General features: G+C 56.1%; 6 protein-coding genes across 12 annotated transcripts; 3 read left to right on the forward strand and 3 right to left on the reverse strand.

Moving 5' to 3' along the window:
* Window positions 1-20,159: 20,159 nt before the first annotated feature.
* On the reverse strand, window positions 20,160-65,556 carry RAP1GAP (RAP1 GTPase activating protein). Of its 3 annotated transcripts, XM_055001197.1 has the most exons (24): window positions 65,536-65,556; window positions 58,576-58,611; window positions 44,762-44,858; window positions 42,790-42,825; window positions 41,267-41,314; window positions 40,285-40,323; window positions 39,465-39,650; window positions 37,632-37,735; window positions 37,393-37,471; window positions 36,991-37,044; window positions 34,666-34,749; window positions 32,860-32,960; window positions 32,513-32,642; window positions 32,135-32,290; window positions 31,882-31,953; window positions 31,210-31,296; window positions 30,843-30,983; window positions 30,142-30,273; window positions 26,113-26,222; window positions 25,498-25,611; window positions 25,271-25,394; window positions 24,478-24,580; window positions 23,524-23,624; window positions 20,160-21,903 (listed from the first exon to the last, which is right to left on the reverse strand). In XM_055001197.1, the coding sequence occupies exons 4-24, from the start codon at window positions 42,805-42,807 to the stop codon at window positions 21,706-21,708; spliced, it is 2,181 nt and encodes a 726-aa protein (XP_054857172.1). In that variant the 5' UTR covers window positions 42,808-42,825; window positions 44,762-44,858; window positions 58,576-58,611; window positions 65,536-65,556; the 3' UTR covers window positions 20,160-21,705. The 3 variants fall into 3 exon arrangements, with proteins under 3 accessions (XP_054857172.1, XP_054857170.1, XP_054857171.1); XM_055001195.1 differs by lacking the exons at window positions 44,762-44,858; window positions 58,576-58,611; window positions 65,536-65,556 and adding exons at window positions 22,787-22,835; window positions 43,215-43,399 and having other exon boundaries at window positions 21,794-21,906; XM_055001196.1 differs by lacking the exons at window positions 44,762-44,858; window positions 58,576-58,611; window positions 65,536-65,556 and adding exons at window positions 22,787-22,835; window positions 43,215-43,399 and having other exon boundaries at window positions 21,825-21,903.
* A 7,681-nt stretch (window positions 65,557-73,237) lies between these two features.
* USP48 (ubiquitin specific peptidase 48) lies at window positions 73,238-104,060 on the reverse strand. Of its 3 annotated transcripts, none has more exons than XM_055001211.1 (27): window positions 103,834-104,060; window positions 101,416-101,536; window positions 93,000-93,156; window positions 92,309-92,436; window positions 91,836-91,960; window positions 91,618-91,726; window positions 90,867-91,000; window positions 90,414-90,496; window positions 89,812-89,991; window positions 87,872-87,994; window positions 86,900-87,049; window positions 85,868-86,068; window positions 84,925-85,039; window positions 84,670-84,800; window positions 84,238-84,306; window positions 81,819-81,943; window positions 81,148-81,270; window positions 80,548-80,609; window positions 80,186-80,296; window positions 79,693-79,823; window positions 78,911-79,017; window positions 77,304-77,408; window positions 76,473-76,628; window positions 75,965-76,090; window positions 75,226-75,274; window positions 75,019-75,045; window positions 73,238-74,929 (listed from the first exon to the last, which is right to left on the reverse strand). In XM_055001211.1, exons 1-27 carry the CDS (start codon window positions 103,965-103,967, stop codon window positions 74,907-74,909), a joined length of 3,105 nt encoding a protein of 1,034 aa, XP_054857186.1. In that variant the 5' UTR covers window positions 103,968-104,060; the 3' UTR covers window positions 73,238-74,906. The 3 variants fall into 3 exon arrangements, 2 of the variants coding, with proteins under 2 accessions (XP_054857186.1, XP_054857187.1); XM_055001212.1 differs by having other exon boundaries at window positions 84,670-84,886; window positions 84,918-85,039; XR_008598401.1 differs by having other exon boundaries at window positions 74,901-74,929; window positions 75,226-76,090.
* A 1,954-nt stretch (window positions 104,061-106,014) lies between these two features.
* LDLRAD2 (low density lipoprotein receptor class A domain containing 2) lies at window positions 106,015-109,629 on the forward strand. The gene is made up of 5 exons (XM_055001987.1): window positions 106,015-106,640; window positions 107,391-107,861; window positions 107,946-108,095; window positions 108,438-108,572; window positions 108,659-109,629. Exons 1-5 carry the CDS (start codon window positions 106,457-106,459, stop codon window positions 108,880-108,882), a joined length of 1,164 nt encoding a protein of 387 aa, XP_054857962.1. The 5' UTR covers window positions 106,015-106,456; the 3' UTR covers window positions 108,883-109,629.
* Window positions 109,614-202,485, reverse strand: HSPG2 (heparan sulfate proteoglycan 2). Of its 3 annotated transcripts, XM_055001984.1 has the most exons (97): window positions 202,374-202,485; window positions 180,709-180,844; window positions 180,377-180,463; window positions 173,488-173,597; window positions 173,145-173,203; window positions 172,509-172,669; window positions 170,724-170,849; window positions 170,406-170,543; window positions 169,871-170,128; window positions 169,533-169,652; window positions 169,120-169,251; window positions 167,824-167,968; window positions 167,591-167,742; window positions 166,799-166,945; window positions 166,449-166,612; window positions 166,140-166,319; window positions 165,165-165,361; window positions 164,381-164,528; window positions 163,818-163,945; window positions 163,471-163,557; window positions 163,269-163,327; window positions 162,776-162,843; window positions 160,690-160,830; window positions 160,344-160,526; window positions 160,045-160,224; window positions 159,742-159,860; window positions 159,406-159,517; window positions 159,147-159,260; window positions 158,455-158,582; window positions 158,272-158,358; window positions 157,754-157,803; window positions 157,335-157,414; window positions 156,789-156,929; window positions 156,505-156,696; window positions 151,183-151,275; window positions 150,689-150,769; window positions 150,083-150,313; window positions 149,880-149,993; window positions 149,624-149,751; window positions 149,452-149,538; window positions 148,950-149,008; window positions 148,519-148,692; window positions 147,587-147,697; window positions 147,159-147,259; window positions 146,401-146,581; window positions 145,585-145,644; window positions 145,063-145,185; window positions 144,479-144,631; window positions 143,824-143,966; window positions 142,365-142,445; window positions 141,714-141,849; window positions 141,380-141,531; window positions 140,944-141,082; window positions 139,842-139,984; window positions 139,617-139,752; window positions 138,563-138,714; window positions 134,938-135,067; window positions 134,669-134,820; window positions 133,834-133,972; window positions 133,511-133,662; window positions 132,118-132,256; window positions 130,230-130,381; window positions 129,762-129,900; window positions 128,979-129,130; window positions 128,583-128,721; window positions 128,284-128,435; window positions 127,932-128,070; window positions 127,714-127,854; window positions 127,159-127,293; window positions 126,218-126,399; window positions 124,621-124,813; window positions 124,306-124,488; window positions 123,545-123,805; window positions 122,703-122,877; window positions 122,233-122,330; window positions 121,148-121,414; window positions 120,953-121,065; window positions 120,554-120,701; window positions 120,118-120,234; window positions 119,875-119,892; window positions 119,153-119,237; window positions 118,299-118,443; window positions 117,701-117,800; window positions 116,956-117,065; window positions 116,712-116,820; window positions 115,991-116,089; window positions 115,683-115,904; window positions 115,213-115,457; window positions 114,826-114,997; window positions 114,529-114,651; window positions 114,339-114,395; window positions 113,897-113,972; window positions 113,599-113,677; window positions 112,453-112,523; window positions 112,271-112,354; window positions 111,958-112,061; window positions 109,614-111,588 (listed from the first exon to the last, which is right to left on the reverse strand). In XM_055001984.1, the coding sequence occupies exons 1-97, from the start codon at window positions 202,461-202,463 to the stop codon at window positions 111,416-111,418; spliced, it is 12,867 nt and encodes a 4,288-aa protein (XP_054857959.1). In that variant the 5' UTR covers window positions 202,464-202,485; the 3' UTR covers window positions 109,614-111,415. The 3 variants fall into 3 exon arrangements, with proteins under 3 accessions (XP_054857959.1, XP_054857961.1, XP_054857960.1); XM_055001986.1 differs by lacking the exons at window positions 119,875-119,892; window positions 142,365-142,445; XM_055001985.1 differs by lacking the exons at window positions 119,875-119,892; window positions 142,365-142,445; window positions 145,585-145,644.
* Window positions 202,486-211,655: 9,170 nt separating this feature from the next.
* CELA3B (chymotrypsin like elastase 3B) lies at window positions 211,656-218,086 on the forward strand. Its single transcript, XM_055001599.1, has 8 exons — window positions 211,656-211,798; window positions 212,550-212,635; window positions 213,520-213,617; window positions 214,661-214,795; window positions 215,654-215,790; window positions 216,457-216,599; window positions 217,068-217,220; window positions 218,000-218,086. The coding sequence occupies exons 1-8, from the start codon at window positions 211,759-211,761 to the stop codon at window positions 218,015-218,017; spliced, it is 810 nt and encodes a 269-aa protein (XP_054857574.1). The 5' UTR covers window positions 211,656-211,758; the 3' UTR covers window positions 218,018-218,086.
* A 5,114-nt stretch (window positions 218,087-223,200) lies between these two features.
* Window positions 223,201-228,949, forward strand: LOC129344701 (proproteinase E-like). The gene is made up of 8 exons (XM_055001539.1): window positions 223,201-223,321; window positions 224,184-224,269; window positions 225,245-225,342; window positions 225,726-225,860; window positions 226,329-226,465; window positions 227,243-227,388; window positions 227,591-227,743; window positions 228,876-228,949. Exons 1-8 carry the CDS (start codon window positions 223,282-223,284, stop codon window positions 228,894-228,896), a joined length of 816 nt encoding a protein of 271 aa, XP_054857514.1. The 5' UTR covers window positions 223,201-223,281; the 3' UTR covers window positions 228,897-228,949.
* The last annotated feature ends 10,776 nt before the right edge of the window (window positions 228,950-239,725 follow it).

Consider the following 239,725-nt stretch of genomic DNA (forward strand, 5'->3'; position numbering starts at 1 on the left):
AGCTCCCGTCCAGTCCACCGGACATCCCAGTGTCAACCACAGCCTCCTTTGAGGTCTCAGGGAGATTTTTTTAAAAAAGCAACAGCAACGCAGTCATGCAGCCCTTCCTTTCCCCTCATGCTAGTGTCGGGAGGGGGGGTCAAGCGGCCCATGGGGTGGGGCAGGGAACAGCACTTCCCCTCCCTGAAACCCCCAGCTCTTCTGCAGGCCAGGGTGGGGGGGAAGGCAGAGTGCTTCTGTGGGCCTTTGGCCCTCTGGGCAGAGGAGAACGGTGGGCGGTCTGATGCCAAGCAGAGGACGTGCTGAGCGGCGAGCAGAGATGCTGGCATCGAGCGGTTGTTGATGGTAATGAAAGAGTCCCTGACCTGATTGATCTTACGTTGTCTGTTCACATATTTTTTTTAAAAAAGGTGTTAAAAATAAAAACTATTTTGGAACACTTGGAGCTGTAACTGACTGTTCTGAAGAAAACAGGAACGTCCTGCTATGCCGGGTTCCAGAACCGCAGCCATTACTGAAGGCACAAGATAGACGGAGGGAGCAGCTTCCTCCCTCCCCCCCCCCCCCCCCGCAGTGAAGCCTGGGCCAGTCTTTCCATAGGAGAGGGCTGTTGCTCTGAAAAGCTGCCCCCAGGCGTGTCCAGCAGACGCTTCGCAAAGCACCCATCTCTGTTCTGGGCCACGGTGTCCAGTTCCTGATCGTGGATCAGAGCTCATCCTTCAGTCTTGCGCTCTTTGGATTCTGATTGGGAGAGTGGGGGGAACTGTTCCAGCCAATTGCTGGAGGGTATTTGCAGATGCCCCCCCCCCAGCCCCAGCTTCATGCACGTTCCCTGCTGGCCACGTGAGTCTCCTAATTTCAGGCCAGTCAATAAAACCCAACTAGCCCATCGGCCCAGTGCTCGAGGACAGAGTCCCATGAATGCCGCTCCAATCCATCTCCTGCTTGGCTGAGGCAAGTCTGATTGATTGGGGTGAGCATTTGGAGAGGACACGTGCCCGGGAGTGACCTTCGCAACACCAAAGCAAACATCTGACAGGCAGAAGTGGACACTGGGAAAACGGAGAAAGCTTCCACTACTGCAGGTGTTCAGACGAAGTGGCGGACCTTGCAATGGCCATTTGTCTAAAAGCGCTTTCACTTCAAAATCAGGGTTGCCAACCTTCAGGTGAGGCTTGGAGATCTCCTGGAATCACAACTGATCGCCAGACTCCAGAGATGAGTTCCCCTGGGGGAAAACAGCTGCTTTGGAGAGTGGGGCCTATGGCATTATGTGCTGATAAGGTTCCGCCCCTCCCCAAACCACCGTCCTGAGGCTCTGCCCCAAATCTCCAGGAATTTCCAACCTGGAGTTGGCAACATTACAATGTGCTCCAGCAGTGAAAAGGCTGGGAAGCAAAAGAGGCTCCTGGGCCTTCAAAGAGCCTCCCTCGGCCTCCTTTTCAGACCCTGTCCTGCTTGGAGAGGAAATCTGAAAGGAGAAAGCGAGTTTGGGGCCCAGCGGCACCTTCAAGACCAACAGGGTCCCCCGTCAAGAAGAGTCAGAGCTCCCTCTCATACCCTGGAAACCTAGTTGGTCTTTACGGTGCCACTGGGCCCATATCTCCCTCTTCTGCTGCAGGCCAACTCGGCTTCCCACCGGAAACTAAAAGGAAGGGAAGCCGATGCCCGCTGTTCTGTTTGCACAGGGCCTGGGAGCACAAAGCAGCCCTTCTTGACAGTGCGAGGAGGCATCACCTGCCCCCACGAGCCAGTCTGGAAGCCGTTGCAGACTTCTGCAGTCTCTATCTGGCTCCATGGAAGTGAGCCAAGCCAGCTGAAAGGCCTTGTTATACAGCAGGAACTCTTGTGGCCCTTTGGGATAATAGGATGGCCAGGTGTTAAGCAGGGGAAACGGGGACGCCCCCCAGCAGGCTCACATCCCTTCCTTGTGCGCGGGTTTGCTCAGGCCCCCGGCCAGGAGGCATATCTGGGCAGCAGCCGCTTGCTGGCAGAGCCCCTTGGAAAGCCGAGTGGCTCCGGAAGACGGTCCGTGCTGACTCAGCGGCGTCCTGGTGCTTCAGCAGGGCACCCTGAGCGGGGCATGTCCTGGGGCAGCCTCCGCTGAGGAAAGCCAGGCTGCTGCCAACCACACGGATCCAAGGTTGCTTCTTTGGGAAAGAGCACAGGAAGGAGGGTTCCACAATAGTGTAGTAAATCTCACACTGAAGGGTAAAGAGCCACCCATGAGCAACAACCAGCCAATAAATGGACGTAAAAGACATTATGTTAAACCAAAGAAACGCAGCGTGCATTTGGGACCATCGTGATGGCCACAAGGCCACGGCTTCGGGGTCTTGTGCCACTGACAGCAAGTCCGAGCACAGGGTGTTCACAGAGAAGCCCCCCCCCTTTCGCTGGAAGGGTATTGATTAACTATCCCTCGAGAGGACTCCACACAAAACCAAGAGAGATTCTCCGTGCCTAAGTAAAGTGAGCAAAATAACAACCAGATGGCACCAGTGAATAAATCTCACAACTTGGCGAGAGGAAGCGGACAGTCTGTCGGTCATGGCTTGCTCCAAGGCTCAGAAAGAACTTCCTTCCAAGTGCGATGCAGCCGCATGACGCAGGGATGGGGCGCGCTAATCCTTCCAAGCGTCAGCAGCAGAGCCATCGAAAGGGTCACCAGGCTAACTTGCAAAGAAGCCTACAAAGTAAACAACAAAATTTGTAAAAAAAAAAAAGTCTACCCCTCCCCATCAGTATTGAAGGTATTTTGTTGACCCATAGAAAATAATTCAAAGCTAAGGTTGGAGCTTGAGGGCAGCAGAGCAGGTACAGGAGGGTGATGCCGGTGTGTGACCACCTGTGCCACTGAGGGCTGGCAGCAAGTGGAGCCCCTGAGGGCATTCCCCCCCCCACACGCACGCTGCCACAAGCAGGGGCTTCGCCAGAGAACCAGCCCTGTCTCCTCTCCATCCTTCCTTACCATAGGAAGGGGCAAAGGCAGCTGGGGGAGAGCAGCGGAGGCCAGCAGAGACGTGGGCTCCTCTCAGCTGCTCTGAAACTGTGGCTGCTAAGGAGACGCCTCCTCCTTCTTGAGGCCACCCTGGCTCATCTCATCTCATCTCATCCGGGCCTCCATGATTTCTTCCCCCAGTCCCGTGGCATCAGCATAACAGCTGGCAAACTCCTGATCTTGACAGTACCAACCCAACCTTCGCTTCTCATAATCTTGCCCACTTTTGTTAGCAACTCAGTCTCAGGAATAAATCAAGTCAATTGCCCCCCCCAGTGCTTTTGGTGACAGAAGGAAGGAACCCTCGTCCCCCTGCCACGTTTAAAAGTTGCTGGTGTCCACCCTGCTTCCTCGGTTTCAGAAATAACCTCCAGCGGTCTCAGGAGTTAGCCAGCTCCGACAGCTGAGCTGTTCAGCAGGGTGTAGGGGAACTTCTGGGCGCCTTTGCTGGGCTTGCTGGGAAGCCATCGGGCTGGTTAGCTGTGGAGTCCAGCTTGGCTTCCATTGCCCCTCCCTCCCCCCCCACCCCAAACAGGCCACCCCTGACGACGGGTCTGCCCAGTGGCAGATCTATCTTTGAAACGGCTTGGCCCTTGGAATGCCTCGTGGTCTTGTGGTTTCTCAATGAGGGCTCCAGACCAGCCTTGAGGCTGCAGGGCTTGAAGCAGCTTTCTGTTATTTTGAGGGGGGGGAATAATACTGGAATATATTAAGAATAAACAGGGAAGCCGCAGAGGGAGAAGCCAAACATCAAGGGAGCCAGCGAAGGCAGAGGCCAGCAGGCGCTTTCAGCCTGTTTATTTATGCAGGTCAATTTTTAAAAATATCAGGCTCCACTGACATGAACCCACCTGAAATATCCTTTCAGCAAACATCCTACAACCAGCATAATTAGCCAGGGTTCAGACTTGGAGTGACGCTGGGCCTCTTTTTTCTTTTTGAGTTCCCTGACCATGCATAAAAACTCCGCTTGGGGCTCAGGTCAAGAGGGCTAAACTTCCAGAGAGCACCGAGTGGTGTACCCGAGGAATTGGCTTACCCACTGCAGGAGAGTCCAGGAGATGCCCGCCGATGCCCTTGGGAGTGCCCCAAAGATCAGTGGGGCAGCTGCAGGGAGCCAAGGACACTTTAAGATGGCCAACATCCACCGGGTGGGGGCAAAGAACAGCCCCACCTCCCGTAACAGCTCTCTTCTTCTTGTAGTTGTGAAGAGAGGCTGCTGGAGAGCAGGAGATAAGGGCGTTGTCCGCCAACCCCTTCTCCTTCTCCAATCTGAGGCCCAGCAGGCTCCTTTCCAGGGGGTGATAGAAGGTGAATCAATGGAGGGGCAGGACTCGGACTCCCCAAGCCCCGCAGCCAGTGTCCCAGTCTGCTCCGGGTAACACTTCTTCAGTAGCATGACTTATCTGAGTATATTAACTTTCTCAATATGTTGTGCAGAAAACGTCCACCACCACTTTTAGTTACCATACCAAGAGTGGTGGTCTCCAAATTCCTTCTTGGATGTAGGGAGAGTGTAAGGTTGCCAGCTCCAGGTTGGAAAATTCCTGGAGATTTGGGGGTGGAGCAGGGCTTGGGGTAGGGAGGAACCTCAGTTGGGTATAATGCCACAGAGTCCCACCTCCAAAGCAGCTCTTCTCTCCCGGCGACCTAATCTCTATGGCCTGGAGATCAGTTGTGATTCAGGAGATCTCCAGCAACCACCTGGTTAGGCATAGGCCGCAGAGGAAAGGGGGTATGGTTAGTAATAATTTTTTTATATATAATGGATGGTATGATTTTCTGTTGATTGAGCCAATTTTAAGAATGCTGAATAATTAGATTGTAATAATAAAGACTTAGAATGGAAGCAGCGATTCGATAATAGGATCTCTTGTGTACTGTGCCCGGTAATGAACCTATCTGTGGTGTACGTCCAGCCAGGAGTTAAATTGTTTGATCTAGGAAAGCTAACTAGACGCTCAAGGTTTCTCGCAGGCACACCCATGTCTGAATCAGGCCTGACGAGACTTATCCGGGACAGGGTTTTGGAACCATTTCCATGATGAATGTCGACAGGCCTTTTAGAGGCAAGTTCCTTAATAACTTGTTTTTATATTGTTACGTTGTTTTAATTGTAAGCTGCCACGAGCAGGACTCTGAAGTGGCACCATCGAAATAATATATTAGCGCCACGTGTGCTGAAATCATGGGGCTGATGTATATCATACCTCAATTACTGGCTCTGTATGCCTTTCCCTCAGCTACTCAATGAGACGGTTAGCCATTTACTACTTAAAAACCATCCCTATATGACATGGCCAATTATCACCCAGGCTCTGGTCTGCCCTTTCTTGGCAAATTGATTGAGAGAGCAGTGGCAGTCCAACCCCAGGTCTTCAAGGAGAACTCTCCTCTGCCCTGGACTCCTTTCAGTCTGGCTACAGGACAGAGGTAGCTCTGATGGCTTTAGTCAGTGATCTCTGTTTGAATGCAGACAAAGGCCATGCCTCTTTGTTGCTCCTACTGGGTTTATCCGTTACCTTTGACACAGTGAACCAGGCAATCTTGTTGAGATGTTTGGAGGAGAACTAGGTAGCAGGGGGTGTGTATCGGAGTGGTTCAAAGCATTCCCCATGGACCAGACTCAAAGAGTAGTTATCAGATTGGGGCCCATCTTGTGGGATTACGCAGGGCACAATCCCCCTGCTATTCAACCTCTATGTACAATCCTTAGGAGAAATCAATCATAGTCTTGGAATTGGATGGCATCAGTAACACGCTGACACCCGGGTAAGTCTCTCTCTGCACGTATGAACACAGATGAAGCTGCCTTACCAGGAATCAGACCCCCCTTGGCCCATCAAGGTGAGTATTGTTACTCAGGCTAGCAGCAGCACTCCGGGGTTTCAGGTGGAGCATCACCTACAACTTGATCCTTAACTGGAGATGCTGTGGACCGAACCTGGGACCCTCTGCAGGCCAAGAAGACTTCCACCTCCAGACATCGCAGGAAGACAGATGGCGCGGTTCCCTGTAGCAAAGGCAGCAGATAAACCCGTTTTCTGCATTGTTTTATTATGTCCGATATGTTGGCTTCATTTTGGATTTCTTTAATCCTTGCCCTAGCACATTGCTTATTAAATGACTCATGCTGTTGACTGCATTGTGTAATCTTCCTTGTGTCTCAGGGAGAAAGGAGGACTATAAATAATCTGGATACAAATGCAAATAAATAAAAGTAAACCATTCTTGGCCATTGCTTGCCACCTCATGGCACATACGACCCTCACTTTTCTGTGACTATCAGTCACTATATTAAAAGGGCTACTTCCTGTTGTCCCACCCGGCACATTGGCTGTGGGAAGGCAGGCACTAGGTTCATTCGCCTAGCTTCTCCCATTTCACCCGTCCCACACACAGCTCCCCTTTTTCTCAGCTGCGGGCAAGATGTGGAATGTGGCAGTCCTATCCACTAAGCACCTGAGAAGAAGCCAGACATGCCCCCCCCAAAGCAACAGATGTGTTGCCCACCTCTCATATGCCTCACAGTCATTCTTAGCAGCTGCACTCATTTTCTTGGAGGACAGAAGGTTTATGGACACTGTTGGAAGTCTTGAAGCAGAAGGACAGGGCAGGATCTTTGCATGGCCAGGACAGAGGTCAGCAAGGGCCACGTTCAGCCTGTGGGGTTATCCTGTCCCTTGGCTGGCCTCCGGCAATGAGGGCAGTCAGTGCCTACCCATGACAGGGGGCAACAGGGCTAAGTCATGAGGGCTGGAGTAACGTTTCTTTGCAGAGGCAGTGTGATAGCTGTGGGTAAAAGCTCAGTAGAAAAGAGAGAGAAGGGAGCAGGGATTTCCATAGCCAGTCGGGGAGAGGACCTCTGTGGATTTGCATGTTTCACCAAGATTGGCAGAAGTAGAATAAATTGTGCAGACTAAGAGACTTTCTTGACTGGCATCGTTTAATCCAGGCGGCCGAGCTGAGCATGCCCGCTGGGTGCACTGTGGCCTGAAAGGGGTGACGCTGTATGTTGTTATCAGGCTGGCTGCGGGAGAGGGGAGGCTGGGAGGGGAAGGAGCAGGGCTTGTCTGTGCCACTTTCCAGTGTCATTCTGGAGCCTTGGCACAGCCTATGCACAGGAAGGATCTCTGAGGTGGATGTCTTCGCTCAAGCGGTGGGGCTGAGACTGCTTGCTCTATGCGCTAATAATAGCAGCTTGGGACAGGAGGCAGGAAAGATGCTAAAGAAACTTTCATTCCACTCACGCTTTGCTGGGCCAAATGCAGCCCCTCCTTTAAAAAAAAACACTGCAGTGCAGAGTGGAGCACTCGAGGCCCAGCTGGTTTTGCAGTTCTTGGGCAAGAACTATTGATCTTAGTTCTAGTGACCTAAACTTGTCTGAGGACTTACAAAGCAGAGGGCCCAGCCACAGAGCTTGTTCTCTTCCTTCCAGTCATAACCAAGCAGCTAATGCTCCCTGCCTGTAACAAAGAGGTGGTTAGGTGGGCCCGAGGGCCACAGCAGCCAGCCTGAGAATTTCAGTGGGATCGCAACACAATTCCCCTCTTCTTGTTGGAATGAGGCATATGTTGGGGAGCGGAGGGGGGCCTGCCTGGATTTCCTTGGGTGGGCACCAGACCTCCCTGCCTTGGTAGTGATTCATACACTTGGAGCTGAGCGCAAGACATTTCCCAGAAATACCATTATTATAAAAGAAAACAAACCAGAAGCTGGTTGAATTAAAATCAGGATTTCCAACCAGTGCTGACATATTTCAGAAGTGAAAACCTTCCCAACGTCTTGCTGCAATGTCTGGACTTTCTCAAATGTCCAGCCAAAATGGCTGATATGCCACACTCATTGGAGGTGTGGTGAAGTTCAGGACGCGATAAAGCAGGGGCAGAAAACCACAGCCACGTGACTGTACGGCACCAGGCATGGCGGATGCATGGTCCCATTTCCTTCCACACAATGGAAACCACTTTCTTAAGAACCAAAAGAAAATATCGTTATTTTAAATTATGGCCATGGTCATTTTACAGCCCAACTTTATGGCCTACTGTGCAAATCGAAAAATGGTCAGGCTCAGGTGTTGCAGGCTCTGCAGCCATGCGACACCAGAACTGTGATACTCTGAATGTGTCCTGTTTGTTGCCAAACAGTGGCCAGAAGGCAAAATTGGTTTGTTTGGCAACGTAAGACTGAGCATGTGCCCCCAGAGTTCAACCATTTCCCAAGATCAAGGCCAGGTTGAGGCCTGTGTGATCCACTCTACTCAGAACCAAGTGTTGTTATACGCCCTTTCTAGAGTGGTCCCCTGACATTAAAGAGACTGCCAGACAATATTAAGAGTTAAAAAGCATCAAGGCACGTGGCCCAAAGAGGCCAGAGAATCAGGCCAGAGAGATGTTATTGTGGAAAAGACTAAGAGAATCTGACATTCTTTGCTGAGTGGATGCTTGGCAGGGAAATAGCAGCACAGGGTGGTGATCGACAGTCCTTCTGATATCAACGTTCATAAAACAAGTCAGCAATAATAAGAGTAAGAATGAAAGCTGCTCATGCCATAGAAGTCTCTGTTCCCTGGGGAACTGAGATACTAGGTCCGGTTTCAAGTAGTGGGAAAGGAAGGGTGTCTGTGGTTCATGTGCCATCTCCCCAGCTTGGCATTTGTTTTCGCTGACGGTTGATGGATCAGGCTTGTAGCTTGTGGAACTGTAATTTAACAGAAGACATGCAGCTGTCTGGCCACAAAACCCTTTTGTTCTCTGTCTTCCTTAGTGGGGTCCCTCTTTCCTCTCACAGCCTTTCTTCCGCTGGCCTTTATCTGATAATAATAGACCTGGGATGAAAGAGGATTGCATAACATCTACACTGGAAGTAGAGCAGAACATCTCTGGTTTTTTCCCACCCCTTTTAACAGCATGTCCCAGCGACTTCTGCCTTTCTGAGCCTGGGAGGCCAAACTTGGTAAAGCTGATCCTCCGCCCCAGGGCTTACCTCGCTGCCTGTGAGCTCTCACTCTTTTGAAGTCTTGCAAATAATAAGCAAGGTTCCTTTCATGATCACCTTCCCATATCTAATATCCTCAAGCTAATATTGCTGTATCTGAGCTTTGGACAACAGGAAAGCACAGAGACATTTCCCATCCATATACAGACATACATGGAGCAGACTAGGGGGTAGTAGGGAGACGATCACCTTTTTTTTAATGAAGAGCAAGAGAGATTCTAAGGACAAGGCAAAAGCAAGATCCTGCCAGCGGCCCAGCCAATCTTCTCTTCTGCCAGATGATCAGCTAAAACTAATAAACAAGGTATTCTCCCCCCCCCTGCACACTTCTTTTCAGTTCCTCCTGCAACAAAGTTGATGTCACATCTGAAGGAAGACCTACGGGCATGCTTTCCACCCAGAGACAGAGTCGTTCCCAGCTAGTCTTGGCTGACGGGCCTGAAAGTTGTTGAATCTGGATTCATTACCCAGAAGGAAGCACAGCCAGTTATTCTCTATTTGTCTGAGTGATTTTGCCAAAACCGGTAAGTGTGTGCCTTTACTTGAGCCAGCCGTGAATAGCTGAAGTGAGTAAATAAGAAGTCCTTAGAGAATCCCACTGTAGAGGTTCCACAGCAAGATTTGGAAACAACTAAGCAAGAGCTCTTCCCAGTTAGGGGCTGAAGAGATAGCAGATGAGACTAGGAATTTGGCTGCCTGCAGAGGTTGTTCGTCTTGTCTGAGGCCGACATTAGTAAATGTCAGAATTGCAAGGGGCTTTGTGTGCCATTGTCCATCCCAGCAACAGTTTGATTTGGACAAAAGAATAGTAATCCTGATTCACACATTACAGTCTTCTGTGATGAAATGCTTTTCAATGTTGACTCAGATGCCACTTTAAGAGAACTTGCAGGGACTCTTTCTGACCCAAGAGCAAGTATATATGTTGTGTGTGTGTGTGTGCGCGTGCGTGCATGCGCGCTGTGGTCATCACAACAGATGTCAAGCCAGCCATCTCTTCAAGATGCCTACGATATTCCCAAGAATGCTGCTCCAGCAATGATCAGTTGTCCGTTCTTATCACTATTCTCCCGTCTTCTAGGAAAATGAAATGCTTTGGAGGTGCAGTTGGATTTTCCAAACGGTTTCCAAATAAACACCCATCAGGGGAGAGAATGACTGACAGCACTGGTCCTTCCAAGGCAAAATACAGAGGCCTCACCTCCCACATCTCACAGCAAAAGGTATGCAACACAAGCTTAGGTAGGTACAAAGAGCTTTGTGGCACCTGAAAGACTGACAAACTTTCCAGATGGGCCTTAGAGCACAAAAGCAGCAGTCACAATAAACTTGTGAGTCTTTGAGGTTATTTAGGTTGCAGCAACTAACCCTTCTGATCTGCCCACATGCTTCTGTACCCAACCAGCCAGGCCTGCTGTGGGCCTTTATGCATTAGTTTCTTTACTAGTTAGATTATCTAACTAGTCATACAGTTTCGGTAAAAATTTAGTTATATAGTTTCAGTCATTAAGCTCATAAAGCAGTTTACAGCAATTTTAAAAATTCCGAGATCACCCAAAGTATAATAAAAGGGTGCTTGGGAAAAAATGAAGGGTCCAGGCAAACTGGAAGGGTAGGCGGTGGCCTCTTCTCCCTGTGCAGGAATGACGGGGCAGCCAAAAGAAGGGCGGAGCTCTCATCTGGGTCCTGACCCAGGCACAATGGGGAGGTATTTTTTACCCCACGATTTTGACATTCCGGCAGAGAATTTCTAGATATCCAAAGGTAGTTTTTGGCCAAATTCACATTCGCCACTTAAACAGCTTTTCAGGCCTTCTCCTGCTGTAGCTGCGTGCGAGGTAAAAGGGCAGGGGGAGGGGGTGGGTTTGGCCCTGCAAGCAGCCTGATTGACACCTGCATCCTGTGCGTAGGAAGGGCCTCAGCCTCGGTCTTTAGCGCTATACTTGGTCCAATGAAAGTCGGGTAACCTCCTGCCTCTGTGGCATAGGTGGAAGGGGCAGGGAAGAGCCTGGCACTGGGAACGCATTATACTTGGATTCGCTTCTTCTAAAGCAGGACGGAGTCTAGTGGTGCAGAAGAGAAAGTGCCGACAGCCAGCACAGGATTCAAGACCATCAAACTGCCTCAGCCCCCTTTCTTTTTTCTCTCTCTCCTTTCCCATCCTTTCCAGTCCCTTTCAGGAGAGTTATCAGTCACAGTTTGCATCTTTGCTTTGCTGTTTCAAGTTTCATCTTTTAAACAAAACTTTGCTATGGGTTGGCATCTCAGGCTTGGTGGTTCATCCAGGCAGCCCCTCCTTGCAATAAAAGAGATGCCCTCCGGAGAATTAAAGGGGAAGGACCTGACCTGGACACCTCTGATATTAAAGAGAAAAAACTCACACCAGGTCGGTGGTGCCCATTACCATTCCCCATCCACTGAGGTGGATGGGTTGAAGGGGGGAGAGTGCTGGGGGGGTGCGGCTCAGTTCACTGCCGAAAAAAGAGGCTCCTCAGCTGGTCCCCTCCCACTCCAAGCCCCACTGCTTCTGTGACAGCAACAAAGAGACCATCCTCAATGGCCTGGTGAGGACGGAGCTTCCGGAGGCAGGGAATGCTGAGAGCAATGGAGAATCTGTGAAAGACGCGCAGAGAGAGAGAGAGAGAGAGATCGGGGGGGGCTGCCAAAGCCTTTGGGACATTACAGAATCTTGGAGGGGATTTGGGTTGAGAATTTCCAAACCATTTATCTTTCACACATGTAATTCCTAGTAGGACCCCAGTATATTCCCTCTAATAGTGCTCTTGATGTTTAGGTACCTATCAGCAAGACCTCAGAGGACTCCAGTGTGCATAAGAACATGCTTTGAAAATGAAAAATAGTAAAGAGTCCAGTAGCACCTTTAAGACTAACCAACTTTATTGAGGCACAAGCTTTCGAGAACCACCGCTCTCTTCATCAGAGGCACATGCAGATAGATGCCCAAGCAAGAGTTTGGACAGTGTGTCCAGGCACCCCTCCTCAGTACTGGCGGCTTCCACATGGGGGTGGGGTTTTGTGGTTCCCCTGCTGCTGGTTGCAGGTAGTGTGGTCTCCCAGAAGTGGCCCCCCACCCCTCTCCTGAGCCACCAGGGTTTTTGCGATGTTTTAAACATCCGGAGCTTGAGTATAGTTATATTGATATAGCATTGTAACAATAGGTGTGGCAGGTTCTCTGAATTTTTTGGAGGATCTAAGAACTATCATAACACAGGAGGGGGTAGCACAGAATAACAACAACAACAACAACAACTGTGCTTATATACCGCTCTTCTAAACAGATTAGTGCTCCACCGAGAGCAGTGAATAAGTTAGTGTTATTATTATCCCCACAATACAGCTGGGGCTGAGAGGAATGCCTTACCCAAGGCCACCTGCTGAGCTCATGGCAGGAGTGGGATTAGAACCAGTAGAGTGCTGATTCACAGCCAAGTCACTTAACCACTGAGGCTTCTGCTGCTAAATGACAGACTCTAAGGAACATATTCTGCTTTATCTCCTTAGACACCAGGTGGCTAACAACAAATAGCTGCAAGGACAAAGAAGAAATAGTAACAGTCCGTTAACAATATAAAGCAGTACACAGATTAAAGACATCTGCCCAAACAGTTTGCCTTCTGACAAAGGCCTTCTCATATAGCAAACAGGCGGCGGGGAGGGGGGTATGCAAGATGAAGCATGCAAGGTGGAACTGGTCTGCTTGGTTGACCAAGCTAAAAATGGGTCATCTGGAAAGGCCCTAGAAGCAGGATGCTAGGCTTAAGGGAGCTTGCTGATGCTCACATAAGGCGGCCAAAAGATGGTTCCAAAAGCTTCTCTCCCTTTTAGCCAGAGTCCCCATGTTATAAGCAAAGCTGAGTCTCACTTCAATGCACAGGACCAAAGTCCTGTGTGTTCCCCTAAACCCACAGGGCAGCCACAAAGGGGCTCAGCCATAAACCACCAACTGTCCTGGCTTCACCTATGATGTCACAATGTGCACTAAAGCCAACCTGCACCACAGATGGATCCTGTTTAATATTTCCTTACAACATCTGGTTTAGACATTTTTCTGCAGAAAGTGATTCTCACTCATCTTGTACTCTTGGGGTACTCGTGGAGCTGAAATTATTCTAATTTCATTAGTATCAAGGCATAAGTGCAAAATAATGTTTAAAAAGAAAATCAGTTGACAACAGGGGAAAAAAAGCAATTGTCAAACATACTTCCAAGAAAATTTTTCTTTCTTTCCTTCCTTGGTTTAAAATACAAGCAAACATAAACGGAGGTTTTCCTGAGTACGTCCAAACTGGGGTGGCATGAAAAGGCAGAGACGTCACAAAGCCACGAGTAGCAATGTGCAGCCCCTGAAAACATCCAGACAGAAAAGCCAGCAGGTGTCCAAATTCTCTCCCGAGAGATCTGCCCCAGCACTACCGAGCCCCGGTCTTCTGCTTCTCCGTCTGTCCAGACTGCAGGGCTGTTAAATATCTGTGAAGCTGCTGGGACAAGTCCATTAAATGCTGCCACGTAAGAGGAGGGACTGCCGCCTATCTTTTTTTCAAAAATGTGTTTATTACATCTCAAATGGCAATACAATGTACTGTGCCATTACAGGCACAGAAGTGTGTTCCAATGGAAGCTCAGACTAGTTCATGGTTACTCTCAACCTTTCAAAGACGGCATGAAGATATCTCTATTTCTCTCTCCATTCTTTTGGGGTTACTCGGCCAACAGGAGATAAATTCCACTCAATGCGCGTTTGTGTTACAACCCAAGTCCAAATGGAGGCACAAAACCCAGCTCCACCAAGCAGAATAATGGTGCCAAATTTGTCATGAAAATCAGGTACATGTTTATGGTGAGTTTGTCTTGCCACTGTACACTGAATGCCCTGGGTGGCAAAGCCCAGCGGCCCCTTCATGGCGGAGAAGAGCATCTCTCCACGGCAGCGCCCTTGGGCAGCAGTGAAAAACAAAATCCACTTTTCTCTTCATATGGCCTGGGTTTTAAAATTGGTCGACAGACCAGCTTCCAGTTCCAGAGATCTCCTTGAATGAGTAGAGCCCAAGGGCACAAGGGGTCTGCATGGAGTAGAAACCTTCTCTGTAAGGAAGATTAAATGTTATTATTTTTATTACACAAACCCTCGAAGCAGATTTTTATTACACAAACCCTCGAAGCAGATTAATAACGAACAGACTCAAATTTAGCACATAAATAATAGAAAACAACTCCCCCACCCCCCGTCCCACCAACCTTGTACTTTATTGATGGTTGTTGTGGGTTTTCCGGGCTATATTGCCGTGGTCTTGGCATTGTAGTTCCGGACGTTTCGCCAGCAGCTGTGGCTGGCATCTTCAGAAGTGTAGCACCAAAAGACAGAGATCTCTCAGTGTGAGACACTGAGAGATCTCTGTCTTTTGGTGCTACACCTCTGAAGATGCCAGCCACAGCTGCTGGCGAAACGTCAGGAACTACAATGCCAAGACCACGGCTATACAGCCTGGAAAACCCACAACAACCATCGTTCTCCGGCCGTGAAAGCCTTCGACAATACATCTTGTACTTTATTCTCTACTGTGAAATCATCTCTCCTTTCCTGGCCGAGTTCTCTTTCACAGATCCCGCCCCCATTTTTCTTTCTTTGGGTTTGGCCCTATTGGAATTTTCCTGTCACTCAACATTCATGCTCCAGACATTACACTATGCTGACAAAAAACATTTGAAAAATCACAATGGTATAACATACAGTTGCGTTGGTGAGAGAATACCTCCGGTATAGGTCCGATGCTGATGGGGAGATGACAGCAAACGGGGGCATGGTGTATAAGAACTGATTTGGGCGGATGGCTGTGTTGGTCTGCAGTAGAGCAGCAGGATTTGAGTCTAGTGGCATTCTGGAGACCAGTGAGATTTTCTGGGTATAAGCTTTCGAAAGTCAGAGCTCCCTTCTTCAGACACTCCTTGTATCTGATGAAGGAAGCTTCGACTCTCCAAAGCTCATACGCTGGAAATCTTGTTGGTCTTTAAAGTGCTACTGGACCAGAATCTTGCTGTTCTACTACAGACCAACATGGCTACCTACCAGAAACTGTACAAAAATAATGTTGGGAAACAAGACATATCCAGCCTGGTGAGAGCCTGCGTTTGCCTTAAGTGGACAAAGCAATTGTGTCTACATGTGGTGTCTTTGACTATCTGAGAAAGAGTGCTGGAGAAGAAAATAAGTAAAAAGAGATGGTAACACTGATGTCCAGAAGAAGCACCAACAGGACTGAAGGATTGGAATTAGAGCAGGAGGTCTGCGATTTCAAGGTGTCATGATCAGCTTTGAAGAATGGGAAGTCACAGGGGACATGTGCAGCATATGAAAAGCTCAGCCCTGCAAATTCCAGCTAAGGTACTCTTTAGTTTTTGAGCTTACAGACATTTTCAAATTGTTGTCACAAGGGCCAAGAAGATTATTGTTATGCCAGCGTTTCAGAAAGTGCTGTAGGGAATCTATTTTGTAGAATAATATGAGGTTGCATTGCAGTGACATTCTGGATAAAAATAAAAGGCAATCTGCCGTGGTTTTATTCAAGCTGATTTGATCTGGTTATGAAGAATTTTTTGAGGAAGATGGAAAAGGTTTTCTGGAAACACCACAGCTGGTGGGCTCAGTGAGAAAGAAAATTAACTTGAGCACCAAGGAAACTCTCACAATAGCTGATGGTCTGAAAGAGAAATCACAAGAGTCAAAGAAACTCTATAGCTGGATCTCCTCGGTGCCTATTTTATTTGGAATTTTCTTTGCTTCGGGGGATTGGATATTGTGGTTTAAAAAACTGCTGTTTCCACATTTTCTCCAGTCCATGTGCCAGAAAGGCAGCTTTCTGCTTAATGTTCCTTCTTGTTTTGGCTCATGTAGCTGGAAGGAATGCCCACGAAGCAATTGACTGCGCTGACAAACTGATCGACTGTGAACCACGCAAATTCATGGCCTGTTCTGCCTCAGGCCCAATTCAGCAGACAGGTAAGAGTCCGATGAGGAGAGGAAACTGAGTTACTTTATTCGAATAGAGGGAAGACCGTGGATATAAGGGCAATAAAAGCCCAGTAAATCCAATCGTTCTTCAGAGGTCTGAGAAACATTACATCAACTTTTATCACCTTGGGTTCATTATGCATTCAGTAAGTTATTGGTTGAGTTAGTTACGTGTACATATGACTTAGCATCATTCCATTGGTGTTGCATAATTAGGGGTTGTCCCCTTACTCAATTAACACTTGTAAAAGTTGTTTATCATTTCAAAGAACAAACTTTCTTTGGCAACTCTGGTATCAGTTCAAGTATCCATTGGGCAGATGTGTGTCATTTTCACAACTAGCCCGGATCCGTTCCCATCCTTGATGTAACTAGCAGAACAACTACTCATTGTTAATTTATTCCATTACTTGATATAGGTACTGGGTAAAGAACATTTCCCAACATTCCTAAAACAAAGGCTTTAATACAAGTGCCCCCATCAATGGCAGGATGATGGCCATCTATCTCTTGCAATGTTGCCAACGAGGGAACTGAGATTCTACAGGCCTGGATCTTAAAATTGTTTTGTTCTCACAGGTTCTAGAAATGCAGTTTCATTTTCTACTGTCAGCACTTTTGTTAGCTTGCAAGGACAAGAGAAAGATTAGGGTAAGAGGCTTCTCTTAGTGTGGCTGTGTAAAGACAAAAATCATAAAACATGATTACATCTACATTCATATAGTCCTCTTTCTGATACATGTTTGTGCTATATCTAGAGTTGCATAAAATATCAGTCAGGGCCTCTGTGGGTCCCCTGCTTACTACTCAGAATTCAGGGGTGTGTGTGTGTGTGTGTGTGTCAGGGCTCTGTCCCACAACTGCAAAAGGCACAAGGCAAGGAGCCCTATTCTGCCAGCAGCTGAAGGGGAATGGCTGCTACTTTTTAAATTAGCTTGCATCTGTTACTGATCTGGCCAGGAATCCAAAACCTTTGTTGTATTCCTACATATATTCCAGTAAAAAGTCTCCCAGTCAGCCCTAGGAATCGTATGCATGACTCCGGGAAAACAGGATTCCGGCCCCGCCATTGCTCATCCGCCCTCCCACGGGCTCTCTGCCGCCGGCTCCCTTTTGCTTTAACTGTATGGTCCACTGAGACGCCCTTAAGGCCCCCAGCAGAGCCTTCCCGGGCCTCACAAAGGGCCGCTGCTCCCATCCGGCTCCCCGCGGGCCGCTCTCCTCCCGCCCTCGCTTTGTTTTCTTCGATGCCCCCCCCCCCCCGGCAGCCGGGAAGCAGCGGGCGGCCCGCGCCCCTTCCTCAGCCGGCCCCCGGGGCGCACTTCGGGCCTGCACGGCCGCCCACAGGCGACACGCCCCGGGCTGGCCGGCGGAGAGGCCAGGCGGGCTCGACGTGCGTCAGCTGAGGGCATCGCGGAACAAGCAGGGCCGGGGGGGGGGGGCCACGCTCTCGGCGCTCCGCGCTGGGATTTCCCTTTCCTGAGGAAAACTCCCCTTTCCCGCCCTTTCCTCCCGGCCCAGTCAGGCAACCATTTCCCTCAGGCAGGCGACGCCTCAGAAGACCCGCCAAATCGCCCCGCGCATGCGCCAAGAGAGGCGCCCTCTGCGCGCGCGCGCCCCCTCCCTTCCCAACGGGCGGAGGGCACCCAGAGATGAGTGGGCGTGGCGAGAGGGGAGGGGGCGGAGACGCCGCCGTCCTCACTATGGAGCCGGTGTGAGAAAGAGCGCCCCCGACTCCGTCGCGAGCGCCTCTGCTGGTAGAACAGAGTAGTGCAGAAATGGGAGCCGAAGAACTTGCAGAGAAAGGCGCGGCCCACAGCCAAGCGTGGTTGCCAACCTCCGGGTGGGGCCTAGCGATCTCCCGGAATTACAGAGATCAGCTCACCTGGAGAAAATGGCTACTTTGGGGAGTGGACTCTATGGAATTATGCCATGCCAAGGTCCTTTCCCTCCCCAAACCCCACTTTCTCCAGGTTTCACCCCCCCCCCCCAGATCTCCAGGAATTTCCCACCTTGGAGCTAGCAACCCTAGTGGGGTGGGGGGCGCTACACTAAGTTGGGGTTGCTAACTACCTGGTGGGACTGATGGGTTGAGGGGGATGAATGTGGAAGGAAGGCTTGAAGGCCCACAGACGTAACAGCAGGCTGCCTGGCTCAGATCCAAAGGCTATGAATTCATTTGGTGTAAAGGATGACTGAAGAAGGGAGCTCAGACTCTTGAAATCTTGCGCCCTGGAAATCTTGTCTCTAAGGTGCCCCTGCTGGACTCCAATCCATTTGGTGTAAACATAACCCAAACTACAGTTACTAAGGGAAGGCAAACCCCGTTGACTTTTATACACAAGTGTTGCACCCAGTGCCCTTTGCTGGAACAGTTGCTCCCGCCTGCCTGCTCTGAGGGCCTCCTGGGTGAACTGCACAGTGAAACGTGTGTTGATCCGTCACCCCATGTGTCCCCCCCCCCCCGCCCCGCTCACTTCTGCATTCAACAAGCTGCATCAAAAGGCAACCAAAATGATCAATGGGCTGGAGCACCCCTGCTTGAAGCAAGGCTAGAGGTGTACAGACTGGGTGATGCGGTGATGGGGGACAGGCATATTTTCCCTCATCCTTTCCCCACCTCGTAGCGATTCTCCCCTGACCTTCCTCCATCAAGGCTCTTGGACAGCAGCATTTGGGGGGATGCCGGTCCGCTGTGCTTAGCGGCTGGCTCACCTTTCAGGCCTGCTACAAAAAAGCCTGCCGCGACAGCCTTTGGGGTAATGTTGGGAGAGAAAGCGGGGGGGGGGGGGGGGAGCAAGGCCCCTGGTCTTCCAACCACAGCCCAGAGAAAACATGTCTGCAACCCATCCCAGAACTTACCCCCGTTCCAGTCACTGGGCCTGCTCTCTGGGCGCGTAAGTTGGAACCCAGCAGCAGCCAGGAAGGAAGGTGGTGTGTGGGGGGGGGAGCCTTCCAGCTTTGGGTGTTTTTTAGGTCTTCCGTATGCTGTTGGCTCTGGCCTAAGACAATGCTCTACACTCCCGCTCAAAGGAGCCAAAAGGCAGGATTGCAAATTTCCTTTCTGAAGCAGGAAGGGCTGAATGACCCGAGGAAGGGAGGCCTTTCCTGAAGAGAGATGATAAATTCTCTGCAGAGGGAACAAGCTCTCTTCCATCTGGAGCAGCTCTTGGAAAGAGTCAAGCCACTAAGGACTAAGCTTTTACCTGGGGACTCCCAAGTTGTCCACACTGCAAGAGGCAAAGGAGAGGGGTCCCCACCACAAGAACTAAGATAATGCTGCCCTTTTAACTACTGCCACTTCAAGTACCGCTAGCCTGTCCAGCTTAAACATCACGTAGGACAAATACCAAGTAGAGAGAAAAGGGACGGCATGTTTTCACCTTTCCTTTTTATCCTTGCTCAGTGTGAACGCTTGAATAGACCGTGCATGTTTATTCATTTTGTATCCGTGTATTATGCTTTCTTGTATTTTGAACGCTCTCAGTCTAATCTCTACTTGCTCTCGCTTTCAGACGTTGGGTAACAGGGAGGGGCAGTGAGCGAGCTTGCCATTCCTGGAACACGACTGCTCAAAATTGTGAAGCTGTGATCGCTCGTCCAGAGCTAGAAGTAGAACCTCTGAACGGAAACACGAGTATGAAGTGCTGCATGTGCAACTCCATTTAGCAGGAAATGAATCACTGGTGGCAGCCACTGTTACCCAGTCTGTTTTTGGCATTCCCTGGGAGTGAAGAGGCAGGGGCAGCCTAACTGAGAAGAGCCAAGGGCAGCTTGGGGGGTTTTCTGATCTGCCAGGGCCCAAATGCGCTGGAACCGCTGGGGGCTTGTGAGCTCACTCCTTCACATTTAACATGGACTTAATAGGATATCTCACACATTTGTGGAGGAGGAGAACAGGCCTCGCGGCAGCCACTAGCCCTGGTAGCTTAGCGGAGCCTTCGTGGCCAGAGGCTTCTCTGCCAGCCCAATGCAGCTATCAATATATGCCCCCCCTCCCCAAAACTGTGGGATTCCAGGGGCCACAGATTGGCCTTTGGTCTGATCCAGTGAGACTGGTTCTTATGGGCAGCCTATAGCCATGTTCGGTTCTCCCCCAACATAGGTTACAAATCTTAGTGACTAAAAAGGCAATACACAGATTGCTCCTTTTATTCTCCAGCCTGTATATCATAAAAAGCATTTACAAATAGAATTTTCTTACAATAGCAATAAATAGGGTTTTTTTTATACATATGTCACCGGAAACACCAACACTGGAGTTCAAAAAGAGGAAATGTTCGTGTCTGAACATTAATTTAAAAATTCATGGATTTTGTGCATCTTTAGAAAAATAATAAAACGAAAGGGGAGGAGTGATGGGATAAACACAGACATAAAAGAGGTCCAGACACATCCACAGAATTTCTCTATTCACACTTACAGGAGGCAGTTTTAAAATTAAATATGGACATTTTGGGAATCTGAGCATTCCCTCCTTTTCCCCATGCTCCGGCAGCCCCGGAAGGGAAGAGCTACTGGGAGGGGTTGGAGATGAACATTGACCCCCACCCCACCCCCCATCAAACTGTACAGCATGGATACAGACTGGCCGGTGCATGGAGAGGCAGCCAGAGGCAGCCAGCTGGAGTTTTGCCACAAACTGTGAAGTATGACGACACACAACTTGCCCTCTTTGCTAACCGTGCTTTCTCTTACTCCTGGTTTTCTCTAAAAAACATAACATGGCATGCGAAGACAAAGCGGGCATGTAGACTGTCCCAGTCCAGCGGTGCTCCACTGCAGATAACTGGAGGGCAGCAGCTCACCGAATGTCCGGTCACATGGCTCAGGTTCTGACTGACCTCACAGGCCTTTTGCAAAAAAAAAAAGTCTCCAACGATTGTCAGTTACTCTTTGGGATTCACTCTGAGAGTCAGGTGTTGCTTGGAGCAGGGCTCCATATCCAGCTCACCCACGCTGGGGTTTTCAAAGCCATGGTATAAAGCTACCCAGTTCTGCACAGCTGCCCTGTCCCCTCCCCGCAAGAAGATAATTGTCCAATGGACCAAGGTCAGCCAGTCTTAGCTGGGGAGAGGGAATGGCAAGAGAGCGCGCCGCCCCCACACTGCAGGCAGCTGATTCTGATGGGTGACCCCCCCCTCCTGACATGTGGTCTAGGATGCTCAGGACAAGATGGGAGGACAGCAGCTCCATAAGCAGCAGGTGAAGAGGAGCTGGTCCAGGCTTTGCACCTCAAGCCAACTTCCCAAGAGGGCCTGTGGAAATTGCCTCCTGATGGGGGGTGGGATCCCTCACTCCTCACTTGCCGTGCTTTCCTTCTCTGACACCCTCAAAATGGTCAGGCTCCTAGCTCTGTGTTCTCTCCGGCAAGCTACTAGCCCTGCGGTTGTTTGTGTGATGGAAGAACCAGAGACAGACACATGCACACACACACACGCACACACACAGAGCTCCTGCCATCGGGTGACCTGCTGATCAGCCATCTCTGCTCAGGGAAAGGAGCTATGGATGTGCTTGTGTGTGTGTGTGATTATTCGCCTTGTTCCCCAGGACGTCTTCTCCGGGGCTGCCACACGTCTTTTGGCTGGCCACGAGGCACTGCAGGGGGCCAGGGCTGTGGCTCAGGTCATGGACTGAGACTGGGGCGGAGTCACTGAACACCTCAGCCGGCCAGAGTCTATAGCCCCTGCAACCATTTCCCTTGGGAGATCCCTCTTCTAGGGTGCCTTCTTCCGCAGTCTCTCAGGCAACCGGAGGAGGAGAGAGGAGGCAGCCATTTAGGGCGGAAGCTTGGGTAGGCAGGCTTTGCCAACGGGGCCATGACGAAGAGGCGGGCCTTCCACAAGTCCCTCAGCGTGTGCTTCTTCACTGTGTGCTGCTGAGCAGGTGGGAGAAAAAGCCAGTCAGTTTGGAGGGCAGGACAAGCACATGGAGCAACCACGGAGGGCTTCCTCAACGTCTTAGAATGGGCCCAGGGACTGAAGGCTGAGAACAGCCAGTGAGACAGAAGCAGGAGGGGCCACAAAGTCTCCAGAAGGGGCTGGTGGAAGAGGGGGACATTATGGGAGCTGCCCCACGGGAGCCCCTCGTCACTCAGCAGCGGCTGGAATATGGGACCCTTCCAAACCTCCTCTTACTTCCCCCCCTTTTTGGAGCCGATGAACCTACAGAAAGGAGAGACCTGCGAAATCCAACCCAAAGCCCACCCCGTCCAGATGCCCTCACAAACCCCTCATGATGGGCATTCAGGCATCAACGCTGCCCTGCTGCTGCTGCCCCAGCAAGGGGTGCTTAGCAGCACAGTGCCTCTGCGCATGGAGGCTCCACGGAGCTGTTGGCAGACCTCCTCTGCCCACCCATGAAGGCTTTGAATCTCTTTTTAAGCTACTGGCCTTCACCGGTGCAAGCGGGCAGGGAAGGAGGAGAAGAGCAGAGAAGCAGCAGAAGGAAGCGGAGGGAGTTGCCCTACGTGCCCCCCCCCCGTCCCACTGAGATGGGCCTTACGTACAGGGCTCTCTGTCAAGCAAGGGACAGAGGTCTGTGGCTCAGAAGAGGAGGGTCCCACCCACCGGAGCTGGCGGGTGAGCATGGTTCCTCTCCTTGGACCATAGGCACATGGGTGGGGTGGGGGACCCTGCTGCCCAGAGAGACTGTTGAAAACAAGACCCCCGTGGGAAGCCTCAGAGGCTTGTTCAAAGGACGCTGCAGCCCTCTGCTGGGAGCCTGAATGAATCCAGGGAAGCAAAAGAGGGTCTGACCTTGCAGGGAGGCAGATCCACGGAGGCGAGGCAGGGAGGGCTAGCAACTCTGCACAGAGACACAGAAGGAGGACAAGGTTAAGCACACCGGGGTCAACCACAATGCGGGCACTGCGGTGGGAGCCGAGGCAAGGTCACAGCCATGGCCCCACCGGGCGGGCGCCTCTGGCCTCCCCTCCGGCCCTCTCCTCTTTCTCCACGGTGGGCGCTCCTCACTTCCCCCTGCTTAGGCTAGGCAGCTTCACAGCCTAAGCACACTGTGCATAATCAAGCCAGTGGACAATTGCATTGCAGGTGGTGCTCGGAAACAGGCCGTGCCTGGACAGCCGCAAGGTTCTCTGCCCTCCGAGTCAGGTCAATCATTGCTGCATCTGATAGTAAACTGGGTGGTTTGTTCCAATTGCAAAACCAGCAAAAACAGACAGACCTCTCTGCATACTTAGGGGTAAAGATGTAAAGTTTCCTGAAATTTTGAAGATATGGGGGGAAAAGACTTCTGTGCACTGAGTTTGTGGGGTGGGGGGTGGAGAGAAGGAAATCTGGGGGAGGGGGGAATTGAAATATATGCAATGCTTCCTTTCCTATCAAACCTAAACTTTTATTGATTTAACAAAATAAAACGCATCAATTAAAGTCAGGTAGCATATATAATTGTACCATTTCGCACATTTAAAAATAATATGAAGGCACGCTACAGCTTGCGTGCGCCTGTTATGATCCCAGGCGGATTCACTCACCAGGTGGGGGGGCTGGTCTGCAGGCTCCAGCTGGATTTTGATTTCTGGGCAGGAGGGGTCTGTGGATTTCCCGGGGTCTGGCTGGGGAGAGCGAGAAGGGCCTAGAAGAGGAGGGGGCACAAAGAAGCAGGCTAACGTCAGGAGCAGCTGAAGGCACCGCGATCCCCCACCCCGGAGCCAGAAACATGCCCTTGAGAGGCAGGCTCGACACCAGTGCCTGGGGGGGGGGGGGCAAAAGGAAGCCTCTGCCTAACTGCTGTTCTGGCACCTGGGGCTGGTTCAGAGAAGCCACACTTGCAGTTCCTCAAGACTGCCCTGCTGCTCTCTGGTTAGGGACTCACAGACCATTACTGCCAAGGCACCCCTCAACAGACACTGGGGGGTGGAGTGGGGAAAGGACCCCCTCCGCCCAGCCTGACTGTAAGGGCAGCTGGGTGCTGGAGCTGCAAGGTGTGGCCTCCATGTGCAGTCCTGTCCAAAGCTGTTCTCTCGCAAGCCCCTTGTGCAGGGCTCATTTGGAGGGGGAATGCGCTGGAACGGCGTTCCTGTAGATCTGAAAAGAGGTCACGTGGGTTTCTTTTTCCTCCCCGCTGCCTCCCCTCCAAAGGAGGGTAAGCTGCTTTGAGTTCATTCTGCTTTGTTTTCACTCATGACTCGTGAGCGAGTGCGTGCAAGCAGGGCTGCTGGGACTGGCTCTCCAGAGGAGGGGAAGCTGCTTTGAGTTCATTCTGCTTTGTTTTCAGGAAATACCTGGAGACTTTGGGGGAAAGGGGCCTGAGGGGTGGGTGTTGCCGCCTGACACACTTCCGGTGATGCCAGGGGTATGTGGCATATGCTAATGAGTTCCTGCAGTTCTTTTTCTACGAAATGACCCCTGCCCTCGTGTAGACTTGCCTTCGCAAGGACAAGCAAAGAATATGCAAAAAGGGCTCAGGGGGAACCTGAGAGAGCTACCTGGAGAGCTGCCACCACTGGCGGTGCTCACGCTGTCATCCAGCCAGGTGCTGTAGACGAAGGAGTCACGCTTGTGCGGGGTCCCAGATGAGGACCGGCTCTCCTAGAATGCACAAAAAGGAAGGCACAGAGTGTGCTGGGGTGGGGTCTCCACCTTCCGTATGCTTTGTGAATTGTTTTTCAAAAATGTAACTGCCCCGGAAAGCCATTCACTCCCCTTTCCATGGTCCTCTAAGACAACCCGCTCCCAAATGTTAAGCTCCCGCTAGAGCCGAAAGGATTTTTAAATTATCACATCCTAATCCCACCCTTCATCTTTTCCTTACAACAGCCCTGTGAGGTAGGCCAGGCTGGGATGGGAGGAGAATGGCTCAAAGTCAGTGTGAATTTCATGGCAAAAGTGAATTTCACGTTGGGGTTTTCTCACTGGACCAATCCTCTGGCCCACATGACCTCTGACCCTCACCTCACCTAATGATTCTTCAAATCTGGAAGTTTGGAAATTCAGGTTTGAGCAATACCTAGAGGCTGTTGAGAGGCTACCTGAAGCAGCAGCACGTTGCCAAGTTCAAGGCTTCACACCCTGATTTTTTCCTAAAACTCATAAATATGTCACCATCTGTAAAGCTCTGAGAAGCAAATCCTCATGAGGAGGGATGGCTTGAAACAACCCCACCCACCCTGACTGCCTTGGGAGCCCCCTAGAACTGAAGCGCTTTGGCTTGCCTGAGCCCTGCGGCACCCCCATCTCTCCCGGCCTTCCACCCTCTGGCCAGCCTGGAGAAACACTCACCATGCCCGTGTCGTCTTCCTGGCCACCCTCCTGTTCTTCCACCACACTGCCAAAACTGCTGGCGCTGGACGAAGAGCGTGAGAAATCCCGCAGGGCCTCTGCCTTGTGCGCTACAGGATCCGGCCTGCCGGGGAGAGATGTGTCCCGTGAGAGCAGCCACATCCAAAACGGGGCCGGGACTGAGAACGGTTCCCACTCCATTGCAGGACAGGGCCGGGAGTGCTGACCTGTTCTTGGTGGTGGGGATCTCAGGGGAGCTTGGGTTGGACGAATCCTCCGACTTGGGGTCCTGGGGCACATGGCCGCTGTCCGGCGTTTTCTCAGTCCCAGTTGGGCTTTCCCTGTGTGGCACGGATACAGCTCGGTCGGCCATGCGAGTCAGACTGGGAGGGGGTGAGCCAGGCCCCCCCCCCCCAGAATCTCCTGGAGTATCCCTCCCCCTCATAGCTGGTGGGGGCTGTGGAAGGAGAAGCAGAATCAACAAGCCCCCCCCTCTGGCCCCAGGGGCCATATTTAGGCTGACGGGAACACAGCGGTTCCAGGCCCCCCAGTGGCTTGGTGGGCACCAGGGAGACTTGTGGGGAAGGACAACAGCTGGGATGGGGCAGGGGGTGCAGCAGAGCAGAAACAAGGTGCTGCAGGATCCAGGACTGCCCTTTGCGAAGCGCCCGAGGCAGCAGCCTACAAGAGGAGCGGCAGGGGGGGCCGTCCTCAGCCCACCCCGTGTCCCAAGAGTGGCGGCCTCCGCCCCCGAAGAGTCTCACCAAAGGCAAGAGGAGTGAGCGTTGGCTCGCTGAGGTGGAAGGGAGGCTCTACAGCCCCTTTGCTCCCCCCAGCCCCACCTTTTCTCCTGCACCTCTTGAATGTTCTCTATGCCGATGGCACTGCTCCGCCGCGAGCTGAACGGTCCTGATTTTTTGCGCGTTGGGCTCTTCCCAGGGACGATCAGGGACTGGAAGAGAGTCAGGCCTGTCAGACAACCAACCTGAGACTTGAGGTCAGGGACCAGGGGGGAAGCAGGACCCCCCCCCCCCGCCGGAGGGCAGCATGGGTGCCCTCGAAGCCTGGAGGGGGGGGGAAGAGTGCCGCCTCTGTGGGGCAGTTCTACATTACACACTTAAGCAAGGTTAACCCCTCCCGTGGGAACCCCAGAGAACCGGGCTGTTCTCTCCACACAGCGTTAAGCAGCGTTCCTCATTGGGGCAGGGGAAGAAGCAACTGAGCCCGGCCGGAACAGGCCTCAGATGCACCTCCTTGCCCCTTTTCTAGGACATTTGGGACCAGACTTGGAGGTCCTCAGCCCCCCGTCCCCCAGAGCCCTGTAGGAAAGCTGTGGGGAGAAGGATATTTGCAGATGGGCATGGAAGACACGGTCTTACCCCCCTCCCTTGCCATGCACAAGGGACTCGTATGCCGCTGGGCATGGGTGCAGCAGAGGGGCCTGGCGTGGGGTGAGGTGTGGGCTGGTGGGAGGAGGTGGGGGTTAAGGAGAAGGCAAGGGGAGTGGTGAGGGGGGCAACGGCATGCTGCAGAGCGGCCTCCTTCCCCCATCCCAGGTTTACAGAAATGTGATACTCCACATGGTGAGAAACCACAGCCATTCGTCTCTTGCCGGCTCAACGGGGAGGGGGGTGGAATTCAGGCGCCGCGGCAGCATCTTGATCTTATTAGGATCAATGCAGAAAGCACTAAGCGGCAAAGCAGGGCTGCACGCCTCCTCTTTAGGCCCCCTTGAACCTAAAGGTCCTTCCCCCTCCTCTCCCCCCCCCCAATCCCCCCACCCCAGGCTTCTTTGTCTTGCTTAATATCTAGCCCTAAGCATAGCTCTGCTGAACTCAAGGGCATGCATGCCCCCTCGTTTTTGAAGGGTCCTAATAAAAAAAGCATTGCAATTATGTTGCTGTAACAGGTTTGTGGTTTCTTTCATGGAAATGCATCCCACGTGGTAGAATAGAGGTGCCATCCACATGGGGGGAGGGAACAGGCAGGGGTGGCATGCAGAGGGACAGGGTGGCAAAGGAAGGGGAGGAGGGCCCCCAACAGCAGAAACAACTCTGGGCCACAAGGCCTTGGGGCAAATTTTCTCCTGCCGTGGGCTCCCCCATATATGGGTGCCTGGCACCTCACCTCTCAGGCAAAAGCAAGAACCACCAAACCAGCCAATGCCGGCTGGTTCTTGGCTTACAAAGAGGAGCAAGACAACGCCCCCCCCCCCCCGGCCCATGTTTTAATCATCCTCCAGGCCCAATGCAGCTTTCTCGGCCTGCTAAGCTGAAACAACAGAACTTCAGGGGTGGGAGACCACGGTCACGTTTTATAATGTTATTCATTGCTGGAAAGGGGACTTCAGTGAATACAAAGATGGGGAAAGATTTTAAATTTTTCAGAAAGGTCTGGAACTAACCCTCCCATCTCATCTGGTAGACTTTTAAAAAATAAATTTTCTCCCCCTCTCTTATAAGCAGAGTAGGGAAAGGGTTTAGTACCACTGTATGTGAGCTAGCAAGATTTTCAATTTTTCCATAGACCGGGGCATCTTCCCTCCAAAAGTACACAAACAACCCCCCCCCCCCAACTTCTCTCCCAGCAAGCTGACCACAAAAGAATAATCTTGCTGCTTAGCATGAGCTGTGATTTTCCGAGGAGGGAGGCCTGCAGCCACAGGCAGTGTTGCCCCCCCCCCGCCCCCCGCCCCCCGCCCAGGGCCTTTCCCATCAGCAGCCAGTGGTGGGGTGCAACAGTCAGCCTGACACAACCCGCCCCCCATATCTCTGGAGAAGCCTGTGAGGGGCTTGGCAGGAGGGGGGGGGGAGGGCAGCCGTAGGGCAAGAGGCAGTGAGAGAGAAAAGCCAGCAACCTCTTCTATCGTTCCTATGCCTATGGCGCTGCCCCGACGTCCGTACCTACTTGCCGCTTTTCCGGGGACAAGCAATGACTGGCAAGCAGGCAGAGAACGCAAAAGAGACAGACGAGGGAGGGGGAACAAGGAGCCAGAGAGAGAGAAAAAAGAAAGAGAGAGAGAGAGAAAAAGAAGAAGAGTCATGCAAACAAAATGGCGCTCGGTCATCATAGCAACGGCAAAACTAAGCAGCCACCTGCCCCCTTCCCTGGCGGAGTGGGCCTTGAATAAGCCTGGGGGTGAGGAGGAGGGGGACGCAACACCCTGGGGCCCCCTGCTGACGAACAGCAAGCTGGGGAAGTGTTGAGATTTTTGTCATGGCTGGCAGCTAACTCCACAAAGAGGGGCACAAATCAGCTGGGCTAGGAGTCTGGCAGTGGCAGAAGGCTGGCTTGGCAAGGGGAAAGGGCCCCCCCCCCCCCCGGACAGCAACCCCGTTGCCTGATCTGGGCATCAGCTCCTCCCTGTTCTGCTGTTCCACCCTCCTCCTCCACTGCACAAGTCCGGACTTGGCTGGGGGAGTTTTACCTTGCTTGGATCAAGCCCTCCCCCCACGCTCCCTGCCCCAATCAGAAGCTCTGCAGCACAGCCGCTTGCTGGGGAGGGGGCCATGCGGCCCAGTGTCGCCTATGGTGGGGAGCCATGGGTACGCACCACCTGTCCTCCCCACTGCAGACCCTCAGCAGCTCCTGCCCAGCCTTTACTTCAGGGGCCGATGCCTTGTCCAAATCTCTTCCCCGGCTTCTTGCTGCCCCGGTGGCACAAGAGGGTCTGCACGCTCCTACCACCAAGGCGCTTCCGCGCATCTCTTCCTTGTGAGGCCTACATGGGAACTTTTCTGGCCGGAAGCCATAACCGTATCTCAGCGATGGAGTCCATGCGCCACCGTGTGGCGACTCTGCACTGAAATACAGGACCTGAAACCCAGGGGGACATCTCTCGGGGCCACTTCCGTCGTTACTGAGGAACTAGCGCTGGACGGTTTGCACACCAAACGGGAGTGGGTTTGGGGTCTTTTCGAGCATCCCCATGAAGCTGTCCCCCGGTCCACTGTCTGGGTTCTTCCCTGCTTTGCTCTGTGTTCTTTCCCCAATCGGCTCTGCTGCTATCTTTTGTGAAGGGCCACAGGCAAAGCAGGCTTGCAGTTACGGGGGCAGGGGGTTCCAAAGAGCGTGTGGAGAGGCGCACACTTCTGAAACGCCTTCCTGCACCGGTGTCTTTTATCGCATTCATCTCCCCAGAGGACTGCTTGCCAGTTTTTTTTTTTTAAAGTACTTGTTACGTAACTATAGCGTTACAAGTATTACCCTTTTTTGGAAAAGCCCGCAAACCGCACCCCCCCCCACCTCTCGTGTGGATGCTCCATGGCTGCTGTGAATGCCTGTGCACCCACACTGGCATTGCACAAAGGGACGCATCTCTATGCACACGCCACTTGGTAACAAAACGAAGGCAGCCGTGGAGCTCTGCCATGTCGTTGACTGAACTGGACTCATGCGTGAGGGGCTGCTATTGAGAGCTGGGAAGAGGGAGCCAAGAGGCTCCCCCCCCCCGCCACCCTTCAAGACAGCTTCAGAGGAGGAGGAGCCTTTTGGTGCTCCCCCCGCCCCCCCCCCCTCAACAGCAGCTCCTTAACTGAGTCCCAGTGACATTGACTGGACCAGATCTGAAGCACCTGCTGGTCTAGTCAGTTTCACGTGGCTGGGGGAGAGCCATCTCCCTGCATGCCTGGCTGGGAGAGGAAGCGGTGGTGCCTTTTCTGGCCCTTCCTGACTCGGTTCAGGGATATGAGGAGTTCCTTGGCCTAGGAGACGGGGGCAGGAGGGGGCAGATGAGGCACTGGAATGAGGAGGCAAGAAAGGGTGGATAAGAATCACTCAGGGGGAGATGGGGAAAGGAAGGAATTAGCAACGCTGGAGGAGGGAATACAGGAAGGGGGAGAGAAATGCGGGGAGAGCGGGGGGGCACTCACTATGCCCGCAGCTTTGGCAATGTCCGGGTTGTTGTGTCCGAAGCTGCCGCTGTGGCTGGTGGAGACGGTATTCTGCCTCTTGTTGCTTAGACCCATGGCGTCCATCGACTGGCTGCGGCTGCGGATCACCCGCTGCAAGGCAGGCCGAAGGGGCGTCATCTTCGCCCTCCTGATGGAGCAGGCTCCCAGCCCAACAGCCCTCAGGCAGAGCTCCAGGGGACGCCAGGGCTGGCAGGAGGTCTGGATCCAGGGGCCAGGCTCCCTTTCCCTATCCATAAAGCTCTCGCCCTCCTGAGCAAAGCTGCTTGACGTATCTGCCCCTCACTGAACTCTGCTACCAGGTGAGGCAGCTGCCAGGCTGCAGGCCGGGAACACCAGCACTGCACCGGGCAGGGCAAAGAGGAGGAAAGGCAGAGGAAGAGGCCAGATCCGCTCGCTGCAGCCCTCCGGCTACCAAGGGGGCAGCCTCCAGGAGGCCAGAGGTGAGAACCGCAAGCAGCACCTGGGGCTCAGAAATCTGGGCCATAAGCAAAACGCCTGCGCTTTGGACGGGGTGTTAGCAGAGGGGATTCCAAAGCACGAACCCGTCTTGCACCCGCCACTCCTGCTCACGAGGGACATCCGGAAGGCACCCTCAGGCAAGGAAGGAGACCCTCCCCGCAGAAGCCAGCTAGCGGGGGCCCCTCTTCTCCCCCTCTCACCTTGAAGGACTCAAAAAAGCCCCCGCCGCTCCCGCTGCCGTTCTCCAGCTTGCCGTCGTCGTCCCCAAGCCCCATCATGGACTGGCTGTTGAGGTGCAGTTCCTCATAGAGGGTCTCCAAGAGGGCAGCCCGCGTTCGCTCCTGAGGGGGCCGGGGAGGGGCCGTCAGCCAAGAGGGAGAGACCAAGGAGAGTTAGTGGGAGAAGACCGGCTCCCCTCCACACCTCCCCTGCAGAGAGAAAAGCCACAGTGTGAAGCCTTTGGCGGAACGGGGGGGGGGGGGGGGGCTGCAGCAAGGTTGCAGAGGCTGCTCTTTGTTGTGGATGTGCAAAGGTTCCAGAGACCTGCCTCTTAACACGGAGCCTCACCTCCAGTTTGGCAAACTTCTCTGCCTTGTAGCAGGCGTGCTCAGCATTGATCAGCTTGGTCAGGAGGAATTCCTGGAACTCGGGGCTCTATGTGGGGGGGGAGGTGAGGAGAGGGGGAAAGAGGTTAGCAAGTGGGGAGGGGGGCGCTGACTGGCCACGGCCTTTCTTCCACCATGGAACCGAAGGGGCATCAGGGCATCACCAGGCAGGCTGCCATCCAGGTGCCGACTAGCCCCAGCCCTGCTCAGCTTCGGCAAGGGGGCTGCCTCGGGCACCCTCTCCAACTGTGGGGGGAGGCAGTGGCACAGCCCCTTGGAATTTTACAAGCCCTGACAGGAGGGCTGTCTGTCTCAAAGGGAACTACTGCATCGTGGGGGGGGGGGGGCAGCAGGTGGCTGTTGGCAAGAGCCGGACCACCAGGACAGCAAAGGCAGCAGGCAGACCCAGAATTTTCAGGCCTTTGCTGGAAGGAAGGCTTGACGGAGGCACCTGCCATGCCTCAACCCCCACCCCCCTCCCCGAGCCATCAATGCCATTTCTTGTTGTCCAAGTCTGGTTGGGAAAACTCTTCTGCGTGACATACAGGCAGGCCAGGCACCCCCTCCCCCATTTCCCTTCTCAGGTCTGCAGAAGAAGGTGAAGAGCAGGTGCCAAACTCCAGGTCCATCTTACCTTTCGGAAAACGGCGGGGTTGGGCAACTGGGGTCCGAAGAAAGGCACGTCGTCCCGGGCAGTGACTGAGACCTGCCACGGAGACCGAGACTCACCAGGCTGGCCCTGGCATCCCATTATGCCCAAGGAGGGGGCCCAGCAGAAGGGGGCACAGCTCTCAGCCCTCATCCCCTACCAAGACCAGCTGACAGAGTATGTGGCTGACCCAGGAAAGATCGAACTCTTCCCGCTACAAACAGAGCCACGGTCACACCTTGTAGAGGGTGTTGTCTGAACAGGGGTTCTCTGCTTGCACCACCACATAGGCATGCAAGAAGTTGGAAGCAATCATGTCTGGGACGAAGGGCGTGTTCTCATCCTGGAAGACGATGGCCACGATGTCGTTGCCGATGTGCCGCTTCCTTTGTAGCTGAGCAGGGTGGCAGGTGGGTGGAAGAGGAGGGGAGGGGGAGAGAGAAGCGTCACTCCCAGGACGCAGCTCCCTCCTCCCAGCAGAGCAGGCTGAGAGGAGGAGGAGGAGGAGGAGAGTGGCTGGCCAGCCCAGCAGGGCCGGTCACGAGCAGACCCCAAGTCTCTTCCACATCCGAGGGCAGCAGGGAAGAAGACTCCCTTCTGAGACAAGACTGATTACCTGCTGGGCATCTCCTTCGGTGTAGGGTAACTTGGTGGAGACGTGGAACATGATCTCTTTGTTCCGGAAATTGCAATAGACAGATTCGGTCCCTGTCTGCCCGTGGGTCACATCCAGGCCTCCCCGAAACCTGCCTCGACGGAAACAGGAACCCGGACAAGTTCAGGTGCTCTCTTTCCAAGGAGCAGCGAGGAGATAAAGGGGTGGGGGCACACCTCCCACCTCATCCTGAGAACAGCCACTGAGCTTTTCCTGGCATCTCTGCCACCTCCGTTCTTCCTGCCACGCAGCAAGTCTCCGCTGGGGCGTCTGTAGGGGAGCCCCCCTGCCCCCTGCCCACAACATACCCCTTGAAATCCTGCAGCTTGACCTTCTGGCCCAGGAATTCCAAGAACTCCACGAAGGCAGCGCTCTCCTCGTTGGTGCTGAAAAGCTCTTCTTCTGAAGTCTGCAAGCCAGAGCCAAACAAAAGGGAGCGTGAGAGAGAGAGAGAGAGAGAGAGAGAGAGAGAGAGAGAGAGAGAGAGAGAGAGAGAGAGAGAGAGAGAGTCCTGCACAAAGAACTGGGGCAATCACAGCACCCCTCTTCCCCCGGGGGGGGGGGGGGCGGGCAGAACGGACTGGATGGAAGCCAGCAAGGCTTGCAACCCTGAGGGCACGCTACCATCCAGGCTTGGCATAAGGAGAAAGACGCGGACACTGCAAGTCCCCTGCTCTCTCTGCTCTTCTTGCCATCCCGTGTGTTTATTCCGGCAAGATGCGCAGGCCTGGGGGCTTCCTCATTTTGTGCTCACAACAGCCCTGTCAGGTAGGCTAGCCTGGCCCATGGTCAGCTTTGTTACTCAACAAGAATTTGATTCCCAGTTGAAATCTTGGTCCAGCCAAGAACACTTGAGGGGACAGACAGAGCAAGCCCTCTTAGCCAGAGCTCTCCCACTTGCGCTGCAACATGGGAAGGCTGATCCTGTCCTGCCTTGCAGGGTTAAATGCAAAGGATTGCTAGGTTTTCATACGTAAACGGCTGTGAGTGTTGCAAGTATAGTATTGTAATAGTATGAGGGAGCAATCTAGGAGGGGCAGATTTCCTTCTGACTCAGGCCTCCCCTTCTAGGATACTATACGCTCTTGGGCATGGCAGCAGGCCGGTTCCCCCCACCCCACCCGTTTGCCTCCCTGCCTCCTGAACCAGAGCTACCCGCCTTCAACATTCCCTGGCCCATAGAGCACGTCAGTCTTCACCAGCAAATTCAGCATTTGCACAGATTTTGCTTCTCTGTTTTGGTTTCTTTTGCCTCTCCCCTTTGTGTGTGTGTGTGTGTGTGGGGGGGGGGGGCTTTTCAGCAAGCCTGGGAGTTCCTTGTGTTTGTAAAAAAAAACACCCATCTGTAAATGGCCTCCTCGGGCAGATTTTTTTATTTGCACCTGGGAGTGATGTTCTGGATATATACCTGCCTGGACCACTAGATGGCATCACCTCCCCCAGCTAAACTGGACTGCTCTATTCTATCAAAAATACAGGAGCCGTGTGTGTGTGGGGGGGGGGGGCGCGCGCTGGATTATGGCATTTCCCCCCATCCCCTGGGATGCAGCTGTCAACGAAAGAGTCTTTTAGGCCACTGTGAATGATCAGCACATGTGGTTCAGTGGCACTGCCACGATTTCCTGGAGATGAAAGCGGTGGCGGGAGGGAGGTGACGGGAGACGTCCCCTGTGGGCTAGAGCAGCCCGTTTAGCAGCTCTTTAAGACCGTTCTGCACACCCTGGATGGGGAGGCGGGGCTGTGCACTGCCTGGGAAGGCGGGAGGAGGGCAACAGAGGCTCAGGCGGTAAAGGATCGGGGAAGGGGAGAGAGGCCGCTGGTTGAAAGGGAGGGACAGCAGGAGAGGCGCCTTGCCTGCCAATGCTGCGTTTTCCTTGGCAGGGGTCCTTTCCCCTTCATATCAGAATGCCCAAACCATACAGGATCCTCACAAGATTGCTCCAGAGAGAATCCTGGCCATGCAAGGATTTAAGCCTGGATCCCCTGTTCACGGAAACAGCTCTCTCTGCACTCTGCCTTCTGCCACAGCCTCTCCAAGCAGAAGCCCCCTCCCCTCCACAGAGCCCGGGACTGCCTGCCGCTGCACCTGCTCTCCTGCTGTGACTCACACCCACCTGGCCCAGCTTCTGGTAGATGACCCCAAACTTGAAGTTATTGCTGATGACGTGCTCATCAAAGGTCACAATGAGGCGAGAGGCCTACAAAGGGTGCAGGGAGAAGACGCGTTGCCGAGCAGTGCCTGAAACCAACCCAAGAGCTCCCCAGCCACCCCACAAGAAAGCCCAGCTCCCAGGACTGGGACCCTGAGCAGTCAAAACACATGCAGGTCACACAGCGTTGGGACAGTCAATTCCAAGGACATTTCAATAAACAATGTAATAGGATATAGAAATGCAAATTTGCAAAGATGTAAAAACCAGGAGAAATCCAACAAGCCAATTCAGCATTATCCAGCTATACCAAATCAAATCAAAGAATTCCAAATATATTTGGAATCCCAAATACCTGAATACCAAATGTCCTGAGTAGATAGGGGCTATTCAGTAAATGCTGTTCTAGCCCCTTTAAAGCAGCTGGCTGCTTCCAAGCTTTTCTCCTACAGCAGAGGAGGGAGTGAGGCAGGAGGGAAAGGGAGTGAGTGACCGACCAATGGGTGCAGGAGCTGAAGCTGTGTGGCCAGTCAGGGATTCTTTGATGGAAGAAGGTCTTTCTCAAAAGAGAACCTAAAAGAGGACCTAAAAAGATTTGATGGAAGATTTCTGGAGCCTGGCCTGTCCGCTGGCTTTTGGATTAACCACTGCCTGCCTGGAGGAAGAGCAGAGTGAGGGGATGTTTGGGAGTCTTCGTATGTCTGCCATGTCTCCTCACCCTTCGGGGTTAGGGTGTCTTCGCACAGGTGCCTGGGGTGGCATGATGACATCACTTCCAGAAAGTTACATCATCGCACAGGGGCCAGGAGCGCGTTTCTCAAACGGCGCGACAATGTTACTCCTGGGAATAGGCCTGAGGGGCCTATTCCCCTGCCTCCCTCACCTGCCAGGTGAGTGGGGTGTGTGAGTGTGGAGGGTGGGAGCGGGTGATTCCCTGCCCCCACCGGAGGACCTGGGACCCCTAAGGTTTAGACATTGTTTTCTCCTGTTTGGGAGTGGGAGGTGTGGCGTTGTGTGAGGTAGGGGAAGAGTAGGGTAAGGAAGGAAGGGAAAAATGTTTATGTTAACTAAAGTTTAATTTTGATAAATGGTTTTTGTTGTGGGGAGTGTTTTGGCTTGCTAGCTGTTCTAGGAGTTTGCTGTCTGTACTTGTGGGGGATTGCATTTTTCCTGGTTGAAGCATTTTTTGCTGTTGCTATGTAAGAGTTTTCCTGTTCTTTGGAGGGGGGGGTGTATTTGATTGCTGTTTTTTAAAGTTGTTGGTCGCTTCTTTGTCACTTTTTGGGGGAAGGAGTGTTCCTTTGTCACTCCGGTTATTGGAGTTTTGGGGGTCTCTCGTTGGGTGATTGTGCTCTAAGCGCTAGTAGGTTGTTGCTTGCTTTAGGACAAGTCATTGGTGGCGGTTCAGCTGTTGTGTGGCTGAATGACGTGCTGGTACTTGGTTCTGCTCTGTGCTGTCCTTGCCCTGGGCTCTGCCTGGCTTCTGTGAGCGGCGCTGGTTCTGTTGGGCTTGCAACAGTGCCCCTTGTGCCTGCTGGGATTCTCAGGTTTGATGGCGGTTCTGCTGGGATTTCTTGGTCCAGCTTACACTGGGACTGGGCCTTTGGCCGCTGCTGCCTTGCTCCTGCGTGCTTTTGCCTGGAAGCTGGCACAGACTCCCCCCCCTCCCCCCCCCCCAAAAAATGACCACGGAGACTGTGGTGAGGGCAGCTTGTTCAGGGGCCCCTAGAATTGGACCTCTGGGTCCAACTTTCTTGAAACTTTGGGGGTCTTTGGTGGACAGTCAGGACTAGGTTCCAGGCAATTTAGGTGGAGTTGTTTGACCCCCGCCCCCCAGCCTCCCTAGATAGGTTTTCCCATAGGGAATAATGGAAAACTGAATCTGGATACTGGTATATTTGGACCTCAATGTTGTCATACAAAATATATATGGTATTACAGATACTCCAATCTGAATAAAGCCATTTTTGGGGGTGCACACCCCCAGATCTGACCAACGGCCTCCTTGTTATCCTCCTCCTGGCATCTTGTGCTGCCCCCTGCTCACTGTACCTGCTCAACGGAAGGCCCCCCCCCCGGCTTCTGCACTAGCACAGTCAGCGCCCAGCCCCTGCCAACAGTGAGACCCCCCCCTCCCCGGAGGCTTCCTCTGGCGCCTGTTTGTCCTGCCAACGCTCCCCACTCAAAGGGCGCTGAGAAGACCTTTGAGGGAATGCGCCTCAAGACAACTTCTGGGGCTCACAGCCCCTGCCCACTGGCATCTTTCAGCCCCAGACATTCCCCTCCTACCTTTGGGTACAGCACAGGGTAGAAGCGGTCGACGTTGACATCCTCACACACCAGCTGCAGCAGGGGTCGGGGAAGGAGAGAGTTTGACGCGTCACTCTGGGACCTGCTCTTCTCTACTAACGTCTAGGACTCTCGGCCCACACGCGGGACTCTCTTCCCTCTATGGAACCCCTCTGGCTTGAGCCCCTGCCTGCCACAGAGCTTCTTGGCAGGAGGAAACAGGCGTGCAGTTTCAACAGCAAAATCCCACAACCTGCCTCTCCCCCCACCCCCACCCCCACGCTCCAAGTTAGGGGCATTCCTTGTGGGCCTGCTAGAAGGCACCCCTGATCCGGCTAAGGCCAGCAAGACCCACCCTAGCTGCAGGACCCCCCCCCCCACAAGCCCCAGCCCAGGACTTGCTTTGGCCATCTGGACCACATTGGGAAACTCTGTCAAGCACGAGATGGGAATGACGTCATGGTACGTTCGGCATTTGGTCCTGTGGGGAAAAAGCAGGGAAGCTGCAAATCCCGAAAGCACAGAAGTCCAAGCAGAGACCCCGATCCCAGATCAGAAAGGGAGGGGGGCCAAGAGATCAGGGACTCACCCACACCCACAGGAGGAAGGCCCACTGCCTTCCAGCCCCCCAGCCCACTCACCGCAGCAGCAGGCGCAAGTGTTCCTGGTCCCCAATAACGTCGTACTTGAGGGAGAAGACGAGGTGTCCCAAAGCAGCATCCACGGAGTAGTAATTGAAATGCTCCTGATCGGCAGAGGAAAGAAGAGCTGAGCCAGGCCTGCACCCTGCAGGATCACACTGAGGGCCCACCCAGTTTCTAACAATGAACGGACACAAAGACCCCCCCACACACACACCACCACCACCACCAAAGGCCTACAAAGCAGAGGCTGAAGGCAGGAGCCTTTCCCCATCTTTGCCCTGAAGCAACTGGCATTCAGAGGCCCATTGCCACCGAACACGGAGGCTCCATTTAGCCATCTTGGCAGACAGACGGGCGTGGCGCTCTCTCCTCCAGGAACAGGAGAGATTCATCGTAACACCCTGGAGGATCCCCGTGTTAATTATGTGTTATTTATTAAAAAAAACATTTAGATGCTGCCTCTTCGGAGACCTGCTTGATGCGGCTTCCTTTGGTCTCGCCTGAATCAACAGCTCATTCACTTCATTGCGTGGCTGCACACTGTAGTATTATGGGACAGGGGGGAAAAATCCCCTCTCGCCACTTTCTCTATTCCATGCATAATTTTCTAAACCTATCGTATCTGCCCACCCCCGTCATCTTTCTAAGCGGAAAAGTCCCAGATTCCCGCGTCTTTCCTCACGGGACCGTCTTCCAGCCCTTCCACCACCCTGCCCCTTTTCTCAGCTCTGCTCGGTCCCTTCTGAGAAACGGCATCCAGCTTCAGGAGCTTCTGGGCGCAGAGACGGGGCTTTGATATGCTTATAACAGTATTGTTATTTATTCACTGCACTGCGCCACTTTAATTCACTAGAATTTCAGAACCTGACTGACTGTATCCCTTAGTTGTGGGTCCCCCCCCTTTAGGGCTGCTTCAGTGAAGCCCAATCCTGGCCGGCCACTTGTGCCCCAGAAGGCTGCCCCACGGCCTCCTGCCTGCATCGGGCGCCTCCCCAGCCTCGCTGCCAGGGTGTCTCCGGTCCACCCTCCACGATGCCGAGAAGGGCAGTGAAGAGGCGAGGAGGCCCCGCCCCATCCGGGAGGCATGAGCTCCAGCAACAGACCTCAGGCTGCCCCGGCACAGCCTACAGCCCCACCCTTGGCACACGCAAATACAGAGCAGTTCCCGCTTGGCAAGGCGTGGGAAAGGAAAACAGCGAGTGGTTCGCAGAAGGACAGGCCCTCAGGCTGGGCCCGGAGAGGGTTTCTCAGCTGGCTGGCAAGGAAGGTCCGTCCACGCACACAGCAGGCGCACCATGGCTCCAGCCAAGGGGGAGGTCTGAGCCCCTGGCACTGGGTGCAGCGGCCGCTTCCCTGCCCAGGTCGTGAGTGGCAGAGCCCTGCTGCAGTCTGAGCTAGCAATCTGCCCTGCCCCTCCACCGCCAGCTGCCGGGAGGCCCACAATTGCAGCCTCTAACACAAACACGAGGAGGGCCTTGGACAAACAGTGCCCCAGATCGGCACAAAGCAGGCTGGCCGTGGGAACCTCTGGGGTGGGGGTGGGGGTGGGGGAGAGTGACTGGCTGGGGAGGCACCAAACACTGACTGGCACTTCCTCCTCCACCCCGAGGACGGTGCCCAGCCAGGTTCCCAGCCTGTTTCAGACTCTCTCAATGCACCTTTACTTCTCCAGCCGGCCCCATGAGCTTGGCCTGCAGCTTCAGCTGAATGGAGACTGGCCAGTCGCAGCTGAGCCTGGTCCTCCAGTCTTTTCTCCCTGTGCCCCAAGGTTTCCCCCTCCCCAAGCAATGGCTCTCGAGCCCACCTGGAACTCCTGCAAGGGGGTCTCACCTTGCCCAAGAAATGCTTCCTGTAGATTGTGGCCGTGTGGTTACATTCCAGCTTCACCCTGGAGGTCGGAGACTGGAGCTGCTCTGTCTCAAGCACGCCCGTCAGTTCATGGTTGGTGCCCTCAATCCAATAGCCCCCAAACTGGGGGAGCAAGATAAGGGGAAACGGCCCCTCTCGACCCAGAACCTGCAAAAGGGGAGGCGGCAGAGTCAGCTGCAGCCCCTGCCCTGCCCCTGGCAGAAACACACCGGCCTTCCTGCCTGTGACATCTTGGGTGGGGCAGCCAACAAAGCAATTGGGGGGAAACGGTTCCTAAGCAAAGGATGTTGTTAATTCTACGCATCCTGCTTACGCTAACATGCGCTTTCCCTACATCTAATGCTGAACGTGACACCCTCCAGATCAAGAGACCCAGAGAGTCGAGCTAGATGTGGATAAGGGGTCTTCTTCTGCAGATCCAAGGGGCACTCCAGCCTTGCAGAAACACGTGACCATCTCAAGACGGAGGAGGTTCAAATGCAGTGTAAGATCCAGTGTGGTACAGGGCCAGACTAGGATCTGGGGGGTCAAATGCAGAAGCACAGCAGGAGGGCCCCGAAGGACACGAACAAGGTGGAGGCTCATCAGATCAGGGGCGGGCGGGCGGGCGGGCGGGGGGGGGGGGAGCCAAATGCCTCTAGAAAACAAGCAAGCAGGACGGCAGCTTCCCCCTGCTGCTCCGTACAGTCGTGAGGTATACTGCCTCTGAACCTGGAGGTCCATTTAGCTATCGTGCACCTATCTCCCAGAGCGGCATGGCTGTCAGCAGGGGTCTCCGTACCTCATGGACGCTGGGGTAGGGAATATAATCCTCTTCTGTCTGCAAAACACAAAGCAAAGCCACATCAGCAGAATGCGTGGAAGAGGCAGAAGCAGGAGGTGTGGGGGGACACACACACACACACGCACCCTCCATCCCTCCTTTGCAAGACTTTGGGAAAAGGGCCCACGGGTACATAACAGTGTGGGAAGGGGGACTCGAGCGCAGATGCAAGATTGCTCCCAGCCCCAACAAAACACAAGAAGCTTGTTGTATTCTGGCCAGAGAAAAGGTTAAGGGGATTTTGGCCAGGCGGGCGGTGGGAGGATTTGCAAATAGTCAAGTGTTCCATGAAAGGATCTCATGCACGTGGACTCCGGCCTGTCCTCCCCGAGAAGAAAACGAGGGGCGAGGGGTTTAAAACTTCTCAAGACCTTCTTGCCTCACAAAGCAGCTGTGCGGCACAGCACAATCCGCCCTTGAGGGTGGGGGGATCTTCAGGGCAAGGCTGGGCCAGTATCAGCCTGGGATACAGACAGGGCGCAGCTCCCACCGTTCTGGGCAGGAGGCCCCACTAAGTACACCCCAGTTCTGCCAGTGCTCCTGCTGGGTAAGCAAGCCCCCCCCCGCCCCCCCAATCCAAGGCCAGGAAAAGTCCTTAAAAACAGTGACAGGCCTCTACTGTGCCCCCTCCCCCATGGGCCCAGAAATGCCCCAAAGGCATACCCCAGAGGGACAAGCCCATGTGCGAAGGGTCTCAGTGGCCCAGATGTCCACGCGTGCACGCACTCAACCACAGATTGACCATTGGAGAGGGAACAAAAGGTGGAAAGAGGCAGCTCAGTTATTGGCAATCCCAGCCAGACACCGCACTGAGGTGTGGGTGGATGACCTTCCCGCTCCGGGGGGCAATTGTCCTGCTTCCACTCTTGTCCTGGCACAGCTCCCAAAACAGAGCCATATTTGCTCAGGAACCAGCCCCAGGGCCACCCGAAGGACTCACCTTCAGAGGGGGAGGGAACGTGCATCGTTGTTCGTCCATCCTGCTTCCCTGGAAGACAGACATGGGCCACACTCACTGGGCACAGCCTCTCTGGGCCACCAGCAAAGAACTGCTGGGTGTGCAAAGAGGGCACATCCTGCTGCGGGGGGGGGGGGGGAGGTCTGGCAAGGGAGGAGACCGTATGCATGGGGCAGGGCAAGGAGAAACTATCTTCCACAGCTGTGTTTGGACCCAGAGGTGGCTGCCCACATCTCAGAGCTCTGAGCTGTGTGTGAGCGGAGGCTGTGCTAGCTGCTCTGCCTCCAAGCTTCAGTCTACCCCTGGCTTCAGCTTGGAGTTGGTTCTGAAAGCCAGGGGCAGCCCTGAAACACACACACATTTCACTGCTAAAAGAGAGGGAGCCTCTGAGCATGTAAAGTGTGTGCTTTCTATCATAATCCCCAAATAGTTCAGTGGGAGCGGTTCTGGATCGTAACTCCCCCCCACCCCTCTTTCTGCATACTGTTGGGAAATTCTCACTGTAAATGCCTTAACTTCTCAGGGAAGAATCTGTTTTTAAAAACTTCTTCCAGCAAGAACCCAGTAACAGCCCCATTTCAACTCTGCGTACCGGCTTGGCATAGTTGCAGGATCTCTGCTTTACCACCCCCACCCCCTTTTATTAATTTATTTTTTAATTTTCGTAATCTCCAGTCTGATAAAGAGTTCTGATAAACATAAAAGCTTACACTCTAGCCTTGTTCATAAGCAACAGCGAACGCATGTACAATCTGCTTAGGCCCAGTTCATATTACAGCGAATGCAGATGCACCCTACGTGTGTATGCATACATCTGTTTGTAGGAAAGAACCAGTGTGTGTTCACTTTACAAATAAAACTGGAGACCAGCAGCTAGAAAAATGTACAGTTTCCAAAACACATTCAGCTGGGTGTGTGTTGAATGTAAAATGAGAATTACTCAATGCAAAGAAAAATCACAGCCCTATTCATAAATTATAGCAAACAAATACAAACTGCGCAGGGCGTATGCTTGACTTTTTTTTTACATGTGTTGAGTAATTCCGATGTTGCATTCAATATACATACAACCCTATTTTTCTCTAGCAAGTACTTCTTGCTTTAATTCGTGAAACGAACACGTGCTGGCTCTTTCGTAGAAACAGACATACGCACATATGTGCAACGTAGACAAGTGTTCATCACAGCATGTGAACAGAGCTTCAGTTTCGTGTCATTTTGGAGGGGCCTGAGGAAAAATATCACATGAATCTTGGTCTTGGGTTTCCCAATTCCCAGGAGCCAAATATCCAAACTTGCCCTCCCTTCCCCGGGGGTCATTCCTTGCTTGCGATGAGAGCTCCCTTCAGGGAGGCCCACCCCCACAGTCCCTCTCTGGGCCGGGAGGGAGCAACGGAGGCTCGCCTGCCCCCATTCCCCCCCCCCATTGCCCCGGCTGGTGTCACTCACTGTCCGTGCAGCCAGACACGGGTGCAAGCCCAGGCAGGCTTGAGAGGCTGACTCACCTGCATCTTTTCAATCATTTCAAACAATTCTGTGTTCTGCAAGCAAGAGAGAGGAGGAGGACGACGAGGTCAAGCATGTGGCTGGGAGCCTAATCCCACTTGCCCCCCCCCTGCCTTAAAAGCACTGGGAACTGGCTGGAGTGGGCAGCCAGGCACTTGCCCCACACACTAGCTGCCCTCCCCCTGGCCGCAGGGGGTTGGGGCTGAGCAGGTGGGCTGGGCAGAGGGGCCAGAGGCCACGGCCCCTTCCTCCCTCCAGCAAGATGCCGGGCAGAAGCCCCTGGGACCAGGCACCCCCCCCACACACACACCGTTCTCCTGGAAACCCCCGAAGGACAGAGGAAGCGCTGATACTGGGGGGGGGGCCTCCGCAGGGCGAGCCATCCCGCTCCCCCCCCCCCCCGCGGCAGGGCTCGGGTACTCACGCTCCGGTCCACCGAGCCGCTCCGCGGCAGCGAGCCCGGCAGGGAGGCCGGGGCGGGCGGCCGCTGGGCCCTCCGCCGCCGCCGCCCTCCTCTGCTCATGGCGGCGTCCCTGCGGCGCAGGCGGCCGGGGGGCTGGAGGCGCCGGGCTTCCTCCCCGGGGCCGGCAGGAGGCAGGAGGCTCCGCGGCCGCTCCAGGATCTGCCGTGTGTACTCTGCGGGCGGGGAGCCAGGTGCCGCGGGAGCCTGGCCCGGGCCGCCCGCCGCCGAAGCCGCTCCCTGCGCCGCCGGCAGGGGAGGGGGCCGGGCCGGGGCCGCGGGGGTCGCCAGGGCGACGGCCTGCACGCCGGGAGGGGGGGCGCCTGCGAGGCGGGCCGGGAACGCCGCTGGGGCCGCCCGGGCAGAGGCAAGGAGCGCTCAGGCGCCGGGCCGCCGCCCTCAAGCCGCTTGCCCTGGCCGGAGCGCCCGCCGCGGCCCCCGCCCGCCCGTTGAGAGAGCCCGGGCAGCTCCGCCGCCTCGGCGATTGCCGGGGGCGCGCGCAGCGGAGCGTCCCGCGGCGGGGCTGGGCTTGCCGGGGCCCCGGGCGGGGCGCGCCTGCCCCTGCCGGGCCCACCCTCCGCTCCTCTGCGGGCCACGCCCCGGGCGCAAGCCGGCGAGGCTCCCGGGCCTCTCGGAGCCTGTGCCCAGGCCCTGCGCCGAGCTCCGAGGGAGGGCAGGCCACGGCCGCCCCCCGCCCCCGGAGGCCCTCGGGCGCCCCCGGCCGAAAGCGCTTCCTTCGCCTCTGCCCAGCTCCGTCGCGGCTCCCTCCGAGCAGGCAGCGGCCCCGCTCCAGGCGCCTCCTGGGGGGCGGCCAGGCCAGGCCGGGCGCTCCGTTGACATTGGCGCCCGCTCAAGGCCCAGACAAGGAGCCCTTTCACCTCCGGCGCCTGCCTCGGCCGCCGGCCCGGGAGAGGTGCCCGCGCAGCGCAGGGCCGGGCCGGGCGGCCTCCCGCGCCGTTCCGGGGCGAGCTGCGCCAGGAGGGGCCACGGCGGGGGCCGGGCGGCGGCGGGCAGGTGAGGCGGAGCCGCGGGGGCTCCGCACGACTCAGATGCAGGCTGCGGCCCCTGCGCGGCTGGAGGGCGCGGGTCGCCTTGGAAACCCGCCCACCAATAGCGGGGCCGGAGCACGCAGCAGACCCCCCCCCCCGCATCCCCTGCCAATCAGGAGCGGGAAACGGCGGCCGCCTCGGGGGCGGAGCGCGGGACCGCCGGGGGTCGCGCGGGCAGGGGAGGGGAGGGGGCAGCGGCTGCCGGCGCCGCTCCGCCGAGGGGAGGGGGCGGGGAGCGCTCTCGGCTGCCTCGCGGGGCCGTTGCGCGGGAAGCGCCGCCCGGGCCCTTCGGACGGGGGAGAAGCCCCCCCCCGGCCGCGGCGTCCCGGGCGCAGAAGTCTCCGCGGCTGCCCGGAGAGCGGAGAGGCGCCTCCGCCGGCCGAGCAGCCCCGGGGCAGGACGGCTGCCGGGCCGATCCTCGCTCTCGCCCCGCCCGCCCCGAGCCCGCCGGGCAACTCTTACCTTGGGGGAGCGCAGAGCGGGCGGCGGGGCAGCGGGGCCCGGGCGGAGCGCCTCTAGGGGAGCGCCGGCGGAGGGCGGCCTCGGCCCATCGTTCCTCCTGCGGAGAGAGAGAGGGAGAGGGAGAGGCGGGGAGGAGCAGGCGCAGCCCCGCGCCTCGACGGGCGCCGCCGGACCCCCTCCCGCCCGCGCGGAGCTGCCGGGGCTGCTTGTTCTGCGGCCCTGCCGGAGCACCCGGGTGGGGGGGGGGAGGCGAAGCTGCAGCCCGCGAGCGGCCGAGGTGGACCCCCGCGGCAGGGCGCCCTGCTGCCCCCCTTCTTGGCCTGGAAGGCCCGCCTGGCCGTTGGAGGCGAGACTCGCCCCGCCTGCCCCCTCGGACTTGGTCCGCTTCCCCGCTGTCCCGAGCCCGGCGCGACCCAGGGGCTCGCGCGCGGCAGGGCCGACTCGCTTTCCCGGCGGCTCCCCTGCCGCGCGCTCAGGACTGCGGGGGCGCGGCCCCCCCTCCCTGGGGCGCCTCTCCGCGGTTTCTTCCCCGAGGCTTGACTTGCCCTTCGGCGCCGGCAGAGAAGCCCCGAGATCTGAAGGGGGGGTGAAGCGCCCAGAATTCGGAAGGAACCGCGACGAGCTCTGGGGCCAAAGCGCCCCTGCAAGGCAGGCCACCAACCGCCCTGCTCAGATCTTGCAGACTGGAGGGCTCCATTCCGGGTCTTCCTCGTTTCACTTCCACGAGGCCACCCTTGCAACAGTCCCCCCCCCCGCCCCACTACCAGGGGGCCTGAAGAATATCATCATCTCAGTCCAGCCTTCTAACAGCAGGAACCGGTTCGCGAAATTCTCGGCTTCATTTTTTAAAAATGCGTTTCCCTTTATACCTCCGCAAAGGAAAGGGCTCGAGCCTTGCTTTGTTCAAACCCGAGAGCTGCTGGCCAGATACGGACGCAACAGGAGTGTTTTGTGAAAAAGCCAAGCCCTAGAGCCCGGAGGAGGGGGACATGGCTGGGGCACGGGCAGGATGCCTTGCCATGGGGCAGCCCCCCACACAAGAGCTGGTGGCCACGGAGTGCAGAAGGGCGGCCAGCTGCGCGTGGGGCGGGCGGGGGGGGGGGGGGAGAAGAGCCTCAGCTTGGGGCTGCTCTCTTGCGCCCTCATCCTTGCCAGGCCCGCCTGGCCTCGCCTCCCGCCTCCCACCAGGGCCCTCCACGACCACTCCTGGCACACAACCCCGCATGGCACTGGGGAGGCATTGCTGGTTCGCCTAGCAGCCTGGCTCTGCCCCCTGGCCAGCATCCCAGAAGGGCATCGCTACAGGGGCAGGATTTGCCAGGCAGGGGCTTCCTTCATAGCTGCCCAGGCCGCCTCAGCAGCATCGGAAGAGCCCTGCTGGACCAGGACCAGAGGGCCCTCCAGTCCAACAGTCCCGCTCACCCAGCGGCCAACCAGCTGCTCCCGCGGCTAGCGGGGCATCCAGGCAAGGTCCTCTCTCGAGGTCCTCTGCTGGCCTTGTGGTGTTCAGAAGGCCCCCCCCCCTCTCTCCGGGCTTTCTCAAACTCTGCAAACCGGAATAATTCAGGAGGGCTATCAGAATGGGCAGCAGGGCGGTGTTGTTAGAAAACGGCTCAGAGAGATGCTCTGGAAAAGGGCTCCTCGGGACTGTATATAAATTGAATGTGATTATTATTATAATCCCCAGCATAGAGCTATCCACTATGATCGCTGTGTCTCTTTCCCTCTCTGCAAGTTCAGACCCCATTAACATTTACTTGAAGTCCGCATTTTCTGTTCCGTTGTGCTGCACCTTACGCTGCCTACGTTGAATTTTATTGGCCACGTGGTTCCCCGCTCATCTGATGCGTGGCGACCCCCCTGGAGTTCTTTTTCACCGTCCCGAGTAGTCTGGTGGTGTCTGCAACACTGCCCCGCTCCAGTTCCAGATCATTTATGAAGGGATTCAATAGCACTGGCCTGGGCACTGAGCCTTGCGGGGGGGGCGCGGGGGGGGGCCCACTGCTTACTTCCATCCATTGCAAGACCTGCCTGTCGCTTCCCACTCTCTGCTTCCTTTCCTTGGAACCATTTTTAATCTGTAAGAGGACCTGTCCTGCCCTCTCATCTCCTGACTGCTAAGTTTACGGCAGGGTCTTTGGTGAGGAAAGAATCTGTTGTTTTTCTGAATGTATCACCAACTTGTGATCTACCAAAGCTGCTGCCGCCTCCAGCAGCCTGCCTGCCAAGAGGGCCCCCGATTTGCTTATGCAAAAACGCGGATGGTGGGGGGGGGGGGCTGGTTTGTTTGTTTCCCAGCAGGGTGCAAAAAAGGTGCGCTTATGCAAAGACATCAGGCCCTGTCCGTGTTTGCCCCTACAGGTTGTGGGTGGGTGAGGGCTTCTCTTGCACCTGAACCTCTGGCTGTGGGGTGCGCATTCTTCCCTCTCTCAAACATGCTAAAGCTCAGGTTGTGAGCCAAGGGATAGATTTCAGTTCTCACATTCAGCCCACGTTTTGCTCCTGGGCGCCAGGCTTTGTTTCTAAAATGTGCTCAGTGAACAACAAGGGCCGCCTTTCCTGGAACCCTCACCCCGAACAGTCCCAGATTTAACAATGCAGCTCACTGGTACACAAAGGTAAGCCAAAAGCAACCTGCACATGCTCAGAGACCCTCTTATGTTACTATATGACCAAAAGCCTTGCACCACCAATACCCCCGTTTTAAAAAAAACTTTAATGCAGAGGTACTCTGAAGTTGTTTTAAATTTGATCAGTGGAATTCTGTGCTGCTATGTTGATATTTATAATTGTATTTTAACTGTGTAAATTGGACGTTTTTAGAATGTTAACTATAATAACTCTTTTATACATTTTAAACTTTATGTATTTTGTAATCCGCCCTGAGGCCTGCTGGAAATGTGGGGAGGATGGAATAAAAATCAAAAATAAATAAATAAATAAAGCTTAAATCAATCAATTGTGGAAGAAGCTTGTGAGCCCACAGGAGCAGTCCAGGCCGGGGCAACCAACCTCAGGCATAAATCTGGTGAAGGTGGGAGCCTTCCCCCCTCTAATGCAATCACTCCTGGGGAGGAAGTCCCAACTGTGCCCCCGCTCAGGCTTGCAGCACTTGCCTGCCCATCAGCTGCAGGGCCTTTGAAGCCCCCCCCCACAACCCCTGCTCCTGGAGGGCTCAGGGCCAGCTCCTGCTAGCTGCACGAAGGATAGAGGGGGAGCCCAGGCACCCCCTTATTTGAACCCCCACCCAACTGCCCCTCGACCAGATTTGGCACAGCAGCCAAAGCACCGCAGTCCCCAGTCCCCAAAGACTGGCCCAGCAGCGCATGGCTCTCTAGCGGGTCTGCCCCCTCTCCGGGAAGGCAGAAGGAGCCTCCTGCTGTGTGAAGGCCCATTTCTTGCTTCTGCTGGGTTAACCTTTTAATTAAAACACTGGAGGCTGCATAGGCTGGAGGGGGGGGGGGAGAACTGGACCACCTGGCCCTCCCCCCTAGCAGTTTCCACAGCACCAGCCACAAAGAATACAGTGTCTTCACTGGTGCTTCACTGCCCCCTCCCAAGCCACCCATAGCGCTCTGTGCCTGACCCAGCCCTGCTATCAATTCACGAGTGCTGTCTACTGAGCTACAGCCTCAGCACCCCGGCAGGCCAGGCAGCTGTCACCTCTGGCAAAAAACTCAGGCTTTGGCAAGATAAGGGCATTTTCCAGCAAATGTGTCCACTCTTGTCAGCATCTTAAAATTCAATGCACCTTCCTCCCGGCTGAATTAGCTCAGTTGGAGGGGTGCGCGTGCGTAGAATCAGAGAACTCTCCAAGAAGGAGGGCAATCAAGCCAGGGAGGGAGGGCTAGGCAAAAACAAGAGGACCTCTGAGCATGCTCGGAAGACTATTTATTTAGAGTAACAACAGCCTACCCCCCCCCCCACGCACTACTGGGAAGGGGGTGATACCAGCAGACAAGCAGACACCATTCTGTGGCGGGAGCTCCCAGGCAGGCTGGCCTCCTCAGCGGCTCTTGTTTCTGCCTCAATCTCCACCTTGGAGCCGGGAGAACAGCTGACCAGCATTTACTAGCATGTGGAGCCCCAGAAGCAGGGCGAGAGAGAAGGGGGAGGGTGTCCCCATGGAGGAGCTGCCAGTCACGCAGGGACCTTTCTAGGCCCCTTTGCCCCGTGGCCTGTGGCAGCCAGGAAAGATGAGGCTCTTCCTTGTCTGGTGAAACAATCAGCAAGGCAGGCATACGGGCCACCCAGCGGAGGGAAGAGGAGTGAGGAAGGGCCCCACCCTGGGACTCCGCTGAGAGGCCTGTCAGAAAGTGCCGCTCCTGCCAGGACGGGAGCTGGAGACTGGGAAAGAGGCGGTATCCGCAACAGCACCACAGCCAATGGCCCCCAAACCCACCCCCGGCTTCCGGCTGCCCCTGTCCCCACCCAGCATACCCAGCAGAGGGGAGCAGGGCCTGGGAGCATCGGCGAGCCCGGGAGGGAGTAGAGACTGGGGCGGGGAGGGGAGGAAGCCAGGCGGTCAATCTGGGCTGTCCTCGGAGTAAAGACATTTCGGTTCATTGAATCATAGGATTCAGCGAATGAATCAATTCAAGCAGAATTATGTGGCCACAAGAATGCAGAAACTGTTCTGAGCGGGGAAAAGGGACTCTCTCTGGTTTTGGAGGCTGCATCTCTGAAGAGTCATTCCCTCCTATGAGAGAGGAAGAGGAGTACTTAGACATTCCTGGACGAAATGTTAATTTTAAAAAATCTGCTGTCCAATGAATTAGTCAACTGAAAAGTTTTTAGCTGCTTAATCTAATTGAGATGCATCCTCGCACTCATCTCCCCAAGCCTTTGTCATGGAACTCCTGCCAGCCCGACATCACGCCCCAAACCCTTCAACCTGAAACATGCTGGTGTACGCGCAGGGCGTCCCCTCACCCACACAGAAACATCCGTGCACAAGTCAGCAACACAGGAGCAGAAGAACATGCATCCAGCAAAAGCTTTTGACAAAGAGGTCCAGCGTGCCCTCCCCACTAGAAGCTGCGCACGCCGATGCCCACAGGACTCTCGGGGCAATCAGGCTCACAGTCCAGTCTTCTTCAATCTACGTCATCATTAGCAATTTTCTTCTGCTTTCAAACATGGGTGTGTGTGTGTGTGTGTGTGAGAGAGAGAGAGAGAGAGAGAGAACTGATCTGAAACCATCCTCTGCCTCTTCCTACCAAAATGTTGCACTTCTGGGCACGTCATTCAGTAAGGAGGGGAACGTCCATTCTTCTCTTGTAAGAGAGAAGACGAACAAGCTAAGCAGGGACCTCTCCCAAATCTCCTGGATGCCAGGAATCTTCTCTAAAGCTTTAGCATGGGTGTCTCCCTGTGAAAACAGGAGAGCCCAGGAACCACAAAAAGGTTTGGTATGCAGGCGACTGGTGAGTGTGCCAGGTGAACTCAATGGAGGCCAAGTTCAAGTTGATACTGGCAGGCAAAAATACTGTGCCTGGCAGCCCGGCACCTGGTTTTAAACAGGGCTGCTACTCGTGTCAAGCAGCTATGCAGGCCCAATTATCGCGTCAGCACAATGCCTGCCTGGCTATAGATCTTGGGTCTGCAAAGGACGCACTCACAGAGGCTGAAGGGCCCAAGTCAAGCAACACCCCGCGAGGTGCAGGCCGGGGAGCAGGAGCTTGGCACGGCAGCAGCCCCTCCCCAGGTGCCTGACCCCCTCTCACCGCTCATGAGCCAGCAGTGCCATCGTAACAGAACCCGCTGCCAATCTCCGGCCTGCTTGGCTTCTTCTTAAGGAGTAGCAGGAAGCCCCCGCCCTGCTGGGGGCTCATTAAGGGCAGGAGCAGGGGGGCCGGAAGCCGTGGCAGAGAGGGGCTCAGCTGCCACGGAAGAAGACGCTGGGTATGTTTCTCCCACTGGCCTGGGATGGGGGCTGAAATTCAGACACCCACCACCCAGTCCACCTTGACCTCCAGGCTGGACCAAAGACTTCTGTATACAGCAACGCATGCAGCAACCATAAGCCAGGAGACTGCATGGCTTGGACTCCCCCGCACGGGCATCCGTGACGATGTGCTGAGTTTCTGCAAGGAACTCAAGAGGGAGGAGGGAAGAGCCACACACACAGAGTGTGTCAGAGAAAAAAGACACACCACACCCAGTGAGTGCCAGCCAGCTGGTCAGATCAGGACCCAGACACAACAGGCAGTGTCTGCGTGGTGGTGGTGCTGGGTTGGTAGATTAGCTGAGGAGACCTGGCCGCTGTGAGGCCTTTTCATTTAGTCACAGGGACAGGGAGAAGGGACAGGAGGGGGGGAGGTTGCATGAGAGCAAACTTGAGCCCACAAGCTCCAGTATGCCAAAGGAAGGAGAAACCCTCAGAGTAAGGGGGGGGAAGTGAATCGTTCTCTGTTGCCCCCAGCCCTTCCTCCAGGAAAAGGGCTTCCAGTGCAGAATTTATTTTTCATAATTGCTTTCATACGAAGAGGCGGGGAGGGATCTGGATTCATATGGTTACCCCACTAGCCGTGCCAAATAAAGGTCTTTCCCAGCACTGGCTTTAGGGGATCCTTTAACTGAAAAGACCACCAGGGACCAAATCCAGGATGTCAGAGTGCAAAGCCAGTGTTTGGTCACTGGGCAATGGCGTATATTTTGGGAAACAGCTGCAAACCAATGCGTGTTAAGAAGCCAGTCCCAAAGGCAGAATCCTGGGGGGGTGGGGGGAAGGCTGGCCTGCTAAAGTTCCGTTCCGGGTGTGTGTGTCTCTCTCTCTTCAAGCAGGAGTTAATTGTGGCATTTGCACATACAAATGAGCCTAGAAACATGGCCAGTGCCCTAAGCCCAAACCGAAAAGACTTAGCATAAGGGTATTTATTGTCCTCGCACCAGGACAGCCCCACCTTTCAAATAAGCAACACACAGGCAGGCGCCAAAGAACTCAAATGCAAATCTAATTTCCAGCCCCTTTCTCAAACGCAGGGCCAACTCCCCGGCTGCCCTGCCTGCCTGCCGGCCGCTGCCTCATCATTTGGAAGGCAAAAATATTACAGCAGCACCGACCAGGCTCCAGAGTGCTTAATGAAGAGGTCTGCTTCTCGCGATTAAACAAGCAACAAATCACTCCTGGCTTGGGACAGATTGCCTCCAAACCAACACACAGCCAAGCAGTGGCGGAGGCGGGGAGACAACTTACACAAAGCCATCAGGACCGGCAGTTTGCCCAGATGCCCGAATGACCAACAGACCCTCTAGGGGCACAATCCCAGCTGGCCTTTTGCATCTGCCTTTGCTCAGATGCAAGAATCGCCCCCAGCCAGCCTGGAGTGTGTGTGTGGGGGGGCTGTTCTTCTGGAAGCCCAGGTCACTGCAGGGGGCCAGGAAAAGTTCTGCCAGGGAGGGGGGGACCCTTGTATATCCTGTTCTGAAGGGGGAGGGCTACTGGATGGACCTAACGGGATTTTTTTTCAGGTGGGAGGCAGCATGGCCATCAGCCACGGGGCTGGGCAGTTGGTGTCCAGACAAAAGCCCAGTCTCCTGTTTGCCACCATTGCCAATCAGGTGCCTCCTGGAGGGCACAGAGGCTGAGGCCTACCCTGGCAGCAGGTATTCTGCCTCTGAACATGGATGTTCTAAGAACCAAAATCAAAAAGAGTCCAGTAGCACCTTTAAGACTAACCAATTTTACTGTAGCGTAAGCTTTCGAGAATCACAGTTCTCTCGGTTAGTCTTAAAGGTGCTCCTGGACTCTTTTTGATTTTGCTACTACAGACTAACACGGCTAATTCCTCTGGTTCTAACAACCGTCATGGCTCAGAGCTCTTGGTGGACCACCATGAGTCTGTTAGCCCTCCTCTAAAGCTATCATCCTTACTGCCCATCACTATGTGCTGTGGCAGCCAATTCCACGTTAATTATGCGTTGCATGACGAGATCCTTCCTTTGGTCTGCCCTACATGAACTGCCCATCAATTTCCTTGGGTGCCCCGATATGACAGAGGTGTGTGTGTGTGTGGGGGGGGGAATCCTTGGTCCACCTTTTCTACACCAGGAATGGCTTTATAAATGTTCTAAATGCTCCAGAGATCCCCCTGAGGGGCCCTTCTCTGGCCTCCCCCTGCCTTTAGCAGCGGCAGGAAAGGCCCTCCCTCCCTGCAGCTGTGCCCAGTCAGTGGCACTCCCTCCCCCCCCCCTGGAGACCTTCTCCACATGCCACTTCTGGCCACTGGCAGGTGCTGGAACAGGGCAAGTTTGTTTGTGCTCTTTGGGCTGAGCCTGCCCTGGCTTTGCCTCCTGATTTGGAGTGTGTGTGTGATGCATATGGCTGTTTTGATTCATCCCTCTAATTCTGTTATTAGAAAGCCTCCTTGTATATCCATTAAACACCAAGCCAGTGTATGATTTTTTAAATAAAAATTTAAAAACCCAACGTCTCAGTATGTTCATCTCTTGCACAGCAACCCGCCCCCGTTATAATTTGTGTCCATCAGGGATATACTTTAATTCATTCTTAAACCTAGCTCTAGTTTTGCAACACAGAACACCCAGGGCAATTTCCTTTTAGGTGAAAGAGCATTTCATTTATTGACCCCGAAATGCACTAAGAGTGGCAAGTGGCTTCTCCGAAGTGGCCGAGTAGCCAAATGCTTTGCCCACCGACAGCCTGGAAAAATCCCCTTTGAGCACCAACAGAGGAACAGACTGAGCTTGGCATCGTGCAGAATTCCCACGCACCGTCAGATGCAGGTTCCCAGCCCCTCAGCAAAGGTGTGGGGAGCAGACCTTGGGACAGGCGCAGGGCCAGACAGCAAGCACCACCCCCTGGGTTCATGCCTGGCTCAGACAGGGCAGTGAGGCAGAAGCCTCCATCTGCCAGAACAGAGAGTCCTCAGCGAGAGGGACGAGGCCAGCTTTCCTGCATTCATACAGGGGGAGGGGCATGTGCTGCGTGCAGAAGTCCTGGGTTCAATGCCCAGCAGCACCCCCAGTCACAGGCTCATCAGCAGGCCGTGTGGAAAAGACCTTTCCCAGTTCCCGGCCCTGGAGAGCCACGGCCAGGCTGGGTGGGCAATCCCGTGGTCACAAGGTGTTCCCCTTTCACTTAGCGCTTCCAAGGGTTAAAAGCAGCCTCTGGCAGGGCTCAAGCCTGCAAAGGATTTTGAACTGGTGGCTGGAGGGGTGCAGGGATGGACACTGAAGGACAGCAGCACAAGTCCCCCCCCCCCGCCCCGCCAGTCTCCTGGAACTTCCAGACCAGACTGGAGCAGGGGATATTCCCAGACCCCTCCGAACCGCTGGGCCTGGCTTGCTCGCTGCTCAGGGGAACCGCACATTGCCCCCTCCCCCTGCTGCAGGCTCAGTTCCACCTGGGGTCAGGGGCAGCGCACACTGGGCCTGCAACCAGCAACTGCTTGGAACGTGACCTCCATTAACAAAGCAGGAGGCGCCCCCAGAACCAAAGCCACACTACTCTGCGGTAAATACCACTCTGGAGGAAAACACAATAAAAATACACCAAACAATTAAATATAAAATTTATATATGTTATTATTATTCAAAAATAATAATTAAAAATTCAATGTGTATATATATAACATTTTTATATTTAATCATTTAGTGTATATTGATTGTGTTTTCTTCCAGAGTGGTATTTTCCACAGAGAAGTGTGGAACCAATAGCGAACAAACAGAATGACTTGTGTAGCAGTCTGTTACTGGTGCGTGTGTTGAAGACATCCTTGCGTTATTGCAGAGGCACCCATCCGTTTTCCAGTCCAGAGCACAAAGGCAGCTCCTGCAAGCCAAGCACCAAGGCAGAAAGCTGCAAGATGCTGGCAGGATCCCCACCGAAGCTCCCCCCACAAGGCACGGAGCAAGGCAGCAGCAGGGAGCAGGTGCTCCAACACATCCCCGATGGCCTCCATGAACATCTCGCCCATCGACAGAGGGCGTTTACCACCGCCTTGGCGTTTTGCCTTTTCCTGGAGCAAGGGCTGGTGCTGGTGCTGGGGGGGGGGCTGGGGGGAGCCTGAGGTGTACAGGGGAGGGGCATGGCTAAGGCCGAGCTTAGTTTTTAATGGGAGGGAGGCTGCCTGCTCACAGCTCCTCATTCTCAGTAGGTTCCCAAAGCCAGCTGCTAGGCAAGCCAGCCTTGGACGCCAGCCTGAGCGGCGGCTGTCTCGCTTCTAGGTCTCTGCTTAGTGCTTGGAGGGGTTGGGGGGCAGCCTCCCTCTTGAGGCTCTCCACTTTCACGCTTGTGCACGTGGACAACTGGATGTCTGTGGCTGAGGGCATCTCCGGAGTGACGGAGGGGGACTCCTCCGTCTTCCACCCCAGAATGCCTATTGTGTCGGTGGCAGGAAAGAGTTCTGCTTGGGCGGCGGCTGTCCGTGGTGCTGAAATAACTGCTCTCAGGCAGCAGAGGCCACGACACAGAGCCCAAAGGCCTGGCCCAGAATAAGCCCTTCCCCACAAGCTCCGGGGTCCACCTGGATCTGGGAATGCCCAGAAACAAATGAGAACAATAAAAACAGCAACACTTCCCTGAAGGCTCCGAGCCAGCGGCTTCTGTTTCAGCATGCTCTGGGCAGGCAGGTTTGGGGCGAGGAAGGGATTTGATGGAAGGACTGAACCATAGTTGGGGGGGGGGGGACGGACGGATGGACAGACCAGGTGCAGCCCTGGGGGTGGCTCTCCTCCCCCAAATGCAACAGGGAAGCCTCCCTGAAATGGCTTGCAGGAGGTGATGCCGGCAAACAGCAGTGCAGGCCCCACAGCAGGACTTGCACCCTCTGCCATGTTTGATCCACGGCCATGAGAGCAAGACGGGTTCTTGGCTGTCTACTGGCAAAGAGAAAAGTGAGCAACAGACTGGAGCCAGCTTCACCCCTCTTTGGACAAGCTCCCTTCTGTTTAAACTCTGAAAGGCAGCAGCCACAAGGCCCCAATCTGGCCAACAGGTAGCCCCGTCCGATGTTCACTGCAGGCCATGCAAGCTGCTCTTCCCACCCACAGGAAGGAGACACCCTGGGGCAGACTGCCAGCCCCAAGACATCAAAGGACAGGACTGACACCTCCAGGGTAGGCCCTTCTGGCCTCCACAGGGGTCCCCTTCCCTGCCCACGCCCAGGCAACTCCCAGGGGCTGCTCAGCCCCACCTCATTTCCCAAATGCCTTGACCCACCAGCTGGGGAATAAAGCATCAATGCACCCACCCCCACCCCTGCAGGGCCTTCTGTTCTGCCAGGGCAGAGGCAGCACTTGGCCGGCACAGTGTTTTCAGACTCTGGGAGTGGGGAGAGCTGGTTCAAATCCCAGTTCTGTCCACCGAGCAACTTTAGGCAAGCCATAGGCGCTCAGCCCAACCTCTCTCACAGGCTAAAACTGAAGAGGAGAACCGAAGACGCAAGATTTTGGGAGGACTGAAGCAGCAGGGGTGGGGGTGGAGGCTCAGTGGGAGGGACTGTGTGCATTCACTCACTGCAGGTGCTCAGGACCAGTCTGTGGACCTGCATGCTGGGAAGGGCTTTTCTCTGCATGAGACCCCGGAGAGGTGCTGGGCCCAACTCTGTCTAAGGCAAAGCCACCTGCTCTTCTCCAGTTAACAGAATCCCACTGAAAAACAGCTGCAAGAGCTAAGGTACCCGGTTACGGAATAGATCTTGTCTTATTAACGATAAGAGCAGCCAAGATAACCATAGCCCCCAAATGGAAAAGCGGCAGTATACCTACCATTAGACAATGGATGTCAAAGGTCTGGGATCTCTTAATATCCGACAAAATAACAGATCAAACAGCCTCACCAGAGAATCCCAGTTGCCAATCGCTCGTTACGGAGAGGGGGCTCCCCTTTCTCAGCCACACTGCTGAGCATCCCATTAAGGAATATACTGCACCTAACAAATATGTTGACATCTGTCTTTATTAACTGTTTATGACCTGTGACTATATTTCCTATCTAATCCATGTGCATGGTATTCATGTTTGGAATCCTGTTATTGTCATTTTATTGTTTTTAAAATTTAGAAATAAAAAGTTATTAAAAACAGCAGCATGTGGGAGGCCATGGAAAATGCTTGCTGCACGTGAAAAGGCCCCACCTTCAATCTCCACCACCTCCCTTTTAAGGAAGAGACCTGCTGCAGCTGACACCCAAAGCCATGGAGGCCCAACGGTGGGGTGCTGTACAAGACAGCTTTCTTTGTAACCAGCAGAGATGGGAACATCTTTGGGGCCACCTTCTTTTCTCTCCTCAGGGCTGGGCGTTCGCCACTGGGGCTCTGAGGCTCACGTGCAGTGCGCACGGCAGCGCTTACCCCTTGCGCTCCTCTTCCCCTCCAATCCCTTTAAATGCAGGATTTAGCATGGAGTCAACGGGTTCAAAATGCTTCGGTCAAGCTACTGCCAGGAGAAAGGCCTGGTTCTCCTTGTCACAAAGCTGGGGTGGGGGTGGGGGGCTTAAAAATGAAACTGTCCATGGGAACCTTCACTTCCATCAGAAGAAGCTGGAGCTCCCACCCCAGTGCCGGCTACTGGTACGGTCACCCTACCCAAGCAACCACTTTGCCCCAGTCTTGCACTAGAAAATGTGTCCTGGAGATGTTACTCCGTGTGATTTCCGCTCACTCTGGCTACCCCACCCGTGCATCCACGGTGCTTTCTGCTCACTGGAATGGAGCAGCTGATGGCTCCAAGCTCCACCCGTCTTCCTTTGTACGTTTTCACAAGGGGGGAGAACTGCAGTTCTGTGGATCTCAGCTATGCTTTGGGGTTTCCAGCTCTGCTGCTATCTGGGATTGCAGCTATAAGGGGGTTAAAAGAGCAGTGTCCTTTACGCTCCTTCCTCTGCTGCTCAAGTGAGGGGGCTGCAGCTCCGCCCACGGGATGCTTTAGATCACAGGATAGTTCGAAGGCACAGGGAGGACGAAGGGAGACGGACCAGCGGGAAGCTTTCAGGATAGCAGGCCTCAAAATATAAAAGCCACTAAGCCGGGGCTGCCCCCACCTGCCCGCTGTTGCCAGCATGCTCAGCTGCCAACACATTTTTGGACCAGCAGCCACTGCGCTGGCACCAACAACGGACCGGGAAGGAGTGCTCAGAATGGTCAGTGACGGCAAGACGTTTCCCTCCTGGGCCTTGGCTCACTCACTCGAGCTGCCTGGAGGGCAGGAGGGCGCACGCACACGCACGGCACACATGCTGCTTGCAGGGGAGGGGGAGGGGAGGAGCAACGGGCCCCTCAGCTCCTCCCAGGACAATGTGCCTTTCAGGCTGGCAGTGGCCACAGCACCACCAGAGGCAGGATGGGAACTGGGAGCCGGGCCAGGAAGGCGCCTCAGTGGATTCCATTGTTCCCCCCAGGCTGGGCCCTGCCGCTTGGCTTGCTGTGTATGGCAGTCCCAGCTCCAATGAGGGGGCAGAGTCCACAGCTCCGGAGCAGAGCGTTTGTGCCTCCCCTCCTCCCACCTCTCCAAGCCAGATGCTCAGCACATGAAGGCGGGCGGGCGGGCGGGGGGCGGCGAGGTTTGAGGAGACCCACAGCCGAGAGAAGGGTGAGGCCTGGCTTTCTGCCCTCAGTCCAGAGAAAGAGAAATGCTCCCCACCACACCTGGCTCAAGTACATCCTCCAGCCTCTGTGGGAGTTCGGGTGTGGGGAGAGGGCGTCCATCGAGGGCCTCCTGGAGCTTCTCAGCCTGGCACCTGCAACCCTGCGCCAGCGGGCTGGTGCAGAGGAAGGCCTTTTAGGAAAAGCCCCCCCTATCAAGGGCCCTCCCCTCCTTGCCGGCATGCAAAAGGCTGTGCTTGTACTCACCACCTGCCCTGGTGATAGACGGAGGTCTTGTCCACCCTGAAACACACAGAAAGAGCCAGTGGGGCAGATTAAGAGGCAGGGAATGGGAAAGACCCCTGAGTGAGTGCCCCCTCCAGCAGTAATCTCCCCCACACTCAACCAACCGGTCCTAGCACTTGAGCCCCCCAGGCAGGCGCCCCCAGCAAGGCAGAGGCCAAAACAAAAATGTTTGTGCATCTCCCGCATAGCACCAAACCTGTTCAGCCGGCCCAGAAGCCGACTGCGGTGTTTGGGGTTGGACCGCCAAGGCCCTGGGAACCCGGCTCCTCCCGCATCCGTTCCTGAGCCAATGCTATTTATGCCATAAAGCTGCCATCTTCACATACACGCTGCTGCCGGCCCTGCATTGCCTCACCAGTCAGCATTATCCCCCCCCCCCACACACCCACAAATGCAGCCACTTCTGGGTACAGTAGGCACTCAAGCCGGAAGGAGGCTGGTGATAAGCCCAAGGCGGACCCTCAACACCACTGGGAAGCCCTCTCCTCACCTGGCCCAAGGGTGGTGGGGCCTGAGGAACAACGCAACACAAATGGAGGGGGGGGAACAGCTGAACCACGAGGAGGACCAAATGCTGTGCCCCCCTTCTGGACTTTGCAGCACAGAGCTTAGAGTTTCGGACTAGGATCTGCGAGGACCAGGTTCGAATTCCCGCTCTGCCACTGAAGCGCGCTGGGAGTTCTGGGGCGAGGCATACACTCTCAGCCTAACCTACTTCACAGGGTTGTTGTGAGGATGAAGTGGAAGAGAGAAGAAGGCTGTGAGCTGTTTTGGGTCCCCAACGCAGAGAAAGGCACGGTTTAAACAAAATAAATAAATGAATGAATAATACAGGCAGACTGAACCTCCAACGGTTCCAGGACGCAGGATTCCGAAGGCCAGAGCAAGAGGCAGAGGAACTGGGGCAGGTGGGAGAGAGCCGGGAAGGGGGAAGGGAGCCCCCCACAGAGGAGCCCTCACTGCAAAGCCCCCACTGCCTGGACAACTCCCCCTCTCCCCCCCTCCAGCCCAGTGCCAGCCACAGCCCTGCCCGGCCCCTCATTTGATTAACCTAAACAAACAGTCATGCTGAGCAGTGCTGGAGAGGTACGAACCAGGTGCCCAGCTGCCTCCTCCAATCAGGGCCGTAATTAGAGCAGAGAGAGGCTAGGAGCAGCCTGGCACAGCAGGAAGGGGCCGCCTGGCCTGGGGTGCCTGCTGCTGGAGGAGGCGTGCCCCTGCTGCCATAGGGCCTGCAATGCCACCCGAGTCTGGGTGGCCCTTCCAGGCCCAGAGCAACTCCTCCATCCGACCCAGTGCACATCTGCCCCACAGAGGTTCTAAGCCAAATCCCCAGACAACACGGAGTGCCACTTCGCCACTCCCCTGGACCAGCCAGCCACAGGAGCACAATGGCAGCGATTTGCCCTTCAGGCTCCTCCCAGAGAGGCAAAATGGTGCCCACTGATCCCCAGAGAAGCTGGAGGCAAAACAGGATCACCATGAGGCTAGCCCCACACCTCCAGGGTCCAGGATTTTCTCCGCTCTGCAAAAAGCAGCCATGGCAGAGCAGGGAGGGGGGTGCAGCAGCGGAAGGCGCTCTGGCCCACCTGCCCTGCAGCAGCACCCTCCCCCTCCACGGGGCAGTCACACGTTCAGGCCTGGGGGCAGAATCCTGACCAAGCCTGTGGGCTGAAGAGCTGGAGGGCTCTGGCCCCACCCCATGTGCTACTCTGGCAGGGGCTGCTCCACACAGACCTGGGCTCCCCACTCTGCTCCCGCAGGGGCTGCAGCCCGCTCTCATGAGGAAAACGCCTCTCCCAGCCACACACAGGCCAGGCGAACAGGCATGGCCTTGTCACGGCCCTGGGGGAAAGGCATTCCAGTGGTGGGGGGGGGCAGCGTTCAAGGAAGACAGCCAGTGCCCCACGCTCCTGGCAGAGCTTTTTAAAGGTCCTACAGGCTGGCTTTTCTGTCACTCAGGGGCCTCTTGCAGCCCAGCTAACGTCTGCCTGAAAGACACACTCCAGGCTTCACACAGAGATATGTACGTCCCCCCCCACCTCACCATAGCCCCTAGGAAACAAGCCCCTGAATTAAAGGATCAAGACACGAAAGCAAAGACAAGAACAGCTTCAAGGACACAAGAGTGAGAAACTGGCTCACAAGGGAAACTATGGCTTTGGGCCCCATGCCCTCCCATGCGCCCAGCAGAGATTATTCCAGAGGCAGCAAACGCAGCCAAGCGCCAGAGCTGTCACCAGGCCAGCCCAAAGACCCTGCCTCTGATGCCAGCCACATCCGAAGCCTTCAGAAAACGGCCACTGGTCTTTACAGTGGTAGGGAGTTCCAGGGGACAGCTCCGCAGTTACAGAGCAACTCAAGGGAACCTGGGAAACTCACTCTTGGAAGAGGCCAAAGAGGCCCTGTGTCTGGATTTGCCCTCAGAGCTCCTGCCAGAGCCCACATGCCTGCTGCCTCCAGTAAACCTCCTCCACCCAAGGACAGACTGCCCTTCATTTCTAGCCACAGAGGGCAGCCCTGGAAGCTGGCACAGAAGGGATGCTGGCTTCCAGAGGAGAGAAAAGCTGCTGGTGGGGGTGGGGGGGTGCCAGAAGAACTTTAATAGTATGGGGGGACGCACACTACCAAAGGGGGGGTGCCTCTCCAGGAGGAGACAGCAGCAAATACACATGCCCCTGCTCGGCCTTCCCCTAGCCAGCCTCTGAGGGAGACTTACCCTCCGTAGGCTCCAAAGGTGAAGCTCCGCTTCCTGGTGCCCATGCTTGCTCTCCCGCTGGGGAAGTGGGGTCAGGCTGGCCTGGCTGCAGCAGGGACACCCGTGCCGTGCCAAGTACCGCAGCTGCAGCCCTGAGAGCATGAGGGAGCTTGCGAGTGAGGGGGGGTAGAGGGAGGGGTCCCACGGTTTCTGCCCGCCTCTCCTCCTGCCTGCTGCTCTGATTTCCTCCAGCCCAAACTTGTCCAGCAAGCTCCAGTTGGAGCAAGCAGGCGCAAAGCTCTGCGGGCCCCTGAGGGCACAGGTGTCACCCAGCAACTGAGCCGGGCTCTTCTATTTACCTAACAGAGACAGGCACGGAAGAGCCTGCACAGCTCATGCACTCTGGGCAGACGCCCGAGGCAGACGCAAGCAGCCATGTGGGGAGGTGGTTGCTCTACGGCCTCAGCCAGCAGGGTGCCTGGAGGGGAAGGCATGCCGCAATCCCCCCCCCCCACGGCCGCTGATGGCCAGAAGAAGCACCATCTCCTCAGCCTGGCTTGGCAGGAAGCTCCTGCTCGCCCCTCCCCGTAGGCACGGGCCTCTGTCTGCCACGAGCCCCAAAGATACCCAGTGCAGCCGCTTCTGGAGATACCTGTGCCAGGCACCCACTGCCTTTGGATTGCTCCTTCCCAAAACAGTGGAGGGAAGGAAGGACGGGGCCGTACGCTGAGCCTGAAAAGGGAAGACGCTGCTCGGCACCCACCATGGGGACCAGAGCCTGTCCTTCCAGGCGAGTGGGGGTCTTTGTAGGGGCTCCACTCCCAAGGCACTGGGGGGGGGTGCCATCAGGAGGCAGGGAGCCACCATGATGGTTTCAGGGAAAAGGAAATATCAACAAGCAAGGAAGGAAGGTCTCTCATTCTCTCAGGAGCCGTCAGTCCATTCCTGCGCCCAGGGAGCCTGTTTGCCCGGTGCTGCTCAGCAGGGGGGTGCCAGCTTGCCCCTGAGCCAGGACTGAGCCCTGGATCTGCTCTTTGCCCCTGGCAAGAACACGGCTGCTGCATCTATGCAAAACACCCCAGTCTGTGGCCTAGCCCAGACCCCTCCCAGGCAAGCCCGTCCAACCCACCAGACACACACACACAGGGAGCACTCGGCAGAGCCTGACCCCACCCCAACACACCCCAGGGGCTGTCAAGAGCCCCCACGAGGCAAAGAGGGGCTTGCAATCCCGGGGGCTGCTGTGAGCCAGCAGCTGCCTCAGCCCCAAGGAAGCCGGCAGGCCTCGATCGCTCACGGAAGAGGAGGAGCCACCCTGAGAGGACAGTCGGAACACGCCCCCTACCGGACAGAGCCCAGCACTACTTTAGCCTGGTAAGGCGGGCAAAGAGGTGGAAAGGTATGGCCCAGCAGCACCCTGGACAGGGACGCTGGCCCGCCAGTGTGTCTCCAGCCGCCCGCCCCCCCCCCGCTCCCAGCTTTGCCACCAGGAGGACAAGTCAGGGCCATCAGCCACTGGCGCTGCTGCTGGCATCACCTTGCAAGCCCCAGCACAGGTTAGCAGAATGCCAAGACAAACATCTTGCCCTCTCTGCCAGGGGCAGCTCAGACCTTTTGGCCCCCGCCCGGCAGACAAACCAAAGGGCAAGCACCTGCCGGAGTCACGCCCTGAGAGGGGGACCCACTTCTGGATCAAGGGTGCCCGCCAGCCAGCCAGCCCGCCCACCCCACCCACCTGGCTGATGCTAAGCTAATCACCGTCCTCCTCCTTTTATAACAGAGGTGGGGGGGGGGAGGGGGGAAGCGACCAAGAAGCAGCTTCTTCAGCCGTACAGCAGGAACAGCTCTGAGGAACCTGAAGCCCTGAGGCCCTTCAGGAAGCGGAGCTCTCCTCGCTCAAGACTCCCAGGGGAAGGGAAAGATGTTCTCCTGGAACCAGGAAGGGGAGGCAGAAGGCCCCTCCAAGGAGGCCATGGGGGCTGGAGGCTGTCTCAAGTACAGCTGCCTGGCCCAGTCCCTCCCCATGCACAAGCACAAAGTCCTGGGGACCAATCGAGGCACCAGAAAAAGAGCTACCCTGTGCAGAGAGTGCGTGCGGGTGCATACGCTGTACCAAGGAAGGCCAGGTGGCCTAGCAGCTCATGGCACGCACGGGTGATATTTGGATGGGGGGGGGGCAAGCTTCTCTCCTTCACCAGTTCTCCTGCCATGCATCCCTTTCTCCTTCCCAAGAACTGCCTGCTAATGCAATCTGGCCATGCTGGGGCAGTGGGCGGTGGATGGGAGGTGTGAAGCCGCCACTAACAAAATGCCACATTCTGGGAATTGGTGTTCTAACTATGGATTATAAAAGCTCCAGCTTTTCTGTGCTCCATCCAGGCAGGAAAGCTACTGCCAAGCCTCTTGCAACAGACCTGAAGCAAACAGCTGGCGGCAGTGCAGGGGGGGCTGGCAGAGGAGAAGAAGGGCATGAGGCAGTCAGGCAGGTGAACAGGAGAGACCGGGGGCAAGCCAGCCCACCAGTGGCTTTTCTAGGACGATCTCCCCAAAAGAGCTGTGGGAACAGAAGTATGACTTCTGGACTGCCAGTCGTCTCCAGAGCCCGGAGCAAGGCTGGCTGGTTGGCTGCCCAGGCCTCAGTATCACCAGAGATTTTTTTCTGCAGGCTTGTTGGGGAAGGAGGAAGGAAGAGGAGAAACAAAGAACACAGCCAGATTCAAAGACAATTTTAAAGTCACGGCATAATGCTCGATCTTATGCTCATGCAATGAAGCCAGCCCCAGAGCAAAGCTCACATAGGGCCCCCTTTGCATGTGTGCCAACAACCTGCCTGGTGCTATGTGCCCCACAGCTGATACCAGGGGACACAAGAATCACACCTCTGCCGGCACGAGGCACCACTACGTTCACGCCTCAGGCACAGCGGCATTCCAAACACAACTGCCACGGGCCATCCCCGAACCTGCAGCAGATGTGCCTGATGTGCCCATGTGACACACCCCACAGCACTCGGAAAACAGACCAGCTCCACAAGGCAGGGAAGGAAGCGGCTGGTCAGGCAGGGCTCTCAGAGAGCGGCTGCCCCTCAGACCAGGCAACCCGGGGCGAGCAGGGCCAGGGGGCTGCCTCGGCTCCCGGGGAAGGGGCGCCTGCAGGCCCCGGCGGCACAGCAGAACGGCAGGCTGCGCCACGCACAAAGCCGCGTGCAAGCAGCCGTTGGCCCCGCAAGGCAGGCAATGTGCGAGCGGCAGCTGCCGCCTTCCCCCTGCCAGGCCGAGCGATCAGACAGTGCCAAGTTTTGCTCGGAGCGGCTCTGGCCGCCCCTCCGCCGCGCCGCTCGCAGCGAGCCCACGCAGGAGGCCCCATTCGAGGGGCGCTGCCGCAGCCCGCCTCCCAAGCCCAGGGGGCCCGGCCCGGCGGGGCCCGGCGAGGGGCTGGGCGGGGTTCGGCGGGCAGCGCCACCCCGTCTCGGCCCGGGCCACGCCGCTCCGCGCGCTCAGCCCGCCGCCCCTGCTCGGGGCGCCGCCCGTGGCGCTCGGCCAAGTCCCCGCCAAGTCCAGTCGGAGCGCGCAGCGGGGCCGCTTCCCGCCTCCCCGGAGCCGAGCCACAACCCGCAGCCTGCCGCCGCCCGCCCAGCCCGGGCACAAGCAAGGCGGGCAGGGCCGGGGCAGCCAGGGCCCCAAGGGCCGCGGCGGGGAAGCGGGCGCGGAGGCGCAGAGCCCCCGCCGGCGACCAAGAGCGGCCGCCGCAGCCTCGGCCCGGGGGCCTCCCGGCGGCCGCCGCCGCAGCCTGACCCGCACGCGCCCGGCATGAGCCCGCCGCATCCCCGGCCCGAAGGCCAGGCCAGGCCAGGCCGGCTCGCCCCGCGGCCCCCGCCCGGGGAAGGGCCTGCGCGCCCGGCGGGGGGAGGGGCGGGAACGCCGCGCCGCGCCGGCCCCTCCCCCGCCCTCCCTGCAGCAGAGACTGCGGCGCCGCGGGGGGGGGGCGGGGGGCGCAGAGCCGCGCGGGCCAGGCGCGCCCCTCCCCCCGCCCTTCCCGCCGCCCCCCCCCAGCCCCGCCGCCGAGCGCCCCGCCGCGCCACCTGCCCAGCAGGTGCGCTTCGCGGCGAAGGCCGGGCAGTAGTTTCGCCGAGGGCGCTTCCCTGGGCCGGGCTGTGCCGCGCTCGGGGCAGAGGGGCCGCCGCCAGCCGGCCGAGCCCTCCCGCTTCCGCGCGGCGCGCTTACCGGCCGGCTGCCTGCCCGCCTCGGTGCGCTCCCTCCGCCGCCCGCGCCGCACTGAGCCGCCGCCGAGCGCCGAGCCGCGTCACGCGCCGCCCCCGCCGCCGCAGCCATTGGCCGCCCTCCGGCCCGAGGGAGGGGCGCCCTCCTCGCCGCGCCGCTTGTCCTCAGCGCGGCCCGCAGGCCTCGGCCCCGTCCCCGGGCGGCGGAGCGCAGCCGCCCCCGGGAAACCGGAGCCCCCTGGCCGGAGAGGCGCTTCTGGCCCCGCGGGGAAAGGCGGCCCGCGGTGGGGGGCGGAAGGTGCCCGCCCGGGCCCCGGAGAGCCTCCGCGATCGAGCACAGGCGCCGGCGGCCCCTGGCCTGGCCTGGCCTCCCCCCGGGGCCCCCTCCGGCTGCCGCTCGCCCCGCGGGAGCAGCAAGCCGCGCGCGGCCCACGGCAGGCCAGCTCGGCGCCCGCGGCAGCCTTCCCTGGCCGGGGGCGCCGACGGCCCGGAGAGGCCAGCAGGGCCCGCCGCGGTCTAGCCTCCGGAGCGGGCGCGCGCGGAAAGGGCCCTTCCCCGCCGGGGCTCCGGTTTCCCTGCGGCTGCCGCTCTCCGCCGCCGCGCCGCGCGGGGCCGTCACGCCTGCGGGCTCGCCGCCCCTTGAGAACCCTACGGCGGAGCCCCGGGCGGGTTTCTGCCGCGGAGGTGGTCCGGGTGGCCCTGGGCACCGCTGGGCTTCGGCCGCCGGGAGTTTGCGGGCGTCCGAGGGAAAGGGCCGCGGGAGTTCTGCCCCCGGGGGAGCGGGGCTGCGGCAGGGTGGCGGCTGAAGTGGCCGCCTCTGCGGGGCCGGGAGGAGGAGCGGGGGGCTGCTCCGGGAGAAGCGGCCGGAGGCTGGAGTGAGAACGAGGAGCGCGGGTCTTACGGTCTGGCAGAAGAGGCCAGGAACAGCCGGCTGACCTTTCTGACAAACGGCACCTATAGAGCTGTTAAAGAGAGTATCAACAGAGAGTCTCTGTTTAAACCAGGATGACAGGGAGTTTTCTCATTATAAATTCCCTTTTGAAGGGGTGGGTGCGTGTCTAGGGGAGATTAAAAGGCACACACACCCATTTCTGAACGCTGTGGGTTTTTTGTGTCCAATTTGTGTCCGTTCTTTTACATAGGGAACTGACGCATTTGTCCAGTATAGACAGCAGACTGGCAGTGCTGGCCCATGAGGACGACGACGTAGATTAGACTGGACGGTGTGCAAGCCAGTGAGCCCTGGAGGGTGTGGCTGAGGTTCTGAGGTCTCAAAGCTATTGCCCGAGGGTACAGAGGGCCAAAATGGGCACCTGGCTGAGTTGTAGGATCTGGTTCCTGAGTTTGTCTTTATTGTCTAAGGCTGTCGCTGAGCAGCTGTTTTAAATCAAGGAGGCTGCCTGTAAAGAAGGAAAGGCCTGCTGCCCCAAGGCCTGAGAAAGAGGAACCTCACCAGGCAGGTCATGGACGGTGTGTGGAAGGGGCTTAAGCAGTGGCTGTAGGTGGCAATTCTTGTTGCTCCCTTTGGGGCCACCTCAAGGCAGGTTGACTCCAGCTTTGCTCTTTACTTTGGTAGGGAGGTGCTGCCCTTCAAATAGTGCTGTCCGTAAATCCCCTGGCAAGAGTCCTGCCTGAGGGATCAGAGGAAAGGCGACTGCAGCGTGCTTGACTGTAAACTAAAGACTGCTTGATGTACCTGCGTGGCAGCTAGAAGCATGCAGGTATGTTTGGCAAATACAAGGTGGTCCTTACATAGTTACACGGATCAAGATGGGTAGCCCTGTTTGGCTGTAGCAGCAGAAAAGAGCAAGAGTCCAGTAGCACCTGTAAGACTAACAATTTGTGGTAGGATAGGAGTTTTTGTGAGTCACAGTATCGGTAGGTGAGTGATGGCTCACAAAAGCTCCTACCCTACCACAAATTAAGTCTTATAGGTGCTACTGAACTCTTGCTCTTTTCTATAGTTACACAGTCCAGGGTAGGTACTTATCTTACTATATAATTGAGTAAGCGTGTTTCAGACAACTCACTTTATACCCTGGTGCACCACCAGAGGGCAATGGCACAGAGGAAAGCCCAGGTAACTCACCATATCACTCTAGAAAACATGCCATGGTGGGAAGCACAGGCTGGGAACAGAAGCAGAGCAGGTGGCAATGCCCTCCCCATGCCTTAACCCAGCTGGTATTAGGTGTGGAGCAGGTGGCAATGCCCACCACCACCTTAACCTGGCTGGTATTAGGAGCGCAGGTGGCAATGCCCACCCCCTTTAGCCAGCTGGTATTAGGAGCGGAAAAGGTGGCAATTTCCATCTCCTGCCTTAAGTCAGCTGTTATTAGGAGCAGAGCAGGTGTTAATGCCCTCCCCCTCTTCACCCAGCTGGGATCAGGAGCAGAGCAGGTGGCTATGCCCACTCTCTGCCTTAACCCAGATGGTATTAGGAGCGGAGCAGGTGGCAATGCCTATCTCATGCCTTAACACAGCCAGTAATAGGAGTGGAGCAGGTGGCAATGCCCATTCACATCTTAACTCAGCTGGTATTAGGAACAGAGCAGGTGGCAATGCCCGCCCCCCTCTTCAACCAGCTGGTATTAGGAGGGAAGTAGGTGGCAATTCCCACCCCTCTTCAACCAGCTGGTATTAGGAGAGCAGGTGGCAATGCCTGCCCCCCCTGCCTTAACCCAGCTGGTATTAGGAGTGGAGCAGGTGGGAATGCCCATCCCCCACCTTAACACAGCAGATATTAGGAGCGTAACGGTGGCAATGCCCAGCCCTCCTGCCTTATCACAACTGGCATTAGGAGCAGAGAAGGTGGCAATGCCCACCCCCTGCCTTAGCCCAGCTGTTATTAGGAGTGGGGAAGGTGGCAATGTCCACCCCCTTCACCCAGCTGGGGTCAGGACTGAAGTAGGTGCCAGTGCCCACCCAGCACCTTCACCTGGGTGGGATCAGGCACAGAACAGGAGGCAATTCCCTTCTGCCCTTCAACCAGCCGGGATAAAAAGGGGAGCAGGTGGCAGTGCCTGCCCCATCTTCAACCTGTCAGAATCAGGCGCCAAGCAGGTAGCAATCTCTGCCGTCCCTCCAACCTGCCAGAATCAGGAGCAGAGGAGGTGGTAATGCCTGCACCTCCTTCACCCAGCTGGGATCAGGAGCAGAGCATGTAGCAAAGCCCACCACCTGCCTTTGCCTGTCAGGATCAGGCGAGGAACAGGAGGTAATGCCTGCTCCTTCCTTCACCCTAGCAGGGAACAGGTGGCAATGCCCACCCCCCCTTCACCCAGCTGGGATCAAGCTTGGAGCAGGCAGCAATGCCTGTTCCCTTCACCCAGCCATAATCAGGCACAGAGCAGAAGGCAATGCCCATTTTCCCTTTACCCGGCTGGGATCAGAACCGGAGCAGGTGGCAATGCCTGTCCCCCTTTACCTGACCTGTATGAGGCATGCAGCAGGCAGCAAAGCCCACCACCCCTTCATGTTGCTGAGATCAGGTATGGAGCAGGTAGCAATGCCCACCCCCCTCCTTCACTGGCTGGGATCAGTGATGGAGGAGGACGGAATACTTGCCTGCCCGCTCTCCCCTTTCTAAAGCCTGTTGTATTTCCCCCCACAACGGTTTTTTTCCCTAGTAGCTTAAATTGTGTGTGTGGGGGGGGGGGGGGATGACTTAGGCTCTATGTAGAGGGCAACCAACCTCTAACCAAGCAATGCAGGAGGGAACGCAAGCGCAAGTCGTGTGCTGCTGGGCTTGCTCTGAAACAGACGCAAGAAGCAAGAACTGGGCTCAGCAGCAGATTCTGAAATAGAAATGGCTCACATCTTATAGCCTGAGACACGACCTGGGCTGGGCTGGGTGGGGAGAAGAACCAGTAGAAGGCAGTACCCGGTCACTTATGCATTCCTGGACTTGCAAGTACGAGCAGGGGATTGCTCCCCCCCCATCACAGGGAATGACAGCCAGAGGCCCTTCTGTGCCACCCCTTGGATTCTTAGAATCATAGAGTTGGAAGGGGCCATACAGACCCTCTAGTCCAACCCCCTGCCCAGTGCAGGATCAGCCTAAAGCATCTCTGGCAAGTATTCATCCAGCCTCTTCTTGAAAACTGCCAGCCCACCCTCCGTCACTTGCCCTCAGCCCACTCTTGAGGCCAGAGCCAAGAGTCTTGAACTAGGGCCCAGGGCACAGCAGGCACGTTGGTCTAGCCACAGAGCAGAAACTCAGCCAAGCCTTGCAGCGCCAGGGGCAGGTTGCTGCCTGGAGAAGCTGAAGAATGCTCACTTCAGAGACTGAACAAAAGCATCTCCTTACTGGGCCTGCTCAGGGGCATTCCTCACTTCTTCCCTCCACCTTGAGAGAGAGAGAGACTGACTGACTGACTGACTCTGGGCCAGCTGGAATACTGGGCTAAAGCAAACAAAATGAATTTCAACAGAGATAACTGTAAAGTTCTGCATTTAGGCAGGAAAAATCAAATGCATAATTATAGGATGGGGGAGACTTGCCTTGGCAGTAGTATATATGAAAAGGATACACTGAACATGAACCAGCAGTGTGTGTGGTAAGCTAAAAGGCAAATGTGATTTTGGGCTGTATCAACAGGTGTCCGGATCACACGACGTGATGGTACCACTTTACTGTGCTCTGGTTAGACCTCACGAGTATTGTTTTCAGCTTTGGAAACCACAATTAAAGGATGTAGACAAGCTGGAACATGTCCAGAGGAGGGCAACGAAGATGGTGAGGGGTCTGGAGACCAAGTCCTGTGAGGAAAGGTGGAAGGAGCTCAGAATGTTTAGCCTGGAGAGGAGACGACTGAGAGGTGATAGGATAGCCCTCTCCAAGTACTTGAAGGGCTGTCATATACAAGATGGCGCGGTGTTTTCTGTTGCCCCAGAAGGTCGGACCAGAACCAGAAATTAAATCAAAAAGAGTTTTCGGCTAAATATTCAGAAGAACTACCCAACAGTTAGAGCATCCCTCAGTGGAACAGGCTTCCTCGGGAGGTGGTGGGCTCTCCTCCTTTGGAGGTTTTTAAGCAGAGGCTAGATGGCCACCTGACAGCAATGCTGATTCTGTGAACCTGGGCAGATCGTGAGAGGGAGGACAGGAAGGGTTGCATCAGTGCTTAGTTCTCGTGGCCTCTTCTTACATGTCCAGGGGAAGGCCGATTGCCACCTTGGGGTCAGGGAGCAATTTCCCCCAGGCCAGTTTGGCCAGGGATCCTGGAGAGGTTTGGGTTTTTTTTGTCATCTCTTGGGGGCATGGAAGAGGGGTCATGGAGTGTGTGGAGGGGGGGTAGTTGTGAATTTCCTGCATTGTGCAGGAGGTTGGACTAGATGACCCTCGAGGTCCCTTCCAACCCTATGATTCTGTGACTCCAAGCTGGTTTTTAAAAGCCCTAAATTTCTCAAGAAATCATTCATCGCAGCATTACTATCAGGTAGTCAGAACTTCTAAAAGTTCAAAGTGACTAATTATTCTTTCCCCTGTGGCTACAAGAATTAAACCCCGGCACATAGGAAGATGTAAGGCTTTCCTGCCTCCCCCCCCCCAGCACAATTCATTCTAGCAGTGGTTGAGGGGGGCAGGACAGAGCTGGCTCCCCTCTTTGGGGCAGAATTTCTATGCTCCACTTGCTTTGAGAGTTGAATGGAAGGCAGAAGCTGCGCAGGTGGGAGGCCCAAGGCAAAATGACAGAGCTGCTTGGGGCCATTCTGTCTCCCCCCACCAGCTAGCCAAATGTGTAGAAACAGGCAGCCAAGCATGGAGAAGGGGCGGCATTAAGCTTGGAAGACTCCCTGAGGGTCACAGAATTAAAGACAGCGACCCAAGGCCTGGCATGGGGAACAGCTGAGGTTTCCGCGGATAAAAGGTATCCCCAAGCAGCTGAAGCAGGAAAGGACTGCCGGATCCAGGGAGGAAGCCACAACGGCTGTGTAACACAGCAGGGCACCTCTTTCAAACACCCCCCCCCCCCGTTTCCTATTCAGATGCGGCGCCTTGGGGGAAACACAACCCCACAGCTTCTGCTCAGAGCTGCAAGCAGTCTCAGAAATGGCATTTTTCTCCTGGTCTCCCAAGCAGCTGCCTCGAGGGGTCTGAACCTGCCCCCTGCTTCTGTTGGAGGGTGATGGAAGCACCCTCCAAATAGAATGCCTGGGGTGTAACTGCCAGGTGGGTAGCATTGAACATACTGTGTATATACAATTTCTACCCTCCAAAGGAGTTTTATTCTGGACTCTGATCAAGGCTGGGGACACGGTTGGATGCACAAAATGCGGTGCAAGGCCAGGAACTCCCAGCAGCAGGCAGAACCACGCTTAAGGCAAAGAAATGCCGCTTGAGATTCTATGAAAAAGGCCCCAGGTATTTTCTTCTAGAAATAATGGCTACTGCCAAGACCCCACCCCGGGGCCTCTGGAGTTGACTGGCAGCCATGAAGGAAGGGCACAGCCAGCAACCTTCACGCTTGAAGGACAATTTACCAAGGAGGCAGCAGGATCTCTGCTTTGGAACTGGAGGACAGTCCAGCTGCTTCATTGCACACCTGTTCTTCACATACCACCAAGGTAGGAAGGGGGGCAGATGGCTGTCAGTTTCTAGGTGCGATACTGTTGCTTCTGTCCAGGAAACAACAAAGGCGAAGGAACAACACTAACAGCTATGCTCTCCTGCTTGCCCAGCACACAATGCCACTGAAATGCAAAGACTGCCCCCTCAGGGGGTAGCAGCACACCCAAAGTGCAACCCCCACAGCTGCAGCACACCCCTCAGTGCCTGCCCCAAAAAGAGCACGACCCCGAGCCCCAAAGTTTCGGTCTTCCACCATTAAAAGCATAGGAGCAATCCTTAGCGTCTGAACAGCACTTCCAAGGGTACTGAAGCCTGCACTACCTTCTAGTAATTCCAAAGAAAAGCTACTTTAATCCACAGCCAAAATGTCAGACTACACTCCCTTCCAACAATGTGCCACCACCAGAACAGAACTGGTGTGCTTGAAGCTACGAAAGGCCTCTATTAAATCAGAAACCTTTGCCAAGGCGTAGGTGCAAACAAAGCTCTCTCTTCGGTTGATCTTTCTCCATGCTTAGTTCTTTCCTGAATCCACCCAGTGCCTCCTCTCTCTTACACCTTGGCAGCCCTCCTCCCGCCAACTATTGAGCTTATGCTGCGGCTGTTCCCCTCCGTTTTCTCTTGCTGCGCTAAACACAGAAGACTCGTGGCTTTCTTCCTCCCCCAACATTAATCTCACTTCCCAGGTTCTCTTTCAAAAAGCTGTTGGAAAGACACTCAAAATCTCTGTTTTCCCAGCCTGATCTTTGCCACTTTCAGGTTTCTTTGCTCTGTTTCTTCTTGTGTCAGATCTCAATAGATGCTCATAAATGAAGTCACTTTAAAATAAGTTGGCAATTCGTAGCAGAAGAGCGCTCATGTAGACTAACGATTTGACCTTGGCCATTCTATTTCTCAGAAAATTGTAAATGGTTGAATACTTACAGTCAAAATTCTGCCAAGTTAGAAATGCTTCTGTAGCGGCTTGGCTGTCACTGAGATATCCAGTAATGTTTAGCTAGCTTGCTTTCGCTTGATACTAAAAAAACATGTCAGCTACAGCAAGTGAGTAAAAGAAGGGATCTTAACTCCTACACAATTTTTTTTTTTAAAACCCTTGATAGAAAAGCAATACAGAAGATGCCTGAGCAGGTAAGTGGAAAAAACATTTTATGCAATACAGTACAAACAACATAGGCAGACCGTAAGATGTATTTTTAATCAGTCCTTGATGGCTCTGAAAACCAGTCCAAAAGGTTTTGCAAGCACAGATGAAAAGAGGGGAGGCCTCGTCAATGGCAGCTTGCACCCCTGTCATCTGCTCAATGGCCACTTGCAGAAATATCAATTTGGTACAACTTAGGCATTGTCTGTGTCTATATATATATATATATATATATATATATATATATGTATGTATTTATATATATACACACACGCAACACATACCCACCCAGGTGGTTGAAGCTAATTCTCAGCAAATGAAGACATACTTTTCCCTCAAGGAATAGTCTGGAAACCAGAAGAAACAAAACAAATGGAACTAAAATATCAAAATTCCAGGGGCTGGCTGTGCGCACTCATGCGTGGCTGCTTCCCATGAGAATGAATATGCCCCTTTCGTGTCAGGTTTCGCAGGAAGGAGAGAAAGACAGACTGCTTCATGGAGCACTGAAAACAGGATGCTGAATTATTACTCGTCTTTCTTTACCTTGGGAAAGAATAAAAACTGTTCAGCTCCAATGTTCAGCTTGAGGAGACCCACACTGGCTGGTTACTGCATCATCACTATGCCCCCCCCTCCCCCAAAGGCTGACGAGATGCCCTGCTGGCTTTGCTGGCTCCCCTCTCCTGCCTCTGCTTCCCCCCTTCTCATTTGAACAGCAAATGGCAATCACAGTACAACAGTCAAGAAATATACAAGACAAGACCGCACCCTTCCAAAACCCTGGGAGATGTTCCCGTGGGCACGCTCAGCAAGAAAAAGCCCTTTTGAAGACACTGCTGATGGTTGAAGGAAGTGCTTGTGCAAGCCCCTCCTCCCCGCAAAGGACCCAATTACCCAGCAGGTGAAGAGTGAAGGATTTGCACCCAGGGCCTCCCTTCCCCACGTGGACTTCCTCTTGGGTGCTAGAATCCAAGACCCCCGAGAGAGGCACAATTTTCCACCCCAGCCCTCACACCCTCTCAGCTAGAGAGCATCGTTATTAAAGTAACATAATAAAGTCATTCTGCAAATAAAGAGGATTATTAAATCGGGCCCCCTCAGAATGTTGGAAGCGAAACCACAAAGGTGGGAGGGGATGTTGCTCAAGTGCGGCTTTTGCGCCCCCCCCCTGCCCCCAGTGTTTCAGGAGTTACTAGTGGAAGGCTTCTGTAGGCAGGTCATGGCTTTCAATCCCGGGGACTCCTCAGCCAGCACAGGTGGACGAGGCGCAGCCTGTGTGAATTCCCCCCAAGTGCCGCTGGAGAGCCTGAAGCAGGCTTTGTGGACCGCAGGTGCGGAAGAGGATCTGTCAGACCAAGCCTGAAGGGAACGGTACAGGGCGAGAGCCTTCGGCTAGAAATGTCAAGGGCTTGCTGATCCCTCGCAGCTATGGAAGTTCCACTTGTGTTTTTCGAGATATAAAACCTGAAATGCTCCCTCTTCATCAGTCCTCCATTTCGCAGTGCGACCCGTTCTGCCATGAGGCACCCGGGCCAGTCCTTCAGCACATGGAGCTTCACCACTGGGAGCACTGAGTGACTGGCGTGATGCGGGTCCCCGTTCTTGGAATGCCAAGCTGTGTCCAAACTCCTCTGACGTACTGGTTACTGGGACGTTAGTGTCCAAGAAGACCAGTCCCTGGAGAGAAAGGAACGTGCCTGCCGGTCAGTACACCCCAGAAAGAGTGAGCTGAGGTGGGGGCTGGTGCGGGGGGGACAGGCACTCACCTTTGAAGCCTTCTTCAGGCAGACACACTGGAAAGAAATGCACACCCATCAGAAAAGACACAGGGGGGGGGGTGGCATCAGCAGGGGATCCGAGGGCTCTGCCAGCCCCACTTCTGCTGCTTGCCTTGTTCCACAAGCCCACCCCCGACCAGCACGCTTCCCTTGAAGCAAAGAGGGCTGGGCTGGGGGCTGGGGGCCACTTGTTACCTTGCATAACGTCATCTATTGCTGCATAATCCACAACAGGTTCATCAGCCTGCAAGGGAAATGGCAGCTTCATTGAGGAAGAAGCTGGCACAGTTAGCCAGTCTACAAGGAACACCTCTGGAAGTCAAAACTGGGCAGCAGAAGGCATTGGAATTTGCTCCGTCTGGTGGAGGCCTGCCACCGACATGCTGAATGTGAACTGCAAGGGCTGCAGACAGGCATTCTGGGTGGCCCCCAGCCACGCATTCTGGAGTCAAAGCCTGATTTGGCAAAGGGGGGGGGCATCATGCCAACTGCAGGACACCACGCCACGGATTCTGTAGCCTCTCTTGGCCTTTGAGCCCACATCCAAAAAGGCCCCATGCGGACACTCTGGTCAGCCAGCCTCTTGTTAGCCCACAAGTTACTGCCAGGGCGGTTTAGCAGTCCGAGTCAGACTAGAACCTGGGTTCCAAATTCCCACTCCCCAACATAAAATACACCGAGTAACCTTAAGCCAGTGACGCAACTCTTAACCCTTCCGTACTGGAGGTCTATGAGAATCAAGCGGAAACGAGAAACATATCGACTGCCCTGAGCTCTTGGGAGGAAGGCAGGAGGAAACTGTGAGGGACAGATGTGTACACCAGGCAGCAGCATGTCCCAGAGGAGGCCGTAAATCCCCTGGCTGGAGTGCTTTTGCTGCCACTCCCGAGGGTTGGATGGGCAGGAGAGAAGACCCTCCACTTGCCCACAGTACCTTTAGTAGGACAACAGACTCCGGGGTGACTCCAAGGCTGCCAAGAGTTGCCGAGTCCTCAGTCAGCATCATCCCTTCAATCGACAAGTTCTGGTCAAAAGGGGCAACCGAGAAGGCGTGCATGATCTATGCCAAACAAGAGGCCAAGAACACCATGGGTGTGGAAGCTGGGCAGCCAGCCAGAGGGAAGTGCAAAGCCTGAATATGTCTTGCACTAATTCTGTCCGCCACAGGCACCTTATTCTGGAATCTGGCCAAGGCAGGGGACACTGCTGGATGCTCACTGTGCAAAATGGCCAGTGCCCACATATTACTTCCCTACGCCCCCCCCTTCAGCTCCAGCTCCAGCGGAGACGTCACTTCCTCCCCCAGCTGGCATTTGAGGTGCCTTTCAAGTAGGGTCCCCAGCAAAGAGCACCACCTCCCTCCCTCGGTGGATTTCCAGCACAGGTTTCAAGGTGGCCACCTTTTACCAGCCACCTCTGCAGACTGCCCTGGAGTCACTCACCTGGATTTTCAGATCTTTCAGTGTTTGGTTCGCAGACACCAGCAGAGCTTTCTCTCCGCGGACCTTCCTGTGCCTGGTGCTCCGTCGGATCCCTTGTTTTTGGTAGGCAACGTAGTTTGGGTGCGACACTTTCTGCCGCTTTGCATTGCTGTTGGCCTGGGAGCAGGGAGATTGCTTAACGGAGCCCGAGGGGGGAACCCTTACAAGCAGCAGCAAGTCACTTCCTTGAGTCACTAAACGGAGACGGCCAGTTCTCAGCCAAGAGGCTTACTGATGACCAGCTACGAAGAACCTTGCATGCCAGAGATACAAACCACTTTCCCAACAGAACCGTGGATTCTAAGATCACGACAAGCCATTTACACAAGAGTCGCAGGGGGTCAGACCCCAGTTCTGCCCAGACCAGCACCTCTGTGACAAGCAGTGGCCATGCCAGGTCCTGGCAAGAAACCCACAGCAGGGCACAAAGAGAGCAGCAGTCTTCCCCTGCGGCCCCACTTTGCTTCTAGGGCACTCAGTCCTTGGCAGACCTCCTCCTCCTATGAAGCTGGCTGATCCTTTTTGGAAGCCCACTGAGCCAGGGACCGTCCCCACATCCAGTGGCAGGGAGTTCCATATGTTGACTGTGCCTTGTGAGTAGGAGGGGCTTACTTTTGACTGCAGGCCTTCCTTAATGCCCCAGGTTGTGTTTTGCCTTCAGCGCTGGGGGGAGCTGACTCTGAGCTTTAAGGCTACCAATATCACGTGCCTTCAGTTGTTTCAGGCCAATAAAAGAGAGAAGAAAGTGAAAGTTCACCTGCCAAAGCTAGAGAAAGAGAAACCAAAACTTACCTGGTTAAAATCTGGGTCTTGCTCCCCTTCCAGCCTGGCCTCCTCCCGCTCCTCTTCCGCCTCTGAGCTGCTGACATTGAGTTCAGGGGCAGAGTCCTTCATGACCTGAATTGGCCAACCAAGACACAGAAAACGACTCCGGTAAGTCACAATGAAAGGCAGCAAAAAGGCCCAAATACTGCTAGTTATTTCCAAAGAGAATTAGCACATTAGGGCTCTACAGCTGTGTGTGTGGGGGGGGGCAGGCCAATCACCCTGGAGTTTGGCAAGGAGCACAAGGGAAGAAGCACTCAAAAAGGGGGGAGATAAATTGCACTGCAGAAAATGCAAAGTTTCAGAGACTTCTATAGCTAAAATCATGTCCAGTTAAGTCTTCTAACAACCTTCCAGACGACCCACTTGCTTCATCTCCTTAAAAGGTATTCACTGAGATTTTATGCTCCCCTCCAAGAACCTTTAGAGGGCATGGATCAGATCCTCACAGCAGCCTGCTCTGGACGACCCCCGCCCCTCCGCCCGTTACGGAGGGCTTTGGGGGAGCTGCCAATTGGAAGTGCCCCCCCTTAAATCTCCTGACACAGCCAGCCCAGCCCAGCACAGCTAGCAGGAGGAAGAGATTCCTGCATTCAAGCTCTGCAAAACCTCACTCCACAGAATGACGTGACCTTCCCGCACCAAAGCATTTGTATTCTGCTGCTGTCAGCTGGTTTGTGGCAACATCGCCCTGGCGTCTCATGAGTGCTGAGAGATGGTCCCTTTGGAAAGCAGCAGAGGAGCAGAGGAGCCCTCAGGATTGGGGTTTGGGGGGGGGCATCCCATGTCCCTGCAGCGTCTGAACTCTCCCAGCTCTCAGCAGCTCCTGGCTCGCTTCTTTGCCAGTTGCCCTGTGTTCTCTCAGCACCCCCCTTCCTGAGCATCAACTCACAGCCCAAGGTCAAGTATTTCTAGTAGACAGGGAGGGAGAACACACACAGCGGACATTTCAAAGATAACCTGAGGCTGTGCTGTCTCTCTGATCTTCAGGTGCAGCCGTAATTCAAACCCATCTCAGACAAATTGAGGCTTCCTTCTTGATTGAAGGCATGACATTTCAAAGGACCAGGCCCCACTACTAGTTAATGCGTGCTCTCTCAAGGAGGGGCTCTTAAAAGCACTCGGAACAGAAAGGCCATTAGCTGCGTGCGCACACACACTCTGAGCAGCTCAGGCTTAATGGGACCAGAGAGCCGGCAAATGGCTCCGCTGAGTCCATCAAAGGCCTCCCTACTCCAGACACTGCTGGCCCCCGGGCCAGGGAGGCCCTTTCCTAGCCTTTCCAGCTCCTTTTTAAAGCCACTCCTATTAGTGGCTACTGCAACATCCCCCGTAGCAACGGGTTCCAGTCCATCCCTTTAAGTAACTCAGTCAGGGGCACACGAGTCTCCCTCCCTCCATTTAACAACCACCCCTTGCAAGGCAGGCTACTCTCGCAGAAAGGAGGGATTAGAACCGACGTCTCTCCGTCCCAACTGGACACTGACCCCTACCCCCCCCCCCCCCCGCACTGGCTCCATGGCACAGGACGACCACCTGTCTGGGTTGGAGAGGCTGGCCGAGGCACTCGGTACCTTTGTGTTGTCCACCACTTTGCGCACGTAGATTGTGGCCTGAGCGTACTCCCGCAGGTCCCTCTGCTGCTGACACAACAGCCCTTCTCTGCAGTCTGAGCACAGCTCTGGGAAGGGACAGAGAGGCAAGTATTTTACCAGCAGCTTCCCTCACTCCCAGCGCCTCTCACACAGCCACTGAGGTTACCTGCCATGGCCGTTCCCAGCAGCTGAGCCTTCTCAGGAGGGGCTCCTTGCTTGAGAGATACTGCCGCCCCCCCCCTGCCCTCCACACACAGCTGCCCACTTCTTGTTCCGTCATCTTCAACCTGTCCACGCTTTCTGATTGATTGGAGCTGATTTGTTGCATTTGATTTTCTCCTCCACCCTTTTCAGCCCCCCTCAGGCAACAGCCTTTCCCAGTCCTTGCCAGGAGCCTGGTGGCAGCAGGTGGGGACGCGGACCACTGAAATGTCACGGAACTCAGCTGCGTACCAATGCCTTGCGCAATCACAAGAGGGAAATCTTTGCAGAGCCAATGTGCCAGAAATGAAACCACTCATACCCTTTCCCTTCCCTCTCTGCAGCAGGGCAGCCACCTAAAACCTCGCCTGGCTCTCTCCGCGTGTGTAGCGCACAGCTTGCCCCCAACCCCTTGTTGTGGCAATGAACCTGAGCAGCTGGTGCATAATTCAGGTCTCTTCAAAAGAAAACCATCTGGGGACCCACAGACTGAGGGGGCGGGACCTCAGGCAGGCGCAAGCACAGATCACGCCGCCGCCCCCCCCGCCCCATTCACTCACCAGGCTCAGTAACGTAGTGTGCGTTGCCGGGGCCTGCCTCTGCTGGTTGCCTCCTGATGACTCTGACTGTGTGGTCCACCACAAAGAGCTTTTGGATCTTTCCCCACTCACTGGGCCATATCAGAGCTATACTGTGCAAAGAAGTGTAACGCTGGCTGACTTTGCATGGCTGCAACGCCCTTCCCTCCTGCCCACCCCCAGAACTCCCCCATGATCATCATTCTGAAAACTTCAAATGCTCCTCTGCCTGCGTGACTCGGAATGGGGGGGGGGGGAGATGAGGGCACATCACCCCTCACCACTCAGACTGCCACCCCGGGAGCCACTGCCAGCGCTGTACCAATGCAGCATGCCCACCCTCAGCCCCGACGGAGCAGAACCCACCCGTGCAGCCGCCTGCGTGCTCAGCCCAAGGTCGCTGCAGGGCCGCCTTCCTCCCCATCCCGTCCTCCCCACCACAGAAACGAAGCGGAGGCACCAAGCGGCAGCTCACAGTGTGGAGTCTTCTTTGGCCATGGAAGCAAACGTGAACATCAGGCCCCCGTGTGGACAGAGGAGGTCCCGGTTCCCCACCGACGAGACCGGACTGCACCGCGCGGGCCTCCTGGAGCAGGGGAGCAGAGAGGCAAAGGGCCTGCAGCAGCGGCGTCCGCCGAGGCCTGGCAAGACGACTTGGAAGCGGGACGGGAAGAGGACGCAGCATTTGGCTCAGTGCAGCCTCCGGGGAGAGAGCCAGCAGAAGTGGCACCGAGCCCTCAACGGGCCAGGGAGGGCCCTCATTCATTCATGGCCCTCGACAAGCCCTCATTCATTCATGGCCCTCAGAGAGCAGAGCGGGCTCATCAGCCCATTTACCTCACAAACTTCCTCCACTCTTCTACAAAGAATTTGGAGACGACGTAGAGTTCATCCACCTCCTGAGAAGACAATGCAATGGAGGTGAAATCCTGACTTGAGAAGAGCCCTGGCAGTCTTAGAGCAACGCTTTCCAGAGTGACTGCAGGTTACTCTGGGAGAGTCAGACCGAGAAATCTGCCCGCTCTTGGGGATGCAGCCTCTCTAGCTGGCAGCCCTGCCCTGTCCATTCAGCGGGAGCTTGGCTGGGCCCCCCCAGTCACAAGCACGGTCCTTGCTGAAGCGACTGCCCTGCTGGGATGGGGGGGAGGCACGTTTGACAAGCTTCTGTACAGAGACAAGCGCCTCCTCGCCTGCTCACCAGCATGGCCTGGGGATTTATTTACTTTGCAAGATCTCAGGGAGGAGTGGGCTCAGGGGAGGACTGCCCCAGGCACAGAATTCCTCCAGGAGACCTTGGTACGAGCCATTAGACGACGTGGCCTATGGCGCTCTCCGCTGTGCCAAGAGTATCCCCATCAAAACGCCTACAAAACGTGAGAAGCCCCACTGACAGACAGCTCTGAGCCCGACCGTCGGCCCCTGCCCAGCTCCTCCTACCTCTGGCCAGCTGCCCAGGCAAGGCCTGCTCTTGTCTTGGAAGAGGTTGGGGAGAGACGCCTTCTGCTCACTGGCCATCATTTTGTGGAGGGCTTCATTCTCCTCGCCCTCCCGCTCCAGTACCTGCCCGCACAGAAAGCCAGAGGTCACTCCCCTTCCTTACTCACTGCCTTCAGCAGCCAAGTGTTTGGGGCTCCTGCAGAACGACAGGCCAAGGGTGATGCCAACAGGCAGCCCCCACTGGACAAAGATGAAGCAGGAATGGCAGGGCTGGGGACGTTCTGCACAGGCAGCTCCCAAGGCCCCGTGCACCTGCACGCCCGCCTACATGACAGGGCCAGCCCCCTCCAGGTGACGTGCCCGGCCATCTTCCACGTACAGCTGATGGCCTGCAGCGACAACAAGAAGGCTCAGTCAAACGCCACCAATTAAAGGAGTTGACGGGCTTTCAAGCTCCGAACCCGACAAGCCAAGCCACCCTCAGCAGAATCTGGGGAAGCCCAGAGAGGTTGAATCCCCACTCAAGTGGGCACCCCACCAGCAGCGACAGAACTGCCCTGCAAGCTTCCTTCGCAGCCCTGTCCGGCCACTGAGTGTCTGGGGTTCCTGAGGCCCTCCCCTTCTCCAGGGCAGCGTGGCCCACCAGTGGAAGCACACAATGATCCGGGCACCTTGCACTGGGAGCAGGAGTCTTTGCTGCCTGGGAACTCTGGGGCGTTCTGGAAATAGCAGCACAGCTTCTCCCAGGCTTCTCTGGAAACGATCCTCCTTTCGTTCTCTGATACGCAGAGGTTGCCTGCGTGGAAAGAGAGCAGAGAAGCCCAGCTGGGTTAGGCTGAGAGCATCACGGCACAAGAAGAGATTCTGTGAATGACTCTGCATAGAGCCACTGCAGACGGGCCGGGCTGGCAGCAGCCGAAGGGACCGACACCGCGGACAGCTTCCATCACCTTCAAAGCCCTTTCTGAACCCAGCAGGTGGCACAAGGGAAAGAAGGCCCCCCTCCCCATGTGCACTGCTATTTGATATGACTGTGCAGTTACAGCCAGGTTTTGTGCGGCAGCTGGCACAGGAAACTCACAGAAGCCCTGATGGGAAAACACTCCAGGTCAATTTTATTTATAGAGCAGGGGTCACTAGAGGAGGTGATGGGGGAGACCGTTGTGAATTTCCTGCACTGTGCAGGGGGCTGGACTAAGGAACAGGGGCCAGCGGAGGAGGTTTCCTGATGAACTTTTGACAAACAGGTTGCTAAGTTCCCCAGAATACAGGATTGTTGCCAGACAGTACCAGAACAAGGTGAGAAGAGTGTGTGCAAAGCATTTCTTTAGACCGCATACATGAACAGAGAAACTCCAAGGAAAGAGGGTGCCAGAAATCCCTCTGCCAAAGCGACCGAGGGCTAAGGAAGGGCCTTCCCGCCTCTGCTTCCATGACCTTGGCAAGGCAGGGGGATTCCGAGGGATTCCCTAACCCTCCCACTAGGTCAGCAGAGGGGAGGGGACACGACCAGTACACAGGAAGGCCTTCTAGGCAGAAAGGGGGTGAAGACTCTCTGCCCAGGACCTTGGAAAACCACTGCTAGGGGAGGGGGGAGCACACTGGGCTGGAGGGGCCGCTTCCCTTCTAGCTCCCTGCTTCCCAAACTGGCGAAGGGCCGCAGTAGCATCCCAGGCTCCTGAAGGAAGGACAAAGCCATGCTGAGCTCGACCGAGCATCCACCACGGAATCTGTATCTGCTGCAGAGCAGAGAGCGTGGCTGCCTGAAGCAAAAAGCCCATTTCACATCAATACTTTGCTGCTAGCTCTGTACACGGAAACATCTGGAGATGCCTGCTATTTTTACGCGGCTCCTTTCTGTGCAGACTCTTAAGGTTACAGGCCAATTATAACACAGCCAGCAATTAGCTAAAGAAATGTGCTTTGCTTTCCCTTCTGTGGCTGCATCAGGCACAGTTTAAGCAGCGAGGGGTGCGTCGTGCGGGGACAAACCTAGCTTCAGAAGCGAGGGCTGCATGAGATCTTATGAGGAAACACACACACACACACACTCACTAAGGGGGAGAGCAATGACGTGGGTGCGTGCACTTGCACCCGCATACAACTGGTTCAACACCGTACCTCACGGGCACGAGGCTTTCCTCAAAATGCAGACAATTCACACAACTACACTGAGCCTTGGGCTATAAAATGCCATCGGCTACCACAGAGGGAGCTGCATCAGAATGCTTTGGGATCCGTCCGGCTGTCAATGGACACAAAGGATTCTGGCCTCTCCTCACGGGCACAAAGGCCAGCCCACTTCACAGCATTTCCACCCCTCTCTTCGTTCCGGGGATGAGTCAGAGACCAATGCACTTGTCTTCTCTTAGGATTCCTTGGGAGTTGCAAGCATGCCCCCCCCCGCCCCAATTCCCTTCTATGTCAGGCTGAGGCAACACCATTGCACAACTAGGGCGTCCAGAGAATCCGCACTTTTACTTTCCAATTTCCTCCTTGCTTTCCTAAGCTCTGAGCACAGCCCCGCTGCCCAGGTCTTGCTCATTTACCATGAAAACAAACAGAAGGAGCATAGTGCTCTGCAGGCAACAACAGAGGGATTTCTGGCACCCTCCCAGGCCTGCTCAAAACATTCCAAGCAGCAGCGAAGAGGCCCCATGCCCACTCACCAACTAGGTCAGCACACACCTTACCAGCTAGTAAGCCCTGATGGGATTCTGTTTTTTCCTCCAAGGTCGTAATGCTACAAGTAACTTCCAGTCAAGGTGAAAAATCTAAGCAGGCAATAGAGGCATCAGAAACGAACACTGCCATTAGACAGCTGAGCCAGATGGAGCCTCTCAAGGAAAAAAAAAGTTCCTCCCCTGAGTAGCAACACTGTATGTACGTCAGCGTGCACAAAAGGCCAGAGCTCCCTCAGCCGTCTTTGGCTCCTGGCTACAGGATGTGCCAATCTCATCCCCATCTCCGCAGGCCTGTTCTCAAACCACAGCCAAAGGGAGAGACACACACACCCTGCCCGGCACAAGCCTTCCACCTTCACAGGAGCGTGCACGTGCTTCTCAAGGTCCCCTCCTTCATTCCTCTCACCATGGGGGCAGATGATGTCCTCGTTGAACTTCAAGTCGTCTTCCTCTTGCTTCTCTGTGCTGCATTCGTCTGGAGGATGGGGAGAGGCCAGAGAGGACACAGTGAGAAGTCTTAATACAGCCCAGGGGGCTGGCAGCTGGGTTTGAAACGGAGGCACTCTGCACAGAGCTGCGTTGCTCTGTCTGTGGGGCTTCTGTTTGTGAGCCTCTGTATGGATCATTTGACCAAAAGATGAGGGAGCCTATACCAAATAAATGGCTGCATAGGGCAGTTCTCGGCTTCCCCGAGAGGAATTGCAGTGACCACAGTGTGCCCTCATTCCCCACTGTGCGCAGCATGCAGCACCTGAATGCGCTCAGGGCTGTCAAGGCTCCTCCATGGCAAACACTACACAGGGGGAGAGCAGCAAAGAGGCACGAGGCCAGGGACTACCTTTGCCTTTTGCATCACCGTTCATGTTGCCGTTGCTCTGGTCCGCATCTCCCTCTGGATCGTCCAGCTGCTCCAGTGCCAACTGACGCCAGCTCCGCAAGGACGATTTGCCGACCCAGAAGCCATCGTCACTGTGTAGAGGGGAAGACAAGAACTCGCAACCCGGGAGGCACCACGGATGCCACGCGTGCCACAGCTGTTGGCCCTGACCAGGAACCTGCCTGTGCTCTCTGCAGCCCCCAGACAGCCACGTACCGCTTGACCGGCCCTTTCAGCAAGTTGGCAACCGCTTTACAGTCCTCACTCAGCTGGCTCTTCAGGCGCAGGACCCGGCATCTCTCCACCACGCACTCTCGGCAAAGCGCTGTCACTGGAAAGAGGGGGCAGGAGGTTACCTCCAGCCAGGATGTCAGGCGGAAGTACTACGGATGCTGTCGTAACTGCCTCCTCCAGGCACCTCCCACTTTCACAGGCCCTTTAACATCCCTCCCCCCCCATTCGGGGGGCAAGCAGGCGCTCCCTCCCTTCTTGGCTCACAGATGGAGAGGAGGACAGCTTCCCCTGAGCTGTGAATGGGAAATGTGTGATCCGGGGAGCATCAGCTTCATGAATCAACACTTTGCAGGTTATCAGTTTACATCTCAAGAGCCAGACCTGAGAGTGCCAGCTGGCAGGCAGCTCCGGGGAAGGCGTGAAGGGGGGTGGAGAGGATCTGGCTGAGGTGGAACTAGTCACAATGCCGTGTGCAAGTGGCACAGGGTTAATGAATTAAAGGGGCTCTTTCCTGGCTGCTTGGAGGGCAATAAAAGAGGTGTAAGTAAAATAAAATAAATGCTCCTCAGGCAGCTGAGGGGACACTCTGCACAACGCGGACCTTCGGGGGGGGCGGGGGGGGAGGGCACCAAGTCCACACAATGCTTCCCACTGAGCCTCTTTCCAAGCTGGACTGACACGGCAGACCTCTGCCTCCTGACTCTCAGGCTGCCCGCCCACTTGCTGTCTGCCTCCAGAACACAACACTGTGCTCAGTCAGTGCCCCCCTTCCTGCAAAGGTTAAGCTGCAGAACGGACCACTCCCAACCCAGCTGACCGGAAGGTGAAGGCCTCCCCTAACTGCCAGGGCCACCAGACAGCACAGAGGAGGCCTTTGCCCAAACAGGCCCTTTGGGCCTAACGTCACGAGGAACCCTCTGCTTACCTGTCAGCCTAGGCCCTCCTCCGTATCTCTCGTAAAAGTAGTCAGCCACGTACTCAGAGACCCTCTTGACCGTTGGTATTTTATCTGGATGCAGCTTTCCATGTGAGCACAAGCAGGCTGAGTTGTCAATTGGCTTAGGAGGCGTGGATTCATCCAGCCACCGACGCAGCCATTCCAGAGAGACAAAGTCGTAAGGACTCCCTAGGAGGAAGGCAGCAGGGCCAGCGTGTCGGCGTCAACAGCCGGGGTCTCCCTCTAAACCACCAACACCTGAGCTTGGCCCATACGAATTAAGATCATACACCCCCCCTCCCCTCAAACACTGCCCCCCCCGCCCCCGCCCCATGAAGCCAACTAATTACCATTCAGTCACAGAAGCTTTTCCTACCATTATGAAACAGTTGAATGAATGACAAATTTGCCTTGGAAAGCTCCCCCCCCATGACCCCCCCCCCCCCAGGATTCTGTTTAAAAGACTTCAATGTTACCTGGAAAGTAAAAGTAAGGCTTGTAGATCACTTGGCACAAGGCTCAATCGTGTTCACACAAGCAGGTGGCCTTGTCTTCTAGGGGCTGGGGGTAAGGGCACCCCTGCCTCTATGGAACACCCCCTCCCTCATCTAACACAGGAGGGGAGAGGGCTGCAAGGGAGCAGCCAAGGGCTGAAGGCAGAGCTCCGCTGGGGCTCCCTGCAAAGCCCTGCCCTGGGCTTGTAGCACGAGCAGCGTGCAAGCTAATGCGTGAGGGCGGGGCGGGCAGGGAACGGTTCCCCATCAGCAGTTGGGACCAAGCTAAACAATTCCCCTCCCAGCTCAAGGCCTGCCTATGAAACTCCAACACAGCCCTCGGCAGGCGTTACCAGAAAAAATCCACTCTGGTCTGCCCACCGAGAGGAGCCTCTGCCAGGATCCGCCCCGCAGAGCTGCCTGCACTCCTTCCTAGCAACTCTGCAAGCCCCTCTCCCTGCCAGGGTGGCTCCCTTCCTAAGCAAGCACTACTGCAAGATGTGTACGGAAGGAAGATCTTACAGACCAGCTTTAGCGGGTAACCTCTGGTAGAGCTCCTTCACCTCCTCGTGCTTGACCTTGCCCCTAGCCACGCTTTGCTTGCGCATCTCAGCCATTTCGCTGCACCACTCCTCAAACTTGCTATTGTCCCGCTCAACCAGCTCTTGCAAAAAAGCTGGCAGGAAAGAAAAGTCGCAAGATTAGAGTGAAGGAAGCAGACAACAAAATCCAGAGCCCTGCTTACCAGCAACCCCAATCAGACCTCTTGGAGATACTCTGCAATGCAAAATCAAAAAGAGTCCAGTAGCACCTTTAAGACTAACCAATTTTATTTTATTGTAGCATAAGCTTTCGAGAATCAAGTTCTCTTCATCAGATGCCTGATCCGAACTGGTCAAATACAGAAGAGGAGGGGACCAGTTTGACCAGTTCGGATCAGGCATCTGATGAAGAGAACTTGATTCTCGAAAGCTTATGCTACAATAAAATAAAATTGGTTAGTCTTAAAGGTGCTACTGGACTCTTTTTGATTTTGCTACTACAGACTAACACGGCTAACTCCTCTGGATCTGCAATGCAAAGCTCTTTAAAGGCATGTAACTGCTGACACCACCGTCCACAGCCCTTTCCCCGGCAGGCAGGTGCCCAGTTCCTTTGGAGAAGGAAGCCCGGCATGCGAGGCTTCGGATGTCTTCTGTCAGAACTATTTTTCCAGCACAAAACACTTCCTTCCTGTGTGGCTGCAGAGGGTTGCTGCCAGTAATACCAGGAATTCCCACTTTGGGTTAGGTCCGTTCTGAGACTCTTCCCTAGCCCAAACAGTCAGAATGGTAACTAAAAGGGGGAGAGTTGGGGTGGGTTTGGGAACACCGTTTAGTCCCATGTATGCCGTAACACACACGTAGAGGGTGTCTGCATGCATAACCACTCCATGTTCTCTCACGCGCAGAGGAACAGGGGAAACCAAGCTATAACTTGGCATAAAAATCCTCCTTACCTGGAATTTCAACCGTCACCGACTTCTCTTGCGTCTGCAGCCGGTAGACCAACATGTACGCATTCCGAGACCGGTGGACCCCTTTCCCACACTTGGGCTTTCGAGTTTGAGCTTTGGAAGGCTCTAGCGGGAAACCAAAAGCCAAGGCAAGAAAGCATTGGGAAATCTGCCCTCCCTTTAGACAGGGGGAGCCTGGAATCTCTTCTTCTGACTCCCCTGTTTAATCCCACCATCCCGTTGAAAGACACCCCTGTTACTGTAGGGCGGATACAGCCTGCGCTGACGTTGCACACTTCCAACGGACAGCGCTAAGCTTCACGGAGTATCAGACAATGGCAGGCCCTCCTTTTCGATGGACACAGGACAGCAGCACAGCTGAACCTCCAGTGATCTGGAGTCTCAGCTATTTGGGGTTAAATTTCACGACCTGCAAATTCCTCCTCCACAAAGTCCTTCACAAATAGAAGGGGTTGCTGTTTTGACCAAGCTGCGAGCGACTCTACACAATGCCAAGACTAAGCCTGCCTTGTGGAAAGATCTGAAGTCAAGCCCACCAGCCAACCTAGCTCAAAGCATCTGTTCTGTATCTGACAGCACTTCCTCTCCAGGGAACAGGCAGAAGCCCACAGCTAGGAGCAGTGATGTAGCATCGTATTTTTTCTGGGGGAAACTTTTCACCCCACATATGCAAATAGAGTCTATCGATAGTTGTGAGAGACATTCTGCTGAAAGCCAGTCATGTTAGATGGGCTAAAGGTGGGACACAGAGCATGGACAAACCCGTGTCGTGCATGGGGCATTTGCTTTCTTTTGCCAACATTAAGTATTTACATGTAAACTGGAAAATTTTCCAATTAAAATCCTCCTGGAAAAACCGCATCACTAGGCTGGAGCCAAGATTAAAGGGGACAAGAAGACGCACCAAGTAAATCGGGGATGCCGGACACACTGTGCCCCTGCTTTAGGCCTGGCCAAACAACACCTGCACTGCAGCAGCACATGAACAGACCAATGGAGCTTTCTCTTCTGGGTATAATTATTGAGTGGCACCAAGAGACAGTGATGCTAGTGCTAGTAAAACGGCACCCGGGTAGTTAACTCCCTGCTGAGCACCAAGCGCCAGATGTGCCCAACCCTCCCAAGAGGCCGCCGTCACCCCACGTGGACTCTGACCAAAGACTGAATATGAGCCGTCTGGATGCACACGCAGTGCCTGCTGCCCCAACCAGAGTCTTTCCGGCACACGAATGGGGCAGCCGAGGAGACAACACGTGCAGCAACAGCTGGACTGGACGATCCGAGTTCAAACCTCCACTCTACCAAGTAACTCACTGGCAGCTACTTACTCTCAGCCTTACCTACTTCACAGGGTCAATGTGAAGCTAAAACTGAGGAGGGAAGGCCTACATACAGCATTCTGCCCTCCTAGGAGGAAAGGTTGCCTCGAATGTACTAAATCTGTCTCTCTATTCATTTCTGGGGATGCCTTGCTAAGAAGTTCCGGGTATGTTGCTCATGCTCCAATCCCAAGACTGTGGAAATCTTAAAATTATTGAGAGGAGGCACCTCATCTCTAGGACACATCAATACATGTGCCTGAGCACAGAGGCACCTGGCACTGCGCTGCCCACCATTTTTGCACACTGGATGTATACTGACCGGTGGACAACACATTCTAGCACATCTTTTAGATCAGTTTAAAAGGCTGGCTGACGCAGAGGCCATGACGCAGAGGCCATGCTGCAGGCAAAGCAGGGGCTTCAGCAACACCCAACGAGAGGTGACCTGAAAACTGAAGACTGGCAAGCAGGCTCCCGTCTCTCTCTCTCTCTCTGTGGAATGCCGGAGAGCACAAGGTAAGGAAGCCCAACCGCTGCACTCCGCATCAAGACTTCCCAGCAGGCTTATCAAGAAGGGACATCACAACCAAAAGGACTTACCTAAATCTTCTTCTGCACCCAGCTGCAGCTTCTTGCCTTCCATCTTCTCTATGTCTTCATCGTTAAATCTGTACCACTCTCCTGTCTGTGGGTCCTTCACGTGAGCAATGTAGTGGCCAGAATATGCACTCACCCCTCGGTGTATGAGAATCGCACTCAGCTCGTATCCAGAGACCCCAACTGAAAAACAGCAGACGATCTGCTGGAACATGACCCCATGACGTTCTCTGCTTGCCAGTCACCACGGAAACAGACAATGTCCTTCCTGCCCCCCCCAGCCTGCCCCCCCTCTAACAGCTGTTTCATATGACAATGTAGCTAAACTCCAATCCCAGAACAGGACTTATTTATAGTCCACCTTTCTCGCCGAGACTCAAGGCAGATTACACAGCGTGAGTTAGCAGAGTCAATTCCAAGGACATTGCAATAAACGACGTAATAGGGTGAATAAATGCAAATTTGCAAAGATGTGAAATATGATAATACCAGTGAGTTTGCCCATGTGCACACACACACACACACATGCACACCAATCATTTGCTTCCACAACAGATGCCGGATGCCTTCAGTACAGAAAAGTGTACATGTCCCACACAGCCCACCTTTGTCTTCCATGAAGGGATCCATATCCAACAATTCTGAGAACTCAATGTAGGTGTTAAGTTTTTTCTTGTGGCCCGTTTGCCTAATGGAGCAAGCAAGGAAAGAAGGAACAAACCATTGGATTGGGCAATGCACCAGAGTTTGGAAGCAGCACAAGGCCAGCAGCAGACGCAGGGTTTAAAATCACTGAAGCTCCACCCCCCGCCCTTCCTGAAGCACATCCGCTCGTTTTCCTGGCCATCCGACATGGTTCGGTGTGCACCGTGCAACCTTTTGGCAAAGAGCATTTGCTTGTTCCCTGCTAAATCAAGGGACACGATGAGGCCTTTTCTCCTGAGCCAGCTGCTGACAGCAGAGGACCAGAGGGGTCACCCTCAGATCTCCCATGGATGCAGACGCAGCAATGCCACAGGCTGTCACCGCGCAGCGCTGCAGGGGAAGAGGTGACTTGCCTGTCAAAGACAAAGCGCATGAGCTGCAAGTTGAGCGTGCCGGGGAGGCCGAGGAGCCGGATCCTGCGGGTGGCGTTCTGCTTGCTCTGGCAGGCCTCGCAGAAGTAGCGGTTGTCCCCTTCCAGCTTCTCCTCCTGACCGGCAGAGACCGGAAGCAAGGTCAGCAACGCCCCTCCAAGGGGGCCGGGGAGGGGGGCAGTTTCCATTCCTGCCAGGGGGTACAGTTACTCCCTCCGGGACACAACAGTCTACTCAAAGAGTACCAAGCTCCCAGTTTAGGACTTCCTGGCAGAAATTCTAGCATGTTCAAGCATGCCCTGTATCCAAAAAGACTTCCATAGCCTCAAAGACCCAGCTCAGAGTCAGCTGGATCAGAAGCTGCCACGGCGGGCCGTCAGTGTGCCCCACGCCCAAACACTGGGCTATGCCTCTGCCAAAGGTAAACACCAGCTGGCAACCTGAGACCCAGATGTTCTCCATAAAGAACTTAAGGATGTTCACTACATCCTACTGTGTTCTTTAAGGTAATTTCTGAATCAACCAGAATTGCTGAAATTAGGGTCTAATTCAGAGCACTTAGAATCTGCTTCTAGCCGTCAAGATGGAAGAAACTTAAAGGAGATTATTTTAAGGCAAGATAAAAGCAAACCTAAAGAACGGACTGACCACCTAGTAGGGCTCTGGCTAATACACAAACAGCATTCTTGCTGCTAGAAGAACGGCAGCATGAACTGTAAAGGTGGGCAGATACCTTCAGGAATTCCGTGATGCAGTCCGACAACTGTTTGTGTCCCTGGATATTTAACTCAAGCTCATAAAATTTTGATATAAGTTTGGATTCTCTGCCGCACTGGTTGCATCTAAAAAAAATAAGACAGACCGTGAGGGAAAAGATGATGTGACTACTTGGAAGCATTAACTGAGAAATTCACAACTAAAGAACAAAATGAGTTTCGCATGAAGACCTACACTGTGACATAGGCATACTCTCCACAAAACTGCTTCTGAACAATGTTCCGCACATCTGGGTTTTTTTGTGTGGACAAAGTGTCTTCCAGCAGAGACATGAACAGCTTTGAGAATTCTTGTGCATCCTAGAAAAAGAGCAAATGCTGTAAAAGCCAGGATTAAGTTAATCAAAACAAAACAGTGACACAGATTCAGGTTTGGGTATCCTGTCCACATCCCTTAAGGAAGAATGGGGTACAACACCACCCCCACCCCCACTCCACTGCACTGCCCGTAGCTCTGGGGTTAGCTCTGCTCCTGGAGGTATCATTTCAGGACGCCCCTGGCAAATGGCAGCTCTCTCACAGCCCGCTGACCTATTCCTTCTTGGTGAGCCCCCAAACCCAAGCGTTATAAATAGAGTTACTGCCACATCTGTCTGATGTCCTGCTTTCTAAAGACAAAGAGAAATGCAACCCCCCCCTCAAAGTTACCTGCTGCTGACCTGTGTCCAAACCCAGTGCTTTAACAAACCCCGATGGATCGATGTAACGCCGTCTGCTGTTCTGCAGCAAAGCGAACAAGTACTGGAGGTGTTCGCAAATGGCCTGAGGCTCGTAATCTATCAAAAGGCAAAAGGTTTCCTCAAGTGGTAAATACAATGTGGCACACACTAGTCTCTAACAACACAAGCAGAATAGTCTGGCTACTGAAGCAGTGAAACAGCAGCTAATGTTTGCAGAATTTAGGACCTGAGTCATTCTCAGTAACCAATTTAAAAAAATTAGATTTCCAACAACCCCAAATTTAGGGCTCCATTACAGCTCAGCTACAAAAGTCAAAAGTCAGCGCGGCGCACACAGTCCAGGACAGAGAGTCCTCTGTGTCTGGCCTCTGACCGCCCCGCCTCTCACTGCGTGGACCACCCTCAAAAGGTCTCCCTTGGGCTCTGTTGCTCATCTGTAAAATGAGAGGAGCTTCTTCGCTCGCAGTGCTGTTGATGGGGCAACACACAACACGGGACAGGAAGCATCCACAAGGGGAGCCCGCGACAAAGCCCAGCAGCAGCCCCATTAATAAGCCGCTCGCAGGCAGCTGCAGTAGAAACCTCGTTAGGACAACTGGCTCCGTTTTCTGCCTGCACAGCACTGGGAAGGCGAGAGAAAAAGGAAACTGTCTACTGACCTTTGTATGCTGGTGCGCCCTCTGCTTTCACATGCACAGGGCGGGTGATCGGACACAAGTAAAGTGCCTGGCGGAGCTCCAAGTTGAAGAACCACATCTGCAGGAAAGTGTTGACGTAGCAGGTGGCACCCAGGTTTGTGAGGCCCACAAATGCGTTCTGGTAGAAAAAGAGGAAGTGGAAGAAAGAATCCAGCCCCCAAATAAAAAAGACAACTGCAGGATACAAGCACCTGCCTCATACCAAGTCAGCAGGCTGGTCCAGCTCGCCAGGCATAAGCTGCTTTCCAAGTCTCAGGCACAGAAAAGCTGTTCACAACACCTGGTCTGAGACTGAGAGGGGCCAGTGGATGAACCTGGGACCATCTGCATGGAGCGCAGGCACTCGAACGCCAAGGCACAGCCCTATCTCTCTCCTGGAGACAATCCTCATCCTTAACCCGCTCAGCCAGTGGAGCTGCCCTTGGCAAGAGGCTGAAGCTGTAATGCGTTAACACTGAGTTTGTGGGAAGCTTTTAAAACCTTGCTGACATTCCAAAGCGTTCTCAGCTGTGGCTTCACATATCTGGGGATTCTAATCCTTTCTCAGAGCCACTCTACATGAAGCATCTGACCCGTGAAGAATACGTATCGGTAGATGCAATGGTAACCGGGAAGGGTAGTTTAAAAAGACAAAGCCAGCGGCAGGGCAAAGGCTTTGCTATACCTGGAGCTGTGTGAAGCGGCTGTGAAATGCCAGAAGGGAAACATCAGCCCACCTCTCCAGGTCCAAGCCTGTCTCTGGAAGGCAGCTCCAGCCCATTTCCATTCCTGGCTGTCCCCTGGCTGGAGAGGTGAAATAGACAGAGCCTTCAGGGAGGCAAATATGAAATTAACAAAGCCTCTGAGAAGCGATCTCTGCTGGCTCTGTCTTTTTAAACTACACTTCCCGGCTAACACTGCTTCTCCCTACACTTGACATTGAGGTGTCTTGTGCAGAGCGACTCTCACAAAAATTTATTTATTCATTTACTTAAATTTATAGTCCGCCCTCCCCAACCAAGTGGGCTCAGGGCGGATCACAACAATTTAAAACACACTACACAATTCATCAGCAGTAGCCATTAAAAATATAAATAATACATATCATTTAAAACATATATTAGCACCATATAAATACAGCTATCAACAATAAAAACATAGCGGGACTTCCGGTTTGGGATTCATGGAGGTCTGACGCAGCTCCAACTGCAGAGCTGACCGGACTGCCATTTTAAGTGGCCGGCGGAGGCAAAATAGCCCGCGGCCGACTGCTCTCAGGCGGAGAGCAGGCAAAGAACGCTCAAGACCTCAGGGCGCGTTGATCTCGGGCGAGGGGGGGCTCTATGCGACGGGCCCCCTCACGACCCTTGAGGTCCCACCCTGTGACAGGTCGGCTATGATCTCTGCGGCAGTTTCGGGGCCAATGCGGTTGGCATAAGACCTACGTACCCAAGCTTCAACAGGGGAAAGAGGAGTAGAGGAGAAACGAAGATTGAAACAGTGATTACAACCCACGGAAAGTGAATGGGAAGGTAAAGATCACTATCTTCTGATACGGGACAGATTGTTAAAAGTAAAGAAGATTAAAAGTAGATTTTAAAACTGCAACAGGCTAACTATAAGGAGGAGAAGACTCGGCAAGAGTCGAAATAGAAAAAAGACTAAGTTTAAAGAAGTTACTAAAGAATTTGGACTATTGTTTTGAATACTTGCGGTTATGGAGCTGTGAGAAAATTTTACCATCGCGAGAGCTACTGCGGGAAGTCGGGAGACAGGAAGTGCGTAATAACAATAGAGTTGCTGGAGAGAAGCGGCCCCTGCCGGAGGGCAGGAAGAAGGGAATCGCCATCTTTGAAAGGGGAAAAGCCGCGGCTTCAGCGGAAGAGGAAGTAAGCCATTTTGGATTACAAAAACCATAGAAGAACCATAGAGAAAAGACGCCCGACATTTTGGACTTCCTAAAAGTTTTTTCTTTGCAAAAAGACCGGGACATTTGAATTAAAAATTAAAAAGACACTAAATTTTACGCCACGGAGTTAAGGAAGAGGGCGGACTCGTGGGAGCGAGCTAAGGCAAGCCCCACGATGTCGAAAAAAGAGTGGCAATCGGCAATAGAGAATCTAGACAAAAAACTCTTAGAAGTGATTAAAGAACTTAAGGACATGAAACCGGAGCTGATCAAAGAGGTTAAACAGACAGTGAAAAGTGAGCTGTCAGAAGTAAAGAAAGGTATGGAAACAATGCAAAATGAACTGCAAGGAACACAGCAGAGAGTTAAAGCAGTAGAAGGCGCGGTGAAGAATCTAGCTGACACGCAACAAACAGAGATGAGGCTGATGAGGGGGAGAATGGCGGTTGCGGAAAGTAAACACATGGAGAAGCAGCTAAGATTTCGCGGCTTGCCGGTAGTGGAAGGAAAGACAGCACAAGAACAGATGACTGAGGTGTTAGCTGAATACCTGGGGAAGGAGGAGGAGGAAGTTGTGGCTATCCTGGACGTGGTATATCGTGTAAATTCAAAAATTGCGACCCAGAGGAAATTACCAAGAGATGTGATTGTGCAATTCACGACCCGAAATATGAAAGAGAAGATTGTGACTAAACAGTTTCAAGATCCATTGGAGATTGATGGCAAGATGATTATCATTATGAAGGAATTACCTAGATCGGTGTTATTGAACCGGAAAAAATATAAGGCGCTAATTCAGATTTTGAAGGACATGAAAATCAGGTACAGATGGGAATTACCAGAAGGAGTGTCCTTTGAATTTGGAGGGGCCAAAAAACGCATCAGATCTGAACGAGAGATGGAGCGATTTATAAGAGACAATGAAAAGGACTTACCAGCAACAAGATTATGATTATGGAGTGTAAAGTTTTATCTTGGAATGTAAATGGACTTAATTCACCGAATAAGAGAAAAAGCATTTTTCACTGGCTATTAAAACAAAAATGTGATATTGTATGTTTGCAAGAGACCCATATTCGAAAGCAAGATGTAAAGTATCTAAAATCAAAAAAATTGGGCAATGATTTTGCAGCGGCCTCTAATAAGAAAAAAAGAGGAGTAGTGCTTTATATTAAAGAGGAGCTGCAGCCAAAGTTTGTAATGAAAGATGTGGAAGCCAGATTTATAGCAGTGGAATGCGTATGGAATTTAAAGAGAGTGCTGGTAGTTGGAATTTATGCACCTAATGGAGCAAAAGAAAGCTTCTTTGAGGATTTAAGGAAGCAACTAGATGAACTTTCATATGACCAGATAATACTTGCTGTAGACTTCAATGGAGTGACAAATTTGGATTTAGACAAAAAATCATCAACTGCACAAAAGAAGAGAGGACTGCTACCAAAGTTGTTTTTTGAATTGATACAACAGGAAACCTTAGAAGATGTATGGAGAAGACAAAACCCGAAAAGTAGACAATTTACGTTCTACTCCGCAAGACACTTTACACTATCGAGAATTGATATGATCTGGGCCTCAAAAGACTTAGCGTTATGGACTAAGGAAGTGGAAATAATGCCGATGGTAGGCTCGGATCATAATCCAATTATGTGGAAATTGGGGAGAAGGAGCAAAAGGAAAGGATGGGAGAATAAACGAGGACTTACTTCAAGAGGGAGAGAATATGGAGATGCTGAGAAGAGAGACAAAGTTCTTCATACAATACAACATGAATAAAGAAGTACCAACCAACAAGGTTTGGAACACTTACAAGGCGGTAATTAGGGGCATACTAATGGACTTAAATGGAAGAGCCAGAAAAAAGAAAGAGGAGAAGAGACAGGAGATTATGGAGAAAATAAAAGCCAAAGAAATACAGTTAAAGAAGAGACCAGGGAAAAAGAAAATTTATCAGGACATTAAAATATTACAAGAACAGTTGACAGCAATGAATAATAAAGAATTGGAGTGGAATCTTAAAAGACTGAATCAAAAAGGGTTTGAAGGTGCAAATAAACCTGGGAAATACTTGGCATGGCAATTGAAAAAGAGAAAGGAAAAGAAAATAATAAATAAAATATGTGAAGATAACAAAACGTATTTGGAACAGACATGCATTAGTAGAGCCTTCTATAAATTTTATGCTAAATTGTATAATAAGAAAGAGGTGAATAAAGAATCAATAGCGACATATTTGGAGAAAATGAAGCTCCCAGTAATCTCGGAAGCGTGGAGAGACAGACTGAACAACGAAGTAACGGATGAGGAAATAAAAATGGCAATACAATCAACAAATTTGGGAAAGGCGCCAGGGCCAGATGGACTTACAGCCAAATTTTATAAGACAATGGCCAATGAACTGGTACCATTCCTAAAAGAAGTGATCAATGGAGTATTAAAGGATCAACGGATTCCAGATACCTGGAAGGAAGCTAACATTTCATTGATCCCCAAAGAGGGTCAAGATCTGACTAATGTGAAAAATTACAGACCCATATCCTTACTTAATAATGACTATAAAATTTTTGCGAAGATATTGGCAGAGAGAGTGAAGGGATGGCTTTCGGAAGTTATTGAGGAGGAACAAGCAGGTTTTTTACCTGGTAGACAAATCAGAGACAATTTAAGGACAGTGATCAATGCTATTGAGTATTATGATAAGCGTTGTGACAAAGAGGTTGGTTTCTTCTTTGTTGATGCTGAAAAAGCGTTTGACAGTTTGAACTGGGACTTTATGTTTGCCACTATGGAAAAGCTACAAATGGGAGAAAGATTCATAAGAGCAGTTAAAGAAATCTACAGAGACCAGAATGCAGCAATTGTGGTGAATGATGAGACTACTAAGAAATTGACTATAAGTAAAGGAACAAGACAAGGTTGCCCGTTGTCTCCGCTGTTATTCATTTTGCTATTGGAGATACTGATGATACAAATACGACAAGATGAAGAAATCCGCGGAATAAAAATAAAGGACTTTTCTTATAAAGTTAGAGCATTTGCGGACGACATAATGTTAATTGTGGAAGATCCAATGGAGAATATGCCAAAAGTGATAGAGAAGATCAAGGAGTTCGGAGATTTGGCAGGGTTTTATATTAACAAAAAGAAGTCAAAGATACTATGTAAAAATATGACTAAGCAAAAACAACAACTGTTAATGGAAATAACGGACTGTGAAGTAACAACTAAGGTGAAATATTTGGGAGTTGAACTGACTGCAAAGAATATAGATCTATTCAAAAATAACTACGAAAAATTATGGACTCAGATTGAGCAAGATTTGATCAAATGGAATAGATTGAATTTGTCATGGTTGGGAAGGATTGCAGCAGTTAAGATGAACGTGTTACCAAGAGTAATGTTTTTGTTACAGACAATACCAATTATCCGAGACTCTAAGCAGTTTGAAAAATGGCAGAGGAAAATATCAGACTTTGTTTGGGCAGGCAAGAGGCCTCGAGTGAAAATGAAAGTTTTACAAGATGCAAAGGAAAGAGGCGGAATGCAACTGCCCAATCTAAGACTTTACTATGATGCAATCTGCCTAGTGTGGCTGAAAGACTGGATGACGCTGAAGAATAAGAAATTATTGGCCCTAGAGGGATATAAAAAAATATTTGGATGGCATGCATACCTATGGTACGATAAAGTGAAAGTGAACTCTATGTTCTTACATCAGTACATACGGAAAAGCCTATTTGCAACTTGGAAGAAGTACAGAGACTTTCTACAAGAAGGAACCCCCGTGTGGGTGGTTCCATATGAAGTAATAGATCCGAGAGCTGTCGATACTGAGCAACAGTGTTTAACATATAAGGAGATAACCCGAATAGAATCTTCCAAACTTAAAATAAAGACACAGGATGAGTTATCACCCAACTATGATTGGTTTCAGTATAGGCAGATCAGAGATCTCTACAACTCGGACTGTGCAAAGGGAGGCATAAGAACAGAGAATTCGGAACTAGAGCAGACACTTTTAAAAGAGGATAAGAAGGAAATTTCCAAGGTATACCAAGTACTGTTGAAATGGAATACTGAAGATGAAACAGTTAAAGTACAAATGGTGAAGTGGGCCATAAATTTTAACAAAGAAATAACAATGGAGGCATGGGAACACTTGTGGAAAAACACAATGAAGACTACAACGTGTACTAATATTAAAGAGAACATTTACAAAATGATCTATCGTTGGTACATGACACCAAAGAAGATTGCGCTAGGAAATTCGAACACTTCTAATAAATGCTGGAAATGTAAAAAACATGAGGGCTCTCTGTACCATATATGGTGGACGTGTGAGGTAGCTAGGCAGTACTGGGGAGAAATAATAAAAGTAATAAGTGAAATTCTACAATTTCAAATCAATAAGAACCCAGAACTCCTGCTACTGAATTTGGGAATGGAGAACATTCCAGCCCAATATAGAACATTGCTATTTTACATGACAGCAGCGGCCAGACTTTTGTATGCGCAAAAATGGAAAGTACAAGAAGTGCCAACTATTGAGGACTGGACTTACAAATTGCTGTATATGGCCGAAATGGACAAAATGACAAGAAAATTGAGAAATCTGGACCCAGGACAGTTCAACACAGACTGGGAGAAGCTGAAGCAATATGTGTTGAAGAAATGGGAGGTGGGAGGAGAACTGTGGCAGTTTGAGAACTATTGAAATATGACAAAATGTAGAGGGGGGTGACTTTACCGGAGGGTAGAGAGAGAAATGAAAATGTCTAAGCAGTTATCTTGTTAGACTGTTATATATAGAAAAATATATAGAATATGGATAGAAAATAACTAACTATAAGGACCGACTAATTAATATTGTTTCTGGTATAAATGTGTAACATGTTAAACTGAATAAGTCTACCTGAAGAAACATATGGATCAAATTGATTGATAACTTTTGACGATAGTTATATAGATGTATAATTAAAGAAAGAGGAAATTAATAATATAATTAAATATAACTAAAGTAGAATGAAGACAAGATATGTAGAAAAAGTAATATACAGAATATAAATTAAATTGGTTGACTTATATGAATGCAGGGATTATATGGTTTATATGGTATATGGTTTATAGAAATATTTGAAACCAGGAAATTATGAAATTATGGAAAAAGGGACAAATTGTTTGTCTAATGCGGAAGAAGGGACTTAAAGATAGGGTACAGAGTGTTAAAAATAGTTAAAGAATTAATGCTTAGATTAAAGGGAAAGTATATGTTTGTTAGATAGATGAATTTAAAATGAGTAAGGGAAAAGGGACAAAGGGTTGGAAAACTGTTGGAAGTCTACAAAAAAGGGGGGAAAGGGAGGGGGTTAGAAATTGGGAAACGGGAATTGATTGTAATGTGAAATCAAATGATTCTAATTCCAATAAAAATTTTATTAAAAAAAAAAACAATAAAAACATAGCAGCACGTTATACATTCACCTATCACCGTCTATAGAGCAGATTACAGCAATCATATAAGTACGTGAGATGACTTTGGGCGGGAGGGCACAAAATCTCACCCCCCCCACTAGGGGGGAGGGGCACCGCCCAGCATCACCCATATGCCTGGCGGAACAGCTCCGTCTTGCAGGCCCAGCGAAATGATAACAAGTCCTGCCGGGCCCTGGTCTCACAAGACACAGCGTTCCACCAGGTTGGGGCCAGGGCCAAAAACGCCCTGGCCCCGGTCGATGCCAGGTGGGCCTCCCTAGGGCCAGGGATCTTTAACAGATGTTTATCGCTCGAGTGAAGAGTCCTCTGGGGCTCATATGGGGAGAGGCGGTCCCGCAGGTACGACGGTCCCAGTCCACTTAGGGCTTTATAGGTTAGTACCAAAACCTTGAACCTGATTCGGTACTCCACCGGTAGCCAATGCAGCTGGCGCAGTACCGGTGTTATATGTTCCCATATTGGTGTTCTGGTAATAACTCGCGCCGCTGCATTCTGCACCAGTTGTAACCGCCGTATCAGGCTCAAGGGAAGCCCAGTGTAGAGTGCGTTACAGTAGTCCAGTCTAGAGGTGATCATTGCTTGGACCACTGTAGTCAAGTCGCGAGATGATAGATAGGGGGCAAGCTGCCTGGCCTGACGAAGATAGTAAAAAGAGGATCTGGCAACCGCCGAGACCTGATCCTCCATTGTCAAGGAGGAATCAAGAATCACCCCCAGGCACAAAATACTCAGATGTCACGAGTCCTTGCCTCCACACACAATTGCCACTTTGTAGCAGCCACTCAAAACGAACTGGAGATTGAAGCTTCCAGGAAACATCATATCCAAATAGGCACAAATAACAGCAATTCAGATCTTAGCAGAGTCAAGGCAATTTCAGTCTTCCCTATGCTAGATCTCACATGAAAACATCAAAACCAAGTTTAGGAAGCCTTTTAAGTAAGAGAAATCCACATGGACAGACTTTGGAGCTGATAAAGAAACTAGGAGCCCACATACCTTTTTTCTCCTCTCACAGTTTGGATCATCAATGTTGTGAAAGCTGTTCTCATCTATTTCGCCCAGCCAAACGTGCTCACCGATCCCCACCAAGCAGTTTGGGTTTCCTCTACAGTTTCTTCTGCAAAAGCAAGAGCAGCAGGTTCAATTCAACATTCCTGAGATCCCAATTCCCACCTCTGTGTCTACCCCATCATTGCCTCCAAGGTCACCTACTTACTAATGTCGTTTACGCAGCCCCTACCAAATAATTTTCATGACAGGCCACACAAAGCCTAGAGGCTACATCCATCTCATCAAAGTCTGCAACACCCACTGCTGTGCTTCCCTCCCCTCCCCTGTCAATTCCAGTATGGAAAACAGCTTCCTTGCATTTCCAACATCATCCCGCTGTCCACTAAACCACAGCTTCACTGAAAGGGGCTTGTCCTTCAGGAGGCTAAAGAGAAAGAGACAGCCAGCAGCTCAGGGGATTCCTATTCCAGATGCAACCATCCACACACCTCCCCCATTAGGTGAAAAGGAAGCCCAACTGAGACGGTAATCTCCTCCTCAGCTATGTGTTTGTTTACATGTCCTACACAAAATACTCTGTCTCACCCACACAATCTCCTTCCTCCTTACCCCAAACAGGAGAGTGCGACTGCACCTGGTCTCACGTGTCTTGTCACTCTACATTCTTCTTTCTTATTCCTTGTGCATATATAGAGGCATTTCTGCCGTGCATAAACTAAAATGAAGCCAGGCTGCTCTTCCCTTAAAGATACTGTCTCCCACCATGGCCAAATTTTAGATTGCAAATGTCTTTGGGGCAGGGACCCATGGAGCTATGCTAGTCAGAAGGATCTGTACAAATTCACAATGGACGAGAAGGGAGAGAGAATATGAAAGAGTTTAAGTGCACAGCGAACCTCGCCCTCCAGTGAGACCGAGAAACCAAACCCTGTTGTGAGGCTCTGCAGACAGGAGCAGCCCTTCACTCTCAGTGGTTATTGGACGGGGGGGGGGGGTAGTCAGCTGTGGGCATAGTTTGCACCTCCCCATTTATGTCCTTTTTGTATAAGAGAATGGTTGGTGACATTTGCTTCACGGGGAAAAGCAACAGACCTTGCATTATGGAACACGACTGCAGTGAAGGAAAGGCCTGCCTTCCATTTCAGGAGAAGACAGCCTGGCCTGGCCCTTGTTCGAGCCCCACAGCAAGCAAAGCTTCCCTCCCCACCCTCATACACACACTGCCGACAAAAAGAATTCTCATATGCTTTAACACCTCAATTTGTCACGGAAACTTAAACAGAAAACAATGGAGTTGGTTCCTTAAGATGACACTGACGTTCTCCAAAGCTGTCTGCTAGTCCTCCACTAAGCACTTCCACAATTCTGATGGCAACTTTACCACCAAACAATATTACTTAATTTAGGTAGTTAATTTATACAACATTCTGTTCAATAAAAACAAATACAATAACTCATAAAAGTCGAGGCATGAAGTACTATTTAGGTTTCCAGAACAGAGATGCTTTCAAATCATGCTGGAAGACTGCAGATAATACGCCTATCACAATGGGGGCAAGAGAAAAGAAAGAGTTGTGCGCTTTATTTTTTATTTATTTATTTACATCATTTATAGTCCACCTTTCTCACTGAGACTCAAGGTGGATTACACAGTGCAAGTCAGTATGGTCAATTTCATGGACATTCCAATAAAAAAATGAAATGGGTATATAAGTGGAAATTTGCAAAGATTTAAACCAACAGAAATACAATGCGCAGAGCTAAAGACGTGCTGAACAGAGCACTGACAGTTCTAAGGAGCTGAGAGGAGCTTCCCCTCTAGCCACATCCCAGAGAAAGCTCCCACAACAGGGCCTCCTCCACAGCCACTCCCAGGAAGCAGGCGGGCAGAGCTGGCCCTTTAAACACTGGGGATGTGAGGGAAGTACTCAGAAGTAAGTCCCACATTAAACGAGGCTTACTCCCACGAAAGTGTCTTTAGGATTTCACTCTGAGATTGCTGGGGCTCGCAGGGTCAGGAGCAATCCACAGAACCGGGCAAGTGGGGCCAACCAAGCCGCGCCCCCTTCACACTTCCCGGGCACGTTTGGTGTTTAAAGTGCTGCACGGCCACTCATGTCACGCTTTTCACAACAGCGCTGCCGAGCAGGCCAGTGTCGTCCCCACCCCTCTCCTATTGCAGGGAGAGGCAGCGGCCGTGGGGGGAAGGGGGCAACGTACAGGGTTGCCAGCTCCAGACTGGGAAATTCCTGGAGGTTAGGGGGGCGGAGTCCGGGATGGGTGGGGCTTGGCGAAGGGTATACTGCTACAGAGCCCACCCTCCCGGGGAACCGCTTTCCGTGGCCCGGGAGTCCGCCAGACCCCGCCTGGAGGTTGGCAACCACGGCAAGCAGGCCGCCTCACCTGCAGACGCCGCGCTGACAGGGCTCGAGGCCGACGCGGTAGGCCGCCTCAATGTGCTCCTGCGTCACGTCCTCGGGCGGCACCGTCTCGGTCCAGCGCCAGGCCGCCTTCTCCAGCTGCAGCCTCGGCGCCATCCCGGAAGAGGAAGCGGAGGGCTAGCGGGCCTGCGACCGGAGGGAGGCCGCGCCTGGCGGGAAGGAAGGCCGGAAGCGGCGCTGACGGGACTCTGGGCGCCGGCGTGTGACGTCACCCACCGACCGACCGCGCGCCGGAGTCTGACGAGTCCTGACGTCACGGGAGCAGAAAAGGGGGAGGGAGGGCAGGGCCGGGGGCGTGGCTGGGCTCGGCCGCCGCGCGGCATTGGCAATTTCCTACCAATCATGTGACGCCGCAGAGACCGAGCCGAGGCTTTGGGGGGGGGGAGCCTAAGGTTACGGAGGGGGGGCGGAAAGAAGCTTGCGCTAACGACGGCGCATGTGCAGTGGCGGAAAAGGCGTTGGAATTTAGTACGCCCGCGCAGTTAGGCTTTCATAACGGTCGTGGAACGTGAGGCGAGCGGTTGGGGGGCCGCGCGCCCCTTTACCCACAATGCCCCGCGGTGGCGAGCGGTTCCCTCCCTTTCCCTCAGCCTCACACTAATTTGTTAACGATTAATACAATTTTGAAAGAAAAAGAAACGAGTTTTCCCTTCCTTTAAAAGAATGTTTAAAAAGTGAGGGGTGGGGGCGTTTCGTCTTCAGGCTTCGGCGGGCGCTGAGGGGAAGGGAAGGGCGGAGGCCGCGGGGGGGGGAAGGGAGGGTGCCGGGACGAGGCCCGGGCGGAGGGGGCAGAGAGGAAGCCGCGGGGCCCTCGGGAGAGGCGGCGGGGGGCCTTCGCGGGAGCGAGCGCTTCTCCCCCGGGAAAGGCCCTCCCGGGCTCCCCCTTTGGGAACCGCCAGGCCCGACGCCGGAGCATTCAAAACGAGCCTTCTGGCTTCTTTCTGGTCCGCCCCCCCCCCCCGCGGTTGGCGGGGCGAAGCGGAGGGCGCAGCCCCCTGCCCGGCCCTCGCCCTTTGAAGGGGGGCGCTCGGCGCGGGTCCAAAACACCGTTCAGTTAGGAGCGGCCGGCGATTCTGGCAGCGGCACAGAGAGAGAGAGAGAGAGAGAGAGAGAGAGTCTCTCTCTCTCTCAGTGGGTTGGTTTGTCGCGGTGGTTTATGATGCCCTGGCCTCAGTGGCAGGTTCAAGAGACAGACAGGACACACCAAGCTTTAGTTCCAATGCTGTATTATACAATATTTACAGGTGGATAAATATACGAGACGTGCAGAGCTAGAGCCCCAAAAGCAAAAGACTCTTATTTTCTTATATAGTGTATGTTAGCCTATCATAGCCATAGTGCTGACTCACTGTGCCAGCCCAAATGTCCTTGGCATACAGAGGAAAAACTCATCACCTGGCTAAAGTCATGTGATAGCTAGCTGTCATCTTGCTACAGTTCTAGATGACTTTAATCTGTCACTGCTAGCTGCCTCACTATGCATGTTGGCTAGGAAGGCGGGCTAGAAATCGAATCAATCAATAAAACATAAATAAACCCGGGACCTGCGAGGAGCAGCTTGCCCAAGGCGGCGGCGGCTGCTGCTGCTGAACTCAGGGCAGGAGCGGGAGTCGAACCAGCCGAGTCCAATTCGCAGCCCGCCGAGCCACTTAACCATTATGCTACCGCATATCTAGCTAACGTTTTAGGGGTGCGACGGTGTGAGATTTTGTTCTTACTCAACTGGAGCTATTTGCCTAACTAAGAGCTGCTCTGTGCTTGGGAGAAAGGCGGCTTGTCCATCCCCCGTCGTTTTCCTTTTATCAGTCTATTGCCAGCGTTGCAGCCTCTGGAGCAGGTGTGGAGTGTGGCCTCAACTGATGCACTGTCCAGGTGGACGTGCGTGGTATGTGCCATCAAGTTGCTTCCAACTATGGCAACCACCCCTATGAATAAAAGACCCTCAAAATATCTACCATTAACAAGCTTGCTCAGATCCTGCAGACTGGAGGAAGTGGCTTCTTTGACTGAGTCCAGCCATCTCGTTTTAGGTCTCCCTCTTCTCCTACTGCCTTCTCCTTTTCCTGGCTGTATTGACTTTCTCAGAGAATCTTCTCGTGATGTGACCAAGTACGATAGCCTCAGTTTTGTCATTTTAGCTTCTGGGGAGAATTCAGGCTCGATTTGATCTAGTACCCACTTGTTTGTTTTTTTGGCTGCCCGTGGTACCTGCAGATTCCCGGGTGGAGGGTATTTCTTCACAGCATGTGACTGCTCAGAAAGCCCGCGTGGAATTGGCCTAGTGTGAGGCCGGACGACCCGCACTTCTTTCCTTGGCTGGTCTGATCTCTTAGACGGATCTTGTGTTGTTCCATCAACTGCTCTCCTTTCCATGGCAACGTAGCCACACAAACAGTCACAAAAGATAAAATGAAAAACAGGACAAAAGTTAAGCTGTAGGACTATTGTGCTCATGGGTTTGGGTTTTTTTTTAAATACCAGGATGGGAGCTTTTGCAATAATCTTGCCACCCTCTTCTTTTGTTCCCTTGCCAAGGCCTTGCAGGCATAATCTCCTGTTTGATTTGCTCGCTGGGAGCTGTGAGGATGTTTACTCCTGCTTCTTGCAGCTGTTGCCATTTCAGACAGTTCTGTTTCTTCTTTGGCGGCAGTTTGGGGCACAGCGCTCCCATACACACTGATGCAAAGATGAGGGGAGCTTTGCAGAGGTGGGCAAAATGCCTGCTTCTCTTGAACACAGCAACCGTTGCGGCCTCAGCCATGCAAACAGGTAGGCTGAAGTTCTTACAGGCTTCTTTCGTTTCCTTGTTGGGCTGCATGGGAATCCATGGCCCTTGGATCTACCCCCAACCCAAACTTGTTGAAGATGAAAGGTAGGGGCTGGAGGTGGGGGAAGCTGGCGTGGAAAGGCCTATAGGAGTCAGGGAGCGCATGTTCCCTGTGTGGCTTTCTGGTGTGGGGGGCCTGTGGCCTGGCTCAGCTTTCCTCTTGCGAGTTTTACAGGACAGTAGACGGGGCTGCCTGCTGCAGGAAAGCCACTAGGACAGATGTCTTGCTCAGACAGCCAGTAGCTGCTGGGCACAGAGCTGGGCCTCTTGCCCAGGAGGGAGAGAATGGTTGCCCATCTGTGACAGCAGCACTGTATTAACTGCCACTAAAAACTCCATTGGGGCGCTTAGGAGGACGGGAAACCTCCCAGCTAAAATCATGTTTAGTAGCTACAGATGCTGCTTTTCACTCGGGTGGGAGAGAGAGAAAAGGGTTCATTCCTGAGAAGAGAAAAATATTTTAATCACATTTGCTTGCATTTTAACTTGAAAACGGTGAGCATTTGAAATACGCAAGACATCCGAGGCGGATGCAAATAGGTCCCGCCATACTAGTCTTGTCCCTCCTTTTCCTCTGTGCCTGGATTGCGTTGGACGTGACGTGACAGGCCCAATTTGGCCTGATTTCCCAAGGCAGGTTAGTCCTGTTGGAGGCTTTGCTCCTGACGCACTTGGTCTTTCTTCCTCAACAGTGAGCTTGGTAGACTTTTGTGGCCAGACTCTCCAAGGGGACGGGATGGTGCTGACTTCCCACCGAGATTCCCGGCGTTACTACTTTGTGGTCACTGGCACTGACTGTGAGGTCACGCTGCAGGCTGCCTCCCCACAAGACAAAGTGCAGTTCCAGTTCCGCTTCTTCCTGGTGTACAGCCCGGGGCCTGTGCAATCCAGCACTCCACTCAGCACCCACAAAGAGCATCTCCTCCTTGGTCCGCCCAAGCCCAGAAGGGAGCAGGAGACCCTGGGCCTCTGTACTGCAGGTTCCTATGTGCAACTGTACGACGGCAAGGGCCACACCACCCGGCCCCTGGGGGCTCCACTTTGCGGGAAGAACATCCCCAGGCCCACTGTGTCTACCGGCAGCTTCCTGACCTTGCGGCTTGTGACCCGTGGCCAGCAACCCCGTGTGGACTTCGTGGGCGACTTCACCTCCCTCCGAACCGGTAAGCTGCAGGCAGCCCCACGTGCCAGAACTGGGCTCAGCTGTTGCTGGGCTGCCCCACTGCATTACCCCATTCTCATTGCAGGGCTCAATGCTTCAGCCTGCAGTGCAGAAATGTACTTTCCCTGTCGCAACGGCAAGTGCATCCCCCACAGCTTGGTGTGTGATAGCAGCAATGTTGATAACTGCGGCGATGGCACAGACCAAGGTGTCCAGCCCCCAGCTCAGTGCAAAGGTCAGTGTGTGGGGGGGGGGCGTGAGGCAGAGAAGCCGTTTCCGCCCCACCTTTCAATAGGAAGCATGGATACAAACAAGGGGCCGAGTGGCTTGTGCGGAGCTCTTACGTTGCCAGACTTTGGAGCTGCATCCCGCAAATTTCTCTTTTGGTGCCGAGGCGGGAGTTGGGTGGCACTGCAAAGGAGCAAGGCAGGTCTGGGGAAAGCCTTCTGTAGAGAGCATCTGCCTGATGCAGCCTTTTCTAAGGGGTGTTGGAGAAGGAAGAAAGGGGAGTTGGGCGTGCTCTCTGCTTTGTGGGTCTCCCTGAACATATCTTGACTCCCGCCCACCTTTCCCCCAGGCTCTCCCGCGCGTCCATCCCCCCTGCCTGCCAAGTCCTCTGCTGCAGTTGGTGCTCTGCCAAGTCAGGTCACCTGTGCAGGACCCAAGGAGAGCCCGCCGTCCCCTCCAGGCGATGCCGCCAGGGACCAAGCAGGTACACCTCTCCTGGGCAGCCTCCAGGGTGGGGAATGTGACTGACTCAGACGGGCGACACTCACTGGCATCGTTCATCCCCCGCAGACAAGCACGGGCCTCTCTTTGCCTCACTGGCTGCCATCGGAGGGGTCGCCCTGCTGTATTGGTGCTGCTGGAACCCAGGCTTCTTCCTGTGGAGGGTCAGTGCTTGCAGGTTCCTGCCTGGCTGCAACGCCATCTGTGCTGCTTGTCACCTTTGCGCTCAGAGCTGTGCCCGCCGGAAGCCCCCCCAAGTGACTCCAGGGGCCAGTGCTGGACCACCTGTGTGACATTGGCCCTTGAGGCAGAGACGCGATGGAGCTGAGCAGCCAGCCAGCTGCGGCATCTGCGATCGAGCTGCTCTCCAGCAATCCAAGAGGGCAGGAAAATGCCACGCCAGGCCCTGGCTCCCAGGCCTACTCCTCCCCTGCAAGAAACCTGAGGCAAGGAAGCAGCTTGCAGCATGGCAAAGTGCTTAGGGTGCTGGCCCAGAAGCAAATCCTACTCAAATGGAGCTTGCTCGGTGACTTTGGGCCGGTCGTGCCACCTCTCATGGTTGGTGTGAGGCTAGACTAGCGGGTAAGGGAGAACTGGATCTGCCTCGGATTCCCGAAGGAGGGGCAGGAGAGAAGTGTGATAGATAAAAGAAAAAGTGAGCCCCCCTCGCTGGAGAGGAAGTGGGTGGGGCTTCCTGCAAACGGAAGGGGCTCAGGGTGGTCTCCAGGCCCCATCAGCCTGCGGGCCGCAGAGTCCCACCTTGACGGCAGTCGCACGAGACACTCCCTGCGACCCCTCCTCTTCCCCACGAGTGGAAAGCTGGTCACCGGAGAAGCACGTGGCCGGCCGGGGAGCGTACTGCTTGCCCTCCTCCTCGCTGTGCCGTTGACCCCAGAGCTGGCAGCAACTGCTCCAGCCCGGCCTTTCTCCCCCGCCCTCCTCGTCTCCTGGGTTCACCACTTTCCCCAGGGCCAACTGGTGCAACAGTCTCTTAGCTGAGAGCTGTCCAACAGAAGCAACAGACTTTCGGGGTTCAGCACCATTTATTTAAGAAAAGGAACAAACGGGCAGCAAAGACAGGAATGCGTTCCAGAACCCCCTGAGCACGGCAGGGTCTCCCAGCCGTGTTCTGATCCGTGAAGCAGGCGGGCAAGGCAGAGGAGTCAGTGCTGGTTGGAGAGCCACGCCCAGTCCGACACGAGCCACAAGGAGAAGGGAACGTGGGAGCCGGAGCCAGGAGTAGTGCAGGGAGCCCCAAGTCTGACGGAGAGGCTCCCCCTTCTGTCTGCTTCTCATCACCGGTGCAGGTGAGAACTCAAGGCGTTTGAAGAGGGTCAGGTTGGTCATTTGGTCAAAGCCCAAGTTTTTCTCCAGTGCCGCCCCCCCCCCCCCCAGTTCTTGCAAGGTCTTGGGAGGGGGCTGGTGGTAGAAACCCGTTCTCATTTGCCAAGGGCACCCTTCTACCTCTTTATCACCACATACAGACCCCCCTCCCTAAAACCCTTGAGGGAAACTTCAGGCCTGGCTTTCATCCGGGAGGGCAGGCAGATGCCACCGGGGCTGGGGCCAGCTACTTGCAGCTCTCATCTAAGCAGGCAGCCCAACGCCCTGCTCCATCCTATCTGAGTCCTCCGAGGGAAAGGCGGAGGGGTCCAGCATGGGTCCAGCTGCCAGCCAGTATTTTGGGGGGGGGGGTTGCAGCAGGCTCAGAGAAGAGGGAGTCAGCCTCCCCTCATCTAAGCCCTCCAGAGCTGGGGGTCCGGTGGGGCTGGCTATTACTAGGGGGCTGCTCACTGCAAAGGAGCAGAGGAATCCACCCGAAGGCTCCATACGGAACAAGGCACTGAAGGGCTGTTGTGGCTGGGTGGAGAAAGGAAGGTGGAAGGCCCAGCTTTACCTCAAGGCCTTTGAACGCAGCACCCGTTGGACCCTCTCTGTGTCTGGAGTCCCTGGTGGTGCTCTCAGATCCAAGCACAGGGCAATGCCACACACAGTTCCTGACCGCCCCCCCTGCCCCCGGGGGGCATCGTACTGTGCTTGGCTCTTTGTGTCACTCTAGGCACAGCAAGGAAAGGAGAGCCAGAGTTGCCATCTCCCAAAACTGAGGTCATTTGGGGCACAGAAGGGACATGGTTACAAACAAGAAAGCTCAGGAACTGCCCCTCTCCCCACCACCAAGCAGAGCAGCTGCATGGGTTCGGGGCGGGCGGGGGGGAGGGCTAGCAGAAGTCACTCCGTTTCCCCACCGCTCTCATCAAGCCTGATGTGACCCGGAAAGGGTGGCAGGTGCTACTGAGAATGAGGAGCAGGGCTCTTCCCTTTCCTCGGCAGCATCAGAATCCCTTCTCTCTAGAGAACAGGGTAATCTTTGGTCATGACCTGCCTGGCCCAGCCCAGCAGTGGAAGTGGAGAAGCCGTGGGGCCCACCGACACCTCTTCCTCCCCTCGGCAAGAGGAGAGGCTGCACCAGTCCCCCCAGCGCGAGTCCTCCAAGCGTGCCTTCCTGATATCCCTAGAAACGTGCGGCGGCAGCTGCCCACGTCCTTTTCCATCAGCGTAGCCCTCCGGTCCTTGGTGTCCACTGCTGTGCCGTCTGTTTTTCCGTGGGAGGGCTGGGGGAGGGGGGGGGCATGACTGGTCCGTTGGTCTGTCTCTTACACAAACCCAAACCGAGTCCCCTCCCACTCACTTTTTGGTAGCAGCAAAGCACCCTTTCTGTTTCTTTAAAAAATTCATAATAATAAAATAATAATAATAATAATAGCTGTCTCTGGATTGGCCTGCTGACACGAAAACAGCCAGGAGTGCAGAAGAGGCCAGCCTGCTCTACGAAGGACATTCCTGGATGTTGAAGCCTGCCTCGGAGTGGTGCTGAAGGTCCACTGGCTGCTGAGGGTGCTGGCCCGGCCTCTCGTTGATCAGCACCACGTTCTTAATGCACCCTGTGAGTCCTGAGATGTGCTTCCCTGCAGTCAAGGTGTTGATATCAGGTGCTCCACCTGGGGGTGGGGGGGTGGGGGTGTAGGAGCAGAAAAGGAGGGGAGAAACCACCAGTCAGAAGAGCTTAAAGGGAACTGGCCGCCCCCTCCCCAGAATTAAGCAGCACGTCCCCAAAGGACACTGAAGGATTCAGGAGGAGGCACAGTGTGGCCTCCCCCTTGGGGCCATTACATTGAATTATCCTGGAGGCCTCCTGATGAAATGGCTTTCACAGCCCCCGGGGGGCCCTGAGTGTTCACATCTGGGCCATGCATGTCAGAAGTTGCTGCCACCATCACACCCACATCTGTGACGGCATTTAAGATCCCCAGAGCAAAAGCGCCCTGTTTAAACAGCTGGGCCAGATTCCTCGGGCCAGCAGGACTTACCTATATAGACTCGACCTTGAGTGTTCACCATGACGTTCCTGCCAGGGGACTCACCGGCCCCCATCTCCTCTCCGTCGACCTGAAGGAAGCCTCTCCTCCCTTCTCTGCAGGAGGGACGGAATTTCAGAAGGGCCCAATTTTGGTGAGGGAGAATAAGCAAGGGGGTGGGGAGGAGGAGGAGTCGGGAGCGGGTGGAGCTGCTCCCCAGACTTGCGCCGAGGCCTGCCTCCCCGCCTCGTTCCTCCACAGTGCTTGCTGTGCCTTTCTCTTGGGGCACGGGACAGCCAGACCCCGCCCCTGCCACTCTGCTCACCGAATGGCGGTCACCCTGTGCCACTCGCCATCATCGACGGGGTCTTCAGAGACGATGTGGGCTTCCCCACTCCCGAGCTGAAAGCTACAGAAAGGAGACGTGTGTCGTCAGGCTCCCAACGGTTCCTGGGTCGGGGGCCGGAGGAGAACGTGGCCCCTTGGGGGGCGGGGGGCCTCACTCACCTGAATACCAGGTGTCCATCTTTCAGTCCGAGGCTAATGAAGTCCTTTGCCTTCCCGCTTTCCCCTTCTTCCTACAACAGAGACCACACTATGCTGTGACGGGTTCCCCAGCCATTTCCCCCAGATCTTTGCCCGAGAGGACAGCGTTGCCAGGGCGTTGTGGGTGGGGAGCAGCCCAGGGACTCTTAGTAGGGAGCCCGCTTGGGAAGCCTGGGACTAGACGGCTGCTCTTCCAACAGTCTTAGTTCTGTCTGGGCACACCAGCTCATGGATCACCCATTCACCGAAGTGAAAGCACACCTGCGCAACAGCAGGGCCCGTCCAGCCCAGGGGCAACGAGTCCTTCCAGGCCTTAACGCAGAAAGGCTAGACCAACACGCCACTCCCCCCGCCCATGCGCCTGAACATTCTCTTCACAGCAAATACCTCATTAGCAACATGCGCCTCAAGACCTGTCTCCCTGGTTGCCTGGAGGGGGGGGGGGGGGAGAGAGAAACAGACAGACCTAGCCAGTGCCATGCAGGGGAAGTGCAACTGTTGGCCAAGTCACATGCTTAGCAGCCAGAGCGCAACCTGGCTGGGATAGGAGAAGCAGCATTGCCCCCACAGGTGCTTGCCTGCAGACGTGCGCCATGCAAAGCCCAGTGGTGCAGAAGCAGGCTGCGGGCCACTCCGGCGAAGGCAGGTGCAAGCAATGGGAGGGACCCCCTCCTCCTCTGCAGCAAGCCACACGCGGCCATGCCAAAGGCGGGCACTTCCCTTTTCTTGAAACCTGGCCGTCCTACACAGCGGGGGCTCCCTTGCTGGTAAGGCAAATCCTGCCTTCTCCTGTTCCCTGCACCCCACAGCAGCTGCCTGCACAGCTGGAGCAGAGGTTCCCCTCAGTCCAGCTGCCGCCACCAAGATGGCACTGCTTGTGTGGGGGAGAGGCTCGGCACAAGCCACCCTGCCGTGGCAGCTACAGCCCCGAGGGCTTGCCCAGGCCTGCTGGCTCTTTCATCCTCCGGCCTGGTTACTCCAGAACCCACCCACCCCAGGCTGATTCACCAGCCCCAACAGCTCTTGGCCCCTCCTTGCTGTAGGCCCCCCCCCCGCCCCCGGCTCTGCCTTAGGGACTCCCTGGGCAAGCCTCATTGCCTCACTCACCACGCCCTGCCAGAGCAGCAGCCCGCTTGGAGAGGTGGTGCGCACTTCCATCTCTATTGTCTCTGGGGAGTCGGGGAGGCTGAAAGAGAGGAGGATCCAGGGGTGGGGGCTCCCCTCAAGCCCTCTTGCCCCTCTAGATCAGCACAGGGCAACAGCTGTGCTGCCTCCCCTTCCACCCTGCAGAACATCTGCCACGGCCCTCCCCTCCCGGTGTGGCTGACCAGCCCCCCCCCCCCCCCGTGCCCTCCATGTGCCTCAGGGCGAGTCTCGCGGCAGAGGTGAAGGCCCCCCCTCTCACCTCCTGGGGAAAGCATGCCGCGGAAGTGCCACGTAGCTGCTGTCATGGAAGTAGGCACTATACTGTCCCGGGGCATCTGGGGGAGGAAATACCATTGCTGTTCCATGTTTAAATCTACAAAATGTTGCCAGCCCACAGCAGCCCAAGGGAACAGCACAAAGGAAGTCTTTGGGTTGGGGTGTGTGTGTGTGTGTGTGTTTGTAAGCCAACCTTTGAGGACAGCACGTGACACAGGAAGGCCACTGTGTGTGTGTGTGTGTGTGTGTGTGAGTGTGTGTGTGTGTGAGAATGTTGCCTTGCCCCGTCAACCTGCAACATGCCCAGCACCTCCAGTCCCCAGAGGCACTCTTGTGCCTCCCTGCAAGGCAATCGGTACTGCAGCAGCAGGCCCACGCCCCCCCCCCCAGAACAAGCTGGGCAGGCCCAGGGCTCCTCAGCATACCGTTTCCCCCGCTGCCTTCCAGTGTCCACTCGACGTTCAGCTGGTGCTGTGTTGCATCTGCAAGCCAAGAGATGGGCAGAGGAGTTATGCAGGGAACCCCATGAGAGGCACAGGGTGGCAAAGAGACTCTCGGAGTGTTTGCCCCAAGAGGCTGCATCCCTGCACCAGCCAGCCTGGCCCTCAGACTCACCGTGTTCACAGTATAAACCCAGGAAGCCTGGGGGGCACACACAAGTGGTATCCTTGCACGTGCCCCCATTCAGACAGGGATGCTGCAGCCGGCAGTGGACTTCAGGCTCCTCACAGCGCTCCCCTGCGGAAAGAGGGCCACACAAATCCACTGCTGTAAAGAGGCACCACGAGGCATGCGGGCTTGCAGTGAGCTTCCACAAGCAAAACACAGAAGCGAGCGTGAGGAGACACTCGTGCACAGCCGTGGGGAGTTTGTTCTCTCTCTCACACACACAGCTTGCTCTCTCCAGCTCACCTTTGTAGCCGTCCTGGCACACGCACTGGAATTCATACTCGCCAGTGGGCAGGCACTTGCCCCCATGCTGGCACGGTCTGCGATCGCAGGGGGAGCTGTCAAAGCACCGGGAAATGCCGCGGCTCTCGAGGAAGCTGTAGGAGATGTCCACTTTCTTTCCATTGATTGAAACCTGCAAGGAGGAGAACTTGGCTCAACTGGGGCTGTCAGGTTAGTTGTGACAGCTGATTCCTTCTCACTGCAGCAGATGGTCTCAAAGCTGCCTGCCATGGCAGGAACTGGCCCTCTTGATCCAAGCCAAAACACGCCCCCACCCAGGAGTCCAGGCCCACAGCCGTTCCAGGCCCACCCAGCGCTCTTCTCCTGCCACGCTGCATTGAGGCTTACCTCCCCGATGCAGCCATAGAAATGGCTGCTGATGTTGGCAGCTGTTGGCAGCTGGCTGGCATCATCCACACCTCCCAGGTACAAAGGTGTGCGCAGGTTCAGGCCCAGGCTTTTGCCGGGCGAGGACCTCTTCACAGGCCTCTCGTCATCTAGCTGCAGGGAACCGTCCTTGTTCAGGCGTTCTGCCGTGATCTTGTGCCACTGGCCCAGCCCCAGGGGCTCCCTGCTCCGAAGAATGGCTGTGCCTGGAAGAGGAAGGGGTTGAGGGTTGGAGCAGGCGCACAGGGCAGCTGTGCTTCCTCATGTTCACACTGGAAGGGGCTCCTTTGAAAAATGACCCCCCCCCCACAGGGAGACCTCCGAGATCCTCGTATGGCAGGCAAAAGGCACCGCTGCCGCCAGGCATTCCTGTACGGGGAGCAAACGTCTGCCTCCTGCTGCAGCTCTTCAGGGAGGGGTGCGCCCTTTACCTGATCCCAGCTCATAGCGGAACTCCACGTGCCCGTGGGCCATGCCGAGTGAGACGAAGTCAGCCAGTGGGGCACCTTCACCCCTGCTGAAGAGGATGAGGCCATCGGGGGAGAGGGGTTTGATCTCGATGTCCACGCGCAGTTCATAGTGGATGTTGGTGAGGGGGGGATAGGAGATAAAGGCATCCCCCCCGTGGAAGTAAGGCGTGGTCACTGTGACACCTGTGGCACGGAGGAGAGGGTGGGGATCAGCCGAGCCTCTGCACTGCCATTCCTCCCACTGAGCCCGGCCCCCTGCCCACGCTCACCTGCCATGCACTTCTCTCCGTGTCTGCCCAGGAGGCACCGGCAACTGTAGCCTTGCCCGTTGGCCTGGTTAATACAGGTGGCGTCAGGACCGCAGGCTTCTGTCAGGGGACAGAGAGAGAGAGAGAGAGAGAGAGAGTCACGCAGCGCACAGTCACGGCATGAGGGCACTGGGGGGCTTTCGTGCTGTGTCATGGGCCTCTGAGGGGCTTGGCACTCATCCAGCCTTCATTTGGGCACCCTAGTTGGGAAAGGCGGGCTGAGGGGAGCTGCCTTCTGCTGAGTGCCTCGCACATCCTGCCTTGCCTGCTCCAATCAGAAGAGAGGGGCATTTCTCAGCTGTGCTACACACGCAACTTTAACTGCGGGCATCAGGGGGTTTTGCATGCAGACCAGGGACTCTCCTGCTATCTGTGGCCCTGAGTTTTTACAGCCCAGGTCGAGCTTTTGGCTCAGAGTCAGTAGCTTTAAGCCTAGCCACAGGCCTTTTCAAGGCAGCTCCTTCCCCCTCCTCCCATATCAGTAGTGGCTCTCCTTGCAGAAGCCACGTGCGTGAAAACCAAGCGCTCTCCGCTCCCCTGACTCTGTAGGGCACACAATCCAGCCCCAAGGACTGCCCCGAGTGACAGGCGCTCTGACCTCAGCTGCGCATGATGCTCCATAGCTGGAGTGAAGCAGAGAAGGAAGATGCCAGCACAGGCAGTGGGGGTGCCAGCACCTTACCTGGATGGCAGCGCAGGGCCTGGGAGTGTTCGCAGTTGCTCCCGGCAAATCCCTGTGGACACTCGCACACGTAACTACTGCTCTCCGAGTCCCTGCAGACGCCTCCATTCTGGCCAAGAGAGGGAAAGGCATGCAGGGGGTTAAGGTCACCCACCCGCTTGGAACACCATGCCTCCAAGGCCCTGCAACCTCTGCCTGCCACGAGGTGCCCCAGGAGGCAAGCAGCGCTGTCACCTAGCTCTACCTGGCATGGCTGGTCCTGGCACGTGGGACAATTTGACACCCCATGGGCTGGCAAGTCAAAGTCTCTGAAGATCACCTCCTTCCCTTGGATGAGCAGCTGTCGGACGCATCCTGAGAGAGAGAGAGAGAGAGAGAGCAAGGGGGAGTCAGGGCAAGCAATGCTGGTGAGCTCAGCGTGTATGTGGGAGAAGGGTGGGGCCAGCAAAGGAGGGTGGGGCCAACTGGCAGAGCCTCCGCCTGGGGCAGGCCTGGGAATAACTGCAATGATACGTAGCATCTGCAGGACCCCTTGAGACGTTCATTGCACCTCCCTATGAGCATCTTGCAGAGAAGGCCTTACGGAAGATGGCTGGGTGAGGCTGAGAGTGAGTGTCTCCCAGAGGCCACGGCAGAGGTGAGAGGTGCCTCAGGAACCTTCCTTGTCCCTTGGCCCCTGTGATGTGCTGTGGCACCCTCGGCAGACACAGGCTCTATGCGCAAGCAGGACCATGCAGCACAAGAGCTGGGGGGACCTCTTGTCTTTTCATAATGAAAGATGAGAAGGGGGAAACTGGCCTGTCCCATCTCCACTGAAGGTCTCACAAAAGGCACAGGGACACTTACGCCATTTGCGGGGTGGGGTGGGGTGGGGTGGGGTGGGGAGGCCTCCTTTCTTTAGGACCAGCCTCCAAGCAGATGCCTCCAAGCCAGGCTCCCTCGGCCATGCCACAAACCACAAACCACAAACCAAACCATGTTCCTCTTACCAATGAAGCCGCTGCTCAGGCCCGTCTTGGAGACAGCGGCATAGTTGGGATATCCGCCCAGGTACAGCCCCTCGTTCAGGTCCAGGCCTTGGAATTTGCCCTGGGAGAGAGACAGAAGGGAGTCGTGTGCACCCAGCAGAGGTGGCTGCCCAGGGGTCTGTGCTGATGGGCCATGAGGCTCCATGTCGGCGGAAGGACCTTTCCTGCTCTTGAAAGTCACAGCTTCCCCTTCGGCACCTAACTCCAGCCGGCCGGCTGCAGGAACCTCGGCCCAGAGACGCCGACTACGGGAGAGCGTGCTGGGCCTGAGAGCCCCCGTCTTGTGGGGGATGGTTGATGGCGGCTTTCAAAGGGAGATGCCAGTCGGTCTCCCACCCCTCTCGAGAGCAGGAGGGGGAAAGTCCACGGAACAACCCCACAAACAAAGTCCATTTCCTGGGGAGAAGATCTGTGATGTGTCCTTGCTCCACACACGCAGCAGGGCCTGCAGGGATATCCGGCCCCGAGAACCCCCGTGCTTCTTCCAGCAATGCGGAAGGCCCAGGGAGCCTCCCCCGACTGAGCCTGGAGGCCTGCAGGTGATGCTGGAGTAGCTCACCTGAGAAGTGCCATTCACAGGCGGGTGATGGTCCAGCACCAGCGAGCCCTGGGTGAGATTGCGGTATAGTCGGACCGTGTGGAACTCGCCCAGTTTGATGATCGAAGGGTGCCGAATGGTGGCCATGCCAGAGCCGGCATCAAACCTGTAATTTCAGACAGCTACAAGGGCAAGGCACCAACAACTGCCTCCCCGTTCCCTAAAAGCCCTAGTGGGCTTGTAAGGCACCATCCCCAGCAAAAGATGATTGTGCACTTAAGTTGCACAAGCCATAACTTTGACTCATGGGCAGCAAAGAACCGGGTTACGAAAGATTGCCAGATGCCATGGGGAGCTTCAAGGCAGGGGAATGGCTGCCTTCATCCCAGAGATGCATGCTATGGACTGGGGTGACGCCAAGCTGCAGCCATCCAAAGAGTCTGATGCAGTCTATGAGCCAGGCGGGCACCAACTGCACAAGCCCTTCACAGCGGGGGAGCGGCCCACTCGCTCACTGGCACCTGACACCACCCCCCGCCCCCCGTGGAATAGATGCCAGGCTCCAGAGGGATTGCTTTCACCAGGCTAGAGGTCAACGCTGTGCATGAAGCCAGTGGCAGGGCCTGTGCCCGTTGCGCTTCTGCATGGCACGGTATCTCTCCTAGGGTTACCAACCTCCAGGCAGCGCCTGGACTTCTCCTGCAATTACAGCTGATCTCCAGACTGCATAGATCAGTTCCCCAGGAAGAAATGGCAACGTGGGAGGGTGGGCTCTGCATGCTGACCCCCCACCCGTCCCCAAACTCTGCCTTCCCGAGGCACAGCCCTCAGATCCCCAGGACTTCCCCAAGCTGGAGGAGGGAAGCCGAACCCACCTGAGCTCCGGACGGCCCCCCACCAGGCCAAAGGAAACAAAGTCGGTGCCTGTGTTTTTCTTCTGACCGTTGTACACCAGCATCCCTGAAAAGGCACGGAAAAGAGGTGAGGCGTCTCCTTGGTCTGTGCCAACTCTCAGCTGGGGCACCAGGGATTCTATGGCTAAGCTACTCCAAAGCAACCAAGGTCTGAGAAGAGATACGCAGCTACAGGATCAGCTCCATGCAGGAATCGGGGCCCAGAGGGAGGACGCCTCACGGACGACGACTGCTCTGTGGCCATCGTCCAAGCAGGGCGTGTGCCAGCTGTGGGACATGGCTCAGCGACCTCACGCACCATCCCTACTGAGCATGAGTGCATTTTCTTGCTGCAATGCAGCTCATGCCCCTCCCCACGGGCAGATGGGGTAGCACCATAGTGCACCCAGTCCGGCCAAGGCAGAGGGGAAACGGCATGCCTCGGACTAGAAGCTGCCAACAGGGAGGTTAGGCCTGGCCAAAGGTCAACTACTAAGAGTTAGGCAATCCGGGGAGGGGGGGAGCTTTGGCTGGGCCTGCTGCAGGTCCCCCCAATACTTGGTTAGTTTGCAAAGGACTGCATGTGGTGCAGGACACACTTGATTCACACGCAAACGCACACGGCTGCACTGCTGAAAGGGTTAAGAGAGGCACCTCAGGCTGGCTAGAAAGGAAGCTGCAGCCAGCCCAGCAGAGCAACTTACCTGAGTAAAGCATAAGAGCTGGATGGGTGGGGAGGGATAGGGGAGACCCCCGGAGGGGAAGGAGGAGGGACGAGAGAGGCAGGAGAGAAAGAGGTCGAGGGGAGTAAGAGGGAAGACAGAGTGTTGAGTGAGAGATGCCCAAAGGGAGCCCGCAAGGAAAGGCAGGTTACAGAATCGGAGCCCTCTGGGCCAGGGGGAAACCTGGAGCACCTCCCCTCTCAGCCGCCCAGCACCGATTCTTACCATCAGGAGTGTCTGGCCGGAAGGTGATCTCAATGGTGAAGGTCTTATAGGCGTCTTTCATGGTTGGCAAGGCAAGGTAGGACTGAGGATTCTGGGTAAAATATGGTACTACCCGCTCTGCAATCAAAGCAAGGGGACTGAGGGAGGGATCGGCTGCCAGGGCCCCTGGCCCTACAGCCCCGTGGTGAGGCCAGGCAGATCCCCCCCCCCCGTCCTGGCTCTAGAGAGCTCTGCCACAGCACCAGGCGCAGTGTGGCTCCATCCCAGAAGCCGGCCGGGATTCGTCCTGTGGCAGGAAGGAACACGGGGGCTGGGAGAGAGGACGGGTCCGGCTGCCGATAAGCAGCCCCTGCTCGCCTGCCTGCTCCTGGCTGCTTCCCAGTGGAACAAAGAGGAGGCTGGTTCGGGGGTCCACATGCAGGACCAGGGCCCTCACCTCGCACTTTAAGCATGGAGAACGCTGTCACTTTCCCCTGGCGGTTGGAGGCTGTGCAGACATAGACGCCAGTGTCCGCTGGGCGGGCTGCTGGGATCGTCAGGACATTCCCCTCCAACCGGACATCCTCGGGGAGGTCTCCTTCTAGCTGGAATACAGCAGGGCCACAGGGGCCTCCTCAGCCAGCAGCCGGCAATCCTCCCTTCAGCCCTGCAAGCTGACTGCTTTGTTGCCCATGGAAGCCTCCTGATATCCTGCAGCAAACCCCGTTCCTCGGCCACCCAGGAGGCTGTGCTAGCCGCCGCTCTTCCCTCACAACCGCCCCTGAACCCAGGAGTGTCTCCGTCCCATCCCAGCCTGCCCTCCTGGAGGCTGGCGCCACGAGAGCTCCAGAGCTACCTTGGTCCACGAGATGTCAGGGACCGGGAAGCCAGAGGCTAGGCAGGGGAAGACCACCATGGACCCAGCCGAGACCTCCTTCACCTCTGGCTGGGCTGCTATCTGGGGGACAGCTGCAGCGGAAAGAAACACCGGCTCATGAGTGGAGGGAGCGTCCGCTGCGGGGACGGCTGGGCACGGCTGGTCTGCACTTACACTGGACACGCAGGATGACATGGGACTGGACCGTGCCAACATCGTTGGTGGCGGTGCAGCGATACTGCCCGGCGTCTGCCTGCTCCACCTGCTCAATCTTCACCATGCCTCCATTCACCAGCACCTCTGGCCGCATCCGCCCGCCCACCTTGCTCCAGGTGACACGCGGTTTGGGGTCCCCAAAGGCCAGGCACTCGAACTCCACCGCATTGCCCACCAGCACCGTCTGCACCGATGTTCGGATATTGATCATCACTTTGGGTAATGCTGAGAACGGAAGGCGAAGCAGGGGGTTATTGGGGGGGGGGGCAAAGGCTTGGTTTTTGTTCTGCACCCCATGGGTACAGCTGTGGTGGCTGATGGAGTGTGGAAGGCACCCCCCTGGGAAGAGACCATCGACCGGGCTTGGCTGTTGTTCTTGGGGCGACTTCCAGTCACGGCTGAGCAGGTGGGGTCCAAAATTAGTCCTGCGGACTGCTATTTCAGCAGCAATTCTGCTTTCATGGGGCTGTGGTTTTAGGGCATGTGAAGAAATGTCCTCCACTCTAGAAATCACATGGATATTTCAAAAGCTGGGGTGGCACTCTGTCTATGAACTGGAGCCCAGCTGCAATCCGCAGTTGTCAAAGAAGAAAGGTGCCAGGAGAGGAGTCCCTAAGCCTCAAGCACAGGGCACGGCTGAGTTATGCAGACGAATGCGGCCTGAGCAGAACCAAAGGACTGGCCGTAACACCGTGCTTGAATGAGGTGGACCAAGCTGGCTGGCTGAGAGCCAAGCCACGAGTGGCGCCTGGCACAGGCTGGACACTGGTCGGCTTCCCTCAAGTTCTGATGGGAAATGTAGGCACGTCCTGGTCTTGCAGCTTGGCTCTCCATTACAGCTGCAAGACCGAGACGTGCCTACATTTCCCATCAGAACTTGAGGGAAGCCGACCAGGGTCCAGCCTGTGCCAGGCGCCACTCGTCGCTTGGCTCTCCTAATGAATCCGAGGAGGGCCCAGGGAAGGCCGGGAGGTTCCAGCCAGGCCTGCCTGCTCGGCCGCCCAGGTCTCCCCGCCTCCTCCGCCTTGCCCAGCCCCACTTACCCTGGACGATCAGCCTGGCCCTGCCCTCAGCCTGGCCGGAGGGGCTGCTCACCCGGCAGACGTACACACCTTGGCACCCCCGGTCCAGCTTCTCAATCCTGCAGCCGAGCAACAAAGGCTTGGTGGGCCCTCAGAGCCTCCCCTCCGCCACCCATCTTTGCCAAGCCGACTGTGCCCAGCCCTCTTTCGACTAGCAGGCGCCCCTCCCTCTGGCACCCTCCCCCCTGCCAAGCCGCACAGGAGGAATCCTCGTGGCTCTCTCATCTTTGGACACGTATGACGTGTGCGCCCCAAGAGTTTCCGTGGCGCAGGGCAGGAGGCCCCTGCTAGCCACACGTCACCCCGGGGCATCCTTCGCTCCCCCCCCCCCTCGCTGTGGCTGCTGCCTGGTTCTCACTCTCATTTCCCTCCTCCAGCCTTCCCAGCACAGCAGAGCCCCTGATGTGGGATCCCCACAGGCCCCTTCTTACCGAAGCACCCCGTTTCTGATGCTGTGGTTGGGGGGCAGCTCTCCATCCTCTTTAGACCACTCCGTCTGCACCTGGGGGTCTCCAGCAGCTGAGCACGTGAACTCAGCCACGCCTCCCACAGCCTTTGTGTCACTCTGTGGGCTGATCTGGACAGAGGGGGGTCCCCGACCCGTGCCTATACAAGGAGGGCGACAGCGTGAGCCCCGTCGGTCTTTATCGTCTGCCAGAGAAGCCCTGCTCCGTCTTCCTGGCCCGTGGAAAGTAACATCCAGCAGGGCCCCCTCTGGGCTGGCCCCTCAGCTCCGGAATCGGCTTTCCTGGCAGTCTCTACAGGCCACCTTAAGATTCATCTGTCTTTTACATTCTTTTCATTTCTGAACCATTGTCTTACATTCTAATCGATCCAGTTTTTAAAATTTTTAACTTCTTACATTGTGAATCACCCTGAGGCTTCTCACCGGATTTATTAAACGATAAAAAAGAGGGAAAATAGGGACTGAGCAGACACGCCTGCCCCACATGAGAGGCAAAAGATGAGCCGACCCCCATGGGATCTTCCCCTGGAGTATTCACCACCAGCCGGCTCTCCAGTGCCCACAGCAGCTTCGGGAGCCCAGCGCTGCCTCTTCTGGCTGGCCCCAGCGGCCCCCCCTTCCTCCTCGCAGCACCTGAGACTCTCCCTCGTTTCACCTTGACAATAACCTTGGGAGGAGGGCCCGAGAGCTTCGTGAAGCTGGGTCTCTCGGACTCAAAGAGCGTCCGGCGTTCTCACCACTAGCCCCCCCCCCGACTCACGAGGGGCACATCCCCTCCCCCTTCCCTCTGCCTTCAGCTCCACTCACCTCGCACCCGGACCTGGGCCAGGGCCTCTGCAGAGCCCACCCGATTGCTGACGAGGCAACGGTAGGTGCCGGAGTCCTGGGGCGTGGCAGGACTGATGTGCAGAACTGCCTCGCGCACCACAGCATGGCCAGGGAGGCTGCCGTCGACCTTGGACCATTCGTAGCGCAGAGGCGGGGTGCCATGGGCGAGGCACTGGAGCTGCACCACTTCGCCTGCCCGTACTGATGCCACATCTGGAAGGCTGGTGGCATACGGTGGTGCTGGGGACGGACAGAAGAGGGGTCAGCAAGGGCGGGGCGCCCTCGCGGCTCCTCTGCAGCTCCAGCCAGGCCCAAAAACATCCTAAGGGGGAGGGGAGGCCGAGGTGGCCAGGTCTGGGAGGGAGCGCCCCAGCCCCAGTCCCTGCCAGCAGCTCCTCAGGACCGCGAGGGCAGGGAAAGGCCTTTCTCTTCTGGAAATGCAGGAGCACCGCGGTCCGCTGGAGGAGGCCAGGCTGAGTGGGGCGGGTGCATCGACAGCCGGGCTGGGGAGAAGGCCCCACCCACCACTCCCATGTGCTCAACCTGCGGCAAGGGGCGCGAGGCTTGCGGGGGGCTCTCTGGCCTTTTGTGGCCTAGAACCTGCAGAGCACCCCTGCAGCCTCACTGCGCCCGTCCCTTTCCATCCCCACTCGTGCACAGCCACTCCTGGGCCCTTCACTGCCTCTCCTCCTCCCCAGCCGCCGCCACTGAGAGGGCAACGCTTGCCCCTCCCCACTTACATTCCACATCCAGCACGACAAAGGCCTCCGTGAAGCCGGCTGCGTTGCTGGCGTTGCAAATGTACTGCCCGGAATCCTGCTGAGCCACCCGGGGGATGATGAGGACGGTGTCGTTCACCACCTGATGCTGCCAGGGCAGGGGAGCCCTCAGCTTGGACCACTGGATGGTGGGAACAGGATCCCCTGGAAGAAAGAGGACACGAGGAGTGGGCAGCCAGACGCCCAACACAAGGCCCAGACCAAGAACCCAGGCGGACACTTCTGCGTCGCGTGACTCCCTCCCCCCCCCCACTCCACACACACCCACACACACACCTGTGGCAGAGCAGTGGAGCCTGGCTGTCTGTCCAGCGACCACCGTCAACGTTGGGCTCACGCTGACCTCAGGTGCCCCCGGTTTCCCATGGACACTCTCCACGCTCACGTCAACCTGTGCCTCTGCCATCCCCAGGGCGTTCTGGGCCAGGCACACGTAAGTCCCAGCATCCTCAAGCTTTGCAAAGGAGATCTGCAGGAGACGGAGAACAGGGGGGACATGGGGGGGGGGAGGGGAGTTGCAGGAAGCCAGGCCCAGGTGTCAGGTACACACCCTGGGAAGGGAGGGTGGTGGCGCTTAAGTGGGCCTGGAAGCACGCGGCAGCGGGGTGGGCAGGACTGACCTCTGCTGCGGGGGGGGGGGGCAATATGCCCGTCCTGTTACAGGCTGCAAGTGAAGGACGCGACGGGCCCAAGCTAGAGGCAGAAGGCGCTGGACGCAGCTCCCTTGCTGAAGTCCGGCTGACACAAGTCTGGTCAGTGTCTGGACAGGGGACCTCCCCCACCCCCACCCCCACCCCCACCCCCTATGCCCTGGTGGGAGGACAGCGGGAGATCCATGCGTGGAGAAATGCCCTCCGCCCCAGAGATCGCATTTCCATTCCAGGAACTGGGGCTGCACTCTGTCCATGTACTGAAGCTATGAGCTGGCAGGGAAGAAAAGTTGCTGGGGATGAGCCATCAGACCCCCCCCCCCCCCGCAAGCACTCCAGGGCTCAGAGATGCAAACGGCCTTGGCCAGAGTGAGGCACAAGGTTTGCCGCTGCACGGATGGTCACACCTCAAAGACCAAGACTGGGAAAGCCACAAGGATCGATGGTATTTCTTCCTCTCGGGGTCAGGAGGATCAGGGCTGACCCCAGGGTAGAGCGGGGACACCCAAAGGGGAATTATAAATTCCCAGGGGACAAGGAAGACGCTCCCTTCTCTTCGTTTCAGGCGTGGACGGTTTACAACGAAGGTTTCACGGGGGTGCAGGAGTGCAGTGCTGGTGCGTTCCCTGAGCCAAGGGGGGAAAGCAGTTTCCTCTCTCAAGCATTTCCAGGTTTCGCCGGGTGCTAGAGGCCTTAATCCAGCCCAGGGGCACATCGCGTCTATGCGCGTTTGTTTCTTGCCTTTCCTTCCAAGGAGCCCAGAGTGGTGTGTGGGATTCTCCCTCAGCTACGTTATCCTCACAACCACCCTCAGAAGCCCAAGGTCAGCCAGGGAGTTTCAAGGCCGAGTAGGGGGCTGATCCCAGGCGCCCCCCCCCCTCCCGCAAGTCCTGGTCTGACACTCTTAACCACGGTGCGGCACCGGCTGTCACGTGGTCTGCATGGCCAGGGAAGGGGGTGGATGCTGGCCGGCAGCAGCACTGCGTAAGCTGGTAAAGCAGGGAAGGGCCTGCGCTCCGAAGAGTCTTCCCCTTGGGAGTGCCAGAGCGGCAGCCCAGGCCAGGGGCGGGACGCAGCGGGTGGAGGCGGGGCGATTCCGGGCAACGGGGCTGGCGCTCTGGCTCTGAAGCGGTGGCCTAGGGCTCCTTGGGCCACCAACCCCAAAATGGCTCATGGCGTCTGCCACCCCCCCCCCCCACAAGCATCGTGTCTCTCTGACCCACCTTCAAAACGGACCGGCTCTCCACAGGCTCCTGTTTCTGATTCTCCAGCTTTTGCCGGACGCCCAGCTTGCTCCAGCGCACCAGCGGGCGGGGCTCCCCGGCTCCCTGGCAGTCTAGGCTGATGGACTTGTCCACCTTCAGCTGGATCGGGCCCTTCGGCACCACTGAGACTGTAGGTGGCCCTGGGGGAGAGGGGAGGGCAGGTTACTGACATCCGTGCAGCGCCCTCAACGTGCACGGCACTGTACGGAGCAATGGCTAGACGTTTCTTTAGATTTTGAATGCTGGTAGCACGATCTCTGTACCCCCCATAAGCCCATTCAGTCAAGTAAGAGGAGGGGGCTGCGAGGCATCCCTCCCTCCCCAGAGACCCCCGGTCCAGTCCCCACAAGAGCTAGTAAGAGCAACGTGGGAGGTGACGACACAGAGCGGAGCCTTTAAAGGCAACGTCATACAGAATGCTACTCCTTAGGAGGCGATATTCTTTAAGACAAGATGGTGGCAGTGGAAATACCTGGGGGAAACAGCTTACACAGGAGTAAGGAAGAGTGAGGCCTTGCTGGGACAGCCATGGAATTTCCAAGCTCCCACAACAGGGTCAGAAATGGGGGCTTGTGAGACAGTTCCCCTGCGCTGTGCTAAAAGCTTCATGGAAAACATGGATGTTGAGAGGGGATTGGAAGGGAGTGAGGGGGAGGAGGGGGAGGAGGAGGGAGGCTTCAGTGGCCATGGAGGGAACGCAGAATCCCGAGTGGCTACGACAGGGAGCAGAGCGGTTGCCGGCAACGGCCCCCGGGACTCTGCTCGGGGCCCCGTGACCCCTTGGCCTGTGCCCACACGGTTCGGTCGCCTTTCCGGGCTTGGGCAGGCCCCTTTAGTCTAGCAGGGCTGCTGCTCCTGCCCTGCTTGCTGCAACTACAGCAGCCCCCTCCCACACTCACCTTGCACCATCAGGTTGACCACGCTGTGGGCGATTCCAAAGCGGTTGGAGGCCACGCAGCGGTACGTCCCCTGGTTTGGGGGGCCTGCGTTAGTGATGGCGACCACAGAGCCGTTCGGGCTGATCTTCACATTATCTGCGTTGTGGGGCAGGAGGAGGCGTCAGATGGCGCTTGGGCTCACGCCCCAAACCTCAGAGCAGTCTTTGGTACAAGGCCTGGGCCCCAGGAGCTGTGGCTGGACCACTCAAGGATACCTGGAGTGATTCAGTGGTGCGACACACCCGGACCACTGCCTGGCCTGGCCAGGACTCCATCTGAGCCAGACCTCGGGCTTGGCCGACGGAAGTGGCCGCTGGGCAGGCTTTGCCCATCAGAGAGTAACTGCAAGCAGCCTCCCCAGGCCTGGTATTAAGGAGCGTCTCCAGGGCACAGAGCGGGACCCTCCAAGCTGGCACCGCTGCTCATTTTAGAAATTACGCACCATGATCACACCCCACGTTCGCTTTCTGGTCCCCTGCACCTCCACACCAAGACGGTCTGGGAGAGACTCCCTACCTTGCCGCTGGTGATTGGGCAGCTTCCAGGTGATCTCAATGGGCTGAGCACCTTCGTGGATCCGGCACTTGAAGGCGACGTCCTCCCCTTTGCGCACTGCAGTGCTGTGCGGCTCAATGGAAATGATGGGGCTCTGAAGACCTGCTGAGACAGAGCCACGGTGAGGTCACGGGCGCTGGCCACCCTGCCGCCACCCCCGCAGGACCCTTGGGACATACGGGAGGCAGCGCTGGTGCTGGCTGGCACGGAGACCACGAAGGAAGCCTCTCGTGGGATGGCCACGCCACGCTCACGGCACACGTATTCGCCGGAGTCAGCTGGGCTGAGATGGACCAGCCTCAGGTGGGAATTGGAGACCTGCAGGCAGAAGAGAGGGAGAGGCTCAGGGCCAGGTGAGGCAGTCGCACGGTCCGGACTCCTCCGCGTCCCGCTCCTCTGCCTGAGCGTTCCCAGGCCACAGGAGCAGCAACGGCTCCCTACTCCTCCCTTGCCCCACAAGGCTCCTGGCTCACTGGCATGAAGGAGAATGCCGCCGCCCATTCCCAGCTGCACTAGAGACGACCTTCACACCTGGTGACTGGCAGGCAGTGCCTCCCCTCGGCGATACCATGTGAACGTGGCTTGTGGCTGGCCTGGAGCAATGCAGGTCAGATCCAAGGTCTGTCCTTCAACAACGGAGGGCGATGAAGGTTTGATCCCCAGAGGGGGGGCGGCGGCTGGAGCTGCAAAGGGGAAGCAAGAGGTCAGCCGCCAGGCCCCACTAGCAAATGCGCTCCGACTGGCCAGCACCCAAGAGGCCAGCACCAGAGCCACCGGAACGGGGAGAGGGGATCAGGCCAGTGCGCCAGCGCCTCTTCCCCAGGACTCACGATGGGCGGGGCCGTCACGGTCTTGGATGGTGACCACCAGAACAGCCTCCTGGGTGACAGCAGGGCTGCTGACGCGGCAGACGTACTCTCCGGAATTGGCAGAGGAGACCTGTGGGATGCGCAGGCGGGTGCCCACGACCTGCCCAAGAGGGAGGGGTAAGATTCTTACCTGTGTGTCTGAGGCGGGAGAGGAGGCGGCCTCATCTCCCCCTGCCTGGCCTCTGCACCCTCAGGGGTCACAGGAATTGCTGCAACCCTGCCCCCCCCTTCTGCAGCCAGAGGATCCAAACCCCCAAGCCACGGCACAGGTGGCTCTCCTAGTGCCTGAGAGGGTGAAGGGACGTTGCCCAGAAGAGCCCTGCCCAGAGGTGGGGAGGTCTGGCAACCTCTCCATACCTGGTGGTTGGCTGGGAGGGCACCCCCCCTCTTGAACCACGTGACTTTGGGCTGCGCCTGTCCGGCAACAAGGCAGTTCAGCTCCAAGGTCTGTCCCTCCATGAGAGATGAGGACGAAGATTCGATCTTCACTGGTGGGACAACGCCAGAAGCTGCCAGAGGCAAACAAGGCAGAAGATGTGCTGTTGACAGGCGGTGAGGAAGCCCCTGCTGCACGTCCCCATCCCACCCTTGCTCAGCATCCACGTACTCCCTTCACCCCCAAAACTCTCTCTCCATTGCACTCCCTGCACTTTGGCTGCGGGGAGCTAAGCGCCAGCCCCTTTCTTCACTGTCAGAGCTCAAGCCAAAGAGACGTGAAATAATGATACAGCATGGAGATTCCTGAGCATGCACAGAGTGCTTTTGTCTCAACAATGAATCATCTCTGTGGACAAATGCCTTCCACCCTAAAGATAATCATAATGACTCGTAATTGTGCTTCTACACGGCTTTTCTAGACAGACCAGTGCCCCGCTTGGAGAGGTAAACAAAGTCATGTTGATTCTTATCCCCACAATACAGCTGGGGAGCTGGGCTGAGAGGTGGGGCTGACCCAAGGCCAGATGCTGAGCTCACTGCAGGAATGGGATTCGAACCAGCAGAGTGCTGAATAGCAACCCAACCACTTAACCACTACTCTACAGCAGCTCTCATCTCATCGATGTTTCAATGCTTGGGGCAGCACTCTGTCTATGTACTGAAGCCCAGCTGGCAAAGAAAGAAAGCCCGATGCACACGTACGGTAAGTAGAAGCGGCACTGCTGGGGATGGAAAGGATGACGGAGGCCTCGAGGGGGCTGGTGCCGTCATTCACATAGCAAACATACTCTCCCGAGTCGGTTACTGAGGCCTGCAGGATCCTTAGGCGTGATCCAAGGATCTGATCAGAGAGAAAATGGGGAGGGTGGGCAGACCAGTCCCCGCCCCCCCCCCCCCAGCAAGCCTGGAGTGAGTGGAGCTCTGGTGCAACCCTTCACAGGAAATGCCTTCCTCCCCCAGGCCCTTTCCCTGCCCAGTTCAATTGGCTTTCTTCAAATTTGACCGTCTTTCTGGCCATTCTATGGAGCAAAGGAGGAGCTGCCCGTCCAGTCTGGCTTGCAGGCCCTCCCACGTCCCTAGTTTGGAAGGATGCCACTAACCTTCCTCCTCTCACCCTGGACCTCTTAAAGGCCGCGCCAAAGGCCTTTCTCCTCCCACGGCCTTCCTCACCTGGCTGTTGACTGGCAGGGCGCCGCCTCGCTTGTACCACATGACCTGGGGTTGCGACTGACCCGCCACCAAGCAGTTTAGATCCACAGTCTGGCCCTCAACCACAGAGGAGGACGAGGTCTCGATCCGTATTGGGGGGGTGACACCCACAGCTGGAAAAGCCAGAGGAAAGGGGGGTGGGCATGGGTGCCAATGTACGGAAGGAAGTCCCCCCCCCACCCTCTTTCCCCCACGGGATGATGGGGCTTTTGCGCACTTTCTGGCTTTCCCCCAACTTCTTGGTGATCCCACCTAAACCTGCTTTCCTATATTGGTTTCAGAAAGATCTCGGTCATGCTGGGAGGGATGCCGTGTGGACAAAGCCTTTCAGATCGTTCCAGCCCACGCTGGCGCTGTCTCCTCCTGCTCCGCTTCCCCTCCCTCCCCCCAGGCACTGTCAGAGAGCTTTCCCAATCTTTTAAAAAGATAACGAAAAAGACTGACGGGAGGTTCCCAGGTGGGGTCAGGCCCGAGCGGTTCCCCCACTGCTGGTGTGGCTGCTGTCAGAGCAAGCAGTGGCGCCCATGGGGCCTCCTCTGCAGGGCAGGTTCCCCCAGGGTTTCCGTGCCCCAGTTCCTTAGCAGAGGCTATCCCCCTCTCCCAGATGGCGTTGCCAGGGGCCAAAGCGGGGGGCTGGGGCGGCAGGGAGGAAGCAGGGCACCCACTCCCCCATTCAGTAAAAATCTCCTCCAAATGGGCGATTTCTACGGAGCTGAGTTCCAGTGTGCCCCACGGCTCCCCCTTCATGCTAGAAAATTACCGCCCCCCCATGATTCCCCCCACAGCAGGTGGGGGTGAGGGGGTGGCAGGCCTATTCCTGGGCCATTGCGACTGTTTCGGTTTTTCAAACTGGCAACTGAAGAGTGTTACGTCGCTGTAACACTTCAACCGTGTGTGTGTGTGTTCCAGATTGCCTACTCAGACGGGCAGCTGCTCTCTTGGGTCCCAGGCAGAGGCCTTTCTTCCCCCTCACCTCCTGCCTGGTCCTTTGCACTGAAGATGCCGGGGATTGAACCTGGGACCTTCTGCATGCCGAGCAGAGGCTCTTCCATTGAGCCACGGCCCCTCTCTGATCACTCAGCTTTCACTGTAAAAAGTAAGTCTCCAGCCCCTTGTGTTGCAAAGATATGCTTTTCCCCTTATACCTCCACAAAGAAAGGAGCCAGGCACCTCCTTTTTAAAAAAATACAGGCTGGGAATTCAGAGAACCTGTTTCACATATTGTTAAAATGTTATACTGATATAGCAACATTCAGTTGCTGATTACAAACAAAAAGCCTTCCCTCTCCGCTGCAGAGGAGGGAAATGGCTGCCATGGGGACAGAATCAAGGGAATGTCATGTGGGAGGGAAAATCCTCACCTCGCTACCCACAAAGCAGCTGCCCGGGCTTTTCTCTGCTCTTTCCAAAAACTCCGCAGCAAAGCGGGTTTGAAAAAGACTGGGGGGAAGCTGGGGGCAACTCAGGAGGAGCACGTGCCCTGGGATGCTGTGCGGACACATGGAAAAAACCTGCTTCCAGCCAGACTGAACCCGGGGTGGACAATCCGTGTGGAAGCCCTTGTAGCAGGCCGGAAGAAACAGGGTTGTGGGAAGGGACGTGTGGGGAGACCCGCTCTGTGGAAGCGTCACTGCCACCACTGAACCAAATTAGCAGCAGCCCCAACAAAGGAGCCTCCAGTTCCTATGAAGAAGAGCCCTGAAGAGAGAGAGGCCAGGCAGGTGTCCGGCCAGGAATCACGCCATCAGCGTCCAACTGTCCCTCCCCAACCTAATGACCAGTGGCCATCGCCCCTCCACCTGGAGCCCTTTCACCGGGTGCTGCTTCAGAGGCGAGAGCCACGACTTACAGTAGGAGGCCCCTGGGCCACCCTGGATGGTGACGATGAGGGAGGCCTCGTGAACAGCTGTGCCGTTGCTGACGCGGCAGACGTACTCCCCGGAATCAGCTGCCGAGGCCTGGGGGATGCGCAGGAGAGAGCCGGAGACCTGGGGGGGGGGGAGAGGCAAACGGAGTGAGCTGCAGCAGGGCCTGGGGCGCCCGTGTGTGTGTGTGGCGGGGGGGGGGGGGGAGGGCGCTGATTCATCCCCAGCTCAGCTCCTGGAGCACAAACCACCTGGATGCTGGGAGAGCAGGAAGAGGCCCACAGCGATGCCCCTGAATATTCTGCTAGGAATCTCATGGCTGAGCCACACCTTCGAAACTTTGTGGAGACGTTTTCTGGAATTTCCCCGTTGGAAGCTCAATTCTCAGGCATGAGCAGGCCCAGCTGGGACTGGAACTGTGGCAAACGCGAAGAGGCCCCAACCTGTCCCCTTGCACTGCCTCCCCAGTCTGGAGTGGCCTGGGGGCAGCTGCTCTTTGCCCCACTGGGGTAGCTTCTGCAGCCGTCAGCACATGCCAGGCCCCCCAGTGGGACAAGCAGCAGCTTCCCAGGCAGCGCCGCAGCAGTGGCAGGCAGGGCGCAGGCTTCCCCTCAACGCAGGCCAGGGCAAGCCTGGAATGAAGATCCCAAGTGGAACTCGAGGCCCCTGTCAGACACAAAGACCTCCTGGGAGCCACATGGACTTTGTCATGTGTGAATCAGTCCTCATTATACAGGAGTACTTTGTGCATCTCTTTGCACCAGAGGAGTCACTCTGGAGGCAGCAAAGTGGAGCTGTGCACATTGAGAGCACACTTGCGATTCATAAAAGGAGCAGAGGTGCACTAGAGATTCAAGGGACCAGGGATCCCGACTGGGGTCAAGTGGTCTCAGCAGGACACAGGAGATCTGAGCCCTGGAAGTCCTGCTTGCCCTGTTCCAAACAAAGGAGGGACTGAGAGAGGCATCTGAAAACCAGTAACACTCCAGATCCTGGGCCGAGGGCAGGCTCTGCCAAATTCTGCTCAAAATTCTGTATGCAAAGAACCACCCCATTGCAAGGAAGGACACTTTAATTTTGCCGAGTGTTTGACTAGCCCTCATGCCAAAGCCTGTCATTCGTATACACATTTACAGGCAACTGAGAGAGCAGCTACCCCAAGACAGGCAGGAGGGCCGGGGCAGGACTTTAGTCTGACGCCCCTCCTCTCTCCATCAGGCTGCCCAGCAGCTCTCAGCAAAACACGCCATGCGACATGGGTGTCTCCGAGAGGGAAGGAGTCGCTTTTGCAGAGAAGGTGCCCCTTTGCACGCCACACCACACCCCCAGATCAGGGCAGAGGCTTGGCCCCGCCCCAGGCACCCACTGGCCCCCTACCTGGTGGCTGGAGGGGAGTTGCCCTCCTCGCTTGTACCATGTAACTCTGGCCTGTGTGGGGCCTGCCACAATACACGTCAGGTCCAGCGTGTGTCCCTCAGCCGGAGAGGTGGAAGACGACTCAATTCGCACCGGAGGAGTCACACCAGGGGCTGCAAGAGCCAGAAGACAAGAGTTGGCGGCATAAGGACCTCTGAAGAGGCTGAGGGGGGACCCTGGTGTCCGGCATCTGCTTCCCACAGTGGCCCGCCAGCAGGAGACTAAGGCAATGGCTCTCCCCACGGGGGCGGAGGGCAGGCCTGCCCTGGGATGCTCAGACTTACGGAAGGAGTCGGTGCTGCCCTGCTGGATGCGGACGAAGACAGACGCCTCCTGGGTGGCAGAGCCATAGCTGATGCGGCAAACGTACTCGCCAGAATCCGCTGGGGAGACTTGTATTAGCCGCAGGCGGGATCCAACAGCCTGGAAGGGAGCAGTGAAAAGGTAGAGGGAGAAAAGAGAGCGGCCAGAGCCAGAGAACAGGGTGCGCCCCCAAAGCCCCACCGAAGCTGGCTAAAGAAGACTGAGTGACACTCAGGATGCCCCCGGTTGGAAACTTCCCTCCACGCTGAACACAACAGGTGCCCCTAGACATGACACGCTCTTGGCCTCAGCCTTCCATCTGCAATATGGTGATAAGAGTAGTGGCCTACACTACAGGGCTAGTGTGAGAGGAGGGCAACCAAAAGGACTAGGGAGTTGGAGCTGTGGCAAACCTCTGAAACCGAGTGCTAGGAGGGGTCAGCATCCGGGAAGGCCTCAGCCTCTCTGCCCTGTTTGTGGGTCCTGCGTGGCAACTATTTGGCCACCACGGGAAACAGGAGGCGGGACTGGATGGCCCAGTTCCCTGAGCCAGCAGGGCTCTTCTGGGCTCTTACACCTGCGAGTGCTCAGTCCTGTAACTGCTGCTGTCCTCTGCCAGGACCCCCCAGCCTGGCCTTCCTTCTGTTAGCTCCAAGAGAGAAGCCCAAACTCGCTCGTCGTGCAACTTAAATACAACATGGAATACACTTGATGACGCCTGGAGCACCTGAGCGAGCCCCGGAGGCCCGCCCAGCAGCGGACCCATTTCCACAGGGGCAGCGTGTTCTGGGAAAGCCCCGGGTTTGGCTACCACACCTGGTGGTTGGCTGGCAGGGATCCGCCACGCTTGTACCACATCACCGTGACCGGCTCCTGGTGAGCCGCAGTACAGTCCAGCTCCAGCGTTTGTCCTTGGGTTGCCTGAGGGGAGGAAGCCTCGATCTTCATGGAGGGAGCGATGCCTAAGGCTGGAGGCGCCAGAGCAAGAGAGCAGCGTAAGGAGCGGGCAACCCGGAGACGGCCCCAGGCCCAGCCCAGCCCACCACCACCTCCGGGCTCTGAGGCCCGAGGGCCCCCGTACTCACTGGAAGAGGAGCCGACCCTGCCGACGATGACGGAGGCTTCTCTGACCACCGAATCCAGGTTGACGTGGCAAACGTACTCCCCAGCGTCAGTGGGAGAGGCCTGGGGGATGCGCAGGTGGGAGCCAGAGACCTGGCCGGGGGGGGGGGGGCAGAAGTGAAATCAGCCATGGCAGGAAGGGCTGCTTCCACAAGAGCCCTGCTGCAGAGTGTAACGAAATGGGTTCTCCAGGGGTGAAATGAGAGCCAGTTGCTGTTAATCTGTCTTTGAAGAAAGGGGAGGAAATGTTTCCCCTGAGGTCTGATGGGCTGTGGGGCCAGGGAGGGGCCTGCAGGAGTCTTGGTGTGGGACGCCCTTCTTCCTGGACTACAACTCCCAGCTGCCCCGGGCCAAGAAAGGGCGGGGAAAAATAAGGGGTGGGGCCTGAATGGAGGGACTCAGCCGATCCTGAGGGGAAAAAGGTCAGTTAGGCTCCTTCTTGGTTGAGGAAGGAGAGGCTCCTGCTGCTGGGTGAGACCCGGGTGCCTGGGCCCTAAGTGTGGAGGGCCTGGGAGGCAGCAGAGAGGGAATAAAGAGTTAGGCTCCTTCTTGGTTGAAGAGGGAGAGGCTCCTGCTGCTGGTTGAGACCCGGGTGCCTAGGCCCTAAATATGGAGGGCCGGGGAGGCAGCAGAAAGGAAATAAAGAGTTAGGCTCCTTCTTGGTTGAAGAGGGAGAGGCTCCTGCTGCTGGGTGAGACCCGGGTGCCTGGGCCCTAAGTGTGGAGGGCCTGGGAGGCAGCAGAAAGGAAATAAAGAGTTAGGCTCCTTCTTGGTTGAAGAGGGAGAGGCTCCTGCTGCTGGGTGAGACCCGGGTGCCTGGGCCCTAAGTGTGGAGGACCGGGGAGGCAGCAGAAAGGAAATAAAGAGTTAGGCTCCTTCTTGGTTGAAGAGGGAGAGGCTCCTGCTGCTGGGTGAGACCCGGGTGCCTGGGCCCTAAGTGTGGAGGGCCTGGGAGGCAGCAGAAAGGAAATAAAGAGTTAGGCTCCTTCTTGGTTGAAGAGGGAGAGGCTCCTGCTGCTGGTTGAGACCCGGGTGCCTGGGCCCTAAGTGTGGAGGACCGGGGAGGCAGCAGAAAGGAAATAAAGAGTTAGGCTCCTTCTTGGTTGAAGAGGGAGAGGCTCCTGCTGCTGGGTGAGACCCGGGTGCCTAGGCCCTAAATGTGGAGGGCCGGGGAGGCAGCAGAAAGGAAATAAAAAGTTAGGCTCCTTCTTGGTTGAAGAGGGAGAGGCTCCTGCTGCTGGGTGAGACCCGGGTGCCTAGGCCCTAAGTGTGGAGGGCCTGGGAGGCAGCAGAAAGGAAATAAAAAGTTAGGCTCCTTCTTGGTTGAAGAGGGAGAGGCTCCTGCTGCTGGGTGAGACCCGGGTGCCTAGGCCCTAAGTGTGGAGGGCCTGGGAGGCAGCAGAAAGGAAATAAAAAGTTAGGCTCCTTCTTGGTTGAAGAGGGAGAGGCTCCTGCTGCTGGGTGAGACCCGGGTGCCTAGGCCCTAAGTGTGGAGGGCCTGGGAGGCAGCAGAAAGGAAATAAAAAGTTAGGCTCCTTCTTGGTTGAAGGAGGAGAGGCTCCTGCTGCTGGGTGAGACCCGGGTGCCTAGGCCCTAAGTGTGGAGGGCCGGGGAGGCAGCAGAAAGGAAATAAAGAGTTAGGCTCCTTCTTGGTTGAAGAGGGAGAGGCTCCTGCTGCTGGTTGAGACCCGGGTGCCTGGGCCCTAAGTGTGGAGGACCGGGGAGGCAGCAGAAAGGAAATAAAGAGTTAGGCTCCTTCTTGGTTGAAGAGGGAGAGGCTCCTGCTGCTGGGTGAGACCCGGGTGCCTAGGCCCTAAATGTGGAGGGCCGGGGAGGCAGCAGAAAGGAAATAAAAAGTTAGGCTCCTTCTTGGTTGAAGAGGGAGAGGCTCCTGCTGCTGGGTGAGACCCGGGTGCCTAGGCCCTAAGTGTGGAGGGCCTGGGAGGCAGCAGAAAGGAAATAAAAAGTTAGGCTCCTTCTTGGTTGAAGAGGGAGAGGCTCCTGCTGCTGGGTGAGACCCGGGTGCCTAGGCCCTAAGTGTGGAGGGCCTGGGAGGCAGCAGAAAGGAAATAAAAAGTTAGGCTCCTTCTTGGTTGAAGAGGGAGAGGCTCCTGCTGCTGGGTGAGACCCGGGTGCCTAGGCCCTAAGTGTGGAGGGCCTGGGAGGCAGCAGAAAGGAAATAAAAAGTTAGGCTCCTTCTTGGTTGAAGAGGGAGAGGCTCCCGCTGCTGGGGGAAACCCGGGTGCCTGGGCCCTAAGTGTGGAGGGCCGGGGAGGCAGCAGAAAGGAAATAAAGAGTTAGGCTCCTTCTTGGTTGAAGAGGGAGAGGCTCCTGCTGCTGGGTGAGACCCGGGTGCCTGGGCCCTAAGTGTGGAGGGCCTGGGAGGCAGCAGAGAGGGAATAAAAGGTGAACCTTCCCTCAGACTATCAGCCCCTTAAGGCAGAGTAGGGAACAGTGGGGTAGGGAAAGCAGACGGCGGTTCTCCACAGTTTGATTTTCTGCCCTAGGGGTTCTGAACAGGGGGGTCTACCCCCCTGTGTGTGGTGCCTTTACCTGCTTTGTATACAGTGCTCTGTATATGGCTATTAAATTATACTTTTTTGGAATATAAAGGACCTTGTGGTGCTCTGACTACGTAAGCTCCCCCACTTGGCACGCTACAGGAAGGGAGGGAGCCCAGGAGAACCTGATCAGGCCAGACCTTGGTGGGTTGCCAGTTCTCCAGGGCCCACCCAAAGATTGGGGAATTCACTTCCCAGTAGAGAAATTCAGCCAGAGGGGTCTCACTGCTTCTCAGTCAGGCGGTGTACAAATCAGTGAGTGGTGGCAGCGACGAACAGGGTGAGCCATGCCCACCAGGGACGGTGGGAGGCGGATAGCGGGACTAGCAGGCCATTGACGGTGGCTCAGTTGCCTGGACTGAGAGCCAGCGCCCGTTCCGCCACAGCCTAAATGGCAACGGGTAAAATAAGTCTTTGTGATTGAGTTTAAAAACATTTGAAGATCTATACCTATCTTGAAATCATTACGTTTATGGACTACTTTGAATCCAATACACTAACAAATTACTCTGAAACCATTACACCTGTGCACTTATAAATGAACTCTGTTTTTGTTTAAATAAAATATCCATTTAGTATAAAGGATTCCCTTTTATATCGCAGCCAGCCCCACATGCTGACTGTTCTGTCATTCTACCTATGTAACAAAGCCTTCCTCTGCTACTACGAAGAGGGTGAGCCACGCTCACCAGGGACGGTGGAAGGTGGATAGCGGGGCTAGCAGGCCACTGACGGCGGCTCAGTTGCCCGGACTGAGAGCCAGCGCCCGTTCCGCCACACAGAGCAGGAGTGGAGAGAGACCCGAAGTAAAGCTGGGCACCTCAGGGAACCCTGCATTCTAGGCCGGCTGAGCACAACAGCAGCAGAAACAAGGGTGACAGTCCACTGGAACTGAAAGGGATTAATTTTGCCACTGCCTGTGTCCGAGGTAGAAATCTCAGAATTTCCATCACTGAGACCAAGAAGCCAGCAAGAGAATCCCGAGAAAAGCCCCACTCCAGCTCCCCAGACTGGGCAATCTTCATACCTGGTGCCCGGCTGGCAGGGACCCGCCTCGCTTGTACCAGGTGACTGCAGCACCGGGCTGGCCAGCAACAACACAGTGGAGGTCCAAGGTCTGTCCTTCAAGAAGGGAGGGTGATGAAGACTCGATCCTCACAGGTGGGGTAACACCTGAGGCTGGAGAAACAGGTCGGGGAGTCAGAGCAGATCTCAGGGTAACTTTTCATCCTGCCTCTCCCGTCTCTTGGCTGGGAGAGAGATCATAGAATCATAGGGTTGGAAGGGACCTCTAGGGTTATCTAGTCCAACCCCCAGCACAATGCAAACATTCACAACTACCTCCCCGCCCCACACTCCCAGTGGCCCCTGCTCCATGCCCAGAAGATGGCAAAGCACCATCAGGATCCCTGGCCAAACTGCCCTGGGGAAAATTGCTTCCTGACCCCGAAGTGGCGATCAGTATTATCCTGGGTGTGTAAGAAAGGGCCACGAGAACTAAGCACTGATGCAACCCTTCCTGCCCTCCCTCTCATGACCTGCCCAGGTTCACAGAATCAGCATTGCTGTCAGGTGCCCATCTAGCCTCTGCTTAAAAACCTCCAAAGGAGGAGAGCCCACCTCCTCCCGAGGAAGCCTGTTCCACTGAGGGACCGCTCTCACTGTTGGGAAGTTCTTCCTAATGTTTAGCCAAAAACTCTTTTGATTTGATTTCAAGCCGTTGGATCTGGAGATGGAGCAATCCATGCCAAAAAAGGAGAGAAGCCAACTTTGGGCATCAGAGGCTGCACAAGGCTAGCCTGGATCAGCCCCTGGGGCCATTTCAGCTCGTGTCGTTTTCCTGCCAGGGCACAGAGAGGCCCAGGGCCCAGCACTGTTTTCAAGCAGCCCCCAAGGACCTGCCTCTCCCCTGCTTGCCCCTTCCACAATGCTGGCTCGCCAGGTTTTTAGTCCATTCTTCCATCCTGCCTCAACTGTCAGGCCTTGAGCGCCAGGCTGGTTGAGTGGACTGGACCTGGAGACCACAGCATGCTGCCCCCCACCCCCGACCAGCCATAAAGGAGCTACAATTTTTGGCTCACTGTGGGCAGTGCTGTAGATGGTGACCACGACAGAGGCCTCTTGGACAGGGCTGCCGCTGCTGCTGCCCACCCGACACACGTACTCGCCAGAGTCTGCTGCTGAGGCCTGAAGAATCCGCAGGCGGGAGCCAGAAATCTGAAAGGGTGAGAGGGCGAGGAGGGATGAGCCAAGGTGCTGAGCGAGAAAGCGGGAAGGCTCGGCTGCTCCCGCCCCAATAGCCTTACCTTGTGATTTGCAGGGAGCGCCCCTTGTCGCTTGTACCACGTGATTCTGGGCTGCGACAGGCCAGCGACAAGGCAGTTCAGGTCCACGGCCTGCCCCTCGAGGACGGAGGAGGAGGGAGATTCGATCCTGACTGCAGGGGCCTCTGGTGAGGGAGGAGACATGGCGTGAAGGGGGATGGCAGGAGGGGAGCCAGGGCAGAGGGGACGAGAGAGGCCTGAGGGAGGCCGCTGGGGGCTGCTGGGAGGGGGAAGGCACACGCCAGTTCCCTCTCCAACAATCTCTTCCCTATAGCTGTTGGGTTAGATCCCTTGGATCCGTCCCTAGAGCACAATCGCTTGCAAGTGTGAAGTTGTGGGAGATTACTACTACTACTACAACCACATTCGACTTACATACCGCCCTTCCGGACAACTTAACACCCACTCAGCGGTTTACAAAGTATGTTGTTATTATCCCTGCAACAACAATCACCCTGTGAGGTGGGTGGGGCTGAGAGAGCTCTGAGGGAGCTGTGATTGACCCAAGATCACTCAGCTGGCTTCAAGCGGAGGAGTGGGGAATCAAACCCAGCTCTCCAGATTAGAGTCCTGCTGCTCTTAACCACTACACCAAACTGGCTCTCTATTCCGTGCTAGCTTATAGGACAGAAGCAACAGATGTGGCGGCTGGGCAAGTCTCTAAAGGAAAACACATGTTCAGGGTGTTAGACATACAACTCTGTTTAGCAGGAGATATGCTCAGAGTTTCTGGTGGCAGCAAATGACATCTCAGGGAACGAGGGAAATGGGTGGCGGTGCCAAGCTCCAAGCAAGACAGCCGTGGGCTTTTCCAAACTCACAGGAGCCCCAAAAGATGGGGGCTTACAATGGGGACCTTCACACCCTATGAAAGGCACAAGAACACGGAGCCCTTGCTGTCTCCCCCCCCCCAATAAATTCCTTGCTAGAGGGGGACAAGCTAGGCTTAAGGGTCGGAGATCTTGGGCACCATCCACACGGCACCTGACCATCTGCCCACCACAGCAGAAAGAGCGCGCGAGAGGGTGCCGCCCTCCAGAGCCAGCCACAGCCAGCGGTCTCTCCGGGGGGGGGGGGGCCTTACCGCGTGAGGAGCTGCCGCCCTGCTGGACAGTCACGGTGATGGAAGCTTCCTTGGGGCCAGCGCCGTTGCTAACCCGGCAGACGTATTCACCAGAGTCAGCTGCAGAAATGTGCGGGATGCGCAGCAGAGGCCCCTGGACCTAGGGAGGAGACGTGAAAGAGGCTCTTGGGACTGGCCTGGCCCCGGGGGTGGCCTTAGCCGGCTCACGGCTCTTTTGCACCAGGCCTCGGCAGCGGGAGCAAGCGACTTCCTTCTCCTCCTCCTCTCAGTTCTCCTTCTGGGCTTCTTCTTCTTCTTCCACGACAGAAGCAGCAGCAGCTCCTGCCATCTTAAGGATGCCCATCACCATGCCCTGCTTACAAGCCGTAGTGACCGGCACCCCTGTGGCGCTTTACTCCGGCTGGAGTTTGGCCCTGTGTGTGTACACTGTGTGTACCTGGTGGCTGGCTGGCAGGGCCCCTCCTCGCCTGTACCAGGTGACCCCTGCAGCCGCTTGGCCAGGAATGAGGCAGTTCAGATCCAACGTCTGGCCTTCAGTGACCGATGAAGAAGAAGACTCAATTCTCACTGCAGGAGGAACGCCAGCGGCTGTGAGGAGTCCAGCGGGAGGAAGTTAGAAGCCTGGCATGCGTTCAGGACGCTCGAAAAACCCGGAGAACTTTGACTGGGTTGCCTCCCGCTCCCTTCCATGCATGAAGGGAACTAACTGTCCCGTTAGTCACCCCACAGGGGCTTTGCATGCAGCTGAAGGGGGGGGAAAGACCCCTCACCTCGGGTGACCTCCACCTCGATCCGTGCTCGGCCGACTCCTGCTGCGCTGCTCCCTACGCAAAGGTACACCCCACTGTCAGCAGCAGTAATGGAAGGAATCACGAGGGTGCCAATGTCCCTTCTCTCGGCATAGGACTACAAGTGGGAAGGAGAGTCATCAGGCACACTGAGCATCACGGCTCAGCACCGAAGCCCCACACCCCGGGAAGGGGGAGGCATGCAGGTCAGAGCGGCACAGAAAGGGGCCCCCGACAAGCTGTCAGTGGACAAGACCAAGACTGTGACTGTTAAACCAGAGCAATGGCTGGGAGGGCAGGGTGCTTGGTGGAGGAGAGGAGGCAGCGTGTACGAGAAGATCCCTTCTGCGGCGCGGAGGAGTCCCTGCACAGAGGATCAACCTACTTCTACTGGGGTGGAGAGGGAAGCAAGCTGAGCCCCCTCCCACCCCGAGGATCTTGGATCTTCTGGCTCCCCCCTGGGAGGGCAGGGTGTGTGCATGAGTCCAGAGTTCTGGTGTCAAGGTGAGAGAAGGCCTGCCCCCCCCATGGAGAACAGACAGGGAGCGAGAGAGAGAGAGAGAGAGCAGCAGGGAAGGCGAGAGAGAGAGCAGCTGGGACCAGACCATGCCTGGGGGTGGGGCGGGGCGCTACCTGCTGAAGCTCCTGTATCCGTTGCCGGAGAACTTCCAAGCTGCCACCTTGGAAGTGGAAGAAGCCAAAGACGGGGATAGCCTAGCCGAGGAGAGAGAGAGAGAGGGCGGCCACAGAAGCGACAGAGAGAGAGAGGAAGAGGATGGGGAGGAGAGAGGCAGTGTGAAGGAAGGCGAGCATTGAAGAAACGGCTCTGCGGGAGGGTCACTGCAAGCCTGAACCTGGCCTGGGATCACGGCCTTGTGTGAAATGTCTCTCCAGGAGACAGAATCAAGGCTGCTCTTGGCTATCAGGTACAGCCACAGCAAAGGCAGGGGTACCCGGGCATGAGATTTGCCCCAGGAGACCAGAGGGCGGCCCTTTTATGCCCCGTCTGAGCCTCGCTGGCTACCTCTCCAAGGTCAGGAAGGTTGTTTCTCCGCAGAGTGGACGGGCCTCGGGCCAGTTTTCAGTCCTGAGAGGGTCTTGGCTTGCTTGATGGAGCCACCTGGTAAAGTCCGCTCCTGGCCTTCCCAAGCTCCGTCTGTGCTGACCTAGCCCCTGGGCTCTGTGATTGCTGAAAGAGCTCTGGGGGCCCTGGGGGGTGAGTGGGAAGGAGCAGCCCGGGCTTGCTACCCACCCAGGGGTTCTATTCAGGCCAGAGTCACCCACCACACTTTGCCATTCTTGGGGAAGGGGCAGAAATCCCCCCTGCGTTGAGCTGAGGCAGAGTGGGAGGGCCCAACCCCAACCCCGACAAAGGAAAGGCTTCATTCCGATCTCCCTGACTTAACCTTCCTCCACCACCCCCTGGGCAAATCAGCCCCCATACCTATTTTTAAAATTAAAAGTCAGCCCTGGGATGTGAGAAGGAAAAATAAGAAAGAGGGCAGTGCCTGTGAGCGTGAGCCTTGTCTCACACTGAGTAAGCACAGACCTCAGATGAGGCACTCTTCTTGGAACAGTGTGGTGCAGTGGTTAGAGTGCCAAACAAGGCTCTGGCAGACCCAGGTTCGAATACCCGTTCTACCATGGAAGCTTGCTGGGTAACCTTGGCCCAGTCCCTCTCTCAGCCTAACCTATTTCACAGGAGCCCAGTAGTGCCTATAAGACTAACAACATTTGTGGTAGGGTAGGAGCTTTCGTGAGCCATAGCTCACTTCTACAGATACTGTGACACATGAAAGCTCCTACCTTACCGCAAATGTTGCTAGTCTTAGAGGTGCTGCTGGACTCTTGCTCTTTTCTACTGCTACAGACAGACTCACATGGCTACCCATCGTGATCTACCTTACAGGGTTGTTGGTGAGGATAAAATGGAGACTGGAAGGGGAGAAAGGGGGCATATAAATGAAGTACAGAAATAAACAGAGAGGGAATTTAACCTCCTCCACCTGCCCCCTTGAGCCCGGTGCCCTTTAGATACTTGAGGGGCCCCCCCTCCCATGAAGACATCTCTCCCTTCCCAACCCTTCCTTACCTGTGGTGGCAAAGCGCCCCCTTGCTTCTCCCAGGTGATGGTGGCAGTGGGGGATCCGGCAGCCCGGCAATACAGCCTGACTGTGCTGCCCTCCTGCACCTCTGTGCGCTCCGGGCTCACCTGCACCTGAGGGGCACCAGCACCTGCCACACAGCAAAGCGGCATCTGATCAGGCAGCCCTCCCTCCCTCCCTCCAGAATCGCGGGTGGGGTGGGGCCCCAGGGGGATCCCATCAGAGCCGTTTGGACGATGCAGTGTGGGGAGAGGAACACGCGGTGGGGCTGGCATTGCTGTGTCTTGGAGTGGCAGCAGCACAACCTGCCACCTCCTGTCTCTACCCCGCCCCCGCCCCCCCGGAGAGGCAGGTGCTGGTTCTTTTTGCAAGCTCCAGCTTGTCTTCAGGTCATCCCCACCTGGGCAGCATGCAGAGAGCCAGCTGCAACCCCCCCTTGCTCTCTTTCTGCTCTTCTGCACAGAGCTTAGCAGCAAAGAAGAGGAGAAAGTTGGACAGCCCCTCTGAGGAGGCAGCGCGGTGGCTTTCACGCCTCCCTTTGAGTCCTGCTCTCAGCACTGTGCCGTCCCTGGCTCTCCAGATGGGGCAGGAGAGGCATGCGGGCTGCTGCCCAGACCTACCCTCCCCCCCAGCACGACATACTGTGCACTTGTAAGAAGGCCCGGGCCATGTGCTGCCCAGCACTGTTCCGCACGCGGCACAAGTACTGCGACTCATCAGCAGGCTCCACTGCTGGGAAGCGCAGGATTCCCCCCTGGATCACTGCCTTCGGGGAAATCACACCCCCTTGTCCACCTACAGAAGAGAAAACCTCTTCAGGGGTGGGATCGGGGCTCTACTGCGAAAGCAGAAAGCAGCAGGCAGCCCACAGGAGGCAGCTATGCCCATCTTTTGCACAGTGAGGGATCTTCTACCGCAGCAGTTGTGCAAGTTGCCTTGAGCAGCTGATCGGTACGCTGAATCTGTACCCTTTGCCCAAATGCATTTTGTTGGCTGAATCTGCAAGCGTCAAGGCTCACATTCATGGAGGCTCTGGCTGTGTGGCTGCCTGTAACAAACCCGTCATGGTGGCAGCTCCCACCAGAGGGAGCCTGAGAGCACCATGGGGGGGGGCCCTAGCTGGAGGAAGGGTCTGTCGCTTGCTTTGCTACGCTCACCTGCCACTCTGGGCACTGAAAGAGCACTTCTGCTACAAAGATCGTGGCTCCAGCTGGAGCAGCACTTACCAACCCATTCCACCGTGGGCTGGGGGCTTCCTGTAGCCACACAGCGGAACTCGGCAGGCTGGCCTGGCTGGACGCTCAGCTGAGAGGGTTGGATGGTGGCCATAGGTGGGACAGCAGATCCGGCTGCAACGGGAAGGAAGGGAGGAAAGAGCTTGAGTGGAGGAGGAATCCAGGGCAGCAGTTGTACTGTGGCATGGGGTGGGGGGGGGCAAAGGCCAGGCTCCCCACTTCAGCTCCAGGAGAGAGGCCATGCCATGCGGTTGCCAACTGGCCCTCAGGAAAGTGAACCATGCCCCAGAGCAGCCCTGTTCTGCTTGACGGAGGAGCCTCTGCCCTGGCCCCCGGCTCCCTTTCCCCCAGTGGCCTTGGCACGTGCTCGTGTGTTGGGGTGGGGGCCTTCATGCCAGAGCGCCCTACAAACAGCAGCGGAAGTAAGGAAAGCAAGGCCACAGATATCCAGAGGAGAGTCAGCACCAGCAACGCGGGGCTCGGGGCATGCAGTGGCTGGCCAAACCGACTTACAGGGTCTGTGGCCTTCCAGCACTTCTACAGGTCCATAGAACATCTGAGTCTTGGACGGAGCTGAAAACGAGGGACAACGTCGGACACAGGCCCACGTGGAAACCACGCTGTGGGCCTCACACAGCCCCTCTCCGTAACAGGATGGGCAATGGGGAGGGCGGTTGGGGGCGGGTGCATTTAGCTAATGGGAGGTTTCTGCTTTGGAGGCCTTCAGAAGGCTGCAGGGCAACACACTTAAGCCGCTGCTGCGAGATGGAGAACCCCCAGAAGCCAGGTTGAGGCACCTTGAAGTTCCCCCATGATGTCGTTCTGTGAATCACAAGCCCGGAAGAGGTGGGATGGCTTGGAGCAGCAGCAACCACTACTCACAACACCATTAAAGGTCCTAGGAGCACCGGAGAATCGCCAGCAAGGCAAAGGGGCCTCCTGTGGGCTCATCAGCAAGACCTGTGCAATTCTGTAAGGCCTCAGACTTGGCGCTTGCCTGAGAGGCAGTTGCCTGAGCTCCAGGGAGGCCACTGCTTGAAACCCCTGTGAGAAATAGCAAAGCCCCCCTCATAGCTGGCAGCTCATTGTGCCCCCATGGCAGAGGGAACAGGATGCAGGTGCGAAATCCCAGAAGCATCTCTTCCAGGATGCTGCCCCGCCCCCGGCCTGGCAGTGCAGCGTGTGCCTTCCTTCTCCCCCAACAGCTGTGCCTTTCCACCTGGCCTCTGTCTCTGTGTGCCTGCAGAGGTGGCCGCGCAAGGTGACGGGACTGGTGCGCAGGCTGGGGGTGTCCAGGACCAAGCATGCAAACATGCCCCAGGGACCCACTTTGCACGTAGAGGGTGGCGACTCCCTCGTCCATGTCAAACATGTTGGAGCCAGTGCAGACGTAGATGCCAGCATCCTGGGGCTGCACGTTGCGGATGGTGAGGATGCCGTTGAAGTCCATGGCCCGGCCGGGCAGCTTCCCGTGATTCTGCCGTGTCCACACCAGCGTGTAGGCGGGCGACTGTGGGAATTGCAGGAGGGTGAGGAGGAGGACGGGCAGCCAAACGCCAAACCCCTCGGCCCACAAGATCTGGGAAAGGTTCGGGACCAGCCCACCGGGTGGGGCTTATGCTCCTGGCAGAGCAGAACGGGACCCAGAAAGCCCCTCTGCACATGGCAAATCTGCAGTGCAGGGGCCGCAGTGCTGGCGCATCAAACTGGGCCACTGCAAGACATGCTGAGGAGTGGTGGTGTGCCATACTCTGAACTCCCCACTTCACAGAAACACCAAGAATTGCTGTTGTGCTCCTCTCATTCAGTGTGTGCACCACACTCCCCATTTCCCCACCCAGAACTCATCCAGGGGATTCCAGCTGAGGGCACCCATTCAGCTGCCCGGCCTAGGGGGGCACAAGGCCAGCCAAGATGGCTGAGGGTGTGCCAGGGCTTCTGTGGCTGAGCTCCTGGTCTCCTCAGTTTTGTTCTCTTTTGCCTCCTGCCACCAACAGGGCTGCCCTCACCAGTCTGCAGAGCCCACAGCAAAGCAGAACGTGGCTCCAGACCCCTCCCCGGCCGTGCCACCTCCAGGGAGCCCCCACCTTGCTCTTGGCTGTGCAGACGAAGGTGACGTCGCTCCCCGGCTGCACGCTCTGCACCTTCTTCTCCTCCACCGTCACTGTGATGGGCTTGCTGGGCGCTTCTGTGGGGGGACGAGGGGATGAGACCCCCCTTCCTGCCACCTCTCCACCCAGGCCTGTCCCACTTGGCTGGCGGAGGCAGGACGCTGCTCTTTCTGAGGGCTGGCAAAGGAACTCACGCCCCCCCTCCCCATGTGGTGCCTCCACATCCCAGTCAAGGTCCCACTCAACCCCCCTCCGGCCCCCTCCAACTGTCTGGGGCCTAAGCAATGTCCCCTTTGCTTTAGAAGAGCCCAGTTCTGGGATGCGAGTCCAGCGTCGCTTGTGGCTCAGGCATCTTCAGGCCCCGCTTCCCGCCCTCTGGGCCCCCTTCCCGTTGGCCTTCTCACCCGTGACAATGACTTCAGCACGGCTGGTGTTGCTGTACTGGGGGTTGCGGCAGGTGCAAATGTAAACCCCGGCTTCAGAGGGCTGGATGCTGGGGAAATGGAGCTCTTCGCCTGGATCAGATACAGGGGCACATCAGTCTCAGAGGCAGCTCCGGGCCCAGGCCGGGGGGGGGGGGGGGCTTCAGAGGCCAAGGGGGAAGGGCTCCCCCAGGCCTGAAGACTTAAGATTTGCCACTTGTGAATGGGGAGCTCCCTAGGGTCGTGGGTCAAGGGCTTCTCCTCCAAGCTGGCCCATACAGCTGCCATACCCGAAGGCAGAGAGCTAGTCCTGTTGGCCCAGCACTGACTGGCCATGGCTCTCCAGGATTTAAAATGGGACAGCCCCCCCCCATGCAAACTGAAGGATCTTGAGGGGGGGGGTCCCAGGGCAACAGAAGGTTTTCTTTGAGGCGGAGGTTTCAGGCCAAGTGGGGAGGGACCAACTGGCCTGCTGCTGTGAGCCTCCAACTTTTTCAAATTCTTATCTTTGGATCAGTCTTTGTAATGAAGAAAATGGCACCAGCAGGGCCAGCTGGAGAAGTATGACATCAGGAGGCTGGCCCCAGATGACCGAAGAAATGCCTTGTCAAGGAGGCCGCCTGGCCTCCTGCCCTGAGGCACGAGTGCAAATGATACGCACGGCCTGCTTCCTGGAGAGGGGAAGCATCTATCTGGCTTGGGCCGGACTGTATGCTGCAGTTCCCATGTTGGCCTCCTCTCTGCTTCCTGCTCTGGAGGAAGACCTAAAATCTCACCCCCTCAGGAAACACCTCCCGCCTGCATTTCTGAGCTGGGCAATCGATCTGGTTGGGGCATCAGACAGGGTGATCAGTCCAGAAGATGGCAGCGCTACAGCTGGGGAAAGTAACCCACCTGCCTCCCTGTAAACTCACCTTGCCGCCTGCGCTGGGCCGTGCCTGACACGGGGCGCCCATCTTCCCGGGACCAGTAGAAATAATAAGGGGGGTGTCCGCTGACCTGACAATGCAGCGTGACCTCACTACCTTGTGACACAGCAGTCCGTGGTGGATGCACCCGAACGACGAGCGGAGGCTGGTCCGGAGCAGCTGAAAGGGGGAAGGCTGGCAGTTGCAGAGGTGGAGGTGTGTGCCCTCCGCTAGCAGAGCTTCCTGCCATTAATTCCCAGCCACTCCCACCAGCAGCCCTGCTGAGAAAGCAGAAGGCCTCCACCATCCGCCTGCATGCTCAGGAGTCGCCCCAAGATGGGAGACAAGCAGCCACCGAGCTTCTCTCCAGCACCCAGACACAGGGGTCACGCCCCCTCCAGCTGACACTGTGGGGCACAGGGGGACCTCTCACTCACCCAAATGAACACACTTTTGTCCACGAATGTTGGGGTTCCCTACATAGCCTGGGGCACACCTGAGAAGGAGACACACAGGTGAGACCACGTTCCTGAGCAGCTGACCAGCCCGTCGTCTTAGCAAGAAACTTTCTGGCAGGCGGGTGTGATGGGAAACTCCTCACAAGACAGTCTCTCGCCCTTGGAGTGGCCAAGGACCGTGGCGTGGCCAAGGACAGGGACAACTGAAGCGGTGCTGCAGGGGGGACCCCTGCTGTGCATTAGCAGGGCCAGCGGGGCAGCCTTGTTCCTTCCTTCATGCATTTGCAACCTTTACACCCCTGCTGCTTTCTGCCCAATGGGGGACACTGCGGAGGCTGCCCTTCTCCTGAGACTGTCAGCAGGGCTGAGTGCCTTCGCAGCTGGCAAGAGCCGATGGAGTGAGGAGATGCCCAGGCAGAACTCCGGGGCCCACACGGTGCCTAGCAGAGCCATGGAGAGGGAAAGGGAGAGCAGCACTCACTGCTCGCAGTACTGGCCGGCGTAGCCAGGGTCACAGGCAGTGCAGCGGTAGCCTCCTGCCCCCAGGCTCTCACACGTCCGGGAGAATCTGCCAGAGAAAAGGACACAGCTGTGAAGCCCCGGGCACAGCAACCTCCCCTCGTGCCCCACCCTTCCCCAGAGCTGATACGCACTGGTTCTCGGGATCGAGCAACGGGCAGGCGCACGGCTGGCAGTCTTCAGGGGTGCCGGCAGTGGCGTCTCCGTAGAAGCCGGGGGCACACTGCTCACAGAACTCTCCGGCAGCATTGTGCAGGCAGCTCTGGGCAGAGAAGGACAGATGGACAGGTGGTGGGCATCGGGGACTGCTGATCCTGGTCAGGCCAGGAGCCAGGGCTCAGGCCAAAGCCCCAGCTACGGGAGGGCCATGACCCAAAACGGGTTGCTTACTGAGCAGGCGCCTGTCTCTGGGTGGCAGGAGTCTGAGTGTCCGTTGCACTCACACAATGCACAATGTCCCAGGTACAGCCCGCCTCCAGTGCGAGTGTAGCCCGCGGCACAGTCCTGCAAAAGAGGGAGGGGGGGAGATGGAGGGCTTAACTCTCCGTGCCCAAGAGCTGTCAAGGCCGCTCTCCGTCAGTGGGTTGTCTCACCTGGCAGGAGAGGCCCTGGTATCCTGGTGGGCAGCGGCACTCTTCCACTTCCAGAGCCCGTGGCAGGTTGGTGTAGGTGGGCACAGCAATCTCTATGCCGACAGCAGTGATGCTGGCTGACACCATGTCTGTGGAGTAGGTGGCCCGGATGAGGATCTCGTCCAGGTCTGCCAGAGCCATCATCAAGTGCTCGCGGGTGGCAGGCTGCCCGTCTGGCCGCTTCCAGTATTGCTGGGGAGAGAGAGAACAAAGTGGCACCAGGGAGGGGGGCAGCTGGAGGGCACCCGAGAAAAGGCAGCTTCAGGAATGGAGGGCGGCCATTGCTGCCTTCCGGGCCGCTGTGTCTGCAGGGCAGACACAACCAGGCAGTCCAGTAGAGAAACTGGGGAGAGGAACTGCCAGAACGGCACAAGCACCCAAAGGCAAGCAGGGAGGGGCCACCTTAGTCCTGGCCACAGGCCCCGCTCCTCCCACCACGCAGTAGCCACAAGCAGTTGCACATTATGTGTCCCCCCTGCAAGCAAGACGCTCCAGCAAATGGCACTGACAGGACACCAGAAGCCAGTTCAATGCGGGCGGGACACAGGCAGCACCACAGTTCCTTACCTCCTGGAAGACCACCTCAAAACTCTTGCGCTCACGGGGCCGCAGCTCGGGCAGGTAGGCTATCAAAGTGATATCATTGCCCTGGAGAGACACCACCAGAGACAGGCCAGTTTGTCATAAACCTACGCTGTTGAGGCTCCTGCCCTCGCTGCTGCACACACTTGCTGCCTTGAATCTTTGAGCTCTTTGGATGTGCAATGGTGACTTTTAATCCCCCCCCCCCAAAAAAAACCAGTTCACATAAATTATGGAAATGACGCATCAAAGTCTACTTGGTGAGTCTGTGGCTCTGAGCTGAATCCATCCTCTGTTCTTCCCTGTCTCTGCCAGTGGCACCCCCCGCCTTCCCCCCCAACCTGTGGCTGGCCACCCCAACCACTGAAGCCCAGAGGCACACGGGGACTAAGGGGAGGGGGGGGGGGTTTCAACTCTTCCTGGTGGCCCAGATATGAGGGCCTCCAATGGCCCAGCCCACCCCAGCCCTTCTTTCTTACTGCGATCTGCACATTCGGGTCTGGCAGTGGAGAGCCAGTCGCTCCGGCATCGTAGGAAAGGGTGTAGCGAAGGCGTCCCCCGTAGGAGCCAACCTGCAAGAAGCAGAAGTGCCAACTTGGGACTCCCCCTAGGGACTGAGGCTGATCCTGGCTCACGTATTGGGCACACCGGCCTCAGAGCCGGCTATGGAAGTCTGGCTTCTTTCTCAGCCGCACTTCATATACTGAATGATCAAAATGGTTTGCACATGACAGGGGACATTCTGGAAATGCCACAAAATTACACAATACTGCAATAATGTTCAATAGTGTCAAAAAAAAAAAAAAAGGTTGAGACTCTTTGAAAGGCATCCCACAAAGCAAGAGGGATGCCTCCGCTGGTTTCCAAGGGCTTCGTGGCTCTCCCTACGTGATGGCTGTCACCACCACCTCCCTTGGGTAACCCCAACAGCACCCCCAAAGCATTCAAGCAGAGTCAGAAGGCACATCATCACCACCACCACCACCACCACCCAACGCTTAGCATCACTTGCAAGGTTTGAGGTTTCTTGGTACAGAACGGGGGATTGCGGGGGGGGGGGTGTCCCACCTCAAGTTACCCCTACCCCCTGACCCCACTTGCTGCCCTCTGTGGCCCCCTCCTCCAGGGACGGTTCTGCTGAGCTACTGTGTCCCTCCACCCCCCTCCATGGGGAATTACCTTGTCCCCTAGGAAGGCCTTCGGCAGTTCCCAGTAGAAAGAGATTTCAGGAAGCAGGGAGAAACCCTTGTAGAGCAGCGAATACTGAGACAGAAGGGGGACAGTGAGAAGAGAAGGGCCCGGCTGGCGCAACGGGAAAAGCTCAGACCACACCACAGCAGGCAGGCGCCAAAGGGGAGAGAGGAGGCACACACTAGCAGTGGCGGCAGATAGCCCACAAATGCCAAGCCTACAGGGCGGCAATGCCAGTTCCCCGATGGCCCCGTTCCGTTCTGGGCAGGGCACGGCTGCTGAGCAGTTCTCCAGAACCCCCCCCCTTCCCCACACGCCTTTGTGGCAAGGCAGACTCATCCAGAGATACGAGGAAAACAGGTCAGAATCCAGCGACTTCTGGGGGCACCGAACAGCCCCGAGTGGCCTGGCAGGGCTTAGCCCAGTCACATGGCACGGCCCCTGGCTGCTGGCATGGATGATTTACAACTGTGAAATAATTAATAACCAAGAACAAGGCGCCCTCCTTTCTTCTTCTTGCCAACTGGAAATAGAAACCTTCTGGGGGAAACTGATAGATCCCACCCACCCCCCTCGTGCCCAAAGGGTCTGGAAAAGAAAACTGTAACGTTGGGAGGAAAGAGAAACCGATCTGTGAAATGCTTCCTCTCCAAGCGGAGACGCTGAAAGAGATTTGTTTCCAGACATCTGTTCTGCTAGCATGGTCTTGGGCCAGCATGCCCAACAATGCCAAGGAAAGCCACTGCCAGGCTCACCCCTGCCAAGCCCAGAGGAAAAGAGGAATACAGCAACCGTCCAGTCAGACAACAACAGGGCTCATGTTCCCCCAATGCATTTCGTTTTCAAGATTTCAGGACGTTCCTCCTTTTCTGTTCCTAGCAGGAGGTTTGCCAGCTGGGCAACGGAATCCCTCCAGCAGGGCTCAAGGAAGCACCCCCCCCCTGCCCTGCCTGCCTCACACACACTGCATGCTGGCTGCCTAGGCACATGCCCGTCTCACGGGTACCTTTGCGGCCTCAGCCACCCTGGAGCGGTATCGGGGGGAGGAGAGCAGGTTGCTGGAGACTTGAGGCTGGCCTTTGGGAGGTTCTTCTCCCTGGGACTTGCGGGCAACAGAAGATGTGAGAGACGCAGTCAGAGGGAGGGAGGGAGGGAGGCAGAAAGAGGAAGGGCTCTGGGAGCTCAAGGGCCCACTGGCATGCAAGAACAACCAGGATGGGCAAGAAACCCTAAACAAAGGAAGGGTGTTCTTCCAGGGGAGCCCAGAGGAAAGGATCCCAGAACAAGAACACCCCCCCCCCAAGGGCCCCTCCACCCAATCATGGGGGGAGGAGTAATCTTAAGCGGAAGAATGCCGAGCAAAGCAAGGAAAGCTGGGAGACCCGCCCCCACCCCCAGGCATCCAGGAAAGGGCAGAGCTGTACCTGAGGGCGTGAGCCGGGAGCCGCAGCTAAAGAAGGCGGGAGCAGAGGAGCCCTCACCAAGGAGGCCACGGAGTGAGGAGGGGCGGCAGGAAGGGGGCGAGGAGGGGCTGCCTGGGAAACAGAGGGGGTCCGTAGCCCTGCAGGAGGGGACCTGGGGGTGTCCCCTTCCTTAGGGGGGGTGGCTGCCCTGGAGGAAGCCGCCTGCCCCGAGGCGAAGCGGGACAGCATCTCCCAGATCTCCGCATCGCGTCTCTGCTGCGCTTCCTCTGCCTGGGGGTCAGAGAGATGGAGGGCGAGAGAGAAAGAGGCAGGAGACAGAGGTGGAGGAGGAGGCCCAGCCAGGACAGGCTGGGGGGAGAGGAGAGAGAGAGGGGGGGCCCTTCCCCTCCAGGGCAGCTGCTCTTCCGAGCCCATCAGCCTCACAGCCATGGAGCATCCCCGAGAAAACAGAGCTCAGAGCAGCCACCTGCCACGCATGCCCATGGCCACAGGGCACAGGCGGTGGCCTCTCCGCCAGACCCACGCCCTCGGGCTCTCACGCCCTTTACCTGAGTGGCTCGCTTGGCCCTGCTCTTGGTGCCCACAGAGCAGAGGATCCGGCCAGCCGCCACATCTCTTCTCAGCTGCTCCTCCGTAAGGAGCGAGGAGTTCTGCTGGGGTGAGACAAGCGAGGGCTTGAAAGCCAGCCGACTCCCTCCGCTGCTGGGGGAAGCCGTGCCAGGCGGGCACCCTCTTGTTTTCCATGCCAAGAAACATCTGCTCCAACACCGCCCCCCCCCAGGCTTGTGCTTGCCATTCACGGGACTCTGCCCACCTTCCTCCACAGGTGCCAGGGCAGGGCAGGGGAACGGCAGGAAGAACACAAAAGCCACTGCCAGGAATGGCTACACGCCAGAAGGGCAAAAGGGACTGGGAAGGAAACGTGCCACCAGTGTGAGATGGGAGTGCTGGGTGCTGGGGAGGGACAGCTCCCTGGCTCAGGTGCACATCTAGGGGTGGGGGGAGGGAAGCAAACCCCACCCAGAGCTTTTGCACTTGCTTCACAGGACACAAACCACCAGGTGGCGCACCAGGCTCTGCGTCTCGGGCCACAGCTGATGCCTCTCGGCACGTAACAGAGCCCCCAACTGGCCAAATAACCACAGCAAATGAACAGGCAGCTGCCCCCCAAGAAGCCGCTCAACCTCCTTGCCCCCCCCCCCCGCCCCCGCGCAGTAGAGGCCAAGGCTGAGAGTCTGTCTCCCTTGGCAGGCACGGCCCCACCCCTTGGCCCCAATCAGCACTGCAGAAGAAGCCCCCCTAATGCAGCATGCTCCACACCAGCGAGGCCCCTCGCCTGCGTACCTTGTGGGCACGACGCATCCGAGCAAAATAGGTTTCCTTCTACCCGTTGAGTTAAGCAGAAGAGAAGGAAGGTGAAAAGGAGGAAAGACAGACAGACAGACAGACAGACAGAGAGGAAAGGGGTGAGCAGGCAGCGGTCCACCTGATACTTCCCACTCGAGTCCAGACCCACAGGGTGCCAGGAGGAGCAGCTCTCCAGCCCCCAGCCCCCTGCCCCCTCTTCCTGCCCAGATTGGCGCGGGGGGGGGGGGGGCGCTTCTGCTGGGTGCCGCTCCTTCCACATTTCAGCTTACCTACTTTGGAACTGGCCTGAGAAGGCACTGTCAGTACCTTTGGGGGCTGGCAACTAGGGAGGCACCCTCTGGGGCCACCAGGGGCTCTCCCAAGAACATCCCTGCTGAAATAGACTGGGGGTCCTGCTACTCCTTCATCCTGCTTCTCCCAACGGCCAAAAAGGTGCTCACAAGCAGGAAATAAAGATAGGAGCCTCCCTAGACTGTTGCCCAGCAGTAACCAGCATTCAGTGGTATACTGCCTCTGAAGATGGTGGTTCATTTAGCCATACATGCCACATAGCCACTGACACACTTATCCTTCATGAGATTGCTCAATCCTCTTTAAAAGTCAGCTAAAAGTGGTGTTCATCAATAAATCCTGTAGCAGTGAATTCCACTTAATTCCAGCTAACGGTATGACAAAATACTTCCATCAGTCCTGCATCTACTGCCCCAGCGCTCTGACCAACGTGCTGTCCCTGATCCTTAGATTTCTGTAGGGTTGCAATACCAGCCCACTCCGGACTCTACAAAAAGCGAAGCATCTTCATGCGGCAGCCCTCCGATTAACCTCCGGAACTCCCTGCCAGTAGAAGTTGTCAGGGCCTCTGGCACAGATGGTTTAGGAAGAGAAGGGCTTGACCCTCCCATGGAGGATGAGCCAATCAGTTGCTAAGCGCCACATGACAGCTAGGAGGAGAATCTCCTTGTTCAGACTTACAAGGAGCCTGGGGGTAAACATTGTTGCTTTGAGCCCTTTCCAAGAAGGCAAAGCAAAATAAAAACATTTTAATGACCCACTGGGGCAGCCACCTTCATAGCAGCCTGTTTGTGCCTGCCCGTCCGCACAGGTGACGCGGCCAGAAGTTTCGTGCCGGGGCCAGGAAGTGTCCCCGTGGCTCATCTCTCCTCCGCTTCACCCTCCACGCTCCAAAGAGGCTGAGAAAGTCTGCGTTGGCCCTCCTCCCCTCTGTCTAGCACGCAGTCCGCAACTACACTCTGGGCTGTTTGCTTTCTCTCAGTCCTTTGCTGAGGCCGAAAGGACTGTGGCTGCAGGCAGAAGCTGCCCCGTTCCTGGGAGACAGCCTCCGTTCTCTTGGCAAAAGAGTGGACGGGCTTCCTGGCCTTGCCCGTGATGGGGACGGGGTGCACGTGTGGCTGCTATGACCTGCAGTGTGGCTGCTTTAATGCTGAGTTTTTCCCCCAAGGGCAAGGAATGCCGCGCACCCTCGTAGTCGTACTTAAAGAACTCCACTCTCTAGAATTTCCTGGACAGAGCCGTGAAACTGAGGAATGTTTTGAATGTGGCTGGGCAGCTGAGCACTGGATTGCTCGCCGAAGCTCCCAGGTTCAACCTCCAGTTACAATCCTCTCAGGAGGCAGGGCTGAGAGCCGCCCCCCCCACCCCCTGGCAGTCTGAGCAGACAGTGGGTGGGCTGTGAAGACCAACAGTCTGGCTTGGCATAAGGAGCCTTCCAGCGCCCGCTCGTCTGCCCTCTCTGGGCCTGCGCCCACAGCCCAACAGGGCCAAGCCTCTGCCTCCACCCACCTGCAGCAGAGGGCTCACCTTGTCTCCCAAGAAGGCCTCTGGCAGCTGCCAGTAGTAGGACTCCTGCCCCAGCTGCCCAAAACGGCCGTAGGAGAGCTGAGGGCCCTCGGCCGACATCTCCACCGTGAAGCCCGTCTGGATGCGGGTGTTGTGCTGACGATTGACCAGGGCAAATCCCCGGACATCCCCGGGACGGAAGGGGCTGGTGACCTGTGAGGAAGGAAGGAAGGCCGAGGCAGATCAGCAAGGCCGACGGGCAGAAAGGCAGGCAGAGCCCAGGCAAGGAAGGCACAGCCGCTCACCACGTCCCGGTAGTGGGAGGAGCTGGTACACTGCTGGGTGACCCCCATGCAGAAGCAGGGCAGGCAGCCGTCCCGGTTCTCCGCGCTCAAGTGGAAGTGGTGGGCCCGGCAGCTGCTGCAGGAGCGTCCTTCCACGTGGGCCTGCAACAGAAAGCGGAGGAGCAGGTAGCAGAGCTTCCAGACAGCCGCAGGAGCCCGGCAGGGTGCCAAGAGGCAATGGCTCCGGCTCTGGTGCAAACGGACTCACTCCGGCCCACAGCAAGGCGGGCACAGAGCAGATGAGGAGTAGGAGTGGACCCCCCCCCCCCGAGGAAAAAGGAGTTTGAAGGGAAAGAAACTGCAGAGCAGAAAGCAGCTCCTTGGAGACACGGGGGCCACAAGAAGTGGGTCCTTTGGCATGGGGGGGGGCAGGGGGCAGCATGCACACCTGAGCAACAAAGTGACCCAGGTGGGGAGGAAAACTGCCTGGTCAGGGCCCCCACGACTTCCCTCCCTCTTCTCTACCCCTCCTTCCCTCTGCAGGCCAAGAGTGGGTTGCCACCTCACCTTACATTGGCACTGCCCGCTGGCATCACACAGGCTGCTGAGGCTGCCCAGCGGGTTGCACTGGCACCGGGTGCCTGGCTCTGCAGAAAGGGAGTGGAAGATGAAGCAGGCCTTCTTGCGGGGAAAGCTCTGCCTTCTCCCCACAGTTATATGCCCCCCACCAAGGCTTAGGGGAGCAGACGTTCAGGTCTACCCCACTGACACGGAAGACCCTCCCACAAGGGTCTTTGTGCATGCTCAGGAACACCTTTGCCTTTCTTATTACTTCCTATGTTCCCAGACTGAGCAGAGGGGCCCCCATCCCGTCTCAGGCCGCACCCAAATTCCTCATTGGTCCCAGGGATTCCTCATGAAGTTGCAGAAGAAGGCCTCTGAGCCTGGACCTCTGCACTGCCCCCAAGCTCAGACATGGGGCTCACCTGTGCAGGGTTGGCCCAAGACAGGGTTGCCTGAGTAGCCAGCAGCACACCTGGCCAAAGAGAAGAGGCTTTGTCAATGGCCCACGAGACGTTTTGCCCACTGCAGAGCCTCCTTCCACCAGTCCTGCATCGAACTTCCAGCCCAGCCCAGCCCAGCCCAGCCCAGCCCAGCCCAGCCCAGCCATGCCTCCCAAGAGCAAGGCAAAGACAGCAGAAGAGGGGAAGCTGCTCCAGGGCAGTGCATTACTCGTTTGTTTAACTGATTTCTATACTGCCTCTCCACCATGTTTAACGCTCGAGGCGGTTCACAACATAAATAACCAATACTTAAAAAATATATAGCCCAAAATACAATAAAAAATACAATGTTAAAATAGAATAATACAAACATTAATACCAATAATACAATATAATGCCAGTACAAACATGTGAGGGAGGGCTGGACCAGCCAGCTCAACATGGTACTCAGACCCTTGGGAGGGGGCGTGTGGCTGGCACCCTCCCCCTGGCCAGCCTACCTTTCACACTGGCGGCCAACATAGCCGGGGTGGCAGGAGTCGCATGTGGGCTGCCCGTCAGTGTCCAGGAAGCATGTCTTGGTGGCCCTGGGAGAGGGGAAAGGCCAAGGTGAGAGGGCTCCAGTTTGCCCCTCGAGGGGCGAGGGTGACGGAGGGCAAGGCTGGAAGGAAAGCAGAACCTACTGGCTGGCAGAGTAAGGTCCCTGGCATGGACACGGCTGACAGTCTCCAGGGCTCCCACGCCTGGCATCGCCATAAAAGCCTGGCTGGCAGCGTTCACAACGGGGCCCCTCTGTGTTGTGCTGGCAGTTCTGAAAGGGGGGGGGAGAAATGCATTTCTAAGAGGGCTGTCCTAAATTAGAGGGATCTTTGTTGACGAATTGTATGGGCTTGAGCAAATTAATCAATTGAATTCGCATGAACAAACAATAGCTGGACAGAGAAAAAAGTCAGTCTTGCTTTGTTTTTAGATGACTCATCACAGCAGAAGAGACTCGCTCCCTTTCCCCACACATGCGGAGCGGTGCCTTTTCTAGAATGGTGCTCAGCCCCTGTCATATTTTAGAAACCATTTCCATTTCTTAAAAATTAAAAACCTGCCAGCATCAGAAGCACTTTCTGAATAAATTGCGATGTTTTCGATTGATGAATCCCACCCATTAATTTGATTACGTCGCCCCCCCCCCTCTTTTCCCACCCAGGCACCCCACCTGAGTTCGGCTGGCAGCCTCTCCCATGATCTCCTCCCCCCCTTGCAGCACCCGCCCTCTTCAAAGGCAGGAGGACTGCCTGCAACCGGGGCGCCCACGCAGGCATCGGGTGGGCTGCAGAGTCACCTGCGGTCCCCCCTCCTGCCCCAGCCCCAGGAGGCTCACCTGGCATTCTCCGTTCTGGGAGTTGCACTCGGTGCTGTGCCCGCTGCAGTCACAGGGCTCGCACGTGCCCAGGTAGAGGCCGCTGGTGGTGCGCGTGTAGCCAACATCACACTCCTGAGAGGCAGAGCAAGGCAGGGCTCAGCAGCTGCGAAGGGCCTGCCTGATCCCTCCCTCCCTCCCTCCCCTGGTGCCCACTGACCAGCCTCGGGGATAGGACAGCTGGACTGTGGGAACCTCCGGCACACAAGGAGAGGCTCACCTGGCACGAGGGTCCTCGGTAGCCCGGAGGGCAGGTGCAGTCCTCCACCTCCACAGCTGGGTCTAGCCCTGTGGAATGGGGCACAGCCACGTCTAGGTGGAGGCCAGAGATCCTGCAGGAGGAAGACCCGCCATGACTGGCACCGTGACCAGCAGCAAGGGTGCTCCGGCCACAGGAGCAGCGCAGCAAAGGCAGAGTCCTGCCCGTACGGGCAACCATGGCAGGTCCCAGGCCGGCCCCCTCTGCCGCGTGAGGCTTCCACGTCCCAGGGCCACCCGTGCTGCACAGGGAAGCAGCAACATCCATCCATCCCCCCCCCACCCCCACCCCTATTACCTGCTCTCTGACGGCCGCTCAGAGTAGGAGGCCCGAATCATGAACACATCGACATCTGCCAGCGCCATGAGGAGATGCTCACGTGTGGCATTCTGCCCATCAGCACGGCGCCAGGCTTGCTAAAGGGGACAGCAAAGAAAACGGAGTCTCTTGCCCCCGCATGGCATGGCAGAGGAAGCCGTGCCAGGGAAGGGCAGAGGACCTTCCAACGGGCCCCTGAGGCCAGCGGGGTGTGCTCAGCGCCAGCCGCTCTTGCTGCTCTGGGCCGTGCAGGGGACCTGAAAGCCCAGGGTTGGGTCTCACCTCCCGGAAGGGCACGGTGAAGGAGGTGGGGGTTCCAGGCGGGGGGGCTGCTCTCCCAACATGCTCCAGGAAGATGCCGTTCCCCTGCAGCAGCACGTCCGGTTGCCCGTGCAGCAGCGCAGCGCCAGGAGCGGCCGTGTGCAGGATGGTGTAGTGCAGCTCTCCACCGTATGAGGTCACCTGCAGTCAGCAGACGCATCAGAGGAAGTGTCGCTTGCAGCCACGTGACTGGCATCTGGCGCCTCCTCCCACCCTTGGCAAAACGCTCTCTCCACCCAGCCAGCTGCCCAGAGAAGCACCTTGTCCCCCTTGAAGCGCTCAGGGAGCACCCAGTAGTACACGTCACGGGGCAGGGAGTGGAAGGCAGAGAAAGTCAGCTCCGAAAGGCCTATGAAGCGGATCCCCTCGCTGACCGTCCGAGTATTGGCCAAGTTGGAGAGGGTGAACTGCCCTGTCTCGGCGTCCTCGTAGGTCACTCGCACCTGGAACCAGAAAGCGCCGTCAGCGGGATGGGGACTCAGGGGCTGGAAGAACAACTGGCCGAGACAGACCCCCGGCCAAAGTTCATTCTTGCAGGCCCTGTCCTGGCCACAGATGAGACCACGGGCTGGCAGCAGGGAGGCAGACGGGCACTGAGGGCAGTACCTGGTCCCTGTTCCAGGAGGAGCTGGCACACTGGTGAGAGACGCCCATGCAAAAGCACTTGAGGCACCCCTCGGGGTTCTTGTGGCTGAGGTGGAAAGTCCCGCCGGCACACTCGTTGCAGAGGCGGCCCATGACGTTGGGCTGGAAGAAAGAGACAGTGCTGGAGCAGGAGGAACAAGGCAGGCGAAACCCCCTATTCGGCCCCCCCCGCCCCGACACAGGGAGGGTGCTGCTCTCTGTGGCCACAAGCGTAAGTGTCTTCTTAAAAAAAGGATGGGGTACATTCCTATCTTGTGCCAACTAGCCACAACAGCTAATGGAGTCTCCATGTTCCAAGGCAGTATGCCAGCTGCCAGGCACAAACCACAGGGGTGGGGTCCAGTGGCACCTTAGAGACCAAGAAGATTTTCAGGATGTAAGCTTTTGAGAGTCAGAGCTCCCTTCTTCAGGCACAAAGGGGGAAAGGTTACTGGAGCTTTTCAGAGGCGCCTTTTTCAGCAGCTGGCTGCTTCAGAAACGGGACGCTTGCCATGATCCTGGGCCTAAGGCTGACCAAGGAGTCGGCCTCAAGAAAGCCCGAGGCCTGGGCAGATTTTGCCGTAGGCGGCCTCTGTTTCTCAGGCACCTTCCAAGCTTCGGGACTGGGCAGAGGGAAAACGGAGGCAAAAGGGGCCCCAGCTGCTGTCGGAGCTCTAAGAGAGGAGGGGAGGGAGTTGGCTCCCTGAGGCTGAAGGGCAGAGAGGCTGCCTGGGGGGGAGCTGACCCCTTGCCCCCCCCCACCCCAACTGTGGGGTGTGGCTAACCTCCTGGGATCTGGTACTGAGGGAGACATAGGAGGGAAGTTGGCAGCCACTGTTAGGGAGTGCCGCTGCTTTCCGCCTGGCTTTACTATGTGCGTTTTGCCTGTGCAGTTGCTGGGTCACTAGATTAATTCTGCCCCAATTTTACACAATCCGGGACAGCAAGGGGGCAGGGGGGGTGCGCTGGGGCCAGTCCAGGAAACCAGAGTGGGGGCAGCCAGCTAAGGCCCTGGTGGGGAGAGGGGCTTATCTGAGGAGGGAGAGCTCCCTAGAAGGCATGTCCCGTCGGTTGCAAGCCTGCGGGGCCCCACAGCAAGGCAGCTCTGACATTCTGAGATCCAGGGAAGGCCAGACAGCAATCCTGTCCTCCAGCCAGCGACGCTGTTGCGAAAGAGGCCGGGCTTAGCCCGAGAAACTTTTTGGTGCATTTAAGATCAAAGGGGGACTTTGTTCTCCAAGAAACAGAGAAAAGGCACAGAGAGGCTGTATGTGCGAGCGCACACGTGTTTGTGCATGTGTGGGTTCTCTCCGAGTATCACAAAATCCTCTCCATATTAATGGATTCACAGAGATCTGAATTTCTGTTTGAATCTATATTCCTTATAATGTTTCCAGTTACAGATAATTCTGCACATCGTGGGGAGGGAGCAATATATAGATTTCAGCCAATTAATATACTGCTCTAGAAGTTTATCAGCAAAGGTGAAATGAGAATCTTTGGGTCTGCTTCAGAACTGCCAGAACTTGGAATTTAAAAATTCAGTTCCATTTTCAAAGCTCCACTAAGTGTAAAGAAGAACAGAAAAGAGTCCTGCAGCACCTTAAAGATGAACAGGGCAATTCCATGCCAAGGACAGCGACCCCAGTCACAGTCCACCGTACTCAGCGGGCTTTGACTGTGGAGTCACCATGCAAAATTGCACCAGACATCTGCTTGCCTTGAAGGTGCCACAAAGCTCCCCTTTTGGGTTCTGCTGCAACAGACTCGCAACTTCCTTACGGGAAACCCCAGGTAAACACACTCCAGGTTGAGCTCTAGAGCCATTGGGTGGTGTAGGAAAGTAAAACTCACAGGAGCCACTGCTTACTGAGGGTCAGAAAGGAGGCAGACGGTGTCATTTGCTCCTGGTTTGTACAGTGTGAGTTCAGCTGCCATCCCGCCACACCTCTGATGCTTCCACATTTCACAACATTGACAGCGGATATGGGGATCCTGAAACCAAATTTCCCACAGGCCCACTAGGCCTGGCCACCAAGGGAGCCCCAACTGCTCTGCCGCAGCCTACCTTGCACTGGCAGGCGCCTTCGGAGGCCTCACGGCTCCCTCGCTCGTCACACCTGACTATCTCCTGCCCTGCAGGAGGAGAACAGAAAAGGTGGCAAGTTGGCAGAGACCGGCTGGCCCTTAAGGAGAGGTTATGGAGTGGCGGGAGCAGAGAAGACGGCTGCACGGCGGGGAATGCAGGAAGAGATGTTCTGGAATACCCCGCTGAGAAGGTCTCGCCCACCACCCCCAGCACACAAGAGACTCCCAGAACAACCTTTATTGTATCCAATCAGGAAGAGAAACAAGGACCCGTTGCCCCAGACAGAGGATCCTGCCCCTTTCCTTCGAAGTCACCCAGACCCTCCTGCAGTCTTGCTCTCGAAGGCCGCCTCCCCAACAGAAGTCAAGTTCTGACCCTCCAGCTCACAATAAACCACCCTTGACGTGGATGTCAACCTCCCAGAAGCTCCGGGGGGGGGGGGAGCGGGGGTTCTCTGCGGGGCTTCACTCACCAATCCTCACGCACCTCCCGCCTGGCTGGACGGGGTTCCCTTCATAGCCAGGAGCACACCTGGAAGAACACACCAGACAACGACATCAGGGGACGCAAGTATCCCCGTGGGGATTCCCGGCCTGGACAGGACCCTCTAAGGGACACACTGCAAGGAGCCAGCGTGCGGGGAGATCAGGGCCGGCCTCTCCAGGCTCCCTCACCTTTCACAGCGCCGCCCCACGTAGCCAGGGGCACAGGCATCACAAGTGGCCTGCCCGTCCGTGTCCAGGAAGCAGGTGCTGGAAAACCTGCCCAGGGAAGACCAAAGAGTCACTCTTCACCGTTCCTCTGCGCACACACGGCCGTTGGGCACAAACACAAGCCCCGTGGAGAAAGCTTCCCAGAAGCGGCTTTGCCTGGAGCTGGTGGTGCCCAGAGGGATGTGGCCTCATTCAGGCACAGCCCCCCCCCCATGTTGCCACAAAGCATGCCCACTTGGCACAGAGGGTGCAGGCGGAGATTCACGGTACAGAGCGATTTCTGCTGACCTTGGCAGGCTGGCACTCACCTGCGCGGGGCTTCGGTATAGGGGCAGGGGCAGGGGCGGCAGGCAGTAGGGGTTCCCTTGGTGGCGTCCCCGAAGAAACCTGGTTTGCAGAGGTTACACTGGGGCCCTTCGGTGTTGTGCTGGCAGTTCTGCGAGGAAAGAGAGGAAGCAAAGGGCGTGTGAAGGGCGTGTGTGTTTCTCTAATGCCCTCTAGGGCTGCAGGACCCACATCTTATCTGTAGACTTCCATCTTCCACTCTGGAGCCCCAGGAGCAAGAGGGATTCCTCGCTGGAGCTACGACTGAGCCCAGCCCTCCAAAGGGCACAGCCTCGGTCTCGGCCCAACCCCGAGGCAGCCAGACTTGCAGCCCTGAGAGGCTTAGAGCTTGAAGGAACTGGCTGAGGGGAGCAGCACCCCCTTCTGTCAGGCTCAAAGGAACTGTGACAGGGGTTGTCTCTATTCCGAGGGCTTAGCAGCCTGAATCCCCAACCCACTGGGGCAGGGGTCTTGCTGCCAGTCCCTGGGGCTGCCTCCTGCCTCCCCAGAGCCCTCCTCCCTACTCAGCCCCGTCCCCACATCTTACCAGGCAATGCCGATAGACCGGGTCACAGGAGGTGGAGTGGCCACTGCAGCTGCAGCCGGAACAGGTGCCCAAGTAGCGGCCCCCAGGCACACGCTTGAACTGGGCACCACAGCGCTCACATGACAGGCCCAAGTAGCCCACCGGGCACCTGCGGGGACCAAGGCAGCTGAAGGCTCTCCCCAGGAGCAGCGGGGCCGGTTCTGGCACGGCCCGTTTGGCACCTCCGCTTGCTTACCCCCAGCTCCTTTGATTGTCTAGAACACCCCTGTCCTCACAATAAAATCTGTAAGCCAAACATGGTTTGGGTGGAAAGCGGGCATAGAAAGGTTTTAAATAAAATAAATTTTAAAAATTTCGCAATCAGCGTATTGATTGACTGAAAGTTTTTTAAAAATCATAGTTGTCATCCGCCTTGGTCCCAGTGAGAAAGGCAGACTACAAATGAGGCTAACGATCATCGTGAGTCTTTGCAGCCCTTGGTGTTTTGTTAGCCGCCTTAAGTCTAAGGAGATAAGATGGGGTATAAATCAACAAGTGCCATAATCTTGGCTTTCCCGACGGGCCACGCCGGGGCCCCCTTGGAAGGGCTGTTTTCTCGGGGGATCTCTCCTCTGTCGAACGCCCTCCCTCTGAGAAGGCCGACAGAGGGCAGGACTTGTTGGATGGTCTCTAGGAAGCAAACAAAGGCTCTGCCCCCACCGGCACTCTCCAGATTTCAGCCCTCCCCACGTAGAGCTGCCCTGAGGCCCGCAAGGGCGGCCCTCCATCATCCCCGTGTGGGCACCTGCACTGCTCGACACCATGCGCCACGCCCAGGCCCGTGGTCTCGGTGGTGGTGGTGTCCATGACGATGTCGCTGAGGCCCACGCTTGCCATCCGGTTATCGTAGACCGTCTGGATCATGATGGCCTCCAGGTTCTGCAGCGTGAGCAGCATCTCCTCGCGGCTCACGGGGGCGCCCGACTCCTTCTGCCAGTTCTCCTGCAGAGGCAACGGCAACGCGAGAGAGATGCAGAGGGGGCCAAGCGGCTCCCAGGCAGTGCTGAGTGAATATATGGGGGGCTCAGGCGGTGGGTGCCCCTGCGCAGCTCCTCAGCTGGGGTCAGCAGCACGGCAGGCGGGGGGAGGCGTCGCCACTGTGCGACCTGCAAAGCAGGACTGACCAGATCCTGGGAAGCATCACGGAAAATGGGGCCAAGCTTTGTGGCCCATGAAAATTCATTGGGGGTTCACAGTAGACCTTCAGAGATACGGATGGTCCACCTCGGACGTCAGGAAAGAGAGTGTGTGTATGTGTGGCTTGGCTCATTTGCTCGAGCCACCTGCAGGCGCTCCTGGCATAGGCCCCTTTCTGTGAAGAGACCCCTGTTCTCTGCAGGGGCCAGCGCTGTGTGATCCGAGATCCACTGTGTGATCTGGGATCCAAGTGCTGCTGGGCGGTACTGTTAGGTGGGCTGGGGGTTGGACCGGATGCCTTTTGGACCTCGGCCAAATCAACAGCTCTGCGGCAGCCCTGCCGGCCACAGTGGAGCCTCCAGGCTCAGAGGCCCTCTACCTCGGAACGCTGGTGCCTGGGTGGCAAAAGCAGGGACGGGCCCCAGCGCTGCATGGGCTTATTTGGGGCTTGGGCGGATGGTAGGCTCGACTGGCCCGGCCCAGCAGGGCATCCCCACCCCGCCACACTGGCTCTAGATCTGCCTGCCCCGCATGGAGGCTTCGGCAGACGCAGCACCGGCAAGGCCTCTTCTGGCTGACCCACCTCAGTGAACTGGATCTGGCGCTGGTTCACCACCAAGGGCTGTGTGGGCACCTGCACTCGGTAGATGAGCTTCTGCCCATTGCCCACAATGACGACGTTGGGTTTGTGCACAGGCTCCGACTCGCCACGGGCCAGGCCGTAGCGCACCTTGAAGCTGAGGAAGCCGCCGTAGGAATCCACCTGTGAGCGGAGGAGAGTGCTGTCCACCCAGAATGTAAAGGCCAGCAAGATGCCCGGGGCCAGGATCCCACCAGAGGAGGAAGGATGCTGCCAAGGGTGCCAGCTCCAACCCCTGCTATTGCCCCTCACCTTGTTGCCCAGGAACTGGCCGGGGAGCGTCCAGAAAGAGTCCTGTGCCAGGAAGCGGCGAGAGAGGTCAACCAGCTGGAACTCCTGCAAGCTGGGGTCTATCTGCAGCTGTGTGGAAGAGAGGGGCGGCGTGCCAGGCAGAGACGGGGTTGTCACGTTGACACCTGGGAGGGAGAGAGAGGCGGGATAAGGTTGCTACAGTGCAGCGCTTGGCACATGCTCAGAGGTGTTCCTTTTCTGCCTCATTTGAATGGCAACAGGGGTTCCATCTGTGACCCAAAACAGAACTCTTGGCTACCAGGAGAAGCCCGAGTCCCTGCAACAGCTTTGCCGTCGCCCTGCTGCCTTACCTTTGAAGTCGTCAGGGGTGTCGAAGCGCAGGCGAATCTGGCTGCGATGGCGGGTGGTGCCGTGGCATGCTCTGGTAATGCCAAAACAGAAGCAGGAGAGGCACTGGGAGGTCTGCTTGACGTGGAACTGCCCTTCCGGACAGGGCCCTGGACATGGGGGGAGGGGAGGGGGGTCAGAGATCGGGGGGTTCCCAAAGCTCTACACTCAGACCTGATGTGGTTTCTCAAGACTGATCCAAATCTGCACTCTGCACATGCTCAGAGGTCTATCACTCTGTGACATGCTGGGCCTTGTGCTCTGTTGCGGAGGCCTTTCTGAATAGCAGCTGAGAGTCTTTCGTTGGATTTAACTGTCAGGGACAGAACTTGGGACTTTCCTTTTGCAATGCACCAGCCCGACCCCTGAGTGTCGCTTGCTTGGCTCATGCCCAGGCCTGACTCTCAGCTGCTTCCCATCCAGGGAGAGGGTTGAGGCTCCAGGCCCGTCTTCCAGTGGTTCTAAAAAGGGGGCTCTGGGCACGTCTTGGGACTGGCTCTGGATTCCTTGGGGGCCCCAAGAGCCAAGGGGGAGGGTCCTGGGTCCAGAGAAGCCTGAAATCAACTCCTTATTCAGCTGTGATGCTCCTGGGAAGACCCCTTCCCAGCCACCTTCTTCCCAGCCTATCCTACTTCTCAGGGTTGTTGTCAGAATAAAATAAAGGAACAAACATACATCACCTCGGCACGCTTGGGGGAAGGATGTGTGTCCCCCTAAATTCAGCTCCATGGCTCTGCCCCCCCCCCACAGCTCACCTTGCCCAGGTGTGAGGCTCAATACGCCATCAGGGATGCCAAACACCATCCCACGGGCATTGATTGCCTCGCAGGTATAGGCCCCTTGGTCAGCCTCTTTGATGTCCCGGATGATGAGGGTCCCATGGCCGTTCTCACTGGTGATGGACACCCTGGGGGCAGAGCGCAAGCGAGAGGTCAGCACTGCAACACCCTAGTGGGGAGGGGGTGGGGCCCCTGGAGCACTGACGTACCTGCGGCTGGTGGGGATGTGGCCCCAATTGAGCCTCCAGGTGATGATGGGGGTGGGCACACCAATGGCCACGCAGGTGAAACGGACTGTTTCCCCGGGGGCGGCCTGGACGGACTCCTCGGGGAGCGTGATCACCTGTGGAGGGGCTGCAGGGAGGGACGGGAATGAGAAGGGGAGGGGGAAGAGTCCCATCTCTCTCAGCACAGAAGGCAGCTAGTGAGAGAGTGCAGATATTCACTTGGCACACTGTTATCCTACAGAACTCATTGCCACTGGGTACTGTGAGAGCCTTTAGGAGAAAAGGCTTTTTTTTCAGCAGGAAAAACCTTTTGATCCCTACCAGAAGGCTCCGTTTCAGAGAGAGGCTGATTCCCTGGAAAAGGGGACAGATATTATCACAGCTGGGCTTTCGTTTCATAGCTGGGTTTATGGGGCATCTCCAGCAAAGAAAGAGCAATAAAAACCCTTCACTGCAGCCCCCCCCCCCCCCCCCGCCCCAGACGCACCCCCTTCCTGGCCAGGCAAACAATTCCGGGCACGAGGCCCTGCTGGGTGACCTGAGGCGCCCCCCCCCCCCAGCTCCCCCATCCTAGAATTCAGCTGACGGCGAAGGCAGAAGTCGCTGAAGGATTCACCCTCGCACAGGCTGCAGAGAGAGGCCGCCACTGGCTCGGCTTTAGACAGGGGAGGGGAAGTCTCATTGACAGAGACCAGCCATGGCAATATGCCCCCGACGAATACCGGGAGGGGGAGAACAAGGCAGCGGGGAGCAGTGCTTAGAGTGTTGGACTAGGCTCCACGCGGCCCAGGGGTGCATCTCCACTCAGCCATGGAAGCTCGCTGGGTGGCCTTGGGCCAATCACACAGTCTCTGCCTAATCTACCTGGCAGGGTTGTTGTGAGGATAAAATGAAGGATAAAATGGAAGAGGAAAGAAGAGTTTTGTAGGCTGCGCTGGGGATAGATCTAGCCGAATAAATAAGACTAGTTGCCTGCATACTCTGCTGGTACGTAGCTTGGAGCCTATTGTGGGGAAACGGTCACCGGCCTGGCAGGCAGCCGGGCAGAGCCTGATTCAGCAAAGGTCTCTGCAGGGACTGTGGCGGACAGGCAGATTCCCCTTCTGTCTCCCACAGCCATTCACACATGCGCACACCCCTCATGTGCTCCACATGCGCAGGGCCACGCCAGCATCTGCAGCAACCACTTCCGAGGGTTGTTGTTGGGGAGGGGGCTCGGCCAGCCTTCTCCCCTCAGCCCTGGCCCTGTCCACCCACCCACCCGCCTATCCCACTCACTGCAGCCGATCTCGTCCGAACGGTCGGAGCAGTCGGCCTCCTCGTCGCACTGGTAGCTGGCGGGGATGCAGGTGTGGCTGGACACGCAGACGAACTGATCAGGGCCACAGGTGTCACTGGGCCCCTTCGTGGCTGCGGGGCAGACAGGAGCACAGAAAATGGGCTCACGCAGGCCCAGCAGCCCCCGTGAGTGAGTGGGGGAGGCCCCGCACCCAAAGGGAAGTCTCAGCTGTCCACTGCCAGCCTCGCGCTTGCTGTTCAGCGAGGACCGCCCTTCCCCAGCACCTGGCAGGACGGTTGTTCTGTGCCAGGACACAGGCCAGCCTGGAGGGGTGTGGGGGTCTCTCTCCAGCGCACCAAGAGCCAGGCAGGCTGTCCCCTCCTCAACCCCGCCCAGAGCTCCAAAATCTTACGGCAGTTCAGCTCATCTGAGCCGTCCCCGCAGTCATTGTCTCCGTCGCATCGCCACAGCTTGAGGGCACAGTGCCCGTTCCGGCACTTGAACTCATTGGGTTCACAAGGAATGGGGGTGCCTGCCGGGGAGACGGAGAGAAAAAGGAAGGAACCCGATCAGCACGCTGGCTCCCCCTGCCAGACCTCCCTCTGATCCAATCCCCAGGAGTCCCTTGCCCCCGGCCGCCACCCCAGCTCGGAAGAGAGCCCAGCCAACGGTTGGGGTGTGTGTGGGGGGGGGGGGGTTGGGGTGTGTGTGTGCGCGCAACCTGCCCCTCCCTCCACACAGGGCTCTCACCGCAGTTCAGCTCATCGCTGCCGTCCTGGCAGTCCTTCTCGCCGTCACACAGGTAGTCGCGAAGGACGCACTGCTTGTTGGAGCAGGGGGCCTCGTCCTTCCTGCAGGGGCGGGTCTCCGGGATCAGCGGGGGCTTGGAGGTGACGACGCGAGCAGTCGTGGTGGCTGGCGGACGGCGGGTGGTGACCGGCGACGTGGTGGCAGGAATCCGAGTGGTGAAGGGCCGTGGGGGGGTGACGTCCACTGGGGGGGTCATAACTGAGAGCAAACCCAGAGAGGGTCAATGGCAGGGAAAGACATGTGCGGAAGGCACAAGCGGCACAGAGGAGGGAGCCGGAAGACACAGGAAGCAGAGGGGAGAGGTGTTGGGGCGTGGGGAAGCGACAGCAGCTGCCTGCCACGGAAGAAGCCACCAGGAACGAGCGAGGGCCTCTTTAGCGGCTCCCCCCCCTCCGAGAGACCCCTGACAGAATCCCCCAAGAACAGCCCCCCCCAGTCAAGACAGCAGGGCTGGCTCGCCCATGAGCCCCCGCACCTCCTTCCCCATCGCAGCCATCCTCATCGGAGGCATCGCCGCAGTCGGGGTGTCCGTTGCAGTGGGATGCCAGGGGCACGCACTCTCCGCTGTCACAGGTGAACTCCTCACGGCCACATTCCAGGGGGACCGGATAAGCTGTGGAACAGGGTAGGGGTGAGAAGGGAGGGTGAGCCCCAGACACCCCCCACCTCCAGCCCAACCTTAGAGCTGGTGGGAAAGTGTGGGGTGGGGGTGGAGAGGTGGCAGCTGGGCCCAGCCTGGAGCCTCTGCCGCTGCTGTCCCCACAGCACCCCACACCCCGCCCCAAACACTCACTGCAGTCCAGCTCATCCGACATGTCCCGACAATCCGGGCGGCGGTCACAGAGGAACTCCCTGGCCACACACTCCCCGCTGCGGCAAGCAAACTCCTCGGCAGTGCAGGCCCGCACATCAGGGGTGACTGCAAGCAGAGGTGGGAGTCAAGGACACAGAAGGGTGTGTTCCCCCCCCCCCATGGGCGACTGCTGCTCACGTATTATTTGGACCTCCCCAGCCTCACTCCCTCGTCTGGACAAGGCTTTCCATACCTCCCCCCCCCCCCCACAAGCCATCAGCGCGTTGCTCCAGCTCTGCTGGCCACAACCTCTCCCTCTGTCTTGTGAAGCCGCCATCCTCCAGCCCCACAGCACACAGAAACCAAGACCTCGGCCACACGGCTCAGGGCTGCATTCCCAAGCAGAGAGAGTATGCCCCCCCCAGCTTCCTTTCAGCTCTTTGCAGGCCAGCCCCACCCACCCCCCATCGGGTGCTTTCAATTCCTGCTCAGTGTAACATGATCAGAGGGAAGCCACACGGAGGGTCTAGGCAGAGGGGGAAGGAACGAGAGGACAGAATCCTGGGGAGGAAGACCTCGGCAGGCAGCCGATCTACCCGATGGAGAAAAACAAGAAGCCCCCTCCCCCCCCCCCAACCAGGTTGCAGCGGCCAGAAACAAAGCAGAGCGTTCTCAGGGGCTCTCCTGAAAGTCCCCAGACTAGGCGGCCCTCTGCAAAGGACCGTGCAGGATCTCTGGGCCGGGAGGGCTGCGCAGGCCGGACCACACCTTTGTCTGCTGGCCTTGGGCCAACCTCACATGCTGGCTTGGCGGGAGGGGGGGGCAGCAGGGCAGCACCTGTTACCCAGCCAAGGGGAGACCACCTGCCAGTAACCCCCCACCAGCTGTTGAGCGGGAAGCAGATCAGTTTGTCCCAAAAGCCTTCAAGGGCTGCCCCACTGCAAACGGTTCATCAACAGCATTCCAGACTGCTGCAAGCATAGGCGGGGGCACTGCACACAGCATGGCCGGGGTGGGGGGAGCAGTCAAGGCAGCAGTGCTGGGCTTGGACACAGGCAGCTCTGCCCACTGGGGGGAAGACTCTCCTCCCACCCCGCATGTTTCAGCAGCCCCAAAGCCGTAACGGGAACTGCAAGCACAAAGGCACACACACACACACACGCAACAAGTGGGTCAGTGCAAGGAGACCTGGAGCTTCTCCTCCTGTGGGGGGCTTTGTGCGTGGGGAATAAGGCAGTGGATCCTAAAGCCCCCCCCCCCCACATACACATCTAGGAAGAGACTAGACCCCTGCGAGCCACCCAAGGGCGGAACATGCTGTGCCTTTACTGCACAGACCCGCCACCGCCAAGAACGAGCGGTCTGGAACCAGCACTGGCTTGGCAACAAGATCCAGCCCCCCCCAAAAAACTTTCCCAGGCTGAATTCTGTGGAGCCCCTGCCAGCAAGGGGTCTGGGAGGGGAGCTGGAGGCCCGAGGTAGCCTCTGTGGACCAGTCACTGGTCTGAGGCTGCCCCCCCACCCCAGGCCCTGCCCCCTGGCCAGAAAGGGCGTGAGAGGCAGATGGCCGGCTGGCCCGCTCTCCCTGCCCAGGTGGGAGCCTCCAGGTCCCGTTGCCCATCTCCAACAGCACACTCACCTGGGGGCTCCACTGCAATGGGGGGAGGTGGGGTTTGGGCTACAAGCAAAAAAAGAATTAACACCGGGGGAGAATCCCAGAATGCCCCCTCCCCCAAGACACACACACACACACGCTGGCCAGCCCCGGGCTGCTGCTCTGTTCACCTGCTCCCAGGCGGCGGAATTGGAAGCCCTGAGTTGAGGTGACGTAGGAAGCGATGGAGCCGCTCTCGATGACCCCGTACAGCACCTGGCGGATCTCCTCTTCATCCATGTTTCCCTCAGAGCCCACGTCCAGCTCCACGAAGATGTAGCCGTTGATTTCTCTGCAGAGGAGGGCAAGGGGAGGGCACGGTGATGTTCCTGAGAGGCGCAACCGAACCCCAAGGAGCTCGACCTCCTGCACGGACAGAGCGGACCTCCCCCCGCTGCCCCCCGCCCCCACTCCCTCTCCTCAGGCACGATCAGGATGCCCTAACACGGCAACATCTTAAAAAGCAGCAAGACTTACATGGGGAAGCACAGGGACGAGAGACAGAGAGAGGGCAGGAGTGAGCTCTGAGCGGGGCTTCTCATTTTATTTATTAAAAATGTTTATGCACCTGCTGTTCAGCCAGGCACATCCATGCCCACCTCTCTCTCTCTCTCTCTCTCTCTCTCTCTCTCTCTCTCTCTCTGTTAGGGCATCACCACCACCACCACCCCGACCTTCCCTCTATCAACAGGTCCTGCAGGGGGAGGACAGAATGCGCTGGTCCCACTGAGAGAGCAGGGTCTGCTCAGGAGTGGCCCCAAACTCACTTGATGAAGACCACGCTGACCATTTGCTCTCCAGGGATCTTGTAATATTCAGACTCCAACTGAGGAGGGAGAGAAGAGGCTTCAGCGCATGGCCTTGGGCAGACACCCCCCACCCAGCAAGAAACCCCTCTCGGGTCCCAAAGTCAGTGGGGCGCAGCCGGTCACCTTGGCAACTCGGACCCTCCTGAGGTGGGGAGGGGTCTGCTGTTCTTTATAAGGACATGGGCAGTTTCCCAACACCTCCAATCTCATGGCTCACAATTCGGGGGTGGGGGGGTGGGAAAGGAGAGAAACTGGACCGGAATCTCAGGGTCTGCCAACCCAGGGCTAAGGGGGGTCTCACCGTATCCACTACTGCTTTGGAGACATCCTGAAAATCGTCTGAGTTGACATCGTCCAGGCGTGAGGAATAGTCAATGGACTTTGTGAAATTCACCAAAGCGCGGAAATAGACTGAAGAAGAGATGAGAGGATTGGGGCCACGGCATGGATTTCTCCCACCCCGCCCCCAACACACAACCCACTGATCCAGAAAAAGCATCACAAAGAGATACGGATTCAAATCCCAACACAAGCAGGTGCTGAAAGGGTGGGAAGAGGGTCACCCAGGCGCACATAAGGAGCATGCGTGCGCACTTCTTGCAGGCTGGCACTTGCCCTGCTCTGACCAACACAAGAACGTCCACGACTGACTTTGCCACCCAAGTCCCAAGCAGGCAACACAAACCACGTGCCCCGGGTGGGGGAGGCAGGACTGCAACCAGGAGCTGGAAGGGCATGCCGTTTCCACTCCAAGGGAGGGGCTGCCCTGTCACAGGTGGGGGCGGAACCGAGGCTGAAGCTTGAGTAAGGCATTCCCCACCCCCCACCCCCACCCCCACCCACTCAGGGCTGGTCCACTCCCTGCGGAACTGGGGCTCCGGCAAAGCAGGAATGAAGACGTGGGTCGGGCTGGGTCTGGCTGCGTCCCCTCCACTGGTGCCAAGCGCAACTGGCAGCAGCTACTTGCCCTGGAAGACCCTCTCCTCCCAGGCGGGGGCAGGAGGATGCAGAAGGCCCAGATTCTTGTCCCCACCCCACCCCCGGGTTTCACACAGGCATCTGGCCAGGATCCCTACCCACAGCCAGCTCCCAGCCCAGCTGCAAGCCCAGCCAGCCAGACGGCCGATGTGGGCCAGTACTTGCTGTGCTCCAGGTGCCTCCGCAGGGAGGAAGCCCAGAGCGGATCCTGTGTCCGGCCCTGGCTGGTCCGCTTCTGCTTGGATCTGGAGTGGGGGGGGGGGGCGGAGCAGCCACTCTGCTCCGGTCCAAGAGCAGCTCCCAGCTGTTGCTTAGAATGTCTCTGCTCAATAATGTATTGCCTCTCAATAATTTAGCCAGTACTTTTAATCTGAAGAGCACTCTCTAATTGTTCTCATGTTCTGAGCCCACAGTGACCTTGCAAAGCCACAATTACCCCCAATTTGCAGATGAGCAGCCGAGGGAGAGAGAGAGCCACTTGCCTGAGTCTGAGAAAGAGCTCAGTGGGGTAGAGGAAAGCACGAATGTGGCTGGAGCTGGGAGATGGACCCAGGCACCTCCGACGGCCACTGCCTTGGCAATAAGCGGGCCTGAGCACCTTCTCCACAGAATAACTGCCCCCCCCAGTGCCACACCTGCCCTGGATCATGCAGGGTAAGAAACACCAAGAAAGTGTCCGAGTGGCCTCTGCCCTCTACGTTCTGGGATGGCAACGCAAGGCAAAGATGCCAGGGTGCCCGTCCTGTTGGCACAGGGCAGCGTCTTGTTCGACCCACACAAAGGTCCCATTGAGAAGCCTTGTGGGCCTCAGGAGCCCTGTGACCTGGCACAGCTCCCCCCCCCCCCCGCCAGTCATCCCCGAAGAATGCGCCCTGCTCCTCTGGCCAAACTGCTCTTTCTAGTGGCCAGACCGTGGGGGTGGGGCAAGTGGAAGGAGAAGGGGGGGGGTTCTTGAGTCACAGAGAAAGACGCGCCAGTCCATCCCCTTCTGCCTGCAGGGAACATGGGCAGCTCCCAGGGCTCAGCAAAAGCCGCTCGATTCTGCGACCACTCTCTGTGCCTTGGGGGGAGCCACTCTGGGGTCCTTCCATGGTCAGTCCTGATCTTGGGGACAGCAGCTCAGCCCAGGGAGAACTGACCAGCCAGGCGGCTGTGCCTGCACCAGGGAGAAGGACTCTCCAGCCGGCGTCTGCCCCCCCCCCCCGGCTGCTCAGAGACAGAGAGGACGGCTCCACCAGCACTGCAGCCCACGCTCTTGCTTTGCCTCCTTTTAAGGAGCCCTGGCTCAGCACTGAGTTGCCTTTGCATGCGCTGCTGCGCGGGAGGAGAAAGCTGGAAATTCACTTTGAGTCACAGGCTGAGCAAGGAGCAGAGCCCTCCAGCCCCTCCTCTTCACACAATGGACTGCTGAGGGTGCTATTGGGGGGGGGATGCATGCACTCAAGGAGTGCAGCTGGCATTGCAGGAAATACTGTGTCCCCCCACCACCACCATGACCCTCACCTCTAGTGTAGAACTTGTTGTGCACCAAAGGTTGAGAGGCCCCCAGGCGGTGGCAGGAGAGGGCCAGCTGCCAGGAGCATTCCAGCCGCCCGCCCACCATACACATTTCTGATTCTGGCGCCCTTGTAAAGGGCCAGTTGCTACCGTGGCTGGCCTGGCGGCCAACCCACTCTCTGGCCCTGCACTCCCGGAGTCTGGGCTGGTCAGTGGAGTGCTGCCCCCTGAGCTCCCAGCCGCCCAGCACAGAGAGCCCCAGAACCAGTTGTCAAGCATCAGCAGCAGGGGCAGGAGGGGGAATGCATGGTCAGGGTCTGCCGGCACAGCCCACATGCTGGGGCCAGGCACTTACTGAGCAAAGAGTCGTCATCGGGCTCAGAGGCAGTCATGCTTGCTGGTGGGGGGAGCCCCACAGGAGGAGGCAGAAGGGCTGCAGAGAAGAGGAGGAGAAGGAAGGAAGGAAAGAAGGAAAGAAGGAAGGAAGGAAGAGGCTCAGTCTTGACTTGAGGCAGGTGTTGGGCACAGCCAGGAGCAGAAGGGTGGGAGGTAGGGAGAAGGCAGAGTAGAAAAGGCCCCCATGCCCTCCCCCTCTAGGGCAGAGGGCACGGCAGCCCCCCTGGCACCCCCAACCATCCTCAGCTCCTCCTGCAATACTGAACACATCGTGCCCTTCAACAGCACCCCCAGGGACCCCTCCAAAGCCTCATGGCCACAGTGGGTCACTGCAGAGGATCTGATTAGCGCCACTCACGGCCACCAGCGAGCATAACCTGGCACCAGAGACGCCCTCCCAAGCGCAGCTTCCTCTCCAAGCGGTGGGAGAGGAGAAGGCCGCATCCCCGTGTTCACATCCCCCCAAGTGCAACGAAGGAGATGATGGGCGGGACTCTCAGCTTGGGAGAGGGAGGGAGGTCCGACTAGGATCCGCCAGCTGGACTCCATGCCTGGAGGAAATGCGGCAGGAGTCTCCTGGCAGATCCCACCCCCCCTGATCTGGGCCATGGGAGCGCCCCGGTGCAAGGATAACCCACAAGGCGGCTCGGCTGTGGAGCCCGACCAACGGGCCTCGCCCAAGAGCTCCACCTCACCCTGGAATGTCTTGTGGCAGCAAAGTGGTCAGGAGCCTCCCAACCCAAGTGTCAAAATACAGGAATGGCGTCACTTAAAATAAGCAGCACTGACATGGCGCCCTCTTACTGGGCCACAGATGTAACTGGGGGCCCAGCTGCTCCACCCTGCCCATTTAAGCCTCACACCAGCACCTCCCCCCCCCAAAAAAAACTAGCCCTGGAGAACAGAGACACTTGGGGACCATGATGCGGAAGGGTTGGGGCTGCGGCCTGGTCACTGCTTCGTGCTGCTCTCCGGAGCTGTGAGGTGCATACAAAAGGGATTTCGTGAGATGAGGTCAGGCGGGGCTGCCCTAAATCACAGGAAATGGGCCCTCAGCCCCCAAGGAGAATGGAGGAACATGCCCTTTGGGGAACCAAGGAATGAACAAATGGGAGAGCGCAAAGGGCCATCATGGAAGGAGGAAGGTCTGCATAGGGAGGCAGAAGCCGGTCCAACAGCCGTCAGTCGGAGCTCAGCTGGCACCCACAGGCCTGCCCGACACTCCTCCAGCAAACGTCTTCAGCCCCTGCAGGGACTGAAGTTCTCCAGGATGCTCAAAGGACAACTGTTTCCCAGGGTCCTTCCTGCTTGTTGTTTGCTTTTGCAGCGGAAATTGGCCAAGTAGCCTCACAAAGAGTCCTTCTGGATCCAGCCAGTGGCCCAGCTAACCCGGCATCCAAGAGTGGCCAACCAGCTAGTAGCCCCTGGTGGCCCTCCCTGTACTCGTGGCCACCCCGACCTCCCCTGGCAGAGAATTCCACAATTTAATGACTTGCTGGCTAAAGAGGTGCTTCCTTTGGTGTGTCCTGAATCTCTGCCCCTCGGCTCACGGGGAAACCCTGGCCAGATTTACAGCAGACATTCCTGGAACTACAGCACTCTCCTGACGCAGTAAGGAAACAGACTGACAATGCCGGAGGGATACCAAGGGATGACCTGCTACAAGACAAGCCCAAAGGACCAACCGCCGGACACCACTGGTGGGCACATACGGCTCTCAGCTCGAAGCAATGCAACACATCATCAGGGGCTTGCAACCTATGCTGGACGGTGATGCTCTCCCCTCACAAGCATTAGGGGGCAACCCCTTCTTTGCCCAGAGTCAACAACTTCTCAACCATTATGATGTACTTCCCAGCACTGACTTGGACTCTGGGACCGGAGCCTGCAATAAACTGAGATGCCAACACCGTCCCCACATTTACTCCGACCAGGGGACCTAACACCACCTTCCCAGCCTCATTCACTCATTCATCTTCCGATGTCATGTATGCTATTAAAAGTCAGCAATGCCTTTCCGCTCTCTACGCCGGACAAACACGTCAGAGAATAAATGGGACATGATTCTGACAGTTAAAATCACAGCACTCAAAACCCAGTGGGCGAGCGTTTTAATCTTCCAGGCCATTACACTGCTGGCCTAAAAGTGTCTGTCCTCAAACAGAACAGCTTCAAGGGGAGATTGCAGCGTGAGACTGCTGAACGGGAGCTCATTCACAGATTCAAAACAATGGGAACTCCCCCGCCTCTCCTGGGGCAGAACGGAGATTTAGGACTCTTATCTCACTGCAGGTGCTAATTTCTGCTCTAATCAAGTTGCACCGGGCCTTTACATCCCTTGTAACGCCTCACCCACATTTGGCTGGGATATGAAGGCCCATCGATCTCCATTCCTACTTGTGCCAGAAGAAGGGAGCGCTGACTCTTGGAAGCTTACGCCCTGAAAATCTTCTTGGTTTCTAAGGCGCCGCTGGACTCATATCCTGACTTTCTCTCCCTCTCTAGTAGGGAGACCAGCAGGGGTAGGACTTTCCTTAATGGCACCCCATCATATCATTTCCAGCTGCTTAACCAGAAGTGGCATCATTGTGTCACAGGACACTCTAGGACTCACCAGAAACTCTATTGTAAAAAACATTACTGATTTTTTTACTCCCCACCCCCCATTTTCCCCAGTGCCGGAGTCGACAGGAGTTTCCTCGCTGGTAGAGGGGCAAAGGGCAGCCCTTCTCACTGGCCATTTCCACATGGGCTATCAGCCGTCGTTTCAGTGCGGTTGGAAAGTGCTTTCCTGCTTCCCCACAGCATCTGTGCACCTCCCTTGGTTCCGCTGATCTTTTGCAAAACTTTTTTGCTTCAAAGTTTTCGGGGTGATCGCAGTAAAGTCCAGATGGTTGTTGTGAGGGTGGGGAAGTTCTTATCCCCCTCGCACACACCAGGCAGCCATTCTCCCTGCCCCTGCCCCTTCTGCGGCCACTCCCACTCCCACTTGGAGGGCTTTTTTAAAAAACCAGCAACTGAATACTGTTATATCAATATACTACCAGGTTATTTGAGCTCCTAGACTTCATTTTTTTACACTTAATCTGTAGCCCCTTCCATTGCAGTTATATGAGGGGAAAGGCAAAACAAACACAAAGGAAAAAGCTCCCATAGCCCAGGGAAGGGAGGGTGGCCCGCTGCTGGGGAATGGGGCAGAGGAAATGGGGGGGGGCACCTGCCATGTGGAAGCCCCGTTGCCACTTTATCAGCACCAGCGCCAGCAATACCTCTGGGCCTAGAACAGGAGTCACTGGGGGAGCAGCTGTGAATTTCCTGCATGGACTAGATGACCCTTGGGAGTACCCTCTAGCTCTGTGCTTCAATTGGAAACCATACAAGCCTTTCCCTGTGTGGAAACCTCTTTCAGCCTAGGACACCAGTTGTGAGGAAAAATAGAAGCAGACACACATCTGGTGGCCTTGGCAAACAGCCAAAGAGGACATCTAAGTGACTGGGGAGGGTGCCACAAGGAAGAGGGTGCCCGTGCACTGCAGAGGCATAGCTCACTCCTGGCCATCTGCTCAAGGAGAAGAGGCGAGAACTGCCACGTGGGCCTGCGTTGCCACCAGCCATGTCTGAACCGAGCCACCCGACTCATACTCTACCAAGAGGCAGCAGTAAATGCACCTAGTTGGGTGTGCCAAAGTAGTGAGAACTGGCCCGGGGGCAGCCAGCCTGCTCCACCAGTCTCTCTGGTGTGGCCATGCCCCAAACCACTGCTGCAGGCGGCCCAGCTTGTGTGGGGCCGAAGGTTCTGGAAGACTCTCTAGGAGTCCCGCCCGTCACTCAGACAGAGCCAGAAACACCCCCCCCCACGGTCCACCATACCGCAGACTCTGCCTGCTGCCATCACCGTGCCCATCTTGCCCCTCCAGAGACCATGCCATCTGATATCCATAAGAAACGGCACAGTGAGCCACGCCAAAGCCCCACCTACCCCAGCACTCGGGCAGATGTGCCAGGGAAGCAACTGAAGAAGCAGCAAGCCTGTTCCCAGCCCACCCATGATCACAGGGCCCGATTCCAGCAGATGGGACCCTTACCTGGGGGGCAAGGCCACCTGGCAGGCCTGCCCCTCCCGGCACCAGGCTGTGCACCAGGCCACGGGGGGGGGGCACTCCTTAGCTTCACACCTCACCCTCCTTTAACAAGAAACTGCCCTGGCCCTGGCACCACGTCCAGCTGGGGTCCCTCCAGACGGTATTCGGGGACAGTCCCCTACAGCCTCCCTCCACCCCCGTCCGGGCTCCCTCTCGTCCCTGCCTGCGCCTCCTTACCTGTGGAGGTGAGAGGGTGGGTGGTGGCCAGGGGGCGAGGGTCGGGGAAGACAATGCCGCTGCCGTTCTCCCCGCTGCCGTTCCCGTCTGCAAAGGAAACCGACCGGGCCCGTGAGCGCCCGCACTCAGGGCTGGAAGCCACGGCTGGTGGCAAGCGAGTTCAAGGCCTTGCCTGCAACTTCGCAAGAGACGGCCCCCCCTGGAGCCTCCATCGGACACCCCCGGGAGACCCGCCTGCAGGAAAGCCAGGCCCGCCTCCTCCTGGGCCCTGAGAGTCTCCGCCACCCCCCCCTCCGAGGAGGGGCAGAACGATGCCCCCCACTGCCCCGTACCTCCGGATGCCTCATCCGCCAGCAGATCCTCATCGTCCGAAAGATCGGCGTAGCTTCTCCAGTGCCGGCTCCGGGTCGGTGATTCCGTGTCTTCTGGGAAGGAGGCCTCTTCCAGGCCTTTGGCCGCACAGGCCACCTGCAGCGGAAGACAGGAGGGAAGGCCGCTGGACGCAGAGCTTCTTCCTTCAGCCTCCTCCCTCAGCCCTGTTCCCAGCCCCGAGTCCCTTCAGGTCGCCCCAGACCCTCCCCAACAAGATCCGTGCTCCTTTCCCAAACCCACTGCCCCCCACCAAACGCCCTTCGGATCCCATTCCCAGCGCGGATGTCTTGAGACAAGCTGCCCAGGATGTTTTTCCTCCTCCTCCTTCAGCGAGATGTAGAGAGGAGGGGAGGGGGTTGCTTAAAACTCCTGGTGCAGAATTCCAGGTACAACTCAGTGGCCGGCAGGTGCCCCCCAGGAGGCCCCCTCAGGGAGCATGCGTAGCCACCGGTCACTGCGGACGTCAGCGCACTCACAGCAAACGGCACAGAAGACACTTCAGGTCATGCAGCCACACCAAGGACCCTCCCAGGCTGCCATGGGGCCAGGAAGAACAAACATGGGAACTGCCAGGCCAGCTGCAAGTGGTTTTGATAGGGGGCTCAAATCAAACAGGCACATGGGGCGAAGCAGCTGTTCTTAGCAGGAGGAGCCTGCCCATTGAAAGAGCAGCCTGGCTGTCTTCGCAGCAGCCAGCCGGAGGGGTCTTCTGCAATGCACGCCCCAAGGACTTCTAGCAGCACGGCATCCCCCCGCCCGGATCCTCCAGGAGCCAAACTCGCACCCTGCTCCTTGGGTCACCCCTCTTTCCCTGGCAGGCTGCGTTCCAGGGGCAATGCAGATACCCCCGTCTTTGCCTTGACCCCTTCGTTTTTCCAGATGAGCCCCCCACCCTCTGATCCAACCTCCTCTTCCCTCCTGCAGCCACTTCCCTTGCAGGTGGCACACCTCCTAGCACGGGTCCCAGACCCCTCTTTCTTCAGCTCCCTGACCAACTTCTCCCCAAAGCTGCCGGAGTAAAGACAACCTGTGCTGGTTCCAGTAACAGGCCTGGGGCGCTTTCTGAATCTGAAATGGCCAGATGTGAGCAACGGCCTCGTTCTTCCTAAAGGCAGTCCAGGGCCTGGGACGAGAGGCACGGCTAAGCAAGCCCGGGTCCTCCCCACACGTGCTCAGTGTGAATCAGTGACTGGCATCGCTGAGGGTGTAAGATACGGAGTTCCCACACGCTCCGCAGATCAGTTTGTGTCCAACGAAGGGAATAACGGAGTCTCGCTCCCAGCAAGGGTTTGGGGCCGAGTGTGATGGGTCACTGCAGTGGGCAGAGATGCTTTCGTGAAGGGCATTTCCCATTTAGCAAACACAGATAAAAGGCAGAGGAAACAGAACTCCAAAGGCTGGTAATTATATCCCCATGAAAAGCTCGCAACAGGAAGCCAGGATTTTCCTTGCACTGAATCAGACCGCTCTGGCTGACGGATGCACGAGGGAACCGTCAAGTCGCAAACGACTCCCGGCAACCCCATGAAGGGATTTTCAAGGCAAGCGAGGACTGGTGGCAAGCTATAATTCGGTATAGGATCCCCTCACTTGCAGCTTCCTTTTTAAAAAAGGCAAGTTTCCAATTCTTGCGGAGGTGGAATGCCTGGGGGTGCTGGGGCATCCTCCTGTAAGGCCTCAAGAACGGGAGAAGAGGCTGAAAAGGTGCGCGAAGAGGAACCTCGGGGCTCTCCTCTGCGTTCTAGAAGTAAGTTCAAGGATGCAAAAAGCACTGCAGGCAGAAACGGGCTGGGGGAATGTTGTCGTCGCTGGCAGGGCATTAAAGGGGTTTTAGGGCAAACAAGACACAGCCCTCATCTCAGGGGGCAGAACCGCCGCCCGCTGGAGAGCACCAAGCAGCAAACGGGGTTGCGACACCCCAACGAGGAGACGCTCTCCCTCAAGTGCCTCCGGAGCCCCCCCTGAGCTGGGCCAGTGGCTCTCCGCACAGCTCCAGCCCCGCTTGGCTTCAGAACCTGCCGCTGGCCAGGAAAGCCAAACGGGGAAAGCCATGAGCCCCCCCCCAACAACCAATGGCATGTGTGAACGTGCACTTGGTGATTACACAAGGATGTCTTGTGCATCTGCAGCGCAGCTAAGGGAGGTGACCAAGTTCACGCCGCACACACGCCAAACTCTCTGCAGCCACGACCGACCGCTGGAGGGCCTTGCAGCCAACTGGCAGGGAGTCCACTGCACACAGGAGAGCCCCCACCTCCGGTCATGGCCACCCCCCTGCCTTGCAGCTGCAGAAAACTCCTGGAAAGGGCCTCGCAGACATTGCTGAGAGAGAGAGTCATTTTCTGAGCGGGGGGGGGGGAGGAGAGGGGAGAAGGGGCCGGTGAACCCATCCCCAGCCGCCTCCCACAGCAGATTCCTGTGAGCTGCTCCGCTCCGAGAAGCCCTGTGGTAGGAAAGCACTTACTCACCCTCCGGCCAGGAAGGAAGGCAAGGCCGGCCATTCTCCCCAGCACGCTCCAGGCCCAGGCAAGGGCTTTGCAACTGACCCCTTCATCCCGCGGAACCCCAGGGGCTGGAGGAGGACGGCAGCGGACCAGCCCAGGGGAAGAACTGGAAAACTCCAAAACTGGCAAGGGGGCTTCCAGCATGGAGGGGCGCCCCAGGGCAACCAGCCCTTCCCGTTCTCAAGCAACCAAGAAGCAGAGGAGCTGGGGCAACCCGCGCGCGCGCGGGGGGGGGGGGGGCGGCATCCAGGCTGCGGCTTCCGGTTCTGCAACTGCTTCACTCCTCCAAGGCAGGCCCTGGGCCGCCAGCAGATCCCAGGGCCCCTCTGCTCCCTCCTGCTGAGCAGGCTTGCTTTACAGGCAGGCAGAGGCCCTTCCGCCCATACAGCTGCCTGCATAACGCACCCTGCCCGGCACTAGGGGTGATTCACACTTTCCTGATGGGGCGGGGGCAGTGCTCATTTTCAGTGGGGGCTGAGGCCAGACCAAAGCAGCCACGCCCTCGCACAGTCGCCACCAGCCCCAACGCCCCCCCCTTCATGCTACGCCTCACCCTGCTTTGGGTAGGTGGGATGAGCCGGGCACCTGCGCTTGCCACTGAGCCGCTGCACTCGGAAAAAGCACAGGGTGGGGAGCGGTGTAGGTGGTCCCATTCCCTCCCTCAGGTACTCTGTGCTGCAGAACACAAAATACCCCAGGGTAATATCCGGCACCATGGAATCTGAGGAAGTGCTCCACAAGCCAGGAGACCCAGGCGGTGGGCGGGAAGAGCCCAGCCCTCCCGGCAGCCTCTGTCTGCTGCACCACTGGACACCAGCAGCACCTTCTCAGGCCACGTACGGCTCTAGGCCCTCCAGCAGCTGGTGCACCAGACTGAGAAGGAGGAAACGTGATACAGGCCCTGTCGGATTGGCAGAGGGAGAGGCAGGCTGGGCGTTGCCCCCAACCAGCAAGGGAGCTCAACAGCCTGGGCCTGCTTTGGCTCTCAGCACGGCCAGCAGTGCTTCTTCCTCGCTGGGGCTGGATGCCTGTTTGGCTACGGATGAGACCAAGCAGGCTCGTCTTCCTGGGATTAAAGCTAAGGGTCGGCTGGCAGCAAAGCTCCCGTGCCCAGGCAGGGCTGGGGCTTTTCCTTGGAGCATGGCGAGAAAGGAAATACAGCCGGCAGAGCCCTTGGGGGTCTGTCCCCAGCAGATGAGAAGCTTCCCTTCAGAGCCCCTGCAAGGCTTGGCCTTCAGACCTCCGGTCTCCCCGGAAGCCTCTTCCACCCACTGGGATCAGCCCTTCCTCACCAGAGGAGGAACACTCCAGGGGCTCGGCAAGCAGAAGGCCTCGGGATCTTAGCAGGTCTTGAACGTCTTAGGTAGCAGGTGCTGGGCAAGACTGGGGAGAGCCGCTGCCAGTGAGATGAGACAACGCGGAGCTACAGCCTAAGGGTCTGCAGTCCCCACAGTTGTTGGCCCCAATGGACCCACCTCCCCCTGGCCACAGCCCATCCGCCTCCCTCCAGCTTTGTGCCCCCAACAATGCCCTCCCTGCTCAGGTGGGAGAAGCGGCCTGCCCCCCTCCTTGGCAGCAGAGCCGCCTAATGCAACAGGCCGCAGCAGACGGAGCAGGAATTCGTCATGGCAGCACTTTCCTGAGCAAACACTGCCGGCCGCATTATTGAAGGCTGGTCGGGCCCGGGACAAAGGCCCAGGCTGGAGACATGAAAGGGGATTTAATCATGCAGGGGTGCCTGAAAGGGCATGAAAAGGCAGAGGGGAAACAGGAGCTGGCGAACCATGCCGACTGCAAATGCCAGCGGGGCACTGTGCCAGCCTCCAAGTGTACCCCAGAGCACCAGGCCTCCTCAGGGGGAGTCCGTCACTGCCAGCTCTCATGGTCAGTGCCAGCCTGAGATCCATTCAAGCGGGCCAGGAACCATCTTTGGTGCCAGCCGGAGGATTCCTGGCATAAGGCATGCCACCCACTGTGTCCCAAGGCCAGACCAGGTGCCTGAGCTGGCTTGTGGTCCCGCCCAGCTGGAGCACGAAGGGATCCTTGGCTGAGGAGCAGCTTCTCGGGGGCCAAAGGAGGGCCTCTGCCAAGGGCAAGGATTGTGGGGTGGGGCCAGGGGCCTTGCGGGAAGGAGCCGAGCTGGCAGCAGGAGCCAGCCAGTAATGGAAAGGGAATCCTGCCACCTGCTGGCAAGCACTTTGTGCTGGCACAGGTGCTGCCAAGCAGCTTTTCGGCAGAGGGTCCCAGCAGGCAAGGCGGTGCCTTCGAAAGGTTCGCCTGGGGGGCACCAGCCATTGCAGAGCTGCCCGGCTAGCTAGCTCCACGTGGGCAGCTCAGCAAATCAGTTGGGGACCCTCGATGCACTGGCCACTCAATGGCAGCACAGCCAGAGGACTCCAGGGAAGACTCCGTCCCCAGCCACCCCCTGGAGGAAGGCCTTCCGTTCCAGACCTGCTCCTCTGTTCTGGCTCCCTCACGGCTGTCTGAGGACAGGCCGCCTCTGCTTCCAGCAGCCCAGCGGAGCTGGGCTTTGCAGCAGCTGCTTTGTGACAGCCAGAGGGGGAATTTGACCACCCTGAGATGCAGAGAACTGGCTCCCCAATACCAACAGATCAGCGGCGTCCCACAACGCTCAAGGCAGGAGAGCCCCAGGCGCTGCAGCTTCCATTCTGCCCCCCACTCCTTCAGTGAAAAAACTCCCAACTGCTACGGACGGGATCAAAGCAAACAGCATGTTCAGCTGCCCTGGAACCTCCCTGCAGAGTGGCAGCTTCCTGACCTCGTCCTGGATGGAGGGGGAGTTTGGCCTTGCCAGTTCTTCCTGCCCTGCCCTCCCCCTACCCGTGCCTTCCAGGTGGCCCTCGGTATTTCCTCCTAGGGTTGCCTGAGCAGAAAAGGCTGCCAGGGGACCCAAGAAGCCCGCGGAAAGGTTCTCCTGCTGGCCATCCCAGGAAAGAAGGCAGCCCACCCTAGGAAGGAGCCAGTCACAGCGTAAGGGGATCTGCCTACTCCCCTTCCCTTTTTAAGACCCCCTCCTTTTAAGCCAGTTGTGGTTTAATTCCACCATGAGCAGAAACTTAGGGTGATCCCAAACGCTGTACAGCAGGGGAGCATGCGGGGGGTGGGGGTGGGGGAGTCAGAGCATGGCGGCACATCAAGGGCTCTCCCTGCCCCACCACTAGGGGTGGCAAAGCGTGAAAGCAACAACCTCCCGGCCCCCAAACACAGGGCTCCAACCAGCTGTGTAGCACTGCTGGCTCTCCCATGCAGGGGCAGAGGAGCGCCTGGCTGTGGCAACTTCTGCCTACAGAACTTGCAAACCGCTCAAGGCCCCCGTCCAGAAAAGCAGAGCCCCCAGCCAGGCCTGGGAAGCAGGGAGAGAGAACCCAGCCTCCCTCCCCACACAGCCCCTTGCACCTGTCACCCCAGAAGAGGGGGCGGGCGGGGAGAGAACAGGGGCTATTTGAGACAAAGAATGAGATCATGCAGCCAAAGAGCAACAGGAAAAAATAGTCCGTGGAGGGAGCAGCCGGCACGCTTGCCAGAAACCTTCCCAGGGAGCCAGGCTGGGACCACGGTGCCTTTCTAGAGTTTTCTCCATTCCACATTTTGCATCTCCACATTATGAAGAAAGGACATGGGTGACCGATCGCCTATGGCCACCTCATGCAGAGCAAAGCAAGCCATCAGTACATGCGGGGCTGTGTGGCATGGCTGCAGACATGATGGATCTAGCCCAGCTGTGAGGACAGAATATGCTGCTGCTCGGCTGTGCTGACCTCCAAGGGCAACACACACCAGGGCTCCTTCCGGGGACCCAGCAGCAGAGGAGGCGGGGTGCATTCTTGGTGCGTGTGGGTTGGGGGAGCAGCAGTGCAGCTGCTTCGGCACAAGTCACACTTCACATCCAAGCACTACGCTGACACAAGCAGTCCCGTCAGCTCCCGACTCTTGCAACCTGCAAACAGCCCCTTCCCCCTTGCAGCTCTGCCTGCAATAATATCGGCGGCTTTGCTCTTCTCCTTGCCAAGCTACATGGAAAGCAGAGAGACGCTACTGGTGAGATGCTGGAGGAGACCCCCCCCCCTCCAGGCCCCGCACATGAATGGCTCCGGGGACTCTCGGGTTTGCATCCCAGGCCTAGGAGGAGAAGCTCTGAGGCTGGCGAGTGCCTGGAAGTCGCCCACAGCCGTGAAAATCTTGACCGTTACACCCCCCCCCCCTTTCCTCCAAGGAGCTCACTTGATGGTGACGGAAAGGCACTCTGTTCATGTCCAGTGGAATCCTTTTCTTTGTTCTTCCTTTGTATGTTCCTTGCCCAGGGCACAGGCCCAGATCTATTCAAACCCTATCAACTTGGACCCAGTGATCGGGGGCAGAAGGCAAATCTAGATGTTGAATCTGCTTTCCAAAGCCCACCTCCGGGGCATCTGCACTTGTAGGGAGCAAGCGCCCAGTTCCCACCTTCCTGCCGTGAGAAAATGCTGCTCTTCAAAAAGCAGGAGCCAGCAGAGAACAAGACTTTGCCCGCCCCGACACATGATCCACGCCCCCCCCCTCATCACCTTATGCTTTTCTTCCATGGGACTGTAAATGTCGATGGGGGGGCAGCGACTGCGTCTTGCATGGTCTGTGCAGCTCCCAACACATCTGCACAACTAGCAGGGATTTCCAGCGCCCAAGCCATAAATAATCCTCAAAGACAAGCCTCCCGAAGGAGAACGTGCAGTTCTGGGCCGCAAGGGAGGCAGGTAAATTGCTGTATAAATGTTGGAAATTCCTGCCCTGAGGTGCCAAGGAAAGAATGCCAAGATGCAGCCCAGGAAGCCGCCTCGCTTGGCAGCTGCTACAAAGGAAGGAGCGGGTGAGAGAGGCCGCTTTCCCTGGCAGAGACAGCGGTTGCGGGGGGGGGGGGGCAGGTAAGGCAAGATGCCTCTCCTGTGACGGGCGGCTCTTCACGTAGCAGGCCAGGCCGCCTTCGCCTCCGCGCTGGGGCTCACCCGCTGCACCCCACCCCCCTCTCCCTGGCCCTGCCTTGTGCCGCAGTTTGCTTGCTTCCCCTCTCCTCCCCTGCAGCCAGGAAACATTTACTTCACTCCTGATTTCTGGCCTGTGTTTAACTTTCGGTGCATCCGGGAAGGGGATCGCCTCGGATGGCCGGCCTGGAGCTCGGCTGGGGGATCGGGGTCCAACCTGGAAGCTGCTTTTGCTGCCTGTCCAGCCCCCAACCTGGAGCCTGTAAAAGCCTGTGCACACAGCTGGAAGGACGTGCAGAACATTCCCCCGGGGGTGGGTGGGGGCGCCCATTTTTATCTTAGGATCTCTGAGCAATCTATGACAGAGCTGGCATTTCACAACTCCCTTTCACAGAGACCCTCTCACACAGGAGACGCCACTTTCTTACTTAAAAACCTTCCACAGCTATCAAAATTTTGCCACAGGACAAAAAGGCTCCCCACTGCACCTCAACTGAATCAATTGATTCAGCTGCAGAGTTTCCAGTGCAGAGTTCTACACGGAGTCAGGACTACACACAGTCCAGCTCTCACAGCCACGCACCGACCACCCTGCCACGCAGCTACGCACAGCCTCCTGTGTCCTGCCACCACCACAATGAAAACGTCTGTGCTTTTCCCTGCCCTCCGCCCATCTTGGGAAAGGCCAGTTTTCACTCCAAACAGAAAACCAGCTGGCCCTCAGAACAACGGTCGCCACTTCCACAAGCCCTGCCTTGGCTACTTCCAGCCACTTCCTGAAATGGGAGTGCAGAAGCCGGCCCTGCACAAGAGGAAATCCCAGGGCTACAGCTCCCCCCCCTCCCCCGCCAGAAGGGACCCGCGTGGCTCCGCTGGCTCCGAGCCCCCAGTGGCCCTCCGGGGCAGCAGCTCTGCCAGGAAGTGGAAGAGCCAACGGGCTCCAGAGGCGATCCCTGGCTACGAGCAGCGCCCTGCACTTGCACACCTTGGAAGGAAGCTCTCCGCCCCTCAAGGCGCTGGGAAAGGAGGCTTCTGTATGACATCTGCTTTTAAATTTCCTTTTTCTTAAGTGCCGCAGTCCTGCTTGTTCATTCGCAGGCTTCCTGCTCCTCTGGGGACAGGCATGTTCCTTGGTACTTGACTCTCCCCCAGAAAGCACTGTGGACAACCACTTAAGGTTGCTGAGTGGCAACAATGTGCTTCCTCCTGCAACACTTACACAGATCCCGCACAGGAAGGCGAGGAAATGAACGGCTGACGGCACCATCCATCTTCCTCTGGCCCCAAAGTCAACGCTAGGCTTTAATCAAGAAGGGGGTGGGGAGGGGGCCACAGGAAAACAGTGTCCCTTGCTCCACCACAGGAAGGAGGGCGCCAGCTGGAACCTTGGCTAAGAAGCTTTACTGGTTGCAAAAATCCAGGCTGCACTCAGCTGCAGACCCGACTCCTTTGCTCCCACTGGGGGTGTCTTCATTTGGCTCACCGAGAGATGACATCCAGCCACGACAGAGAAAAGAATTGCCACTGAATGGAGTTAAAGAAAACCCCCGCAGTTCTTGCCTTGAATATTTGCATGCCCTCCATCTTGGACCGGGCACCTTCCAAAACCTCAGGCCCAGCCCCAGTGCTCCAAACTCAGCCTCCGCCAAGCGAGGCGCAGATCCTATTCTTCATGTCACAGGATTCCAACATGGTTTTTTTCGTTCCAAGATCTCCATCCCATGAACAACAGCATGGAAATGGTGAAGGAAAAGAAACCAGATTCCTGACTCATAGGGAAGATAACTGAAAAGGACAGAAAAGTGCTGCAGCTAGAAACAGCCTGGAGAGTGCCTAGCCCCCGGCTGCATTGGGTCCTCTCAAGCAAGTAGAGTTCACCCAAGCCACTTGAAAAGCTTTTCAGCCTTTCCGCGATCACAAACATGCTCCTCGGTGGGCTTCTGAATTGACTGAGCCCAGATTTGCAGCTGCAAGTCAACTGACCTGTACTTCACAGAGCTTGTGCAATTTCAGCCGTGATTCAGCACAGTCTGGGCACCAAAAGGGCTCTGTCGGGAGTTTTAAAAACACAAAAGTGTTTGTGTCTGTGGAGGAGGGGGAGGGGGAGAAAAAAGCCTTACATGTGAGGGCTTTACATGCGCTGCCCTGCTTCCCCCCCCCCATCCTGGCCTCCCCACTCTAAGAATGGACCAAGGACATTCTAACAGTCTGTCCTCCACAGACAACAAAAAACGAAGATTTTAAACAAAATCCAAATTCTGCAGAAATCCCATTTCACAGGCACAACATTTTCTGCATTCTGCATTTTCTGCGTTACTTCCAATTGCAGGATGGGTGCCTGCGGGCACCCACTTGTTCCCAAGTGGGGCCAAAGTGGAGCCGCCATTCTGGGAGGTGGGTGCCCCCCCCCTTGGAAGACGCTCCTCTCCATCTGCCTCCAGAAAGTCAGGTTTCCATCATTCATTGCACAAACATTATGCTTGGACTCCAGAATAGATCTCTGCACTTCCAGGGCACGGATTGAAGTTGCAAAGGTTACTAAAACAAACGGACAAAGAAAACTTTCCGGCTGGGGGAGCCTGCTGCCTCCTGGCCCTCTCCCCCTTGCTTCTCCGAGCCCCAGGCAGGCATCGTATGCCTCCCCATCCCCTGAACTTGTCCCACAGCGGAGCCCCCCCCCCCAGCCCACTATCTCTTGGACTATTTCCCAACCGCCAGTCAGGCCGACCCAGCCATCGTTTCCAATGGAGTTATCACTTTCCACCAGATGTGACGGCATATCCACTTCCCGTGGGAAACCCCAAAGTGTGGCCCTTGCCCAGATTCTAAGACAGGGGTGGACACAACCATAGCAGAGAGAAACAAGGCGGCCTTCTCCGGGTGCCGAGGCAAGAGCCCCAAGTCCTTGGTGACAGTAGCACTCCAGTGGGAACTGCTCCCACCTCAGGGAGAAGGCTCCGAGGGGGCTTAGCCCATGTGCCCCTCCCAAAATCCCACAGGAGAGGCAAGACAATTGTCAGGGCAGCAGGCCAGACATACAGGCCATATTGAACCAAGAACATCACAAAGATTTAACACCCCAAAGTCAACAGAAACAGGGGGGAAATCACAATTTTTAAAACGTAAGGCTATCTCCAAAAGAAATCTCAACTGGTTTGTTTTAATCAACCCATTCACCTTGAGAACCGTTTGGATAAAAAAGGGAGTGTGGCGAAACGGGGCCTTTCCTCCCACGGGTAGACCCCGCTCTGCCCACCCCTTCCTTTTCGACTCTGGCCAGGCACCTGGAGGGGCCGTCTCCCTTCCCTGTCTCCGGGTAGTTGCTGCCACCACTGTCCCTGTATAGGGTCCTGGTTAGGCGGGACAGCCTCCTAACCCCCCTCCTCTGCTAGTGGGCCCAAGCGGTTGGGGGACTGTGTGGGGCAGAAGAGTTTTCTTCCTTCATAAATTCCAAAAAATCATTTATTTCACTTCTAACTATACACAGGCAAATGCACAGTGAACGGAAGGACTAATAGCACAGAAACAGAACCCTCTGCTCCCTCCCCCTCTGCTTCTCTATACTCATGCCCTATTCCGAGGTGGCGTAGGGCAGGCCCGATCCTTTGCTATCTGGGGTCACACTAGATCTCCCCCTGCCCTCTTTTCCGCCACCAACTGTCCACTTCCAACTCCCGCCCCACCAACTGACTCGCTCTCCCTCCAATCACATTCCACTCCAGAACTGGCCCCTCCCTCCGGGAGCACCTAGGAAGTTAAATTCACCAACAGAATGGCGTTTCTCCACAGGGACACACAAATGTTTTAAAATAAATAATAAAATAAAATCTGAATAAATTTGCCTGCGAGGAAAAACAATTTTAAGTCAAAGGGTGGACTTTTTTGTTTGGCGGCATATGCAAAATATTTTCAGTTTGTGTCATCAAGTCCATGAAATCCTGCTGTTCTAATAGAACAGAATGGAATAGGATGAGATCAACAGAATTTCCGTAACAGAATGGAAATCAAACTGAGGAAGCCAATCCAGAGACGTTCTTTTTAAAGAATACAGGCGTACCAGAGGATAAGGGACAAAAACGGTTGCTGATGAAAACAGATAGGCCAGAAGCTCCCCCAAAATAGACTCCACCAGCCCAAAATACCCCTGGGCAGGCGGCAGCCAAGACGGCGACACTTGGGAACCCGCAAGCACGGCCCCGTGCTGGGGAGGGTGATGGGCGACAGTCCCGGCCTATCTCACACACCCCTTGCGTGGCGCACACTCCACACACGGCCTCAGTGCCCTGGGCTACCACAAACTCAGGCGCCCCAGCAAATGCCCCCAGGCTGTTCTCGGCTCTCATCCCTTGGCCGGTGGGGTGGCCTGAGGGTGCCGCCTAGAGCAGCAGGGCAGGAGGGTCCAACACCCCCACCGTCCTGTCCCATCGATCCTCTGGTAGCTGAGAGTGGCTCACGAGCCCAACCTGAACCACCCCTGGTGATGAAGAAGCACCAGCCACAGGAGAGGGGAAAGAAGATCCTCTCACCTGGGAAGCATGAGGCCCGCAGCCAAGGACGCAGCCTATGCCTCAGCCAGGCCGTTGCACGGGCCTCAGCCTTGGCGGCTGGCCCCTAGCAAGTTCTCTGTCAGGTAGCTTAAGCCTTGGGCGTTGAGGTCGTCTCTAGCAATCCAAAAATCTTCCCCAGCCGCTCTGATCCTGGGCCAGCAGCTCTGTGCATGCTCCAGAGATCTACACAGAATAATAACAACATTCAATTTGTATACCGCCCTTCAGGATGACTTAACACCCACTCAGAGTGGTTTACAAAGTATGTTATTATTATCCCCACAACAATAATCACCCTGTGAGGTGGGTGGGGCTGAGAGAGCTCTGAGAGAGCTGTGATTGACCCAAGGTCACCCAGCTGGCTTCAAGGGGAGGAGCGGGGAATCAAACCCGGCTCTCCAGATTACAGTCCCACACTCTTAAACACTACACTAAACCACGACACCAAAGAGATCTGTGCCCTGCCAAGCCGGACCAGACACTTGGGGGCTGCCGAACTGGAGGCCTCGGCCAGAGCGCAGGCCTGTTCCATCTCTGTTGGAGCTCCAGCATTAGGGGGTTCCTTCCCTGAGAAGGAGCAAAGGGTCCCTACTCGGTCCGCCCTCTTCCATAAGAAATGCAAGGCTGTGCTCTTAAGGCAGGGCTTTGGCAGCAGTTAACTCTGTAATGGTTGGCTGCCTTAAGTCTCAGTGGAACTGCTGTGGGCAGCAAGCATATAAATACCTGAATATTTGAAAATGCGCATGGCCTGTTACTGAGGCTGCAACCTGCAGTCAGGGACAGGCCCCCATCTCTAGGGAGGGCCCAACCTTCCCTGGACCGAAGGGAGAGCACGGTCCCAGCTCCGCCAGCACAGCGCGGCCAGCTGCCCACACGCACCTGTCAGCCATCACAGGCGGCAGGCTGAGGGGTGGGGTGGGGGGGTGGGATAGCAGGCTTTCACGCCAAGCGCTGCTACTGAGAGCAGACTCGAGTTACCGGAAACGGCACATTTCTCATGTCTCTAACTGTCCGCCTGTCACCTCCACCGGGGATCTCATGCCATTGGCCAAAGAACATCCTGTCCCAAAGCAGCCCTGAAGGCCTGTGGGCACAGCTGCTGGGCCTCTCCACGGCTGCCGTGCGCGGTGGCATGCAAGGGCCCCGGAGAGCCCCGGAGCAGGCACAGGGGCCCACTGCTTCCGGGCAGACTCAGAGCCTCTTTTTTGGGGGAGGCTTTGCTGCCGGCGGACATGTAGAGCTGCAGGTGCAGGGGCAACAGCCCCCCATCAAGGGGAGAGGTGCTGGGCTGTCCTTGATGGAACTTGTGGCTCGTGGTGTGTGTGTGTGCGTGGGGGGGGGGGTGAATGTTCTGTGCATGGAGAATTGGAAAGGCCACCCAGCTCGTTCTGAAGGAAGCGGGGGGGGGGGAGGCGATGAGGAAGCACGTATACAATGCTTGGCAGAGCACAAATTCTTTACTCCCAGCCACACCCCTGCAGGAGCAGCAAAGCCTAGTGGGCGGAATGCTAGAATAAACCCTCACAAAGGCAGCCCAGCAGCCCAACCCTTCTCCCTGAAATGCCGGTCTGCCTGGAACACCACTGGCCAAAACCTTCTGATGCCCCCATTGGGCCTTTTCCGCATTATAAAGATGGCCGCGCACTAACACAGTCCATATGGGTCTCTCTTATTTTCGCTTCGCAATGGAAATGAAATGGGGTGGTTTCCCATAAGCAACAGAGTTCCTTGCCTTCTGCCCTGTGCCTGCCTCAGCTCTGGGCCTGCCACTTCATCCGGACGTCGTCGTTGCAGGCCGGGGACAGCCTCTGTCTGCTCAGGCAGCCATTAAGGTTTTGCTGTGCCTGTCAGAACGGGGAAAGGAGAATGGAAGAGGGGGGTCTGGACTTGCCAAGTGTCCCGCATGCGTTCTGACCCAGCAGTCGGAGCGGAGTCCAAGAGTGCTGAGACAGAGGGCCTTTCCCCCACCTCAAGCATTCGTTTCGGGACTAACTGGGGACCTGACAGCGTATTTGGGGAAATCCTCTGTGGGGCCCACGATGATTCAGGATGGACGCATTATTCCAACGCGCCCAGAAGCCCCCCTGTGGAGAGTGCTTTGAAACCTTCATCGTGTTCAAGATCACAGCCCCCCCCCCCCCCCGTGTGAGTGAGCTGGTGCAGCCCAGTGGCGCTCATTTTCACGTACAGGGAATCGAGGCCGAGAAGCGGTGAATTCCTCAGGCGCACAATGAATCTGTGGAAATGCTGCATTTGGACTCAGCTCTTCCCCCCCCCCCCCGCCCAACGCTGTCCTTTCTATAAGCACCACCTTTAACACACAGTCAAGGGTGAATTAAAGGTTACAGCTCTAAGGAAAACAGATCTTTATTATTGCACTACCCCTCTATCGCACCCCACCTGAGGCCACATTGCCTACTCCTCCTTGGCAAAGCAGCAGGCTAGAAACGCAAGTCTCTGGATGAAAGATGGAGATTTCAGAGCCCTGAGCCCAGAAGCAGGAGTCTGGTTTCTGAGCCTTGAATCCGTGGCCAGCCTTCGCTGGGCTGACGTTATTTCCCAACCTCTTTGGGGGCACAAGGGTTAAGTCTACTGAACAGTCCAGCTAGAGGAAGGCTACAGATGTGCTGTTTGGAAAGAGCACCCAGACTGTCACGCAATCGCACAACTTCAAGGGCTGAAGCTTTAGCACAAGGCACCCCACACAGTCTGAGAGGGGCCGGCAGTCCAGTTGTGTCCTCTGGGCCAGGCGTGGCTAATGTTACATTCATCCTTGGAGTAACAAATCTCTTGGCTGAAGAAGGGAGAGAGCAATCTCACGGCCTATTCCAGTGTAGCAAAGACTGGTGGAGCCTTGGTTGAGCTGCAATACCAGCCCCGGGCAAAAACACCCTGGCTCAGTTCTGTGCCTGCTAGACCAGAACCACGTCCTGGCAGGAGAAACTACAATGCGCTGCTGGATCCTTAGACAACCTGAGCAAGTAGCAACTGTGTACTCTCCAAACCAGGGAGGGGACTATTAATAGCGCTCTCAGTTGCTTCCTGAACTCCAAGGTCGGGTGACATCAGCAATGTTAAGGTGTTTCCTGCCCTCTTCATACCAGCCCCAAACAGTGCACAGCAACAAAAGGCAGCAGGCGGCTCACAGCACTAGTAGAATCGGGCCCCTGTGGCTCAGGGCATCAGCCCGAGGCAGCCAAGGCATGATACCACCTCCACTTATCAGGGGATGCCAACCCAGCCATGTCTTGTTCTCTCTTGGGCAAGATGCCAGAGCTTGGAGGTTCAGCCAAGAGCAGCCGGCACATAACTTGGCACCCAGATGCCAGCGCTCAGAGATCAGGCAGCATGCCCACTGACCCCAGTCACAACAAGCCCTAATCTGCCTGCCTGCTCAGGATAACAAGTGGGTAACGCTGCTAACAGCAGAGACGGGAAACTGCACTCAGTAGAGCAAGGTGAGCACAGCCGGGGGTCCTGGAGCAGGAAGCGAACTGGATCTAATCCCTCCACTTGCCTGGGTGAAGAAAAGGCTTTCATCGGCGGCAAAGGCAAAAAACAACATGCAGTGTGGGACAAAAGAGCAGGGATGGGTGGGCTCCAGAGGCAGTGGAGGGCCAGAAGGGGCTCCTCCAACCACCTGGCAGGCCTGCCCTGAGCAGAGCTCAGCAGGAGACACTGGCCTTTGCAAACGGAGCCCACGAGAGGAGGGGTGGGGGATGGAGATGGAAGCTGTTTCAAGCACCAGCATCCAAACTGCCAGCTGCCCACTGAGCTCAGGCAGGGGCAGGCTGACACCAGGTCTGTTTAGCTCAACTTGTAGATCTCAGAACCAGCTCTCCAGAATCCAAGGCCCGGCTTGGCTCAGTTCAACAGACTGCAGCCAACTAGCAACAACTTCTCACTAAAGAAGGAGAAAAAGCTCACTCCAGGGAAGGTCAAGGATGGCCTCTCAGTCAGTGCCAAACAGGCCACGCAGGGGCCAGAGAGGTGCCAGCACAGACCGAGAGTGCCTGCTAAGAACAGAGCAGCAGCAGCCGCCTGCCAGGAAGGCCGGCCTCTCTTCCTCCGAGTTCAGGTGCCTATGCAGAGGGGGAAGCAAAGGCACTCTGCGCCTGCTCAGAGCCCAAGCACAGGCCCTGCCCTCTCGCTGCCATTCTGGCCACCATGCCCAGGGCCTCTGGTTTCCTGGGCAGGCTCCAGTTCCTGCCTCCTCTCTGTCCCGCTCTGCCTCCATCCACGACTGTTCTCTGCCCAGGCCCTGGTCCAACGCTTGGCACATTCCTCTCTGAGCAACGTTGCCTAATTTATCCAGAGAAACCTTCACAGCACACTCAAAATAGCAGCCGCTGCAAGGCCAGGTTTGGGGTGGGAGCGGGATCCCAAAGATTAACAGAAACCACCAGGAAGACTGGGAATTTGGAAAAGGGATCTTCCGCCCACGGTGAGACTCGCCCCATCATTTCTGGAAAGATGCAGTCCGGGTGTGTGTGTGTGTGTGAGTTCTTCATAGGCTTGGCAGACTCCGGCAGAGGCCTGGCTCTGGGGAAAGAGAAACCTTTGCAAAAGTGAGCCAGAGGGCACGGCTGATTGTGCCTGCCAAGGGGGCTGCAGGCCCAGCAGCATCAGGCAAGGGGGCAGCAGCCAGCGCTCGAACAGTAATCCCCCATCTCACTGCAAGACTCTTATGGACAGCAAGGAGAAGAGTAAACAACTGTTAACTATTCATGACCACGGCCAGTAACTCCCAGGAGCCCTCAGCTTAGATGCCACCTGCAGACTGCTCCTGCCAGCCATGCCCATCTATGCCAGGCTGTCGGCTGCCCTTGTGCCACGGGGCAGAAGAAATGCCGTCCATTCCTCTTGCTCAGGCCTGGATTCCACAGCCAGTCTGGCTGGCTGGGACTCCTCCTCCCCTCTGGTCTGATTTCAGCCACCTCCCCCCTTGGGCCCAGATCACACCCAAGCAGGGACTCCCAGGGAGCCTGTGCTGGGAGCCACCGCTTGCTTATCAGGCATTCCTGCCTCCCTCCTTCACCCTCTTGCTCAGCCAGCCAGGAAAGAAAGAGGCAGAAGGGAAAGGAAGGGCTTTGGGCTTTAACCCTTCGTGTGGCAAGATGTGGCAACAGCTGCATGTCCGGAACGGCGAGTGGGATGGAGGCCGGAATTCTCACACGCATGCGCACACACCTTGCTGCTGCTGCTGCCCTGAAGAATGTGCAGGAAAAGCACACCAGAGTGTGTCCCTGAAAAGGGAAGCACTCGCCCTAACTCGGAGACCTCCACATTCCTTTCCCCAGCTGCACCCTAAAGAAACCCATTCCGAGCCGGAGCAAACTCTGGATTCCCCCTTGGATCTCCGCGCAGCAATTCGAGTGGAGCACCCCTGCAAGGGTGGGGAGGGGGCAAGGAAGGGCTCTGGGTCTGTGCTCTTGCCGGGTCAGACCAAGACCCACCAAGCCCTACGCTCTTCACAAGATGCCCAGCAGGAGCCGGGCACCCCTGAAGACCTTGGCGGGTGGCCGAGGGCTGGGCCACGATTCATCCGTGCAGCCCTGAATGGATGTGAGAGTAGCTAGAGGGGCCAGCAGGCAGGGAATGGGGCAGATGGGGGTGGGGCCGGAGCTAAAATGGCACCAGACAAGCGGCAGGACAAAAGCTAGCAACTAAGCATGGCCCAGGAGGGGGATTCGTTTGAGGGAGGGAAGGAGGGCTCAGCCCACAAACCCCCTGGGATCCCCAGCACTGGCTTCTAGGACATGAACTGTGCAAGTGCTTCTGAGCATATGCAGAGAGCCTTTCCCTCGCAACACAGGCCTGAGTCTAGAGCTACCCGCCTCCAGGTGGTGGCTGGAGAGCTCCTGGAATTGCAACTGATTTCCAGGCTGCAGATATTGGTTCCCTTGGAGAAAACGGCTGCTTCGGAAGGTCTGCTTATGGCATTATACCCCGAGGAGATCCCTCCCCAAGCCCCGCCCGCTCCAGGATCCACCCCCAAATCTCCAGGAATATCCCAGCCTAGAGCTGGCAACCTTATCCGGGACGGACTTCCCATTGCGCCAGGCCCTCATGTGAGGCGTCAGCCTAGAGGGACCAGTTCCTCCCCTCCCCAGCCATAGGCCACCCCCCACCCACCCCCGTGCAAGCACCAGGAAAGGGGCTTCTCTGCACCAACCAGGCTGTTTCAACGTCTTGCTGTTCTGACACAGGAGGCCCACCTTCCAGAGCCCTGAGACTGCTGGGTCCAGCCATGCCAGGTTGGCGAGGAGGCCGGGCCAGGTTTTCCGGCACGTTCCTCCTTACTGGGCTGCTCTGCCGGCCTCAGTCTCTCGGGCCTCCAAGCGGAAACTGGCCAGGAAGGTGCCCGGTTTGGAAAAGCACTTCCCAGCCCCTCTTTCCCTGGGACCGACTTCCTCTGAAACAAGAAGTGGTGCAGGGGAGGGGAAACGGAAACGTCTGCCTGGCCTGCCCTTGCCGACCCTCTTCCCTTCCTAACTCTTCCCCCTCTCATTCATTTCTTTGTGTTCTATATAGTCTGCCTGTCTCACCAGGACTCAAGGCGGATTACGCAGTAAATTAATACCATCAACAGGACTGGACATGCAATCAACAATGTGATCGTATAAATTTGGAAACAACCAGAAACCCGGAACAGAAGCGAAGCATAAGGTGACGCATGAAGTAACACAAAGACGTCACAGGAGGACCCTACTTCCGGCGACAGGCAGCGCGAGCATTACCGTGCAACAGCTGTGGGCCCCGGCCCCAGAGAGCAGAGGGCAGATTCAGCAAGGGCCTCCCAGTGGAAAGGCAGTGATTGGCAGCAGAGCCCTTCCCGCCAGGAAACACATCGCTCTCGTGGCCCACACATACTCTGGGTCCCCAGCACTGAAAGAGGGCCTGTGAGGCTGCCCGAGGGGGCACCCCCAGCCCTGCCCTGCCCCAGAGCTTGGCCTGGCCTGGCCGTGGCAGCAAAGGGGTTATTTTTAGAATCCTGTTTACATTTCTGCCACGCCTCACATTTCCTTTCCCCACCTCACAGCATCCTGCCCTGGAAAGGGGATTCTGCCCCCTCCCCAAGAATCCACCAGAGAGTCGCTTGCAGGCTGTCCAGGCATGCCAGGGCAAGTGTACGTGTAAGGTGGGCAAGTGGGGGGGGGGGAGCCCAGCCAGGAAGCTGCGTTGTGTGTGAGTGTGTGTCAAAAGGGGGAGGCAGCAGGCACCAGGGAGAGGCATCCCTCCCTCCCCTCCAGCTGCTTGCTGGAATGTGACCCTCTCACTGGCCAATGAGGCTGCAAGGCCCACGGCTCCCCCCGTCTCCCCCTCCCTCTCCTTCCAGTGTCAATCTTCTCCTGTCCAGCCCTGGCACAGAGACCTCCGCCCAGCACAGGCAAAGTGTGTGAGGGTGGCAGAGCTGGTGCCGCCGTCCTGGCAGGGCCACAGAGGTGGTCAGGGTGTGCAAATGAAAACAGCATCCCTCTTCATGTTCAATGGGGGACATCGAGAAACTGATTGTGAGATGGGGGAAGCGCTAAACAGCAGTCCCAGGAGGTGGCCCAACCAGGACAGGCTAGGGCAATACCATGTGGCCCTCTGCTGTGTGCCACTGGCACGCCCCCCCCCCGACACAAAGACAACCCCACCCACGGCCACCTGATCCTGCCACTCCCGTTCGATTCTGTAAATGTGGGCAGGAGGGCACTCTGTCTCCAAAGGGGGCTCTCTCCTCACCGCTTCCACCCGGGTGGATCACCACTCTGAGCCCTTCCTTGCAAACCGCAGGACAGACAGACATGCATGCCCAGGCTTCGCAAAGGGGCAAGGAGAGCGTGCCAGATGCCCCAGGCCTCCTTGGCTGCAGACACGCCAGACACAGCCACTCAGCAGGAACAGCAAAGGAACTCCCCCCAAGTGGGCAGCACCCAGCAAGCCACAAGGCCCACGGCAGACCTGCTGCTGCAGTTGACCGTTTCAGAGGCTCTTTACTCGGGAAAGGCGGGCAAGAGAGGCCCGGGCCACGGACACCAAAGCCACAGGGCTTCCCAGACCAGGCCTCCTAAGGGCAAGGTGCACACTGCCGCTCGGCCCAGCAGGCCCGTGCTCACCTGAGGCTCACCTGCCACGCTCTCCACCTGGTTCCAGCCCTCCCCTCCAAGAATGCCAGCGCCTGCCCCCAACTAGCCTTCCCGGGTCAGGCAAGGGCTCCAAGCTCCAAGCTCCGTGTCTCCTGCCAGCCTACCAAGGGTGTGGCCGCGCCACAGGAGGCCTCTAGGAATGTGCCCTCGAGGAAAGGGCCCAGCTCTGGAGTGGCTGGTGGCCTTTTCCCCCTTCTTTCCCCCAGAACCCTTGGAAATTCAAGCACAAAGCTGCCCATTGTTGCAAGCACATAGTGCGGAGTGCTAACTTGTGTGGGTGAAAAGCCAGGCTGAGGGAGTGCCGGCTTGCCAGCTCATACCCTCCCCGCAAGGGAGGGCCCTGGGTCAGGAATGAGGGGGTGGGGGTCACATGTTTGGGGAGAGAGGAGGCCGCAGGCCAGGCTCAGCAGAATCCTGACCCTGCACAGGGGTGAGGGGTGCCGGCCGCACTCGGCAGCCTCGGAGCTGGAAGTTTAGGCAGCACTTGGGGGCAGAAGGGAGGAGACTCAGCCAGAGGACCCCCAAGCAGGCTGTGGCTTTGAACTTGGAAGTCTGTGATGCCAGCTGGGGGCCCCGCGGTATATCCAGAGCCTCCTGGGATGGAAAATCCAGATGTTCCCAGCAGAAGAAACTAAACAGCCAACTCGCCAGCTCTGGGCTGAAAGGCGGCTCTGTGACTGAACCGCCTGGCCGCTCTCCTGGGAGGGCCCCGAAGCAAAATCCAGCCAGGCCTCCCCCCGCCCCGCTTTCCTCCTTTGTCCGGCCAGCACTCTGGAGGGGCCGCCTGGAAAAGCGGGCGTCCGCCCAGGCGACACCGGCTTCCTCGCGTCTGAGCCTCCAGCCTGAGGCGAGCGAAGGAGCCCTCGACGGCAGGCGAGCCTCCGAAGCGACTCGCGGCCAGCCCCGCGACACTCCGCTCCCGCCCCCCAGGCAAGGCGCCTCTGCCCGCCCCGGGCGTAGCTCCGACGGGCTTTGCCCCGAAATCTCCTCCTCCTCCTCTTCTCCAGAGGCCAAGCTGGCACTCCGTCTGGTCTGCCAGGGCAGCTATTTTTACGAGCCCTCCCCTCTCCCCGCTGCGCTCCGGGTCCCGAGGCAGGTGGGTACGCCTCAGCTTTTAAATTTAGCCGGCAACGGCGGCGAAGAGCTCCGTCGAGCAAAGCGACGAGAGCGCAGACGGGGCGCCAGCGCATCGCCGCCCGGCCGCGAGAGCCGCTGCCCCGACGCGCCCCCGGCGGCCCGCGCTCCAGCCTGGCGCGGCTCCGGCTCCACCCTGGACGTGGCTGCGCCGTGCCCAGCCGGCCCGCCGACGCCAGCCACGCCACGAATAGCCTCCGAGTCCCGCGTTTAAAATTAGACGCCCGGAGCCGGACGCCGCTGCCCAGGGCCGCCCCGCGCCCGCGCCCCAAAGCGCCCGCCACCCTCGGCCCGTTCCGCCGCCAGCCGCGCGCTCCGGCCCCACTTACGCCCAGGATGGCGGTGGCGGCGGCGGCGATGACGACCAGCGCCAGGCGGCAACTGCCGCGGGCGGCCCCCCGAGCCGTGGCGTCTCCCATTGCAGCGCCGCTCCCGGCCCAGAGCCCTCGGGGCGCGAGTTCCAGTCCTCCGCCGGCGCCGGGCGGGCGGGCGGGCGGGCGGGCGGGTCCTGAGGGCGATGCTGCGGGCGATGCTGCTGCCGCCGTGGGCGCCCCGGAGCCAGGCCGCTCCTCAAGCTCCGTCCAGCGCCGCCGGGACCCGCGCCGGCCGAGCGAAGAGGCGAGTCCGCGGCAGCCTGGCCAACTTTTCCGCCCAACTCGCTCCCCCCCTCCCAGCCAGCCAGCGCCGCCCGAAATCTCGGCTCCGCCACTCTCCTGCTGGCGCCTCCGCAAAACTGGCCTGGAGTCCCGGACGGGACGGGACGGGGAGGGTGGAGCGGGAGGGGGCGGGGCGGAGCGGCCGGCGCCCGAGACCTGGGACGGCCGGGGGCGGACTGGCGGGCGGGCGCAGAGGGGGCTGAGCCGGGCGCCGCGTCCGAAGTCAGGCCCGCGGGGAGGGGGGCAGCGGCGTCGGGAGCGGGCCGGACCCCGCCAGCCCCCGCGCGCAGCTCTCGGCCCGCAGCCGCCTCCGGGAAGCCCTCCTCGCGGGCGCGTCGGTCCTCCGGAGTGGGCCGGGCCGACGGCAGCGGCCCTCCGGAGCCTCGCGGGCTGCTCTTTCTGCCCAGCTGGGGCCATCGCGGCTGCTAACAAGACGGCACGATCCAAACGCTCCGTCCGAAAGCCGCGTTAAAAAACAGCGACCGAGCCGTCTAGAGCACGAAACGCAGCCAGGCCGAGCCAGGCCGGGCAAACCCGGAGGGCCTCTCTCCGCTGGCGGGTGGCGGGGCTAGAAGGGGCGGGCGAAGGCCCTTGGGGAGGCCGGGGCCCTGCCTGCAGCTCCAGGCGCCTGGATCCCGGTCTCCGCAGAGAGCAGGCCTCCGGAAACACCCGGGCGTGGCCCCCCTGGTCCGGGCAAGCTCTGGAGGTGAGAAGCCGCGGCCCTTCCGAGAGCCCCGTCGCGGGCTCAGAACCTGCGGCGGCGGCCCGGCCCCGGCCCGGGCAAAGCTCCAAGCAGCCACACGTGCCAGTCCCTGCGTCGGGATGCAGCCGCTTGGGAGGGCCGGCCCGGCTCCCTGCGGATGGCCCGGAAAGGCGCCCTGCCCTCCTCCCGCCCCAACGGGCTGCAGCTGGCCCAGAAACAGGCGCAGGATCGGCGAGGCAGGCTTGGTGCAGGCCGCCAGATCTGATACGCAGAGATAGGGTTGCCAGCCTCCAGGTAGTGGCTGGTGATCTCCCGGAATTACAACTGGTCTCCAGGCCACAGAGATCAGTTCACCTGGAGAAAATGGCTACGTTGGGGGTGGGCTGTATGGAATTATGCCATGCCAAGGTCCTTTTACTCCACAAACCCCACTTTCTCCAGGTTTCACTCCCCAGATCTCCAGGAATATCCCAACCTAGAGCTGGCAACTCTAGATGTGATGCACACACCAGCTACACAAACACCAGCAAGTGCGCACGTACACACAAACAGCTCCTCCTAATGAATGAAGAGCAGAGATGCAGGGGTGGGGGTGGATACAGCGCTTTTTCACAAAAGACACAATTGCAGATCCAAAATGTGAGCAGAAAAACACAAGAGTGATTTATAAAAAAATGAAAGATTTAAACCCTCTTGCTACAGCCTTATTACTTATAGAGAACAATAATTGTGACAACCTAATGAATATAAACTCAACAATTGCAAAGATATTCTTATTGATATTGCATAGTTCAGTTTGCCATTCAATATATATCCATACACACAGTCTTCGTATACAGACCTATACATAAAGTGCTTGTGCAAAGCAATGGTGATACTAAACAGTTGATACTTTTAAAGTACCTTAGTATTCCTTAAGATCACTCAAAAAGTTCATAGGATCCAACTTCAAGTCTAGGTCCAAGTACATGCAGGTTGGAATGTATACTATCTAACGGGCAGGCCGGTTCTGAATATTGAAAATAACGTTGGTGAGATAACCATCTTTAAAAAAGACCCTGAAATGGGACACCCCCCCCAAATGAACCGGTCTGCCCGTTAGATGGTATGAATACTTGGACCTGTACTTGGAGTTGGATCCTATGAACTTTTTGAGTGATGCTAAGGAATACTAAGGAACTTTAAAAGTATCAACTGTTTATAGGTAGTATCACCATAGCTTTGCACAAGCACTTTATGTAAAGGTCTGTATATGAAGACTGTGTGTATGGATACATAATGGCAAATTGAACTATGCAATAACAATAAGGATATTTTTCCAATTGTTATAAGTGTTTATATTCGTTAGGTTGTCACAATTATTGTTCTCTGTTGCTATCTCTTCTCGTGATTCTCTGCATTTGGTTTTATTATTCTGACATGTAAATTGCCCTGACCATTTTGCAACATCTCCAAAAAGGGAGAAAATCAAAACGGAAAAAATACAATAGTGCGAGTTAGTATCACTAAGGCCCGCTTTGTTTTAGAAAGCGGGAGTGAGTGTGCTGGCCTCCCCCTACCTCAACTTATTGTGGAACATTGTGTAAGCCGGGCCTTTCCTTGGAAAATGTTAATCTACAGGAAGGAGGCTTCTAAGAGAAACCGCACCCCCCACACACGTATCCTGGATTGTGGGGCCGAGTTCCAGAAAGGCAGAACTCTGTGGGTCCCAGTGGAAGACTTCTGCAGCTGGCAGAATAAGAAGCAAGGGAACACGCACACGCACACACACTGCTATTGCACAACCAAGACCTTACAAGGCAAAGGGAGAGGACAGAGCAGGGAGGGGAGCTTAAGCTGTTCAGGAAAGCCAAGGGTGGGGCAAGAGAGCCAACCCGTTTTCACTGGGCTTTCCCTTGTCCCCCCCCCCAAATCTAATCCCATCAAAAAGCCGGAGGTTGAGGCACTGCAAGATGGACTCGAGGCTCCCCAAGGAGGATCCCGTGCAGAGGCCAGGCTCTCCAGATCCAAGGGCAGACCTCTCGGCCCACCGGCCGGCTCTCAGCAGAGAATCCCCCCCCCACAAGCGCCCATGGGTCAGCGAAGCTCCGGCTGGCCTGTCCTTGGGAGCATCTCCCATTCCAGCCCAGTTTATTCTGTGACAGGTTCTGTTTCAAAGTGAGGAGCCAAGGAGAGGAAGAGGCGGATTCCTGGGCAGAGGTTCTTGTTTAACGCCTCTGACCATCTGACTGGTTTCCCTGGTTCTGTTTGCTTGCTCCTTCCAGTGAGGGGGCCAAAGGAGGGTCTCGGCCCCTTACTCAGCCAAACACTGTGCCAGAGGCAGAGAAACGCAGGCCGTCAACCCCACAGTGCCTGGCGGGATGCGTGTGGCGCCAAGGAACTAGGGTGGAACAGCGGGCTGGCGCGGAGAGCCTTGGGCGGCCCAGAGCCCTGCCCCAAGGGATTACCCCCCCCCGCCCCCCGAGCTTCAAGGCACTGCCGCTTGCCTCTCCTGCCAGTCCAGCAAACGCCCAGCTGCCCTCTTGGTGCTCAGAAAGGCTTCCCCTGCTTTGGAGGCCAATAAGGCCCCCCCGCTTTGGGCCACGGGAGGGGGGGGGGACGCAAGAAAAAAGCAGCGGCAGGTATCTCTCTCTGCTGCCCTCTCCTGGCAGACAGGAGGTTAGTCCGAGGGCTGGAACTGGAGGCGCCTGCTGCAGTTCCTCGCATTGCAGAGCTGCTTCTGGGAGCCCCTCAGCAGCAGCGGCGGCGGCAGCAGCCAATAATATAAACGCGAATCCTGAAAGACCCGCTATTAGGGCCAGCCCTACTGTTAGGTGGGCTCAATGGGGAGATTCGAAGGCCCTTCAATTGCAGTTCCTTAAAGCTTATTGTTATATTGCTCCAGTGGCACCTTAACGACCAACTAGATTTCCAGGACATGGAGCTTTCAAGAGTCAGAGCTCCTGTCATCAGATACTCTCAAAAGGTCCTACCCTCGAAATCTAGTTCATCTTTACTGGCCCTGAATCTTGGAAATCTAGTACGTCTTTAAGGTGGTACTGGACCCAAATCTTGCTCGTCTACTACAGACCAACACGACTACCCACCTGAAACTGTTACGTTGTTATCACGCTGGGGAGAGTCATGATTTTGGCCCTCTGTCCTAGCCACCAAAATGGCTCCAGCCATCTTTGGTCATCTGTGAGGACAGAGCTGCTGGATCTCACAGGCTAGCGGGTTCATTGTGGCTGCAGCTGTCATAGGGACAGTGGCAGCTGCGTGCTTCCATTCCGGATCATAGCTGCATTTGCACCATGGGAGAGAGGCCACGGCAGCCTCCAGCACCGTGCCTGAGCCCCCACTCCATTTTATGAGGGAAACTGTTCTGTCTATGCCCCAGGTGCTAAAGCCATGCATGCTTGAGGGTTCTGTGCTACGTGCCGTCAAGCCACCTCTGACCTATGGTGACCCTATGAAGGAAAGACCTCCAAAACGTCCTATCATTAACAGACTTGCTCAGATCCTGCAAACTGGAGGACGTGGCTTCTTTGATGGAGTTAAGCCACCTCGTTTTAGGTCTTCCTCTTTTCCTAGCATTATTGACTTTTCCAGAGAATCTTCTCATGATGTGACCAAAGTACGATAGCCTCAGTTTTGTCATTTTAGCTTCTGGGGAGAATTCAGGCTCGATGTGATCCAGTACCCACTTATTTGTCTTCTTGGTCTTCCACGTTATCTGCAAAACTCTCTTCCAGGAACACGTTTCAAATGAATCAGTTTTCATCCTGTCAGCTTTCTTCAGTATCCAACTCTCATATCCATACAGAGTAATGTGTATAAATAATTAAATTAAATAAATGCAGAATGCCATAGTTTGGATTATCTTGATCTTGGTCCCCAGAGAGACATCTTTATCATCTTTAAGGATCTTCTCTAGCTCCCTCACAGCTGCAATTCCAAGTCTCAGTCTTCTTCTGATTTCTTCATTGCAGTCTCCCTTTTGGTGGATGACTGAGCCAAGGAATAGAAAATCTTGGACCCTTTCTGTTTCCTCGTTGTCATCTTTAAAACTGTGTGATTCCTTTTGTGTCATTACTTTTGTCTTCTTGATGTTCAGCTGTAATCCTGCTTTGGCGTTTTCCCCTTTAATTTTCCGCAGTAGTCATTTCAAGTCTTCGCTATTTTCTGCCAGTAATGTGATGTCATCTGCATATCTCAGCTTATTAATGTTCCTTCCACCAATTTTCACTCCACCTTCTTCTAGATCTAATCCAGCTGTCCTTATGAGATGCTCTGCATAGGGGTCAAACAGGTAGGGAGATAATATGCATCCTTGCCTGACCCCTTTGCCAATTGGAAACCGTTCTGTTTCCCCATATTCTGTTCTAAAGTACAGCATATCGAATAATATTCAAAAACTACCAGTCTGGTGCAGCTTTTCTAGCACCCTGCATTGTGTCACAGCACTGTCGCCTTAGAGACGGCACCATTATAGATACAGCTTGTGAGTGTCACAACATCGTAGCCTGATTTTGCAACTTTCCGTTTGGGAATCACTGATCAAAGAGAAGTTTGAGAACCGGGACTGGTATGGAGGGCTGAGGGGCACCGGCTCCAGGTGATGGCTGCCTGGCTGGGAACGGGAATCTCTGGCTCTTTGTCCTGCCTCAGCATTTTGCATTGTTGTAAAACGCAGGGGCCTAGGGCACCGGTCAATCATTTTCTGCTAAACTGCTCCACCATTCACCTCAGCTCCTTCATTCCCAGGAGGATTAAATGTAGGGTCAAAGGTAGCATGCAGGACGGACTGTAAAGTTCAAAACTCCATGGAGCTGATCAGCAAAGAGCTTCTGAAAAGGGGGGCCTGTAGGAGGGCAGACAGAAGGAAGGCAAGTGCCTTCTTGCAAGAAGGAAGGGGGGGAGCCTGGAATGGGTGCCCATTCCAGATGTGATGCAGAAGCCAGAGAGCTTATGGATTGAGGCTGAGCCCTTCAAGGTCTCTGACATTGCTGTGCCCATGGCGAAGAGGGGCTTGTGGGTCTTTGGAATCAATGCCCCTCATCTTGCCACAGGCAGCATAAAACACTCAGACCTTGTTAGCTTTAGACAAGAAGTGGGAGGGCAGAAGGTGGGTGAACTGGGGGTCAAGGACTGGTATTAAATCTATACCTTCTTTTTGCACATGAAAGAGCAAAAAAAGGCATTTATTTTTATTTTATTTACATTATTTATAATGTCTCCCGATATGCATGCCCATAGCATTAAGAACTTTCTCTAACTGCAAGAAGTTATGGTCATAAGTTGAAAAACCTTTCAGTTAAGTTCAATAGGAGTTCACAAAAGCCGGAAAAACTGAGCCTGGTGGCCCTGAACCTGCCGAGATGCCCCAAAGGAGCAGGAGTCCCACCTGCTACCTCTTTGCCATTTCTTTGTTAGGCAAATGGCTGGTTAATAGTCCAGGGTGGCTGGCGATGCTTCCTCAAGGGGAGCCAGATATTCTCCAGGTAGCTGGGAATCCCTCCGTGATTTAAAAAAAACAAAAAAGCAGTATTGTGGCACCAACAATTTACTGCCGCACTAGTGAACTAGAGCCCTTATCAGAGGCATGAGGAATAGCCTCAGTTGGCAGACAAACATGCGTTGTGCGAGGGAAGGGAGAGTGTAAAAACTGGAGGCAAAGGGCTATGAAATGCAATGACATTTTAACGTAGTGTATTCAAGATAAGCTCTTTGTCATTCTGCCTAGTCTTAACAAAAAGTATTACCTGGATTTTGCTTTGGGCTTTTTCTGTGAGCCAGCATGGCTTTCTGGAACTTCAGTCGAGATGGACAATGGCCATTCACAATAGCAGTAACTGATGCTAACGCAGCCTTCCTAGTTATGTCAAAGTTATGTCAAAGTGAGAAATGCTTTGTCTCTGTTTAAACTCTGATTATTCCAATGACACCTATTGGCTAATTCAGCAATTTCACTCCGGAGTCTCCTTTGGCAGTTCATTTGTTGAAGAGTGCTGCTGAGGTTTCGGTCAGCAGCAGATTGCCTGGGAGACTTCAGTGTTCTCCTGCTGTTTTTTAAACACTGTGTCTGTGGATGGGGGAAAGGCATCGTGGAAGGGCAGATTGCACACATCATGTTGGCGAATGTGCTGCGGAATAAGCTGCACCCTGGTGGTGTCGACTCTGCATTTTGAGGGGGAGAAGACGACACCTTGGCAGCAGTGGGGAGAGGGAAGATACGTGTGTTGGCAATCTTTAAGGGCTAGAAATAAGCAGGGAGAGAGAGAGGAGAGTTCATGGACTGAAAGTGGTGGTGCGGCGCTGCACGTTGCCCAAGTGGGGGACCTCGCTTCTTCAGAGAGTTTCTTTGCGCTTGCACATTGTGCTTGCCTGCTTAGAAATGCAGCCCACATTACAGAGTCTCTAGTCACTGATCTTTCGGCCAAAGGAAACGAAACCTGGGAAGCTGCAACACCGTCTCCCTGCAGCTCAGAGGCTCCGGATGTGCTGGAACAGCCACCCTCTTCCCAGCTTCTCCTGGCTTGCTTCAAAGCTCACCAGGAGGCTGCGGTGCCCCCTTCCACTCACCCCCAGAAACATGACGTGTCCCTGCTGGCACCTCCAGGCCCTTCTGATCGCTTGGCATTTCCCCTCCACCAGACACCCCTCCACACACACACACACACACACACACACACACACACACACACACACACACACACGGCTTGCTTCTGCAGCTGCAGAAGCAGCGCAACCTTCCCAGCTTAGCTGCAGGTTAATTATTTGTGACCACGTCCTCTGACACCTGCTGTGGCTCCCAGGCAGCACAGGCAAGATGGCTGCGTGGAAGGGGGGCCAGGAGGAGATCAAGGAAGGGCAAGGCCTGTTTCTGCGGAGCGCAAAGGCAGTGCTGTGACCTGCTGGTCTGACCCCCGTTACGTTCGGGGGGGGGGGAGGAAAGGTCATTGAGGGGCTGAGGAAGGGGCATCTTGCCATAATCAGCAGATACAGCCAGTTTGGTGTCGTGGTTAAGAGCGGCAGGACTCTTTATCTGGAGAGCCAGGTTTGATTCCTCCGCTTGAAGCCAGCTGGTGACCTTGGGGCAGTCGCAGCGCTCTCAGAGCTCCCTCAGCCCCACCCACCTCACAGGGTGTTTGTTGTTGTGGGGATAATAATAACATACTTTGTAAACCGCTCTGAGTGGGCGTTAAGTTGTCCCGAAGGGCGAAATATAAATCGAATGTTGTTGTTATTATTTAAGTGGCGATCTCCTAGAGACTGTAAGAAATGGACCATATGTCTGAGGCAGAGCAAGAGCTTTGCCACCCCCACCCCCACAGGTTGCTTATCTCACCAGGGATCTGTGCAAAAGTTAGTAAGTATAACAACAGTAACAATAAAAATAACTGCACTTATATACCACTCCTCTAGACAGATGAGTGCCCACTCTTAGTCAAAGATCCAGAGGAGTTAGCCGTGTTCGTCGGTAGTAGCAAAATAGTAAAGAGTCCAGTAGCACCTTTAAGACTAACCAACTTTATTGTAGCATAAGCTTTCGAGAGCCACTGCTCTCTTCATCAGATTCATCTGACGAAGAGAGCTGTGGCTCTCAAAAGCTTATATTACAATAAAGTTCGTTAGTCCTAAAGGTGCTACTGGACTCTTTACTATTTTGCCACTCAGAGTGGTGACTGAAGTTAGTGTTGAATCCCCACAACGCGGCTGGGGAGCTGAGCTGAGAGGAGGGGCTCTCCCAAGGCCTCCTGCTGAGCTCATGGCAGGAATGGGAGTCGAACCAGCAGAGTGCTGATTCACAACCCACCTACTTGACCACTATGCTATAGTAGCTTAGCCAACCAACTTTTGCATGGCAGGAAAATTTTCAGCATTACACATTTCCATGAAAGGCTATAATAATGGGGAAACGGTCCGGCAGTTCTTCACTTATAACAGGAGAGGTGCGGGTGGTGAAGCCTGCTGAGAACCACCCTCTGGCTGCTCCAGCGTCTCGCTGTGGCTCCTCGTGCTCAGAGATGCCCGCAGTTCACATCTGCAGGAGCTGGATTCTGGGGTCAGTTGAGGCCAGCCCTGGTTCAAGTGAGGCTCTGCGCTCTGCTCTGAGGACTCCAGGGCCCCATGGTTCCTCCTAGGGAAGTGCTATGTAAACAGGATTTGTCCAGGTCTCTCTCCCATCCTGCTGGGCCCAGAGAGACTTGCAAAAGACTGTGCCTATCCCAGGTGTGGCCTTGGGTCATGCGGAGATACGGCTGGCCACCCGCAGCTGTGAGTCAGCCTGCTTGCGGGTGGGGTGTGTGCGAGGGATATTAAAAAGGCCCTCCTGCTGATCCTCTCTTTCGCAGACGCTCTTTCACACCCGCCATGTGGAGGTTCTTCATCCCCCTCCTGCTGGCAGTTGGAGGTAAAGTGCAGGCCCAGGTGTCCGTAGGTGGCTCTTCTGCACCGCTGGTCTCACACAAAGCTGCTGAGTCCACCACAGCCCAAGTGATCTCCCTTACCACCTCCTTTTCACTTCTCTTGCTGGATTGTGGCCTTAAGAGTGGAGGGATTGCTTCCTCCCAGCTCAAAATCTCGACCTTCTTCCCATATCTTGGCTGCCTTGAATGCTTCCTGGCTGCGGTCTGGGAAGGACCTCCTCCATCAACCATTCCCGGACATCTATGGAGCCAACCATTGCCGGCCTTTCATGAGATATTCCCATTTCAACAGAGCTTTTAGGACACCAAATGCGGAGTGGTGATGGGGTTTGAAAAGAATGAAGGCTATAAATGCAACAGTTCCTAATCATGTTTTGGCCACGCAGCGTACCGACACTTCAGTCGAAATTGGGCAGGGGGGTGAGTCAGTAGGGAGTGTCACAGTGAGGAAGGCTGGAGGGTGGATGGGAAACTTTTGTGAGCCCAAGGGAAAGCCCCCCCACCCCGAGTTCTGCTGAGTGCACTAATTGCTTGCTTGATTTATTCTCTGGCTTTTTCCATAGAGACCATTTGGTGGCCCGTCCCAGACAGAGTGGGCAAGGCCAGCACCTCTGTCCCTCTCCTGTTGGATGCTGTGAAATGAGCGTAATCTTGCTTCCATCAACCTCTGTCCAACAGGAGGGACCCCATGGCATTGCCAGGTACCTGACTCACTGTGATGTGTTCTCTCCTCAGCTCATGGTTGTGGAGAGCCCGCCTATACCCCCCTGGGAAGAGTAGTGAATGGTGAGGATGCTGTGCCTTATAGTTGGCCCTGGCAGGTAAGTGTGGCTACTTTGAACGTTGTAACAACACGGGAGCCCCAGTGGACCAGATACTTAGGCAGGGTTGAAGTTTCCACTTCCTTATTCTATGCCGAGTTGTATGAGCAGCAGGCCAAAGCAGGAGCTGAGGTTCTGCACCCTGAAATAAGCTTTGGGATACCCCAAATAATCTACACACATTACTGGAATTCAGTCCCCTTTGACGAGTCCCAGCACTGCCTCCTGCTCAAAGCTTCATTTTTGTACTCTGGTATCCTCAGGCAACAATCAGGAATATTCCGTCACTGACCCAATAGTAGCAATTCTCAAGCAGAGAAACATCTAAGGAAAATGACAATGTGAGATGGCTGAAATTGAGATTATTTGCAAATTCGGATCAATGCACCCCCCACCCCTGAGTTGAATCGGGACATTGGATTTTTCTCCCCACTACAGATGCTAATTTTCTGCTCTTCACACTTACGCTCTATCAAGCTAATTCCAACATGTATTATAGCTAGCTTCCTGAAACTCTAATTTGCAGTACCCCTCCCACCTTCTGCCTGGACAAAACCTCCTACCTTTTCCCACTCAATCTAACGAAGGATCTTTGACTCTCGAAAGCTCATACCCTGGAAATCTAGTTGGTCTCTAAGGTGCTACTGGACCCCAATCTTGCTATCCGGGGGGTCTCGCACCCAGAAGTACACAAGGGGTCTCTTTGCTGAATAAAGAACTGGATGCCAGGAACAAATTTCAGCCTTGTGTTGTTTAGAGAGTCCCCATTTCATGCCCGTGAGGCCATGGAATGGAATGGGAATAAGCCAGGTGTGGGTGTGGAGTGGTGGAGAAGGGGGAGCTTTATGGGAACATAACTGTGCCCTCCGTGATGCGCTCCACAGATCTCCCTGCAGTATGAGAGCAATGGACAGTTCTACCACACGTGTGGGGGGAGCCTGATTGCCCCCAACTGGGTCATGACTGCCGGTCACTGCATCTCGTAAGTTTGGGCACTGCATGGGCTGGATTTAAGCATGGGCGAGGGTCCGAGGAAGCAGGAGTTCCTGCCCGGAGGTGGGAGGAGGACTTGCTAGAGCAGCAGGTCTCCACCAAGCAGCGGGAAGGCAGAGGGAGTCCTCTGGGCTGGCCCTCTAACTGCCTTCAAGCACCACACATTTCAACAAGGTGTCCGTGGAACATTCAGGGACAGATGGCAGTAGGAAATATAGACGGAGACAACTGCCTTACAGTGAGCCAGTTCCCCTGCTCCACGCAGCCCAGGACTGCGACAGACAGCACCTCTCCAGAGTCTCAGGGAGAAAAAATGTGCAGTGCCTGAGACCTTTTGAACCAAAGGCGCTAGGGAGTCGGGACTTATGCTGGATCCTTCTGTTTGCCAAAAATCTTGCATGAGGTTATCAACTGCAGAAGCCCTGAGACAAGGCACGAAGGAGGGCTGCCTGCATATGTTCTATCCTCTGTCTCCCAACCAAGCAGGCTTATTTTATCTTTCTAGCACTTGAGAAAAGAGTCCAGTAGCACCTATAAGACTAACAAAATTTGTGGTAGGGTATGAGCTTTCGTGAGTCAAAGCTCACTTCTTCAGATCTGTTAGTCTTACAGGTGCTACTGGTCTCTTGCTCTTTTCTACGGCTAAAGACAGACTCACATGGCTACCCATCTTGATCTATTTCCTAGGGCTTGTCCACCTATCTTATGGGGGTCAGGAACAGTTTGTTTCTGCCATTGTTCCTTGGGTTTTGGCACCAGAACTGGTTTCCCCTGCCCATATGCGGTCCTAGAACATATGACTTAATAATACAGAGGACACGGCCTTTGAGCATATGCAGAATGTCTTGCCCTGATCCCCATGCAACCACAAGTAGTCCACGTTCAGAAGGAAGGAGCACAGGTCGAAGACGAGAGAGGATGGCCCCAGAACCTCTCATTTTGAATACTGCAATGAGAGGCGGGTGTCTTGGGAATCCTGCGTCCTGCCTGAGTCCCTCTTTCTCGGCATGGCCCCTGTTCCTTCCCTTTCAGCTCATCCCTCCAGTACAAAGTTGTGCTGGGCGAGTATGATAGGAGTGCAGCAGAGGGCGCTGAGCAGCACATCCCTGTGAACTCGGAGGACATTTTTGTGCATCCCGGCTGGAACAGCAACTGCGTATCTTGTGGGTAAGTACAACGTCTATGGGAAAGGGTGTGCCATCTGAGGGACTGTGCTATCCAGCACCTCTGGACGAGAGGTCAAGGAGAAGAAAGGCCATTTGAAAACTATGTTGCAGGCAGGCCAAGTGGGAGATCTAGATCCCACGCAAGCTGGAGAAAGAACTGTAGATGTTTTTGTTTGTTTGAGCTGGAAGGAAGAGTGAGGGGAGGACTAAAATCAGTGCAGTGAGACCAGCCTCTCCACATTTTCTGAGGCTGTTTGTTCCCTTTTTCCTGTGCCGGCAACTGAATTATTTACAGAAGGTTGGCTAGTAGAGGACTTATATCCAATTAGGGGCTTGTTGTTTATTGGCTGGTCAGTATTATTCTTTATCTTGACTCCAAACTTTAGACTTAGAATTTTTATTTTGATGGAGACCAGCTTTCTAGCACATTTAGAAAACATCTGAAATTCCTTGGTCTACTTGGCGGAGGCTGGAATAAGAGTCACAGAACTATAAAGATTCAAGGAGGGCTTCAAAACCTATTTGCAAAGCCAGGAGGCAGCAGTTGAGTGTGTGGAGTATTCACAAAACAAGTGAACCTGTGCAGAGTGTCTCCGTTCCTTAATAAGTGGCTCACAACTAACTCCCACACAACTGGGATTAGAGGACCTGGTTTCATGCAGGCTGGTCCCCACCCCCCACCCCTGTATTTGGAACGTGTCTTAAGCGTCATCGTCCACCGCTTGCTTTCAGGACAGCAAGGACCCTCCGCACATTATTCATCCACGTTCTCCTTTGGCACAGAACCCTGGAAAGGGACTGCCTGTTCAACCCCTGCGTGGCTTCCCCCCCCCCCGTGACCCCTCTCCTTCTCTTCCAGCAATGACGTTGCCCTCATCAAACTGTCCCGCACTGCCGTTCTGAACGACAAGGTGCAGCTCGGGTGCCTCCCGCCCCGCGGAGAGCTCCTCCCCAACGACTACCCTTGCTTCATCAGTGGCTGGGGGCGCCTCTACAGTACGTGGTTCTTTCCTGCCAGCTTGAAGGGGGTGGAGAACTAGGGAAGAGTGGAGAAGTTAAGACTGTGCAACTTGAGGGAAGTGGAGATCGCTGCCAGCTCCTGTCAGTATTCTTTGCCGCATGGACATTCAGAGCCGCCTGATGGAAATCTACCTCCTCCAAAAGGCCAGTGCCCCCCACCCCCACCCCCACCCCCTTATTTAGCACTGTTGCAAGCGATGGAACACGGCCCTAGTTACGGTTGCTTATAAGCTTTAGGGCACTTTCAAGTGCTTTTCAACAACCATGCAAGTGGTTTCAGTTGTCTCCCCCTCACCTGCTTAAACAGTGCGGAGGAAATGCCCTCTTTCATTCCTCCTGGGAGGGAAACTGCTGGCCCCACAGACATTTCCCTCTAAGCCAGCCATGCCAGGCCACACTTTCTCTTTGCTGTCAGGATGCTGAGAATTTGGACTCAGTGTTAGGCAATGAGCAACTTCAGGCGTGTGTGTATTTAAAGGAATATGCTAATAATAATCCATTTAATGCCAGTGTGGGAAATAGTTCCGAGCATTGTCCTCGAGGGTTTAATCGCGCGTAAACACAAGGCCATAGAAGGAAGCCCTGTCTGGATGAGGGGGGCTGTCACAGACGTCTAATCCCTCTTGGACTCCCCTCTCACAGCTGGCGGGCCTCTCCCCTCCAAACTGCAGCAGGCTGTCCTCCCAGTAGTGGACCACGCACACTGCACACAGCCTACCTGGTGGGGAACCACCGTCAAGGAGACAATGGTTTGCGCCGGAGGAGACATCCGAGCTGGCTGCAATGTGAGTAAAGAGTGGCAGGCAGGAGACTTAAACTGCCAGGTGGGGTAGGACTGAGCGGTTCATCTCTCTCAGTCCTTGGGACTGTTTCTTGAGTTGGACAACGGAAAGCAGACAGAGCCACATGAGATCGGATGCACTTCCCGGTCCAGGCAGTTAACACCCTTTAACTTAATTGACGTGAAAGTAACAACAAAAGGGAAACAAGCGCTGCCGAGGCTTTGGAGACTGCTTTTTCGTGCCATGGGGGTTTGCTGTATATTCATCAAGCAGAAGGGATAACAGTAGAGATCCGAGTAGCACTAAAAGAGACAATAAAGAGACTTGTGGCCACTTTATAAGTCACCGTTTTATAGCAGAAGCTTTCGTTAGCTGGCATCCACTTCCTCAGATGCCCCCGTGGAAAGAAATGTCTTCTTCACTGCACAGCACAGAGCTTTCGAAGCTCTACACTCTCACATTTATTTTCAGGGTGACTCTGGCGGCCCACTCAACTGTCAGGCTGCTGATGGGAGATGGTACGTCCACGGGGTCACCAGCTTTGTCTCTGCCTGGGGGTGCAACACCTTGCGGAAACCCACTGTCTTCACCCGGGTCTCTGCTTTCAACTCCTGGATTGAAGAGGTATTGCCCCTTTGCATCAGCTCAGTCGGGGGGTGGAGTGGAGCAGGGAAGGAGCAGGTGGGCCGGGGCCTATGGGACGCTCCCCTCAGTCGCTGAGCGCCGCCTAGTTGCTCTTGCTGAGGGTAGGTGGGATGGCAGCCTGTCAATATGGGACGGCATGGAGTTGCCTAGTAGGAAGGGAGATGGGGAGAAAGCTGCTGTAGCATAGTGGTTAGGTGGCTGGGCTGAGAAGCAGCACTCTGCTGGTTCAAATCCCACTCCTGCCATGAGTTCAGCATGGGTGAGCCGCTCCTCTCAGCCCAGCACCCCAACTGGATTGTGGAGATAACAACATTGACTTTGTTCACAGGGCACTAATCTGTCCAGAAGGGCAGTATATAAGCACACTGTTATTGTTATTATGGAACAACTATGAGGGCTGAAAGGTGGGGTAAAAATTCTGGAGAGAGAGAGAGAGAGAGATTCTCATATACAGAATATCCTACTCAGTTTCCTGGAGACAAAGAGAGAATCAGGAATTGGGGAGGGGCGGGTTTGCCTTGGAACTCATGGATACAATGCAGAGCCTCGGCCTTGTCCTCTTTACTTGGCATTTTAGCTCCTCCTGAAGTCGCCCATCTGGGTCCAGCCCCTCTTGCCCATAAAAGACCACCACTGTCAGCAGAGTGGGTGAGGTTTCTGCAGACTTCGGTCTAGAGCAAGGGGCAAAACACAGGCGGAAGATTCCCGCGGTCCTTTTGGACTTTTGCTCCTAATGCCGCTCTGGTTTTGCTTTGCAGATGATGGCCAGCAATTAATTCCAAGGAGCAGCCCCCCCCCCCACGTTGGAGTCTGCCTGCTGAGAATAAAATACTTCTTGGCTAATATGTTTGTCTCTCGTGCGAGTTCCTTCTTTCAGAGGCTGCCAAACAGTAAACACACCAAAGGCATTTAGCCTTTCTTCCCTCACCCAAGGACCCCCCCTCCACACACACACACTGATGTTGCCATTTGGAAAAGGGGGTGAAACTACCCCAACCCACTTCTGCTTTTCCCCAGCAGTCTGAAGAAAAGTCAGAGGAAACTGACATTTTCCCCAAGAGCATCAGCACTCACTCAGTGCTTGGAAGAACCATTCAGGAAAGGAACTCCATCTCTAGCCTTTCCATTTCTCTGAATTTCCATCTATAGTCATATAAAATCCTCTCCTCCATCTCCTTCCATTCCTACATTTGTCCTCTCGCCTGTCCGTTCACTAGTTTCCCCTCAGCCTCTTCTTTTTTTTCCGCTCTCTGTCTTTTATTTTCCCCTTCGGCCCTTTCCCTCTTGCTTCTTGTTCTTCGTTAACTCTATACTGTTCCCTTTAATTATGTTTCCCTTTTTTTGTCCTTCATACCCGTTTCCTTCCCCATTTTTCTTCAGCCTTTCACCAGTTCCCTCCCTTCACTCCTCACCCCGCAACTGTCAGGTTCCTTTGCCTTATTTCCCACCTCAGCCTTCCTGTCTTTTTGCTCCTCCCCTCAGCCCAGTTTCTTCAGCAATTGCTGTCCGCCCCCCCCCCCCCGCCGCCACCTCCAGTCATTTCCCTGCTTCTCGTTTCCCACCTCAGCCTGCCCCCCCCCTCCTCCTCAGCCTCTTTTCTTTGGCAGCCACAATGCGATCAGCTTGGCTGTTCCGCCTGGTGTCAGAAGTGGTCTGCTGCAGCCAAAGGTGAATTCAAAGCACGGTGAAGTGTGGCGGGGAGGCATTCCTTTAAATATAGCCGGAGCAGGAAACCAGACAGGGAAGCAGTTGGGTCTTGGGATGACCAAGGAATAAAAGGATGGATAAAGAAAGACTGGGAGAAGGCCGAGAGGCTACAGTAATTCTCTGCATCTGTATCCACTGTGGAAAGTGTGAGGCATGTACCTGGGCCACAGACTCTATGTTCAGGGAGGGAGTCTCAAGAACGGAGTCACATTGAGGTGACCAAAGGTGAAATTCTGGACCTACCGGGGAAAATACAAACCAATCAGCCTCCAGATCTTGATGGCATACACCCAAGGGATCTTAGAAAACTCAGGTGTGAGATGGTTGATCTACTGATCAGTATATGTAACTCATCAGCCACTGCACCAGAAGACTGGAGAGGAGCAAATGCTACACCAATGTTTAAAAAGGGGTCCAGGGGTGAAGCAGGAACTTTCAGGCCTGTTAACCTGATGTCTGGCCCAGGCAAATTAGTAGACACTGTCATCACAGGCAGTATTATTAGGCACAGAGAGGAACGAAGCCCCCTGAGGGGAAGTCTGCGTGGCTTCCGGAAGGGAAGTCCCGCCCCACCGGAGTTCGTTGATGAAGTGAACGTGTAGTTAACGGCAACCCAGTGGACGCTGTATACTTGGACTTTCAAAAGCCCCGTTGCTAAGACACCTCCTGAGTTTCGATGGACATAAGGCTCAGAGAAGTCAAAAGATAAGGAAGTTTCCTAAGCAGAAATTTAAAAGTACGCACACATCTGTTCGAGCAGTAGATTGAGCAAGGATAAAAAGAAAACACACAATTCTCTCCCCACACTTGGTATGGGCCCTACATGATGCTTGCTTAGGACAGGCTGCTCGTTGCCTCCATTCTCAGCGTTGTCCCTCACTGGATGGATCCAGCGTTGTCCCTCGCCGTGAGGGCAAGGGGGAGCCCCTAGGTGAAGGCCTAGTGCTTCGTGGCTTGTGCCCATCCAAGGAGAAAAGCAAAAGAGAGCCGCTCTCCCCCGCCCCCATGTCCTGGGAATTGATAACCTCCCCTTGGAGAATATGCCTCCACAGGAGGGGGCGGGGGGGCGTACTGAGCATCCTGGCTGTCCGTTTAGCTGTCCATGTCACTGTCCGCTTTGGGCACGATGTGAGGTGGTCAACCATTGACCTCCTTTGGCCAGAACCATTAGCATACGTAAGCACTAATGTGCCCTTTGCTTGGTGGCTCATCCCCTGGCCCCCTCCTTTCTGGCAGCGACGAGCTTGCAGCCGGATTCCAACTTGTATGCAGAATGTAGTCCCAATGGTTGGAATACTGGGGTGAATTCTACGGTACAGGGCATTTCTCTACAGGAACTGCTAACTGAATTGCGGCTGCACCTCACGGCTCCCATCTGTTTTAGCAGAGACCAGAGCCAGCCATATCTTTGAAGCAGCCCAAAGGGGAGAGCAGGGGGCAAAGCAGCAGCAGATTGGGTTGGCTACCAAGGCCCCGACTCCTGCCCCTAACAGAAGGGTAGTTTTCCTGTGGGGCAGCCTGGCTAGCTGGTTACTGTTAATTCACTTAAGAAAAAGAGAAAGCCAAGAATCAAAATGAATCACAACCAAAGCAAATAAAAAAGTATCTCCAAAGGGGGGAAATAGAGGGGCAGAGATTTACTGGACACTGCCCCTTCCACATCACAGTCCTTCTAGCATTCATAGATAGGGACTTGACAGTATATCAGCGGCGAGACTCCCTGGGCTTGAACTCTCTTCTCAGGGGTTGCAGTCTAAGGAGTCTGAGATGTCACAGGGCCCTTCTCAAACTAGAACACTATCCGTAGCCCCTTTTCTTGGTAAGGTACCAAAACAAAGAGTTTTACAGAACAGAACAATGACACAGCAGACTTAAGCAATTGTGGTGTATTTTTTGCGGGGGGGGGGGGGATCCGGCTTCTTCATATATTCAAGGTGGTTAGCCAGAAGAGTCCCAGTTCTCCCGAAAGGAAGATGAGGCCACGTGGATCCGTGCCATGGTAGTATTGAGACTATTTAATGCAGTCCAGTTGGTTAGAATGTCCCAGCTTGTTTATGACTGGGAGCTGGGTAGAGTATGCCTATTATACCCATCTCCCATCACTTATAACAACAACAACAACAACAACAACAACATTCGATTTATATACTGCCCTTCAGGACAACTTAATGTCCACTCAGAGCAGTTTACAAAGTGTTATTATTACCCCACAACAATCACCCTGTGAGATGGGTGGGGCTGAGAGAGCTCCAGAGAGCTGTGACTAGCCCAAGGTCACCCAGCCACTTTCAAGTGGAGGAGTGAGGAATCAAACCTGGCTCTCCAGATTAGAGTCCTGTGCTTTTAACCACTACACCAAACTGGCTCTCTTACCAGTTTCAATGCAAGGTATGGGCTATTACATACAAAGCCCTACACAGCCTTGGAGCCTCGTATCTGCAGAACCACCTGTCCTCCAGTGATCCGCCCTGACAGCTTCCCTCATCTGTTCAGGGCTTTCTGCAGGCATCGCCCGGCTAATGGGCAAGTTCAACAACTCTCCACACACATGCATTCTCTGTTACGACACCCCAGCTTGTGGAACAGCCTGTCCAAGGAGGTCAGGAAAGCTGCCGTGCATCTGTAATTCTGCAGACTATGTAAAACAGAAGCGTACAGGAAGGCATTTTTATCAAGATAATAGGGCTATATTATGAATGGTTCAAGAAGATGCTTCTGTAAAAGGAACAGGACTGTGAGCTATACCACCGTATATAGTAGGTATTATTTTTGCTGTACGTATTATCCTACTCTCACTGCTTTGTCTACTTATGTAATACCATTTTTTTCATTAGCATATCATGTCGAAATGCTATGCTTTGTTTCAAATTATTGTAATCCTAATCCTATCACATTGCTCATTCGATGTTTCATCCTATTGATTGCATTGACTGACTGTGTGTAATCCACCTTGAGTTTCAATGAGAAAGAGGGACTATAAATAAATCCAGGTGAGATAGGAGATAGAAGGGAAACGTTGTGCTCAAATATGATTCATGCATTTAAGTTTACACTGAAGTTTAAAGGAATCCTGCATCATTTCAGTGATTTAACTGAAAACTTGAGAGAGGGCAGAACCCTTAAGAACTCTGGCACATGTTGATAGTTTCAGGTGGGTAGCCGTGTTAGTCTGTAGTAAAAGAGCTTGTTTCGGGTCCCGTAGCACCTTAAAAGCCAACAAGATTTCCAGGGTACACACACGTGTGCACCACATTAAGACCTTTTAAAAAAGGTGTTCTTTACATTTTAAATAGTCTATCTGAAAAGGTAAAACAGGTACTATGGTTTATCAGAGACAGGTACCCCAAAACAGGGAATGACCTTGACAAAAATAACATTTGAAGTCAACGTTATGCACACACATGTATGCCTCCCACCGGTGAACTGCTTCTCTCCCTTCTTTGTGCCATAACAAATTGTGACCAAACGACTTCCAAGGACTCCACTAGATGGCACACTGCACAGAAGAATTCTGGAACGTCGGGCCTTCAACATGCACATTTGTTTTTCAACATGTCAAGGAAGGAATTCCGTTTCCACAACTCTGTAGGTCAAGTGCGCATTTCCCATTCGGTATAAAGGAAGTTGCTCTGGCTGGCTGGCCTTCACTTCAGTCTTTATCATCTCTCTGCATGTGATGGGGTAGTGTGGCATATCCATGTTCAAAAATAGCCCCCTTTTCGACGAAGATTACTTGTTAATTGTTAACAGCCCCCCCCCCCCCACACACACACACCTGTTCCAGTTCCCAGGGGAAATGCCAGTCAGTGCCAGGGCTTGCAATTTCCTAGCACTGAGGAACTGGGAAAGACCAAAGATATGAGACGGAAGGATTAATCTCAGCCCTGGAACTCTTTGGTGCCGGAATTCAGCACAAGAACTTGTCAAGCAATCCAAAACCACAGAATATTTCAGTAACTGACTAAAAGCAAGCCCAGCCCCCCTGCTGCAGGTAGAGAGCTAAGCCTCTGTCCCTGGGCAAAGCACTCGCCAGCCCCTCCGTACCTTCCCCAGAGGCACCAGGGGAAAACAGCTGCTCCCTTCACTTCCTTTCCAAGGCCGGGCAAGTTGTCCGAGTGCCTGCATTCACCTCTGGCACGTCCGTTGCCTGGCACAGGCCCAAATCTAATCAAGGAGGGCCAGGTTGTGTGTGAAGCCCCAGAGTGGCCTTGGCTGCTGCACGACAGGGTAACGCAACACCTGTGCCTGCAACGGCCAGGATCACGGGGTCCTGCTCCGCTTGATAAAGGGGAGTATTAAAGGCTCTGCATCCCAATAAGTCGTCCTTGGCAAGATGCTGGTGCTGTTGGTCCCCCTTTGGCTGGTGGCTGGCGGTAAGAAACAATCGGCACCTCTCTTTCCGGGCTAAACGAGAGTGGATCAAGCACAAATGTGTTGTGATGTCTGAATGCAGAAGGTCCAACCAAGCGGGATTCCAGCTAGGGAGTATAGCTGGGACTCCAGAGTTCACAAGCCACACTTGGGGAGCGGCTGTGCCCCTTCTGGCGTGTGAGACAGCAAGATAGGAAGGGGGTCGTCCTCCATACAGGGAGGCAGAGAGGCAGCAAGAAGGGCCAACCAGCCACTGTTACCTACACCCAATTGCCTCAGCAGAGGCAGCTGCACACACCAGGGCTTCAGCAAGCCCCAGCTGGTCACCACGGCTGAATGCAGCCTCTGGGCCCCCACCTCGTGCTCTGAGGGGCCACAGCAAAGAGTGCCCTGCAGTCTTCTGCCTCCAGCCTGGGAGAACAACAGGGCCCTTTTGCCTGCCTCCGCCATCCCGCGAAGACAGACACAAAGGCATGCAAGAGAGGAGCACCTGGGCCGGGCTAGGAGAAGGCAAGAGGGAAAGGTCCGCCGTGGCAAAGAGGCTGCCACCCGGATGCCTCCCCTGCATGCTTGAACGTTCCTGATCTCAGCTCCCTGTCCATGTACCCAGGCAGAGCTGAACATAGGAAGTTGCCTTCCCCCAGCGCTGGCCCTTGGCCCCTCTAGCTCAGTATCGCATCCCTCCAGGCCTTCCCCAGAACCCCAGACCCTGGAAATGGAAACGCCGGGCACTGGACCGGGAACCTTCCCCTGAGCCACAGCTCCTCTGAGGGAACAGACCTCCTTTCCTTTGAGCCTGCCTGCCGCCGCCACTGCTGCCCTCTCTCCTTCGCCTCCCTCCTTTCTCTCTGATCTCTTCCACAGCCTCCGGGTGCGGAGATCCGGTCTACTCTCCCAATGCACGAGTGGTGAACGGTGAGGATGCCGTCCCCTTCAGCTGGCCCTGGCAGGTGAGCCACAAATCTGTCCTCCTTGCCCCACAAGGGCTAAGCCACAGCGGCAAGAAAGCCAGATGACATCAGCAGCTCTTCACCATTTCCTCCCTGTTGGAGGAGGCATTGAGGTTGCCAAGCTCCAGGTGGGGCCTGGAGTTCTCCAGAATTAGAACTGGTCTCCAGACACAGTGTCTACCTGCCAAAGTGGCCGTTTCCTCCAGGGCAGCTGATCTCCGTAGTCTGAAAATCAGTTACCAGAAGTCACTGCCTTTCAGGCATCCCATTCAGATTTGGCTATGGAGGGGAGGGTTAGGGTTAGGGTTAACCCAGCCTGGATTGCGCACTCCACCTCTTTCACGACTTTTGCAACTGATCTACTCCCCCCTCTCCTCACTACCTATATACCTCTGGCCAGTTTCTTCATACCCTCCATGCATCTGACGGAGAGAGCTGTGGTCCTGGAAAGCTTATGCGGCAATAAAATTGGTTAAAGGTGCTACTGGACTCTTTGCTACTTTGTGACTACAGACTAACACGGCTAACTCCTCTGGATCTATGAAGATCAGTTGTAATTCCAGGAGATCTCCTGGCCCCATCTGGAGCTTGGCAACCTGAACCCTCCTCCCTGGAGAACAGGTTCTCCTGCCCTGTGACAACACACGAGGAGGCACGCTGCTGCAGGGTCTTCCGCCAAGGCCGAAGTCCACAGCCTTCCACAGTCTTTGGGGCTTCTTTCTCAATCTCTGGCACGAGGCTACGAACAGCTGTCTTTACTGGGGCTTCTGTGTCAACCTTCGGTCCTTGGAGCCCCTCCCGTAGCGCAGCGGCCCGTCCTTTCCTGGCCGGCCTTTGGCCAGCAAGCAATGCCAGGGGCAGCCCCAACTGCAGCAAAAGGCTCTTCTGTCCTAACATGGAACCTCGCTTTGGGGGGAGGGGGGGCTGCTGCCGAGATGTCTGAGAATAACATACCCCCCCCCCACATCTCCACAGATCTCCCTACAGTATGAGAAGGATGGTGTGTTCCGTCACACCTGCGGGGGGAGCCTCATTGCCCCCAATTGGGTCATGACGGCCGGACACTGCATCTCGTAAGCTTCCTCTCGCGCACCCTGGGACGGGCATCTTTGGGGTGGGGGGGGGAGGTCTGGTGGAAGCAGCTGTTTGCTGGCGGATTGAAGGTGCCTGCTGCTGGCGAGGATTTCTCCCCAGTGTGACACACAGCAGGCTGCAAGTCCTCTTTGCTGGGGGCCCATCCGCCCTCACAGCTGGGGGAGACGGTTATTCCGCCTTGGGCTCCTTGCCTGGCTAGCGATGCCGCCCTGCAAAGCCTGTTGGCCTCTGAGGCCCCTGGTTCAGGCAACCGGGATGATGTTCGTCCAGCTTACGAGCTGCGGGGTGGCCGCGCATCGGTGCGTTTACTGCCATGGGCTCTGCTTCCTCCACACCACCGCCTCATGGGCTTTCCTTCCAGCAAGTCCCGCCGCTATCAGGTGGTGCTGGGAGACTATGACATTGATCAGGAGGAAGGCTCGGAGCAACACATCCCGGTGAATGCTGAGGACATTTTTGTGCACCCACGCTGGAAATCCTTCTGTGCGGCCTGTGGGTAAGCAAGGTGCATCCTCGTGGCTTGGCACATGTTCCCCAGGAGCCCTGAGCCAGGGAGGCTTTCGAGACAGAATGGAAGTCTGACGTCCTGAGGCCCTTGCCAGAGCGGAATTCGAGCAAAGACCCCCAGCACTTAGCCCCAGGACTTACTCTCAGCTCTGCAGTGCTGAAACCTGAAGTCATCATAGAAGACCCCAGCACTGGTTCCCTCTCCCCTGAGTAACCCCAACAAGCGTCCTCTGGGCCTGGGGTTGGGGAGAATCATTCCAGGGTCAGGGCCTGCGTGTGCACTCGGCACCGCTTGCTTGAGAAATGGATCCTCCTGAAGGGTGGAAATATTAGCAGGGCAGTGACAAAATTCAGGCCATTCATCACAAGGCTGGCAGCGAGAGGGACTAACCGCCCCCTGACCAGGATGCCCTGGGCAGGATGCGGCCAGGCACTCCGAGATCTCTTCTCCTCCCAGCAACGACATTGCCCTGCTGAAGTTGTCCCGCAGTGCAGAGCTGAGCGACAAGGTGAAGCTGGCCTGCCTCCCCCCGCCAGGCGAGGTCCTGCCGAACGACTATCCCTGCTACATCAGCGGCTGGGGACGCCTCTACAGTACGTGGCTTCCCCCTTATGACTGTGGCGCTGAGGAGGGAGGAGATGGCGCAGTGTGTGTGAGAGTGTCTCAGTGTGTGTGCCTGTGCGGCCCACACTAACATCCCCCCCACCCCGTCCTTAGTTCGGCATGTGACATACCTTTCCTTAGTGCAAAGGACAACTGTGCACACGCAACATAAACCAGGAAAGGGGGGGGGGGTAGCATGAGCCTTTCCAAAGGCAATTCCACTAAAAACAGTTCTAAAAGTTATTCCTGGGCGCACGGGCCTGGGAGGAGGCTAACAAGTGAACTCTGAGACCCTGGAATGAGAATGAACGGTCTCAGAGATTCACCTTTCCAGGGAAAGGGAGGGAGACGCTTCCTTAAAGGCCCCAGGGCCTAGGACTGTGGGGCGAATGTGCTGAGGGTGACTTTTCTTTGGCAGCCCAAATGCCCTGGGGATGGGCTTTGTGTTCCTCAGAAGGGGACCCACTGATCTATCGAATGCAAAAATTGCATCCAGCTTTGGTCCAATCTCCCCTCTGGAAGAGGGGAAGTGGAAAGGCAGCGGGCCCCTTGGTGCTTGTTCCCCAAGAGGTGGCTCATAGATACTCCCCCCCACTGCTGCCAATGGCCACCTGATTTTTGCACCCTGGTTCTCCAAACACTGGTCTCTGAGCAAGCTCAGACCCTCCCACTGATTTCAATGGGGAACCTTGCCGGAGGGCGCCCCTTGGTGCCCGGACTGGCGAGAGACTCCTTTAAGGCAGCCCTTGCGTGACCTTCCTTTGCAGCCAATGGCCCCCTCCCCTCCAGACTGCAGCAGGCCGTGCTTCCGGTGGTGGACCATGCACACTGCACCCAGCCTGACTGGTGGGGAGCCTTGGCAATCCGGGAAACCATGGTGTGTGCCGGTGGAGATATCCGAGCAGGCTGCAACGTGAGTGCGGGGCAGTGGGGATAGGCTGTGGGCTCTGCATGCCACCCTCACAGCTGCACCTTCTCCTGTGCCCATGTGCTTCCCAGCCCCCTGCATGGTGCCCTGGGAGGGAAGCCTTGGGGGGGCAGCATGGGGGGAGGGCAATGTCCTGGGTGGAGCCTGCCCATCATGCATCTTACCTGGGGGGGGGTCTCATTCACAGGGTGATTCGGGCGGCCCCCTCAATTGCCAGGCTGCAAATGGAAGGTGGCAGGTCCATGGAATTGCCAGCTTTGTCTCCGGCTTGGGATGCAACGCCTTGAAGAAACCCACCGTCTTCACCCGAGTCTCTGCCTTCGAGGGGTGGATCCAGGAAGTAAGTTGTCTTTAACGCTCAGCCACTGGTGTCAACGGTTGACCCGCAAGAGCAAGATGAGGGGGGCAGGGGGGAGGGGGGGCAACGCCTGAAGACTGGGATGGCAACTCCTGAGCAGTGACCAGGAGCCCACTTCAAATGGGGCTGTGCTGTGTGCCTGCTCCGCGCCGGAACCTCTCTGACCTCGGAGGGCCCGTTGCCAAGCTACGCCCTGGGAGATTTCAGCCTAAGCGCAGAGCCAGTTGTGGGCCTTGGTTCAGTCTGGTTTCAGGCAGTGGAAATCTTTGCCCTCTTTACTAACAGTTTCTAAGAAAAATTAAACATTTTAGTATAGCAATATTATTGTCTCTTGAAGATTTAAAAAAATGTAAGCTGCCATAAAAGCCTGAAGTGGCTGGTTTGGAAGAACAATATATGGATTTAATGGAAGGGAGGGAGGGAGGGAGGGAGGGAGGGAGGGAGGGAGGAAAAGTGTAGCTGAGCCAGGTCAAATTTTGTTAAGACCGCAGCCATTGAGCCAATGGGAATCCAGAAGGGTGCCCCCATACTCGACAAGTTCATCCCAGGGCCCAGGGCATCAACCACACGCCTGGCGGAAGCATGCAAAGAGAACGCAAGAATAAAATGCCAGAAGAGTTTCAAACAAAACAAAACAAAAGCAATGACCAAATCAAACAGCAATCAAATAAACTGCAGACAAAACAGGCAAGAAGAATGAGATTCCCACTGAAAATGTGGAAGAGATAACAGATTTACCCTGGAGCCTAAGAGACAGAAGAGCACAATGAGGGTGCCACTGTGAAGAAGGCCCTGTCTCTGCAACCTGCCTGCTGATAATCCCAGGGGTGGGGGAAGCAGAAGAAAACCGCAGAGGGTGAGGGCAGCCGTCAGGCTAGCTCATACAGGAGGGGGTGGTCCACCATCCTCCAGATGCCCCTGCCTCTCCCAGGCCACCTTCATGGCCGCCACTCTTGGTAGGCTGGCCAGGGCCAAAGGAGGAGAGACCGAGGCTGTAAGGGAGGCGGAGCAGAGGAGCCTCCATCCCGCAACTGCTCTCCTTTAATCTGGCCACCTGACCTCTAGCCCAGGTTTCGTTCCTGGAAAAGATCCTTCTTTCCCCCTTTTCTTGCAGACCATTGCCAGCCATTCATGATGAGCCGAGTCCTCTGAGATCCAGAATAAAAGATCCTGAAAGATCCTGCCAAACTCTTGTGGTTTCCTTTTTGGCTATTTTGCACAGTCCATGTCTAGCACCATCTCTCCTGTGAGTCAGTGGGGACCCCGCCCTGCTTAGTCTGTGCGGGCTGCACACGGCCGGCTTTCCTCAGTGTCTTCCTTCGGCTGCCAGGGCCCGCCGGCTGGGCTCTGACTCCTTGCAGTTCCTTGAGTGACGTTGAAAACTCAGGCCTCTCTCTCACACACATCATCATCTTCTACTTCATTTATACTCAACCTTTCCCCCAACAGAGACCCGAAATGGCTTACATCATTCTCCCATTTTATCTTCACCAACAGGCCTGTGAGGTAGGTCAGGCCGAGAATGTGTGACTGGCCCAAGGTCACCCAGCAAGCTTTCATGGCAGAGTGGGGATTCGAACCCGGGTCACACAGATCCTAGTCTAACTGCTGCATCCGACATGGATACTTGAACCTGCCTTCTCTTGAGTCAGACCCATAGCATGATCGACTCAAGCAGGCAGTGGCTCTCCAGGGCATGGGCACAGAAGCACATCACCAATTATTGCCCTGTCCTTTCCACTGGAGCAGCTGCTGGGGGCTGAAACTGGGGCCTTCTTCTCTCCTCATGCGGTCTTGATAGCTTTGGGCCTGGCCTCCGGAGGCAGCAGCGTCTTAAAAGAGCCGCACTGGAGCTTTCTCTTTGCTTCCGATGGAGCTGGTGTGCAGGGAGCCCTTCCCCCCCTTCACGGCCGGGTGCCAGCAAGGTCAGTGCGCCCTTTGGCCGGCAGGCGGCCGCCACAGGCTCCCCCAGGGATGGGAATGGCGGCTGCCGGCGTCCCTGGCCGGAAATGGTTCTTCTTCCACATGAGAGATCCGGGGGCTCACGCGAGCCTAGGAGGCACATCTGCGGACAGGGGAGCTCTTCCCCTGAATCCCTGTCGGTGGTTACTCAGTGGTGCGGGAATGGCACTCTGCACATGGACCAAGATGCGTAGCTGCATTCGTCTCTCTGTAGCAGTAGAAGAGAGCAAGCGCCCAGTGGCGCCCAGAAGACTAACAAAATGGGTGGTAGGGGACGAGCTTTCGTGAGTCACAGCTTGCATCACTCTCCCATACCCTACCACAATTTTTATTAGTCTTATAGGCGCTACTGGACTCTCACTCTGCACATGGTCTTTGGAGCTCTGTGTAGCAATACTTTATCCACTACACAACTGAAAACTGCCCCAGAAAACCAGTGTCTGTCCAGACCTGAAGGCAGCATTGAGGCACCCTCGGTTATAGAGCGCCTGTCGTGGTTGCAGAAAGTCCCAGCCTGGTTCAGTGCCCGCCCCCCGCAGCTCCAGTTACAGGATCTCATGCAGCAGGTGCCAGAAAAGACCCTTTTGTGCCCAGAGCTCCACAGAAGGGCTGCCAGCCACAGCACAGCAGGCAACGGTTAGGCAGGAGGGCCAGAGGCCAGCTGCGGCGGAAGCCAGCCGCCCACGTTTCTTATTCGCCCAGAAGAATGAAATTGGACCTCAGCACACGGCAGAGCATCTGTTTCCAACATCATATATACCTGAGAGCTGGTACAGGGTAGCGATTACAGTGCCAGGCTAGGATCTGGGAGACCCAGGTTCGAACCCCCGGTCTGCCATGGAAACTCACTGGGGTACCTTGGGCCAGTTGCACACTCTCAGCCTAACCCACCTCACAGGGTGGTTGTGAGATAAAATAGCAGAAAGGAGAACAAGGTCCCCCTTGTGCAGAAATGTGCTTTTCTCCCTCCCTCTTGCTCAACACAAGCACAGGAATGAAAATACACACATCTCCAGAAATGGGTTGATGGCATGCGCCCGTGTGCACACACCCCTCCTTGCTGCCAAGCTTAATTTCCAAAGAAGTCAAGACATTTAACTTGCCCTCCTCCCAGAGTTCCCGCCCAGGCATCTGTCATTCGAGACGCTTGACTGCAGCTTTGACACAGCATCTTTCTGTTTGAATGGAAAATCTCCCGTGTTCCCTGCCACGGTGTCCTCGCTCTTCTGTACTCCAGCCAAGCCCAGCTGGCTTGAATCCCTCCCGGAGGCTTCACTGCCTCGCAAGCAGGGCAACGGGGGCATCCAGGCAGGGCACTGCAGTCAGATGGTGTCCCAGAGCCTGGGCACATTTGCTAGTCAGCGAGGGCGCCCTTTCTCCTTTTCCCTTGGGGTGGAACAGGACATGGTGCACCACCACACTTGCCCAATCCCCACCCCCAGCCCACCATCCCTTATTTAGGCCTTTGATCGCTATCCAGACATGAGCAAAGTGGAGTAATAATAGCCGTGAAGCAACAAGAACAAGTGAGCCAGGATTACTGCCCCCCCAGCAAAGACTACGGGGACAGGAACCCACTGCCTGGTGGAGTGCAGGGCGCATGCCCTCTGCTCTGGCCTCAGAGCTCCTCTGGAAGTTTCAATACATGCCCCCCCCCCACCTCCCCATGTGTCTACCTTGGGCAGGAACTCACATCTATTCGTGGTTTTTAACTGTATAAATGGATGTGTTTTAATTTGTAATTTGTAATCCGCCCTGAGCCCTTTGTGGGGAGGGAAGAATAAAAATCCAATGAAAATAAAATAAAAAATAAAATAAAAAAGGAGCTGCTCTGACACCCCCCCCCCCCCGCCATTGTAGCACCTACTTTGCGCCACGGTGTCCTCCTGGCATTAAGAAAGAGGCAAGTCCTTCTCGAGCTGCCTGGCACTGACTCAGACTGGTGGTCCGGCTCATGGCAAGGGCTCTTCTCAGGCAGTGAAAGGCTCCCGCCTCCTTTTCACTGGAGATGCTTTGGGTTTGTGCCCCCGGGGGGCGGCTTTTTCATGCCAAGGAAGTAAGCCTCTCCCACCCACTTCAGGATAATGCCCGTGGTTGTGATCCTACAGGAAGCCTCCCTGGTGGGCATTATCGCCACCATGGCATTGCAGGTGGGAGGGGGAGAGGACCCGTTGCTTTGGGCCACGCTGGGCGTTGGTGGCAGAGGTGGATTTTGGACCGGGGACCTCTGGACTCATCCCGCAGACTTGGCCCACTGCAGGAGACTGGCTGCCTTCCACACAAGGGTGGCTCTGGCTTCCCCAGTCCCAGGGCTGTGCCCCGAGTCCCTCCGGTCACAACTTGGATGTTTGATGGAAGAAGCAGCCTGTTCCGTTGTGAATCTCAGCCGTGGGTGTGTTGTAGTCCCTCAGCACGTACTGTGATGCCCTGCCCCTGCAAGGGCTCCAGGCCTCTGCGGAGGGCTGCTGATTGGCCTTGCGGGGGGAGCCACACGAGCCAAGCTGGGCCCCCCACGGCTCACCCACTCCCACGGCTTGACCTCTCCACCCAAACTCATCTCATCTCAGCCTTTTCACCCCATCAGGGAGGGCTCTGCGGCTCGGTGGGAGAGCACATGCAAGCGGGCCGGGCACAGCTCAAAGAAGCATCTCGGCATGAACAGGGGAGGGCGCCCCCTTCTCTACCAGCCAGAACAGACGACTGAGGGAGGGAGGGGTGGGCCCCATGGCCTGGCCGGGGAGCGCAAAGCGAAAGGCAGGCAGTTGGGGGGGGGGGCACAGTGTGAAATCCCCCAAGGTGGGGAAATGCTTTAGAGCCCTTGTGCTCTCCTGAATGGTGTCCTCTGGAGGGGTCTCATCTCCCCCCACCCATGGCAGACCGCCCCCAGGCCACCCTGCACAGCTTCCTTTGGGTGTCTCCACTAGGGCCCAGTCCCGGCTTCCCCCACATTCTGGAGCACTTCCATAGCAGTCTTCGTATCTGGAGGGTCGGAGGGTCAGTCAGATTCCCAGCAGGGCTGCCAGCGACTTCTGCCACCGGACACTGATCTGTGTGGGTGAGAGAGAGAGAGAGAGAGAATGGTTGGCAGCGGAGTAAGAACAGCCGCTTCTCTCTCTGGAAGGCTCTGCTTGTGCGTCACGCCCACCTCCCTTCCTCGGTGACACTGCGCTGGTCGGAGAGGGCGCCCCCTTCCTCATCCCACCCTCACGGTCTTGAGAAGGGGCTGAAGAGGCCTCTTTGTCAGAGTTGTTTCACCCCAAACAGGATGGAAAAGCCACCCTGGCCCAGGAGCCTTTAGGGGGGCAGAGCCGGACACCTCAGGCAGGTGGAATTTCATAGAATGATAGGGCTGGAAGGGACCTCCGGGGTCATCTAGTCCAACCTCCAATTTGCAGCATTTGTTGTGGTGGTGGTGGGGTGTGTGTGTGTGTGTGCTGGTGGGGGGAAGGCATCAAACAGCACTACTCTTTTTAAAAGAACCAGCGTTTCCCCTGCCCTAAAACCATGTCTCTGGATGGCAGCCGTTGTGCCCCACATTTTAGCATCCTGGTTTACAGAAACTTCAGAGATACGGTTAAAAAACCCCTTTTCATGTGGGGCTCTGCCCCACCAGCCCCCACGCTGGCTCTGGATGTGCTCCGTTGAGCATTCCGAGCATCTCTGCCCCTGCTCAGATCTGGGACACACCGGCAGCGGCACAAGGGGTCGAAAGGAACGCTGCCTCTTCAGGAGGCACGTCTGTCTCACTCCTCCGGAGTAAATAACAAGATCCTCCCAAATCCCTGCAAGTAGAAAAGCAGCGCAGCAGGGAGCTGGGCGGCCGAGCCACTTTCTCCGCGAAGTCAGGGCCTGTTTGTTTGCCGAGCTTATTTATGTACGGGGAAGGGGGGGGGATTCGACAATAGCCCCCGAGCGGCCGCCCCCCGCCCCCCGCGCTCCCCGTGCCGGCGCTATTCCGGGCCGCGGGGTGAGTCAGCTCTCTGCCCGGCGCCTATTCATAGCTCGGCTGCCGCGGGAAGGTCAGCGGGTGCGCGGCGGCCCTGCGGCGGGTTTGTTTTCCCCGCGGCGCTTCGGCTCCTCCGGCCCGTGGCCGAGCAGGGCGGGGCGGACTTTGTGCCGGCGCTGGAACGTCCCGAACCGCGGGCGGCTGCCAGGGCGGGGGGCGGGCGGCGCACTCCCTGACTCCGGCGCCCCCGCCGACCCCCGCCTGGCCGGGCGGAGCGCGGCGGGGCGAGCAGAGCCGGGCGAGAGGAAGGGCGGGGCTCCTTCTGAGCCGCCCACCGCCCTCCGCGCCCCGACCATTGCTTCGAGGGGGGTTTAGGGGCCCCGCCATCAGCCTGTCGGAAGGGCCTGGCCCGGTTCCGCCTTCTTGAAGGCCCGCGGTCCTGGAGGCAGCCGTGGTGCCGCCGCTCCTCGCCTGGGCGCTTGGCAGCCACGGGGGCCCAAGCGGAGGCGCCCCCCGGCTCGGCCACCCACCCCACCCCGCTGCAGGGCCAGGGAGAGGTCCCGCCGCCTGGCGCCCGCCTGGCCTCACAGCAGAGAGCGCGCCAGTGGCCCGCGGGGCTCGTGGGCGGTGGGAAGCCGGGCACAGCCGGGCAAGGCCTGCGCCCCGTTCTGTGCCCAGAGAGTGCCAGGCCGGAGGAGCCGCGAGCGGGGGGGGGGGGGCGTGGCGGCCACTGGAAGCCGCTTCCGGACTCGGGACGGTAAACAAGGGCCCGAATCGCTTTATGGCTGCAAATGTTCTCAGAGCGTTTATTGCGGCGTGTTCAGGTGGCGCTGGGGAGATAAGGCCGGGATGCCGGAGGAGGCGGCGGGGCATTTCCGGAGCCGCCGCAGGTGGCCAAAGCTGCTGAGTCACAGGCCGAGGTGCCCCGAAGCCTCCAACTGCGACCAGGCCCTGTGTTTACCCGCAGGGGGTGCCCATGCGGTCTGTACCAGCAGACTCGGCAGGTACAACCTGTATGGGCACCGACTGCTTTCCCGCCCTTTGCAAGCGCATGAGGGGCCAGGCACATGAGGCCAGAGGTCCAGCCGGTGGAAATGCAAAGAGCAAAGGGTTTAACTTGCCCGGTTGAATAAGGGAGTTCTGGGGCTGGAAATCTGGTTGGTCTTGAAGGTGCTTCTGGGCCCACCTCTTGCCTTTCATAGCTAGGCACCCTCCAGAGGAGTCTGGAGTTCTTCGGGCTGCGTCCCTTCAGCTCATGGGCACCCACCCACCAACCAAGCCCCCTTTCCCAGAGTCACGCATGAAGTGTGTTGCGCTGATGGACCCCTCAGTCCATCACGATCAGTACTGGCCACGACACTCCAGGGTCTCAAGCGGAGGTCTTTCCTGTCCCCTCCTGCCTGGTCCTTTCAACTGGCGGTGCCGGGGATTGAACCTGGGCCCTTCTGCATGGCAAGCAGAGGCTCTTCCACTAAGCCACAGTCCCTCCCCAGGGGCCTTGATGCTTCTGGAAAGGATAGCTGGGAGGGCTACGGCGAAGCCGCAGGCAGCCTCTGCTGGATGCTTGGCAGAAACAGACAGGTCTACACTGAGGCTGGTGGTGGATCCTGGGACTGGCCCGGGTGTCCTGAAATACCCCAGTCTGCAGAGAAACCAGAATTGTTCCCTTCTGCCCCGCTGGCAGGAGGAGACTGGCCCGCTGTCCCATAGACAACCAACCTTCCGCTGCCCTCAGGAGTCAGCAGCCCGGAAAGGTGTGCAGAAAACCTTTCCCACACACACACTTCCTCACACCAGCCCTGCTAAGGTCAATGTGTTTGTGTCCTGCGTGTATAGTGCAATTTGTGCGTCTATCTGGTTTATTCCCCACCATAAAACATCTTGTGCATCATGAATTATGGCTTTGGGTGGACCACGGACCTCTCGCCGCAATTTTTATTCCTCTGGGACTTTGGGCCCGTGTCTGGAGTCCACCTTCCGGGACACTCGGAGTTATCTAAGGCCAGCCCGCCATTCTGGACGCAGACTGGGGGGTTGTGTTGGCAGTGAGCGAGCGTCCTGCGGCCTGCTCTCCCAGACTATCTTGTTTACTGGGGGATAATTAAAGCTTGCAAAGCCCCGTGCGCACAAAGCTCACGAATGCTTGGGAAACGGTGGCTCTTCCTGTTTTTAGAATCCTCCTTGCAAGCAGTTTAAACACAAAAGGCCCTCCAGGGCTGGAGGAGTTTGGCTCCAGAACTGAGCAGAAAAGAGTAGGTAAGACCTCTGTGGCGCAGGAAGGCAGGACTGGCCCCCAGGGACCGATCTGTGGCTGCCACCATTTGTGGTTTGGCAAGGGGAAGGAGCCTCACCCCTTTGGATCAGCCAGCAGCAGCACACTTGGGAGTGGCCACCAAGCCCCCCTCCCCTCAGATGGCTCCAGCCCCCACTGCAGGCAACTCTTTTGAGCTGGGAGGTGGTGCCCAAGAACGCAGCACCCAGCAGGTCCTCACGAAAGCCTCTGAAACAAAGAGGGAAGAAGTGCCACGTGCAGCCCACCTGCCCAACGTGTTCAGTCCATCGCTGGAGACACTGAAATGGGAGCAAGGATGCCAGTCAATGTAGCGCCAAGAAAGAGGCCCAGCAACGCCCTGCCCACAGTGCCCCTCCCACACAGCCATGGCCTTGTCCTCTGGGAAGCTGTGCGGCTTTTGTGGCCGGAGACCAAGGGGATCGCTTGTGGAAGAGGCCACAGGAGCCCTCCCAAATGAATGGGTTCTGGTGCCTGGAGCTTTTATCAGATCCTTTCTGTGCCATTGAGCTTGCCTGAGGACCTTTGGCCCGTCACTTTCTTGCAACTTGGCCTACAGCACAGGGGGGTTATGAGGGTGAAATGAAGGAAGAGAGAGCCGTGAATGCTGCCCTGAGTGTCTTGGAGGAAAGGCCACGGGGGGGAGAGAGGGGGGTAAGGCCTGGAAACCCAAGCGAACAAGAGGAGGAGGAGGAGGGGGGGGGCATCCGGACAGGCAGCCATTCCTCCGCTGCTCCTCCGCTTGCTCCTCCGCTGGCCTGTGTCTGGCTCCTTGGTCTGTGGATGCTCAAGGAATGACGATGGAGCTGGTTCCCCACACAGCTGTTTGGGCAGCACCATAGGGGGAGCACTGATGCCCTGCAGGGGCTCTGCCCACCCCCAGGCATCAGGGGCACTGGAAGGGATGGGCATCCCTCCTGGGCACTTTTCTGCCAGATGGCCCAAGCCAAGAAGAAGCCACAGGGAGGCAGAATGTTAACCCGACGAGCCTCTGAGTCCGGATCTAGAACTGGAACCTAAACACAGGTCAGAGCAGACCGCCAGGGACTGCCTGGCACCAAAATGCCAGGAAGAGGCTGGCAACGCCCCCCTTGCCTGTTTCCCATCCAAAGGCCCATGAAAGCCTTCAGCTCTGGAGATCACAACCTCGGAGTGTGAATGGTGTAGATTCCTGATCTGCCTACGAATTTCCCGTTAGTGTTTAAATTGGCAAACGTGAACAGGTTTTTTTAGTGTTTCAGCATTGCGCTCAGTGTTCCATCCTGAGGAACAGACAGCTGATGAATAAGGAACAGTATGCCTGGCTGAATCTTATAATAATAATATTCAATTTATATACCACCCTTCAGGATGACCTAACACCCTCTCAGAGCAGTTTACATGTCATTGTTATCCTCACAGCAACAATCAACAACCACCCTGTGAGGTGGGTGGGGCTGAGAGAGCTCATAGAAGCTGTGACTGAGCCGAGGTCACCCAGCCGGCTTCAAGTGGAGGAGCGGGGAATCAAACCGGGCTCTCCAGATTAGAGCTGCACGCTCTTAATCACTACACCAAACTGGCAAAACACAGTTGGAAACAATCAGGCTTCGAGAAATATAATTCAGTGGTCAAAGGTGTCTACATCATATTTCAGATGAAACAAATGAGATGGTTTAATAGACTCCTGTGAAGTTCACACATATATAAAGTCGCCACCCTGAAGCTCCCCAATCTCTCAGATTTGGGTTGCAGTGAAACTATCTTATCTTTTCGGAGAGCACTTTGGTGTGAAGCTTAGTAATTGTATTTTATCTTTTAAATTTAAGCTATGGGATAAAAGTTGACACGTAGGCTTTTTAATTTCTAATTTCACTGATATAAGCCAGTGTTTTTGTATCACTGTGATTCTTTTGTATTTAATTATTTCAAGAATGATTTAGATAGATTTTTAATAAAAATTGAGTGAGTGGCCTTTGGCTGGGATACAAGGTTTTCACCTGACATCTGGAATGAATAAAATTTCTGACCTCTCCAGTCAGAGGGCTGATTACCTAGAAGAGAATGGATACGAGAGAGGGTGTTTCTCTCGCCACAGCCCTGTGGTCCAGTGGTTAATGCATTGCTTTGGCAGGGACAGTCGGTTACCACAGGTCTATTTCGAAAGTAATGCTTCCCCCACAGGCGGGCAATTATCCGTTGTAGAACAGACCCCCAAATCCTGCCCGGGGGTTGCCCAGCTTGGACAGCACACACAACCACTCCTGGATCCTCCTGCATTCCAAAAGAGATCACGCAGAGAATTGGGCTCGCCTCTTCGGCAACCCTTGCCCGTACTTTCAGAGGCAGTTTTATTGGTGGTGGCGTCCTTTGTGCCAGCACTCCAGTGGGCAAAACCAGGGCGGCCCCTCAGCGCCCTCGCCTTCCGTGCTGCCTGTGGGCTGAGCCTGCTCTTTACGATGCCTGACGGGGAGCTTTCACAAGGACCACGGCGACATTTAATGCAGCCCAGACTTTGCTGAGAAGCGAGCAAGTTAAACATTACATTCTATAGCCACTTCTCCTCCCAGGTCAGCTGAGTCTCGCATCGGGGCTTCCGTGGCACCCACGTGGCAGGATTTTGGGTCATATGGAGGCAGTAAAAATGTACAGATGCCAGGGAGACTCACCTCCGCTGTCTCTCTCTGGGGCTCCTGTGCATGCTCTCCTCTTCCCTCCCTGTGATCTGGAGCTCCATCAGCTCCTGCTCACCTCTCCAGGTTCACCTTCACGGGCAGCTCTGCATGGAATGGTTTGCAGGCTAGATGTCAGTCTCAAAGGGCATTAAGGGTGCCAAAGTGTGTGGCAGGGGCTCTAATTCCAGGGTCACAGGACATGCGCTGCAGTGGCATTGCAGAGACAAGGTCGCCTCTCCCACACAACAGCTCACGCCGTGTCCACTTAAAGGCATTCTCCCAGAACAGTTGACACTTTGCCCCAGGCACTGGTAGGGCTGCCCCTGCTGGGGACTGAGGGCCTGTTGCCAGCTCAGGGTCAGCCAGCAGACACCTGTCCCTGCAGGGCTGCCACGCGGAGCCCTCACGGGCCAAGGTGCTTCCCGGAGTCCCAGCGGGAGAGCCGGGACCCTTGTTCGGCCCCCCTTGCTATTTTTGGTATGCCAGAACACGGAAAGTGGGACGTTTGCAGCCAGGTCCTTTGCTGGGAGGCGGATGGCTTGGCCAGGTTTCAAAGGGCTTGCTTGTGATCAGCAATCGATGCTTTCCAAACATGACCCTGCCCTGCAAAGGCTCGTTGAGAGCTGAGAATGGAGTGTGAGGCAGGAGCCCTCCTGGCCGGACTTGCTGTCCAGTCTCAAAGGATGGGAGCCCCTGCCCGGGCCTTCCAGCACAACCACCCTGCAGGTCTTTGAGCTGCTCCTGTAATTCTCATTCCCCAGCAGAGCAGAGTGGAGGCCACACCCTCGCCCACTGCCCTGGGGGCCTGGCTCTCGGACCGGAACACCAGAGGGCCCTTTTCAGGCAAGCTGTCACGTCTATGTTAAGGGGCCTTTCTGGTTGGCCTTGTGTGACTTCCCAGTGGGAAAAGGAGACCCCATCGACTGAAGATTCTCTTCTGTCATTAGTAGTCTGTGACCAATAGAGGCTAAGTTGACCAGAAGAATGCAGACATTAAGCTCTGGTTTCCTCTCCCAAAGGGCGGAGGGGGGGGCAGTTCTTCTCAGCCACCACAGGATCCCCCCACTTGCCCTCCAAATCAGTATCAAACATGTGGCGTGGAGGTAAATTTC

This window comes from Eublepharis macularius, chromosome 17 (assembly GCF_028583425.1).
Source record: "Eublepharis macularius isolate TG4126 chromosome 17, MPM_Emac_v1.0, whole genome shotgun sequence".
Taxonomy (NCBI): Eukaryota; Metazoa; Chordata; class Lepidosauria; order Squamata; family Eublepharidae; genus Eublepharis; species Eublepharis macularius.

Coding starts and splice junctions, on each gene's coding strand:
- RAP1GAP (XM_055001197.1), bottom strand. Junction 37,736..39,464: donor GGAAGCATTTCTTGGGCAAG/GTGAGACCCCCT, acceptor TCTGCCGATCAG/GAGCATTTCAATTACTACTC. Junction 26,223..30,141: donor TTGCCAAAGCTGCGGGCATA/GTGAGTGCCCCC, acceptor ACTCTCTTCCAG/TCCCTGATCGTCCCTGGGAA.
- USP48 (XM_055001212.1), bottom strand. CDS start 103,967: ATGGCGCCGAGGCTGCAGCTGGAGAAGGCGGCCTGGCGCTGGACCGAG. Junction 91,001..91,617: donor GCATCACGGAATTCCTGAAG/GTATCTGCCCAC, acceptor TCTGCCGGTCAG/GAGGAGAAGCTGGAAGGGGA. Junction 74,930..75,018: donor GCCTGAAGAAGGCTTCAAAG/GTGAGTGCCTGT, acceptor CTTTCTCTCCAG/GGACTGGTCTTCTTGGACAC.
- LDLRAD2 (XM_055001987.1), top strand. CDS start 106,457: ATGTTTACTCCTGCTTCTTGCAGCTGTTGCCATTTCAGACAGTTCTGT. Junction 107,862..107,945: donor CTTCACCTCCCTCCGAACCG/GTAAGCTGCAGG, acceptor TTCTCATTGCAG/GGCTCAATGCTTCAGCCTGC. Junction 108,573..108,658: donor TGCCGCCAGGGACCAAGCAG/GTACACCTCTCC, acceptor CATCCCCCGCAG/ACAAGCACGGGCCTCTCTTT.
- HSPG2 (XM_055001984.1), bottom strand. CDS start 202,463: ATGGGAGACGCCACGGCTCGGGGGGCCGCCCGCGGCAGTTGCCGCCTG. Junction 180,464..180,708: donor GGCGGATGAGGCATCCGGAG/GTACGGGGCAGT, acceptor TTTCCTTTGCAG/ACGGGAACGGCAGCGGGGAG. Junction 147,260..147,586: donor TGCTGAAGTCATTGTCACGG/GTGAGAAGGCCA, acceptor GTCCCCCCACAG/AAGCGCCCAGCAAGCCCATC.
- CELA3B (XM_055001599.1), top strand. CDS start 211,759: ATGTGGAGGTTCTTCATCCCCCTCCTGCTGGCAGTTGGAG. Junction 214,796..215,653: donor AGCAACTGCGTATCTTGTGG/GTAAGTACAACG, acceptor CTTCTCTTCCAG/CAATGACGTTGCCCTCATCA. Junction 216,600..217,067: donor ACATCCGAGCTGGCTGCAAT/GTGAGTAAAGAG, acceptor ATTTATTTTCAG/GGTGACTCTGGCGGCCCACT.
- LOC129344701 (XM_055001539.1), top strand. CDS start 223,282: ATGCTGGTGCTGTTGGTCCCCCTTTGGCTGGTGGCTGGCG. Junction 224,270..225,244: donor CCTTCAGCTGGCCCTGGCAG/GTGAGCCACAAA, acceptor ACATCTCCACAG/ATCTCCCTACAGTATGAGAA. Junction 225,343..225,725: donor ACGGCCGGACACTGCATCTC/GTAAGCTTCCTC, acceptor CTTTCCTTCCAG/CAAGTCCCGCCGCTATCAGG.